The sequence below is a fragment of the Mustela nivalis genome (assembly GCF_964662115.1).
Source record: "Mustela nivalis genome assembly, chromosome: 12".
NCBI lineage: Eukaryota > Metazoa > Chordata > Mammalia > Carnivora > Mustelidae > Mustela > Mustela nivalis.
In genome coordinates this window covers 70,734,373-71,022,730 of record NC_139031.1, presented here as the reverse complement: position 1 = coordinate 71,022,730, position 288,358 = coordinate 70,734,373, and the positions used below count along the sequence as shown (strand labels likewise).

The 288,358-nt window shown below is 37.5% G+C and overlaps 5 protein-coding genes, 1 long non-coding RNA gene and 1 pseudogene across 23 annotated transcripts; 5 read left to right on the top strand and 2 right to left on the bottom strand.

Moving 5' to 3' along the window:
- Positions 1-66,844: 66,844 nt before the first annotated feature.
- STEAP1 (STEAP family member 1) lies at positions 66,845-78,776 on the top strand. Its single transcript, XM_082692322.1, has 5 exons — positions 66,845-67,629; positions 71,618-71,703; positions 74,489-75,001; positions 75,632-75,796; positions 78,414-78,776. Exons 2-5 carry the CDS (start codon positions 71,623-71,625, stop codon positions 78,669-78,671), a joined length of 1,017 nt encoding a protein of 338 aa, XP_082548448.1. The 5' UTR covers positions 66,845-67,629; positions 71,618-71,622; the 3' UTR covers positions 78,672-78,776.
- Positions 69,823-132,856, bottom strand: LOC309844928. 2 transcript variants are annotated; one of them, XR_014300965.1, is made up of 5 exons: positions 132,697-132,856; positions 85,257-85,368; positions 74,175-74,270; positions 71,884-71,953; positions 69,823-69,933 (listed from the first exon to the last, which is right to left on the bottom strand). It is a non-coding gene; the product is annotated as an uncharacterized lncRNA (long non-coding RNA). The 2 variants fall into 2 exon arrangements; XR_014300966.1 differs by lacking the exon at positions 132,697-132,856 and having other exon boundaries at positions 85,257-85,435.
- STEAP2 (STEAP2 metalloreductase) lies at positions 123,379-145,639 on the top strand. Of its 2 annotated transcripts, XM_082692321.1 has the most exons (6): positions 123,379-123,561; positions 129,685-130,209; positions 133,017-133,544; positions 136,106-136,270; positions 138,438-138,585; positions 144,815-145,639. In XM_082692321.1, exons 2-6 carry the CDS (start codon positions 129,718-129,720, stop codon positions 144,865-144,867), a joined length of 1,386 nt encoding a protein of 461 aa, XP_082548447.1. In that variant the 5' UTR covers positions 123,379-123,561; positions 129,685-129,717; the 3' UTR covers positions 144,868-145,639. The 2 variants fall into 2 exon arrangements, with proteins under 2 accessions (XP_082548447.1, XP_082548446.1); XM_082692320.1 differs by lacking the exon at positions 144,815-145,639 and having other exon boundaries at positions 138,438-138,872.
- Positions 145,640-150,650: 5,011 nt separating this feature from the next.
- On the top strand, positions 150,651-204,282 carry CFAP69 (cilia and flagella associated protein 69). 10 transcript variants are annotated; one of them, XM_082692317.1, is made up of 24 exons: positions 150,683-151,013; positions 154,267-154,318; positions 161,602-161,661; positions 165,159-165,224; positions 167,589-167,698; positions 169,810-169,886; positions 172,748-172,846; positions 173,641-173,790; positions 173,895-174,072; positions 176,014-176,137; positions 179,056-179,104; positions 179,200-179,321; positions 181,370-181,586; positions 184,315-184,479; positions 187,846-187,964; positions 189,673-189,791; positions 193,988-194,069; positions 197,122-197,314; positions 199,240-199,377; positions 199,929-200,005; positions 201,511-201,708; positions 202,041-202,127; positions 203,428-203,532; positions 203,876-204,282. In XM_082692317.1, the coding sequence occupies exons 3-24, from the start codon at positions 161,617-161,619 to the stop codon at positions 204,044-204,046; spliced, it is 2,691 nt and encodes an 896-aa protein (XP_082548443.1). In that variant the 5' UTR covers positions 150,683-151,013; positions 154,267-154,318; positions 161,602-161,616; the 3' UTR covers positions 204,047-204,282. The 10 variants fall into 10 exon arrangements, with proteins under 10 accessions (XP_082548438.1, XP_082548441.1, XP_082548445.1 ...); XM_082692316.1 differs by lacking the exon at positions 150,683-151,013 and adding an exon at positions 151,212-151,252; XM_082692312.1 differs by lacking the exon at positions 154,267-154,318 and having other exon boundaries at positions 150,651-151,013.
- Positions 162,226-164,096, top strand: LOC309844925 (centromere protein K pseudogene; annotated as a pseudogene). Its single transcript, XR_014316545.1, has 2 exons — positions 162,226-163,562; positions 163,784-164,096. The product of XR_014316545.1 is annotated as a centromere protein K pseudogene (transcript).
- Positions 204,283-211,988: 7,706 nt separating the features above from the next.
- FAM237B (family with sequence similarity 237 member B) lies at positions 211,989-257,671 on the bottom strand. 5 transcript variants are annotated; one of them, XM_082692307.1, is made up of 6 exons: positions 257,583-257,632; positions 245,978-246,011; positions 221,830-221,951; positions 217,230-218,032; positions 214,438-214,517; positions 211,989-212,437 (listed from the first exon to the last, which is right to left on the bottom strand). In XM_082692307.1, exon 6 carries the CDS (start codon positions 212,432-212,434, stop codon positions 212,024-212,026), a length of 411 nt encoding a protein of 136 aa, XP_082548433.1. In that variant the 5' UTR covers positions 212,435-212,437; positions 214,438-214,517; positions 217,230-218,032; positions 221,830-221,951; positions 245,978-246,011; positions 257,583-257,632; the 3' UTR covers positions 211,989-212,023. The 5 variants fall into 5 exon arrangements, 3 of the variants coding, with proteins under 3 accessions (XP_082548433.1, XP_082548434.1, XP_082548435.1); XM_082692308.1 differs by lacking the exons at positions 221,830-221,951; positions 245,978-246,011 and having other exon boundaries at positions 257,583-257,655; XR_014300960.1 differs by lacking the exons at positions 211,989-212,437; positions 214,438-214,517; positions 217,230-218,032; positions 221,830-221,951 and adding exons at positions 224,723-225,395; positions 252,179-252,271 and having other exon boundaries at positions 257,583-257,671.
- Positions 257,669-286,106, top strand: GTPBP10 (GTP binding protein 10). Of its 2 annotated transcripts, XM_082692300.1 has the most exons (10): positions 257,669-257,815; positions 260,821-261,014; positions 269,148-269,239; positions 269,979-270,123; positions 275,305-275,378; positions 276,811-276,863; positions 279,382-279,489; positions 280,206-280,283; positions 283,684-283,807; positions 285,627-286,106. In XM_082692300.1, exons 1-10 carry the CDS (start codon positions 257,783-257,785, stop codon positions 285,860-285,862), a joined length of 1,137 nt encoding a protein of 378 aa, XP_082548426.1. In that variant the 5' UTR covers positions 257,669-257,782; the 3' UTR covers positions 285,863-286,106. The 2 variants fall into 2 exon arrangements, with proteins under 2 accessions (XP_082548426.1, XP_082548427.1); XM_082692301.1 differs by lacking the exons at positions 279,382-279,489; positions 280,206-280,283 and having other exon boundaries at positions 257,678-257,815.
- Positions 286,107-288,358: the final 2,252 nt, after the last annotated feature.

The window sequence follows — 288,358 nt, the reverse complement described above, 5'->3', positions numbered from 1 at the left end:
TATGCTGAGTGAAATAAGTCAAGCAGAGAGAGTCAATTATCATATGGTTTCACTTATTTGCGGAGCATATCAAATAACATGGAGGACATGGTGAGATGGAGAGGAGAAGGGAGTTGAGGGAAATTGGAAGGGGAGGTGAACCATGAGAGACTATGGACTCTGAAAAATAACCTGAGGGTCTGGAAGGGGTGGGGGTGGGAGGTTGGGGGAACCAGGTGGTAGGTATTAGGGAGGGCACGTATTGCATGGAGCACTGGGTGTGGTGCAAAAACAATGAATACTGTTACACTGAAAAGAAATTTTAAAAAAAAGTTTGCATTTTATAGAATATTAAATAATACCACAGAAATAAAACAAAAACAACAACAACAAAAAAAGCCGCCCTTGTGCCCTTTGATAAGTTGACTGTGATACACAGAACCCTCCACAGTGCAGGGCCCAGGCAAGGAACCCCACTTGCCTCAACTAAGGTGCTGGCAGTGGACATGAAGAGAGGTGGAAAGGCTCGAGCTGTCTTTTGGAGCTAGACTGGACAGGACTCGACTGATGGGTCAGACACGGGAAGATGAGGTAAGAGCTGAAACTGCCAACCTCACTATGAGTCTGCCCAGTTCTTGAAAGAAGGAGGAGGAGGAAGTATGGGGAGGATGGGAGGAGAGGAAAACAATAAGGAGGAGAAAAAAAGAAAGAGGAGAAGGAGGACGAGAAGAAGAGGTGTAGAAGAATTAGAATAATTTTGTTGATTTTTTGAGCTGCCATGTGCTTCATGGCCCTTCTCCCAACCCCAGCAGCTGAATGTTTTGTTTAAATCAATCAGCTACCAGATTTCTCTAACCAGGGACTTATTTAGATATGGGCATACAATATAAACTTGACCAAAAAAAAAGAGAGATAATTGATGATTGATAGATAGATGATAAATAGATGGATGCATAGATAGACCAGTAGAGAAAGTTGTAGATAGATGTAGATACACAAAGGGAATATCTTCTGGAAGAGCTTCTACTCTAATTTCCTGATTCACAAAGGTGACAGAAAACAAATACTGTGCTTAGAAAACTATTCTTATCTAGGTAAGACTGATAACTTTTCTTCTCTGTCCTCAGGCCCTATATTTAAATATCTACTATAGCTCATTTAGCACTTACCTATCTGCATGTTTGGCTCTTTCTAGAAACTATAAACCCCTCAAGTGCATAGGCAATACATTATTTGCTAAATATTCTCGGCTTCTAGCACGATGCTTGGCATTTAGTAGCTGTTATTCAATATGTGTTGGATAGTGTGGTATAAGGCTCAAAATCAAGATCCAATCTTAAGTGCTGCCTTGATATCTGGTGAAATCAGAAGGCACTCAAAGGCCTGACCAAGTGTTCCCCTCCCCCACTTGACTCTTGTGCATAAGATCCCCTAGCTACACAAGGCCCCCTCTCAAAGGGACCGGGTACAGCCCCTGCTTGTCCCTGAGCAGTGCATTTCAGTTCTCTGCTAATCTGTGGAATGAATCAAACAAGCCAGTAACACTCTCCCACTGCAACCAGAACACACCTATCCCTCTTGCTACTACAAAGCCTGCCTCCCTGCTTGTTCAGTCCACTCCTGAGCACAACCCCCATGAGGCCCTATAGGATGTGGGATGTCCTTTTCTGCCAGGCTGTGAGGATATGTACGCATACCCATCTGGCGTTAGTACTGGCTTTCATCTGGACCTCACTCTCTGTGCTCTTTCATCTTCGTGGAGGCCAGTCCAGGCTTCCTCAGAACACAGCACTAACTCCAAGAGCTGTCGGTATCCTCTGCCTAGTGTTGTGGGTGCAGCCACCCCTGTAACACCAGGGTAGAAATCCCTCCCTTGCCAACCTAGCAAAGCAGTGGTGATTCTATTCTCTGTCTCCATCCACTCTCCATCAGATTACGTGGCAAGGGAACATGGATAGAGAATGTATGCATTTTACCAGCACATAATCTTGGTGACATTCACTACAGAACACAGCCTTTTGCAAACAGCACTTGGTTAATGAGGCTGTTAACCACGGCCATCCTCTTGATCGTCATTCAATTTCATTTTGGGAGACTCGAGCTTCACCTCTCTCCACCAAGGCAGTTTCATTCCTACTAATTTCTCGTCAAAAATGAAAACTAATTACACGGAAGGTTTTCCTCTGTGTTCAAATAGAGGCATCCAATAACTCCTTTTGACTAAGAACAGAACTTGCCCACAATAACCTGGATACCTTGAGTTCGGAGGTCAGCAACAGGCTCTAGCAAACACCACAAAACTAAGGGGTTTGTTCTTCTGATTAAAATATACATTCCATAACTTAATGTCAAAGTGGAGAAGATCCTGGAGCTCATTTGGCCTTCCTTTACCTCCTCAACCATGCAGCCGGTCACAGGTCTACAGTGAAAATGGCAGCAGAAAGGTCAAGGGCACGGGCAATAATAGCCCCTCCTCACAGAGTGCCATGGACACCCTAAGCATTATTGTTCAACGACCTGTTTCAAAACCACAGAGGAGTATAGGAAATTACAAATACGTGCGCCACTACTCTGACTTTTAACATCTGGCCTTACCTTTGCTGTTGTTGTTTTTAAACAATGAAAATGTAACACATATACCAAAGGTCCCCTTAATGCCTCCTCGAGCCTACTTCCCTCTCTCCATTCACCACTGTTGGGCTGTTTATACGTTTATTGCCAGGTCCTTATACATTTATTGCCCCATGTGTATGTACATGAATGCACACTTAACACTGATGTGCACTTTAAAATTTACATTAGTGATAGAGAGTAGTTATTGTTGGGCAACCTGTTTTTTGTTTGTTTGTTTTGTACCCAATAAAATGACTATAAAATTTACCCAGGTTAGACTTGTAAATTTGATTCACTCATTTTAAATGCTGTATAATATTCACTGTATAAATATAAGTTACTTTTTCCTTAAAAAGGACATTTGGGTTTATCTCCAAAATAAATAAAATAAAATATACATTCCAGGAAGGATTTCTCTTTGTTTTAAAAATACAGCTTCTTTATAAACCTGAATATTTTTTTTAAATTCTCTCCAGCATCTGGATTTAGCAATACCACCCACAGATTAAAGAGTCTTAGAGATGAGCACATCTTTAAAAATAAAGGCAGAAAAGTGAAGCTCACTGTCTACTGTCAGCATGACCCTTCCTTCAGAGAAAAGGGTTAAGCACCAAAGATGACACAGCAAAAGTTAAAAGTGGTTACAGGTTTTAATGAAATTATCTCATTTTAGGAAACTGGCAAATCTCCACTAAAGTACCTATTCAGTTTTAAATTATAATTTTCCACCCGTGACTCTGCTCTCGTTTCTATTTTCTCATTTTGCAGTTTGAGACATTATTGGATTCTGCCTTTCTTGATGTTTTGATCCTCTGAATTCACTTTCATGGATTTAGTGTAGGTGAATGTCCATTATTAGGGACTAGCAGGTGAGTAAGCTACTATGGATGGGGGAGGTAAGCTTTTCCGGAAAGATAATCACCATAGAGTGCAAAGTCAGTAGTTTCACTCTACGGTACTTAAGTCACATCGTCTCTGTGAATTAATTAATAAAGACATATACTAAGCACAGCTGACAGCGTTGAGCATGAACTATGTGCCAGGCATGGTATTAAGGGCATTTGAGGTCTCTGCTCACTGAACCCTCCCCAGCAGCCCTATAAGGGGCACTTTGTTCAGCCAGAGTTTCAGGGAGAGGGAACTTTTCCTCCGTTTGAATGTCATTGCTGAACTTCTCTACCAGCACGATTGACAACTAATGCCACATTTGAGTCATCACCCCCCAACACACACACAAAAGTGACTTAATTAAGAAAATACATGCACAATGAGAAGCAGATAAATTATGAAGAAACTTCACAGCGGTTTAAATTATAGCCCAAAACTGGACACTCCTCCACCAACTCCAACAACTCTGTCAGGTGAATGAATAGGCAAACTGTTGGTTCAAACAATACCACTCAGCAATAAAAAGGAACAAACAACTGATACATGTAAACCACGGATAATTCTCAAAATCATTACACTGAACAAAAGCAGGCACACATAAAAGGCTATATATTATAGGAACCATTTTACCTGAAATTCCAAGATAGGTAAAACTAATCCATAGTAACAAAAAGCAGATCAGTGGTTGCCTGGGAAAGGAAGTGAGGAGGAAAGGGATTACCAAGAGACACAAGGTTTCTTTTAGGAGCTGTTGCACATTCTGTATCTTGATGGCCATGCAAATGATTACATAGGTGTGTGCAGTTACTAAAATTCGTGCTGGATAATTAAAATGGATGCCTCTCATATATGTAAATTAAACTTCAATAATTTAATTAAATATAAAAGCAATTGCCAGAGTTTATTTTTTAATTTTTTTTTAATTCAAGTATAATTAACTTACAGTGTTATATTAGTTTCAGGGGTACAATATAGTGATTCAACAACCTATACATTACACAGTGCTCATTATGATAAGAGTCACCAGATAAGAGTTTGGTTTTTTGTTTATCTTTTCTTTTGTTCATTTGTTTTGTTTCTTAAATTCCACATATGAGTGAAATCATATGGTGTTTGTCATTCTCTGACTTACTTCAATTAGCATTATAACCTCTAGGTCTATCCACATTGTTGCAAATGGCAAGATTTCATTTCTTTATCATGGCTGAGTAGTATTCCATTTTATATACATGTACATACGTGTGTGTGTGTGTGTGTGTGTGTGTGTGTGTGTGTATACAAAATATCTTCCTCATCCATTCATCTATGGATAGACACTTGGGTTGCTTCCATATCTTGGCTATCATAAATAATGCTGCAATAAACATAGTGGTGCATATACCTTTTTGAATTAGTGTTTTCATTTTTTCTGCATCAATATTCAGTAGTAGAATCACTGGATCATATGGCAATTCTATACTTGACTTCTTGAGGAATGTCCATAATGTTTTATGGACAGTGGCTGCCTTTTCTTGCATTCCTATCAACATCACAAGAGTTCCTTTTTCTCCACATCCTTGCTAACATGTGCTGTTTTGTGTGTTTTTTATTTTAGCCATTCTAACAGTTGTGAAGTGATAACTCATTGCGGTTTTGATTTGCATTTCCCTGATGATGAGTGATATTGAGCATCTTTTCATGTGTCTGTTGACCGCCCATATGTCTTCTTTAGAAAAAATGTCTATTCAGGTCTTCTGCCCATTTTTTAATTGGATTATTTGGTGTTGAGTTGTATACGTTTTTTATATTTTTTTTATATTAACCCCTTATCAGATATCATTTACAAATATCTTCTCCCATTTCGTGGGCTGTCTTTTTGTTTTGTTGATGGCTTCCTTCACTGTGCAAAAGCTTTTTATTTTAATGTAGTTCCAATAGTTGAATATTGCTTTTGTTTCCCTTGCCAGAGGAGACATATCTAGAAAAATGTTTCTACAGTTAATGTCAAAGAGATTACTGTCATTGTTTTCCTCCAGGAATTTTATGGTTTCAGGTCTCACATTTAGGTCTTTAATCCATTTTGAGCTTATTTTTGTATAAAGTATAAGAAAGTGGCCCAGTTTCGTTCTTTTGCATGTAGCCATCCAGTTTCCCAACAACTTGCTGAAGAAACTATCTTTTCCCCGTTGTATTTTCTTGGCTCATTTGTCATAGATTAATTGACCATATCATCATGCGTTTATTTCTGGGCTCAGAAGAGTTCTTTAAAATAGCAATTTCCTTTCCCTCAGTCTTTATATATTTTTAACCACTCAGTGAGGGGTAAGACAAAGACACAAAGTATTAACAGGCACTGTTAGGTAAAAATCATTCTGATCTGAAATACAGATAATTTCTGAATTCCATACACTTCCATTTAATTCAAAAACCATTTATTCAACATTGTACAAATCAACTTACTATATATCACATTTTCTACCTCAGAGGAATTGATTTAAGCCTTGTATCACTGCTGTAGACTCATTGGGAAGAAATAAACTATTTTTCTCTTTTCCCAAGAAAGTAAGGCCTCTGTTTTTGAGACCTGGACTTTCTGTCCTGGGTGGGGGAGGGAACATGGGAGGGAGATGGTGTTAACAGAGATTTTTATGTTTCTCAAAGGGATATTATCGGAATATTTGTTCACTTACTCCTAAGTTGACTTTTGTTTCTAAGCTTTAAGCCGAGAGTCACAAATTCAAATACCTACAAGGGGCAGGCAGGTAAAACAGACTTGCAGAAGTTGATCTGGAATGATGGAGCTGGTGGTGAACTGGACAGCCCAGGCCACAGCCCATTCATTCAGTCAACAAATACTTAATAAGGACCCACTATTGGCCAGGCAGTACTCCAGGCACTGAAACAGAAACATGAACAGAACAGGCAAGGACCTATTTAAAAATAGTAGCTCACATTCTCGTGGAGAGAAAACTAATAATAAATAAATGGACAACTAAACAAAAACATGGACTATGACAATGCTATTGGGGAAAGGGTAGAGAATGAAAGAAGCTGAAGTTTTCTATTTTAAATAAGGTCCTCAGGGAAGTTAGCTCTGATAAACTGATGTTTGAACGGACACCTGAGGAAGGAAGAAAGAGCAAGCCATGTGGATGGATATGCAGGTGGAGGGAAAACATTCCAAGTGAGGAAACAAGAGAGCCCAGAGCGGAAGCAGAATGAGCACACTGAAGAAGTTATAGAAACCACAAGGGTATCAGAGCAGCTAGAGTGAAATGAGGGGGAAAACAGTGGTAGGACATGGCTCAGGGGAGGAATAAGAGGAGTGCCGTCATTATAGGACGTTTAAGCCTCCATTATGGCCCTGAAGCCTTTGTGTTTACTGTGAGTAAGATGAAAAGCCACCAGAGGACTGAAAGATGAGAAGTGGTATGATCTGACTGTTGAAGCTGTGTGAAAAATAGACCAGAGAGGAGGCCGGGCAACTTCTGTGGCGGTTTTGGTAATAAGTCAGGAGAGGTTGTGGGGGCTTAGGGAAAAAAAGGGGGGGGGGTGTCTGAAGAACTGATGAAAAGTACTCAGAATCTGAATATATTTTGGATGATTGAGCCAAACAGAACTGTTGATGGCTTAGAGATGAGGCAACATGGGAAGGGAGGAGTTGCGGAAGCTCAACTCCCGAATGAGCCCCAGGGTCAAGATTCAATATAAGATGGCCAACAAATGATAACCATTTGAGACAAACTGATAAAAGTGTTCCCTCCTCGCTGGCTCTCATTTTTCTATTACCACTTTCAAAAACAAGGGCTCTATCAAATGTACCTAAAGGTGGCTTCTATCATTATCGAAACTTCTGGCACTACTTCCCATCAATACAAGTAGTTATTAAAAGCTTCTGACATCACAGGGGAAAAATAAAAGCATTTAGCAGCAGCTTGTGTGAGCTCAAAGACTCTGAGGATACAATTCAGGGTCGAAGTTAACTGTAGGATTTCCATCCTGGGACAGTTCTGGAGAGTCAACTGGGCTGTCCTCACAGAGAGTCCTCCCAGCTAATGCTTGTTCTTCCCAATTTGAAGGTAAATATTCTCTAAGCCAATACACATTTTTTGTTCAAGATTGTATCAAGCACCTCATAGGAGGAAGCCTATTATCCTGAAGACAGAGGGACCATGGTGAAGTATCCAGGGTCTCCATTGACCAGAGGAGAAATTATAACAGAACAGCTCAAAATGTGCCTTTCTGGCCAAATAATAAGCAGAACTGGGGCAACTTGCTTTCCTACTTTACTAAATAAGTGTAGGCAAGGATCAGAGGTGAGGTCAAGGGGGGCCATCCCAAAGAATATCTAGTAGGGTTTTGGGGTGCATGATCTACAGTAGTCCAGTCCCAAAGAGAACCCTGACAGCAGACTCCGAGTGGTGCCCTAGAACAGAACACCCAACCAACAGAACCAATTCTCTTTGGATATGTGGGCACACTGTATGCTGAGTATTGGCTCCATGACAATGTTCCTTTGGCGCGCCTGTAACAAACTACATGAGCTTGGGGGGAGCCTCAGATTTTAGAACTGGGTATCATGACAGAGGCTTACCTGACTAAAACAATTATGATGATTAGAGTTCCCATAATTAGTGTTAGAATATCGGCGGTGCCCCTCCATTCTGTTCCAAATGTGGAGGTATTCTCAAGTTTAGGAATAAAGCAGATATATGATGTCCCAAAAGAGGCAGAGAAGCATGAGGCACAAAAGAAGGAAACTGTGACAATTGTGCCAGGCTCTCCCTTTCCACCTCACCTAGAAAACACGCTTATTCTTCCACTGTCTCTTGACCTCAGATTGTCAATAAGTGCCTCACGTCCGTTTTCCATTCACTCTTTGTTGCCAGGTCTTATAGCTATAAACTTTCTCCTTCTCAGGCTCCCATCCGGTGGGCAATCCCAAGTTGCCACCACTATGACCTGGATCCCCTCACTCCAAACCCACAGCATGGGATTTCCCATGCCTTGTCTAATCCACAATCTGGGGAATAGCATTGGCTGGACAAGACAATTATCTGCTTCCAACCTAATGATATTCACCCCTTATATATGCAGGAGTGAAGTAGCTTCCTCACATAAGCAAGGTTAATAACCACTCCCATTGTCATCAAGCTCTGATAGCCAATTTAGCCTATCATGAACTGTCTAAGCAATTCTGGAGAAAAATACATTTTAAACTTTGGAGGTAAACAAATTATATCTGAGTCAGCATTGGAACGGATTGGGCCATCTAGGACAGCTACATCTAACTCTGATGTCCGCACTATGTCAGGCACTATTAAGAAAACACTCTCTTGGAGTTTCATGCTGCTATGTCTACTGTATTCCCCTGTCTATTCTCTCTTCCTAGAGGCAATGTCTGAGTTTGTTTGACTTCTGTGATGGCTTCGGCCAGGAATATAGTCCTGCTTTTGTAAGAATTTTTAATTAAACTTATAATACTCCATTTACCATTTAAATGACACATGTTTTCTGAATTTAGTAAGGTGGATAAGAAATCTAGGAGACACTATGTCTTGTTACCCAGTCTTTGATGTCTTTGGCCATGACATGAGTCCCCTTAGTCACTGGTTACAAAGAGGGAGTGTGCATTCATGATTGGTTAGAAACAACAGTGGTGTCGACCATACCAAATCATAAGCTGGTGCTCATTGTGATCAGGATCTATTATTTACTCAAGCTAAGAGATAGAGGGATCCAATAGAGTCCGCTTGTTGGATGTGTGCTACATGTGTTCCCCATTGGTGTTATAAAAGATGGTGGCCTAGTAGGCATACAGGGCTGTTGCCACAATGATTTCAATTCTTAAGCATATTTAAAAATTTTTGTTTCTTATGCATATTTTTTAAATTGATAGTTTTACTTCATCAGCTACATTGAGAAAATAAAACTAATTTTGTACTTGTAAAGAACCTAATGTAAGGGTGACAAAACAAATTTTTTCGCTGGATTTTTACTTTCTAGAGAAGATTCACCTTTTCTGATAGTGAACCAAACGGTAATGATACTTTTACTCAGAAGTATGAGCCCTCATATATTAAATTCAATTTTGCACTTGCGCCTTTATGATTTGTATGTAAATGCTGCTTCACTGACGATGGCTTCATTGCCTCATCAACCATTGCATCACTGTACGATAACACTCCCTGGTTTTAGCACTTCTCCCTCCTTGTCCATGGTTGCAAGCTCACATCAAAAGAGCCTTGGAGGGGCGCCTGGGTAGCTCAGTGGGTTAAAGCTTCTGCCTTCAGCTCAGGTCATGATTTCAGGGTCCTGGGATTGAGCCCTGCATCGGGCTCTCTGCTCAGCAGGGAGCCTGCCTCCCCCTCTCTCTCTGCCTGCCTCTCTGCCTACTTGTGATTTCTGTCTGTCAAATAAATAAATTAAAGAAAAAAAAACCTTTAAAAAAAAAAAAGAGCCTTGGAGCATCATCTCTGAGGGTGACATTACAGCCCCCAGAATGTTTACTAAGTCGTTGTTAAATTGTTTTTCTCTTGTTATTTTTTTAATTCTGTCAGGTAACCACTGTAAGTACCATAATACAGCGCCGATGGAGATTGTGGAGTTCTTTCAAACAACAGTGGTTTTTTTGTTCAAAATAGAGTAATTGAAAGAGCAGACTTCATAAAGCTGAAGTCTTTAGTGTTCTTAAATTCCAAAAACACGACGCCTTCATTTCTGAGCACTGATTTGAATGGAATTTCACTCATATTTAGATACATGATTTATGTAATGCTGCCCAACCATTCAGCAGAGTCTAAAACACACAGAGGTTCGGTCCCTATTGCCTTGTATGGCACGGATCTGAGTAAGAGCCAGAGACAAACACACCTGCACAGGTGTCACTCCTTGGCTTTTTGGCCCTGGCTTCACTCTGGATATTTTCCAGCCCAAACACAACTGACTTTCAGGCATCCGGCCAAAGGCAGGAAGTAGAAGAAATTCCATCCATTATTCCAGCCAGAACATTCTTCCTTTTCCTCATTGGCTGCCAAAACAGCTACAAGTTTTGGCTTGTAGCAGGCATTTGAAGGTATTTTCAAGTTCTAAATATACGAAGAGCAAAGCTTCACCTTATGAAAAGTGATTTAAAGAACTGGAGCAGGTATTGAATAATTCAGTCTGTCTCTTTGTCCTTTGCAAAATCCTTCCTAACATCCTCTACAATGACCCTTGCAATCCTTTTCCAAGGGGAAAAGAGTGCCCCGTTCATCTGGATATCTTTGAAGCTTTTGCAATATTCATTTCACCTTTCTATTAGAACTGCTTGTGTAAACTGAATCTTGGCTTTCCAGTGAACTGTGGACAGGTACTCAAAACACAATCAATTTAATTTTCAGTATACAGTACAGGTGTCTTCATGACTAAGACAAAAAGGCTTAAAAAAAATGAGGCACATTTTTAAGATTTTTTTAAAAAGTGATATAATGTCACAAAGAATGGAACAGTAAAACATTCTCGAAACTTTTAATAAATGCATTCCTTGTACCAAAAAAATGGCAATTTAAATTAAGTATGTCATGTGACATTGATGACTTGTCAGAGCTTCTAGAGTCCACATATTGGAAATATTTATATGTAATTTATGACACTACTGGTTAAGTGAAACCAAAATAAATAAAAATACAACACAATTTTTTTTTTTTAACTGAAAATTGTCCTCTACCAAGAAGATGCCTGGTTAGCATGGTTTACGATTTAGAGTGTGATTATCCAAGAATGCCACAAGTAAGAATCTTCGATAAGGCATTTCTGCATACCACTGCATTAGCAAATGCTATTTATTTTGACAATCATTTCCTCAGAGATATGTCTGAAGTCATCACTTATTGGAAATCCCTTTCTTTTTCATATATATCTTACTGCCACCTTGTGGCTAAAATGTTATTCTTTTTTCTCCGTCCTTAAATGTGTGTACATATGTGGGTGTCATTTCAATAGAAATGTAAACTTCAGAGTAACTTTCAATGACAACTACCCATACTCCCAATAATAAACATTTTAAAACAAATAACCCTCTTTTATTTCTAAATTAAACTATGAATCTTTAAGTGAAAGATATTTCCTAACAGACTTGTTTATCTATGTTTTTAAAGGGTTTCCTTAAAATCTGATATTACTCCACAAAATGATCCTGGCGTGAGAAAGAAAGTGATTCTGGATTTCTAATATGCAAAGAAAAATAAGACGGAAGCTGATATTTACATAACTTGAGAGAAAAAAATAGCAATTCAAGACTAGCAAAGCGTCTTTAGCCTTATTTAAATGCTTCAGGTGTGAATCCCGGTCATTAGCATATAAGATTATCAAGAAAATACCAAGAGGGCCGGAGACAAAAGTAGAGAAGCAGACACCAGAGTCACATCATCAAGCTTTCCAGCAGCTAGCTTCTTCCTCCTTCCCAGACCAGAAGCTTCAGCATGTAGCTGTGAGCTTATTAGAAATTCAGAGTCTGGGAGCCCACTCTAGACCTATGAATCATAATATCTGCATTTTAACAGGATTCCCAGGTGATTCGTATGCATAGGATAGTTCAGAAGCATCGCCCTATTCCTTGTGCTCATGACAAGATGCTGCACAGATTGATTGAACCTATTACCCCCTAAAGATCTAGCCAACGTGGTCAATAAACTGTGTGCCTAAAGGCTGCGTCAGGATGTGGTCATTGTAACTAACCTGGTCAGTTCGTCAAATTTCCCAACCACTTATGCAAAGAACAGGCCATGTAGGAGAGTAACTATAGCGGGTTCCTATAAAAATCTCATCAGAGACTAGAGTCTCTGGGATGATAAGTAAATTAACACCTAAAGCAAAAGAAAGGCTTATGATAATGCTGACTTTTGGTTTTCCTTTGGTTTTTCTTTTTCCTTTCCTTTTTTTTTTTTTTCTTTAATGAGAGAAGAGAGCTTTTTTCATTACAGAGTAATGGAAAAATGAAAATTTGCAACTACTATGGGCCCTATTTCGTGCAAAATAAAGTCATCATGTTTTCTTAAACTATTAGGTATTGATTCATCATTCAAAAACATTTATTTCATAGTAGGCACCATGCCAGGCATTTTGAGAAGCATGCTGTCATAAATGGCTGTCAACTCACACCTGGGTTCTAGTCCTATTTCTACCCTAACTAGTTGAATTTGTCCATATTCTTCAAACACAACCAAAAGGATACACATCAATATTGAAGACATTTATTATTAGGAATTTGCTTATACCACTACAGAGGTTAAGAAGTTCTGTGATTTGCCATTTGCAAGACCCAAGAAGGCTGGTGCTGGAGCTGCAGTCCAACTCTGAAAGAACCTAAAGTGCTGATGACGCAAGTCCCCAGTCCAAGGGCAGGACAAGACCAATGTCCAGCTCAACAGTCAGGCAGAGACAATTCTCCCTTCCTCTGCCTTTTGCTTCTATTTCTATTCAGGCCTTCAACAGAGTAGATGAAACTCACCTGCATTGGGGAAGGCAGTCTCCTGTACTCAGTCTACTTATTCAAATGCTAATCTCATCTGGCAACACCCTCATAGACACACCCAGAAGGCATTTTTAGTCAAATATCTGCGCACCCCTTGACTCAGTCAAGGTGACACTTAAAATCAACAGTCACACTAGCTATTCCTGAGCGAGCCACTTTGTGTCTCTCTGGGACTAGTTATCTTTGTAAATTAGGGGGTGAGGGATAGATGCTATTTGGTAGCCATACACACCAATTTTAAGGCTCTCTTTATGGCCGTTTATTCTGTTCTTATCCAACATTAAATCAAATCAACGGAGCATATATATACTTGAGAATCAAACTCAAAAAACAAGCAATAGAGGCAACATAAAAAGCAAAGCACCTGAGTGGCTCAATCAGTTAAGTGTCTGCCTTCAGCCCAGGTCATGATCTGGAATCCCAGGATGAAGCCCTGAGTTGGGCTCCCTACTCAAAGGGGAGCCTGCTTCCTCCTCTCTCCTGCTCCCCCTACTTGTGCCTGTTCCTCTCTCTCTCTCAAATAAATAAGTAAAATCTCTAATTTAAAAAACAGTAAACAGAGAGAATAGAAATGTTACAAAGAATTAGCCAGCAAAACATGCCTCTGCTTAGCAATCTCCACACTCCAAATGGAGAGCAAGACCCAGACATGGAAGAAGCCAAGAAATTATTCTAAGTCTGCAGGCACTTCATCGTTACAGATCAAAGACCACTGACATGCACTGCAATATCAAACTAACAGGCGTTACATAGTACCACACATTAAAAATTTTGATTCACAACAGTTCTGTATATCCAAAATGCAACTTAGAAAGCAAGATTTTGAATGTCAATGTTAAAATAAAAGCTTTTCTTTTTTAAGAGCAACACTTTAATTTCCATGTCTCTGAACCTAGACAGTATTTTACCCTTCTTTAAAAGTCATGAGTTCTGAGAACTATATGGTATTACATTGGATTTAAAATGATCAAATTCCTGGTCAAGCTATTTTGGGGGAAAAAGAGCTGCGTTATAGGTCTAATGAGCTGAAGGACCATGAAAAAATTTGGACTACAAAGGTATATCTCAATACCCCAATGTCACCAATAAAAATGGTAAATTTTTACATTAAAAATTGAATCAACTTCCCTGAACTCTACCTCTGAAACTAACAATATGCTCTATGTTAATTGGTTAAATTTAAATAAATTTTTTTTAAAAAACTGAATCAACTTGTTACTATTTAGATGCATGTAGATTGTATTTATTCATATAAGGAAGTTTACTTCGATTCATATTTTTAAGCTGAGCTCTGCAAATAGCAAGAATTTTTCATGTCCTCCTAATATCAGTAATTTGTTCAAATTTTTTTTAATCAGTTATTTTGTCACTAAGTAGAACAGAGTCAGGCAGGACTTCAAATTTTTGCTTGACAATTTGCTTGTTGTATTTGATCGCAGTATTAAATAAACATTGGACTTGCCACCAAAGGCCATTCCTGTTATGTTGTGGTTAGGTCATTTTTGTCTATCATAAGACACCAGAAATGATCTCTGTCAAAGATCTTCAATGATATTTCTCAAGGAAAATTTCTTTTCTGATCCTGTGGTTTAATATTTTATGAACTGATGTGTGATCCTATAACCAACAGCATAAAAATCTTAAGTCACTTGCTTTACTATATAAATGCTATTGGTCATAAAATTCTCCCAACCTCATTTTGAGTCAGCTGTTTAACTGACTTGACAACCTCCTGTGCTAATAAATTCCACAGGCTGAATAAATGCAGTCTGGGAAATACTTCTGTCTATTCTTACTTTTACTTACCAAGGGTGATGTGAGAAAGGGAGAGGACAATAGGAGAACAATTTTCCTAGAAGAGAAAATTGAACTAACCACTTCCCAGTCACTACAGCTGATGACTGTAGAGCACCATACAAAGTATCATTCTTTTCTATGTTTTTATTGAGAAAATCCATTATTTGAAAAAGGAAAGCTAAAAAGAAAGAAAGAAAGAAGGAAAGTTATGAGTTCCTATTGTATGTTAATTACTTTCAAAAACTCACACTGCAATATATCAAGTTCCTTTTTAGTATGCATTTTTAACTTGGAGTACAATTTGGCATTGGTTTAGGATGCACATATCTTTCAATGTGTCCATCTGCTCTGGCTTTTAGCTTTGAAACACCAGAATCAGATGTGTAGCTAGCAAAATTTTCTATTTTGTTCTTTTTTTTTTCATATATAAGTCTATATATTTTTTTTGTTCTTTATTATGAAATATTTTTTCCCATTTTACTTGTCCAAAATACAATTTTAAAGTATTCAATCTTATACCTAAAAAAGGAATCAAGGATTTGTTTTTGATTTTCCCACTTCAAAAAAAAAAAAATTAAAATTTGAAAAATAACAAGTAATTATAAGAATAATTTAGATCTAAAAATTCTTCTAATAAAGAATGAAATAATACAGGTCAGCCTGAGTTAATTTACTCTCTTGTCTATATTGATCAAATGCACAGAAAAGTTGTTGATTTCTGTTCTAATTGGTCTATGTAGACACAATTAAAAGACTTATTGTAAATCTCTCTCTCCTTTCTCTCCTCTTTGATCTCCAATGGGAAAAATAAAAATACCTTACAATGCTGCTGAATTTCTCTTCCATGTAACTGGAGACCCTTCACAGTATCATCTCATTAAATATGACCATATTACTTAGGTAAATGATGGGAAGATATCATGATGTGCATTCACAGACATGTGTTAAAGCACAGAAAAATTAATTAACTTGCTAGAAGTCACACACCAGTCAACCTGAACCATATCTATTGTCTTCTGTCTCCTAAGGCCTCACATTTCACCTTCCCTGCTTGCCTCGCTGCTCCTTGCCTCCACCTGGGAAAGTGAGCTGCTCTGGAAACTTAAGCAATTTTACGGTTCATCTTTGGTTTGCATCCAATCATTGTGCTTTATCTTTTCAGATTTGTATTTCTAAGTGCCTGGGTGGGAGGTGATTTTTTTTTTTTTTTTTTAACTTCGAGCTTTTTGCTTCTTCAAAAGTTTTGCAAGAGAACTCTCTCAATCCATCAGTGAATCATAAGGTGTTTTTGCTTTTTTCTATATCTAGTCTAAGTTAATGCAAAACAGTTTGGAATCCAGCCATCTACTGGGAATGTCTCTCATAACCCTGAGATTCTGCCATTCTGTGACTATCTCTTAAATAGATACTACCTGCCTGGAATTATAATAGGCAATGAATTTCGGAATACAATGAAGGAAGAACATATCGCAGACTCCTACTACATTAGATGAGGTAGTGACAAGAGGCTATCTGGGGAGTACTGTGAAAGAGTTTTAAATACATGGGGTGAGGGATGGGGACAGATTATAAACAACCTTAATAAAGGAGTTCCAACCTGATTGGTAACTTTGGACAAAAAGTTAACAAAATACTTTCCCTTTCTACACAAGACACTTAGCCTTAGTTAATTTGCTATTATTCTTCCTCTGATAACCTAGTATGGGTAGAATGTTCACTGTATTGCTGTATAACCTTACTTATAGTAAAAATTACCCTTGGACTGGAAGGAAATACAAATAAACAATTAAAAAACTGAAGCAGATGACTCTTGAGTCACCTGAATGTAGTGACTCTTATAACTGTTATGTCCTTGCAAGGACCCTGGAAACTATGCCTGCAGGGTTGTTAGAAGAGCAATTTGCCCCCGGAGGACATCAGACTTCTAAACCAGACAGTTCCTTGCCTCTGAGCTTTTGGGCTACTACAATGGCCTTTGAAGAGGTAGAGCTAATCCTGCCTTGTGGCAATCTGTGTCTTGGTTCTTTTGAATAGGTTGGTATTAATCCAGCTCTGAGTCAAAGTGAGTCTGAATGTGTTTAGCTGAGTTTGGGAAGACCATATTGTAATAACCAATGCAAACTGACCAGTTTCTTCTATGGGAAGATGACATAAAACCATTCAGGATGACTTAGGTGTTGGAAGTCAAAGTGGTGTTGGGATTCATGTTAGGTTAGAGAGAAGAGCATGGGATGCGTGGTTGATTAAAGTGAAGAAATAATGGAGGTGCAGAATAAGGTTAGGCGGCTCTTAAAAAGATGAGGACCTAGAAGAGGGTGTTGATCACAGGAAAAAAAAAAATAGAACAAAAAGACAAAACATCAGAGACAGCTTGCAGAAAAAATAGTTGGTAACAGATTAAAGATAAAAACAGAAAATGTAAAAAAGAATTCCAACATTTCTAACCTGGCAAATAAGCAACATAGGGAGGTCACTGACAGAGAAAGACAAGTCAAAAAGGAGAGTTGCTGGGGCGCCTGGGTGGCTCAGTGGGTTAAGCTGCTGCCTTCAGCTCAGGTCATGATCTCAGGGTCCTGGGATCGAGTCCCACATCGGGCTCTCTCCTCAGAAGGGAGCCTGCTTCCCTCTCTCTCTCTCTCTCTCTCTCTGCCTGCCTCTCCATCTACTTGTGATTTCTCTCTGTCAAATAAATAAATAAAATCTTAAAAAAAAAAAAAAAGGAGAGTTGCTTGAGAAGAATCAATTGACTTCAGTATCTGTCTTTGTTTAAGATAATGGCAGAGGATTTAGTAGTTTTTATATGGACAGGACAATGGCAGTTCTTGACTATAGACAAAGCCATCTTTGCATATGGTGGTGAAACCATGAAAGTGGATGGGATCCTCAGGACATTAACTGCATACAGAGAAGAACCAAGGCTTATGCATTTAATATTGGAGAAATACCCAGAATTAAGGGGTGTGGAAAGAGGAAGAACTAGCAAAAAAACATAGAAGTAGGAAAAGAGCAGTAATATAGATGGAACTGAAAAAGGGAAAGATCAGAGTAGTAGTGGTCAAAATTACCAGAGAGGGTAAAAAAAAAAAAAAAAATAGGTAGAAAGAGATCAGTAGGTACCTTTTTTTTTTTTTAAGGTTTATTTGAGAGAGAGAGATCACAAGTAGGCAGAGAGGCAGGCAGAGAAAGAGGGGGGAAGCAGGCTCTCTGCTGAGCAGAGAGCTCGATACAGGGCTGGATCCTAGGACCCTGAGATCATGACCTGAGCCAAAGGCAGCAGCTTAACCCACTGAGCCACCCAGGCGCCCCCAGTAGGTACCTTTGAGGAAGAAAAGCCAGTACTCAAATACCAGAATGGAAGTAACATGTCAAGGAGTTAAGAGGCCAGGAGAAGAAAATTGAAACCACAAGTTATTTGGCAGGAAAAGGGAGACAAAAATAGGATGGTACCTAGGAGAGGCAGCAGGACAAGGCAAAGTTCAACTGAGTATGTGATAAAATTGCATTGGAAGGCTGATTCCAATGCATAATGAAAGGAAGGAAGGAAAGAACGAACAAACTATTAGTGAGGGACTATCCAATCATCATCAGTTAATTAAGCAATCAGTAAAAACATCATTGAGAATACTGTGAATCAGGCAAAGTACTAGATGTTGGAGGTCTACAAGTATGGCGTTATACTTCCCCAGGTAGCTCACTGCAAGGTGGGAAGACCAGCAATAGATACAAACTAGATATAATAGCACAAGGGAAGGGCTACCTACAAAAGAGGCAACCTCAACAGGAGGACTGAGGCAAGGCTTTGCATAGCAAAGGGCATTAATCGTGAGTTTATAAGAGTAGGTAAGGGTTGGAAAGACAGTGCAATTGGCCTACATAGGCAGGGAACATAATGTGTGCAGAAAAACAAGGGCAGGGGAATCTGGCAATTCTGAAAAAAAAAAAAAAAAAAAAAGTGATAGTTTCTGATGCATGGCCTATAGGATGAAAACCAGGGACTCAAAACAGAAGAAACCTGAATTAACAGTTAAAGCCAAATTACAAAGGCAATATAGTCAAACTCTAGAGCTTTATTTATTTTTTTTTCTGAAAGCCATTGAGGTTCACTGGAGGATATAATGCAAAGAGTAACAACATAGCCTTTAAAAGAGGCTTTTGATGAATACTGTATTCACTTCCTATTGCTGCTCTCACCAAGTATTTCAAATACTTTGTGGTTTAAAACAATATAAATCTGGGGCGCCTGGGTGGCTCAGTGGGTTAAAGCCTCTGCCTTTGGCTCAGGTCATGATCCCAGGGTCCTGGGATTGAGCCCCACATGGGGCTTTCTGCTCAGCGGGAAGCCTGTTTCCCTCTCTCTCTGCCTGCCTCTCTGCCTGCTTGTGATCTCTGTCTGTCAAATAAATAAATAAAATCTTAAAAAAAAAAAATATATATATATATATAAATCTATTATCTTAGAGTTCTGGATGTCAGAAATTAAAAATGGGTCTCACTAGGCTGAAATCAAGGTGACAGCAGACTGTGTTCCTTTCTGAAGTCTTCAAGGGAGCATTTGTTTTCTTGCCTTTTCCCATTTCTAGCGATATCCCACCTGGCTGTGGTCCCCTTCCTTCCTCAAAGCCACCAATGCCCTGTCAAGCCTTTCTCACATCTCAACACTCTTGACACTTCTACTATGCTCTTCCACATTTAAGGACCCTTGTGATTACCTGGGGCCTTCCTCAGATAATCCAAAATAATCCCCCCATATCAAAATCCTTAATTTGATGGCCTCTGCAAAGTCCCTTTTGCTTCATAAAATATCATATCCACAGTTCCAAGGAATAGGATGGGGACTTCTGAGAGACCATCGTTGGCCTATCACAAATGCTTCCATTTTTTGTTCCCTTTATATCGGCCTTCACTGAATACAACTGCATTCTCGTGACTGTTTCTGACTCCATGGGCAGCAACGGCATACAGCAAGCAGCCTCTGGAAAATTCCACCGTACACTTGTGAGAGAATAGGAGTGAAAAAGGCAAATAACGTTTAAGCATTATAATAAAAATAATTTTGATCTCATGAATTGCCTGAAAGGGTCTCAAGAACACAGGGATCTCAAGCTGCACTTTGAAAACTAGCTATACGAGCACTTTACAGACTATGAGAATCTGAATATTTCATAATGTAACTGAGTAATTCACAAAATTGCTGCAGTAAGGTGAAAGGCCTATTATTACCTCTGAGAATGAGCTCTTTTCACTTTGAATATGAAGTGAGAATATTTAACTGCCCATCATCATTGGTTGTTTATACTGAAAAATATATATATATATAATACATATATATTGATTTTTTTTTCTTATGGAAGCTATTACAAGAATATGTCATTTGTACCAACCAGAAATTCCTCCTTCCTAAATCCTATATGTATTTTCTCAATTCCTTTCAAAGCAATTTACGGAGAAAGGCTTTTGAGAAACATACAGTTAGAAAACTAGGTTAAATGAGTGCACCATTGTACAAGAAAACAACTGAAATCACAGGTATTCTTAAGGGTTTTCTTGAATTACTCAACCCTAAAAATCTGAGTGAAACTCAGAAGGCAAAGTTCTGGACAAAGGGGAGAATGTAAAAGAAGGCAGAGTGCATCAATGGAATATGCATTTGCCATATAATGGAATAACGGATAACGGAAAAACAAAGGCCATTTTCATTTTTCCCAAATCAAATTTAAAGGACTACTAAAAGAGAATATATTTCAAAATCTTTCACACTCCCAAAGATGCCTCTGTCCTCATGTATAAAAGAATTTAAGTGTGAAATTCTGAGGACATTATATATTTGCGAAGATACCATGCTTGGAAAAGAATAAAAGCATTATTTGCAAAAATAACTATTGGGGTAGGGGTAATTAAAAATGGCACATTGAAGGGTACCTGGTTGGCTCAGTCGATTAAGCATCTTACTCTTGATCTCAGTTCAGGTCTTGGTCTCAGAGTTGGTGAGCTCAAGTCCCCACTGGGCTCCACACTGGGCATGGGGCCTCCCTAAAAAATAATAATAATTTTTTTAAAGGGTAGATAAAAAGATGGCACCTGGCTTTACTTCCATGATGCAGTCTGTCCCCCTTTCTAAATTATCTCTTAGAAATAAACAAACAAACAAAAAAAAGGGTGCCTGGGTGGCTCAGTGGGTTAAGCCTCTGCCTTTGGCTCAGGTCATGGTCTCAGGGTCCTGGAATCGAGTTCTGCATTGGGTTCTCTGCTTGGCAGGGAGCCTGGTTCCTCCTCTCTCTCTGCCTGCCTCTCTGCCTACTTGTGATCTCTCTGTCAAATAAATAAATAAAATCTTTAAAAAGAGAAATAAAAAAATTTTTAAAAGATGAAATGCAACAAAAAATAAGGCTAATAGCCAACCTATAGCTAGAAAGCAGGAGAATTTTTCCATAACTATAACTTACCAATATCATTGATCAAACTTACTGAGAAACAAAATTTGTGATTCATGAATACTTGCCAGCTGGAAAAATAGGTTGCCCATCCTAAAAAATGTAGGGAAGGTACACTTTCAATCACTCAGTCAAAAATTCAGGAGCTGTGCCAGCTGAGTAGAGCTGAGCAGTCACTCCATACTGAATAGATATTGCATTTTGAAGCTACCAGAGCTGTGCACCTTAACTCTCTCTTTAGTTTCTCTTTCTCTTTCTGCCTACAGAAAGATTGTTTATCTGCAATGAACAACAACTCAAAAACAGAGAAAGAAACCCTATGTTGTCATCTGGTTCTGAGGCAGTATAGACCCCACTAGTAAAGTACTTAAGGTGGAAACAAATAAAAAGAGCTCAGGTAGCTGTATGGTCCTGCATAGCTTCCTAGTGCTCGAATTTTTAAGCAGAAGTGGTAAGAGAGTAATGCACTCCAGCAAAAACAGTTGACTCCTAGATATTAGAAATTAGCCTCATAACTGCACAGCTACCTGGTTTTTCTGAAGAATTTATGTGGAGTTCAAGGGCATCAAGTTGGCTAATTATAGTCCAGAAATTTGGACTGTTACTTTACTATAACTATTTACAAACATCCTAGGTAGAAAGAGCTCTCTTCATTCCAGACATCATAGAGAAGCCTGGTCTTTGAATGCACATGGACATGAATTTTAATCCTGACTTCTACATTCTAAGCCTTAGCTTCTTCATCTATTAAGTAGAAATAATAATCCCTAATGTCTGGAAATATCTAGCACAGTGTCAAATCTGGAGTTAGTACCCAATAAGCGGCAGCTATTTATTATAAGAAAAAACAAAGGGAAGAAAATTAGGATGAGCTGAAGCAAAAATCTTGAGGATCAAGTAAGAGACACATAGTAAAAAGGAAAGCAATTCTCTAAAAATGATAAACCGTAAGAATCAGAGGAAAATGTTTAAATACAATTACACTTTTCCCCGAAATTAAAAAGTCATGACCTCTATCAAACACATACATACACACACACACACAGAGAAGCACCTGGGTGTCTCAATCAGTTAAACATCCAACTTTTGATTTTGGCCCAAGCCATCATCTCAGAGGTGTGAGATCAAGCTCACTGCCTGGCTCCCTGCTCAAATAAATAATCCTAAAACACAAACACACACACACACACACACACACACACACACACACACACACACACACAGAAATCCAAAGGGATAACAGAGTGAAGTTAAAAATAAAGTGTCTGTGGGTATACAGGTGGCTCAGTAGGTTAAGCATCTGACTCCTGACCTCAGCTCAGATCTTGATCTCAAGGTTGTGATTTCAAGCCCCATGTTAAAAACCCCATATTAAAAATAATAATAAAAAAATGGTCAAAATGGATCTAAAGGGTAAAATTAAAATGTGAGTCTTTTAAGCAAATATTAGAAAAAATAAAATATTATTTACTGTAATAAAAGTTGCAGAGATGATACAGAGGACCGACTTGAAATTATCTCACAGAATTTAGAGAGAAAATAAAGATATAAATGAAAAGGCTGAGAGCAAAAGGGAAGAAAAATGGAGATTAAAAATTCTTCATTTTTCTGAGAAAAAAAACAAGAATTATTAGAACAGATGCAATTTATCAAAGATGAAATTGAAGTAAACTTTCCTAAGCTGAGCCAAACTAACATGTATGGAAAACATACCACGTGGATACCCTTCCTGAAGAAGTTACTCAGTAGCTATTCCAACTCTGTGGAACTTAGAACAGAATGATGAATTCAAGAGGGAAAAGACGAGGAAATTTTTTTTAAAATGGTGATGGGTGGATGAAGACTTATTGGAGGGTTAAACTACCGTAAATTATACGTAATACAAAACACAACGACCTGAACTCTAGACCATGAACAAAAGTAGTCAGACCCTGCTAGGGAGCATATGCTAAAGGAAGAAAAAAAAGGAAGCTGTCAGAAGTAAATTTCAAGATTCTCTGGTGTTTAGACTGAAACTAAGTGCAGTTGACATACACATTGGAATTGGCAGGCATGGGCACTAGAGGGAAAATGCACAGTCCTTACATAAGCATACACATGAAGAAATCAAAGCAGTTCTCTTGCTAGGTTTCATTGACCAGGATGATGTTACCTCTGATCCAGAACACATTCCAAACTAAAATGTATTAATGTCAAACACTTAATACATAGGCAATATTATTTTAACTTTCTCAAAGAGAACATAATTATAATAATAATTTGTGATATTCTTACCAGAAAAAATGGGCTTGGTACTACTTTTTCTTTCTTTAGCCAGACAAAAAAATAAACAAAAATTTAAGACATCACCTATACAGTTATAATTTTTATGATTTACCTATGAATTTATAATTTTTAAAGGTTTTTTTTTAAATTTATTTATTTGACAGACAGAAATCACAAGTAGGCAGAGAGGCAGGCAGAGAGAGAGGGGGAGGCAGGCTCCCTGCCGAGCAGAGAGCCCGATGCGGGGCTTGATCCCAGGACCCTGAGATCATGACCTGAGCCGAAGGCAGAGGCTTTAACCCACTGAACCACCCAGGCGCCCTGTATTTATAATTTTTAAATTGTGAATTTATTAATTTAATTATGAATTTATAATTTTTATAATTTTACTTATGATTTAACCATAAAGAGCACAATTATTCTTCAATTCAGTTGATGCTCAAAAATACTACAACTAAATGTCCAATGACAATCTGTGCTCAGAGATTCAGAGATTATGGTTCCAAAACAGTTGCCAAGAAAGTGTCAAATAATCCCTCTGTCTCTAAAGAAGTTTCTTCCAAGATTATATTTATCAGAATGTTCTAGTGTCACAGGCATTTCTAAGTCACATTTCCTTACTGCTCAAGTACATAAAGGAAATTCTTAACATATGAGGCATAATTAGATTTTTTAAGATATTCTATCAGAGATAAAGTAAGTTTGTAAAAAAAAATCTAATTTTTTTAAAAGGATTATAGCAAAATCACAAGATATATGTTTTATAAACAACATTTAAAGAAGTAAACCACTTTATAATCGGGACAGCTGTAATAAAACAATATTTAAGATGGCATATAAAACCATTTATTTTCCATTTACAATGTCTCAGTTCCTTACATTATCAGATATGAGCATTTATCACTAAGACCAGTTTTAAGTCATTTTATGAAAAATTTATCCAAAGTATAAAGTGATATAATTATCCTTAGGTGCATTTTGCAATAAAGTTGAACACTTTTTATGGTCTCCTAAAGACCATAAAGAAAACATTCACATTAAAACATTTTATCTGATTTATTATAATGGAAGATTATATAAGCCAAAGGCTAATTTCATACATCAAATCCAATTGTAAAATTATATAGAAATATGACACTATAGAAAAAAATCGTTCTTTCTACTTCACATGTTTTGAAGAACTACATATCATTGCTTTGGGGGAAAAAACACTTTTCAAAGTGTTAAATGCTTTTAAAAAAATATAATTGTTAATGTGTCTGTTTCTACCCACAACCCAGTTTTCTCTCTGCCTTCTCCAAGATGTTCTGACATGCAGCTAAGTTTGGGAATCATTGGTACACAAAATCCCTTTGACACAAATCCAACTCTAAAGAAACCCATGAAGGTATCAACTCATATTTATTTACAGTTTTGGGGGGTTTTGTCATTTCATGGCTAATATATATTTTAATTTGTGTAAAAGCTTTCCTATCTCCTTGACAGACTGAAAAGTTAAAATCAAAATATTTAGCTTTATTCTAATTCCTTGAGCGAGCAATACTTCACAGTCAAAAATCCAAAACAACAAAACTGACTTAAAAATGGCATTATTTGTATATCTTTTTTGTACATTTAGAATTTGAAATATAGCTTTGAAATAACATAAAGGGCCATCCACTGTGAATCCAGTGACATATTGTCAGAATTTCCCTTTCCCTCTCTTAGAAATCCCACAAAGTACTAAGGAAAACAAGAATAGAGATGAAAATTGTTTCCCTATTACATCTAAAACACAGCTTAAAAGAACCCACATAAGCATAAATAAAATTCCTTTAAAGCAAACCAGAATGATGACACACTGCCGTTATTGAAAGATATAATGCAAGAAAAATATATAATAATTCAGAATCCATACATCAAATGGCAGGTCATTCTCTAAGGGAAATAGAAATAGACCAAGGACAATCAACATCAATTAACAGCTTTGTAAAACTGTAAAAATTAAAAAAAAAAAGAAGGAATAAATAAAGAACACAGGGGAAAACAAGATCAAGTCATTCATTGGGGAAAAGAAAAATCAGTCTAACATTTTCTTGAGATTGTTTCAAACATCTCCATAGTAACATTCAACATTTAACAAGCAGTGGAGCAATTATAAAAATTATAACCCAAGACATAAACATAACTAAATGTTTGACTATGAAGGCAACATCCAACCAATTTTTAACATGGAGAAGATTCTCATTCCCCATTCCCAAATTCCTTTTATGTGGGGGGAGTTCCACTAGCAAAACATTTCTCTTCAATCTCTCTGCCTCCTCATTCTCCTGAGAAGTGCCTTAGCTTATCATTCACGTGATGGAATTAGGATCCCAACATCATGCCCCAGCCCCTTCCTCACTACCATTACTCCTGAGAACTGCCTGAAGATAGAGAATATAACATCTCAACTATTCTCAACCATATTATCAGGTCTCATACAGCATTTCTGAATATGGGCAATTTTGACATTTGGGGAGGGATAATCCTTCATGCATTTTAGATCTTTAAACCCTGCTCCCCATGTACTAAATGCCAGAAGTACTTTCCAGTCATTGGGACAACCGAAACTTCCTATTCAAAAAACCTATAGGAAAGAACACCACCAAACCAGTCCACCCCACCCCCAGTTGTTGGCTTGAAGAAAAGTCTCTTCCACAGAAGAGTCACTTGATTCTCCACACTGCTCATGACCAGAATGAAATAGATTTTTGTTGTTTAAACTACTCAGTTTATGTTATTTTGCTGTAGCAGCCATAACTAAGACAACTAATGAAAAAGCATGAGATGGAGAAAATATGGGAGTCATGGAGAATATGATACTCTGGAAGTCCAGTGAAGAAAGTTTTTCATGGTTTGGAGAGAAAACCATGTCAAACACCTGCTGAAGAGTCAAGTAGAATGAGGATTGAGAATGAATAACTAGAGATATGGAGGTTACCAATGACCTTGAGAAGACAGTTTCAGTAGAATGGCATGTGTGTATAGAGGGGTGCAAAAGCATGATTGGAGCAGACTCTTAAGACTAGTGGGAGATGAATATAGACAACTCTCTTTGAGAAATTTTGCTACACAAAGAGTAGAAAAATGGGGCAGTAGCTAAGAGCAGGAGTGGGGGTCAAAGAGGTGTTTTGGGGTTTTTTTAAGATGGAGGAAGAGGGCTCAATTCCTGGTTCACAGACAGCCATCCTTGTGCCATAACCTCCATGGTGTGAGCTCAGGAGGGCTCTTTCTCTGGTCTCTTTGGAACAAGAGGTCCCACCTTCAATATTGACTAGGACACTGATCTTGATCCTTTATCTTTGGGTAGTCCTGCCCCGATGGTGTTTCTTTACCTGGAACTGCAAGTTGGTGACTCTGCCAGAAGACCCTGTCCTTTGAAACCTAGGTAGAGGTAGCCATGCCTCCATAGTTTTGCTGGGCACAGCCCAGGTTGCTCTGGAGCTCACCACAGCAGCTGGACAGCCAAGGAACTGCAGCACTAAAGTGTAGAGAGTAAAGTCTCAAGACATGAGGCGTGCCCGGCTGCATACACCAAGGTCTCAAAGATCCCATACCCTCCTTTGAAACCACTCTGCCTCCCAAATCCTTGCAAGTCTTGCCCCACAGACCCACCCTGAATGGAAGTGATAGATAGGAAAGACAGCTCTGATAATCCCTGAATTACCTTAAAGACCATTCTTCCATTTTCTTGGACAACAATCCCTAGCTTCTGTTGAGATGGCCAATGGATACTAATCTCATCCAGTAGTCATATGGACACACTCAGTGTTCTCCCACAACAACACTTTCTGACATCTTACAATATAAATAGGCTTTGGCTTTTCCAAGCCTTTAAATTCAGTTTCCCTTTTGATTAGTAACTCTTGTCTTTAAATCATTTCTCTCTTCTCATATTTTACTGTAAGCAGTCAAGAAGAGCCAAGCTGTGCCTTCAGTGCTGTCAATCCTGAAGCTCTTGGAAATGGCTTCATTAAACATCCCATTTTATCACTGCCAAGTTCTTATGTTTTATAAAACACACGTTCTTTGCTACCTTATAAAAAGGACGGCCTCTCCTCATTTCCATGTGAGACCACATCAGAATGGCCTCTACCAACAGTCTCTACCAACAGTCTGTTGAGGATTACTTAGGTATTTTCTAAAAAGATTTAGGCTTTAAAATGCTCTTCTCCTTCTGAGCTCACACCAGAATCCCTCTTAATGGTCCATTCATAGCAGTGTAGGCTTTCCATTCCATGCACTTCAAACCTCTTTCAGCCTCCACTCATTACCCAGTCCCAAAGCTACTTCCACATGTTTAGATATTTGTTATAGCAGCACCCACTTCTAGGTATCAATTTCCTGTCCAAGTCTATTCAGGCTGTCATAACAAAAGTATTATAGATTGGGTAGCTTATAAACAATAAGAGTTTATTTCTTACAGTTCTGGAGACTGGGAACAAATCTACAGTTCTAAGATCAAGGAACTGGCAGATTTCAGTGTCTGTTAAGAGCCTTTCCATGGTTCTTAGATGGCTGTCTTCTCACTGTGTCCTCACATGGCAGAGTGATCTCTGTTATAAGGGCATTAATTGCATTCAGGAGGGCAGAGTCCTCTCCCAAAGGCCCCACCTCCTGATACCCTCACATTGGGCATTAGGATTTAACATATGAATTTGGAGAAGACAAAACATTAAATCTGTAGCACTATCTCTCCCCCTCACTCACTCCATTCCAGCCACATTAGCTTTCTCATTGTGTTTTGAACAAGCCACAGATTAAGGACTCTGTTTTAACTATTCTTCATCCAGAACACTCTTGCCCAACATCATTCATTTCCTGCAAGGTTTTGCTCAAATCAAGGCCATTACCTGGACCACTCTACTTAATATTTCAAACTGTTTTCCCCTAACCAGAACTCTACTCCTACCGTCCCTGCTTTCCTTTTTCTTTTTCCAGAGCCCGTAAAGCCTCCTAAACATTTATTGATTTGGTGGTTGCATTGGGTATCGTCTATTTCACCAACTAAAACCCAAGTTCCATGAAGGCATAAATCTCTGTCAGTTTTGATCCTTCATGTTTCCCAGTGTCAGGAAAAAACTGTCAAGGTATTGGAAAAGAGCAAAAGAGATTACTGGGTGTCTTTTCAGTGGAATACTGGGCTTTCTAGTAAACCATCTGAGGAATTTCAGATTCCATAAAAGGTGTATACTTTTGGTTTGTCTGTGATAGATTCTATAAGGATGTAAGTTAACATACTGAAAAACTTAATAATAATGCAAGTGTCTCTTTCCATAGTAATGCAAATGATTTCTGTTCACAGCAATGCAAATGTATTTTGTTTACCACTTCTTATTGGTTTCATTGTTAATTAATGAGTTAAGAAAAATATTTGAATGTGTTCATTTTTTATTTCTATCCATGTCGTATTTTCACATTTTTGAAAATTATCCCTTAGTACTTTTGCAAATCATGCACTGAGATGCCCAGCTGGACTGACTTCATGGAACCAGGTAAATTGGGTTGCCAGGGAAGCATACTTCATTACTTCATATGCTATTTAAACACAGCATGTCTTTTCTTGGTTTCCACAATGAATCCCAAAGGTCAATAGAAGCTTAACTTTGCTAATGATTTCTCTAGGATTTTTGTTTCCCCTCTACTGAATTTGTTCTTGCTTCTGGTTTGTACCTAATAAAAATAATTCTCCATTGGTGGCAGCAATGATTGAGAATTTGGTTTATAATCTAACTACCCGATGAATTTCTTGGTGGATGACAGAGATGCATTTTCTGTTAGGTGAGAGATAAGAGAAATCTGATTTGCTAGTCTTTTCTGTTTGCTTGTCTATTTGTGAACACAAATCAATTAAGATTTCATACCCATTGAGAAGAAGAAAGGTCCTTGAGATCTGACCAAAGAGTTGTTTTTCTCTGTTTATTTATTTATATACTTTTAATTTTTTTTAGAGAAGGAGACAGAGAGAGTAAGAATCTTAAGCAGGCTCCATGCCCAGAGCAGAGCCCAATGTGGGATTCAATCTCACCACCCTGAGATCATGACCTGAGCTGAAATCAAGAGTCGGACACTTAAGCATCCTAGCCACTCAAGCACCTCTCTGTTTATTTTTGACCAATAGCTAAAGTTATACAACTTAGGCCATGAGCTATCAATGTGTCTGGGTGTCTATATTTTTATAATTGACAAAGGTCTTGACCTCTCATTAGGTGAATGTGAAATATTATCCTATCTCTATATAGTATTAATAATTTAGATTATATCTAAAGTCACCAGCCTTGGCAGGGATAGAGCCCCAATGGCACTGACCTGCTCCTGGAAAGATGAAAGGCAAATAACCCAGGGTCAGATGGTGGGGAAACAGTGATTTGGATAATGCCTAGGGCACACAGTAGGGAGGAGGGCATACCTGAGAGGCAGGATTTACTGAGGCATCTTTCCAGGAAAAAGGATGCTGCAGGTGCATTTGTCTCCCCTGTCCCTCAGTGTAAACCCAGAACCACCTGAGGGAAGCAGCACAGCACAGCACTGGCTGCCTAACCCACCTACACCAATTCCCACATCTCTCCACTCTGGCTAGACTACCCTTCTCAGTCAAGCTTGCCTCAGTTCCAGGATGGCAGGACCCTCCACAAGAACACCAGCATGGACCTTTGCCCATACCACAGCTCTAACACCTGGAGTATTATTTGTTTGTTTGTGTTTTTAAGATTTATTTATTTACTTGAGAGAGAGAAAGCACATGAGAGGAGGGAGCAGCAGAGGGAAAGAAGCTTCAAGCAGACTCCCTACTGGGTCTGGAGACTGATGGAGCTCCACCTTATGACCCAGGAGATCATGGCCTGAGCTGAAACCAAGAGTCATACACTTAACTGAGTCATCCAGGTGCCCCTAAACCCTGCAATATTAAAGGTTAGCAGGCTTGGCTAGGATAGAACCAGGAGGCCACAAACAACCTGGAGAAAAGGCAGACAAACAACCTGGGGGCCAGACAGTGTGGAAACATCACTCTGAAAAATGATCTACAAAGCCCTGCCCACACCACATCTCCCAATGAGAGAGTTCTATAGGACCTCAGTTCTCATGAAAGTGCTACCTACCAGATCTCATTTCACAAGCAGACCAGAGCACACTTAGTTAAAACGCACCACACTCAGGCCAGGGACCAAACACTGCACACAGCAGGCAAGAAGAGTCTCTGTGAATTACTGTCCTGAAGGATAGAGTAACAAAAACACAACAGCAGAGAGCATGCAGCATACACAAAGATACTCACTGAAATGCCAGGCCATAGACACTATATGACCTCTTCTTCATAAATCCATTACTTTCAGGAGCAGGAGACATAATTGACTTTTCTAACACAGAGAAGAAGTCAGAGACTTAGATAAAATGCCAAGACAAAGGAATTTATCACAAATGAAAGAATAAGATAAGGCCAAGGTCAGAGATCTAAGCAAAACAGATATAAGTAACATGCCTGATGGAGAATTTAAAACCACAATCTTAAGGATACAGAGGGAGCTTGAAAAAAGAATAAAAGACATCAGGGAGACTCATACCACAGAGATAAAAGAGTTTTAAAAGAACCAATCAGGGATGAAGAACACACCAAATGACATTGAAACAGGCTTGGCGCAATGAACAGCAGGCTGAAAGAAGCAGAGGAATGAATCAGTGACCTTGAAGACAAAATAATGGAAAATAATGAAGCTAAGCAAAAGAGAGAAAGAAGAATTATGGAACACTAGAATAGAAACTTAAGGAACTCAGTGACTCCATCAAATGTAATAATCTTCATATTATAGGAATCTCAGAAGAAGAGAGAGAAAAGGGGACAGAAAACTTATTTCAAAAAATAATGGCAGAAATCATCCCTAATCTGAGAAAGGAAGCACAGAGAATTCCCATCAAAATCAACAAAAGCAGGCCAATACTAAGACACACTGTAATTAAATTTGCAAAATACAGTGTTAAAGAAAAAATGCTAAAAGCGGCAGACAAAAGAAATCCTTAACTTATAAGGGAAAACCCATAAGGCTAGGTGGGGATTTCTCAACAGAAACTGGGCAAGCTAGAAGAAAGTGGCATGATATATTCAAAATGCTGAATGGGAAAAATCTACAGCCAAGAATATTCTATTCAGCAAGGTTATCATTCAGAATAGAAAGAGAGATAAAGAGTTTCCCACACAAACAAAAACTAAAGGAATTCATGACCACTAAACAAGCCTTGCAAGAAATATTAAAGGGGACTCTTTGAGCACAGAGGAAAGACCAAAAGTGACAAAGACAATTAAGGATCAGAGGAAGTCACCAGAAACAATGACAAAACAAGTAATAAAATGACAATAAATTCCTATCTATAAGTAATTACTGTGAATGTAAATGGACTAAACTCTCTGATACCCTGACACAGGGTATCAGAATGGATAAAATAAAAAAATAAATAAAATAAAAGTCCTATCTGCACACCACCTATAAGAGGCTCATTTTAGACCTGAAGCCACCTGCAGATTGAAAGTGTGGAGATGGAGAAACATTTATCACACAAATGGATGTCAAAAGAAAGCCAGAGTGGCAACACTTAAATTGGACAAACTAGACTTTTTTGTTCTTGTATTATTTTTATCCTGCTTTGGTACCAAGGTAGTGCTGGCCTCATAAAATGATTTTCAATGTATTCCCTCTATTCCATTATTTGTAAAATTTTTATAAAGATTGACATTAATTATTTTTTTTAATGTTTGGTTGAATTAACCAAGGAAACCATGTGTTCTCAGGCTTTTCTGTGCTAGGAGATTTTTGATTCATAATTTAACTTTCACTTAAGATCTTCTACTTTGTGAAATCAAGATTCATGATTCAATCTTGTAACTTATCCATTTTTAGGAATTATTTGGGGTTTTTCCTAAGTTATCTGATTTGTTGGTATATAAGTTTTTGTAGTATTCTATTACCATACTGTGTATTTCTGTGGTGTCTGCTGTACTGTTTTCTCTTACATTTCTCATTTTTTTTCTTAGTGGGTTAAAGCATTGTCAATTTTGTTTTGTTTTTCTTTGAAAAACTGGTCATTACTTTCAATGTTATGTTATTATTTATTCTGGTCTCTATTTTGTGTATTTCAGATTTTTCTTTGTTATTTCCTTCCTCTACTAAATTTCAACAAACTTTCTTCTTTTTCTAGTTCCTTGTGGTGTACTATTGTTTATTTGTACCTTTTCCCTTAATACAGCACTTATAGCATAAATTTCACTCTAACATCTGTTTTTGGTTCATCCCTTAGGTTGTAGAATATTGTATTCTCTTTTCTTTTGTTTTGAGACATATTTCAATTTCATCTGATTTCTTAATGGCCCACTGGTTGTGCAGTAGTGTGTTGTATAATGTTTACATATTAAATATTTACAAAAAACAAACAAAACTACAATGAGATATCCCCTCGCATCTGTCAGAATGGCTAAAATCAACAGCACAAGAAACAACAGGTGTTGGCAAGGATATGGAAAAAAAAGGAACATTTGTGCACTGTTGATGGGAACACAAACTAGCGCAGCCACTGTGGAAAACAGTATGGAGGTCCCTCCAAATTACAACTACCCTATAGTCCAGCAATTGTACTATTAGGTATTTACCCAAAGAATACAAAGACACTAATTCAAAGTGATACATGTCCCCCAATGTTTATAGCAGCATTATTTACAATACCAAAGATATGGAAGCAACCCAAGTGTTCATCAGTTGATGAATGGGTAAAGAAGATATGGTATATACGCACAATGGGATGTTACTCAGCCATTAAAAAGTACAAAATCGGGGCACCTGGGTGGCTCAGTTGGTTGAGCCTCTGCCTTCCGCTCAGGTCATGATCCCAGGGTCCTGGGATCAAGCCCTACATTGGGCTCCCTGATCAGCAGGGAGCCTGCTTCCCTTCTCCCTCTGCCTACTACTTCCCCTCTTTGTGCTCTCTCTCTCTCTCTCTCTCTGTCAAAAAATAAATAAAACCTTTTTTTTTTAAAGTACAAAATCTTGCCATTTGCGACAACATGGATGGAACTAGAGGGTATCACACTGAGTGAAATAAGTCAACAGAGAAAGACAAATGTCATATGACTTAGCTCATATGTGGAATTTAAGAAACAAAAAAAGACAAAACTAAAAATCAACTTTTAACTATAGAGAATAAGCTGATGGTTATCAGAGGGGAGGTAAGGGGAGGGATGGGTGAAATAGGTGAAGAGGATTATAATGTTGATCACTTATTAAGATGAGTAATGTATAGAATTGTTGAATCACTATATTGTACACCAGAAACTAATATAATGCTCTATGTTAACTATTGAAATTAAACTTTTAAAAAATATAAACATAAAAAATAAAAATGAAAGTTATAATATTATGAATGGTTGAGACTGTACTAGACAAGAGTGAGAGAAAACTACAGCTGAGCATGTGAAAAAAAAAAAAAAGTACAGTTTTTCCCTAAAGTAGAAGGTAAGTTTGTCCTAGAATATGAAAAAAACATAGTAAAGGACAAACGTTGAAGCAAGTGGATTTTATTTTCTTGGTTTATAACTCCTGAATTTAGAGGGAAATATATATATAAAATGCATTCCAACCTTGGGACACCTCATGGCTCAGTACGTTAAGCATCCAATTCTTGATTTCAGCTCAGGTCATGATCTCAGGGTCATGACATGGAGCCCAACAGGCTCCATGTTCAGCACAGAATGCTTGAGATTCTCTCTCCCTTTACCTCTCCTTCTGCCACTTCCCCTGCTCATACTCTCTCTCTCTCTCTCTTTCTCTCAAATAAACAAAATCTTTTTTAAAAAAGTGCATTCAACCTTTAGCAAATTTGTTGTACAGTTTTGATGGTCTTGTTTTCTAGCACATTTATCTACAACTTTATAGATAATTCTTTATCTTTCATAAACCTATCTAGATTGCAGAAATTCTGTTTCCTACCAGAATAATTTTTCTGCTCTTTATGTGGACACATTCACTCAATTAATTTAAAAAAAATGCTAGGGACAAATTTTTTTCACCTGTGAAAGAGTTAAGTTTCCTATACTTGAGAAACTTTCTTCTATGTTCATTTTAATATACTTTGTGTTCACTTTGGTTGAATAGAAAACCAAGCATTATTTCTTAGGAACCCATGAGCCCATCTTCAAAAATTGACAAAATCTCCTCTGACAATTGCTCACTTTGTTTTCCCAACATGACAGCCTATGGTTAGAAAAAAGTAACAATAAACTAAAGTTTCAGGATATCCTTTATAACTAAAACTATCTTTGACATTACCCAGAAGATCCCTGGAAAAATCACAAAGATTTGTTCTTTCATCTAATAAAAAAAAAAAAAGGATGGTCTTGACGAAGATGGTCTTAATGTCCTCCTCAACTTGACTAAACTTTAGACCAGCTTCTTCCAGATGCTAGACCTCTAACATCCTTTTCTTATACTATTACTTTAGAAAACTTGCAATAATAAATTCTTTCTCTTTCTCTTCAAGACATAAATCTTTTAAAAACCCTCTTGCCAATTTTAAAGCCCAGGACCATCCTTTGCAAAGACCTAGGAGGCATCTCTTTGAAATGTATTATCAAGGAAGATAGTGCCCCTGTCCCTTATTCTGAGTAAGAGATTAGCTGTAATGACTGCCTTGCTCTAAGTTATAAAACCATCTCCTGTCATGCAAGTACAAGAAAATGTACTTTTCCTATGGGAAATACCACTTAGCAAACATGAGTACCCTACAATGCTCTCACCTCAGCTCTTCAAAACTCTCCTGATGTGTTTTTTTGTTTTTGTTTTTTTACTGTAGTTAAGATTTTAGATCTAACCTATGTCCCCTATCGCAGTAGCCTCAAATAATGTCTTTCTTGCCTCTTTAAATTTGTCAGGTGTAATTTCTGCTTTGACCCTACAAATAATTAGATTTGATTTGTTCCACGGGGATCTTAATCAGATTCAATAGAGGAAAGGCTGCATAGGAAACACGGTCAAGTCAAAAGAGGTACTCAACCTTCTTTAGATTAAGGTAAAAATGCTACCAAGGTAAATATTTCAGAAAGTTTACGTGTTATGGAAAAGCCTTATAGATTTGTCAATGCCTTGCTGTTAATAACTAGCTTTTAACCTCAGGGTTAAGTGTTAACCTCAGGGAAAGTGTTGATCAAACCCTTAGAAAATAATATGTGAAGGGGCAACTGGGGTGACTCAGTGGGTTAAAGCCTCTGCCTTTGGCTCGGGTCATGATCCCAGGGTTCTGGGATCGAGTCCCACATTGAGCTCTCTGCTCAGTGGGGAGCCTGTTTCCCTCTCTCTGCCTGCCTCTCTGCCTACTTGTGATCTCTGTCTGTCAAATAAATAAAATCTTAAAAAAAAAATAATATGTAGAATACTCCAATAAAGAATTTTACTCTCCTCCAGCCCATATTAGTGGCTATACTAGATTAAATTAATCATAACAATTCAGTTTTGGCATCTGGACTAAAGGAACAGATGAAGGAAATTTAATTATGACTGCTTATTTAGAATATTATTAATATTTTAATTTTATGTATATGTATGAGATAACACCTCCTCTTTTTTCTTAAATAATCTCTAAGCTTCAATTTAATAAAATCTGCTTTTGAAAACTGACATGAAATATTTTAAAATGGAATCTAATTCTTACTGGACTCGCCCAGATTTATAATTTCTTTAACTGAGTGTCTTACTTTTTATGGCAATACGGTTATTTGCATAGATTTAATAAAAATCTCTCCTTTTTACCACAACCTAATTAGACAAATCAGTGTTGAACCTGGAGAAGCATATCTAAGAATGAATCTCATTTAAGCAGGCATGACAAGACACTGTTAATGAAAAAATTTGACTTTATATATGGATCTATTGTCTACAATGTTCTTCCAGGAAAACTGGCCTCACAGGGGCAAAGGAAGATCGCTTGCTGACAGGCCAGGAACCTTAGCAAATTTTAGGACCTCAAGAAGAATTCACATAAACTTATAGTTATTATAAGGTGAAGTCTGATGGAGTTGGTTTCCTAATCTTGGGATAGAAGAACAAATAACAGAGCCTTTTAAAGTCCAATCCAGGATTCCTTATAATGACTTTAAAATCAAACTTCCTTCTATAGCCTCTCTAGTTTTATATTATTGGCTGGATATAGATTAGAAAAGCAAACTCAAGGAGGCCCATATGGATACTACTAGTCTTCCAATAAATTATGCTAATAATCAGACAAAACCTGATGAGACCAGCCTTTTGCATATTATTTTATGATCACAAATTGGGGGGGGGGGGTGTGAAACTGTAAGAAAAGTTGCCAAAGACTTGGAAAAATAGCAAAAGAAATTACTGCGTGTACTTCACCCCACCCCCAGAGTTCTAATGTTCTTTAAATGTTATAAACACTTATTTTAAAGATACTACAGAGGAGAAATATGTATTCAAAAAACACAGAGTCATACACAGAAACAAAATATACTGGACCAAAAAAGAAAAAAAGATACCATATGCATTCTTGAAAGAAAAAATCTATTAGACATCCTTTATTAAAAAGCAAGTCTATAAAAGGATGTAATGCCCTTCCAGCGGAATGTTGGTCATTTGTCTAATAAATTCTCCAGAAATATCTGATTCCATGGGGCTGTACACCTTGGATAGTCTTTGGTTGCCTAAACTATGTAACAAACTCTTTAAGGATAGAAGTTAACTTGTAGAAAATAGAACAGTAATACATATGTTTCTAGCTTATAGCAATTTAAATTATTCCTGTTCAGAGTTGCAAATAAATTTCATCTGATAGAGAATATAAATTTCTGTAAATCAAATTCTCTTTGAATTAGTTTTAACACTACTGGTTTCCTCATTAAGTAAAGAGTTAATTGAAATCTTTGGCACATATTCATTTTCATATTTGTATGAGAATCATGACTTTGTGTTTTTGAAAATTACACTTTATTTACGTATTTATGTAAGTAAAATTTACATAAGTGAAATATTAAGTATGTAAGTAAAACAATAAGTGAGAAATACATTTTAATTGGATTGGATTATATGTAAGCAATCATAATAGTTACTATTTATTAGATTTCTAATAAATAGTACCAATACTGTGCTGATGCCAATGCTTTATCTCTCCAGTGACCCTGCATTATTACTGTACCCACTTTTTAGATGAAGAAACATGTTCAAAACTATGTAGTTGCCCAAGATCCCAGAACTGGGAAATTAAAATCCAAAAACCGAAAGTAGATCTAGCTGATTTCAAACCTATTTCCCCTAGCAATGCTGCCAGCCAATCTCTTAATCTTTCCGGGTGTTAGTCTTTCCCTTGTTACCCAAGGGCAACCTTTCAAGGTCCCACAAGTTTTTAATTGCCATACCTTTCCCAGATACAAGGCTTCATTCACACAAGCGAAAGTGTATTCAATATATCAAAAAGTGAACTTTTAGTTTGAGGAGTCAAGAGACAAAAATAATACAACACGGCACTAATTAAAGTAATTGAAGAAAGTCAGCTAAAGTAATTAATAAAGCATCCAGTTAAAATACTTATTTAGGTACCCCATTGTGAATGGGCACATTTTAAACAAGAAATAAATGTGAGAGGAACCACAATAAAAGAAATTAATGACCCCTTCTTTTTTTTTTAATTTTAAATTTTTTATTTTTTTATAAACATATTTTTATCCCCAGGGGTACAGGTTGTGAATCACCAGGTTTACACACTTCACAGCACTCACCAAAGCACATACCCTCCCCAATGTCCATAATCCCACCCCCTTCTCCCAACCCCCCTCCCCCCAGCAACCCTCAGTTTGTTTTGTGAGATTAAGAGTCACTTATGGTTTGTCTCCCTCCCAATCCCATCTTGTTTCATTTATTCTTCTCCTACCCACTTAAGCCCCCATGTTGCATCACCACTTCCTCATATCAGGGAGATCATATGATAGTTGTCTTTCTCTGCTTGACTTATTTCGCTAAGCATGACACGCTCTAGTTCCATCCATGTTGTCGCAAATGGCAAGATTTCATTTCTTTTGATGGCTGCATAGTATTCCATTGTGTATATATACCACATCTTCTTGATCAAAAGCTTTTGCACAGCAAAGGAAACAGTTAACAAAATCAAAAGACAACTGACAGAATGGGAGAAGATATTTGCAAACGACATATCAGATAAAGGACTAGTGTCCAGAATCTATAATGACCCCTTTTAACATTACAAGTGATGGGACATCTGGGTGGCTCAACGGGTTAAAGCCTCTGCCTTCAGCTCAGGTCATGATCCCAGGGTCCTCAGATCAAGTCCCACATCGGGCTCTCTGCTTAGCGGGGAGCCTGCTTCCTACTCTCTCCATCTCTGTCTGTCAAAAATAAAATCTTAAAAAAAAAAAATTTCAAGTGATAAATTGAAGCTCAAGTAAAATAGCAACTCAAATTATGTGTAAAGAGTGTTGTAAGTTCGAAATTTGGAGATACCAAAACAAGATAGGCAAGAATGAAAAAGTGGAAGAGTCTGGAACCCAGAGAAAGCTGTCTGTAGAGGCAGTGGGAGATGGCCACTAAACAAGGGTCTCCAGCCTGAGTCTCCACAAAGTCTTGGGGAGGACATAAGAAAGCTAGCCAAAAAACCTGGGTCCTCCAACCTATTATCTATATCACTATTCAGTTCGTCACCTCATTATGCCTACATAATAGAGCCAGGAAGTCTGACACACTACAGGTGTCAGCTGCAAATAACTATCAGAAGGAAAACACACACACACACACGAAGAGTCATGCTAATCACATGCTTCAAAACTTCTCACCAGATAATCTGCAAGCCTAAAATATTTATTTTTTTAAAGATTTTATTTATTTATTTGAGAGAGAGAGAGAGAGAGAGGGAGGGAGAGACCACAAGCAGGAGAAGAGGCAGAGGGAGAGGGAGAAGCAGGCTCCCTGCTGAGCGGGAGCCTGATGTGGGTCTCAATCCCAGAACCCCAGGATCATGACCAGAGCCAAAGGCAGCGGCTTAATCGGCTGAGCCACCCAGGTGCTCCAGCCTGAAATAGTTAAATTGGGTAAGCCTTTGCATTGGAAACTTATATGTAACCTTGACCTTAACTTTTTCTGAAGCTGATCTGATTTCGGGCGATGTAAAGAAAGGGCCCCCCAATCTGCTTCAACCCTGAGGTCACGTGATAGAGCTTGGAACTTCAAGTGAGAGACAGCTGGGTTTAACTGGTTCACTTACCAGCTCTGTGACTGTGAGCAAATTATTTTTGTCCTCTAAATCCCAGTTAGATGAAGCAAAAGAGCAAAAGAATACCTACCTCATTAAGTGATAGTAAGAATTCAACACAATAACATACTGAGTACCTAGCATGCGCCTACTATAAGAGATCTATTCAACAAATGTTCTCATTCCCTTCCCTTCTTCTTGCAAAGTGTAATGGGAATGATTCAATGATCTCTTGCCTCATTTAAAATATTCTATTCCAGAGACAAGTTATGCCTACTGAGTTTTTTCCCAATAGAATTAAATCACTGGAAACCTTTAAGTTCTATAGAACTGAGTGCACCTCCAACTTTTCCGTGTCTTGGCACATTTAGAAAGTAATACTATTCACACGGCACACAGGGATTAAAGAGTGAAGACTGATCGCAGTCAGAGTCAACAGGCTTATGACTCTGGCACTTCTATGACCCATTTCCTACCCCAAAGATGCAGTTGTCCATATTTAAGCTCATCAGAAACCCACTTGAGGCACAAAAGTGAGTCACGGATCACCTATTAGAACTCTAAAATGGTTCTCAAAGTGTGGTTCCCAGAGCAACAGAAACCTGTTAGAAATGCAGTCTCTTCACCACCAGACTCCTGCAGAATCAGAAATTCTGGGATTAGAGTTCAACAACCTGTTCTAATAAACCCTGCAAGTGATTCGGATGCACAATGAGGTTGAGAATTACGTATGCTCTGTATGGCTCTCTGAAGTTCTTAAATAATAACACTTTCCATTTTATTGAATGTTCTCATTTTTAAAAAATCTTGCCAATGTAGTGATACATGTAACCCTGAGGTAAGACCCACTCTTGGATTATCTTTCTCCACATACGCACATCATCGTCAAGACTGAATAGGAGAGTTCTATCCCCTCTTACAGCCCAGCAGCAAATGTATCCCCTCATGGGCCAGAGCTTTGGTATTTGCAGGGAGAGGGATAAGGGAAATAAAATACAGAGTCCAACTGGAAAATACTTCTTACAAAACCTTTTCAAAGACGCTTAGGTCCTTTGCTCCCCTCTACGACCTATTTCCTTGAGCACCTATGTAACTTGATCTTTTGTTAAAGCCATTCTTGCCTAGTAAATGAATGAGATTTCTTACAAGAGGGGAGCCCTTGACCTTTCTTACTCCATTACATTATGAAAATTAAAGTTAAATAGCCTAATGGAGAAGAGGGGAATTTATTTCATATTTAATAATTAAAGTCATCATGATGATCAATTGAAAGTAGGCAGGGAATTAGGTAGCAAATGTGCAAAAGAATTGTTCTCTAGATTAAAGTGCCATTTTATTATAAAGTAAGCATTTTTAAAAATACTTTTACAATTCAAACAGCATCTCTTATCCCTTATGACCACAAAAATGAGAGACTTATTCTTTTGTTTGTGAGTGATTTCCAAGTGAAAGCGTCACAGTAGGAGTGAGACTAAGTACAGGTCCGAAAGATCTTACAAGAAAAGACTGATTCATCTTTTGACATTTTGGTTTCTTGTGTACTTATTTAAAAAGTATACTGTTTTAGTGGAATGGGTTTTAACAAATGTCAACCCCAAGCATTTTTACATTAAAAAAAAAAAAAAAACAATTCTACACATCAGCTGCTTCCTTATTCACACCTCCAACCCTGGTCCAGTCTGAAGAGTGTGCACTTAATAGTCGCTAGTCTCCACGGAACATTCATCAGAGGACTTAAGGTCTCCCAGCACTGTGGTTAAAGATTTCTCTTTGTTGTTCCACTAGTTTATATTTTGTGTGTTCTCTTCCTCTCATGAATGAATGTTATTCATTTCTATTTTTAATTTTGCTATTTTATACTTAATTAAATTCTACAATATTCATTTCTGAAAAATACCTTCTAAATTTCATAATGTTCTCTACCAAATAGTCTCTAAATTAGCCACAGTCAATAAACAATTTACTCTCCTATATTTTTTTTCTGGTTATATTAATCTAAAAAGAACTTTATTTAAGCTAGATAATTGAAATTTTATGTGTTTATTACTTTGTCATTCATATGCAAAATAATGTCATTATTATTGGCTTTCAAAAGATATAATCTACTTATTTACAATATTTAAAACTGTGTTTTTTATTATTTTGTCGTGTTTCTGTGTTTTTGTTTGCTTGTTTGCTATCTGTAGGTTAATTTTTGTCTCTACCAAACAAATGATTTTTAAAATTCTGGATGGGTGTCTTTTCATCCACCATCCAATGCTTTATGTACAAATATAAGGAATGGTAGCCTTCCATCCAATTAAAAAACGGGCAGAGGACCTGAATAGACGTATCTCCAAAGACCTACAGATGGCCAACAGACACATGAAAAGACACTCAAGATCATGCATCATCAGGGAAATGCAAATCAAAACCACAATGAGATATTACCTCATACCTTTCAGAATGGTTACTTTCAGAAAGGTAAGAAGTAAGTGTTGGTAAGAATGTGGAAAGAAGAGAAACTTCATGTACTGTTGGTTAAATGCAAAATGGTACAGCCACTTTGGAAATCACTATGGAAGTTCCTCAAAAAATTAAAAATAGAATTACCATGTGACGGGCACCTGGGTGGCTCAGTGGGTTAAGCCGCTGCTTTCGGCTCAGGTCATGATCTCGGGGTCCTGGGATCGAGTCCCACATCGGGCTCTCTGCTCAGCAGGGAGCCTGCTTCCCTCTCTCTCTCTCTCTGCCTGCCTCTCCATCTGCTTGTGATTTCTCTCTGTCAAATAAATAAATAAAATCTTTAAAAAAAAAAAAAAAAAAAAAAAGAATTACCATGTGATCCATCAATTCTACTTCTGGATATTTTTTTTTAAGAAACAAAAACATTAATTCAGAAAGCTATATGCATCTCCCCCATGTTTACTGCAACTTCATTTACAATACCCAAGTTGCAAGCAACCTGAACATCCACCAATAAATGAATAGATAAAGAAGATGGGGTATATAAAAATAAGGGAATACTATTCATCCATAAATGAGAATGAGATCTTGCCACTTGCAATAACATAGATGGACCTAGAGGGTTTTATGCTAAATGAAATGTCAGATAGAGAAAGACAAAAACTATATGATTTCATTTGTATGTGGAATCTAAAAACAAGACAAATGAACAAATAAAACAGAAACAAACTTATAGATACAGAGAACAATTTAGTGGGGAGGCAGGGAGAGGAATAATGAAACAGGGGGAGGGGATTAAAAGGTACAAACTTCCCATTACAAAATAAATTAAACATAAATGCAATGTATAGCATAAGGAATATAATTAATAATAAGTTATAATAATTGCATATGGTGACAATAGCTAGATTTATTATGGTGATCACTTTATAACATATATAAATATTGATAAACTATATTATACATCTAAAACTAAAATAATCCTGTATGTCAACCACACTTCAATTAAAAAAATTTGTTTTGGGGATGCCTGGGTGGCTCAGGTGGTCAGGCATCTGCCTTTAACTCAGGTCATGATTCCAGGGTCCTGGGATCGAGTCCTGCACTGGGCTTCTTGCTCACTAGGGAGCCTGCTTCTCCCTCTGCCTACAGCTCCCCCTGCTTATGTTCATTCACTCTCTCACTCTCACTCTCTCTTTGACAAATAAATAAATAAAATATTTTTTAAAAATTGATTTTAATTAAAAAAAAAAAGAATGGTAGCCTTCCTCTGGTGATTTTACCGAGAAATTCCAATTTACATAGAAATAGACAATAAAATGTAATGGTTTTGAAATCAGAGATTCTTGGGTTCTAATTCTAGTTCTCCCTCTTATGCAAGTTGAATGAGAATGAGAACGATGCTAAATTTCCAGTGTATGGCATATAGCATGCGTAACAGCAACCAAAAAATACTTTTAGGGTATTTGGCTGAGACATATAACTTTTTGACCTACAAAGTAGATTCAGTCAATTGAGTTGTTTACATGGGTCCCCACTGTATTCATCAAAATCCCAGTCATTCTCAAACACCTTATCTAATCCTTCTGGATAAAATTAATTTCATTCTCTACAACCTCTCAAATACTGTGAAGTTTTAACTCAGTTACAGACTTCATTTGACTGCTGAAATTCTCTTTTCAGAATTAGGTCAGACATATATGCATTAAATAAAATAGCATAGCTCTTATGTCATACTGCCTTGTATCATAATTGCACATAATATTATGAAAACTAGGCTTAAAGTCCTCTCAAATCCTTAAACCTTCCATTAAATTCTCCACACTGCTTAACATAAAGTAGACATTCTGATATATGTCCCACTTGATGACCCATAATTACAACAGATTATTTGAAGCCAGTTGAGGAAAGAGAAAATTGAGTTTGTTTCCAACATTCCATTCATCCTCCATCTAGACCCACATTTACTAGACTACACTCCTTCAGACAAGAAGACAAAACAACATATTTTACCTTCTGACATCAAAGTATCACAGAGAAAGATCCATCTCTAGTTTAATGATTTCTAAGAACTAGGTCATATGCATCTTATTACCACATAATTTGGGCATTTCCATACAGCCAGAGTGAAGATTACAGTGCAGCTAACGAATGCATTCAAATAAATGTAAAAAGTCAGTGTGCATTATTCAAATCCAAAATACATTAAGAGCGGGTTTTATTGGCCTGTATCATCAGGAGAATTTCCTCTCCACTTAGTTTACTTGCATTGGCACAGCTTTAGGGAAATGAATCTACAGATAATGCTGTACTTTAAATCGAGCCATGGAGGGAATCCTATAATTCTCATTTATTTCCTGTATTATCTTAACTTCCATTTCATAAGAAAAATATTCCCCAATAAACTAGAGTTAAAACTTCGGTGAGATGGGATCTATCCAAAGAGCTTCTTGAACTCTAGCCTTCCAAAGGACATAAATTCTGGGAACTGGTGGGCACTCCTAACTTCTTGAAGATTTTCTTTTAGTTCCCTTTCATTGTTGGTCACACTCCTAGTCCTCAGCGAGTTTTCCAGTCCAGCCCTAATTTTCCTCTTGCAGCTCCATGGGTTGTGTCTTCTTCTTGCTTCAGTCTAATACGTACCAAGTACACTGAATTTAGCTGTATATCACTCTCTTTTAGGTATCAATTGTGCACTTTATACGTAAGGAATGAAACAAACCTCAAAATCCCTTACATGAGAATTTATCCCGACTTCCTTAAGCCTATATACTATATATTGGGTTCATTAACAAAGAATCTATTAAGAATGAAGGGAAGTGTGTATCCATATTCCCATTCTTGGTATCTTTTCTCCACAGGCTCAGGGAAATAATTGGAACAACACATTTATTTCTAATGGTGGTTCACATTCAGTGGCACTTCTCTAAGTGCTCTGCGTGGATTAGTTCATTCAATCCTCACAACAACCTCATCAGGCAGGTACTATTATTATCTCCATTCTACAAATGAGTAAATTGAGGCACATGAGGCTAGTTAGCTTGCCCCAGATTAAACAGTTAGTGACAGACACGGTATTTGAACCCAAGTAATCTGGCTCCAGAATAAATGTTTTCAATTCTTACACTACACTACCTCTTTTGAGATGAGCAAAAAAAGTCAATCATCTGAAATCCCCATATTGAGAGATAATACAACTAATATTTTAAGTATTCTTTCAAGCATGTCTTCAGAAACCTTTTCACTCCCAAGATAGTTCTTTCACTCATATGTCTGGCACACTGACCTCTCTCTCCACATGGCTCCTCGTCTTCTAGGGCCTCGGGGTTGTCACACTTCTCTCATGGTGGCACAAGGCTCCAAGGGAAAGTGCTCCAAAAGAAGAAAGTGGAAGCTGCCACTCTCTTCAGGCTAAACCTAGAAAGTGGTGGAGCTTCACTTCTGCTATGTTCTGCCAGTCAAACCAGTCACTGAGTCTGTCCAGATATGAGGGGAGAGTTCATGGATGTCCACATCTTGACAGAAGGGCCATCAAGATATTCTTGGCCATCTTTTATCTGCCATATCATAATTAGTATATATTAAGCAGTCTTTCAAGAACATCTTTAGACACATAGTCACATACACTATAAATTTTAAAGAAATGGAATTACCAGACAAATGCTATTTTTGTGGACATCTCTCTTTAGGTAGTTGAATTTTCTCCTCCCACACACAAGCCTCCTTCCCCCAGCCTGGTAGCCAATGTTAAAATCCTTTCCTGTAGTTATGTAATTATATGTTTTACACACACATCCACACACACACACACATACACACACATCTTTATGTAGTCATTTAACAGTAGACAAAGATTCTTTCCTTGACTAAACTTTGGTTAGGCTCTGCTAAGCCCTCTTTTCAGCTAGACTTTGCCCTTGAACTTCAGTGTCTGTCCTGTTACATAGCCCAGTTTTAGAAAGAATCCTAAAGTCAGTTTATAGCAAATATACACTAGTTATCCAATTCTGCAATATATGAGGAGATGCCTCGTCCCCTACCTCAGATATCTGATCACCTTGGCTGCCTTCAGCAAGAGTCCTGTCAAGTTGGTATAGACAGAATGCCCCCTTACTCCTAATGTTTCCTCTTAATGATTTTTGCATCCACTGGCTCCCACCCAGCTCCTTGCCTATAAATTCCCACTTGTTCATGCCATATTACTAATTGAACCCAGTTCCATATGGAGGGATTTCTCCCCCTATTATAATAGTTCCTGGATAAAATCTGGTTTCACTGTTTTAACCACTGTCCTGTTCTAGTTTTTCTTTAACATAATATATTGGAAATCACTCCAAGTTGCATGGAAATGAGTTAATATTCTTTTTATTGGATATATACCTAGGCTATTAATATACCAAAATGCATTAGGCCATTCCCTTGAAAGATAGAAAATGATATTCAAGAAAATTATAAAAAGAAAGTGCTGATGGGGGGAAAGAGGTGGATTAAACAAATGGGTCTACTCCTGACCCTTCCTGAAAGCTTACTAACTTGCATTCATGGGAATTTATTGCAAATCTCAAACCTACAATAACAGGGATAATGGAACAGCACGTAAGAGCAACAAAATCTTAGAAGCTAGAAAGCAGATGATGTTTTGTCAGTCATGTTTCAGACCTGAGAACATGAATTTTTGTCAGTATTGAGGAAAGCTAAAACAAACCAATTTATACTATTAAATCCCCTAAGGATCAGAATTGGTGACAACACATATCTCTGGAAGAAGGGCTGAATGGGGACTAAAGTGGATTGGTTGCAAGTCTATTCAAGAAGCAAGAGAGAGAAGGAGACTGGGTGGGTCAGTTGGTTAAGCATCTGCCTTCAGCTCAGGTCATGATCCCAGCATCCTGGGATCAAGTCCTGCATCGGGCTCCTTACTCAGTAGGGAGCCTGCTTCTCCCTCTCCCTCTGCTTGCTTCTCTCCCTGCTTGTGCTCTGTGTGTGTGTGTGTGTGTGTGTGTGTGTGTGTGTAATAAATAAATAAAATATTTTTAAAAGAAAGAAAGAAACAAGAAAGGTGACATCATCAAGATGGCAACATAGGTCATTTCTGTCTTCAGTACCCCTCACTAGAAGACCAACTACCAACTATCCATAGACAAGACACCACTGTGAAAATCCCAGAACCTGGGGGTAAAGCTGAGACACCTCCCTGGGTGATAGGGTCAAGAAGGGCCACGTTAAAAGGGTAAACCCAGCAGTTTCATTTTTACCTCATTGCCCCTCCTCCAGGCCAGCACAACACCATGAGGAGAGGGCCCCCTTGGGCCCATGATTTCTCCAGTGTGAAAACAGAACCCAGAGAGGGCATCCAGCTGCCCCAGCATTGCATGCAGGATACTTCTCAGGAGGTCCACTCAGGTCTTTCATCAGGAGGATTACTGAGAGAATCTGCAGGGCCAGACCACTAGGGATCAGACAGAGAAGGAGTTATTGCAACCAGTGCTCAGATCTTGGAGGACCACATTCTTTCTCTCAACTATGCCTAAGCAGAGATTTCAGCCAGCAGCTCTGTCCATCTGAAGAACCAAGGCAGTGGCCTGGTCTGGCCAGAGCTTGGTTGGCAATTTTCCCCAATTCAGGTCCCTAGCTAATGGGCTAGACCTGCTATGGAGTCTGTTCTACAGCCCCAGGCAGTCAGGGAAGCAAATTCTCAGTTCTATCCAATGGCAGAGAATAACCTCCAATCCTACCTGATCACAAAGTCCAGGCTATCATATGATCCAGCAATTCCACTTCTGGGTCTACATCTGAAGGAAAAGAAATCACTATCTCAAGGAGATATCTGCACTCCCATATTTATTGCATCATTATTTATAGAAGCCAAAACCTGAAAACAACTTAAGTGCCGATTAATGGATGAATGAGTAAAGAAAATGTGAGAATAAACACACACACACACACACACACACACACACACACACACACAGAGGACTATTATTCAGCCATAAAAAAAAAAATAAAATAAAACAAAAAGCCCAGCAATCCTGCCATTTACAACATGGGTGGACCTTGAGGACATTATGCAAAGTGAAATAAGAGAGAGAAAAACAACTGCTGTATGATCCCCACTTATATATGGAATCTAACTGAATTCACAGAACGAGTAGACTGGTGGTTTTCATGGACAGGGGGAGGTGGGAAAAATGTACAAAGGTGTTCAAAGGTTAATCTTTCAGTTATAAGATGAATATGTTTTGGATAGCAAGCTCCTCAGGAGCTTCCCAGGTATAATCTGAAACTAGTCTCCCCGTGTAGATAGTGGGGAGATACCAAAGAAAGACACACACATTCCAGGTTGGTAGACAGCCGTTTCAGAAAGCAAAGGGAACTCACAAGCAAACCTTGTCTTGGGCAGCAGCAAGACATGTAGATCTTTGCACCTGTCACCAAATGTTGAACATTTATATAGAGGTCTTAACTGGGTTCAGTCACATATAACGGCCAGCCCCAGCCAGATGGTTTCAACACCACATCACCATCTCAAGGCTATGTCCTCGGAGCAGCCTTCAGGAGCAGGGAAAGCAAGGGAATCCACATTTCAAGGATAGGGGAAGGGTGAAGAGCCTTCAGTTGCCAAGGTCCAGCTCACAGGTCAACTGGTGGTCAGGTCTTCTCAACGATTTTCCCCAACAATGGGTCCTGGGATATAATATACAGCATAGGGACTACACTTAACAATACTGTATTCTTCATTTGAAAGTTGCTAAGAAAGTACTTCTTAAAAGTTCTCATTACCAAAAAAAAAAAAAAAAAAAAAGCTATCTATGTGAGGTGTTGGATATGATAACTAACCTTACTGTGTTTACCACTTAATAACATATATGGATATCAATCATCACCTTGTATACTTTAAACTTACACAGTGTTAGATGTCTATTATATCTCCATAGAGCAGGGGCAGGGTAGGGGGGACGGTGGAAACAGATCGCAACTCCAATCAGAACAGACAGAAGATTGCCCCCTCACCCCACCCGACCCCCAGCAGAAGACTGGAGCTTTATTCTCTGAAGAAGGAAAATAAAAGATGTGGCAGTTACTGCTATGTGTTCACCAAAATCAGTTTTCCTTTTCCTTCTAGAACACAGCTAAACAATATCTACCAATCTCCCTTGCAAGGAGATACAACCATGTGACTGAGTTCCAGCCATTAGAATGTGAGTAGAGTGATGAGTGCCTCTCATCATAATTTCCCATACATTTTTCCCCTTTGGCCAACCAGATGTAATGGATCCAGCATAAATTTCAAGGCCATAAAATTGAAATAACCTGACTCCCTAAGGTGAGACCAGCAAAAGACAAATATGGTATGATATTCCTTATATGTGGAATCTAAAAATGCCAAACTCATAGTTATAAAGACTAGAACTTGGTTGCCATGCTGGAGAGTTGGGAAATGGGGAGACATTGGTCAAAAAGTACAAACTTCCAGTTAAAAGATTAATAAGTTCTGGGCATCTAATGTACAGCATGGTGGTTATAATTAATAATACCATATTATCTCTTGAAAGTCTGCTGAAAGAGTAGATTTGAAATGTTCTCACCACAAAAAAAAAGGAATGGTAATTACATAATACAATGAAAGATGTTAGCTAGCACCACAGTGGTAATCACTGTGCAACATGTAAGTGAATCAAATCAACATCTTGTACACCTTAAATACATGCAGTGTTATGTGTCAATCAGATTTCAGTACATCATTCTGTCACACAACTCCAGGGCACGCAGCCACATGGGGAATTGTGAATGATGTCCTTTGGACTGATGCAAGATGGCAGCCTGAATTCCTGTTAAACTCTCTCTGTTTTGAATGGCAGTAAGTTGCTTTAGACTTTTCTACATTTGATATAGATGAAAGAGTTCTCAGAGGACAGTGCCATTCTGGTGAATGAGTGCTCAAAATCCCTACTCCCCATTGTTTTGTTCCCATCACTTTTATTGTCCTCAACACATGGTATTGTCATGTCTCTGTTGATAGGCCAGTTTTCCTCACTGAACTCCTCAAGGGTAAGGGAGAGAAGATGACATGGAGGAGGATGTTCCTTTGCTTTTCAGCATGAAGGCACAGGTTGAATGAAAGAGTGATGGGGGAAGAGGTCAAGTTTTTCTCAAGTGGCTATTATCTAAAAGCTCGAAGATGTATCCATGTAGTGTGGCATGTGGCTAGATTTTGGCCTAAATAAATAAGTCTTCCAGCTCCCTAAATAACCATATAGAAAACTACATACTGAACATTACATTACATTTGGAGTAAGCAAAGTATGGACTTTTACTGTGTTAAGCCATTGTGATTTGGGAATTTGTCTATTATAACAGCTAATATTCTTTAACCTAGTTTCCACAGGACCTATCACCCTGAAGTGGGGAGCTCTTATAACAAAACAAAGCTACAAAAAAAAAAAAAAAAAAACCCTAAAATGTGTGGGGTTGACATGAGAGTTTGGAAGGCCAGAGACCCTTGCAATGCCAGGTAAAATATTTGCTAAAACTGCTGTCTATGATAACTTGAAAGGTAGGCCCCCTCCTACCAGTCTGGAGCTCCAGAGGAAGTGGCTGGAAAGTGGTAGATCATATATAACGGCTACTATTTCCTGCTGTCAGCAAGGTATTATATGTAGAAGATGAGCTCAGGTAAGAATTTGTCTGGTTTTCAAGCAATAACAGAAAAGGATAGAATCCAAAGTCAGAATGCTTTATAGGGTTGGAAAATCTGTCTCTTCTTTCACCAAATATTAAGAAATAAGATTTTAAAATACCTTAAGCAACAAAATCCAAGGAGACTTTTCAGCTAAGCGTGGGAATTCAGCTTTGCAGCAGATACAAAATAAGTGCGCCATCTTCCAACCAAGCCACAACTCAGAGCAGTCATTCCTAAGTTGAGCAATGTGAGAGTGAAGAAATACACAGGGAAGGGCTGAAAATTATGTTCTAAGGAAAATCTGTGTGAGTGGTCACCAGTATTTGGAGCTTACTGAAAGTAACTTTTTGATCAAAAACCACCAAAATTTTGGTAGTACTGCCAATGAAATCCTGAGGCTGGTTTAAAGAAACCTGATTTGGAAAAATCTTCATACAACCTCCAGAAGGAAGGGACAATGAGAGCTACACCCACTCCCAAAGAAGGCAGACTCATTAAAGTCTGTGTCTGATGTGAACATAAAAGGTAATGGAGGAGAAAGAACCTCCCGGAAGGAGAGCCAGGGGCCATGAGGAATGGTATGGAGGAAATTGCTCTCCAAAAGCAAAATGAGCAACACAAGGAATTTCTTCATCCTGAGGCAAGGACACCTTTATAATGCTTGCTTAACAGAACTTCAGAATCTATGGATCAGAGATTGTTGTATGTCTCCATTCTTTTTTTTTTTTTTTTTTTGCTTTTCTTTTCCTGAGTAGAGTTTTAGAGTTTTTTCTCTGTTTATCCCATCCCTGCTCCACCATCACCATGCTGGTAGGAAGAGCAGACAACTTTTCTTCCTTGTGTACATGTCAGTGCTTCACGAGTAGTCATACCCTGCGTATGACTCAGAAATCCCAAACTCAGAACTGGATGTAGTGACCAGAGAGACTGTCTGCCCTGGGGAGGTGTGGGAGGTGATATGTTCTATGTGTAGGAGGAATATGAGACACATCCTAAGTGGCCAGCAGAGAAAATGATCAAAAAAAGTCTCTTCATATTCACAAAACCCTCTTTTTCTCCTCCTGGACACATGCTAGACTACATTTTTCCAACTTGCTTGTATTTAGGCATGACTGAGTTTGGCCAATGGGAAATAAATGTAATGATGTATACCAGTTCTAGGCCTGACCCATGAAAACCTCCCAAGGTGATCCTCCCTCTTTTTTCCTATCTTCTAGCTTGATTCAGAGATCCAGAGGATTCCAAGGCCCTCAGGGAAGGGAGAGACACAAGATCAAACAAACAATAAAAAAAACCTGGGTTCCTGTAGAACCATGAAAGAATAAGGTCTCCTTCTCAACAAACAGTTGAGGAAATTTTCCAGAACAAAATGATAAAGCTCTGTCAAAGGAAAAATGTACCAGACAAAGAAGACTTTATTCAAGGCCATGGCAACATGGAAGAGAATCCAGAACTAAGTCCAGCTCAACTCCACTGAAACAACTTTTGGAGAGGCTTTAACACACAGGTGAGGGGATTATAGGCCACTTGTTTTTGCTAATTGGCCTTCCCCAAAGGGAGAGTAAATTTTCTTGTATCTTTTCTTTTTTAAGATGTATTTATTTATAAGAGAGAGAGAGAGTGATCAAGAGGGGTAGTAGGCATAGGTAGTAGGAGAGAGAGAATTTTAAGCTCCTGGCTGAACACAGAGCCCATTGTGGGTCTCAGTCCCACCACCCCAAGATCATAACCTGAGCCAAAATCAAGAGTCAGATGCTTAACCAACAGAGCCACCCAGGCGCTCCAGATTTTCTTGTATCTTTATGACAGGAGGTAGTTTTAGAATGTGGAGCAATTTTTGCCTACCTAAGTTAGGCAAAAATCGGTCTCTGTTAAACCAATGTATTCAACTCAATTTGTCATTGGTGTTGGAAAGGATAAATAGTAAAACACAAAAAAAGCTAAACCCAAGTAGATCCCACTATATAGTAACTTAATTATGAAAAAGGTGATATTTAAATTCTGTAGCAAAGAAGAGCTTGGCGCAAATGACCACTCATCTGAGAGAAAATGAAATCCTACCCCTATCTAAACAATATATGAAAATAAATTTAAGCTACATTAAAGACTTAAATATACAATACGGGATAAAAAAGTTTAAGAAAAAAATAACAAAAATAAGGTTTTTTAAGAAGGTAGATTTATTTGACTTTATAAAAATAAATTGTTATATAGGTGAAAGATGCCCTACCAAAATCAGTGAAGAAATAACAAGTAATCTATGAAGATACACTTGAACTTGCAGGTAATTAGAGAAAAACAAGTTAGAGTAGCCATATTTGAGTTTGTATATAAATTAGATTCGCAATTTTCTTTACTGAAGTCTACGTCGGTGATGCTGTCAGGAGAAGGCACAACTAGCAGAAATGTGAGTCATTAAGAGTGTTTTTAAGAAACAATCTGCCATTATCAGTTAAATTTAAATTCATATAGCCTCAGACCCAGAAATCCCCTGCGTGGATATCAATCACATAGAAATAAAGGGCCAGTGCATAAGAATATCAATATAAGGGTATTTATTGTAGCATTGTTTGAAGAGGCAAAAACTGTCATCCTAAAGGGTTTTTTAAGGGCACCACTGATGAAAACAGCTATTTCAATAGGTTAAACCACAAAAACTGAACCAACACACTCCATTCCATGTAAACACCATAGTTGACTTATCAAGAAATCTAGTATTTTCCTTCCCCTTCCTTTTTTACGCCCTGTCTCTTGGTTTCAATCATTCAGACACTCTGAAATCTTGGAATTCCATATCAGCAAAAATCACCGGAATCCACAGAAACAGTCACATGTCCAGAGCTTTTCATCAGAAAGAAATTACTCTATTTCTGTTTTCTACACTCACCACTGTTTCGCTTGAGACCACACCTCCTTCTAATAAGATACTGCTTTGAGATTCCAAGAAACTGAGTAATGATTATACAACTCAAAAACAGCAGTATCTACTGTAATCCTCCTCACATGTAACAATAATCATCTTTCTCTAGAAAGGCGTACACCAAATTCTCAACAGAAGAATAACTCTACTTGCTTGATGAAATTACCATTCATTTTAACTTTCTTCTTTCTATTCTATAATTTCCACATTTCACTCAACAAACAGTACTTTTGTCATCAGAAGCCACAGCAAATATAATGTTTTAACTTAGCATTATCACAGTTCTAATTTTTGTCTTCACCCATATTGATAAGTGTATTTGAGAGTGGGAGGGAAGGAATAATCTTTTCTAAAAGATACTTCTTTGAATAGTGAAATGAAAAATCTCATTAACAACATATAAAAATGAACCAATAAAATGGCACAGTGGTTCTATGTCTGGGCCCACAAATAAAATTTTCGATGTAGTTTTAAAGGAAATGGTCCTTCTATTTAACAGCCTCTAAAACTTGAGAAGCCATTCAAAGAACTACTCTCTACTTCCTTTTGTCCAGTAGCCATGTATACAAAAGATAGATGGTAATACACCTACATAAGTAAAAATTTTTTTTTCTCTAAGGAAGAGTCAGAAAACATAACTCTATGGAAAATATATTAGCCCATAAAATCAAGTTACTGCTTTTCATATTGGGGATCTTACTGAGAAATAAGTCTCTATAAGGTTATATCACAAGCAAAGATAATAGAAAGCATCTTGAAGAGGTCACATACGAAAGAAATCATAATTCTCTCCTAACAGGGAAAAATCACGTTATATGTAACCTTTGTAGGAAGAGGTATAATGAATACACCATGAACTTGAGGAGTTTATGCCAAGGAGAACTAAGTCTCCACGTGAGTTGTCCTTTTGATTTAAAGTTATAATACCTCGCCCTCCCCCAATTCCATATGGTGTTATTTCAGCAACTCATAGCTCTGAAAGGAACCCATATAATAGAGACAAAATCTATCTCGGTCTCATGCTTGCAAATATCCAGAACATAAAGCAGTGTGAGCAGTGGTAAAACAACACCAGAACCAAAGTCAGGAGTTCTGGATCTTAGGCCAGGAGGTGCTGCCAGCTGACATTGAGTGAGTCCCAGAATTCACTTTTCTTTCATGCATCCTGGTTAAATTAGATGATTTCTAAGTGTCCTACCAGAAAGTCTATGACTTTGGGGCTGGCTGTTACCGGGACTGAGGAACTAACAGCTTCTACAGCCTGCAGAGGCCACCAAGGGCCCCCATTCTCAACCCACCATTCCCTCGTGTATCTGGCCTTCCTTCCTTCCTTCACTTGGCCCTTTCCTTCCTCCTTCTGACAGTTCCTTGCCTTTATTCAACAACACCACCCATTATTCCCCAACAATAATGGCAAAATTCATGGCACCTTTCTATGGGTCATACAGTTTACATTCATTTCCTCATTGAACACTGACACCTACCTTATGAAATAGGGTAAATTATTTTCTCATGTTATAGGCCATGAACCTGAGTTAGACAGTTTTTTCTTTACTCTACCTCTGATCACTACATTCCAGTATATACAATAAAGGGGCCATTAAACACCTGATATGAAGTCCTTGGCCATGGTGACCAGAATAAAAGGAGCACGTGGGTGATCTCACAATGTCTCAGCTCATGGCTGCTATTCATGGATTCTTTGGCAAATCCTTTGAGTAATGCCTGAGGTTTACGTGGGGATGTTAAATCTCTTCGGAGAAAGGAGTGATTTCTTTCATCCTACAGTAGCCTGTGCCAGGAGTTGTACTTTTCCACTGTAGCAGAAGAGTGGGTGTGAGGTGTCTACTTTGACCAAGGACAAAATCACCACACTCAAAGCAACTAAAATTCAGCAGGTCAGGAACCAGATACAAACACTTTGCTCACTGAGACTTTCTTCCTTATTTAATCAATTGACTATAAACTCTCCCATTTCTCTATGCATATATATCACTAAGATGTTGTGAAAGTTAAAGGAACTATCAGAAGCATCGCCTTGTGTTTGTAAAGAATAAAAAGGCTTTGTACACTTCAAGAGGTTATTTTTCTCTAAGCATCAATTTCTTGATTTGTAAAATGAAAGAAGTACCTATTTTCAAGGGGTTTGTACAGATTAAGCAAGATAACTTACATCACCTCACAGCTGTTAGAACGGCTATTACAGAAAAGACAAGAAACAACAAGTGTTGGCAAGGATGTCCTGGAGCAAAGGGAACTAGTAAGCACTGTTGGTGGGAATGTCAACTGGTGCAGCCACTAGGGCAAAGAGTATGGCAGTCCCTCAAAAAATTACAGGTAGGGGCGCCTGGGTGGCTCAGTGGGTTAAAGCCTCTGCCTTTGGCTCAGGTCATGATTCCAGGGTCCTGGGATCAAGCCCCACATCAGGCTCTCTGCTCAGCGGGGAGCATGCTTCCTCCTCTCTCTCCACCTGCCTCTCTGCCTACTTGTGATCTTGATCAAATAAATAAATAAATAAAATCTTTAAAAAAATTTTTTTAAAATTAAAGGTAGAAATACCATGTGATCCAGCAATTCCACTCTGGGATATGCTTCTGAAGAAAACAATGCCCCTCATTCAAAAAAACATATGCACCCCCATATTTATTGCAGCATTATTTACAATGGTCAAGACAGGGGAACAACCTAAGTGGCCATTGAAAGATGACTGAATAAAGAAAGTGCAGTATGTGTGTGCGTGTGTGTGTGTGTGTGTGTGTGTGTATACAATGAAATATTATTCATTAATATAAAGGAATGAAATCTGAGTGGGCTCCCTTTCCTGTCTCACTCTGGCCATCTTGGTGGCTGCTCGTGGCTGGGGCTGCCCTGCACCTAAGGCAGGAAGATGGGGGCCATAAAGAAGGTGAAAAAGTCACTGGGGTTGATCAACTCTAGGCGCCAACTGATTAAGAAAAGTGGAAAGTACTCAGTGGGATACAAGCAGACTCTGAAAATGATTAGAAATGACAAGCTAAAGTGGTCATTCTCACCAACAACAGCCCAGCCTTAAGGAAATCTGAAATAGAATAATACGCCCTGTTGGCCAAAACTGGTATCCATGGCCACAGTGGCAATAATATTGAGCTGGACACAGCATGTGGGAAATAACATGCACTCTGGCTATCATTAAGCCAGATAATTCTGATATCATTAGAAGCATGCCAGAAAAGACTGGTGAAAAGTAAGTTGCACAAAAGTTTTTCTTTAGTTAAACTGTCCAGAGCTTGTTTAAAAAAAAAAAAAAAGAAAAAGAATGAAATCTTGCCATGTACAGCAACATGGATAGATCTTGAGGGCATGATGCTAAGTGAAGTAAGTTAGTTAGAGAAAGACAAATACTGTATGCGCTCACTCACATGTGTGATCTAAAAAAACAAAACAAAACAAAAAACTGAGCTCATAGATACAGAGAACAGATTGGTGGCTGCCAGCAGTTGGTGGGGGGTGGAAAGGGGGAGTAAGGGGTCAAAAGGTCCAAATTTCTAATTATAAAATACATAAGCCACAGGCATGTCATGTATAGTGTGGTTACTATAGTTAATAATACTATATTGTACACTTGAAAGTTGCTAAGATTCTCATCATAAGAAAAAACATTTTTCATCACTATATGTGGTGATAGATGTCAACCGGTCTTACTGTGGTGATCATTTTGCAATACATATAACTATCGAAACATGTTGTATACCTGAAAGTGGTATAATTTCATACATCAATTTTGCCTCCCTAAAAGAAATAATAATTTATGTTAATGGTAAGAGTCTAGTACCATTTAATTCAGGAAACATTAGATACAGATGTAGGTAGAGATAGTAAAGGATATGATGTAACGATACACATATATATACTCATAAGCAAACATAGATGATAGACCGACTCCCATCCAGGAGGCTGAACAGACAGAATCTGATGCTTACTCTCAGCCCCATGGACATTATTTAGACCTCGGAATATGCTCAAGCTATCATAATATAAACACAATCACACAGACACACACACACACACACACACAAATGCATCCTTCTCTGTTCACAGCGAGTATGAAGAAGTCTGGTGAAACCATGTAAGCAGAAAGCAGCTTCAGCCGAGACCCCAGAATAGATGAGTTCATTTTTACTACAAAGGGCTCTGGAGCCACCGTGTGGCCACATGGCACAGCAGCCCACCACCGAATCCACACCACAGAAGCTGTGAGGTCTGAGCTTTCCAATACCCCCACACTGAGAAGATGAATAGTTTCCTTGATTGGAAGAAGAACCCTAGCCCTTCTCAGACAGAAACAGTGCAGAGAGCTTGCTCTATTGTTCGAAACTATTTTTGGTGTTTTGTGTTGGATGATCCCAACTGACCGCTCTCCCCTTGAAGCTCGCGGTGGGTCCTGAAGGATTCTGTCACTGCCAAGCAGTAGGAAAGACGCCTATTACGTGACGAACGAGGGCATGATCAGAAATGAGCTCTAATAGAGGTGTGTGGACAGAAAGGAGGGCTTTTCAGGAAGCGAACCGCATACAAAAGCAGGACTGACAGGCTGACCAAGGGCTGGGTGGGAGAATTCAACTCAATTTTTTGTTGTTTTGTTTTTCGAGAGGCAGCTACTAGGAGTCATTGCTCTCCGCTAAAGGCTAGAGACAGGAAGAAAGCTAACACCTTCATAGCTCAGTGAGGAGGGAGGAATCTTGAAGCGCAGAGGAATCACAACCAATATACGATGTTAGAAATTCTCTGGTTTACCCAAAAGAGCAGTGCTCTAGGGAAGGAACCCCACTAAGTTTATAAAGCTTTTCTGGACATAACGTGCTGCTAGACCAAAGAAAACTTTAATCCATATAAACCACTTCTGATTTGGAAGAGAAAACAAGACCTTTCCTTTTCTTTGCCCCGGGAAAAAATCTCTCACCCTTTGGAGGCCAAGTTCAAAAGATCCACTTCTCCATTGTATCTTCCCTAACCAACCAAATGCCAAAAGCATTGCTTTATCCCTTCTTTGAATTTGGGGCACCCCTGCCTTTATTTGATTACCCTGTACTTGGTTCTAAGTAGCTCTGATTTCTTTTCCCAGCGAACTCAGGTATCCATAAACTTTTCATCCCATTTTACCCAAACAAATGTTAGACACTGAAGACAGAGAATAACTTGTCAATTTTTGCAGGTTCAGTGTCCTTACCTCGCATGCCTTCCCTTCCTTGCGTTCCCTTCCTGACCGGCATCAAACCTAAGCTCACTCACTGTCCTTTGCCCCTCTTTCCACAAGGCTATGTACATCTCACATTTCTCTTTTTCTAATCCCTAAGAAAACAGGGTCACTACTTCTGCTCAAAGACAATCTCTGCCATGTGCTGCTTTTCCTCTCTGTTCACTTTTCTCCAACACCTAACTCCATCAATTAGTCTCCTTTTATCATAGCTGGTCAATCTCTCTCTTTACACAGCTTTCTTCTCAGCCTATAAGAAGAATCTAATCTCCCTCACCCTGTTCCCTGACTGTTGCCCTAAGTCTCCTTCCTTTCCTATCCAATATGTTCCCCATTTCCACCTTGATACACACAGTCTGGCTTCCTCCCTCAATTCATTTCATACAATTAATAAAGTCATCTCAAATGTCAAATCCAACATTTATTTCTTACCTTTTTTTAAAGATTTTATTTATTTATTTGACAGACAGAGATCACAAGTAGGCAGAGAAGCAGGCAGAGAGAGAGAGGAGAAAGCAGGCTCCCCGCCGAGCAGAGAGCCTGATGTGGGGCTCGATCCCAGGACCCTGGGACCATGATCTGAGATGAAGGCAGAGGCTTTAACCCACTGAGCCACCCAGGTGCCTCCCCCCCCCCACTTTTTTTTTCATAGCACTTCCACTGTTGATGACATGCTTCTTAAGCTCTCTCCAAGGAAAAGCAGTTTATCAGCTCTTCACTATATACTATGTTCTTTACGGAGCCTGAGAAGTCAAGTGAAAAGAAATGGTCCTGGCTCCCAACAGATTACGGTCTAGCAGAGAAAGTTGAGTAGGAGGTAAAGAAAGTGCACAAGAAGTTTCTTTGTCTCCTGGTTCTCCTATTGAACTTTTCCATGTTCTCCCTTCCCTATAATAAAGGTTTCTCCAGTTTTTGATCACACACACATCAATATATATATTGATATATATATCAATATATATATATATCCCTCATATACTTATAGATATAAGCACATACATACAATCAGAGGATAATATCTCAAGATAATAAGGTGAAATTTGTCATTATCTATGCTGGACATACATTCACATTTCAAATAGTCTTCTGGATAGCATCTTAAAAATTACTTTGAAATGAAACTGACAAGGAGATTTAACTTGGAGTAAGAAAAGATGCCAGCTCAAGGAAGTGGAGAAAAGCGAACCCTTATACACTGCTGGGAATGTTCACTGGTGCAGCCTCCATAAAAAACAATATGGTGAATTCCTAAACAAATTCAGAATAGACCTACCATATGATTCGGCAATTGCACATCTGGGTATATATCTGAAGGAAATAAAGTCACCATCTTTTTTTTTTTAAGATTTTATTTATTTGTTTGACAGAGATGACAAGTAGGCAGAGAGGCAGGCAGAGAGAGAGGGGGAAGCAGGCTCCCTGCTTGAGCAAGGAGCCCAATGTGGGGCTCGATCCCAGGACCCTGAGATCATGACCTTAGCTGAAAGCACAGGCTTTAATCCACTAGGGCACCCAGGCACCCCTAAAGTCATCATCTTGAAGAGCTATCTGTACCCCATGCTCATTTCAGTATTATTTATAATAGTCAAGACAGGGAAACAACCTAAGTGTCTGTTGAAAGATGAATAAAGAAAATGTGATATATATCATATATATTATATATATATATATATATATACACATACATAATATATAGTATTAATTACATGATTATATTATATATTATGTATTTGATATATAGACTTGTATACACACAAATACACAAACTGGAATATTATTCAAGGATTAAAAAGAAGGAAACTGCCATTTATGACAACATATATGAAACTTGAGAGCATTAGGCTAAGTGAAATAAGTAAGAGAGAGAAAGACAAATACAGAGCAAGATCTCACTTACATGTCGAATCTGAAAAAACTGAAGTCATAGAAACAGAGAATAGACTGGTGGTTGCCAAGTATCAGTGCAGGGGTGGGGAGGTGTGGAATGGATGAAAGTCGTCAAAAACACAAACTTCCAGTTATAAGATGAATAAAGTCCTGGGAATGTTATGTACAGCATGGTAACTGTACTTAACAATACTGTATTATAGGGGTGCCTGGGTGGCTCAGTGGGTTAAGGCGCTGCCTCCGGCTCAGGTCATGATCTCAGGGTCCTGGGATTGAGCTCCACATCAGGCTCTGCTCAGCAGTGAGCCTGTCCCCCCACCCCACCCCGCCTGCCTCTCTGCCTACTTGTGATCTCTATCAAATAAATAAATAAAATCTTTTAAAAAACACTGTATTACTGTATCATATATTTGAATGTTGCTAAGAGAATAGATCTTGAAAATTCTCACCACGAAAAAAAATGTTAATATAAGTTCATGTGAAAAAAATATATGTATATATGTATATACATCTTATATTGTACATCTCATATAACTGCATGTTATATGTGAATTATATCTCAATGAAGTTGGGAAAAGTAAAAATAAAAGACAGCAACAAAACACGCCAGCTCTTTCACCTTCTTTTTGTCGGTTTAGGCTTTCCTTATGGATATTCATCTTCTAACCGCAATTTCTTGGCAAGAATCTTTTTTTTTTAAGTAATCTCTATAGCCAGTGTTGGTTTGTACTCACAACCCTGAAATCAAGAGTAGGATGCCCTACTGACTGAGCCAGCCAGATGTCCTCTTTACAAAAATCTTTTAAGTGACCATTTAAGTTAGACTTTATATTATAGAATTCAGCACAAGATGCTGTGAGAAACTGGAAAAGCTGCTAAGAAGTGGTTCTGGATCATTGTGCACAAATACTCCACTCTTAGAAATATAAATGACATACATCATATAAATTTGCCTTCTTGGTACCTTGAGTATTGGTTTTCAGTTATGGCACCCGGGTAATTTTTTTAATTAAAAAGAAAAATCAATTCTAGGGTAGTAGGGAGTCCCATGGTGGAACCAAGTGGTGTTCCCACTGAGTATTCCCCATGTCCAGCATACCTGGAGGTCCAATGAGAAGACCACGTGAGAGAACTTCTACACAAGGCTGCTCATGGTCGAGATACACAAGAGCTCTCTTTGGTACTAACAGCCTCTAGTGTAAGACTGAGCTGTGAGTAACAAGTTTACCCTGAACCTTCAGACAGGCTTCAGAATGTGGAAGACAGTAAGCCCAATGAAAGAAGAAATCAAAGTTCCCAAGTCTGGTATGAACATAAAGATCAGAGTTGGAGGCAAGAAGGTAGTGGAGACTTCCGGTTGTTCACCAAAATTTGCTGCCCTTTCCCATGCTAATACATCTTAACATGCGGCCACCCAGCTGCATGCAGCCAGAGCCTGCATCTTCCTGCCTACCTTGCCATCTGGGTAAATTATCATCAATAGAATGTGAGTGGAAGTGACTGGGCAACTTCTGCCTCAATTCCTAGTAGCAAACCATTGCTTTGGACTTGCACTCTTTCCCTTTCTGCAACTGGATGATGGATATTCCTAGGCCATCCTTCAACTATGATACCAAGGACAGTGCCCTAGGAGAAAGCAGGGAAACCAGATGGAAGCAGTCAGGGTGCCTGAATGACCTCGTGGAGAGAACAACCAACTTGGAATACTCATTGCAGGACTATTACCTGACCATGAAACCACTTCTTTAAACACCATATGTGGTCCTCTGTGTCAGAGTAGCTTAGCCAATGCGCTAACTGATACCTCAGGAAAACCAAATTGTGGGATGGTTTCTGTTAACTGTTTCTCTCTTGAATCCCCCCAACCTGATGCAACCTGAGGAAATTTTGGCTGCTTATATGTGGTGGCAGAGGTGGTATAGTACAACGGAAAGAGAACTGGGATAGTGTAGATTTTGGTTGAAGCCCCAGCATGACCTCTAAAAACTGTACAACTTTATCGAATTACTTAGACTTTCTAAGCTTCAGTTCACCTCTAAAGAGGATAATAACAATATAGTAGGGATACTGAGACAACCAAAGCCAGTTCTGGGAAAGACTAGGCATTTCATAACTGATAGTATCCTCTCTTCTGGAAGCTCAGATCCAGGAATTGGTAGGCATGGTTCTCTATGCCGAGGACTTTACAAAGCAGAGTCTATTACCAGAAATTTGGGGTCCAACTCTCCCAATTAGCCTTCTTAGCTCTCTGTTGAAACAGCTCTCCCTACCTAACACTCTCACTCCCTCATCTCCTACTACCCAAGACGCATAAGGTCTGTAATTCCTGTGACAATGGCAACTCTGAACCTACATGCTCCTGTAGCAGAAATCAAGAAAGATAAACACACTAAGGAAGGTGGGTAAGAGTGTGTTCTGTATGAAATAAATAACAGTGGATATGTGCCCACAGTTAGGGTCTAAATGATGTCCAAACATTCATGCACTCCATATTTATGTGCCCGATACAACTCTCTTGAGCCCAAGGGCTAAAATCACATTCCACAAACATTTACAAAGACTCTATTCCATCAATCTCTAAGTTACAAGAGATACAAGCATTAAAAATGGCAAGGCCTCAAGAGCACCTGGGTGGCTTAGTCAGTTAAGCATCTGACTCCTGATCTCAGCTCAGGGTTTGATCTCAGGGTTGTGAGTTCAAGCCCCATGTTGGGCTCCATGCTTAGCATGGAACCTACTTAAAAAATAAAAAGTTAGTTGATTAATTAATTTTTTAAAAGGCAAGGTCTCAGATCTCTTAAAACCCCCAATTTAATGAGGGTAACAGAAACACATATAAATATCTTCAATACAGACAGACTCTAAAAAGTGTTATGATATATCAAACAAGTTAGGGTATGGGCTTAGCTACCATAACAGAGAGGACCAAAATAGAGTGATTTAAACAAGAGATTTATTTCACTATCATGAAATGTTTGATATGCATATGTGATAAAAAGAGGAACTGCCTAGTTTAAATAATATTAGGAAAGTGGTGAAATTCATCCTCTTGGTCTCAGTGCTCCTTTTTCTTCAAAGATACAACTCCTTTACAACCTCTGCAGTGTAAGTCTTCAATATCCTGGTATATCGCCCCCTATGCTAGAATATATTTTCAAAAAAGTGCTTAAGTATTTATTTTAGTAGGATGTGAATAACTTGTAAGGTTTAGCATGGTACCATTTCCAGGGACTTTAGCCCTTTGATGAATTACAACAGAGATAAAGACAATATAATATATTTTATCATGGACTTTTGAGCATCATTAAGCAGTATTTGGGCAGAGATGGATCTGTATCAAAATAAACCACCTATTCTTAAAACATATCTAGAATGGATGTTGACTGTTAACAGTGTTGGTGAATGAGCAATAATTGCATTGGGGGAAACACATGGAAGAATTTTTTAAACCTCCCACCCCAAGGTTAGGTCTTCTCTCTACACCCAACTACTTCAATTTACAGAATTGGGGATAAACTGACCACATACCATACTCTGATCAGTACCAGGTGATCTTGAGTGAGTGAAGAGAATTTATCATATGAAGCTCATAGAATCAGAAAACTAGGCCAGTTCAGCTTTATCGTGTCTGCACTAAAATGATCATTTTGACAAAATATTTCTCCATGAACTTTGGGTATAATTTTTTCCTCATCTTAAAATAAACCTGACTGGGGCCCTTGAGTGGCTCAGTCATTAAGCAACTGCCTTCAGCTCAGGTCATGATCCCAGGGTCCTGGGACGGAGCCCACATTGGGTTCCCTGCTCAGTGGGAAGCCTGTTCCTCCCTCTCCCACTCCCCCTGCTTGTGTTCCCTCTCTCACCGTGTCTCTCTCTGTCAAATAAATAATAAAATCTTTAAAAAAAAAAATAAATAAAATAGACCTGGCTATTCTTACAGGGTAAGAAGTAGACTCGCAATTATGTTGATAATAATTTGAATTACTGTGCCCTTAGGAGTTAGTTTGATTTTCCAAGGAGAAAAACTAAAGTTCCTGTCATCAACTTATAATTTGCTATGTATTGCTCATTGTGATTATTTTTTCATGGTATGATCATTTTTATCTTGTGTTTTACACCATCATACTCCATTCTTCTTAAATGGCAGTCCCATCGAGTTCTAAGATTAGGTTGCTTATTGGTCAGGGAGAGGTATTCATAGATTCTAAATTATTATATTTCCCCTGTGCTGTGTTCATGTGAAATCACTAGTTCAGAATTTGATCCCAAATAACATTGAAGAACTGTTTTGTTAATATGCTCTCTCACTATACTTTAAGTTTGTTACAAAATACTCTGAATGACCCAAATCTGTTTGTAGCTCACTGTTGAATTCCTCTTTTAAAATCCTGTAGTTCTTATGAGTCATGACAAAACTAGCAATCTGGTTTTCAAAATGTGTAATAGTCTAACACTGTTTTCCACAAATCATACGGGTTTTGAAAAGCTGACTCAGAACATTTTTAGATGCTTTGGCTTTGTGTTTCTAAAAAAAAAAGAAGAAGAAGAAGAAGGAGGAGGAGGAGGAGGAGGAGAAGAAGAAGAAGGAAAAAAAAAAGGAAAGGAAAAAAGAAAAAAATCTGGTCATATCCAAAGCACAGGTCATTTTGGCCATCTGCCATCTGCATGCAAAATTGCAGAAATTTCATCTGTAATATTAACTCCTGACAACTTAATAAAAGTTCTTTAATACCACAGTTTTTAATCCAATATTATGCTGCCTTTAAAATATCTACAAACTAATTTGTAAACAGCCTCATATTTTCAATCTTTTTACTTAGAAACATACTTTATTCACCACACTAAAATACCGAACAAAAAAATTTTCAGAAGAAATGAAGAAATAAAATTCTTAGTTTAATTATAAAACAAAATATCTGGGCCTTGATTTTAAATGTTAATTAGAAGAAAAACAGTCTTAATTGGAGTTGGCTAAAATTAACCAACTTACATTAATATAATCATCACCTTGCGCTCTTCATGAGCCAAATAGATTATGAAAAAGAAAATGTCCTTTGTTCTACCAAAGCTTAAAATATGAAAGCATATTGCTTTGTTCGATCCTTTAAGACCCAAGATCATTTTAAAAATTCAACAATGCTTGGGGCGCCTGGATGGCTCAGTGGGTTAAGCCGCTGCCTTCGGCTCAGGTCATGATCTCGGGGTCCTGGGATCGAGTCCTGCATCGGGCTCTCTGCTCGGAAGGGAGCCTGCTTCCTCCTCTCTCTCTGTCTGCCTCTCTGCCTACTTGTGATCTCTGTCAAATAAATAAATAAAATCTTTTAAAAAAAAAATTCAACAATGCTTAAACTCATTTAAAAATCTCTCTTAATTCTTTGTGGTTTGTGCTATAAACACAGACTATTTTTTCTAAAACTTTTTTTTAAAGATTTTATTCAGTTATTTATTTGGGGGGGGAAGCACAGAGGGAGAAGCAGACTCCCTAAAACTTTTTAAAATGATTATTTTCTAATTTCACTAGAATTAAAAAAGTGTAAGATTCTGTTTCTACCACAAGGCGTCAGGCCATGGTAAGTTAATCTTCAAAAGGCTTTATGCGACCCTGCGCAAAGTCAATGACTACACCAAAAAATACATGCTAAAACATGAACAGTCCCTAGTTGCCTTAGCTTTGATTAAAGAACAATCACAGAAATTGCGGTTGAGCGAGCATTTTCCTTTGTTTTTCTAATCAGATTAGCTCTGAGGATGTTGCAAAACCCTCTTGCAATTCAGGTCTCAGACACTCTACCCTGAGGCTGGTTCCAACTCCGAGGAGGTTAACACCCACCCCACCCCACTTCCCCACCCCCACCCGCACCCGCGCATACGTTCTCTTTCTCCGTACCCCTTATGCTTTAAAGACACCCCCCCCCCCAAAAAAAAAAAACCTCTGAAATAGCGACAGTAGCTTTATTTTCAGGTTGGAGTGCGTAATGGGCTAGGGTACGGGAAGCTGGCTTTAGTATATCAGAGGCAAGGAAGAGGCAAAGGCAACGTGGGGCTTAAGGGCCTGTTCAGCCAGCCAGGGGACAGGGTTCATGCGGTTTAGGGTACAAGATTTGTACCATTCAGGGGGCAAGTCACTCTCAGATCTTCACATTCGGATTCCTCAACTGTAAACAGCAGTCACTTCATCGAGTTACTGCTCAGTTTAAAGCGGGCTGGCGAAGCTCTAAAGCAGTCCGTCTCAAAGTGTGATCTGAGGGTGCTCCAGCATCACCGGGAACTTGCTAGAAATGCAGAATCTCAGGCCCAGACTTGAGGATCAGGAAACCGTGAGGGGGAAGGCCACCAATCCGTTAGTTTAATAAGGCCCACAGGTGGTACACGTTCAAGTTTGAGAACCACCGCTCCGAGGAATTGCACGAACGTTCGCTCCTCGGGAGATTAGCGAAAGCGGGAGGAGCAGGCCTCCGGGGGAGACAGGGTCATCCGAAAGAACACCTGCTTGCGAAGTGGGGAAACGCTCGGTTTGGCCGCTGGGACGCCCCGAGGGCTGCCCCTCTGAGGCAGGAGCCCTGAGGACGCCCGGCACCTGCAGGTGGCGCTGGACAGGCCCTTGACCAAGAGGCGGGGTCTGCCGCGGGGGAGCAGGCTCCGCGCTCCGGGGCTCGGACGCCGCGTGGGGCTGGCGCGTCTTCGCAGAAGCTGTGCCGCAACTTACCGTCTGGTCGCGTCGAGGAGCGGGTGAGTCCCTTGAATCGTCCCGTCTCGCTGCTTGCTCCCCGCCTCGGGGTGCCCCTGCGAGAGCGGGCGCGGGCTCGCAGCCGCGGGAGGGGTGGAGCGGCTTGCAAGCCTCCCCAGTCCCGGGGCGGCGGCGTTCCGAGGCGAGAGCAGCTCAATTCGCCCCTTATGCGCGGCTCCAGCGCGCGCTGCCCTCCAGCCCAGTTCTCGGCCCAAGCACACTGCTCCGTTGTGGCCGGTCCAGGGGCTGGGAGCCAGGGACTCCTAAGGAAGTCTTTTCGCTGGGAGCCCGGCGGATAGGATGGGTTGTGAAGTTTGCCCTTCGGTTGGATTCTGCCGGCAGGTTTTTCCAACTTGGCAACAATCGCAGCGAGTTTGCATAGCATTGAGGAATGATTGGTACACAGTGCTTAAAATCGTGTGACTTGCCTTCGGGTTTCCTAGTAACAGGGAGTTTTCGTTTGAAGTTCTGGGAACGTTAGTCCTGCTCTTTCAGGCTCGGGTTTGGGGCTCAAGTTCTCTCCAAACAGGCGATCAAGGAAGGCTTCGTATATGTCATGGGTTTGTAGACACAAAATTTACAAACACTTCTAAATTTCTTGGTCTTTAAAAAAAAAAAAAAATCCCCACGACATCCTGACAATTACTTAGATTTAACACAGATATTAAGCAATGCTTTAAAAACAAAACAAAACAAAAAAACAGCCCAGTGAAGAAAAACATCTTAACCTATACAGAGTATACACTTTGAAGTGTAGAAGGTTTGGAAATGTAGTGCAATCCATATTGTGCTCCGGTCATTGAGTTTCTTCATATTCGAAACTCTCTGACAAAAATATGAGTCACTTGGGCCGTGTCAATATTTAGCAGGAACATCAGGTCAGCCATCCTCATTCAACAAAACGGAACAGTCACATCAGAAACGTGTTTTGCTTTTTTTAAAGGGATGAGAGTTAGAGAACTTTGGGTCAAGTCTGGAGTTCCTAAAATCTGAACACTGTGTTGTTTCTTTCTTTTTTTTTTTTTTTTTTTTTTTTTCATGAAAAGATGTTACTGTGGAATTTAAATTATATATTTGGTTAATGTCTGATGGAAACCAACATATTTTATTTGACGGATATTTTATTTTCTCACCTTCTGGCACAAATTGGACTGCAGACCACAGAGCCAACAAGGCTCTCTCACTGCTCTGGGTTCTTCCATGGCCTTGCTCTCTAGCATGGTCTCCCTACCACGCAGATGAATGGGTGGATACTTCTCCAAGGCCTCTTAGCCTTTTCACCCAGTTTCTGTACAAAGTGGCCCTCAATCAGCAAACACTGCCAACTTGCTTGAGGCCCCAGGACCAGGTCTACAAGAGAACCCTTACCCTTTCCATGCCACAGTCTGCCTATAAAACTTTTTCTTTAGAATCCATTGCACTACCACACAGTTAGTTGTTGAAATTTCTGCCTTTTCCCCTAGACTTTGAGTTTGTGAGAGCAGAGGCTCCATCCCATTTAACTTCGTATTCTCACTGTGTGATACTGTTGTTCACAATATAGTTAATGAGTTAATATTGAATAAGTGTAGATTTGCATGTTAACATCTTTGCCGTGCTACATCAGAGTGAAACCATCTAAACATAGAGAATTATTTCTTGTTTGGTTGCAGTAAATAAAATTTCTATTCCTGGGGCCCCTCGGGGGGCTCAGTTGATTAAGTGTCTGCCTCTGGCTCAGGTCATGATCCCAGAGTCCTGGGATGGAGCCTCTCTTCAGGCTCCCTGCTCAGCAAGGAGCCTGCTTCTCCCTCTCCCTCTGCTCCTCCCCCTGCTGGTACATGCACCACGCTCTTTCTCTCTCTATCAAATAAATAAAATCTTAGGGGGAAAAAAGCCTTCTATTCCTATTCCTAGACACATACATACCTCCCAGATTACTGTATTTATAATGTTGGTTAAATCACTAAATGATTTGGAATTATACTTATTAAGGAAATAGAGTGTAAGCTTCTCCAGAACAGACACATAGTCTCATTTCTCTTTCCTCCTCTGTGTCTGTCATCGAGTTGAGCTCCATAAATACCTGATGATTGGCATTTGCTTTACTCAGAGCTTTTTTGCATGCCAATGATAGATACAAAAATCAAACTCAAGCAAAAAAGGGGAATGTACATTCACTTGTGTAACTGAAAATTTCATGATCTGGTCTCAGGAACTGTAAATACTTAAAATATTACCACCAGCACTCTTCTATGTCTTTCCTCATCTCTTGCTTGTACTTTAGTGTGGTGGCTTGTTTTTGTTCTCTTGAAAACATCTTCCTCCTTAGAGCATGTAGAAGAAAGCACAGTAGGCTTCTATCATACCAACTTAACAAAGAGTTAGACATCTCTTTATCTTCCACTTCTCTATATAAATATTAGAGAAAGACTCTAATTGGTTCAACGAGGGTTATGCCATCCCTAAGCCAGTCAGTGCCATCAAGGGAACAGAGAATTCTGATTAGCCAAGACTGAGTCATATGCCAAAGGAGGGCCCTTTCTCCAAATGGAGGAAATGTTTCAGATCATTAAAAAGTAGGGGGGAGGGGCGCCTGGGTGGCTCAGTGGGTTAAGCCTCTGCCTTCAGCTCAGGTCATGATCTCAGGGTCCTGGGATTGTGCCCCGCATTGGGCTTTCTGCTCAGCAGGGAGCCTGCTTCCTCCTCTCTCTCTGCCTGCCTCTCTGCCTATTTGTGATCTCACTCTTTGTCAAATAAATAAATAAAATCTTAAAAAAAAAAAAGTAGGAGGGAATATGGGCAGACCAATACAAATATCCTCAGCATGAATGTTGCAAAATGTCAAAATACATAATATATAGTAAATGTCCTCAGAGCGCTTGAACAAAGGTAAATGTTTGGCATGATAGAAAGATGGCTTCTCTTTATTTTTTGAGAAAATCAAGCCTTTAAATTTAAAGAATGTTTTAAGTATTTGAAGCCACTCCTGGAAACAACTCTCCACTTAGTAAAGTGTTACAGGTGTTCTGAAATTAAGAAACACATGTTTCTCATAATCAAGTTGTTATATATCTAATGTGTTTTTCTCATTGAATTTCATAAAGTGCAAATTGGCGAGGTATTCCTCTAGAAATAAATTTAGAACTAATAAAAACAACAAATAGTATTATGATACCATGTGTTCCCTTCCTTTAAAAAAAAAAAAAAAAAAAAGCTACACCAAGCCTGAGGAGGATCTGTGAAGGGTGTTAAGGCAAAAATTCCTTTGTCAGGTAGTAAATTTGACAAAACGAATTTCCACAGCTTTGACCAGGAGAATAGGCATATCAGTGACTGAACACAACTCAATAATTCCATTGGAAATATACTAAAAATTCTTGCTTATCAACAAAAACCAGCCTGTTACTCTGATGAGAAAATGACACTCTGAATATACAGCCTTTTGATCCTTTGTGCCACTATCAGGGTTCACTTTACCGAGAGTGTCTATTCTGTTTATTGTCTGAACCTCAGAATGCACTTCCCCATAAAATCATTTAATTAGTATTTCAGATTCCAGTATCAACCCCAAAAGTCTATCAAATATAATTTCCTAAAGTATAATCTTATATCAGCTAACTCCGCTCAAAAAAAAAAAAATCTTTCCTAATTCTATTTTACCTTTGAGCAGAGCTGGCTTTCCTCTAAATGGCACCTGGAGTTAACTTATAAAAGGTAACATCTGACCCTTTGAATTCCCTATAGACATGTTTGTCATTCATTGCACCAATAGCTGGACAAAACAAAGCTGCTATTGACACAAGGACACTGGTTTGAGATTCTGACAGATTATGTGAGGTTAAATGGTAAATCAGTCACTATTTTAATTGCACTTTGTAGGCCACTCTAGTCCTTGTGTGAGTAAATTCTTCTATTGCCCTATCAAACATTAATGTCTTAAATAGTACAGACATGAGGAAGATAATGATGTTTATTTTCTTCGGTGGCTGACGCTATCCTATTTTACAGAACTAATGGAGAGCAGACAAGACATTACAAACCAAGAACTTTGGACAATGAAGCCTAGGAGAAATCCAGAAGAAGATGATTATTTGGTAATATGTTAATAATACTTCATTGAAATCTAGAAACAGAATTTCAGTGCTGTCCTGTATCTCCTAGGGTTGAAACAATGATTTTTCACCCTAGTCGACAGGTATCTTCACTCTGATTCCTATCACTGATATCGCGATGGGCAAAGAAAGGTTCAGGGTGGTAGATAAGAGAAATTGTACCTTGACGATGGTCATGGACTTGGCTGAATAACCTCGAATAAGTCACTGAAAATTCCAGGTCTTGGTCTATCTATAAAATGAGAAAGTGGACCAGATCAGCTCCAAGGCCCTTCCAATTCCCTCTAACACTCTGTGGTCTAAGTTTCTTAAGAGAATCATCAGTGCCCATATAACAATGTAAGCATACATTTTTTCCATAGGCAATATGGCAGCTTAACAAGAGATCATCAAGTTAATTGGTGATTCACCATTTAAACAAATAAATTCAATTTTGGAATAAGAATCATTTGTCCCACTTTTATGCCACCAGGAGATTAAATGTTTCTTACTTATATAATTTGACTGAAAAATTGGTAGAAATGTTTGGTTCCAAACTCTTTTTGCCTTTCTAAATGATATCAACTGCAGTTCTTACTGAAAGTATTTTATCTTAGTTATTTTAATAGGAAAGATAGTCTATACAATAATTTTATATAACATCACTTTTTAAAATTATTTTTCTGAATTATTTTAAAAGGAATAAGAAGATATTATACATACATATTCTTTAAAATAATTGTGCATAAAATGAAAACATTTTCATTTTTCAAGTTAACCATCATAATTGCTTTTCCATAATTTTTCATCATTAACCAGAAAATTGATCTCAGTTGATTGTACTTAGATTATTTCAACATGTAGAGATGACAGAAGCTGTATCATGCTCAACTCCCTTCTAAATGGAGCAACTGGAAAAAGATGTAACAGTGATTTATCACTGAAAGTAAAAGTCAAAGGGCAAGAGGTGACTTTTGAACACTAAAAATTATAAAGAACTATGTGAGTTAAGGTTACTCTGCATAAAATGAGGAAATCAACAATATAATATATCACATTAAACTTTAAAATGTTATGGTTTTTACATAGAGAGCTGTAAGAAATGAAGAATAAGATAGTTGTTGAAATCACTGAGCATCAGGGAAATACAAATCAAAACCACTGTGAGATACCAGCTCACACCAATCAGAATGGCTACAATTAACAAGCAAGGAAATGACAGATGCTGGTGAGGATGTGGAGAAAGAGGAGCCCTCCTACACTCTTGGTGGGAATGCAAGCTGGTGCAACCACTTGGGAAAACAGCATGGAGGTTCCTCAAAAAGTTGGAAATAGAACTACCCTACGACCCAGCAATTGCACTACTGGGTATTTACCCTAAAGATACAAATGTAGTGATCCGAAGGGGCACATGCACCGGAATGTTTATAGCAGCAATGTCCACAATAGCCAAACTATGGAAAGAACCTAGATGTCCATCAATAGATGAATGGATAAAGAAGTGGTATATATACAATGGAATACTATGCAGCCATTAAAAGAAATGAAATCTTGCCATTTGTGAGGACATGGATGGAACTAGAGGTTATTATGCTTAGCGAAATAAGTCAATCAGAGAAAGACAACTATCATATGTTCTCCCTGATGTGAGGAGGCAGAGATGCAACATGGGGTGCTTGGGGGTTAGGAAAAGAATAAATGAAACAAGATGGGATCGGGAAGGAGACAAACCTCTTATGACTCTTAATGTCACAAAACAGTGTGGCAGGGGGGAAGGGGGTAGGGAGAGAGAGGTTGGGTTATGGACATTGGGGAGGGTATGTGATATGGTGAGTGCTGTGAAGTGTGTAAATCTGGCGATTCACAGACATGTATGCCTGGGGCTAATAATACATTATATGTTTATTAAAAATATTTTTAAATTATTTTTTAAAAAGGTAGTTGGTGAAAAAGTAAATCATTAAATCATCAGAATATGAAACATCCTAAGTTCTTATTAAGAAGGTTTTTTTTTTTAAATTTTCTGGTATATCAGTCAGCTAGGGAAATGACAAAATATTCAATGTAACCTTTTTTGAATTGTTAACTGCTCAGAAATGCAACTGGGTAAAGAAGTATAATGTTCTTGGGAAATAGATCATCTCTATGGGATTTAACTATGTATATAACTTTTGTACCTTCTGATAGAGTGTTTGTCAATCATTACTTACACAAATGAGATATTTTAGAAATACAAAATCAAAGTACAGCATGATAGAAATTATATATTTTTATAATTGTATTGAGTATATTATTCCTGACCCTTCGTACTTGAATTAATGAAGAATTCGCTCTTCAGTTCTTTGTGGAGAGTTGCCCAATTACCAATAAGAATATTATAAAACAAATTCAACCATTACAAATACAAGTTTTATTATTTTTGCCAAAGATTACTGGATTTTTTTTTACGTTTTCAATTTTAGTTTCCCACTTACATTATTCTGTTGTTTCATGCCTCAAGGTAGAAACACAATGGTCTCAGCTTTAATAGATAATCTTCTGTCTTTAGAAAAAAGCGTGTATTCCTCTGTCTAAAAGAAAATCAAATAACAGAAATTAATGGAGAATCCCAACATAGCTAAATCCATATTCAATCAGTGCTACATAGACGGTGACTTCAGCTAACCAGTATCCAAAAACAAGGTTCTGAATGCCCTTTTTTACTGGTAAGCACCATGAACAGAGTAGGTAATGTGTTGAAGAGAAATCCCATTATTTGTCTAAGATGTTGATTTTCTTTGCTTTGTAGGATAAGGACTCGGGGGAAACCAGCACGCTGAAAAGAACTGTGTTTTCTCACATGCACCCAACAACCCACATTGATGGATTTGATTGCCCCACCGAGCTTCAGCACAAACAAGAACTCTTTCCAATGTGGCGCTGGCCAGTTAAAATCGCTGCTATCGTGTCATCTCTGACTTTTCTGTACACTCTTCTGAGGGAAGTAATTCACCCTTTTGTAACTTCCCACCAACAGTATTTTTATAAAATCCCAATCCTGGTCATCAACAAAGTCTTGCCAATGGTGTCCATCACCCTCCTGGCACTGGTCTATTTGCCCGGGGTCATAGCAGCCATGGTACAGCTTCGTAATGGAACCAAATATAAGAAATTTCCACGTTGGTTGGATAGATGGATGTTAACAAGAAAACAACTGGGGCTTCTCAGTTTCTTTTTTGCTGTGCTGCATGCAATTTATAGTTTATCCTATCCAATGAGGCGATCCTACAGATACAAGTTGCTCAACTGGGCATATCAACAGGTAGGGTGACCATACTGCCTACATCGCTGAACTAAAATGTCTAAATCTTCCAACAAATTAAGGCTTTCTTATTTTAATATCAATACCCCAAACCTCTTTTGAAACTCTGTCGGGAAGGTAATCTGCATTTTTCAGTGTTTTAGTATAATTCTCCTTTGGAGTTTGGTTGTATATAATTTCACAAGGAAGAATTTTTTTTTTAAGTTGAAAATAGTAAACTATAACTTTAACAACTTAAACACATATTTTGTTCCTGGACAGGGTTACACAGCAACCTTCTTCCCCCTCATGAGATGACTTTTTAATGTTCATTGTTCTTATCTACCACACAAGCATGCACATTACAATCCTAACATCAAGTAACTATGATATAAATTAGTAAACAAGTTATATATATAATTTATATATATTTTATATATATATTATTCTACATATATATTTTTTTCCAGGAAAGAGATTGATAGCTCCAACTCATTTCTCACGGAAGAATGCACAAACAAAGCCACAAATTTGTGGAGGCTCCTAGTTATCAGGCCCTCCATCGTAGACAGAGGGAACGTAGGAGGAGACTGATCTGCCGGGAACAAATATTGTTTGCATTCCTTCTCTCCCCTTTTCACCCTCTGGTAGGTCCAAAAAAATAAAGAAGATGCCTGGATTGAGCATGATGTGTGGAGAATGGAAATTTATGTGTCTCTGGGAATTGTGGCACTTGCAATATTGGCTCTATTAGCTGTGACCTCTGTTCCATCTGTGAGCGACTCTTTGACGTGGAGAGAATTTCACTATATTCAGGTAAATTATATATCAAATAACTCTGGTCCCTCAAAAAGGCCAACCTTTTCTGTGCTTATAATATCATCATGTATATTGACTTTGCCCCATAAAAAATAACAAATGGTTTTCCGGTTGCAAAGATCCCACACTTGTTCCAAACAATAATGTGCTCTCCAATAATTTTTCCCTATCACTTCTAAGTAGAAGTGTTTTCCAGACATAAATAAAAAGCATTACTCAAAGAAAAATATATCTAACATTTGGGGGCACCCGGGTGGCTCAGTCCGTTAAGCAGCTGCCTTTGGCTCAGGTCATGATCCCAGGATCCTTGGGATGGAGCCCCACATTGGGCTCCTTGCTCAGCAGAGAGCCGGCTTCTCCATTTCCCACAATTTCTAACATTTGAATGTTGTTAGACAATTTTCTAGCCACTAATAACAACATGGGTGATATTTTAGGAATTTAATAGTCATGGTTTATTCGTTCCCAAATAAACATATTCTTCTGCCTGCCCTCTGATTTTACTTAATGCCTTTTACATTACACAGCTGTATACTCCCTTTAAAAAAGCAACACTTCTTGAAATTTGGAGTTTTGACTACCAAAGTTTTTCTAATATTTAATTTTAAAGACTGCTTTTTCCAACTTATATTTTATGTAGCCTACTGACTTCTCAGTATTCTTGGGATTCAAAATTATCTCAGATTTACTGAGGTTCATCTTCTCATGGTAGATTACAGCCTAAGAACAGCAGGAGGCAGAGGACTAAATTTAATTTCATCATAAGCACTGCTGAGATTTTTTAAAGCACATAGCCTTAGCTTTTACGGGTGGACATTTTTGGAAGTTCCCACACAGTCAGACATTTCTGCACTATCCCTTCTACACGTCTATACATGTCCTCCTACAGGCTCTTTATCAGGACATCTGATTAAGCACGAAAACCTGTCTCCATCTGAATTGTTACAATAGAGCTTGGAAATGGTGCCACATTTTCCAAGCACAGTACTTGCTGATTGTGTAGGTTTAGCTGGATAGCCGAGTTCTCTGTTCCTCATTAAATAACTTTCTTTGTACGTTTGCTCTGCCTGTCACATGTATGCTGAGTACCACTTTTTTTTAAAAGATTTTATTTATTTATTTGACAGACAGAGATCACAAGTAAGTAGAAAGGCAGGGGGGAAGCAGGCTCCCTGCCTAGCAGAGAGCCTGATGTGGAGCTCGATCCCAGGACCCTGGGAGATCATGACCTGAGCTGAAGGCAGAGGCTTAACCCACTGAGCCATCCAGGCACCCCTGAGCACCACTTTTTAGATTTAATTAGGAATTCAGGCACTGCATCTTGACCACCCAGCCATGCTGCTATGTACACAAGACCTAGTCCATAGTAAGTATACAGGACACATTTGGTAAGAGGAATATTCAACCAAGCATGTGGATTTTTCAATTAATAACCTAGAAACTTTTCCTTTACAATCTGAGAACTAGTTGTTCTGTGAGTTACCTTGGAGACTGATATTTGAAAATGTAAACTTAGCTGTTTGGTTGTATTCATTGGGGCTTAAGAGTGCTTACTGCTGAATAATTGTGAGTTGGATTCATTCTGGCAGACTAATGACCATTTCCAGTAAAGCGAATAGAAGTAAAAACTTACCTAGAAGAGCCATTGTCAGAATGCTATAAAATTACACAGGTGAACAACTATTTTTGAGCAACTTTTTCTGGACAATGCCAAGTATCCCAATACATGTTGAAGTTGTTCTTCACATCTTCCTATCTCTGTGTGTTGTTTCAAGAGTGGAAATAGCTGTTGGCATTTTCCCACCTTATCAGGATGTTTGATTTTTAACATAGGCCAAGCTCATTCACCTTAGTATTCATGTACCAAAATCAGAGTCACTTACTTTGGTTGCTTTCATAGTTGATAAAGATCACTGACATCAAATTGATTTTTGCACTAATCGTCAACCTGCTAATATTTACTGAGCACCTAAAATGCACAAATCATTGTGTTTATTCTGCAGGGGATCTGTGATGAGTAAAAGTCCCCGATTTTAGATGTCTCTTGATAGGCAGAATGAAGGCAAATGCTCAGGAGACAAAGCAACATAAATTTTTTTTGGAAGATTTTATTTATTTATTTGACAGACAGAAATCACAAGTAGGCAGAGAGGCAGGCAGAGAGAGGAGGAAGCAGGCTCCCCGCCGAGCAGAGAGCCCGATGCGGGGCTCAATCCCAGGACCCTAAATCACGACCTGAGCCAAAGGCAGAGGCTTTAACCCACTGAGCCACCCAGGCACCCCTAAAGCACCATAAATTAAACATCATAAGACAGATGAACAAAGTATGGAGAAAAGAAAGATGGTGTTACTGATTAGCTGAGGTTGAAAGACTGATTGTGAATTTTCTCAACTTAAATAAACTGGGGGCAAAATACCACCCAAAGTAAGGAAGGGGAGGTGGGGAATGTGTGAGGAAAATGGAAAGATGTGAGTGGACAATGTTGATAAATATGATAGGGAAATGATTACAGATGTATGAAGGAATTTCCAAGCAACAGAACAGAAGAGATAGGATGGAATAAATTCTTATTCAACCAATCCCAACAAGATCAATCTTTTTTTTCTTTTGCAGAGCAAACTAGGAACTGTTTCCCTTCTTCTGGGCACGATACACGCATTGATTTTTGCCTGGAATAAATGGGTAGATATAAAACAATTTGTATGGTATACACCTCCAACTTTTATGATAGCAGTTTTCCTTCCGATTATTGTCCTGTTTTGTGAAGCCATACTATTCCTGCCATGCTTGAGGAAGAAGATTCTGAAGATTAGACATGGTTGGGAAGATGTCACCAAAATTAATAGACCTGACATGTCTTCCCAGTTGTAGAATCAGTTGTTTACACGCATTTTGGTTCAATATTGATATATTTTACCATAAATGTTTCAGATTTGTATTCGTTTAATAAAATGACCACTTGAGGGTCTTAACATATCTTTGCAGCTGAGTCATGAGTTTGAAGTATGTGTGGTTCTCTGTAGATTTGATTCAAAGCAATAAACAAAGCAATCTTTAGCACATCCCCTATGTTCAGTAGAACTAAGCATAACAAAACAATCACATCTGATTCGTCAGACTGTATAGCATTATAAATAAAGTGCCTTGTAGTCCCCATCCTTACAACTCATTAAAAGGTATAAGGAAGCATGAAAAAATACATTATCTGGTTCTACCATTCAAGTATATCCATTATTTATGATTGTTGTTAAAGATGGGCTTCCTTTTCCTGTAACTGGGTGTTATTCGTGAAACACCAATTGCAAAAAACACAGATTGTGTCTACACGAGTAAAGCAACAGAATAAAATCAGATATATGTCCAGGCAAAATAAAACTCAAGCTATCCAAGAGAAAAAGTAAATTCACTTTTCTCTGTATGAGTTACATACAACTCAGTTGGAAATAATACATTGGTGAAAGCATACCTTGAACCATTTCTTCAAAGAGCGAGTAGACATCTGTTGTCAGGACTCGCTAACCCAATAGACTATATACTTTAGAGGTTTCTTATAATTCACAAAACTGACTACAGACCATATCTTTTGTATAGGTAAACCATTTATTATGATTTAAAACAATAGAGCTAATGCTAATGATACAAATAAGGAAAAACTATATTCATTATGTGTTCATTTTTAAAAATTTTTTTATTCTGTTAAAAAAGGACTATTTTCGGGAGGCCTGGGTGGCTCAGTCGCTTAAGTGTCCAACTCTCAACTTTGGCTCAGGGTTGTGAGATCGAGCCCCTCATTGGTGTGGAACCTGCTTAAGATTCTCTCTCTCCCGGGGCACCTGGGTGGCTCAGTGGATTAAGCCGATGCCTTCAGCTCAGGTCATGATCTCGGGGTCCTGGGATCAAGTCCCGCATCGGGCTCTCTGCTCAGCGGGGAGCCTGCTTCCCTCTATCTCTCTCTCTGCCTGCTTCTCCGTCTGCTTGTGATCTCTCTCTGTCAAATAAATAAATAAAATCTTTAAAAAAAAAAAAAAAGATTCTTTCTCTCTCTCTCTTTCTTTCCATACCTTCCCCCCGAGACTTTCTCTCTTAAATGAATGAATGGATGAATGACAATTCATTATTACATGGGGGAGCTAAGGAGCCTTTTGGAGTATAAATTTGGGCTCTACACACTATTGAGATTCAGAGTTACAGAGAGAGATCTATGTCTGGAGATAGTGAAGAGTTCCAAGTAGCATAATTGGAAAGAGCAGACAATGGTGCCCTGGAGAAATAATTCACCATTAGAGAAGGAATCCAGGGCTCTTAAATTACAAAGCAGATTCTTCAGGGGGATATAGCAATGGTACTTCTTTACTAAGCATGTGATGTGTATCGTGCCCTTACCAACCAGCCCTGAGATGCCTCGGTCAAGTATCTGCCCTCTCAGCTGCATTGCATGATGCAGAGTGGCAACATCTCCAGGACTAAGAGGGAGAGATTAAGTTCCAGCCTTCCTGGCACCAAGACATCATGGAGGCTGCAGCTTGGGAACAGGGTTCCAACCCCAAGCAGCATTTCCATGAAGCTGTAAGGACAGCAGTGGAGTTCTGGCTTGGTTACTGGGGTCCCGTCTCTGTTAACCATGATAATACACAACAACAGGCCTATTTGAAATACAGAATATATCCTTTAGGGAATTCCTAATGGTAGAAGGAAAAGAGTCTATGAGACCTTAGAAGTAAGGCACAAAAAGATATAGATTCAATTGGCACTCATAGGGTTTTGGAAACAAGACCATTCACACTTGGGTGATTTTTCTGAATTTTTTACAATGATTGGATAGTATTGTCATTAGAAGAAAACAACAAAAGTTGTCTTAAAAAGAACAAATATCATATTCTGATATGAGCTTGGATTTCCTTTTATTCAATGGATTTTAAAAATTATGTTAATCGCCATACGCAACCTCATTAGTTTTTGATGTAATGTTCCATGGTTCCTTGTTTACCTGTAGGACCTGGGGCTCCTTGCAATGGATTTAGAGAGCACCTCCCTATATAAGGCCCAATGCTAGACAGATGATATATCAAGATAGAAATGAGCAGTGCCGGGGCACCTGGGTGGCTCAGTCATTAAACATCTGCCTTCAGGTCCTGGAATCCAGCCATCTGGCTCTCTGCTCAGCGGGAAGCCTGCTTCTCCCTCCCCACTCCCCCTGCTTGTGTTCTCTCTCCCACTGTCTCTCTCCTGTGTCAAATAAATAAATAAAATCTTTTTAAAAAGAAAGAAAGAGGCGCCGGGGTGGCTCAGTGGGTTAAGCCGCTGCCTTCAGCTCGGGTCATGATCTCAGGGTCCTGGGATCGAGCCCCACATCGGGTTCTCTGCTCAGCAAGGAGTCTGCTTCCCCCTCTCTCTCTCTCTGCTTGCTCTTCTGCCTACTTGTGATCTCTGTCTGTCAAATACATAAATAAAATCTTAAAAAAAAAAAAAGAAAGAAAAAAAAAGAAAGGAAGGAAGGACCAGTCCCACCTACAGTCTCAGAGGAAAGACAAATTTTAGGTCAGCATTGGATTCTAGGCTTACTGGTATCCTTCAGGAGGAAATGACCAGCTCTGCCTAGTATGGCAAAGTCAGAAAGTTGTGAGGTTGATGCAAAACAAAACAAAACAAAAAACTATCTAAAATAAAGCAAAAGTAAGAGTCCTTCAGATAGGGTGGCTCAGTGGGTTAAGCCACTGCCTTCGGCTCAGGTCATGATCTCAGGGTCCTGGGATCGAGTCCCGCATCAGGCTCTCTGCTCCACAGGGAGCCTGCTTCCTCCTCTCTCTCTCTGCCTGCCTCTCTGCCTACTTGTGATCTCTCTCTGTCAAATAAAAAAAAAATAAAATCTTTAAAAAAAAGAGTCCTTCAGATAGAATGGGGAACAAAAAGATAGGCATTTCTCAGGTCCTTTGATAAGGTGCTATTTTAATGAAACTACTAATACAATTAATGGGATTGTGGAGGATACACAGGGTCTCTCACTGGAGCACAAAGAACAGCACCTAGGAGAGCTGCCGGCCAGGAGCCCAGAGCCTTCCTTCCCGAGGGGCTTCCTTTTTTACTTAAAATGAAGTTTGTGTAGAGTTTATTTTCTTTAAGCATTTGCTTGCTCTATAGGAATCTTACAGTATTTCATTAAAGAAAAAAATTTAAATGATGTCTTTTTACTATTGTAATAATAGTAATAAAAATAATGTTTTAAAAATAATAATGTTTTAAGACCATAAAAAAGAAATGTGTGATTCTGATCTGATTTTCAGACTGTAGACCACACATCTGGGAAAGCCAACACAAGATCTGTAAAATTAAACATATAAATTAATAACAAAAATAGGTGATTTGCATTGGTAACATGAACTCTGGAATTTTCTTCCAAGAAAATGAACAAGTTGTAGCTCCTTTCCTGAAACTGGTCTTCAAAGTACAAGTATTAGAAATGTTCCAGCTTGGATTTAATGTTAAGTTTTCCTTGGTTAATTAGTTCTCTTTCTTCATGCCAATTTTTCCAGGTGTTTTCAAGAGGCCCTCGGAAGAGGTAATAAATTATTTGATCCATTTGTAGAAAATAATCCTATACTGGAAGAAATTAATGAATCACTGACTTGTGACCATGACACATGACCCAAGGCTAAAGTTCAGTCCTTTCTTCTCAGCTAATTCTACTTCTTCAGCTGGTCAGGGGGTCCTCACATTTCTCAGTAGTGAGATTCCCAGAACTATTAATGGATGCCCATTTTAACTGTGCCAAGAACAAGTTTCCAGTTCATGTAGCTGTAAAATTATTGACCTGAAAGAGACCAGTGAGATCACCTGAGCTGCTAATCCCCTGCCCAGAGGCATGACCCCCACTGAAATGAGGCTCCCTCAGCAAAATGTTAGTTATTTCTGGATAATACTAAAGAGAGAGGAGGGAAAGCAAACACGGGTACCGGTATTGTAATGTGAAGAAGCTGTTGATCTTCCCAGAACCAATGCTCCCCTGCACCTCAGCCAGATCAAGGAGTGGCTGGTTGGGCAAGATCTGAGAGTCAGAGAACCAGGAAGCTAAACTCAGGGATTACTGATGCCTTGGCCCATAACATGGGAAATGACTTCAGACCTTCCCTGTTTTGTAACCTGAAGTTGTGACCACAAAAGATAAATAAAGGGTTTTCACAGTGTAAGAGTCGGAAGAGTAGGTTCTATTTTCATTTTTTGTAATATAACTTTTTTTTTTTTTTTTTTTTTTTAGAGAGAGAGAGAGAGCAAAAGAGGAGCAGAGGGAGAGGGAGAGAGAGAATCCCAAGCCAACTCCCTGCCCAGCCCAGAGACCCATGTGGGGCTCAATCTCACGACCCTGATATCACGACCCAAACCAAAATCAAGAGTCGGATGCTTAACACTACTGAGCCCCCAGATGCTTCTTTAATACAACATTTTTAAAGCAAAATCCCTCACAAAAGTCCAGCCTGTAATGGGGGTCAGATTTGAAGGCGGAGAGTAGGACCAGAAACTGCTTTTTTGTTTCTTCTTCCATTAGGTTCACGAGCCTCTGTGACAAATTGGGTTCCAAGAGCACAGTTTGAAAACCACTCCCCATTTATACACATAGGGGAAGTTATCTTTTTTGTCGAAGATCACTTATCTGCAAAGCACAGAAACCTACTCAAAGTCGCTCAGGTAAAGGAAGAAAATAAAGCTAACATAAAGGGTTCGCTGATCTAACCCACAGGTAGAGGGGACGACTGCCCTTCCGAACCCTAGAGCTGGTCCCACAAGACAAGATCTAAGTGCCTCTGCTCGCTCCATCTCTGAAGACAGATGTCTCAATATTGTGAAGTTAAAAGCAGGTTCTTTCCTTTTGTCTCAAATTCGGCAACGAGGCCCACAGCTAAGAACCAAAAGGGCTAAGTGGTCCTCCTTCTCCTTTCAGTGGACAAGCAGCTGGTCAGATAGGGTTTGCCGAGACGGTTTTGCTTTTCAGCAGAACCAGCCCTTCGACCCCTCAGTAGCGTGCCACCAATACCTCTCAGGACAGAGGGAGGGGTGAGGGTCTCCTTAGGTCTGGGAAATGTGGGTTTCTAAAGGGAAACTATGCACACGTCTCACCTCACTTCACCAGAGCACAGATTAAACTCCTCACCTACTCAGCATCCTCAACGCACTTGGACTTGGCTGGAAGAGACACACAACGGTCACACTGACTAACCCTGCTTGATGTGGATCATGATAAATATTATGTGAACTCTCAACCCTGCTCTGAGCCTATAACCTTTGTATATTTCCATAGGAAGGCTGTTTTTCCTCTTGTGAAAACTATCACACCATCCCTCTGCTGCAACCAATAATAACCTCTCCTCCTACATTCCACTGGTACCTTTTATTTTGGAAATAGATGTACTCAGAGAAGACAGCTGTCTCATCTTCTAAGAAATCTGTCTGCCAACGTACACACACGTGGTGCCTTTATCCTCTGCTTGTTAAAGCCTTGTCCCTGTCCCTAAGGCCAACTCCTCTGTTGTGGCGTCAAATCTCATCCCTTTTTCTACTCAAAGAGCTTATACACATCTTTCCTGTGTCATCAGTTTACCTGTCTCTGCGGTAGTACTCCTGTCAGGACACAGTATTTAAAAACAAATAAATAAAGTGGTTTGAACCAACGTCCTCCTCTAGCTCTGGGCCCATCCCTCAGCAAACTTAAAACTCCTCAAAAGACTTGCCTGCTTGATAGCAGGTTATCTCTTCTTTTGATTACTATTTGTATGACATATATTTTCTCAACCTATGACTTGCACCTTTTCTGTTTTCCCATATTTTTAGTTGTGTCTTTTGAGGGCAACACATAATTGCTGTTTTTTAATCCAGTCTGGTAACCTATGGCATTCAGGCTGTATACATGTAATGTATTTATTAAAACATTTGAAGTTCTCCCATTTTACTCCCATTTCCATACCAGTTCTATGTTCTAAATTTCTTTATTATATTACTTCATTATATTTCTTTATTATATTACTTTATATTATATTTTTCCCCTCTATAGCAGTTATGCCTTTTTTTACTGCAAAATCTAACATTAGTTGGCACTTTTACCTCTTCTTGTGCAATGTATGAAACTTAACCCTTTTTTTTTTTTTTTAAAGATTTTATTTATTTATTCGACAGAGAGAGATCAGAGTAGGCAAAGAGGCAGGTGGGGAGAGAGAGGAGGAAGCAGGCTCCCTGCTGAGCAGACAGCCTGATACGGGGCTCGATCCCAGGACCCTGGGATCATGACCTGAGCCGAAGGCAGAGGATTTAACCCACTGAGCCACCCAGGCACCCGAAACTTAAAACTTTTTATCTTCATTTAACCCTCTCTTGACATTGCTGTTGTATATTTTAATTCTATATATATTTAGGCCCACCAAGAATTATAACTATTGTTTTATACAGTAATTTAGATGTATAAGCATTTACCTTTTTTAGTTGCTCTTTATTCTTTCCCGCATCTCCTGGGTTCCATCTGATTTCATTTTCCCATCACCAGAAAAAAAAAAAAATCTTCAGTGTTACTTCTAGTAATGCGTGCCTACAGGAAGAAAAAAAATTTTTTTATAAGTTTTGGTCTGAAAATATCTTGATTACCATCTTCATTATTGAAGGCTCTATTGTTAATGTTTAGAAATCTAGGTTGGGAATTTATTTTCTTTCAGAACTTCGTAGAATGTTCCATTGTTCTCATGACAGAAGGGAAATCTCATTCTAACTGTTGCTTTATGAGGTTCCTGTGGCTACTTTATGATTTTTTTCTTTTGGTCTCAGCTTTCAGTACTTGTACTAAAATTAAGCTAAGTGTGGTATTCCTTATAGTTCTCTTTGTTGGGGTTGGTAGTGCTTCTTCAAACTGTGGTTTGATATTCGTCAGTAGATTGGAAAATTCTCAGTCATCATCTTTTCAAATATTTCTTATATCCCATTTTCTCTCTCCTCCGCTTCTTCCTGGGCTCCAGTGACTCAGCCAATGTTTTCACTGTATCTCCGATTTCATAACCTTCTTGCATTCCTTTTTTTCTCTGTACTTTATTCTGGTAATCACTTTTACCTATCTCCTCGCTTACTAGTTCTCTCTTCAACTCTAACTAGTTATTAAGTCCTTCCATTGAGTTTTGAGGTTTTTTAAAATTAATTAATTAGTTATTTTGTTTGTTTGTTTGTTTAAATCACCTCTACACCCAACATGGAGCTTGAACTCACAGCCCTGAGATCAAGAATCACATGCTTTTCTGACTGAGGCAGCAAGGCACCCCCTATCCACTGAGTTTTTCATTTCTGTCACCATGTACATTCAGTTTTAGAATTTCAATTTGGTTTGTTTTCATGGCTTACAATTTTCTGTCAAATTTCCTAATCTGTCCCAAATCCCCTTGAGGGAAGTAAGAATCCTAAAGACAAATTCATGAGGCTCCTATGAGTATGTTTTTATTTTTAGGAGTTTTTCCCCCTTGGTTTTCACTCATGTCATTTTATCTCTTCATGTGACTGGTTGTTTTATTGAGTGCCAGGCACGGTATGTTAAGACATTATGGAAATAATTTGAGGCCTTAAATGATGTTATCTTATTCCAGAACAAATTTGTGTTTCCTCTTGCAAGTAGTCAGAGACACAAACAATGCAAGGTTTCCTTAATTTTATTTTAATAATTGTGTTTATTTGAAGCTGGACTTTCACTCTCTGCCAGACTTGGATTATTTCTGATTCACATTTCTTCCACAGAGTCAGTTCTTTGGGATTTCAACACAAAGCCTGGTGGAGGGTGACTACCTAGCTCTCTCCCTTGGCATACTCTGGATTACCTATTTTGTTCAAATAATCTCTTGAGGCTGTTAATAATCCTGTTGAGTTTCTCAACCTCTCAGCTACCTATTCTCAAAAACAAACAAACAAGCAATAACAACTTTGGTGCTGAGATTGACTTGTTGGGCTTCTTTCTACTTCCAAAACTTATTATTCTTCAACACCTTGTTAGATACCCAATACCTTCAGGCAAAGAGTTTTTATAATGAGACTTGTTTTTCTACTGGTTCTCATGATTGGCACATATAACTTAGGCAAGCATTACGGGAAGCAGAAATTCCTAGAGAGAGTTGATTGTTTACTGTTTCTGTATCCTCTTCTTTCATTTTCTTTTATTCTGAATGGCTTTATCCCTCACTGTTCCACTGCATCCTCTCTTGTCAAGATCACCACATGACCAAGTTTCAGTCTTCATCTCATTTAGTCACCCAGTAACATTTGACAAGTTTGATGTTGGTGACTCTCTTTCTTGAAACATTTTCTTTACTTGGCTTCTGAGCAACCATATTCTCTCTCCTACATGCTTTCTCTGTTAATTTGGCTGGTTCCTCTTCTTTTCCCCATCATCTCAGTTAGCAAGGTTAACTCCTTGGCCCGCCTCTCTATCTACACCCACAATGTGGGCCTTCAGACTTGTGGCCTTACAATAAGACATTGAATGTATGTTGCTATGTCCCAAACTTATATTTTATTTCCAGCCTTCACCTTTTCCCTGATCCCCAACTTATTACATCTAACTACTTACTTGACAACTTTATTCATACCTCAAAAAAGCATCTCAAATATAAAATCCTAAAAGTAAAATCTTAAGTTCTTCCCCATCTCCACCCACTTACTCAAGATAGACACTCAGGAGTTATCTTTAAGACTGCTCTTTACCGGGGCGCCTGGGTGGCTCAGTGGGTTGAGGCCTCTGCCTTCAGCTCAGGTCATGGTCCCAGAGTCCTGGGATCAAGCCCCGCATTGGGCTCTCTGCTTGGCGGGGAGCCTGCTTCCTCCTCTCTCTCTCTGCCTGCTTCTCCACCTACTTGTGATTTCCGTCTGTCAAATGAATAAATAAAATCTTAAAAAATAAAAAAAAAAAATTAAAAAAAAAAAGACTGCTCTTTACCTCACATTCCACATGCAATTTTTCAGCAAATTCTACTGGCTCAACCATCAAGATATGTTCTGCATCCAGCTGTGTCTCATTACCAAATCATATCGGTCCAAGCCACTATAGTCACACTTGCTCTTTCCTCTTCCTGGAATTCTCTCCCTTTCCCGTAATTAGTTCTTTTATATCATTGCATCTATGTTGCTATGTCATCTCTTTAGAGTGACCTTCCCTGACTATCCTGCCGAATGTAGTTCTCTCCCCATGCCACTCTCTCCTTTTGTTTGGCTTTATTTGTGTAGTTCTTCTCACTATCCAACATTATATCTTTTATAGAAATACTTGTGTTTGTCTGGTCATCTGGTTCCCCCACTCATGAGCACAGAGATTGTGTCTTGTTCATAACAATATTCTCATGACCTAGAACAGACCTTGGCACATACTTGCTAAACGAACTAACAAATGAATGCATGGCTAAGAAACACAGTTGTATTATCAATAAATGGTTGAGATGGTGGTGCTTAGGAAATAAAAACTATTTAGAAGAGTGGTTCTCAAAGTTTGGTCCATAGGCCAATATTATCACCATCACTGGGGAGCTTATTAAGACTGCAAATTTTGGGACACCCCCTCCAACCCATAGCCCATTGAGAGAGAAACTGGAGGTGAGGAGAGCAATCCCTTCCAGGGATTCTATTGCGTGATCAGTGTGAGAACCACTAATTTCAGGGGTAGGCCAAGCCTGGCCCACTCCCTGTTCTTAAGAGTAAAGTTGTATTGAAACATAGTCTCTCCTATATGTTTACATATTGTCTAGGCTGATTTTGAACAAAAACAGCAATAATGAATAGTGGCAAAAGAGACCTTATTGCCCAAAATACCTATAATATTTACTATCTGGCCCTTTCCAGAAAAAGTTTGATGACCTCCAGTTTAAATCAGCACCTTAAATGTGTAATGATAGCCATGTAAACTCATTTACCTATATACCTAGCTCCTTTCCACCTAAATGTCACTGAAATTAAAGAAAAGCTACGATTAAAGGAGGATCCATAACAAAAAACAAGAAAAAGGTGCTATCAGTGAAGCAGAAATTTAAAGAATTTGCAAAATACAAGCAACATTTTGGGGAGATTATGGGAAAGCAGATAAGATCAGATTAACAGAGAAACAAGTGGGAAAAACTGCAATACAAGATTCAAATAAAAGCTATTCCAAAAGGAAGCAAAAGTTCTTAAGAGAACCCTAGATGAGTTTTATGTTCAAAGCTAACCAAACCAAATCAGTCCTGGAGAAATCACTGGATGAGTCATTGAAAGACCAATCAGAGAATCTGGCCAGTGACCCTTTCACCCAAAGATCTAAACAGCTGGCTGTAGTCCTCATTTATAAACAAAACTAAAAGACTCCTAGCTTCAGGAGACTTCCTGGGAAAGGCTCCTGGCTTCAGTGCTGGGGCCTGACAAGCAGAGTCCAGCAAGACATCCACAATGCCAGCAGAGGACGGAAAGAAAAGGACATCTTAACTTGAGCCTTTGTATCAGGATTAATTGTCAGGCACAGAACTTCAGATTGGGATTTCCGGAATCAGAGACTCCCAGAGTAGTTTCTGGCACTGAAGAAGTAGGACTATGTTCAAGGTAAAGAGGGGAAGTCCACTTTTACTAAGTGGACAAGACACATACTTATTGTTGTAGGTTAAATTGTGTGTCTCAAAAAGATACGTTGAGGTCCTAGACCCTACTAGTTCAGAATGTGACCTTACTTAGAAATAGATCATGGCAGATATAATTAGTTAAGTTTCAATTGTAATGGACTATGGTGGGGCCTTTAATCCAATATGATTAGTGTCCTTAAAGAAGAGAAGAGAGACAAAGACAAGAAGGCCATGTGAAGACATAAAGATACTTGGACATAGAGGGGAAGACCATCATGTGAAGACAGGGACAGAGACTAGAGTTATACAACTATAAGCTAAAACACTCCTGGGGTCACCAGAGACAGAAGACATAAAGACAGATTCTCCCGGAGGGGCTTTGGAAATTGCATGGCCTTGCCAACACCTTAATTTTGGATGTTTAGTCTCCAGAACTGTGGAGAAAAAAAATTCTATTTTTAAAAACCACTCAATTTGTGGTACTTTGTTAGGGGAGCCTCAGGAAACTAAATTGCCAGCCCTCTGGGCCACACATTCCACCGTGCTCCCCATTTGTCACCAAAAATGGAACCTGCATTCACAGACAAGTAAGCAGGGCATCTCAGGCCAAGGACACAGACCCTCACCAACAATAAAAACAGACAATCATCACCAAATATTTGAGGAAAATTAATACCAGTAGAAAGGATCATCTGATTTAAATAACAGAACAAATCAAACCTACAGAAAATTAATAGAGACAACAGAATATGGCTTTAAAATAAGTATAAGTAATATTTTTGGTGAGATCTAAGAAGATACTACATTTATTAGCAAAAACATGACTGCTAAACAAACAACTGATGCTCTTGGGAATCAGATCTTCATTGCAAAATTTTTTAAAAATTGTATGCTGCATAGCACAATACTGTATATTTATCAGGTAAGGAAAGGAAAGCATGCAGAGAAGACAATAAAATACATTTTGGCATGCAAAAATATATGCACAGTTAAGAACATATATCAAACATCTTAAATGGAAACAGTGGTGGGGAGAGGGAAATGCAAATCAGAGAGGAATTTTGAAAAAGAAATGAAATAAGACTTCTATGAAAAACCGATAATGTTTTGCTGTGAACTAAGGTGTTATAATTAAGCCAACTCTTTACACTAGGGATTCAAAAAGGAAAAGAATTAGATGTTAATGGAAAAACGGGATTCCAAAATAGGTATGGTTGAAGATTAATTTATAGGACTAAACGACTAAACTGAAGAAATTTCTCCAGAATGCAGCTCAGAAGAAAAAATTCATGGAATGGAGAATGTTTAAGAAAAGTTAAGGGACTTGGAAAAGGGATCTAGGTGATTTCAAATACTTCTTGTGTAAGTGTCAGAAGGATGGCATGGAAACAATTCAAAAGAAAATAAATAATAAAAGAAAGTTTTCTGGAGCTACAGAAAGGCACTAGACTTCAGATCAAAGGGCTCCCTAAGTTAAGGAGAATTAGGAGGTGGGAGAGTATGGGAATGCACACCTATATGATCTTGGTGAAATTTCAGGCTACCAAGGATAAGGGGGAAAAAAATCCAAATAAATTCCATAGAGGGGGAAAAAAAAAAAAACCACACACACAGATTATTCACTTTAGAAAAAAAACATGTCTAAGTTCCAAGTAATTGAGCAGAGAGTAGGTGGTTATGTGCATTCCTAAAATTTGGCTCTAGACAAAAGCTGGATAGTAGATGGTATTACTAGAAGGGGTATCATTAATAATGAGCTAAGAATACTAAAATTATTACTTTCCTCATAAAGTCTCATGTTTTGACAGGAAAGAGACAATTATAATTCTGGTTCCTTCTATAAATGAACTGGTGCCAAAATATCAATGCACCGTCACCCCACTTTTTATATAAATTTGGCCCAACATTCATCTCACATAAGAAGTGTGTAGTTTATAAGATCACATTCTAATTTCTACATATCCACAATCTAAAATAATTTCCATAAATTCTAATAAGCAGCGTTATTTCATGTATAAATCCTCCATGAAGTTCCCCATTTTGCAGATGAGACTGAGGACAGAGAGAAGAGACCCTCCCAGAGTCACATGCTTGTATAAGGCCTGCCACCCAGAGTTCCTGACGTTGTAACTGCTGGGTCATGTGAAGAGCTTAGCACTGATCCTTCTACACTCTTGTGTTTGGTCTCCTTTGGGATAAAGGATGGGCATTTGTGTCACTGGGTTGCCAAAGAGTCCAGAAACTCAAAACAAAGCAAATTTCTCTGTCTTTTGCAAATCTTAGCAAAGCTCAGCAAAGCTCACCACTCAGAGGCAGGAAATCTGTGTTTCCCTCAGGTTACCAGATGAGCAAGTTGCATTAATAGTGCTGGGAAAATACCCACCTGAAAACCCATGTTCAGGCATTGTTCAAGGACTACTAATAAATACTTTGCAGCAAAATTCTTCTTTCTATTGAGACAGAAGGCTAGAAACAATCTGACACCCCCATTAATCACCACCATAACTTCCTGACTCATCATGGTTTTTCAGATCCCTGGGCCTTGTAGGTAAAATTTAAACAATAACTTTGGCAATCATTCCTCCTCAAAAGTAACTAGAATAATCAATAGTAAAATTCCATGGACTAGTCACAATAGGGAGATATGCGTTTAAATTAAGAGGCACCATTTCTTCCTTTTAAAAAAGCGTTTTTGGGGTGCCTGGGTGGCTCAGTCATTAAGCGTCTGCCTTCAGCTCAAGTCATGATCCCAGGGTCCTGGGATACAGGCCCGCATGGGACTCCGTGCTGTGCGAGCCTCCTTCTCCCTCTCCCTCTGCCTGCTGCTCCCCCTGCTGTGCTCGCTCTCTCTCCCTCTGTCAAATAAAGAAGTAAAATCTTCAATAAATAAATAAATAAATAAATAAATAAGATCTGTTTTTTCTAATCTTCCAAAAAGCAAATCTCATATGAAATTTAGTAAATACTATTTCAAAAACCTAAAATTCAAATATAAAATAGCCTATTTATGTCTAACTTTTCAATACCTACTAGCGTTTCCTAAATCTATATTACACAGGCTATAAAATGACCTCTTGTCTTTATCTAAACAAGTCTTTTAAATTTTCTTTGAGGCCAATTGTTTTAATATAGACCAGTATTTTACCTGCTCTTCCCATCTCTGTTAGTCAATCCCAAGCCATGTTCCCTTCTTCATAACAGTCCTTTGAGGGGAAAAGGCAAAACAAAACAAAAAAACAACCAACCTATCATTTTGTTCTTTTTGGAGAATAAGACAGAAACTGTGACTAATTTATAAGGAGATGTCGCTGAAAACCAAAGTTATTTCAAGTTTACACTACATTTGTGCAATATCACCAGTAGAAGAGGAATGGCTTTCCAGACAATCTTCTGGAAGGAAAATATGAGTCGGAAATACACCAACCCTGTAGAGTTAAACAATTCCAAGATAGAAATCACTTTCCTCCTTGGCAACCAAATGCCTGATTTTCATAATTCAACAAATAATTTTAAACTAGGACAACCAGATTTGCAACAGGAAAACTGGAATTTTATTATTAAATGACCAGGAAACTGCAAATCCTACCAAAAGAAACAGCAAAATATTTTTAAAAGTCTTACAATGAATGCTCAGGAATCTTCTCCTTGAGGTAACTATAGAAAAAAAGAACATTTTGTCTGTGGAGGGCCAAGCTAAATTTGTTCCATAAAAGCTGGTGGGATCTATTTCTCACTTCTGAGGGGATAGAGAAGGAAAAATGCATCTCGTCTTTAAGAACATCCAGAACACAGCCAAAATTCTGCCTCCCAGTTTGGCATTCTGCCTTTATCCTGAAAGATAATATCATTGTGTTATAATAGCTGATGGTAAGACCAACTGTCAACAAAAAGGAGGGAGGCTGGAGAGACAGAGGGAAGGGAAAATTATGAACCCACCTGAGTCACAATACTCTCTCGGCTGGCATTTATTAATACAAATAGAATTAAAAAGTCAAATATCCCTGTTAGCCAGGTATGGTGTAGTTCAAAATGGCTGACTAGGAATTCCGCCCCCACTCCCTGCGCCCCCGCTTTCATTAAACAATTGATGAATGAATATTGCATTAGCTTGGTCTTTTTAATATTCCTAGATGGCATTAAAAAAAAAACTTAAAATGTTAAGTGTGTTTCTAGTGACGAACAATTCTCCTGTGTGGTTTTAGAAAAATCATTGAAATTATCAATGCTTTTGCTAATCCTTCTATGCTTGCCAGAACAAATATTTTTAAAGAAAGGCTCTCTTTTTCATTCAAACATTCAACTAGATGTAGGGAAAGTACATAATAAATCTCTAGGGCCGGCCATCTACCAAATCATTCAAGCAGGAGAGATTTTTCCAGAACTGGAAGAAAAAAGGCACTCAGCAACTCCAAGGTGTGGGTGAAGGGAGACGGGAGAAGCAGGCAAGAATCTGATGGACCTGCTTTCTTTGCATTGTCCCACTTCCTTGTTTTCTGTGCTGCACAAACATTATTAAATATCAAGATTTGGCTTCTCCTGAATAAGACACTTAAAAAAGAACCACATTAGCCCTTTCAAGCCCATAAATGGTTTACAAGTGTTCACAGAATTTTACAACAATTTGATGAAAAAGCATGAAAAAATGAGGCTTGCCTAAATCGTATCACTACAAATACTTCTATACTAAAGTTGCTCAGCGATCCTGCATACAAAGCCCATAGGATTTACTATTTAAATTTATAAGCTAAGAGGAATCTTAGCAATTGTCTAGTTCTAACTTCCTTGTTCTACATTCCTGTTTCATTTTCCCCAAGCCACGTATTGTATTTGCTTCAGGATTATGTTAGAGAAAAGGAGAAATGCTTTTGGAAACGAGGACTAGATGATAAATCTTTTTTAAGGGAAAAGAAAATTAAGGGAGAAGGGAATTTAAGCATATTGCATGCTACAGGAAAGATACTTATGGGGCATAAAATCATTTCTGATGGAAAGAATACATATGAGGTTGTCAGTTTGCTGGAGTACATTTTGGTTTCCTCTTTTATTATTATTATTATTATTATTATTATTATTATTTTGTAAGAAGGCCAATTTTATACAGCATAGAATCAAGAGTAGAGCTAAATAATGTATTTTGCAAAGTTAAGAGGTGTGACCATGAGCCCCCTGATCCTGGTTCTAGCCTGTCTACTAAACTGGGTAGGTTCTCCAACAGAGATTGTAATTCACCTGAAGCAACAGTGGAAAACAAGGAGAAAATTGTTAAGGGCTCTATGGTAGAAGCTCAGTTAAGCATCATCTCTTGATTTGGGCTCAGGTTATGATCTTAGGACCGTGAGATCAAGCCCCGCCTCCAGGGAGTCTGCTGGAGAGTCTCTCCCTCTCCCTCCCTGCCTGCCTCTCCCCACTAACTCAAGTGCACGTTTGCACTCACTTGCGCTCTCTCGCTCTCTCTCAAAAAAAAAAAAAAAAAAAAAAAAAAAGAAGTGATTGTAGATGTTGTATTATTATAATAAGTCCAGTCTCCAACATTCTTAATAAGGAATCAAACAGTGACAGAGAACTCACTATTTTGTGAGACAGTCTACTTTGTTTTTCTAAATACCAGTGATTGTGCCTAAAACTGCTATTTGGATTTTCAACCTGACATAAGTTCCATATCTCCTCCTCTTTGTCTTGCAAAATAACAAATCCTCCTTTCAGACACTTTTACATCTGTTAATGATATAACCATTTTGTCCCACTTAAAAACTGTGTGCTCTCTTACAACTAAAAATCCAATCAATTACCAAGTCTTGTTGATTTCATTTTGGAATTGGTAGCTTTCAGCTTCAGGTATCAAATACCACCACAAAACAAACAAACAAACAAACAAACACCATCACAGCTGCTGTATACTCACGTATCACAAAGACCAACCCCAATACAATATGGAGGAGACTGCACAAGGATATGAATATCAAGAGGGAACATTGAGAACCATCTTGGAATCCAGCTAACATATAATATGACAGGAAAAATGACCACTGACAAAAATAGGATCTCTGGGGAAGAAGGTAACTTTCCTGGAAAGTCTAGCAGAAAAAACTCCAGCAATAACACTAATTGGTTCAATTTAGATCATGTGCCCTTCCATGAACCAATATTATGACCTGGAATAGATTCCTACTTGAGTAGATCAGGGTCATGTCCCTATCTATGGCTCTTGAGGGAAAATGGTGCCATCTCCACCTGATCCACTGAATCAGAAAGGAAGGAATGCCAAACAGAAAAACATCATTATGTCCTCTGTTCTACTTCACACCTGATGCTTCACTAAGTCTTCTAAATATTCTCATACCACCTTGCCTCTTTGCCCTCCTTTTCAAATGGCGCAAGACTGACAAAGCACTCTTTCTAAAACTCAACTTGGATCAAGCTTTTTCTTTTACCAAAATCTTCCCCAATAGCTCTTCACCGCCTATAAAACCAATCCTTATCCTTGATCTGGCATTCACAGTCTTCCACCATCTTATCCCAAACTCCTTTTTAGTCTAATCTATAATTTTTCACCTCTTGGTAAAACCAATGTACTCACTCTCCTCCAAAAATGGCTTTGTCTCCATGGTCTTGCTCACAGTGTTCACATCTTTTATTATCCAAGAAAGCCTTTTTCCCCCTTCTTCCATTATTCAAAGACCATTCATTCTAAAGTACAACTCAAAGCTTACTTCTATATAGTTTTCCATAGTCATCCTAGTACAGAGTAACTCCTCTATCCTTTCTCATGATAATATTTTTGTTGTATTATTGTATGACAAATGTGATGTACTGCTTTATTCTATCATGAATTCATATTTCAATAAATAACACATACTACCTACCTATATCTACCTATCTAGATCGCAAACTTCTTAAAGGCAATGATTATGATTTGTATTTCTTTTCAGTGAATGTAAGGCTTAGCTTACAATTAATAAGCTTGTATTTATTTGATTTTGATCTTATAACACTGCCTATTTGTAGATATTAAGGTCTCTGACCCAGTTTAGGAATTTGACTCTCTGATCAATGTACACATTAAGGAAAAGTGCCAAGAATCTTCAGTTACCATACACTGACACTCATTTGTATTTTTTTATATATATTCCATTCAACACATTAGCTTCAAAGTCCACACCCAGGAAAGAGCTGTTCAGTAATTAGGAAGGTACTGCATTCTTAAAAGATGTGTACTTTCTGCTAGATATCTAAAGAAAATGAATCCCAACTTCCCCAAACAAATTGAATTACTGATGCAATAATCTAGATGATTTTAACCAACAGTCACATACTGCTATGCCAATCTAGCTATCTTCAATGATAAGATTTACTACATACTGCTACATCACTTTTCAAGGAGTCTCTTTGGACCAGAGCACAGTCAATGCATATTGCTTCCAGGAAACCATTTCTGGAGGAATTTGTCTGTTTATGTCTTGGGCCAGAATTATTTGAGTTTTGGCTTGCAGTCTCTATTTTGCTTTTCCCATAGAAACATGTACTTACAGCATCCTGGATCCAAGGATGCCTCACCAAAAGAAAACGGACACTCCTTCATCATGAAAGGACAAGAGCTCTCCCAGGTAGACTTTTGGCACAAACTCTAAATGCCGTGGACCCACTCTTCATTTCATCCTTCCCAAGTAAGTGTCTAACAAGAAGACAAGACACTCTTGGGGTACCTGGGTGGTTCAGCTGGTTAAGCATCTGCCTTTGGCTCAGGTCATGATCCCAGGGTGCTGGGATTGAGCTCCGTATCGGGCTCTCTATTCCGCAGGAAGCCTGCTTCTTCCTCTCCCACTACCCCAGCTTGTGTTCCCTCACTTGCTGTCTCTCTCTCTGTCAAATAAATAAATAAATCTTAAAGAAAAAAAAAAAAGACAAAACACTCTTCTAGATATTACACCAAACACTGTGCTAGGTGTTTGCAGATCTACAAAGTCATCCAAAGCTCACTCCAGAAAGAGAAGCAATACCAAGTAACGAGCATGGTCTACATCAATGATAGGATAAGTGCCATACATAATTAGAGGAGAAGAGAATTTTGTGTGGGCTGGGAGAACTCAAGAGAGATTTCATAAAGGAAAGGGATCAATCTAGTGAATCATTAGTAGAGGTAGGTCATTTAGTAGAGTCTCACCAGTGGATAGAACTGCAAATGAGGCCAAGAAGATGTAAAAAGAGAGCTTACACAAGGGCATAATAAGTAAAAGAAGCTAGAGAATTTGGAAGGATGCCAGAGAAGTTCTGATGGTCTATGTTTATCCTATATGGAAATTTCCTATATGAAAATTATTGAAAGTTTTGGAGCACCTGCAAAATAGTGTTTGAATATCAAAGTGAGGGGGCGCCTGGGTGGCTCAGTGGGTTAAAGCCTCTGCCTTCGGCTCAGGTCATGGTCCCAGGGTCCTGGGATCGAGCCCCGCATCAGGCTCTCTGCTCGGTGGGGAGCCTGCTTCCTCCTCTCTCTGCCTGCCTCTCTGCCTACTTGGGATCTCTGTCTGTCAAATAAATAAATAAAATCTTTAAAAATATATATATATATATATATCAAAGTGAGAAATAATTAAATCACTGAAATAATTTTAGAAGAAAAAGAAATAACTAAAAACAGAATCTTTTTTAATAAAAATCACAGAGAGGTTAGAAAAAAATAATCAATGTCAGAGTCTGCATGATGAGTAGGAAGCATAGATTCTAACATTATAGGGTTTGGACCATAAAAGTAATAATTTTATGTAACTGAAATAATTTAGCACTTTCATTCACATTTAATGCTTTTTCCTGGTTATAAAACAATCCATATTCATGCCCTAGAAAAATTTCTTGGACATTTAAACTCTGTAATATATACCTGGAAACTTGGTAAGAATGAAAATTTAAAGAAAAAATTTAAAAGCTGTGTGATATAAAAGGGATGTATCAAAAATCTTTGCTCTAAAATGCAAATACATTGTTTTTTGGGAGAACTTCATTCAAAACCTATTTACAGATACTTTTGACATGGTTATATCAAAGTCTTATCTGTTTATAGCACTTTGGATACAGCTTAAAGGAAGTGTGCCTGGGTGGCTCAATCAGCTAAGCATCTGCCTTTAGCTCAAGTAATGATCCCAGGGTCCTGGGATCAAGACCTGTATTGGACTCTTGCCCAGATCAGAGTCTGTTTCTCCCTCTCCCTCTGCATGCCACTCCCACTGCTTGTGCTCTCTCCCTCTCTCTCTCTCCATCAAATAAATAAATTAATTAAATATTTAAAACAACAACAACAACAACTTAGAGGAGTTTTACTGCTGGGTGCATTAATGTATTAATAACATCAGAAAATTAAAACTCATGTTGAGAATAGAGATTAAAAAAACATGAAAAATTTACACTCACTTGACAGCATGGTCCCCTTAAGTATAAAACAAACAGCTACTTGCGTCTAAAATTATTGCAATTATAACAAAGTAATTTACATTCCTAATGACCTTGCATCATGAAGAAAATGTAAAATTACATAGCACTTAATATGTTTACTACAGTTCAAGAGATGACTATCAAGCATAATTTTTTTAAGAACTTTTGGACTTAAAAGAGAAATTTCCAATTACTAAAATAATTTCATAATTCCTTAAAATGATAAGCTGTGATGATAATAACAGCTTGGGAAAGTTGTCTATTACAACATTTTAACAATTAGAAAAAGATAAAATATTAAAGTAAATGATAAGATAACATGGAAAGTGCAATTACATTAAGAGTCACTATGATTCTAAGAATGACCTGTGGAAACATTGGAATACAAGGACACAGGTACAGAAGTCACTATTGCAAGAAGTTTTTAACAGTACTTCTCAGTCAGAATGCCATCCCACTTAAGAGGAGTGCTTCCTACTGAATCCTAATCTCTTTTCAGCCAAAAGTTAAAGCATAGGTTAGAATGTTATGGATACAAAATAATTGAGGGATTTAATAAAATCATTATGCTTCTTAATAGGTTCGTTACAGCTAGAAATTCAGGTTAGCAAAAGTCAAACAGGAAAAACAAGGATTTTAAAAGTTGGTGTAAGACGAGAAATACTAACTAAAATATTTATCACACCTATTTTATATTTTGTGGCTCTACACATTCTAATTTTTCCTGCTTAAATTTCTTTTCCAGTAATTCTTTTTGGTATTCAAACCTTTGGCATTCAACCTTTTGGCATTCAACCTTTCCCAATGGAGTCTATGTGCTCTGAAGGAAAGTGACCTCTTCCCTGGGTGGCTCAGTTGGTTAAGCGTCTGCCTTCAGCTCTATGGGTCATGATCTAGTCTTGAGATTGAGCCCTGAATCAGGGGTCCCTATTCATTGGGAAGTCTGCTTCTCCCTTTCCCCCGCCCTTCCCACCCCACCCCCACCACCAGTTGCTCATGCTCTCTCTCTCTCTCTCTCAAATAAATAAAAATCTTAAATAATAATAATAATAATGATTATGAACACTCATGTGGCAGACATCCCACTTAAGAAATAAAATATTAGTGTCTCAGAAGCTCCCAGAGTGCCCTTCCTTATTATAGCTGGCTCCCCACTCCCACCCTCAGAGATAGACACCAACCTGAATTTTTTGGTTAATCATTCCCTTGTTTTCCTTTATCATTTTAGCTCCAATGTATATACCCCTATAAAAAACCACTTTCAAAATAATACTAAGATATTGTTTCTTTTTTACTTTCATTCTCTCACAAGTGAACAGTGGAGTTCTCCAGAGGCTACATGATCTTTGATACTGCAACAGACTGAACACAGAAACAAGTAACAATCCAGTTGCCTATTAAGCCAGGCATCAAAGAAATTTTCAAAATATATAAAACCATGCCGCTTTTCTCATGCTTTGTTTTGGAAAATATGGTTATTTTTCAAGATCTGTTATTTATGTTAACATGTAATTTGTCTAGTATTGTTATTTTGCAACAACATGGATGGAACGAGAGGGTATTACACTAAGTGAAAGAAGTCAGTCAGAGAAAGAAAAATAACCATATGATTTCATGCCTGTGGAACTTAACAAACAAAACAGATGAACACACATGGGGAAAAAAAGAGAGGCAAACCAGAAAAGACTTTTTTTTTTTATTTCTTTTCAGCGTATCAGTATTCATTGTTTTTGCACCACACCCAGTGCTCCATGCAATACATGCCCTCCCTAATACCCACCACCTGATTCCCCCATCCTCCCACCCCCCGCCCCTTCAAAACCCTCAGGTTGTTTTTCAGAGTCCATAGTCTCTCATGGTTCACCTCCCCTTCCAATTGCCCTCAACTCTGTTCTCTCCATTTCCCCATGTCCTCCATGTTATTGTTATACTCCACAAATAAGTGAAACCATATGATAATTGACTCTCTCTGCTTGACTTATTTCACACAGCATAATCTCTTCCAGTCCCGTCCATGTTGCTACAAAAGTTGGGTATTCATCCTTTCTGATGGAGGCATAATACTCCATAGTGTATATGGACCACATCTTCCTTATCCATTCATCCGTTGAAGGGCATCTTGGTTCTTTCCACAGAAAACAGACTCTTAACTATATATACAAGAGAACAAACTGAGGGTTGACAGAGGGAGGTGGGTTGGGGATGGGTTGGGCTAAATGGGGGATAGAGATTAAGGGAGGCACTTGCTGTGATGCGCCCTGGGTGTTGTATGTAGGTGAGGAATCACTAAATTCTACCCCTGAAACCAATATTGCATTATGTGTTAACTAACTAGAATTTAAATAAAAAATTGGGGGGGGGGGGAGACATGACTTTTTGTAGCTTACTTATATTTAAAAATACATTATTTAATTTCTCAATTTTAATTTGATAAATATTGACATACATGACCCACAGAAACAAAACTTTTAGAGGTTCTTCAATAATTTTTAAGAGTACAAATAGGTTCTGAGACAAAAGTATTTGAGGGAGGTAACAGGAATAGTGCTGCTAGGTTGAATACTATGCATACATTTTTGACCATTTTTCTTTTGGATTGCTGTTGCTCTTAAAAATTTGTACAGTCTTCATTTTTGGACGCTAGTGATTTGCTTATATGTGTAGCATGTGTGTTTTTACAACGTGACTAGTAATTTTCAGTCCTTTCATGGTTCTTTTGATCAATTTTTGCATCAAAAGGATGGATCTTTTCCTCTTTTGGTTCACATTCTTGTATGTGCATTTTATTTAATTGATCTAGCCTACTGAAAGGTCACATTTTCCTGTGTTTTCTTATGTAAAGATATTTTCCTAGGTTTTCAAGTTTTCATTTTGTAGTAAGTTCTGTTTTCCTAGAACTGATTTTTTTTTTAAGATTTTATTTATTTATTTGAAAGATGGAGGTCACAGAGCAGCAGGAAGAGAGAGAGGAGGAAGCAGGCTCCCTGCTGAGCAGAGAGCCCTACCCTGGGATCATGACCTGAGTCAAAGGGAGAGGCTTTAACCCACTGAGCCACCCAGGCGTCCCCTCTAGAACTGATTTTTGTGGGCTAAAATTTTTTTTCACAAAATGGTTTTTTATAAGTTAATAGAAACAAGAGCCCTTCCTTCCCACTGACATACAAGACCTGCTCTGTCATAAATCATGTTTTGTTTTGTTTTTTCCTCTGTGCCTGGGTCAGTTTTTTTTTTTTTAGAGATTTTATTTATTTATTTGACAGAGATCACAAGTAGGCAGAGAGACAGGCAGAGAGAGGGGAAACAGGCTCCCCGCTGAGCAGAGAGCCCGATGCGGGGCTCGATCCCAGGACCCTGGGATCATGACCCGAGCCGAAGGCAGAGGCTTTAACCCACTGAGCCACCCAGGCGCCCCGCCTGGGTCAGTTTTAATGTTGTCTTTTCTATTCCCTTGACTTGTTTATTTAATCCTGCGTTAAACAATTTTCACAGCTTTATATTAGCCTTGTATCTGGAAGCGCAAACCATCTTATATTCCTCTTTTCTGGGAATTTCATGACTATTCTTGATCTCTTGCTCTTCTGTAACAATTTTAAAATTAACGTGTCTAGTTCCATGAAAAACCCTGACAGGACACCCACTGGAATCACAATGACTCTATAGATAGATTTGGGCACAATTGCACTTTCACAATACTGAGTCAGTCTTTCTACTCAAGATTATGGAAGACCTTTACACTCACTTAGATATTCTTTAATATTTTCTCAATGTGCCTTGTGATTTTCTCTAAAAAGAGTCTCCATATCTTTTGTTAGCTCTATCAGTAGGTCCTGGGTGGTAAGATTTCTATGACAGAGGTATCTGCCCTAATCGCATTATTTTACCTGCTCGTTGCTGCTGTAGACATACGCACTTGCCTTTTGTATAGCAATGTTTTTAACAACCTTGCTAAACTCTCGTATTAAATCTTGCAATTTATCTTTGAACTCAGGATTTCTATATAAAGTCAGTTCTTCTGTGAATAATGACAATTCTGTTTCCTCCTTTTTAATCATTATACCTTTTATTTTTTTCTTCCTTCCTTCCTACAGGATCTAGGACTATAGGTTCAACAGGATTGAACAGTGATGGTAACAGAAGACATCTATGTCTTGTTCTTCATTGAAGGACATGCTTTCCCCATTACATTCGGAAGTGCTGTAGGGTTTTTGTGCAGACTTGATGGCAGGTTAAGAAAATTCCCTTGTATTATATGTTTGCTAAGAGTTTTTTCATGAATAGAGACATGCAGGGTGTTTTCTCTGTATCCCTTGAGATATAGATTATCTCCCTTAAATTGTTACTATCATGAATTACAGAATATATTTGCTAATATTAAATCATCTAACATTCTTATAATGAACTTAACCATAATGTATTACATTTTTTAATCTGTTAGATTCAGCTTGTTAAATTTTTATTTTTGCTTTTATGTTCAAAAACAAAATTGTACTATTGTTGTCTAATTTTGCCTCCCAGGTTGTGTGTACCTCATAAAATGAATTGAGGAACACTCTTTCTCATTCTGTTTTCTGCAAGATTTAGTGTTATACTGGTTTGGTCTGTTCTTTGAATGTTTGACTAATTCATCACTAAAGCCTCCGAGGTCTGATTTTGTTTGTTTGTAGCTTATGTTTTTACTTTATTGAAAGATTTCTATTAAAGACTCAATTTCTAACTTTAAAAAAATGTGTTAAAATCTCTTACTGTGGTGGTAGTTTTTAAAAGTATACTTGTAGTTCTGTGATATTATGCTTTGAAACTATGTATTGGAGGCATGCAAATTTAGAGTTATATTCTTGGTGAACTGAATGCTTATCATGTGTAATAACCCTCTTTAAAGTCATTTTGTCTGGTAGTAATATACTTAGATCATGTCTTCCTTATTTGATATTTGCCTAGTACCTGTTTTGGATCCTTGATTTTTAATTTTTCTATGTCCTTGTGTTTTACACCTGACTCTTGCATAAATATTTGTTTCAATACAGTCTGAAAGTTCTGCTCTTTGACTGCAAAGTTTCTCCCATTCAAAGCTGTGGTGATAACTGGTAGATTCAAATTTCATTGTGCTTCTTATCCTGTATTTTCTATTTGTCCATTTTTCATGGCTTTTCCTTTTTCCTCAAATTTCTCTTCTCCCTCATTCTCATTCTCAGCAGACAATCTTGCTTCCTACTGTACTGAGAAAAATAAGCAGAGAACCTCTACAAGCCTTCCGTGGCTTCTAGTCACTTCCATGCATCTGAACCCATCTATGGGCCTTTTCTTCTACCTGGTATAAACTGTTCATTCTCTGAGCAAAGACCAGCCCCATCATGTACAGACTGAATCCCCTCCCTTCTTGCCTTCTCAGTGACTTTGCTCTGGCAATTCTCCACTCTGTCCTATATCATCCATCTTCTGCTCTTTCTAGGATCTTTCCCATAATCGTATGCACGATTTCTTTTCCCATCTTAAAATATTCCTATTTCTGGACGTTAGGTCCTCCTCCAGCTCTTACTCCACTTCTCTTCTTCATTTCACAGCAAAACTCTTAAGAGTTGTGTATCCTGGGGCGCCTGGGTGGCTCAGTAGGTTAAGCTGCTGCCTTCAGTTCAGGTCATGATCTTGAGGTTCTGGGATCAAGCCCCGCATCGGGCTCTTTGCTCAGCAGGGAGCCTGCTTCTTTCTCTCTCTGCCTGCATCTCTGCCTACCTGTGATCTTTCTCTGTCAAAAAAATAAATAAAATCTTTAAAAAAAAATAGTTGTGCATACTTGTTGCCTCTAGATCCTGTTCTCCCATTCTCTGAACCAATTAACATGAGCTGAGTTACCTTTGACATCATGTTTTAAATCTTGTTCTCATTTCTCATCCTACTTGATTATACAAATGCATTTGACACAGCAGAGTATTCCCCCTTCCTTGAACTATTCTGTCCACTTGGCTTCCAAGACTTTCAGCTGTCCCCCTTGTTCTCTGACCTCATTAGGCATCTTAATTCCTTTGTCCTTTACTCCTTATCTTTCTCACCACCAAACATTGGAATGTGCTAAAGCTCAATCCTTGGAAGTCTTTCCTTTTTTAACAACACTTACTCCATCAGTGACTTCGTGGTTTAAATATTTTGTCTGCCAATAACTACCAAGTTAATATCTCTAGGCCAGACCTCCCTCCTGTAACACTCCCAGACTGAACTCCTGATCTTGTACCCTTCCTAATCTGATCTAGACACAGTTCCCCCACCCTTGTCACTGAATGGTGACTCTGTTGATCCTGTTGATTAGGCCTAGATCCTTGGCATTATCCTAGACATCTTTCTTCTTTCAGACCCCACATCCAATCTGCAGTCAAATTCTTTTGCTTTACCAAGAATCCTACAATTCTCCCAGCTCCTCTCCTATCACTGTCTGTACCAACAACACCTCTCACCTGGATTATGACAGTAACCCCCCTCTGGTTTCCCAACTTCCATCCTTGTCTCCCTTTAGTCAATTTTCAACATGGTAGCCACAGTTAGTACGTTAAAATAGTCCAAGCTTTCTCACCTCACTCCTCATAAAAACCAAGTTTCTTTCATTAGCCTTTAAAGACCTACATGGTCTAGGTCCACCCACATCCCCACATCCCACTCTCTGTTGGAGATCTCTGACCTCACCTCCCACTGCTGATTTCATTCAGTATGCTCTAGCCTAGCAGGCCCACTCTCAGGACATGGCTACTGTGTCAGTCCTCAGGGTCTTTCTACTTGATTTCCCCTTGTTGGGATACTTTTCCCTTGCTGGCTGGATGGCTTTCTTACTCATCTCTTTCACTATTATAATGTTGCCTTGGAGACCTTCTTGACCACAATCCATATTTCCCTTTCTTATTTTGTTTTTCCTTTGGCTCTTACTATCAGCAGACATGACTTTTTGTATCTTATTTTCCATTTTTCTCCCAGTATAATTAGGGTCTCGCTTTTAACACATTGGTGCAAATGAGAATTTTACTTACTCCCCTCTCTGCCTTTTGTCCATTCAAGGGCTCAGCCAGGTATCCTCTTTTTTTTTTTCCCTAAGATTTTATTTATTTATTTGAGAGAAACAGAGAGCACAAGCAAGGGAAAGGGACAGAGGGAAAGTCACATCCCCTACTGAGCAGGGAGCCCAACTCAGTGCTCATCCCAAGACGCTGGGATCATGCCCTTTGCCAAAGGCAGTGGCTTAACCAACTGAGCCGACCAGGCACCCCTTAGCCAGGTGTCTTTGAACAGTGCATTATCACACACTGGATTGACAGCCCCAAGTACCAACGTGTTTCAGGAAAACAGAAATCTGTTTTGCTTGTCATGTCCCAGCCCCTTAGAGCGGCACACACAGAACACTCAATAAATATTTGTAGAATAAATTAACAGTTTGGAAAAAAAACACGCAAAGTAAAAGTTATTAGTTACTGTTTTAAAATAAAACACGAGCCCTCTTAACTAAGTGAATACACCTGGAATAGGATTAATTTATATAATTTATGTCTTAACTAAATGACATAATCCTGAAAAATAGAGCCTCAAAACAGTAATAACACCCGAAAATGGGTGTATTTCCAGCAGCAAATTTACTACACTGTATTTACTACAGTAAAACAACTTGGGAAAATAAAAAGGCCCAGTATATACATAGAAGACTAGAAAGCCTGGGAACTCCTCTATGATATAATTTCATAATAAAGATTAGAACAAAAGAAATGTTGTCCCCAGCATTTTTAAACCAATGGCCTAATTCTTACTTTTTGCCTTCACAAAGATTCCCTGCAAATTTTAAAGAGCTCTTTTAAGTGGTAAAACCTTTGGTGATTTGCTTAATACTCATCCTGCTCAAAATTAACCCACAGGAAAAGAATAAGGAGATTACAGAGAGCCTGTAGATGGAATCTTTCCCACTGTCTCTGTTTATTAACAATTTTATATCTTCTTTATTAAAATGTCCATTTAATTCTTTTGCACACTTCTTGGAGCCTGAGTTTTGCTTTTCTTCCAAATTTATGTGAGCTATTTAAATATTTGATGTTAATTTTTTGTTAAGTTTACAGGAAATACTTCCCCTCAGTTTATGCTTTTAAAACACATAGACCTTTCACTTTTATTTGGTTAAAACTTTAATTCCTTACCTTTATCCTTATTTTTGTCCTTATTTTGGGATTGCTTCCATTTATTCAAACTTTAAAAGTCCTTTCCCCACTAGAAATATGACTAGAAATATTCCCCTTGGTTTTATTTGATTTTTTCTTATCTTAGTCTTTATAATATGACTTAAATTTTAACCTTTTGACCTAAACAGAACTTATTTTGGAGTAGGTAAGAAATTAAGTATAAAATAATCTTTACTTATAAATGTTTTGATCAGTTTTGATAACATTTGTATAAAATTGAGTGGTAATATCTTTTTAGAGATAGTTGGATTTAGAGTCATAAAATTTTACCATTTTGTAGAACAGTTCAATTTTACTTAAATGTGTTTTAAAATAAATCAAATAGGTTAAATATAACTTTAGAAATAATAAAATTGATTAAAATAGACTCCTATTTTATATCTCTTCCTTTTCTAATTTTCTCTAATCCCTTTACAGTCATAGGGTCAAACATTATGTTTATAGAACTAGCACTGGGTGTGTTTGTTTTTTTAAATCTTATTTATTTATTTGAGAGAGAGAGTGAGAGAGAGCGTGCACAAGCGAGCAGAGGGGAGAGGCAGAAGGAGAGGAAGAAGCAGACTTCCCACTGAGCAGGGAGTTCTATTGCAGGACCCTGAGATCATGACCTGAGCCAAAGGCAGAAGCTTAGCCACTTAACCGCTTAAGGGACTGAGCCACCCAGGCGCCCCTTGGGTTTTGTGTCTTAAAGCTGATTTCTTTCATGGGTATTAGCAACAGGATTTGTAATGTTGATGATCCATTTATTCCTGGAAACTACATCTTAAACCAGGCATTTAAAAAATGATGAAATGACATGAAATAATGTCTTTGTGACTTTTTTTTAAGATATTTACTTATTTATTTATTTGACTCAGAGACAGCAAGAAAGGGAACACAAGCAGGGGGAGTGGCAGAGGGAGAAGGAGAAGCAGGGTCCCTCCTGAGCAGAGAGCCCAATTTGGAGCTCCATCCCAGGACCCTGGGATCATGACCTGAGCCAAAGGCAGTCCCTTAATGACTGAGCCACCCAGATGTCCCTCTGTGACTTTTTTTTTTTTAATAATAAAACAAAAAAGGAAATGGTCTCCTGGAAAGAAAAATGGTAATGGCTGTATTTTTTTTTTTAAGATTTTATTCATTTATTTGACAGACTGATCACAAGTAGGCAGAGAGGCAGGCAGGGTGGGGGGGGGGAGGAAGCAGGCTCCCTGCTGAGCAGAGAGCCCGATGCGGGGCTTGATGTGGGGCTCGTTGTTGGGCTCGATGCCAGGACCTGAGATCATGACCTGAGCCGAAGGCAGAGGCTTAACCCACTGTGCCACTGAGGTGCCCCTGTTAATGGCTGTAATTTTAAAGCTCTTATGAGAGATTCAGGAAATAGGTGTTATTAATTGAAAAAGAAAGTAAACATATTTTGGTCTATAAACAAGTTTATCCACCCCTGCATAACACATTGCCCCAATATTGACAGTTTAAAACAACAACTGACTACCTTTCACAGTTCTGTGAGTTCACTGACCTCATCTTGGTGATTGTCATTTGGAGTCTTTCAGGCTTTTGTCATCACATGGTAGCCGGGGCTGATGTCATCGGAAGGTTTATGTTTGAAATCCAAGATAGTTTCTTCACTCATATGATTTACACCTCGGGGCACCTGGGTGCCTCAGTTGGTAAAGCGTCTGCCTTCAGCTCAGGTCATGAACCCAAAGTCCTGGGATTAAGCCCAGTGTCAGGCTCTCTGCTTAGCGGGGAGCCCACTTCTCCCTCTCCTGCCGCTACTGCTCCCCCTGCTTGTGCTTTCTCTCTCTGTGTCAAATAAATTTTAAAAATCTTTAAGAAAAAATCATGATTTACATTTCAAATGGGTGGTCTGGTCAGGCATGAATCTCTGCACATGGGCTCTCTTTGAGTCTGGGTTGGGTTTCCTCATAGCATGGTGGTCTCAAGGTAAATTTCAAATGGCTACTTGATTCCCCCAGAACAAGAGTTCTAAGAGACCAGGGTGGAAGCTACAAGGCTTCTTGTGTTCTATGCTTAGAAATCACAAAGCATCACCGCTTCTGAGGTCTATTTGTTATGTGGAGCCAGCCCAGATTCAGTGTGGGGAAAGACTACGCCAAGGCATGAATACTGGAAGGTGTAATTCACTGGGAGGCCATCTTTGGAGACGAGCTACCACAAAGGCTTTCTATAACATTTTACACAGCGGCGTGTAAAGATGGTACCCAAAATGACATCAAAAGAATATGATGGGTTAAACAAGATAGAAAAATATCAGAAATGATTCTTTAATTACTGTGCAGCTAAATGTGAATTTTCCAGTTAATTTTTCAATCTTTAGATAATCCATATAGTCCCTACTTGTGACCATTTTCCCTTCTGCTACTTTGGAGAATTTACCTGTGTATTCAAACTGATACCAAAGAATGAGAATAGGGCCGAGCACCCATCAGCTCCCAACAGGGTGATACCACAAGAAAGTCAGGCACTTTGAAAGGCACATCCCTGTATTAAGTTCTAGGTGTGCATGACAATTTATCACAAAACAGTAGCTGGTACTGAAAAATGTCATAGAATTTGAGACCTTGAGGAGATTTGAGGATCAGTCTTTATTTTCAAGACACTCTACCAAACACCTAGAGTGGTTAAGCAACTTACCAAAAGTTCACATAAATCACTGAAGACATTCTAACTTCTGGTCCACAAATTTGAACTGCAATATGCTGACATTTTCACTTACCCGGTAGTATTACAATCAAAACACTAGGTTATGAACAAGGCAACTGGACGTGGGTATGGTTGATCCTTTACAAATTTTAAGACTTAAAAAGCTGTGGGGAACCTGGGTGGCTTGACTGGTTAAGGAATGACTCTTGATTTTGGTTGAGGTCAAGATCTCAGGGTTGTGAGATTGAGCCCAATGTTGGGTTTTGTGCTCAACACAGAATCTCTGCTTGAGATTCTCTCTCTCCCTCTGTTCCTTCTCCCGCTTGTGTGCTTTAAATGAATGAAAGAATAAATAAATAAATAAAATCTTTGTTTAAAAATAAAAATAAATAAAAAGCAATAACCAAGATAGGGAAGACTAGCGGATAAAGTATGGAGAGAAAAAATGCTAAAGTTTATCCTAGACCAGTCAGTGTTCTCCAAATTTGAAGTATGAAATCTTTTTAAAGAAAAAAGAAGGGGGAAAAGCCCTCAATAACCTTATTGTTGACTTAAGCTTTTTATTAAAAGTATAAGAATTTATTCAAACATAAAACTTGGTATAAATTTCTTATGCTTAGAGGATGTACACAACGATAAAATAAAACAAATTGCAGGGATGCCTGGGTGGCTCAGTTGGTTAAGCAGCTGCCTTCGGCTCAGGTCATGATCCCAGCGTGCTGGGATCGAGTCCCACATCAGGCTCCTTGCTCCACAGGGAGCCTGCTTCTCCCTCTGACTCTGCCTTGCACTCTGTCTGCCTGTGCTTGCTCTCTCTCTCTCTGATAAATAAATAAATAAAATCTTTAAAAAAAAAAAACAAAAACAAATTGCAAATTGTTCAGTAACACCCAGCATTTATCCTAGTTAATAAATACTAGGCTCTTTACCTATACTGACTCTTCTAATATTCACAACAACCAATATTAAGTGCACACTATTAATATACACATTACTAGATGAGCAAACTGAGGTAACAGTCAGCCGCAGACTGAGCAATGTGTCCCATGTTTCACAGCTGATAAGTGGGAAAAGTGGGTTTCACTGAAAGCTCAAAGATAATTAAGTGAATATGAAGAACAATATTATTTGATGGGAATTAAATTACTCTTTGTAATGTGGGCATGGTACTGACAGTAACATTATAGAATTTTAGGTTTTAACATGCCTGCATGAAAATAAGCTGAAAAGTGACTAATTTTTCCCATTACTTTTTTTTTCTTCTGACAACTGAGAAATACACCACGGCAGTGCACAGATTAACATTATTTGGGCTTCACTTGAAGGGGGTGCTTGTTAGAAATTGTCTACATTTACTCATTCATTGAGGTTTGGGTTTTGGGTTTTGTTTTTTTTTTTTGAGACAATCCCTGATTACTCTGTTTTCTTTATTATTGACATATAATTCACATACCATAAAGTCCTCTCTTTTAAAGTGTACAATCTGGGGCACCTGGGTGGCTCAGTGGGTTAAAGCCTCTGCCTTCAGCTCAGGTCATGATCTCAGGGTCCTGGGTATCAAGCCCCACATCGGGCTCTCTGCTCAGCGGGGAGCCTGCTTCCTTCTCTCTCTCTGCCTACTGTGATCTCTGTCTGTCAAATAAATAAATAAAATCTTTAAAAAAAATAAGTAAAATAAAGTGTACAATCCAATGTGCCTCCTTAGTGCAGTAGGCAGCGGATCAGTCTCATAAAGTGTACAATCCAGTAGTTTTTAGTATATTCTCACAGCTGTACAACCATCACTACTATCTAATTGCAGTGTATTTTCATCACTTCAAAAAGAAACCCTCACTCACTAAGCAGTAATTCCCCATCCCCACTCTGACCAAGCAGAAGTTTAGAAACTGCTAATTTATTTCAGTTTGTATGGATTTGCCTATTCTGGACATCTTATATAATAGAATCATAAAACATTTGGGCTTCTATGTCTGGCAGCTTTCATTTAGCATACTTTTTCCAAGATTCATCCATGTTGTCTGTATCAGTACTTCATTCCTTTTTATAATAACAGTTGAATCACATTCCTTATATGGATATACTACCTTTCATTTATACACTCCTTCATTTATAGAACTAATAGACATTGTGTTGTTCCTACTTTTGAGCATTATAAATAATGCTGAAATAAATATTTGTGTGCAAGTGTTTTTTTTTTTAAGATTTCATTTATTTATTTGACAGAAAGAGAACACAAGCAGGTGGAGTGGCAGGCAGTGGAAGAGGGAGAAGCAGGCTCTCCGCCGAGCGGGGAGCCCAATGCAGGACTTGATCCCAGGACTGTGGGATCATGACCTGAGCCAAAGCAGATGTTTAATGGACTGAGGGACTCAGGTACCCCTCATGCAAGTGTTTCTATAGACATGTTTTCTATACCAAAAAGTGGAGTTGTCAAACTGTTTTCCAAAATAACTGTGCCATTTTACATTTCCCCCAGCAATGTAAGAGGGTTCAAAATTCTCCACTTCCTCACCAACACTTGATATTGTGATACTGACTTTTTTTATGATACCCATCCTAGTGGATGTGAAATGATATCTCTTTTGATTTGTATTTCTCTAAGGACTAGTGATGTGGAGCATCTTTCTATGGTCTTATTTGGTCATTTGCATATCTTCTTTGGAGAAATATATATTGAAATCCTTCATCTATTTTATAATTGGGGTTTTTGTCCTTTTTTCATCAGCTGTGAGAGTTCTCCCACTAAGGTTTGACAAGGTGATATTGCTAGATGCTAATGCAATAATAAATGCAGAAAACATGGACTTGGAAATTGCATGACTACACTCAGTTATAAGGTGGTCATCCATGAGATACAGAATCAAATCTGCTTACACTTAACTTTTTATCATTTTCTAAAAAAATACACATTTTTAGAGGAGCCTGGCTGGATCTGTCAGTAGAGCATGCAACTCTTGATCTTATAAGTTCAAGCCGTATGTTGGGGGCAGAGATTACTTAAAAATAAAATCTTTGGAGCCAAGGAAGCAAGATGGGAGTAGTAGGAAACTAAAATAGCACTAGGTCGCAAGAGTTCAGCTAGATAGTTATCAAAACATTCCGAATACCTATAAACTCAACAGAGATAGAAGAGCAGCAGTTCTAGGGACAGAAAATTGACCACTTTGGGGAAGGTAGGACATTCAGAAAAGTGAATCCAAAGCCATGGGAAGATAAACTGTGCGGGGAGGGGTTGGCTCCTGGCAAGCAGTGGAGCAGCAGAGCACAAAAACCGAACTTTTAGAAGTCTGCTTCACTGAGGGATGTCATTTGAGTGGGTAAGCAGGTGTAGAGCCGTCCCAGGGACAGTGTCATCTCAGGACACGGGATCACAGAAAGATCAGGGGTGCCTGAGTGCAGTAGAGCTCCCAGAGCTCTTCTTCCCTGGGGGAAAGCTGGCTACAGAGACAGAACCGAGGTGGGGGCTCTCAGATTGGGCTTACCTTAAGCTGTGATCCAAGGATAGTCAGGCCACTGCTCTTCATGCAGGGACCCCACAAGTGGCAGATCCGTAGAGACCCCCTCCTTCCTTCTCTGGAAGGAGTGGCACAGGAGCTCGTGGCAGAAATCTCCTGGGTTTGGAGACTCCAAATGCGTCTGTGCACCAGAGATAGAAATGCTTGGTCACAGGCTGAGTGAGCTCCAAGTGCAGCTGGAGACCCGGGAGACAGGAGGGATTAACTGCTTTTCTCTGAGGGTGCACTGAGGAGTGTGGCCCCAAGCTCTTGCCTCCTCTAGGCCGGAGACTGGGAGGCCGCCATTTTCATTCCAGTCCTCCAAAGATCTACAGAAAGCATTCAGGGAACAAAATTTCTCGAGAACAAACCCAAGCAGATTACTTAGCCAGCCCCCTGTTAAGGGCAGCGCAATTTCACCTAGAGCAAAGACATTTGAGAATCATTGCAACAAGCCCCTCCCCCAGAAGATCAGCAAAAACATCCAGCCAAGACCAAGTTCACTGATCAACCAGAACTGTGGAACTCCAGAGCTGGGGAAAGCAACACATAGAACTCATGGCTTTCTCTCCATGACCCTTTAGTCTTGCAAAGTTAAATTTTTTTAATTTTATTTTTTTCTTATTCTATTTTTTTTTAACTTTTCCTCTTTCCTCTTAACATTTTTAAACTATTTTATCTTATCAATACCCTTTTCAGAATATTTTTAAATTTTCATTGTTATGGTTATATTTTATCCTTTCATTGTATTTAATCTTATTTTTGTATACATATAGTTTTTTTTTCTTTAAAATTTTGGGATATATTTTCTTCAAATAGATCAAAATATACCCTAAATCTAGCTCCAGCCTGATCACATTCTCTCCTCTTTTTCTTCTTTTTCCAATCAACTTCTCTTATCAATTCCTTTTTTAGAATCTTTTTTAATTTCCATATTTACAGTCATATTCCAATCCTTCATCATGTTTACCCTTATTTTTTTATATATTTAAGTTTTTCTTTCTTTAAAATTTTGGGAGGTAGTTTCTTCTAAGAAACCAGAATACACCCATAAGTGGGTGGCCCTGTTCTATTCACTAATCTAATATATATATAATATATATATATATATATATTTTCCCCCCCTTTCTTCTCCCCCTGGTTTCGGGTCTCTTCTGATTTGGTTAGAGTGTATTTTTCTCAGGTCTTTACTACCCTTTTAGTATTTTACTCTATCATTTATATATTCTTATCTGGATAAAATGACAAGGTAGAAAAACTCCTCATTAAAAAATAAAAGAACTAGAGGCAGTAGTGATGGTTAGGTACCTAATCAATATGGTCATTTGTTAAATGTCAGAACTAGAGTTCATAATGACGAGTATCAGGGTGCCTGGGTGGCTCAGTAGGTTAGAGCCTCTGCCTTTGGCTCAGGTCAAGATCTCAGGGTCCTGGGATCAAGGCCCATGTCAGGCTCTCTGCTCGGCAGGGAGCCTGCTTCCCTTCCTCTCTCTCTGCCTGCCTGTCTGCCTACTTGTGATCTCTGTCTGTAAAGTGAATAAATAAAATCTTAAAAAAAAAAAAAAAGAATGACAATTACCAAGGTGCTAGCTGGGCTCAAAAAAGGCATGGAAGATAGTAAAGAATTCCTTTCTGGAGAAATAAAATCCCTTTCTGGAGAAATAAAAGAACTAAACTCTAACCAAGTTGAAATCAAAAAAGCTAGTAATGAGGTGCAATAAATAATGGAGGCTCTTATTGCTAGGATAAATGAGGCAGAAGAGAGAATTAGTGATATAGAAGACCAAATAATGGAGAATGAAGAAGCTGAGCAAAAGAGAGATAAACAACTACTGGACAACGAGGGGAGAATTCAAGAGATAAGTGATACCATAAGATAAAACAATATTAGAATAATTGGGATCCCAGAACAAGAGGAAAGAGAGAGGGGGGCAGAAGGTATATTGGAGCAAATTATAATAGAGAATTTCCCAATATGGCAAAAGGAACAAGCATCAAAATCCAGGAGACACAGAGAACCACCACAAAATCAATAAAAATATGTCCACACCTGTCATCTAATAGTAAAACTTACAAGTCTTGGTAACAAAGAGAAAATCCTGAAAGCAGCTCAGGACAAGAGGTCTATAACATGCAATGGTAGAAGTATTAGATTGGCATCAGTCTTATCCACAGAGACCTGGCAGTCCAGAAGGGACTGGTATGATATATTCAGAGCACTAAACAAGAAAAAAATGAATACTATATATGAATATGAAATGAATAAAATGAATACTATATAAAAAAGAATACTATATCTAGCTAGGCTGTCATTGAAAATAGGAGAGATAAAAAGCTTCCAGGACAAACAAAAATTAAAAGAATTTGCAAATATGAAACCATCCCTACAGGAAATATTGAAAGGGGTCCTCTAAGCAAAGAGAGAGACTAAAAGTAATAGACCAGAAAGGAACAGAGACAATATACAGTAACAGTCACCTTACAGGCAATACAATGGCACTTAATTCATATCTTTCAATAGTTACCCTGAATATAAATGGGCTAAATGCCCCAATCAAAAAACACAGGGTATCAGAATGGGCAAAAAACCCAAAACCCATCAATATGCTGTCAATAAGAAAATCATTTTAGACCCAAAGACACCTCCAGATTTAAAATGAGGAGTTGGAAAACAATTTTACCTTGCTAATGGACATCAAAAGAAAGATGGGGTGGCAATCCTTACATCAGATTAATAAGATTTTAAGCCAAAGACCATAATAAGAGATAAGGAAGGACACTATATCATACTTAAAGGGTCTGTCCAACAGGAAGATCTAATAATTTTAAATACCTATACCCCTAACATGGGAGCAGCCAATTATATAAACCAATTAATAAAAAAATCAAAGAAACACATCAACAATAATACAATAATAGCAGGGGACTTTAACACCCCCCTCACTGAAATGGACAGATCACTTAAGCAAAAGATTAACAAGGAAATAAAGGCTTTAAATGACTCACTGGACCAGATGGACATCACAGATATATATATTCAGAACATTCCATCCCAAAGCAACAGAATACAAATTCTTCTCTAGCGCACATGGAACATTTTCCAGAATAGATCACATCCTGGGTCACAAACCAGGTCTCAACCAGTACCAAAAGATTGGGTTAATTCCCTGCATATTTCCAGACCACAATGCTCTGGAACTAGAACTCGATCACAAGAGGAATGTTGAAAAGAACTCAAATATATGGAGGCTAAAGAGCATCCTACTAAAGAATGAATGGGTCAACCAGGAAATTTGAAAAATTCATGGAAGTGGATGAAAAAGAAAACATAACTATTTAGAATCTTTGGGACACAGAAAAGGTGGTCCTGAAAGGAAAGTACATAGCGATATAAGCCTTTCTCAAGGAATAAGAAAGGTCTCAAGTACACAACCTAACCCTACACCTAAAGGAGCTAGAGAAAGAACAGCAAAGAAAGCCTAAACCTAGCAGGAGAAGAGAAATCATAAAGATCAGAGCAGAAATCAATGAAATAGAAACAAAAAGAACAGTAGAACAAATCAATGAAACTAGGAGCTGGTTCTTTGAAAGAATTAATCAAATTGATAAACCCCTGGCCCGACTTATCAAAAAGAAAAGAGAAAGGACCCAAATAAATAAAATCATGAATGAAAGAGGAAAGATCACAACCAACACCAAAGAAATACAAACAATTATAAGAACATACAATGAGCAACATTGCCAACAAATTAGGCGATCTGCCAGAAATAGATGCATTTCTAGAGATACACAGACTACCACAATTGAACCCAGGAAGAAATAGAAAACCTGAACAGACCCATAACCAGTAAGGAGATTGAAGCAGTCATCAAAAATCTCCCAACAAACAAGAGCCCTGGGCCAGACAGCTTCCCAGGGAAATTCTACCAAACAGTTAAAGAAGAATTAATACCTATTCTCCTAAAACTGTTCCAAAAAATAGAAATGGAAGGAAAATTCCAAACTCATTCAATGAGGCCAGCATTACCTTGATCCCCAAACCAGACAAAGACCCCACCAAAAAGGAGAATTACAGACCAATACCCTTGATGAACATGGATGTGAAAATTCTCACCAAAATACTAGCCAATAGGATCCAACAGTACCTTAAAAGGATTATTCATCACAACCAATCTGTGGGATTTATTCCTGGGCTGCAAGGTTGGTTCAACATCTGCAGATCAATCAATGTGATACAATATATTAATAAAAGAAAGAACAAGAACCATATGATACTCTCAATAGATGCTGAAAAAGCATTTGACAAAGCACAGCATCCTTTCATGATCAAAACTCTTCAAAGTGCAGGGATAGAGGGTACATACATCAATATCATCAAGCCATCTATAAAAAAACACACAGCGAATACCATTCTCAATAGAGAAAAACTGAGAGCTTTCCCCTAAGGTCAGGAACAGAGCAGGGATGTCCACTATCACTACTGCTATTCAACATACTACTAGAAGTTCTAGCCTCAGCAATCAGAAAACAAAAAGACAAAAAAGGCATCTGAATCAGCAAAGAAGAAGTCAAACTCTCACTCTTTGCAGATGATATGATACTTAATGTGGAAATTCCAAAAGATTCTACTCCAAAACTGTTAGAACTCATACAGGAATTCAATAAAGTGTCAGGATATAAAACCAATGCTCAGAAAGCAGTTGCACTTCTATACACCAACAGCAAGACAGAAGAAAGAGAAATTAAGGAGTTGATCCCATTTATAATTGCACCCCAAACCATAAGATACCCTAGGAATAAACCTAACCAAAAAGGCAAAGAAACTGTACTCATGAAATAAATTGAGGAAGACACAAAGAAATGGAAAAACGTTCCATGCTCATGGATTGGAAGAGTAAATACTGTGAAAATTTCTATGCTACCTAAAGCAATCTACACATTTAATGCAATCCCTATCAAAATGCCATCAATGTTTTTCAAAGAAATAATACAAATAATCCTAAAATTTATATGGAACCAGAAAAGACCCCAAATAGCCAGAGGAATGTTGAAAAAGAAAGCCAAAGTTGATGGCATCAGAATTCCAGACTTTAAGCTACATTACAAAGCTGTCATCATCAAGACAGTATGGTTCCAGCACAAAAACAGGTACATAGATCAATGGAACAGAATAGAGAGCCCAGAAATAGACCCTCAACTCTATGGTCACCTAGTCTTCGACAAAGCAAGAAAGAATATCCAATGGGAAAAAGACAGCCTCTTCAATAAATCGTGTTGGAAAAATAGACATCCACATACAGAAGAATGAAACTGGACCATTTCCTTCCACCACACACAAAAATAGACTCAAAATGTATGAAAGACCTCAATGTGAGACAGGAATCCATCAAAATCCTTGGGGAGAACACAGGCAGTGACCACTTTGACTTCAACCACAGCAACTTCTTCCTAGAAACATCACCAAAGGCAAGGGAAGCAAGGGCAAAAATGAACTATTGGGACTGCGTCAAGATCAAAAGCTTTTGCACAGCAAAGGAAACTGTCAACAAAACCAAAAGACAGGGGTGCCTGGGTGGCTCAGAGGGTTAAACCTATGCCTTCGGCTTGGGTCATGATCCCAGGGTCCTGGGATCGAGTCCCACATCGGGTTCTCTGCTCAGCATGGAAACTGCTTCCCCCCTCCTCTCTCTGCCTGTCTCTCTGCCTACTTGTGATTTCTCTCTCTCTGTCAAATAAATAAATAACATTAAAAACAAACAAACAAAGACAACTGACAGAATGGGAGAAGATATTTGCTAATGACATATCAGATAAAGGGCTAGTATCCAAAATCTATAAAGAACTATCAAACTCAATACCCAAAGAACAAATAATCCAATCAAAGATATGGGCAGAAGACATGAACAGACATTTCTGCAAAGAAGACATCCAGATGGCCAACGGACACATGAAAAAATGCTCCACATTACTCAGCATCAGGGAAATACAAATCAAAACCATAATGAGATACCACCTCACACCAGTCAGAATGGCTAAAATTAACAAGTCAAAAAATGACAGATGTCAGCAAGGTTGTGGAGAAAGGGGAACCCTCCTACACTGTTGGTGGAAATGCAAGCTGGGGCAGCCACTCTGGAAAACAGTATGGAAGTTCCTCAAAAAGTTGAAAATAGAGTTACCTTATGACCCAGCTTTCACACTACTGTGTATTTACCCTAACGATACAAACGTAGTGATCCAAAGGGGCACGTGCACCCAAATGTTTAGCAGCAATGTCCACAACAGCCAAACTACAGAAAGGACCTAGATGTCCATCAACAGATGAATGGATAAAGAAGATGTGGTATATGTGAGTGTACACACACACACACACACACACACATACACACACAATGGAATATTAGGCAGCCACCAAAAGAAATGAAATCTTATCATTTGCAATGATGTGGATGGAACTAGAGGGTATTACGCTGAGCAAAATAAGGCAATCAGAGAAAGACAATTATCATATGATCTCCCTGATGTGTGGAATTTGAGAGGCAGAGTGGGAGGTTGTGGGGAATAGGTAAGGAAAAAATGAAACAAGATGGTATCGGGAGGAGACAAACCATAACAGGCTCTTAAGCTCACAAAACAAACTGAGGGTTGCTGGGGCATGGAGGGGTAGAGGTAGGGTGGTTGGGTTATGGACACTGGGGAGGATATGTGCTATGGTGAGTGTTATGAAATGTGTAAGCCTGATGATTCACAGACCTGTACCCTGGGGCAGGTTTATTTAAAATTTAAAATAATTTTAAAAATCTTTTTTAGGGGTGCCTGGGTGGCTCAGTTGGTTGATCAACTGCCTTCGGCTCAGGTCATGATCCTGGAGTCCTGGGATTGAGTCCCACATCAGACTCCCTGCTTAGCAGGGAGTCTGCTTCTCCCACTGACCTCTCTCCTCTCATTCTCTCTCTCTCTCAAATAAATAAAATCATTTAAAAATTTTTTTAAATCTTTTTTAAAAATTACATATTTTAAATGTTTAATAAGGAAATCTTCCCTCCACTTATTACCCCCAAAAGTAAATCATTCAAAGAAACTAAAGCAGTGTTAGTTTTACTAGTAAAAGCATCAGAAAATGTATTTTCCTAAAGCTTAAGATAGAAAATTATTGTATATTAATATTATGGACCACAGAGTGATTAAGAATTACAAGTATCTAGATCATGTTGATATATAGAAATATGTTTATAAAACCATGTTAACTCCAAAATACCTGTTTTATACGGATGCGCATTCATATACTTTAATAGATTTATAAGAATTTCTTTTTTCAGACAATATCCATAAAAATATATTTATTCTTATAAATCTATTAAAATATATGAATGTACTTGTGTTTCTATATCATCTGTCTTCAAACAAAACCTATTTCAAACACATATATGTATATTTATTAATCTATTAAAATATATGAATCTGCATTGACAAATGTATTTTCTTTGGATCCCTTGGTTTCAAAAAGGCAGTTTCACGAAAAATGGTTCTAATTTATGAATAAGTATTCTTCACAGAATTTCATTGCTCAAAACAAATTTGAGGGTTTAGGGGAATAAATTAAGTAAATGTATTTATAGTAGAAATTCTGCGGCTCTAAACCATTAATATTAATCATGAATCTCTAAAATGAAAACATTATTATTATTTATCTTGAAGTCTTTTGTTTTCATCATGATTTATATTATTTTACTTGCATAAACAAATTTGTATAAATCTTATTTGCAATTGCTTAGTAACTTATCTTCCCAACCAAACTAAATTCTAACAGGACATATATATCTGTGTTCTTCACCATTATTTCTAGGGCCCCAGCCAGGGGATATAGTAGGAGCTCAATAAATATTTCTGCAGTGAATGAATTACTGTAGGAACATCTTGAGGGACTAGCGCTTGGAGTTCCACACTTTGGGAACTACGATTCTAAAGTTACTCAATTGTACAGTAACTTCAAAGAAAAAAAATGTGTTAACACCTCTAGGCCACTAGAGATCCATTTAATGAAATTACTGCTATACTTCAGTGGAATCAATTACTACTTCAGGGAACTGTAGAGATTTCTCAGAAGCACATCATGACCTGGAAAAATCGTGCAAAAATCTTTTTTTTTTCCTCTAAAACTCCAAATCAAAAACCGCAGTAAAAATTTCAGTTACCCTGGAATAAGCTGAAAGGAATCATGCTTCCATCAATGCCAACAATTTGGGGGGACATAACTGGCAACATGAGGTTTTCCATCAATGATATTTGTTCGTCTTAATACTTCAAATATGAAAAACAGATACTCCTTCTGGAAATGGCAAATTATTGACTGATTCTCTTTTAAATGATTTTGCATATAACTTGGGTGGTATTTTGTTTGGTTGATTGGCTGGTTTTCGTTTTTGTTTTTTGGGTTGGAGGGGGATAGTCCACTGTTAAGATAGCTTTTAAAAATATTTAAAATATGCAGTTTAAGGGCACCTGGCTGGCTTAGTCAGTAAAGTATGCAACTCTTTATCCCTGGGTCCTGAGTTGGAGCCCCAATTTGTGGGTAGATTACTTGAAACAATAAAATCTTTAAAAATAAATAAACAAATCATCATCGCAATCATTTAAAATAAAGTAAAATACATGATGTACCTACATGTTTAAGTTTTAGGATAGTTAGAAAGTGCTATATTTTTAAATAACCCTTTGGAAAGTTATATAATAGTATTTTTTTTTTTAATGAGAAAGCTGCGTACTTTTCATTAAATACTAAGATTCATTAATTTCCTCTACTTGCCCTCCAGAAGTGCTAAAAAAAATGCTAATTTCATTATCTGAGAGAAGTACTGAAGTAAAAAAATAAAAATTGGTATAAAATTTAACTTTTTTTTCCAGTTACCAAAAAAATTTTTTTGAAAAAGAATTTCACCAGCTGTCAACATCCCAACATCACTAAAAGCTTAGCTTATGCCTAAACTTTAAACCTTAATAATATTTGGCGGTGGGGGAGGGGGTAAATGTCAAGTCAAACAATGTATTTCTAAAGCAGCATTTGCAAAGGTTAACCTGAGTGGATTACAGAGGGGAAAGTGCAGTTGTCCAGTGATCGATCCAAGACCCCCTTCTCGGCTTTTTTTCCTGGTTAATAAACCACCGGGGAGAGAGAATTTTTTAAACTTAATTTGCTGAAACGAGAATTTACTAACATAAAAAAATGTTCCCCAAATTTGAGAATTTTCCTAAATTGGTTTTCATTTTAGGGCTAAAGATCTCTTGCAAAAGATAAAATCATGACTACTTTGGTAATCTGCAGGGAGAAAATTTGCAGAATCCCAAAACCAGAGAGCCCTTACAGCTCAGAGATCCCCTGGGCATTCAAGGCCATTTCGGCCCTGAGAGTGAAGTGGCTTTCCCCAGGAACACAGTTCTCCTGACTACCGGTATGACCCTCCATTCCCCAACTCCAGAGCTAGCTTGGCACCCGCTACAGTGAAGGTCAAAGTCAACAGACTCATCTGCAGTCCGCAGGCTGTGAGGATCCTTCTGTCTGAGGGAGTTTTACAATATGGTTCATGAAAGGGCATTTCTGAACATTTTATTACAAGGACACAATGCAGACAAAAGATGGTTTGGGGTGGGTAGAGGTGAGGGAAAGAACACGTAGAGGGAAAAAAGCGCAGTTTCTTGGAGACTTGTCAGGACCTGAGAGTATCGAAGAGGGAAGGTGGGGTTAGTGTACGGCGTAATAAAAAGCAAAGTGTAGAGTGGAAAGGCAACTACGCAGTACAAAAGCAGTGGAGTAGAGAAGTGGGCTTGATTTTTCCAGAGCTGCTTCAAAAGGAATCATGGGGGAGCCTTGCGGAGGCTGAGGGCCGGCTGATGGGGGGGGGGGGGGCACAAGCAAGAGGCGGATACTCCGCAGCTCCCAGTCTAGGGGAAACTCAAAGCTGGAGCGAAGCAGCCAAGCTGCCGGCTGCACCGATTGCCAGGGTCGGCGATCGCAGTCCTCCCCGGCTCTCTCCACGTCCTCCCGGACGTCTCCGAATTCCCGGCGCCGCACCGCTCCCCACCTCCGCCAGCCCGGCCCTCCAGTCGGCGTTCGCCGTCTGCCTGCGAGCTCGGCACCCTCCCCGCGCACAGCCCCTAGCGGCGCGTCACGGCGAGGAGGGCCTCCAGCGCGCCTCCCTCGTCCTCCTCCTGCTCCTCCTCTCCAGCAATACGGGATCCAGCTAGGGAGGCGGGGAAGCAACCGGAGCGCGACCGCCGCGGCAGCCACCCTGCAGCCGCCGGTCGGAGGCGCGGTCCCTAGGCCCTGGTGCCCGGGCGGGCCCTTGGGGGAGTCGGCGCCGCGCCCGGAGAGCCGCCAGGCTCACCCCAGCCCGGCGTGGGGGGCGCAGAGGTGAGCGGGTCGGGTAGGAGCGCGAGACCAGGTGGCGGCGGCGGAGTTGAGGGTCAAGATGCAGTGGTCGCCACACGCTGCATCGGTCCTTCCCGGATTCCGCGCCCTCTGCGGGTTCGGTACTGATCTCCGGGCACTGGAGGTGGGGAGTGGGAAGGGTGGGGAAGGGTGTCTGTTTCATCGATTGTTCCTTCTACTCCTCTTGGTCTTCCACAAGCTCCCCAGAAAGTCCTGAGATTGGGCCCAGGAAAAAGGAGGCCAGGAGAGACAACGTCCCAGGTCGGATGTGCCCACAGGAAAAGGACGGGCAGGTTACCTTCGCCTTCCTGATAGTCCAGCTACCACTTTGGGTTCACGCAGCTCATCTCCCAGAATATCATGCAGCGCGGCTTTGCGAAAAAGTATTTCCAATAGTCATTTTGTTTACTAGCCAATTATGCGACCCAGGTGTGTTTAGGCCATTATGTGTTCGGAGGTAATTGACCTCTTCTTTGAAGTGTCCTAAATTATCTTTAAGCCCTGTGTTCAGCCTCAGCCAAAACTTGTTGAAAATTATGCCCTAAAAATCTTGCTCTTAAAATAGAGCAGAGCGATAAAGAAAATTTTGTCCAGAGATTTCCGTTTATTATCTTACCCACCCCTTCCTCAGAGAAGGATTGGTGTCAGTTTTTACTCCTCAGGCAGTTCATTTCTTAGATGGAATAACTTATTCTGAGCCATAGTTAATTATCACTCATCACTGTAATGGATGAAACTGGGAGAAGTAGGATTTGAACTCCGGCCCTTTCCCCCACTCTCAAGATAAAGACTGAGTGCTAGTAAGAGCCCCACTACTGGGAACCCTTAAAATTCTCTCCAAACCACCTCCTCCCAGCCGCCTTACCCGGCCCCACCCCCATACAGCCTTTTAACCCTTATTATTTCTTGGTTGTGTTGATCTCCTCTGTTTATTTTTTTTTTTTCTTTTAGTGAGTCTGGTTTTTTGTTTGTTTGTTTGTTTTTGTTTTTACTTTGCATCTCTCCTGTCTGTTGTTTCCAAGCTTAAAGGCTATTTACAGAAGAACAATATCCATCCCAGACATCTTGCAGTCTCTTTAGAAATGATTTGCCATTTCTTTCACTTAGCTAGTCAGTCTTCTTGGGGGGTGGGAGAAGGTTGAAACAATATAAACAATGATAAATTGAGCTAACTGTGCAAAAAAGAAATGAAAAGCTGTATTTGAGTCACTTTTTGTTTTACTGGTGAGATGGGAAATGTACTTGTAGTGAACGAGCATAATCATATTTTAATACTGAAAACGTAGCACAGATGAAGCAAAATACATTTTTAAAGAAAGGATCATAAATGAGTAAGGAAGGTGAGAAGGAAGGTACCTCAGAAGTTGGAAAGACTAGGACTGCAGTTTCAAAAAAGGACTTAGAACATCAGGAGAGGCGTTCATTCTGTGTTCCACCGGTAACCATGACATTGACCTATTACTTACACACTTACTGCCGTGTCTTGATCAGCAAAGAGAGGGATCTTACCTATAGACCTAGTACATCTCTTTTGGACCTCACATCTTTTGATACATTCAACAACAAGGAATATTTATTCTTATTAACAGGGCAGATTCAGTGTCTGCTGGGGACCCACTTCCTGGTTCATAGACTGTCATCTTGCTCTCCTCACGTGGCAGAAAGATAGAAAGAGCTCTCTAAGGTCTATTTTATAAGCACACTAATTCCATTTGAGAGGGTCCTAATCTCATGATCTGATCGCCTTCCAAAGTCTACACCTTCTAATACTTTCCCATTGGAAGTTAGGATTTTAGTAGAATTTGAGGTGGCAGGTTGTGGGGGAACACAGCATTTAGTCCTGAACTAGAGTTGATCTTTTTAAGCAAGTGACCGTAACCATATGCTATGGAGTCTAGGGTGGGTAAAGAGAAATCAGAGGAGGTTGATGGAGAGTGAGAAAATAGTGGGTCAAAGCATCAGGTCTGTTCTGCTAACTTGAATCATCACTAACTTTTTGACTAAGATTATTGGAAAGCTCCGAGATAGTATTTGGAGATGTCAGAAAGTGAATGAGTGGGGTGAGCAGAGATGAATTGTTTTTGATGAATACTGTTGGAAACAAGAGGCCATGAGGTTGAATGCCTTATCCATTTGAATGAAGACATCCTGGAGAAGGATAACTCTTGGCTGGCACAGAGAGGAACACTATGTGTGTAAAACTATGTATGTCAAAGTCACTAGTGATCAAGAGTAAGCTAGAAGTCAGTAGATGATAGCAGTGCTTAGAGGGAGGTCTTATGAGGCTTCCCCAAACCTCAAAGGAGCTGAGTGTCTGTAGAAGAGGAGAAGAAAGGTTCAGATGTGGCCTTGCAAAGTCAAAAATATACTTACCCCATCTCGTGGCCCTGGGGGATTACAGTTTCTTGATCTCTCTAAATGATCAGGTTGTAGATGTCATCTAGATCTCTGAGGACAGTCCCTTTCAGAGTTATTATTATCTAAAAACTAATGCCCTGGATGTTTGTATATGAAACAAATTAGGCTCTAGTTATATAGCATAACAGCTGCCATTCAGCCAGAGGAATGTCAACGAAACCCTCTAAACAAAATCTTAGGAGGCCATGTAGCTGAGTATAATCCTTTGACCCTGATGGTATACTTGATTAAATGCAAACAGGTCAAATGGCCATTCAAGAAAACTGGGATCTTGAAATTTCAAGGAACCCATGTGCCACTGAAATCACACTTTTAAATCAAGCTCATAAAGTTGAAGTGTCACAGTGTTAAATATAAAGTCGTGACATTACTATTATTATATAGCTTTAAAACTTGGAAACAAAGGTGTTTTAGTATTGGACTGCTGGAGTCAAGTAAAACCTCTTTGTTTTCCATGTAACAAAGGAAACAGAAAACAAGGAGATTCCCGAAGCCAAAGCCTGTCCTTTTTCCTCAATACTTCAAAAACAGAACTTTCCATAAATCCCATAGTCCTCTCAATTCTTTAGTCTGTATTACCTGGGAATAGCATCCAATGAAAAGGTAGAGAGACTCTAGGGCGTTGCTAGTCAGAGTGTGGCCCATGAACCAGTAGGACCAGGGGCATCTGCGAGCTTTGGGAGGAACACAGCATCTGAAGCCTTATACCAAACATAGAGAATCAGAATGTGCATTTTAACAAGATCTCAGGCGATCATATTCACATGGGAGTTTGGTAGGCAGCATTCTAAAGCAAGTCAGTCCACTTGGAAACCCATCCCCTCCAATCAGCAGGGCCTCTGATGCCTGGACAGCTGGAGCCCCTTGTCAGACAGAAAGATAAGATATCCTCTCTGGACCATTCTGGGATGTTATGACCATTTTGCATGTTATGAAACGACAGGAACAAAGTATCCTGTGCAGTGGGATGACACATTTTAAGGAATGGTACTGACCTTTCCCGAAAGTGGAGAAAGGGAAATTGCAAAACAGTGAGTGGTCCTTCTGATGCTGCTTCTGCCAGAGGAGGAGAAGAGGAGGGGTGGCAGGCCTTATCCTCAGCTTCCTGCATTCGTGGCAACTGTTACTCTCTGACTAGTGTTATTTTTCATTATTACAAGCGACAGTGCAAAAATGAGCATAACTGAGGACCAAAGAGCTGCATTTGTTATTTCCAAATACCAAACTAAGTATTGGCTTGAATCCTGAATCTTTTAGTAGAGTTGTTTTCAAACGTTAAAACACCCGATTATCTTAAAAAAAAAAAAAAAAAAAAAAAAAATCCTGATGCCCAAGCTGGACTCCAGACCACTTAAACAAAAATCCAGGTGGAGGTGACTAGGTATCACTGTGTTTTAAAGCTCCTCAGTCACATCAGTTTGCAGTTGGAGTTGAGAACCACTGCTCTAGAAAGCCGTTCTCCCCTTTGGGAGGAAGCAGCTCTGAGACTACAATTCTGCCTCTCCACTTGCTCAAGGGGTAGGACCTGCTGTGACACCCAGAGCACCAGGCAGAGTGAGCAAACCTCGTGCTCTTCTTGCTGTGTGTTTGAAAGCCAATGGGGCAATTCTTCTTTTGGGGAGATGCCACAATCTCTACTCAGAGTTCCAGCTGGGGTATAGGTGGGACACTTGGGTTCCTGTGTGTGAGTCTGGTAACTCTCTCACCCCTTAGGCAACATCTACAATGAGGGGTAAGTTGGCCAGTTCACCTTGGATCGTTGAATAAAATGAGCATTGATTTAATGACTTCTGGTTCCTTTAACTCCTCTTGATTCCCAAGAGAGCCCATGATACCTCTAGGAGGATGTTGATGGTTTCTATTACTCTGGTGCCTCTGACCTCTGCCTGGCTTTCTGAGTGCATGGGAAGCAGATAATTACCACCCCTTCTGTCTTGAAAAGTGTGAAATGAAACATGTAATAGATTAAAAAATAGTGTGTTTTCTCCTTTCCTAGGATCTGAGTTCCTCCTTCCCTAAGATCACTAGGTAATGCTGAGGAGTGAACCATGGCCAGAGACGGAGAATATATTTACCCGAGCACAACCATCACTGTTCCAGCCCACCCCTCCCACATCTCCCCAAAGAAAAACCCCTTTCTTAAATTCTTTACCTGCACCAAAGTGACACGTGCCTTAGCTGGACTGCCTGGGTTCTAATCCCGGCTCCCTGACTTTCGCACTCATCCCCTTGAACAAATTAATTAGTCATTTCTTGCGTGTCTCAGTTTTCTCATCTTCTAAATGGGCATGACAATATTAGCATCTATCTCATAGAGTGGTTGTGGGATTTAGTTGGTTATCAAAAAAGCACAAACAGCTGGCACACAGAATGTGCTATATGAGTATTAGGTAATATTATTATTATTTTCCTGAAGATGGGTTTAACAGGTTTTTTTGGAGCCATTGTGATCCATTTGTAGGGTAAAAGTTGAGTTTTTCTGTCTCTAGTCGAAATTTTAAATTTCTCTTGGGAAAAATCCCCAAACGTATTTTTTGAAGCATTCTACCTGTTCCTGTGAAATCCATTAAGTCCTCTGTGGTGAGCCACATCTGCTGTAAGCATAAAAGAAATTGTGCAACGGGGATGGAACGGAAGAGTATTTTTTGTTCAGATCCAACAACGACACTGATTCATGGCCATCTGATGTGGTCTTCTTGAGCAAGTTATTACAAACATCAACATTTCAGATGTTAGCCACTTACGTAAAAGAGAATTTGACAGTTTTTTTCAGGGAACAGAAGTGCATCGTATTCTATGAAGCCCATAAATAAAAGGGGGGAGGAAAAGCCTTTATAAGTATTGTGTAATGTAAGACCATAAAAACATTGCTAACCCCCTTTTCACTGGAAAACTGTCTTTCCCAATAAATTACAGAATATAGAGTGAATGATAGAAGTCAGTGGTATTTAATTAATCCTTGCTATATTTTGAAGCCTGTTTTTCTTAAAATATTACTTAAAAAAATGAGTAAAATATTACTCATTTTTTATTAACCAATTTATCTTATTCTCATTTAATAATAAAGTCACTCCTTAGCTATTGAGGTATTTAGGACAATTTATAGAATCCACCCTGAATGAATCAAGCCAGTTTTAAATGGAGTTTTTTGGTGGCCTCTGTGTCTTCTGTTGTCATACATACCCTCACACGCTAGCACTGTCCCCTCCACCTCTAGTGGCATTTCTGACTGGCCACCTCTGACCCACTTGACTTGGTAGAACTTTGTTTTTAGAAAATTTTTTTAAAATTCTAGGTGAAAACTTTAGTTTCTTGCCTTCTGTGCTCTGCTGCTCAAAGAGAGGTCAGGAGACCAGCAGCACTGGCATCACCTTGTTAGAAAGGGAGAATCATGGACCTCACTCCAGAACTACTGAATCAGGATCTGCATTTTAACAAGATTCTCGGGTGATTCATGTGTATATTAAAATTTTAGAAGCCCCACTTTAGCATATCAACTTTGTGACAGTTCATTTTTCTACTCTGACAGTCTCTTTCAGCTTACAAATTGTGTCTCACTGGGCTCTAGTTTTTAGAGCTTGCCAAAATATTTTACCTCCAGAAATGAGGGGTATTATTATGATGTCTAGAAGAGGATGAATGATTGGTCATTGGTAATTGATGAGGATTTTATTTTCTCTCTCCTAGGATATCTCTGGAGATCTTGGAAGTGCTTGTATCATGGAATCGATCTCTATGATGGGAAGCCCTAAGAACCTTAGTGAAACTTTTTTGCCAAATGGCATAAATGGTATCAAAGATGCAAGGAAGGTCACTGTGGGTGTAATTGGAAGTGGGGATTTTGCCAAATCGCTGACGATTCGACTGATTAGGTGTGGCTATCATGTAGTTATAGGAAGCAGAAATCCCAAGTTTGCTTCCGAATTTTTCCCTCATGTGGTAGATGTCACTCATCACGAAGATGCTCTCACAAAAACAAATATAATATTTGTGGCTATACATAGAGAACATTACACCTCCCTTTGGGACCTCAGACATCTGCTTGTGGGCAAAATCCTGATTGATGTGAGCAATAACATGAGGATAAACCAATATCCAGAATCCAATGCTGAATATTTGGCTTCATTATTCCCGGATTCCCTGATTGTCAAAGGCTTTAATGTTGTCTCGGCTTGGGCACTTCAGTTAGGACCCAAGGATGCCAGCCGGCAGGTATGTATTTTATTTTTAATTTTTTTAATTTTAATTTCTTTTTTTTAAATAACTGAAGTAGAGTTGACATACAGTGTTCTATTAGTTTCACCTGAAACATACCTATGTAAGATCAAACAAAGATCAAACATACCTATGTAAGATCATGGTTCGACAATTCTGTACACCACTCGGGACTCACCACGAGAAGGGCCGTCACCATCTGTCACCACTCAAGATCACAATATTATTGCCTACATTCTCTATGCCGTACTTTTCATTTCCATGACTGACTTTTTCATAACTGGAAGTTTGTACTTCTTAATCCCCAGTTTTATTGGTATTTATCTGGTATTTTGTATTTAAGTAGTAACACAAATGTCATACATTTAAAAGTGAAATTCTCACACTCTCCAATGATGATCATTTTGAAAACCATGTTTGAGCACCTGAAAATTCATGTCCTGACCTTGTAAAGGTACCTTTCTACCCCGATAAAATAATGTGGAAGGCTGAGAAAATTACTTGGACTTTCCTGTCATAACCAGCTAATTCAGGAAAGGGCAAAGTTGGCTGACGAATAATGGGAGGCACTGTGTTGAATCTCCCCTGACTTCCTCAAAAATAGAAATAATAACAAGCACATCTTTTTTCTACCTCTCTCTATCTCCCCAACTCACCTCCTCCCTCCTCCTCCCTCCTGGCAGCTATTTGGTAACAGTGTTCCATCTGTGTCTGAAACACTACTTAGTATGATCCCCAAGAAGAAGGCTGTAGAAGTGCCTTTTTATTTTATGAAGATTACTCGTGGAATTTAAAATAGTGCGGTTCGTTTTATTTAAAGTGTAGATTTTAATCTGTGTGGGGAGGCAGATTGGATTTCTTAGTTTCTTTTTTAGTGTATGGGTTCTATGTAGTTCAACTTGAAGATAAAGCAGATGGGGAGCTCCATCAATGCCTTTATGGAACGAGAGCTTTGAAAAGTAAACACACAAAATAGTGCACGTTAGAAATCTTTTAAAGGTGTAGTTATGCATTATAGGTAAGCATGATGATAAAATACTTTCATTATTTTTGTTCATAAAGACAGTTCATGCCTTAGATTCAATGCCTTAGAAAATGAACTCCAGTATCAGGTCATGATAACCATTCACTTTCGAGTCTTTAATTTGGAAGACCGGTAAATGATTATATACTTCCCAGCTTTTCCAGAGGCTATTTCTAAATCCTTTTTCCTTTTGGATATCCATCAAAGTTTAGGAATGGATACACACCAAACAAACTAGGGAGAAACCTAAATGTAATCCTTTGCCCATAATTGTGGTAATTTTAATTCTTTAACAACTACAAAAAATAGGGAAGTGAATTCAAAGTGAGCTACAGAAATAGTTTCATTTGTATTCCATAGTCCTTCTGCCTTTGTGACTGTTTGATTTACACTTTTAGGTTTATAAATTAAATGTATTTAAATTTAAATAAATCTTATAGTTTATAGGCTATATTTATAGTTAAATTTTATTACAGTGTTTTTTAATAAGAAATTTAAGAAAAGCTCAGCATTGTCACAGCTGTAATAAATTAGTTTAGAATGCTTTTCTTTATTTCTTTAGAACATAGGTATTCTTCCCACTCCATTTTAGAAGTTCACGAACATTTGTGTCACAATATAGACTTTGTTATTCATCTGGCTAACGTTAGGTAAGATTAATAACCCAAATAGCTCTATATTGTCAGCATAATGCAGGTTTTAGCATGCAAATATTTCAGTGTGGTCTATTCCAGAGTCCTTATATAAACATCTTCAGGGGTATATTTAGGAATTTGTTTTCCCCAAACATTACCCAGAGACTTGACGGCAATATTTTTCTAGGCCTGAGTGAGAGTAATAGTGGCTCACTTCAGCAGTGAATTTCTGTTCAACAGGTTATTTGTTGAATTCCCAGCTACAATAATATATTAAAGAGGTCTGGGTAGTTTGAAAGTCACCCTCACCCATCACTTCATTATACAGAAGTAATACCTTCGTCTTAGATAATGGCAGTTGCTTTAACATTTAAATTAACCAAGCTTTATAATACCATTTTTCCTCCACACAGGTATAGTATCCTTATTTACAGATGAAAAAATTTCATATTCTGATTCATGAAGTGATATAATAATAACTTGAGATTACTCATGGTTTCTCAGAGACCCTTGGTGGATCGGTTTTTAAGCCAAAGATAAATCTTATAAATAGTACAACATCGTGACATAGGTATTATTATCGTGACATAAGTTAGAGATTTTTATTTGTAGATTTAACCATCCAGAGTCTATGCCCATCTACTCTCTTGCTGAATGTCTATAAAGGACAGTGCTTGTAATGCCTCTATGAGACAATCACTGCGATCCTCGAACTAGATATTGTCCTCAGAACCCCAGGGAGCCAAGTGCACTCCGATCCCTGTGGGAGTGAGAGCTGGGGCGGGCAGTGGATGGCCAGCAGCCCAAACTCCATCTGGACCTTACCTTGCCACTGCTGCTGAACCACACATTCTAGAAACCTTTCTTTACTCCTCCTTCCTTCCCCTGAGGACGTCCTGATCCCAGGTTCCAGCAGGATTTTTCTGCATTTTATTTTCAGGTCATCATAGGTAGCAAGGTCTTCGTCATTTCTATGACACTGCTTTAACCTATTAATAAAAAGATTAACATGTTAATAAATGCTTTATCTCCTTAACTTTTTGTATCACTCAAGGTCATCACATGCTCCATAGGGGAAGTGAAGTTTGTAAACGTCACCATTTTTATAAACAACAGTAACGATGAGTCTTTCGTTTTTGCCACAGGTCTATATATGCAGCAACAACATTCAAGCTCGACAACAGGTTATTGAACTTGCCCGTCAGCTGAATTTCATTCCTGTGGACTTGGGATCATTATCATCAGCTAGGGAGATTGAAAATTTACCCCTGCGACTCTTTACTCTCTGGAGAGGGCCAGTGGTGGTTGCCATAAGCCTAGCCACGTTTTTCTTTCTTTATTCCTTTGTCAGAGATGTGATTCATCCATACGCTAGAAACCAGCAGAGTGATTTTTATAAGATTCCTATCGAGATTGTGAATAAGACCTTGCCCATAGTTGCCATCACTTTGCTGTCCCTGGTATACCTGGCAGGTCTCCTGGCAGCTGCTTATCAGCTTTATTACGGCACCAAGTATAGGAAATTTCCACCTTGGTTGGAGACCTGGCTACAGTGCAGAAAACAGCTTGGGTTACTAAGCTTTTTCTTCGCTTCAGTCCACGTTGCCTACAGCCTCTGCTTACCAATGAGAAGGTCAGAGAGATACTTGTTTCTCAACATGGCTTATCAGCAGGTATGGAACGTGCTTGTTATTCATCGGATACTAGTAAACCTCCTTACCAGTATAATCTGTAAAATGCGAGATTTAAAATACTGTCAAATTTTACAGAACTTGTAATCGAAATTTTGGCATATTTAGGGAGAGGGAAGAATTGTTCTTTATACAGTGTTTTTGTCTAAGAATTGTGTGGCCGATTCAAAATCATTTAGGATAAAAGCTGCTACTATACATCTTCCTTTAAAGAAGAAGAACAGAAATAAAGGGTTAGTAAGTTTTTTCAGTCTCTCTCTCTCTTTTTAATGTTATGACTGCAATGATTGCTTTTAGCATTAAAAAGGTATTTCAATGTTTAATTTGGCCATGTTCTGTGAAATGATAAGGCAGCTCTCAGTAAACATATGCGACAAAATTAGAACCACTGAAAATACAAAACAGGATAGGAAGCCAAGATGAGGAGATGTACATTTACAAGGCTTTTGTTATCAAAAAGAGGAAGGAAAATACTCCAGTGAAGCTTCAGGTCCTCATGTGAACCTTTATAACACTTAGATCTGTAAGAAAATCTCCCAGAAAGCTTCATGCAAGGTGTTTGGTGGTGGAGTGGAGGGTAATTTTCCTCAGTAATGCACATTCAGCAAATGTAATATAAGGGGTTTCACTGATGCTACTTGACATAGCATTTACCAGGGACAGCCGAGGACACTGCACCCAAACAAATGGGAGCTTTACTTTTCATAAGGAACCAAGACACCCTGATCCAAGTATATAGGTACTTATGGCTGTTTCAACAGTTTCAACCTAAAATAATGTGGAAAAAAAAATTAGTAAATTGATATCCTTTAAGCTATTGTGTCTTTAAAAACACCTCTTCTCTGAACCTTCTCTGAATCCTTAGGCTTTGATATCTGCCTCATCAGCTCCCTCACTGGTCCTGAAGTTGTCCGTGTAGATCTCACCTCTTCACAGAGGCGGAGCCAGGACACCATTTTAAATTCTGCCACCTGCCTCTGCCTCAACCCCACCCTCCCCCGCCCCCCCAGACCCTCCTACTCTGCTCTACTCTCACTTTTTTCAGTAGCATTTACCACCTCCTAATACACATGTTCCCCTTGTTTATTGTCTTTACTGTCTGTGTCCTCTCAGCAGAATGTAAGTTCATGAGAGGAGGAGCCTTTGTCTGCTTTGTTCACTGATAGATACCTAATGCCTAGAACTATGCCTGGCACACAGTAAGGCACACACAAAGTGTATTTGTGGGATGAATGAATTGGGAGGCCAGATAGGTGCAAGTTGGAAGCTCTGGGTCTACTGAGGTATGTTGCTGTTCTGTATTGTGGTATAGACATAAAACAAGATAATAAGAGCCTTTTTTCACAGAGGAGCTCGATGGCTTTTTTCAGGATGTTGGTATGCTTGTTCTGGAGGCCTAATGCTCAGAACTAGCTTTTTTTTTTTTTTTTTTTTAATTTCATTTGTTTGGTTAATTACAACTGGAGAGAGTGAAACTGTGTAAAGTTAGAATCTGTTATGCATGAATAGATATTTAAAGCTTTAGGAACACTTGGGTGTCTAAGTCAGTTAAGCATCTGCCTTCAGCTCAGGTCATGATCCCAGGGTTCTGGGATCAAGTCCCACATCAGGTTCCCTGCTCCATGGGGAGCCTGCTTCTCCCTCTGCCTCTGTCTCCCTCTCTCTCTCTGTCTCTCAAGGATAAATAAATAAAGTATTTTTAAAAAATAAATAAAGCTTTAGCCCAGGGAGTCCAACCTTTGATTTATACTCTAATTATACCATCACATGTAAATAGACAATTCTGAAAGCAGTCTCTATACAGAATGCCACACATTCGGAGTTATCAAGTCTGACTTGATTATATATGTATTATCTGTGTAAGGAAAAGACATTTGGAAAAGTACTATGGAGGAATGAGGCAATTGGACAGTTGGAAAAATTTATCAATGAGCCAATTCAAGAGAAAAAATATTTGCATTCAGTATGACTTTATCCATAGGGAAATCTCAGCTTCCTGAGGAAAAGAAAGAAGGAAAAAAAGAGGTAAAGTAAATACAAATATTGTTCAAGTGAGAGAGGAAGATAAAGACGTAATTTAGAAATTCTCTTCCGGATTCTAAGTTGATCTAAAGCCAGGATGTACCCAAAATATTCAACTGAGTTTAAACCAACTTAGAAAAATACCTCAAAACTAAGTCTAACTGCCAGTACTTATTTCTTTTTGTCACCTTGGAACCAACCACTTGGCATTCCTGGCCTTGGGACTCCAGACTCCCTGTAACTGTGATGTAGGACAGCGTAGGTGGCAGATTTTCCCACCCCCTCGCAAGTATGTAAGGAAAGAGGGACTCTTAGACCTCCTTCTATTTAACTCTCCCTTCTCTTTTCCCCACACCCGGCACAATACCATCCGGTAATAGGTTCTCCATTCCAGGCTGTTAAATTGAAAAAATACAGCTTAAATATGTCCATATATGAGGTATTCTTATGCCAAGAGTGAAACTGTACTGAATCTGTGACTATTCTGCCAAATAAAGGAAATTCACATTTGCTCTTCTTAGGTTCATGCAAATATTGAAAACTCTTGGAACGAGGAAGAAGTCTGGAGAATTGAAATGTATATCTCCTTTGGCATAATGAGCCTTGGCTTACTGTCCCTCCTGGCAGTCACCTCTATCCCGTCAGTGAGCAATGCTTTAAACTGGAGGGAATTCAGTTTTATTCAGGTACGTGGGGTTTTTTGGTGAGAGGTTGGGCGGCATAGAATTTAAGTGTTAGGTACAGTTTAATTTTAAATATGCTTCTTATAAAAGAGTGCCTTTGGGGCTGCATTTATGCATCTAGCTCAGGGAGTAAAAATTGCTAGAAGCCAGCCTAGGACCGTTCTGGTTTAGTAAGCAAAAGCCAGTACAGGGTTCTATTAGAAGACTTTGATAGCACTGCCTACTATGTTATGACTAAAGTTCATTTTTTTTTTAAATAAAAATTTTTTTTTTCGAAAAAAATGAAGGTGGGGATGGGTAAGCTTAGATCAAGTTCAGTGCCAAAAGTCAATTTGTTACTCGACCAATGAGTAAAGAGTTACTTTATATTTTGAGTCACTTTGATCCGTCTAGAAAAATCTCATTAATTTGAATTCAAGTGGGGAGAGGTCAGTCTGAATATTGTAAAAGAAATGTGTGTGTAAACACACAGACACAAACAGTGGCAAATTAGGTGACTGGGCTAATGGATTATGACAAGCAACCAGCCTTATGATTCTTGTTCATATATGTATTTTGAGTATTAGTTGTATATATACAAAGGTGTTTCAAAACAGCACTGTTTTTTTTTGTTTTTTCTTTAATAAACATTCACCTCCTTCAGTAAGATTTATTTAATAAATATACATATTTGTAAAATGTGTAACTCAACCCCAGACCCCACCTATATTATCAAAAAGTCAGTATTGGTTGTATCCAAATGATCTGTAGCAAAATATGTGGGTGAACTGGCATTTCACAGTACACTCAATTCTGTTTTGCTTTGTGTGTGCCTATTTACTTGAGCTTTTTTTTTTTTTCTTTCAAGTCATCTAAAGAGCTCGTTCAAGTTAAGGGCATCTCCCTGCCTAAATTCATTTTTCCTTAAAACACTTTTCCTACTGTCAGTTTAACACTTGAAAAGAGACAGAAGGCCCTCTGAGAAAAGGTGTTAGATGGGGGCAAGTGATCATTAAACTGAGATGAGTGGCTGCAAAACAGAACAACTGTCTGCTGGAGGGTCGATCCTTTCCCAGTGAAGTTAGACATTACATCATTAGACCCATGTGACATTACAGAGACCATTTCTCAAAGTAAGCAATCAAGCGTAATAATTTAGGGAGCCCTTAATGCTGACCTTTTAGATTTTCACCTATGACCCGCTTAACAAAAGTACTCTTAATAATTTCATTTAATGTGGTCAATAAAGCCACATGTTTGAAATGCTATTCCTATTACATACTAACAGTATAAGATTTTTCATGTTTACCCTCAGCTAATATATATATGTGGGGAAGGATGTGGGGGAGGAGAATGCTCTCTAGCACTTAATTTTTATTATGTATGTATATTTGTATGTATATATAATATACACACACATACACATATTTTTAAATATCCACAACTGGTGGAAATGTGGATAACCTTTGTAAAGAAGTTTTGCAGTTTTCATCAGTACCCATAAGGAAAGCCCAGTAATCCCCCTTTTAGAAATAAGTTCTAGGGGCGCCTAGGTGGTTCAGTTGGTTAAGGCCTCTGCCTTCAGCTCAGGTCGTGATCCCGGGGTCCTGGGAATGAGCTCCATGTTGGGCTCTCTGCTCAGCAGGGAGCCTGCTTCTTCCTCTCTCTCTCTCTCTCTCTGCCTGCCTCTCTGCCTACTTGTGATCTCTATCTGTCAAATAAATAAATAAAATCTTAAAAAAAAAAAAAAAAGAAGAAAGAAGTTTTAAAGAAATAAACCAAAATATAGAAAAGGGCTTATGGTAGAGGAAAGTTGGAAACAGAGTAAATGATCAACAAAAAGGATTGACTAAGTGAACTATAACACATCCTTTCAGTAAGTTATTATATAGCATTTGAGTCATGTTTTTGTATTTAATGATGAGGAAAAGATTCTTGATATAATAAAATAGGGTATTAGACTATATGCAATATGGCTTTATTTGTATAAACCAAGATGTGCAAACACATGAATAAATATATGTGAAATGTGTGGAAATATATTTAATTCTGTAGAGAACAAAGAGTAGTTCACTAATTTAAGATATAGTTTTAGCACACTATAAATATGGTGGCGCTGGGTAGGTTAATTTATGAGTTTGAATAATTTGTTCCTTATTCTCTATTTCTTTTTCTTCTTTCTCTACTCAAGTCTACCCTTGGATATGTCGCTCTGCTCATTAGTACTTTCCATGTTTTAATTTATGGATGGAAACGAGCTTTTGAAGAAGAATACTACCGGTTTTACACCCCACCCAACTTTGTTCTTGCTCTTGTTTTGCCCTCAATTGTAATTCTGGGTAAGATCATTTTACTCCTTCCATGTATAAGCCGAAAGCTTAAGAGAATTAAAAAAGGCTGGGAAAAGAGCCAATTTCTAGAAGAAGGTATTGGAGGAGCAGTTCCTCATCTCTCACCAGAGAGGGTTACGGTAATGTGATGATAAATGGTGCTCACTGATACATTATAGAGTTCCACTCGTGCCATTGTTTTTATGAATTCCTTTATGTTCATTTGCAAGTGCACTGTCAAATTGATGTGGGCTGAAATCTGTCCAGTAAGATCTCAACCAAATTAGTGGTAGGAGTCTCTTTTTTTTTTTTTTTTTTTTTTTTGGTAGGAGTCTCTTGAAATTAATTTTCACAGATGTTATATTTTGGCAATATGAATTTTTGTTGTCAGCTTGTCTGTTTTGTTCTGCACATCCATAACACTCCTATTTCAACAAACTGTATTCCATAATCAGGCAAAGATATTTCTGATTAATAATATAGATACAACATAATGTTAAAAGAAAAAACTTGCAAACCAGCAGAAATCTTAAGTTTTAATATAACTTAATGGGTATTTTTTTTTCTGAAGCTTACCTAAGGTTTTAATTGTTAATTTAATTGCTCAAGAAATAGAAATGCATAATCACACATTAAGAAGGGTCACATTACATTAGCATCTTGGTAAGGGTAAATGGTAACATTCCTATATTTTTCTCATAAGATCAGTTTTGAAGAATGTAATTAATTGTATGAACCAGTGTAACCTGTGAACAAACACAAATTTAAAAAAATAGAATCTGAAATTATATTTGAAATGCAATGGAGACGTGAAATGCATACTGGTAATAGTTCCTCATGAAAGATTTTATTCCTTATCTTGTTACAGAGAGGTTTCATTTGCATGTTATTAGGTTGGTTAGGGAGAAGACCATGGTATTTGGCTTCCAAACGCGATTTTTCTAATATGGTACCAAGCCTAGAAATCTTACAGTTGTTTTCAGTTAGAGGGAAGGAACGAAGTCTACCCACCAATACTTGTTGGTCAGCTGATCTACGTTGTTGCACGCTGGCCAGTCCCCACTCTATCTGCTGTAAGACTTTACTGACGTTCACTGAGGGATGTTAACATGCCAGGCACTGTTCTAAGCATTTTATTTGTATTATCCCATGTTAATTTTTACAACAACCCTGTAACAGAGGTAATTATCCTCATTTTTCATATGAGAAAACTGAAGGATAGAAAAGTAATTTGCCCAACGTCATGCAGTTAGTTAAGAGGCAGAGCCAGCATTCAAGTCTAGGCAGTCCTATTTCAGAGGCTCCCATTTCCAGGCTGATTGTCTCTGCTCTGTCCCCGTGTGTTACCATCATGATGCCAGTCTGGATGCTTCCTCTTTTGTCAGTAAAGGCATTAACATTCTTTACAGTGTGTTGTGGGTACCAAAAATTTATGAAAATAATACAGTCACAAATTTATGATAGCTTTGGGATAATCTACAGTTCTTTACCTTGCAAGAGGATCTTGCCTGGGACGTGATTCTGGAGCCCCATGGCAGTCCATATTATTCCCTACGCAGTGAGGGACTCCGGCAGAGATAGGACCATAGCAGTTTTAATGAATGTCTGAGGTCCTCCAGAATCTTTAAAAATCCTTGTAGAGTTGGTCATCTCTTTTACTCTTCCTGAGAAGTCCTCCTGCCTGTCCAACCATTCATTAGGGAGCAGTTTGCAAGCATGAAGGATATTAAGAAAAGTGGTTAATTATAAATCTACTCTAGAGACATACAATTATACAATTTATTCATAAAATTTTTCACTGCTGACATTCCACATTAAAATTGCATTTTGTTCAAACCTTGATTAGAATGCCCGACATTTTCCCCCTATTTGTTCTTTCCTTATTAAACTAGAAAGGTGCAGATACGATACAAGTATATGCATTATGTAAGTATATATCCTGAAATTATAACATTTCTAAACCTACCCACTGAGGTACTACTGAATGCAGCTGCCAAAACAGAAGGAGTTTTGTGGGGTGGGTAGACCACAGGGAAAGGGAGAGAGAGAATCTTAAGCAGCCTACATGCCCAGAGTCCCAGTGCTGGGCTTGATCTCACGAACCTGATCATGACCTGAACCAAGATCAAGGGTCAGACGCTTAACCAGCTGAGCCACCCAGGCGCCCCTAGAAGGAGTTTTATTTAGTAGACACTACCTTTCCCACCACTGGCTCTTTCCCTACTGCTACACCTTGACAATTTGGTAAATCTCTCATGATTCTCTGGTGGTCTCTTCTTGGTGAGTTTAAGTATCTTGTACTTCTTAACTGAGCTTTCCATTTTCTTTATTTTAATTCTGTTCTTTCCCTCTTGATAATCGCTTACTTGCTAGTCCATAGTAGGAATTCAGTTGGGTGAGAACTTTTAAAGGAAAAGACCCATAAACTGTTGTAGCACACTAGTGAAATTAACAGCATATTTTCAGTATTTGTTCCTCAAGTTTCACTCTCTCAAGACCAGGCTTTCACCATTTAATGTGAAAATGCAATGAAATATTCATAAAAGTTAGATGACTATTGAATTATATTGCTGCATGCATATATTAAGTAGCCAATAATACAAATAACATTATCACTCCTACAGATAAATGGGGCCTTTGAAAATGTGAAAAAACAAAATTTATGAAAATGTATATAGGATGTAACTTTTGTTTCAAATGATAATATCTCCTTTTTAGTACTACAAAGATGAAATAATTTTGAAGTTCTAGAATAAATATAATATATTATCATTCTAAATGTTTAAAAGCCTATCTAAAAGTACAGAAATATTGACTTTCACTTATTTGACTTTTAATTGCCTTATTTTACCATTTTCTACCAGATTATTTTTCTTAGTCATTATTTCTCATAATCACTTTTTTCTTGTCATTATTCTGGCCTCAGAAGTAGGACTGAATTCTGCTCTTGCTAGCTGCGAGAAAGTGGTGGGGACTTGAAAGTAGTAGGGTTTGATTCCTAATGTGTACTTTGAGAAGTGCCCCTGAGAAAACTATAAGAATGTAGAAAATATACCCAGTCTTAATCCTATGCAAAAAAACTAAGTAATTTTTTCCTGAGAGGAAAATCATCACGGGCTGAATCATACTATTTAGCTTTTGTGTGCAGATATCATATGTCTCCTTTATTAAGAATATTTAAAATCATGTTTAAATAAGATTATATTCATGCTGACATATATTTTTCAAAGCATATATGGAAATTTAGCCCAGATTGTCTACATGTAGAGATTTTTATTTAAATTTTAAAATATTTTAAAGTATGAAGAAACTATATTTATAGGCATTTATTGGAGATAATTATTTTGTGCTACATACAGGATTCACTAGTGAGCTCCAGTATCAAACTACCTGATTAATTTCTTATAAATTAGCCTAATCTTGACCTAAGGAATTTTACTTCCAAAATTAATTTGTTAATAATAATTTAAGGTATATTCATACTTACAAATTATGAAATTTATTTGTGTAAAAGGGCTTCAAGAATATATCATATCCGATTTTTGTATTGTTTATCTCTTAAATAAGATGATAAAATTTTAATTCTTTTTAACTGCCTTTTACCATTAAACTATGTCATAATAAATTCTGAACAAAGAGTTTTGCCCCCCAATAGAGGTTTATTTGTGAAATGTGTTTTCTTATATATTTTAAATAAAATTCCCAAAATGTAACTCATAACTATTTCTTTAGTAATACTATGAACATTGAACCTGTGTCAGTCTATAGAATCTCTGTTTTGATGTAAGTATTCAAACAGCCTAAAATTTGGTGTTGAAATTATTTTGTGAATTCTGACTTAAAAGCATTGCTATACATAGGATAACATGCCTCAGTTCAGTGTTAAGATTTCTACTTGTGATGTGTTGTCATGAAAATGAGATGCTCTACCCTCAATTGTTCATTAAGTCAGCAAAACAAATTCTGGTAAATACTCAGTATATGTAATTGCTCTAAATGAACCTGTACTGATTTTAGTGGAAACACAGTTGTTCTTATCTTTGCACAGGGGCTTTTACAGGAATGAATGGGTTCTTCAATTTTTTTAATGCAAGAAAATTATAAAGTGCTAATATTCAGAGATTCTGTCCATAGAATACCATAACGGTATTTAGTTCAGCCTAACACGCATACATACTGAGATTTTTTTTTAAACTTTCCAAATCATTGGCTTTTATGCAGTCATCCAAAATTAGGGCAGACTATACATTCTCCCGGTAGCTGGATAGACTAAATTAAATCACCAAAACAGGTGCTTTCGTTTGATTTTCAAGTTGCCATCTTCAAGGAAGTATCCTCTGAAGGTTTTCCTTGAAGGTCTTTCGTGGCTTTGCAGATATCTAGCCTGCACGGGGACTGGACGTTGTCTCCAAGTGTCCACCCTACTTCTTTAAAAGCTGCTGCCCATGACATTACTCTGCTGCCCTGGTAGTTAGGTATCCCAATGGGACTGAGTGTTGGCCAGTGAGTTGGAGGGGGACGTAGGGGTGGCTTCCTAGAAGTCTCTTCAAAGAAAAGCAGCAAGTGCTTTTCGTCATATTCCTCCATTTTGCTGCCGGAACTGTGGCTATGGCAAATGCCCTAAAGGACCGAGGCCACACCCTAAGGAATGCCAGTTAGAAACTGGAAAGATCTTGACTTCTTCACTATTCAACTCCCTTTCCTATATTTGACCCACTGTATATTTGGGTTTCTTTGTATGAAGTCAAAACTAATCCATTCTGGCCTTCGGTTCTTTGTCGTGATACTGTTGAACACTCTGAATGAACTAGATTGCAGTAAATCTTACCTTTAAAAGTTTTTAAAGGATAATGTGCAATTCATGTTAGAATTGACTTTCCATTGTTGATTGATTATACTCATTTTCTTGCCTTGATCTTTCATTAGATATTTTGTATCTGCTTGCAAAATATCGTCTTCTTTATAACTGTGTAATAGGTATTTGCTAAAACTCTGTAATCTCCAAAATATTGCTATCAAATTACATGCCATGTTTTTATATCATTCTCATAGATATGCCTTATGAACATCTAAATAAAAAGTATTATTTAGTGTGTTTTAACTTTTTTTTTTGAAATGTTATTTACAAATGGATTTTTCTTTCTTACTGAGTAATAATTCCAGTATTTGATGGAGACCATCTATTTCTCTATAGAAGGATTTAGAAAGCAATACATATAACAGGTTGGGGGTTTTGGAGGGTTTTTTGTTTTGATTTGTTTTGTTTTTTGGTTTTTTTTTTTTTTTAGATTTTATTTATTATTTGATAGACAGAGATCACAAGTAGGCAGAGAGGCAGGCAGAGAGAGAGGAGGAGGAAGCAGGCTCCCTGCTGAGCAGAGAGCCCAATGTGGGGCTCGATCCCAAGAGCCTGAGATCGTGACCTGAGCCGAAGGCAGAGGCTTAACCCTCTGAGCCACCCAGGCGCCCCTGTTTGTTTGTTTTTACAAAGGTAGTCATTTAGGAAAATATCCACCTAATGAGGTGGTATTTTAAAAATTATTTCAGGGGCCCCTGGCTGGTCAGTCCGTGGAACATGCAACTCTTGATCTTGGGATTGTGAGCTTGACCCCACATTGGTTGCCGAGATTACTTAAAAATAATACCTTTAAAAAAGTTTATTTCATTTTGCTAGCATTCATTAAGCATCTTTAAACCAGGGCTCAACAAAATAGTCAAGCTATGTTTTGAAGCTCCCTGATAGCTAATGTATTCCCAGTGTCTAATGCAGGATAGTTCTACAGATACTGAGATAATGAATGTTGACTCGTCTTTAGAGAAAATTCTGTTCTTATCACCCTACATTCATCAGTTGTGCCTGCATCCTCCTGCCCACACACACCCCCTCCATCATTGTCTCTACCTCTTGCCTTACCTCCTGGCCACCATCACCACCGTCGCCACACCATCTTAAGGAGAAACTAAGTTTGATGCCTGGGATCTGGGCAAGCCCTGGTTTCCCCCATAGCTGCCAGGAAATGCATAGTTGTTAATGTTCTGAGAGTAGGGTTGCCAAGTAAACTACAGGACACTTGGTTAATTTGAAATGCAGACAAACAATGAATTTTTTAAGTAATTCTATTACAAATATTGCATGGGACTTTGTTTGTTTTTGCTAAATCCAGCAACCTGATCTTTGACCAAAGAGATATGGCCCAAGAGGGAGCTTGTGGATAAATTCTCCCTTCTTTTTCCCCAGATAAGCTATTCCTTACTGCGGCAATTCTTAAGGCCTTCACAAAAATATCATGAAAGACTAAGCAGTTAATTAAACTTCATTGGTTCTAAAGCTATCACCAGCTCAGTAACAGCTATATTTGCCTGCCTCAACTTCTATCTCCTCCTGACCGGCTAGAGAGAGTGCCACCCAATTAAGTGGCAGCAGGTAAGTGTTTGTCATTTGTTTATGGTAGGTGCTAGGGAAACGAGGCTGGCAAATGAACATTGGTAGTGGATTCTTCAATTAGAAAATGAAACATGACATAAATGATGATTTTGACCAAGTCAGGCCCTGCAGCTCGAAATTCAAACCGCTTAAGAGCTCAGAGGGGACCCATCTCCCAAGGGCAGATTCACATTGATCAAATGTACAGTGACTGTTAAGTCAGAATAGCCATTGATCACTGTTATGAGAAATCATCAATGTCCTATAGGTAAGAATACCAGTATTGCCTTAATTAAGCATATTCTGTTCTTTCATTTGTTCTTTATAAGAATTTATAGTATAGCCCAAAGTATGTTAGGATCTGTTACGGACTGAATTATAGTTCCCTAAAATTCATATTAATGTAAAGAGCCTCTAAAGATATAATCAAGTTAAATTGTGGGTATGGGTGGACCCCAATCCAAGGATGACTGGTGTCCTTAAAAGAAGAGGAGATGAAGACACAGAGGGAAGACCATATTATGACAAAAGGAGAAAATGGCCATCTACAAGCCAAGAAGAGTAGCCTCAAGAATGAAACTAATCTTGGACACCTTAATCATGGACTTCTAGCCTCCAGATTGTGAGGAAATAAAATTTCTATTGTGTAAGACACCTAGTCTGCGGTATTTATTTTGGCAGCCCTAGCAAATTAATGTAGAGCCTATGGAATCAGAGCAAGTCAAGTCTGTTAGAGACCTTGAATAATTAATGTCATTGTAATAAACTTATCTGATTAATCCTGCTCCACAATAAAGATGGTTCTATCCTGGGGGGTACTACCTATAACCTCCCAACATGTAAATACAGTAGTTTTTAGTTTTAAAAGCTTGAGAGCATTTTCATTTCATAGAATATTCCTAGGTCATAGGACTGAAGCTGTGATCAGGTAAGAATTGCTCCATAAATTCATTTCATTTACATATTACCATTGATTTAGTTTCTCCATTAAGCATGAACAGCTCCTCCACATTCCTATTTAAAAATCATTTGCAATTTGGATTATGAGCACATTTTTTTATTAGAATCATTGACTTCAGAGGTGGCTATTCTTTCACTTTTGTTTTCTGTTCCATGTATTTCTTACCGCTAAATTTGAACTAAGGGTTCTGTTGGAAAAAAGTAATTACTTTTGTTTCTCTCTTAGGCTTTGTTTCTGTAACAATGAAACTGAAAGATTTTTTTTAAATACTAAAGTAGATGAAATTCCAGCTTTATATATTTTCTTTCTGTTACATAATTCCCCTGAAGCTAACCTACTAAGACTATACTCTAATTACATTTTCTTATGTGCTATAAAAATTCCCTGTTTAAAATAGATTACACTGACTCACAAAGAAATAACATTTGCTTGAACATTTGGAACATCTGGCATTAGTTTAGAGCCTACCAAATTCATATGTAATCTAAAATACTTAATAGAAACATCCTTAAGTTGTACTAATGCATAATTATAATTTTACTAAACATTGTTAATTAGGCAGTGTGCAAACAAGCATCAGAAAAAATATCAGGACAGTGTTATTTCTTAATATTACATTTATTTATGTTAAAAATACACTTATTTTAAAAGTAAAAAATCTGGAACTCACGATGTACTATACATTGGCTAACTGAATTTCAATAAAATAAAAAGTAGAAAATGTACATAGCTCAATATATCATTAAAACATTTAATCTACTGCTTTAAAGAGATTGCAACTTGTAACCTTAACAGAGATGTTAAATTCTGCAAAATTGCTATCAGAGTGAAGCATTTCTATTACTTCTCATATGTTTCTTTACTATTATCTTTTTACCATTTCAATAGTTAGTCATTTTACTTTTACATCCTTTTGTGTTCTGGTGTCTGGAAAATGTCCTGTGCCCTTGACTTACAGCCTTCAGAAATCTGTATTAAAGAAGGTTCCATGAATAATGATTAAACTTAAATTCACTACCTAATTTAAATACTTAAGACTTTTTTTAAAAAGACTATTCATTTGAGAGATGGGGGGGGGGGACGGAGGGAAAGAAAAGGAAGAGAGAATCTGAGAGAGGGAGAGAGAGAAGAGGAGGAAAGGAAAAGGGAGAGAAAATCTGAAGCAGATTCCCCAGTAGCACAAAGCCTGATGTGGGTCTTGATCCCACAACCACAAGATCATGACGTGAGGTGAGACCAAGAGTCACTTAACCAACTGAGCCGCTCAGGTGCCCCCACTTAAAGTGTTTTAAAAGCTTAATTGGTACACTTAACAAAAAGAAAAACAAATACAATATCATCATAAGTAAGAAAACAAAGGACATGGAAAATACACAGATGGAATATTCTGTGAAAGGCAGTTTTATGGAGATTGTTACAACTACTCCAAAATAGGAGCACCTGTGTGTCTTAGTCATTGGGCATCTGCCTTTGGTTTGGGTCATGATCTCCGGGTCCTGCGACTGAGCCCCATGAAAGGCTCCCTGCTCAGTGGGGAATCTGCTTCTCCCTCTCCCTCCCTCTAATCCCCACTCATCCTCTTTCTGTCAAATAGATAAATCTTAAAATAGATAAAAATTAAAATAGATAAAAATCTTTAAAAAAATCTACTCCAAAATAATACTAATGAAAACACACACACACACACACACACACACACTAGAAAAGTGCTTCTCAATTTTAATGTGCATACTAGTCACCTGACAATCTAGTTTAAATGGAGATTCTGCTTCACTGGGTCCCTCCTGGGGCCAGAACTTTTGCATTCCTAGCAAGCACCTAGGTAATGCTTATGTAGATAGTTCAAAGACCCCATCTTGAGGAACAGGGACTCATGTTTACCTTACTCCAGGTAGCTTAAGAAATGCTTTAATTTGGCTTCAAATCAAATTTTAAAAATAATTTATAATTTAATGAATATTTATTGAGTACTATTCACCAGACCAGGAGCATAACATCACCCAGCAATTTGTTCCACATGCGAACCCTTGGACCCCACTCAGACTTAACTGAAGCTGACTCTGTAGGTGGGGCTGAGAAGTTGGTTTTAATTAGCTTTCCAGATGGTTCTGACACATGCTAAATTTTGAGGAACACCTCTCTAGATACTTCGTTGAGGGTTTGGAGTGCAAATGTGAATAAAAGATTCTCTTTGCTTTCAAAAGTCGCTGGTAGGAAGGGGCTGGGCAGCCGAGTCAATAAATACCACTATGTGGTGTGTACAAAACCGAATGACGAAGTGGCATCTAACAGAGGATATAAAGAAGGTTCCCCCCGAAAGTCACATGAGCTGAGTTTCATAATGAGCTAGACAACTGCAGACAGTCCCATGTGCTACCTATCCAGAGGTAAGGCAGGAAGAAACTTGGTAGTTTCATAAAAAAAAATAATTCAGTCAAGATGGCTTGAATGTGGATTGTTGGGACTTTCATCCTGGTTGCTTCTCACCTGGTCCCTTCTCACTCTCAGAGTAAAGCAAGTACCTTTAGAGGTTAAAAAAAAAAAGAAGTTGGATCTTTTAACTTCCCAGGTAAGGGAGCCCATTTCTATGAAGAATTTCACTGAGAAGGAGAAGTGTTTTTAAGCGCTAGAAAGGGGAAGCTCATGGGAATTATGCTAATTAAGCATTGGAAACTGGTGCTCTGAATACAGGACAGAACGAATATATAGGTTCGTAAACAATTGAAGTAAAATAAAAATCCTTGTGTTCATATGTCAGGAAAGTGTCTGCAATTAAGTCAATAAGGAGAGTGTGACTTTCCAGTCCCTGAGCTTTATGAACCCTTACCAGATTCCGCCTGTTGTGCTGAAACACAATAGTCAGTTGATAACCCCCAGATAAACTCTGCTTTAAGTGGAAATTTTTTCTTCACAGTCCCTCCTCTTCAACTTTCCTTCTCTTGAGATGCCAGGCTCAACACACAAAGGATAAACAAATCATCCAGTTGTCAGCTCTCTACTACTATCTTGGTTTTGGGTGCCATTCTCACAGAATTCCAGTGTGTTTATTCAAGTGACTTGTCTCCTTTTGATGTGGAATACGCAACAGCAATTTAGCTGATGTTAATACACTTTACACTCCCCTGGAGTAAGAGCAACCACAGACATACTGAACCCACCTCTAGGTGTAAGGTCTGAGAGGAGCTCTAAAAACACCAATGAGTAGCTGTGAAGATAAAAGAAAAAAAAAAGAATGCTCAAGTTGAGAAGGGAGTGGTCAACAGGGTAAAATACTAAAGATAAGTACAGCAAGATGAGGACAGGAAAGTGTCCAGACTTTGACCACAAGTGTTGGTGACCTCAGGGCAGTTTCAGGGAACCGGAGATGAGAAAGTGGAATGATGAAGGTAAGTGAGGAAACAGTTACTAGAAACACTTAATTCTTTCCAAAAAGGTTGGTTTCTTTGGCTATGATTTACATCAAGTACTGCCATGCCCAATCTAGTTTTTCTGTTTCTTTTTTTATAGATTTTATTTATCTATTTGACAGGGAGAGAGACAGCGAGAGAGAGAGAACACAAGCAGGGGAGTCAGAAGAGGGAAAAGCAGGCTTCCCGCTGAGCAGGGAGCCCACAGCAGGCCTCCACCCCAGGACGCTGAGATCGTGACCTGAGCCAAAGGCAGAGGCTTAACTGACTGAGGCACCCAGGCGCCCCTTTCTGTTTCTTTTTATTTGTATTCCCAGAAATGTCATTCAGTCAAATGTCAAATGTTTGAACTGGTTAAGGAACCTTAGAAATCATTCATCAACCAGCTCATTCTACAAATGAGAGAAATGCTGGGAGGTGACGTGAAATTTATTTTCATGTAGTTTGTTATATGTAATTTTTAAGGTCATACACTTTCTAGACAATATAAAAACGCACGTTTAAATCTTGAAGAGATTCTGAAGGCTAAAAAAAAAAAGATTAAAAGGTTTAAAGTATTTTAAGATACGTTTTCATAGCCTCAGTTTGGGGGGTGATTAAGTTATACGGATTATTATCATGAGCAGCTTTCCGTTAAGATCTCTATCCTTCTTGTGTCATAACTCAGGGTACATGGATAGGTATGATAATAATAAAGATAATGATAATCCTGACCCTTTTACCTGGGTGATTATTTTACGCCAAACACGACTTTATAAGACTACCATTATCATTCTCTCCTCTCACAACAATCCTATTGGTAAGAAAAGAGAAAAACTGACGAGGAAAGATGGGAAGAGTGGGGCTTCCGTGGGTTAAGGTGCTCTAGAGTCCATGATTTAGCTCAAAAGCCTGTAACACTGGGTACAGTGCCTTGTTCGTTATTTGACTGTCTGGTAGAGCCACTAAAGTACAGAAGAGGTAAAAGGCAGGGAACGTCGGTGAGACACTGGTCGCTTCTCTGCGATGAAAAAAACTGCTCCAAAACTCTCGTGTCCGACATCCACCTCTCATCTCTCCATCCATCATTACTGATTTAAGAAGGCCCCGCGCAAACTAGCAAGACTGAGACACAGAACGCCAAGGCAACGCTGCACACGGCTACGTTCCTACGTGCCTCGTTCCCAAACGCGAGCAAACCCAGCCACTGCGAGCGTAGAGACACAGTGGGGGTTTGGGGTAGTTTGGCTCTCCCGGCTTCCATAAGAGCCGGCGCTTCTGCAGCCCCGGCCCCGCCCCTAGCAACGCGTTGGCTTGTTAACAACCGGCCAGCCCGCTGGAGCCCAGGTCTGCAGGTGGGCTGCGGCGGCGAATCGCTTCGCGGTGGCCGGGGCCACTGTCGGACCACCGGGGCTTTTCGCGCCTCTAGCGGCTCTCAGGCGGCCTTCCCTTTTCGGTGGCGGGGCTTCTTTGGGTCCTGCAGCTAAAGGAAACACTGTAGCACCGAAGGACCCTCCCTCCTATCCCTCACTCCGCCGCCGCAGCGATGTCGATGCCCGAGGCCGCCGCGACGGCGGAGGGCCAGGAGCCCGACGGCAAGATCAGGTCCAGCAGCCCTCGCCACATCCGGGTGGTAGGGGTGTTGACGGAAGACGAGGAAGCGCAGGTAGGGGCGGGTGTCTGTGCTTTGGAAGTGAGATCTGGGGGCGGGGACGAGGACTGGGGGCAGCTAGAGCAGAAATGGGGGCCGCAGTGGAAACGATCGAAACTCGCGGGACCGAGGTTCCAAGAGCGGAGCTGATTCCTCCGAGAACTGCACCGCCTAAAGGAGGGGTTGGCTGTCGTCAGCCAACCTGTCTGGGGACTTGTGGCGCGAGCCTCTCCCGGAGCGTCTGTCTAAACAGAGTAAGCGAGGTTTTGCCGCTCTTCCTCGGAAAAGTGTGACCGCGAATGTCCTGGGAGGCAAGGAAACGTTTTTAGTTGGGGGGGAGGGGGGGAAGGATTTGATGACCATTTTGTTTGTTTGCTTATATGTAGGTACCTGTTACCAAGTGATGTTCTTAATATAGGCATACATTTTCTGGTGTTTACATTTGCTGCTACTTTAAAACCTGCACCTAGAGAGGAGGAAAACGCTGTTAAAATTAGAAATTAGCCTCGTTTTCATTTGAAATAGCAAGCTGGTGATGGAATCGGAGCGAGTCGAGAGAGAGCAGAATTTATATATTTTTATACATTTTACTGTATTTGTATTTGGTTTTGAGTTTACTTTTATTATGAATACAAGATTAATTCTTCCTAATTGGTCTTTTGAGATATTTCACTTGGGAACCTTCGGCTGGATCTCCACTGGTGGCCGAGGTGTTTTATAAAGTAAAACAAGTAAACCTGTGTGTATGTGTATTTTCTCCCTTCCCTTTCTTTTTCCCTCTGCTTTCAAACACCCAAGTCGTTAACATAGTAGGGTCCCATTGTTCCTCCCTAAAGAGTATTGATCAAACCCTAAAACGTGAATACTGTGGAGGAATCCTGCCCAGCCTCCTCACACCTGATGGCGTAGGGTCACTATGGGAATTCCTTTTGAGGTGTTGCTAGTCTCAGGCTACGTCAGGAACCCTGTCTCCTACGTCCATATCCTGGAACCTTGGAGAGTTCTTTGGGAGTGGCAAGTTGATTGGGGACCTCTTCTTTGGGATTAAGTTTGAGCTGAGTACTGTCTGATATTTACACTGATATTTACCGGAGCAACAGCACTTTTGATGAGGAGGAGCGGGTGCTAGGGGAATTTACCTAATCAGTTTTGTGGAAATATTCCAGTCGGGCGGGAAGAAGGACTTTCAGGAACAGCAACTCTCCACTTCCAAGGCTGCAGGGGGTCTCAACTCTACCACCAGTCTCCTAGACACAGCACAACTGAGAAGTAGGTGAATTTGGCATCTGATGGCTCTCCTTGTTCCTTCACCTAAGAAAGGTGGTGGGGGGCAGGGTGGGGAGAGTACAAGGGCAGGGGAGGTGGCAAGGTTATATGAGGTAGGTTAGTATGGGTTAAAAAGAAAAAATGGAAAATAGTTTTAACAAGCCATTGCCAAAAGAGCCCACAATATAAAGTAAAACAAGTAAACCTGTGTGTATGTGTATGTTCTCCCTTCCCTGTCTTTTTCCCTCTGCTTTCATTATTACCACTCCTTCCAGAGCCTTGGATTGTCATCCAGAAGAAATCGATTTCTATTAGAGTTGCTAGCTTGTTGATAACTATGTAGAAGCATTAACATTTTTTAAATTACTGGAGCAGAAGAAGGCAGTTTCTCTCAAAAGAAATGAAATAAATTAAAACTTTTTAGAGCTGGGAGAAATAATCATTCAGCTTTTTTGGGTTTTGTTTGTGGTTATTTTTACAAATGAGGACCCTAAGGCCTGAGAAGTTAACAGAGTTACTCAGTTTCTTTACTCAGGTAGGGTCTAGCAGTCTTTGTCATCATTAAAATGATAAACTTTTAGACTTTTGCCTCAGACCAGTGGAGCAAAGACTCTTAGAACTCTTGGAACACTTGAGAGACAGTATATCCTGGTAGCTAAAAGTGGCTTTGGAGAGTATACCCCAGTTCATTAAGCCAGCTCCATCCTATGCTTGAAATCACAAATTGTTTACTTTTATCTATTTCCTATTTATTTTTTTATAGATTTTATTTATTTATTTGGCAGACAGAGATCACAAGTAGTCAGAGAGGCAGGCAGAGAGAGAAGAGGAAGCAGGCTCCCCTCAGAGCAGAGAGCCTGATACAGGGCTTGATCCCAGGACCCTGGGATCATGACCTGAGCCAAAGGCAGAGGCTTTAACCCACTGAGCCACCCAGGCGCCCCTATTTCCTATTTATTTTAATGTTGCTCTCATTCTAAAGAATTGGAAACCCTTTAGAGCAGTGCTTCTCAAACTTGAATGTGCATTTGGAATGCCTGAGGATGTTATTAAAATGCAGGTTATGATTCTGTGGGGCTGGGGAGGAACCCTGAATTCTGCCTTTCTTTTTCTTTTTTTCCTCAGCATAGCACATACCCTCCCCAGTGTCCCTCACCCAGCCACCCCACCCCTCCCACGCCCTCCACCCGCTCCCTCCAACAACCTCAGTTTGTTTCCTGAGAAGATTCTGCTTGCTTTTCTAACAGGTTTCCAAATTATGATGCCATTGCAAGTGGTTGGAAGACACCATTTCCCACTCTAAGTAACAATGCTTAGTGTATTATAGCTGCAGTAGGGTATGACTAGTGCTACAGAACTTCACAGTTAACACCTGGAAAGATGCAGGAGGTAGTTTCATACGGATTCACATTATAAAACAAAATAACAATAAAACGAAATTCCCACCCTACTCTGCGGGTCAGACTATGCGGTAAAACACAAGGGACACGAAGTGGAGTCTAAAAGAGCTACCTGATCTGTTTTCCTATCACCACAAGGTTTCAGTCAATCTTGGACTAATGTCACATCTTAGCACCTCTCCCTCTCTTCCCTCTCTTCTGTTTCCCACAAATAACACTTGATTGTCCTCCTTCCTCCCTCTGAGTCTCACCCCTCTTTACGACTCCACAGTAGCTTCTTATTGCTTACCTCACTGACTATAATTACACTGACCAAACCACTTAATTCTCTAGGCTTTGTTACCTTTTCTATAAAACAAGCCCATGGTAGATGACTATTCCCCAAATCTGAGTGACCATCACAGTTGTCTGAGGAGTTCAAAAAACTGTACATAGCTGGGCCCTAGTTCATATCTACTGAATCATAATCCCTAATGTGGAGTCTGGGACTTTTTAAAAAACCTCTCTCTAGTGACTTTTAGCCTCAAAAACCACTGAACTAGATGATATCCAAGGTCTCTGTCATCCTAAAGTGCCTCAAGTCTACTCTGTTGTGTTTTCAGGGATTCCCAATGCAAAATCTGGACAGATCTGTACTGATCTGTACTGCACAAGGTCAAAATTCTTGCTTGTTTGTTTCTATAGTGTATCCCATAATCTCCCAGGATTCCCCAGTAACACCCAGCACAGTACCTGGTACTCAAGAGGTGATATTATTTACTTAATTAATGCCCTCTCCTCTTTTCTGAATTTAAATCTAACCCTACCTCCAGATCCTGCCTCTCAACATAAAGTACTCTCCTAACAGAAAGCGCTTCCCATTAATCTTCACTCTCACAGATCCTCTCATAAATGAATATAGTCTTAGGTCTGAGTCACACCATTTCTCCCCTAATTATCACTTGTGTTATGTTGGCAACTGTTTCATTTGTCTAAATTTTGTCTCTGCCCCCAGAATATGGGTTCCTTAAGTGTAGGAAATTATCCTAATGCTTATGTACCCTTCTCCCCCAGGACTCTGAGCTCAGAGTAGAAATTTTTTTAAAACTTTATATCCTAATTAGTCCTCAACTTTACCATACAATCTTAGTTTTATTATCCTGTTGCTGAAACTGGGGTCTTGCTTGTTATGCTCACAAAACTAGTAACTGGGCCAGCACTGTACAACACAATGATTTCACAGGTTTGTACATGATACCATTCTCAGCACATGTGTGGCTACCATCATCACCAGATAGTACTGTTACAATATCATTGACTACATTCTCTGTGCTGTCCCTCTCACCCCTGTGACTTACTCATTCTATAACTGGAAGCCTGTATCTCCTACTGCCCTTCACCCATTTTGCCTATCCCTACCACTCTTTCCCTTTGACAACCAGTTTGTTCCCTATATTTATAGGTCTGATTCTGCTTTTTGTTTATTCATTTGTTTTTTGTTAGATTCCACATATGAGTGAAATCATTTAGGATTTGTCTTTTCAGTTTGATTTATTTCATTTAGCATAATACCCTCTAGATCCACCCATGTTGCCACAAATGGCCCAATCTCATTCTTTTTCATGGCTGTGTAATATCCCATTGTAGGTATATATTACATTTCTTTACCTATTCATATATCATTGAACATTTTAGTTTCTTTGTATCCTGGCTACTGTAAATAATGCTACAATAAGCATAGGGGTGCATAAATCTTTTGGAATTGGTGTTTTTGTTTTCTTTTGGGTAAATACCCATGGATGGTCTTATTTGACCATATGGTAGTTTTACTTTTTATGGTAGTTTTTACTTTTTTATGGTAGTTTTTACTTTTTATGGTAGTTTTACTTTTTAAGGAACCACCATATTGTTTTCCAAAGTGGCTGTACCAATTGAAACTCTACCAACAGTGTACAAGGATCCCTTTTTCTCCACATCCTCAACAACACTTGTTATTTCTTGTCTTTTTTATTTTAGCCACTCTGACAGGTATAAGGTGATATTTCACTGTGATTTTGATTTTAATTTCCCTGATGATTAATAATGTTGTTGTTTTCATGTGTCTGTTGGCCATCTATATATCTTCTTTGGAAAAACATCGTTTAGGTCCTCTGCCCATTTTTAAATTGGATTGTTTGGGGGTTTTTGGTGTTGAGTTATATAGGTCAGTTATTGTTTTTGGACATTAACCCCTTATCAGATATATCATTTGCAAATATCTTTTCTTATTCAGTGGTTGTCTTTTTGTTTTCTTAATGGTTTTCTTCACTATACAAAACAAAATACTTTTATTCTATATGAAAGCAGGAGATTTTGTATGTTTTATTCCATACCATATCTTTAGCATCTATAACAATGTCTGACACCGTGTAGGCACTCAAAAGGTATTTATAGAATAAATAAATTGTGATCACTTGACTTGCATAGGAATCATGGCTGAGCTTTCTTGCCCAAATTTGCTCTACCTCTAAAAACCTCCACAATATTCTATTTAATGTCCTATTCTATTACTGTCTGTAATACCGCCATGAACTGTGTCATTAAACTTGCCTACCTGGTTTTGGAGTAATTGCTAGAAATAACCTCTGTGCTCAATTGAGAAGTCAGGCATAGAACTAAGGTGCAAGGAACCAGCACTCCTGCATCAAACAGACCTGCTAGCCTAGTTACTAGCTTTGTGACCTTAATAAGTAAGGCCCCAGTTTCATCAACAGGATAATAATACCAAGTTTCTATGGTAAAGCTGAGGGCTAATTAAGATATAAAGTTTTTTTGTTGTTGTTTTTGTTTTTAAAGGTGGGGAGATGGTACCTGGCTCACTCCATTGGTAGAGGATATGATTTTTTATCTCAGGGTCATGAGTTCAAGCCCCACGTTGAGCATGCAACCTACCTAGTAGGAGAGAGAGAAAAAAAAAGAGAGAAAGGGGGAGGAAGGGAGGGAGGAAGAAAGGGAGAGGAATGGAGAGAAAAGGAGAAAAAAGGAGAGAGAGAGAGAGAGAGAGAGAGAGAGAGAAAGGGGAAAAGAAAGAGAGAGAGAGAGAGAAAGTGCCAGACACATAAAAAAGATATAAAGTGCCAGACGTATAAAAGGACCACAATAAATGTTAATTCCTTTCCCTATAATTGTTTATCAAATGAGGATTTCTCCCCTTTGACTTGTCCTTTGGTAAAATGGGAAAATAAATTCATCCTATAACTGTAAATGAAGTTCTAATTTTCTTCAAAGCAGCATATTAAACTTTTGATCTTAAAAGGTTTTATTAAATGTTTTTACAATTCTCTATAACTATCTTACGATGGTAACAGCAATTATTTTGATACTTTCCTCTGTATGTCCTTTTTTGCTTCACTCTGCTGTGTGCTCTCATTTACCCAAACTCTTCCAATTATTACTTGAAGCTTCTGATTTGGAATTCTCAACCCCCAGTTTAACTCATCTCCAGCCTCAACACAAGCCTCTTCCTTCAGCTTTTCCTGTCTCAGCAAAGGGTGTGACTACTTTGAGTCCTCAAATTCAGGAGTCATCATCACCTTTTCTTCTCTCTCCCACCAAATCAAATCACTCCTTAGCTCCCACAGATTCTACCTCCTTGATGATCTTCATTCCATTCCCTTTTGTCTATCCAGTTGCCAGTACCTTAGTCAAGGCCCGTTACAGATGTCTCCCATCTCCCTTCCAGTTCATCCTAGACATTTCCAGTTCAGTCTCTACTCAGCAAACTAAATTACCTGCTTATTGTTACACTCCTCTGATTAAAGCCTGTGGAAATAAACAAAGACCACCTTAATGAGAATAAGCAGAGACTATTTAATATTCAGAGTTTACTATATAGAGTCAGCCAGCATTACTTAATTTGACAGAGACTCCAAGGCAGACAGGGAAGCTTTGTAGTTAAAAAAAAAAAAAAAGGAACGCTTCTAGAATGCTCTGGTTGGAGGTTGTTGCCATGGGGAAGCTGGAGGTGGGCTAACTACAAACAGGGCATTCTATGTGATTGATTTGGGAAGCATATTTGGCTTTTTCTGGTTGGTCCTACATAGCATATGAGTGGCAAAAAATAGGGAATCTGGGAGTCATTGGCCAAATCTTGACTTTCCTGAGCAAATTGCTCCCCACTTTGGTTGCTGCAAAGATTGTAGGCAAGAGTTCTGTTGACATATGTCGTCTGGCCATTGTCTGTTCATATAGTCTCTCAAACCATTCAATAGCTTCTGAAGATCCTTACATAACACACAAGGCCTTCTGTAAAATGGAGTTGGTAATAGTAACTATCCCATAGAATTCAATTAGGAAATGCATGTAAAGTGCTTACAACTGTACCTAAAAATAGACATCGCCATCATGTTATGATCATTATTGTTATTCATGATTTTGATGTAGGAAGGATGTTAGGGTTCAAAGCCGATGGCCAAGAAAGAATTCTTCAGACATCTTTGGTGCTGAAAGGGTTTAATTAAAGCACAGGGACAGGACCATGTGCATAAAGAGCTGCTCTGGGGTCATGAGGAGTGGCCCATTCTAGACTTTCAAGTTGGGAGGGGGTTAGGGATAGTGTTAGCCTCCCAGATATTTTTGGAAACAAGGTTTCCAGGATCCTGAGGGGGCTAGCTATTGTTAGGAAAAAATCATTTATTACTGTTTAGTAAAAACTAAGTCATGAGAATCTTCATATGTATATTGGTGGGTCATATGCTTGGAGGATGATTGCCAACGTGTATATTAGGAGGGAAGGAGAGTAGGGAGAGAAAGGAAGTTTGCAAAAGAATTCTTTTTTTTTTTTTAAGACTTTATTTATTTATTTAACAGACAGAGATCACAGGTAGGCAGAGAGAGAGAGAGGAAGGGAAGCAGGCTCCCTGCTGAGCAGAGAGCCAGATGCGGGGCAGGGATCACGACCAAAGCCAAAGGCAGAGGCTTTAACCCACTAAGCTACCCAGGTGCCCCTGCAAAAGAATTCTTATATGTTAAGGTAAACTTACAGGATCCTGGGGGTTGAGCTAAGATTGTCTTTTCCCCTTAGCAAAGTATTAACATTGAGGCAGTGACATTCCCTCGAGGAATAGAGGAATGTCACTCTGCCTGTTTCGAGGACTTTGAATGGGCTGTAAGTAGTAAGGACATTTAAGTTTTCTTTTGCCTTTGTTTCTATCCTTACATCAATTTGACCTCTCCTAACCTAATTAACATCATTTGTAGCCATTATTCCCTGCACTGTCTTCTCCAACCTAGTTTGCTTCTCTCCATCATCTCAATGCCTTATTTTCTCTTGCCTCCAGGCCCTCACACATGCTGTCCCCCATCTCCATCTCTCAAACCTTCAGTTCTCACACAAATCCTACTCCATCTTACCTCTGCATGCAAATTACTTCTGCTGAAAGCTGTCCTGTGCCTTCGTGGAGCATTTTGTAGCATGTTATCTGTATTACTTTTATTCCATGCCAGACTGATAGCTGCTTGAGGTCAGAACAGTGTTGTTCTCCATACTAGCACAGTTTCTGAAACATAGAAGCTGCTTATAAGTATTTGTGGAAAAAGAAATAGACTAACGGAGGGAGTGAAGGAGAAATCTTAAAAATATAATACATGCCAACCAAGTAAAACACAGAGTAGCATTAAGTAATAATGCAACAGAAATCTAAGAGGAATCTTTGCTCTAACCTTTACTACTCTTTTTTAATAAAAGTTATACCTGCTCATTTAGGGAGAACAATTCTGACAATATGGGCAAAAAGAAAATTTTGCTTTGACTTTTCATTTCAATATGCTTTCCAGTCTGCAAAGCCAATATCGCAGAAAATCTGAAAATAAAAACTCACTGTATATATTTCTCAGAGAACCCAAGAGGAAAAAAGAAGACAACTGAGGTAGTGGGAGATGGCACTGTTAAAGCCCCAAATCTTGGAAGGCAAAATTGTATTCATCGAATTTTTTTGGTAACAGTAAATTTAATCATTTAAACAAGTTAACAGTAAAATGTAACAGTTTTTAAAGATAACCATAATACCAGGTATAGATCACCATTTATTAAATCATTTTTATTGTTCATCTTTTAAGTAAAAATCATTTTGAGTAAATTAACTCACCCAGTTACTTATTCTACAGAATTAAAATTAGAATACCTAGCTGAAAATTGTTTTTGAAAGACATTGCCTGAGATTAGAATATGAGTTTGTGATTGTGAAAGGAAAAGAAATTCTAGATTTAAGAGGCAATGGGATGATATCTATGTAGAAATATGGAAAGGTATGTATTATAGATTTAAAAATCATAAATTACAATGGTGTTAACACTAAGTGAACTTACATATTTACACATGTAAACAAAAAAAGAAAATAGTATTTAAATACATGCATTTATTCATGTAAACAAAGAGAAAATAATATTCAAAAATTTTTCGTATAAGTACTTAAATTTGGGATGATAGCACCTTCTGTTTCCTTCTTCACTTATCTACAAATAACTTTATATGCCAGGCCCAGTTTTTGGTGCTGAGGATGCCAAAGAAAAGGTCTTTGTCTTAAGGTGCATTTGGGGGCAGGGTGTGGTAGGGGGATAAACATGCAAATCATTTTAGAACTATGATGGGAACTGTGATGGGTGTGCACTTAGGGTGCTGTGGGAGCACAAAGGAAGGACATTTGTTCTATCCTTTTTTATCCCTTGGGGAGGCAACACTTGAGCTGAGTTGTGAAGCACATGTGGGAGTTAACAAAGGAGAGGAATAGGATTATCACAACAAATGAAAATAGAGGAGAGGTGAAGGGCATTAATGGGGAGCGTCATTGAATGATGTAGGTGGGTTATGTTCAGACTGGAATTTTATTATCCAGACCGTAGAGTAGAAGACCATGTTGAAGTGTGTAAGAGTAGAAGCAGGGAGAACAGCAGAGAGTCTTCCTCAGTGAGAGATGAAAATTGAATAAATCAGTAAGATGGCATGGGCTCAAGAAATATTTAAGATATAAAATCTATAGAGCTTGGACATTCTGTTTTCATTTTCTTTTTTTTTTTTTTAAGATTATATTCATTTATTTGAGAGAGTGCATACAAGCAAGGGGCACGGTAGGGGAGGGAGAAACAGACTCCCTGCTGAGCAGGGATCCCCATAGGGGGCTGGATCCCCAGACTCCAGGATCATGACCTGAGTCTGAGTTGGAAGCAGATGCTTAACCGTTGAGCCACCCAGGAGCCCCAACATTCTGTTTTCTAATGTGGATGACTCTAAGAATGCTGGTACCAACTGAGGAGAGGGGATAACTTGTTTGGGAAGGTAACCTCCTACCTATAGTTTAGAAGCAAGTCTTATGTATATCTGCATAGGCAAACCCAATGTAATTTGCATGGTTGGGATATGTAATAACTATGTACCAGATCATTTCACTTTCCAAAGCATGCAAGTGCTATTATTCCAGATGCTTTCTTGGGCCTTTCAGGACTAATAAAATTAAAGATAGTAAGATTATAAGATAATACTGGAATTCAAGAGGTTTTGTTTTGAACTCCAAAATTTATTACTCTTATAAGCTTTCATTCTCCCCTTTTATGTAAATTGAAATATAATTGACATATAATGTTACATTCGTTTCAGATATACAACATAGTCATTCCACAAATCTGTAGTTAGGCTGCACTCACACAAGTGCAGCTCCCATCCATCACCAGACACTATGCCATTGACTATATTTCCTATTTTGTTTGTACCTTTCATCCCTATGATATTCATTCCATAAATGGAAGTCTGTATCTCTCACTTCCCTTCCCCCATTTTGCCCATCCCTCCATCATCCTCTTCCCCTCACTCTCTTTTTATCATAAGATATTTTTAAGTTGCCAAGCAATATCATATAAAAATAGTGTGTTTGATGTGATTTCTTGATTCTCATGACCCAAATTCTAAGAGGTGTGTGTATTTTTAGGGTGCTTTCAAGACCATGGACCTCAATCGTGTCATCAACCTCCTTGAAGAGACTGATAAAGTAAGCTTTTAGAGAAAATTTCCCTGCTATATCGCTTATAAACTATGATTCCCTGAAAGGTAACATGTATTTCCCCAAAATAAGTCTTGTTTCTTTTGTTTTTGTTGTTGTTGAAAACATTTCAAATAGTGTCTTATATTCAAGGACTGTTTAAATAAGTTAGTATGAATGTATTTAAACTATCGATAGGGAGGCTGGAGGAGGAGATTAGATTTGGGTTTGTGGGATGGGAAAATCAATGGTGGCTATAAACAGAAGGAATCATAAGGCAGAGGAAGATTCTTCTAGCCTTCATTAATTGCTTATTAACAAGTAGGATGTGGGGAGCAAGGGTAGAAAAAGCATATCGTGAGGTGCTACTTAAAATTTTCTGCTATGAAATCTGGAGATATACACACACAAACACTCATACATACTCATAAGTAATCTATTTTGAGAGGAATCTTATACTAAATGGAATGGAGATGAAATGATTTCAGATATAAGATTCAAAGTGGAGCTAGGCTAGGAAGCCTTGTCTACACCAGACTGAGGTGACCTGAAGTCCGTGGCCCTGTGGTGATAAGGAAACTGAGGCTCAGACTATTTAAGTGACTTGCCCAAGGTCACACAGCTTTTTTTCTTACAAGGCTAATTATTACAAGGCACATGTCAGTGAATCAGCAAGATCTGGATCCAGACAGTACTACAGATATGGAAGATGTTACAAATGCTGAAGAAGAACTTATTAAAGAATGTGAAGAAATGTGGAATGATATGGAAGAATGTCAGAAAAAATTATCACTTGTTGGAACTGAGACACTCACTGATTCAAATGCTCAGCCATCATTATTAATTATGCAAGCGAAATGTTTGACTGCTGAACTCAGTCAATGGCAGAAAGAAAGCCCTGAAATAATTCCACTGAATGAAGAAGTTCTAGTGACATTAGGAAAAGAAGAGTTCCAAAAATTGAGGCATGATCTTGAATTGGTACTCTCTACTATTCAATCAAAGAATGAAAAGTTAAAGGAAGACTTGGAAAGGGAGCAACAGTGGTTCGATGAACAACAACAGATACTGGAATCTCTTAATGTACTACACAATGAATTGAAACATCAGGTTTTGACATTTTCTGAATCCAGAATCTTTGGTGAGCTGAAAACTAAAATGCATGATATAAAAGAATATAAGGAGAAGCTCTTGGTTACCTTGGTGAGTTTCTGGAAGATCATTTTCCTCTGCCTGATAGAAATGTTAAAAAGAAAAAGAAAAAGAAAAACATTCAAGAATCAACTGTACAGCTGATAACACTACATGAAATGTTAGAGATTCTTTTAAATAGGTTATTTGATGTTCCACATGATCCATATGTCAAAATTAGTGATTCTTTTTGGCCACCTTATGTTGAGCTGCTCCTTTGTAATGGAATTGCCTTGAGACATCCAGAAGATCCAACCCGAATAAGATTAGAAGCCTTCCATCAGTAAAAGATGGTCTCTTTTTTTACAGTACTTAATGAATCTTGTCATTTAAGGATAATAGAAACACTGAGGATTTACTTGGATAAAGAACATTATTTGCAAATCAAAGTACGTAGTCCCTCTTCCTTTTATCCATAAAATGGTATGTGCCATCTACTATTCATTTATAAATGGTTCTTTCAATTCAGTCAGTGCTTTGGTGTTTTCAACCGTATGGAAAAGAATGCAAGTAAAAACTATTCTAGACTTAATCATTCTAAAAATTTTGATATACCTTCTGCAGTATTCTTTGGGAAATTATTTGTTAATTTATAATATTGCTTGTGTAATTTTTTCCTTTTGAAATTTATGACAAGTTATTTTATGCATTTTGCATTCCATTTGGTGCTTATATCTTTAAATTTAGGAATTATAATGGAAAGTCCATGTAATTTGCAGGTAGTTTTTATTTATTTATTTTTTTTTAAAAGATTTTATTTATTTATTTGAAAGATGGAGATCACAAGTAGGCAGAGAGGCAGGCAGAGAGAGAGAGAGAGGGAAGCAGGCTTCCTGCGGAGCAGGGAGCCCGATGCGGGGCTCGATCCCAGGACCCTGAGATCATGACCCGAGCCAAAGGCAGCAGCCCAAACCACTGAGCCACCCAGGCGCCCCTGCAGGTAGTTTTTAAATTGAGAATATCTGATGTAGATGGAGTACATAATTTAAAAGTATGTAGTCATTCTGTTCCATAAATCCTGCCTTATTTCTGGATTTGTTAAAAATTGGAACAGAAAAAACTAATGGGTTAGGTAAAGTGAAAACTATATTTTAGTATGTATTATATAACAAGCAATACTATATATTAAATCATTCTTAATTCTGTTATTGTTTAAAAAAAATTGTGTTCATAAAATGTTGTTGTTGTTAATTCTCCATGACCTTTCTATAAATAAAATTCTCTTATCTAAAAAAAAAAAAAAAAAAAAAAAAGATTCAAAGTGGAGAGTTTAGGCATTGGGAGAAAAGATAATAAATGCATTTAATGCATGCTCACACGCCACACTCTCCTGACATTGCCCAAGAATCAACAGAGTGCCTAAAAGCTAACACAGTATAAAATTACTACAGGATTAAGATTGCCTACTTCTGGAAAATGGGTTGATTGTGGTAGAGCCAATCAAAACCAAACAATGTCTAGTGATTAGTAGGCACAAAAATTTATTTACTGTTTTAACATCTTTTAGTTTCTACATTTTAACACAGAAAAAAAGGACAATGAAAATAATGTATTTCTTGCTGGCTGTGTTTGTTATAAAAGTTATTTTTAATTTTGAGTATACCTGCATTTTAAAAAAGGAAAACTCAACCACATAGAGCTCCTACTAGTTGTTAAATAAGAGTAGACCAAAAAATATATAAAAAATGCCACAGCTTCTCACGAAGGATTTAAGAACTTTAGAAGGACAGAGTCAGTTATGTAAACAACAAACAAACAAACACATCACTGTATTGAGTTTTGTTTTGTTTTAATTGGTGGAAGATGTTTGTGCATAATTTAGAAGCTAAAAATACAATTTCTGCAGTCAGATTGTCAAATTTGACTTTTAACACTTTCACTTATTAGCTAGGTGATTTTGGACAAATTAGTGTTTCAGCTTGAGTTTCCTATTCTGGAAAAGAAATATAGTAATGGTACCTTCCTTAAAGGGTTGTTTTAAAAATTAATGAAATAACATGTATCTATAGTACATATATATGGAGCATGGCATAGAAAAATGCTCAGCAAATTCAAGTATCGTTAATATTGTTTCTGGAAACAAATGCTGCTTTTATATTAACTTAGTTTTGATTCTCAGTTTCCCAATCAAATGTAAATGATACATTTATTTTTACCTTCACTATTTCAGGAAACATGATGCTTATATTATAACATAGTAATTTAAGAATTAATTGATAATTTTAATGACTACTTTCTTTTTATATGAAAGAAAATTTTTAAAATCTCAACAGACTTAATGACACAAAAGTACTAAAATAGATAACTTGTTTTAGGATGATTTAGAAGAAAAACAACTTAACTCTGTCAAGAAACTGGTGCAGTGTTATCAGAACGGACTTGTATCCTTTACATAAATATGTATGTTTGTTTCATTTATCCTGAAATGAGAGAATTTTATTAGAAACTGTATTATTTTCCTCTTACTGCTGTAACAAATTACCACAAACGTAGTGCCACAAAATTTTGTCTTACAGTTCTGGAGGTCAGAAGTCCAAAGTCAGCATCACTGAGCTAAGGTCAAGATGTTGGTAGGGCTGGTTTCCTTCTGAAAACTTTCGAGGTGAATCTCTGTCCTTGCTTTTCCCAGCTTCTAAGGTGGCTGGCATTCCTTGGCTCATGGCCCCATAAAGTAGTACCACTCTCACCTCAGCTTCTGTGGTCACATCTTCTCTGATCCTCTCCTGGCTCTCTCTTCCCCAGGTAGGATCCCTCTGATTACTGTGGGCCTATCTGGACAATCTGGGATAACATTTCCCCTCTGAAGATTTTTAAATTAATCATATCTGAAAAGTCCCTTTGCTATGTAAGGTAACATATTCACTAGTCCTGGGTCTTAGGCTGTGGACATCTTTGGGCAGGCCATTATTCTGTCTACCACAGAAAATATCTAACATTTTGTGTTTTTCACAAAATTATACTTTTTATTTTTCAGAATATAAAATTGAAGAAACAGATTAATGTACTTAATTCTATGAGGATAATGGCAGTTTTTATAGACTCAGAGAGATAGTGGACCTAGTTAGGAGGACCAAGTCAAAGTCTTGTTTTTACCAATTTACTTGATTAGATGTAATGTTGATAAACTTCTTAACTTCTCCACCCTTATAAGATGGAGATAACAGCACCCATGAGGTGGTTAGGAAGACTAAATGAGCTAATGTACATGCAAGTGCATGATAACCAGTACAATAGTATATGAATATGTTATTCCCCACTGTACATACCACCTGATCAGAACATATTGAAACCAGTGCAATCCAAAACTATCTGTGCTTAAGAACCAGTTTATGGGTGGTGGTGGTGGTGGTGGTGGTGGTGATTACAAGCTTTGCATATAACTTAGCTATTACAGAAGGCATTACAGTTGTCACAGAAAACTCTCACTTTCTGTAGTCATCTTACCACGGACTGGTAACAGAACTGGCAGTGGTCTATAGAGCACCCCTTCAGTAGTATTGATCTCCACAACCTCCAGAAGTTTTCTAAAGAAGATGTAAGTCTCTAATATTAGGTTGTTTCAGTATTTCAAACATCTTAAGGATCCCATTCAGGGAAATGTGCCTTAAATTTTTATTTTAATTCTTTCCTTGCCTTATTTTAACCTTCTTTTATATGGATTTGTTATGCCTATCAGTTACCTGAGGGTTTGTGGATGTTGAGCATTATTTATTGGTAGCCAAAAAAGTCCACTAGCAAGTGATTTCTTTCCTTATCTTACCCTGATACCTCAACACCTCCATCATTTTTTACTTCTTCACATTAGAGATTTGGTGGCAAATGGCTCTTTTTTTTATTTTTTTAAGTAGACTCCACACTGGAGCTTGAACTCATAACCCTGAGAATAGAGATCAAGAGCTGGTCTTGGTTAACTGACTGAGCTGTCCAAGTGCCCCCAAATGGTTCTATTTCTGATGGCCCTTCTTAGGCTGCCTTTATATATGATAAAACATAAAGCAAAAATAAATTCGAGAAGTATCTTGGTCACTTCCATGGGTAGTTAACAGAGGTTTGTACTTCCAATATATCCAGATTCCCCATCTTCTCCTAAAAAGATCCTAGAAAGAGACTAGAAATGATAGGATTCAACCAAAGAAGTATGTCACAACTATCATGTTTCCTTGGCTGTAAAAGAAAATTTGTGAAATGTGTTTATGTACCAGTGGGTTTTTTAAATAGAAAAAAGGTGCTTTATTTCAAGATTTAGAAGAGGTAAATTTTGCTTTTATACTAGTTTTAAATGAAATAAAATCTCAATTTATACCTTAAAAGCAAGAAAATGCATCTGAATAAAGTTAATAAAATAAAGTAAAGTAGGTTTGGGTTGTTTATTCTGGAGCAGTGTATGTTTTGTAAGTGAGTGGGGGAAAGTTGAAAGATTAACGGTTTTCAATGTGTTCTTACTTATTGCCAATAGTTAGTGATCTGCTGAATCCATGATATAATAGTTTGTAATCAAATTCTAAAGATATGAGGAGAAGAGAAAATATTTTGAAAAGAGGTTACTGAGGCAAAAATTGAATAATGATCCCGAGACAAATATGGTTCTAATTTTTCCTATTTAGGGTTCAAAATTAGTATAATTAAAACATTGTCAACCACATTTAATAAAATAGATGGAATTCTATAGACTTTCTTGATAGAAGTCTGTATAGAATATGGTAATTTTTCATCTTAATTTTATTTCTTAACTAAAAATATTAAAGCCCCTAAGGGATTTAGCACAAATATTTAAAATTTTGAATCTGTGTGCAGAAAAAATTGAAAACCAGCCCCACTTTATAGAATCTGCATTTAATATCCTAAAATTATGTGGGTAAGTTATTTTTCTTTAACTTGACTTTACATTAGCATGCAGTATTTTATTATGTTTTATTTTGTATTATAAAGATATACAGTATGGTATAATAAAGTAATAACTCAGAAAACCTCACCTGATCACTTGATTCCAGTCGATATTTCAAAGGCAGTCAGTTTTACTGTAGCCCAAGATAGCTAGCCACAAGAGATTAAACTGTAAGTATATTAAAATGTTTGTCATTATAAGTAGTTCTCAAGTGAATAATAAATGTGAGGTAAAAGCAAGAAATTGTGATTTTTTTAGGAGAATTTTTGAGAAAATTTATGAACACTTCTAAGTAGTTTCAGTCTAGTTTTTTTTCCTCTTTACAAAACTTGATTCTCCAAGGCATATTAAGTTCTGACTCATGTTTTATTGATTTTTCAAATTTGAATGAAGAATAAAATGTCACCAGTCATTTCTGGTATATATTTTTATGTTAATTAGAGGTCAGCATTATAAAATTAATATACCCTATCCTCCATACTATTGTTTCTCCAACCATTTGGGAGAACTAGTAATATCTTCAGCTTCTTTGCTGCCACATAGTAAGTAATCCAAATATACATTAAAATACCCATTTTTAGTTTTCAATATAATGGAGTAGAGGAGATTTCTTAAAGTAGGTATAAACATTTCCATTAGTTTAACCTTCTAAATCTTTCTACCAATTTAATTTTTTAAATAGCATGTTTCTTTTAGCATACAAATAATATTATTAGGACTACATATATATGGTAGTTTTTACTGTTTTACATTTTGTAGCAATAATATTTAAAAATTTTATAACTATATACACTTAATTTTTTTAAAGATTTTATTTATTTATTTATTTATTTATTTATTTGACAGAGATCACAAGTAGGCAGAGAGGCAGGCAGAGAGAGAAAGAGAGGGAAGTAGGCTCCCTGCTCAGCAGAGAGCCCGATGCGGGGCTTGATCCCAGGACCCTGAAATCATGACCTGAGCCGAAGGCAGAGGCTTAACCTACTGAGCCACCCAGGTGCCCCATATACACTTAATTTTTTTGCTATCTGAACAAAATAATCAAAAATAACTAATCAGATGCCTTTACCATGCCTTAGCTTTTAATACAGACTGTGAAAAAGAAAGAAATAAATTATTGCTCTGGTGTTTTTCAGGAATTTTTATGTACTAACTGGAAATTACTATTATATTGATGTGAGATTATATTGTTATCATTTCAAATTTCAAGGCTCTGAAAGTCCTAGAATACCAGGCCTATAAGCATGACTTTGAGCAATGCCAGCAAGGAGCTCCACCAAGAACTGGTTTTCTATAAAAGCTGTGATTGAATGTTTCCGTACATAAAGTGACAGACTTTTGAATTGTACTCCTTATTTTCCCTCATATTTCATAATTATTCACATTATTTAATTTTTTTCTCCTTTCCTAATTTATGCTTTCATCATCATGTATTTCTCCACACCTCACCCTCACTTGATCCCCTTCTCAAGACATTTTTGGGGGTAAAAACATTGAAAATAAAAAATAAAACCTAGCCTTCCTGTTTTGGCTTCTGTGTAGTATGTTTTCTCACAACATCAGAAGTTTAATGTGTACGATTTTCATAACCCTTTGAGAGGAAAGCTCTTCTAATGCTTTATCGTTTAGATTGTTTCCTTTGGTAGAAAAGAAAAAAGTTTGAGGACCAGAAGAAGTAATTTAAGAGTTCTTCACTTTAGAGATCCAACAAGGAGCTGGATAGCAATTAATAAGTTATTGGTTTCAAATGAAAAATTCTAACAAACACACAGAACACTAGCTATTTCATAGCTAGCCCTTGAAACATCTTGAAATTTTTTTCTTGAAAAACATGAATTAAAAGTCCTATAGAGATCTCACTGATATGAGGAATTTGAGAAACAAGACAGAGGAGCATAGGGGAAGTGAGGGAAAAAATGAAACAAGAGGAAACCACAGAGGGAGACAAACCGTAACAGACTCTTAATCTCAGGAAACAAACTGAGGGTTGCTGGAGGGGAGGGGGATGGGAGAGATGCAAATGATGGTTCAGTTAAGGACTTAATTAAATATAACTCCTGCATTCTTCATTCTTATTGAAGCTTGCCATTTTTGAAAAAGAAAGTATCAGATGAAATAACATATGCTGAAGATACTGCTAATTCAATCGCGCTTCTGGGTAAGTTAAGATTTCTTCAGGTAGAGAGGTATAGCATATGACAGGCCCTACTGACAAGAAAGAAATGTTTTAGTCACTAAGTCTTAGAGTACTCTTTCATATGCAGGTTCTTTTCTTATTTCTGGTTGGGAATTAGTCATAGTATGCTTGATGATAATTTTTGCATTGTTTTCTACTGAGGCATTTTATGATACCAATAAGATTCTATGTTCCTTAATTGAAGGACTGGCAGATGCTTATTTGTCTTGATGTTATTTAGTTTGTTGAAATATTTAACTTTTTTGTAAATCAGAAGTATATGTACCTTTCATATATATATATGTACCTTTCAATAATCACAAAAATGCTTTCAATATTAAACTTTAATAATTGCTAGAATCTAATTAGTTGCTAGAAGCACTGAGATCCAAATTATCTGTTAAATAATCTAGAACTGTAAATAAAAATCATAAAATGGTAAAACACTAATCCTTTTATATCTATATAAGTTTCATAGTCTTCAATGGTAGATATTCTGGGAGAAATTCTAGAGTGGATAAAGATGCCAAGGAAATCAGAATAAACATGGGCAGTAAGATAAGATGACTGCAAAGAACAAGTCGGCTGAACTAACGGGAATATTTAATTCTGTGAATCCCTAGCATCAAAATTTACACTGGGAAGCCAACCCTAAAGAGGACATGATAATATTAACAGATAAAAAAGATGTAGTTTTCGTTGATAATATTAAAAAATTGCTCTGTTGCCCTTACTATTTTTAAAAGTTGCCTCTAAGAGTGTTGGTGGGTATCTGCATGATAAATACATGCTCTTTCTTACTGTGTCAGTCTGCTCTCTACTGAAGAACAGCTTGCCTGCCTTAGAAACTTGAAGTAAGAACTCTTGGCTTAAAATGAGCTCCCTTCACTCATTGTTGACTGCAAGTGCTACTATCCTATCCCTTGTTTTTTGATTGCTGGCAACGTGAGTTTAAACTAAAATAACACTATAGATTATAATGGGTTTAACAAAAGCTGTTCATTTTTACTAATAACTTATAGTTTCTACTTAATAGTGGTTGATCATATTAACTTTTCTCTAAAGTGATAGTTATTTCTGATTCAAGAGTAGGATTTTGGGGGCGCCTGGGTGGCTCAGAGGGTTAAGCCTCTGCCTTCAGCTCAGGTCATGATCTCAGGGTCCTGGGATGGAGCCCCACATTGGGTTCTCTGCTCGGCAGGAAGCCTACTCCCCCCTCACTCTCTCTCTTTCTGCCTGCCTCTCAGCCTACTGGTGATCTCTCTCTCAGTGTCAAATAAATAAATGAAATCTTAAAAAAAAAAAAGTAGGATTTTGGAAATGTATGAGGGAAAAGTTGGTACTCTGTCCTGAGATTATAAAACATGATACTGTGAGAAATGACCTAAATTTACAAGAACTAAAAGGGTAGGGAAGCAGATGAGAAAACTTACAATTTCCCATACATTTAGACATTTGTTTAGTTTTGTTGGAAAATTTTAGTTGTTCCTGTTGACTAAATTTTCCTAAAACATAGTGATTTTTCAACATGAAAGGAAGTATTTTTCAAAAAGTGGGGAATGGAATCGTCTTGAAACTGTCTTCTTTTTTTCTTCTCTTTTAGTGGTATCTTTTGCAGATAGATTCTCCTAAAGCAAGGGTGAGGTTCTCCTATGTACGTCCTCCTGTCCATTTGCATCCCCACTCACTGATCATTTCCAGAGGTGAACATTATGCAAGTCCTAATGCAAAACAGGAGTGTTTCAGGAACATTATCTGTTTCCCTCACAGAATCCCCCGCATCTGGTTCAGCCTTGAAGCTGATTTTCCCAACTCCAGTTGTCCCAGGCATGCAGAGAACACAGAACATTTCCAGAATTCCATGGATTATTTTTGGCTTCTCTTAGGGATAACTTGTAGTTGATCAGAGCAAAAACAAACCAGTCTGAAGTATAGGCTGAAACCAGTTCAGAAATAATTTAGATATGCCTTAAAAGGAACCCTCCCAATCCTTCATCTCCACCAAGATAACTTGAACATGAAACTATTACAGGTAGGGCAAAGATTGCCCAGAAACTCTTTGTTTTCCATTCTATTAGCAAATTGAAAAGCAGAGCTCACTTGGAACTTCTCTAAGCAAAGGATGCATTATTAGGGGCAACAAATTACTGATTCTTTAGTTAAAGAGAAATATGTTAACCCATATCTTGCCAGAAATAATAATAGTAACTTACTATATGCCAGACACTATTCTCAGCATTTTTTCATATTAATTCCCACAACAATCTTTAAAATAGTAACTATTGTTATACACATTTTATAGATGAGAAAAGTGACACAAGTTTATGTAGGTAGTAAGTGGCAGAGCCATTATTTAATCTTAAACAGTCTGGTTCCACCATTTATGTTATTAACTACCATTCTTTTCTTCTTGAGAAGGAGAGGCTGAATTGATTGAGGGGCCAATGTTATAATGATAGATCCAAGATATTTCACGTCTGCATGTGTGCATGTATAAAATTACATTGTCCTGGGGTGCCTGGGTGGCTCAGTGGGTTAAGGCCTCTGCCTTTGGCTCAGGTCATGATCCCAGGGTCCTGGGATCGAGCCCCATATCAGTCTCTTTGCTCAGCGGCGAGCCTGCTTCCCCCTCTCTCTCTGTGCCTGCCTCTCTGCCCACTTTTGATCTCTGTCTGTCAAATAAATAAATAAAATCTCTAAAAAAAATTCAAAAATAAAAAAATAAAATTATATGGCCCAGTTTGAACTTCTAGTAAGGATATTTTTAATCTTACTACTAACATATTTAAATTTGCAAGTAAACATGACAGTTATTGAATAGCATTCATTTCTCTTTCTGGCAGGTGAATTGATGAAAATACCAAATTCTGAATTGAGGATACAAATTTGTAAGTGTATTATTGACTTTTATCATGCAGAACCACCAAAGAAGCATATTACAGGTGAAGTTTTCAATAGTCTTTTAGTAATAACTTATGTCTATAAAATAATATTCTTTCTCATTCTCTTTGAACTTGGAAAGACACAGTGGGATTGATGCAAGCTGGCTAGCTCCAAGGACCCAGAAGGGTTCCCATAGGACTGGCCGAAAGGGTCCTTGGCTCTGTGCAGGATAGGAATCAAACACAAGCCAAGTCGAAGTGAGAGCAGAGTTTATTGAAGACATAGAGAGAGTGTAGATATGGACAGAGCAGAAGACTTAGAAAGGAAAGAAGAGTGAGTCTTGACTTTGCTTGGGGGCCTGTGGTTTTTATTGAAGATTGTGGTCAGGTACACCTGACTTCTCAGCCTTTCAGAAACAATAGGTGTCTCCATTAAGTCACTTATGCCCCTGAGCCAGGGGTCTTGATGAGTCAGTATTCTTGGAAAATGTTTATGATGACTCCGCCCAATTACTCTTCAGATATTGTCTGTTCTGCTAGAAGACTCCAAAGAAATAATTAAATCCTTGACCTTTATAAGGAGCACATACATCATTTATATATATATAACATTAAATTTGACTTTAAATTTAATGTAATATATATTAACTTTAATGAATCAATTCAAAATTGACTCATTATTTGGCCTTTTATAGAAAAATTTTGTCTATCCCTGTGCTATACAATTTCAAAATGCCAAACTATTTTTTAAGTTTTTATTGCAGTTGTTTAATAATATTACTCATTCCTTTGTCTGAACATAGATGGTTACTATGTGAGAAAACTGTACATATTTATTAACTAATTGTTGTTAGGTTACCAGCAAGCAAATTCATCATACAAGATTAAGATGGCTGAGGTCAGTGGATTGGCAAAAACAATGGTTGAATCATTGACCTTACTTGAAAATCAACTTGTTGAGAAACTTTGGGTACTTAAAGCTCTCCAACATCTCTCAACTTCTGGTTTGTATATTATTAACTTTAAATACTTCATTCTCAACTATTTTTGTTTCTTTCCAATGGTGTCAAGACTGTACAACATAAATAATTTCTAAATTTATTTTCAGAAGTTAATTGCACTTTAATGCTGAAAGCACAAGCAGCCAGAGAAATTTGTGCTCACCTCAATGACCCAGACCCCTCTGGACAGCTTCTGTTTCGTTCTTCAGAAATACTTTGGAATTTATTGGAAAAATCTCCAAAAGAAGAAACCATACAACAACTTAGTAACTTGGAATGTTTGCTGTAAGTAAGTGGTTAGATAGGAATGTTTTTTAACCTTAAAATGATAGCCAGTAACATAACTAACATCTTTGTTTGAATTTGTGTTCAATTAGGCTTTTGAGTCATGTCCATTTTGAGTGATGTCCAACATCATTTTTATGTTGTGGTGTAAATGCATCTTTGCAATAGCAAGCTGTTTTTTTGGTTTTTGTTTTTCCTATTTGGAAAGCTTTTAAAGTAGCTTATTAACAAAGCTAAATTATGTCTTTGAATAAGTATAAAATACATTAGACATTTAAAAGAACTATTTCATTTGCTCATTCAGTAACCTATTTTTTAAAGATTTTATTTATTTATTCATTTGTCAGAGAGAGAGAAAGAACACCCAAGCAGGCAGAGGCAAAGAGAGCAGGCTCCCTATGGGGCAAGGAGCCTGATGTGGGACTCAATCCCAGGACCCTGGGATCATGGCACAAGCCAAAGGCTGTGGTTTAACCCACTGAGCCACCCAGGTGTCCCCAGTAACCTATTTTTAAACACTTACTCTCTTCCAGATATTGTAGTAAGCATTAGCAATAAAATATAAGGGAGTCTTCAAGTAACTTATCCATTTATTCATCAAATAATTATTGTCTACTCTATACCAACTTTAGTATTGGGCCATAGAACTACAAAAGAAAGTAATGCAGACACGATCTCTGCTTTCATGGAATTTACATTGTTATTAGGAGATAGACAAGTAAACAGACAACTAAATGCTATGAAATAAACTATCACAGTGCTACATGTTCTCTAGAAAAGAGTGATTCAGCATACCCAATCCAACTGATTTAAATCACATAGGATATTTATGGGCTTATATAACTACAAGGTCAAGGATAAAACTGGTTTCATGTGCTCAGCAAATAACAGGATGTGGGCCTTCATCATCCCTCTACAGTCTTCCACTGTGTTAGCTTTATTCCCAAGATCCACATAGTGAGACCTAACAAGTTGAGGTTCACACAATCACAACCCCAAATCAAGCAGAAGAGAAGACTTGCTCTTCTGAAAGGCCAAAGAAAATTCTTTGAATTGAGTCCCTATTGGTCCTGAGTGGTCTGGGTTGGCCATATACCATTTCAGATTGAATTACTAGTGACAGAGAAATGTTCTGGCTAAAAGGAAGCTCAAAGCATCTTAGCAAGACCAAAAGGGTAAATGCCTAAATAAAAATAAGGGTACTGTTATCATAAGAAGGGCAAGCAAGGGGCACCAGGCTTTCTCAATCAGAAGTGCATTCAACTCTTGACCTTGGGGTTATGAGTTCAAGCCCCACACTGGGTGTAGAGATTACTTAAAAAAATAAAATCTTTTAAAAAAAGATGAAGAAGAAGGGCAAATGAGTGCTAGGAAGCAAACCAGCAAATGTCCAAACCAACAAATGTCCACAGAACCTGACCCAGACTTGAAGAGTTAATAAATACTTCCTGATGAACCCTGATTTGGTATCTGAATGATAAATACGAACTGGCAACACAGAAGAGTTTTGCATTCAGAGAGCATCCTAGACAGGGGAACAGAAGTGAAAATAGAATTTGGCAAAAAAACAAACAAACCCTGGAAGGTACTGAATATATTGAGAGTAGAAAATAGAATAGTGAGAGATGAAGCTAACAGTGTTAGCAGGGACCATAACATGAAAGGCTTGATAAGCCTTGGTAAGGGGGTAGGACTTTTTAATCTTAAGAACAAAGAAAAGCCTTTAAGTAGTTTAGCAGTCACTTTGCCCACAGGTATAGATTTGGATGGATGGATTCTTATCTGATAGAGACTTGACTCCTATGGCAGATTTAGAAATGTAGAAAAGATCAGAAATACTTCAAAATGAATAGTATGATATAAAAAGGGAATTCTGTTGATAGACACTTAAGTAGCATTTACACGGAAATATGGTTTTAAAGATCTGATTTTACTTTCCAGGGCTTTGAAGGAAGTATTTAAAAATCTGTTTATGAGAGGTTTTAGTCATTATGATCGTCAGCTTAGAAATGATATATTAGTAATCACTACAATTATAGCTCAAAATCCTGGAACACCAATGATCGTAAGTATGAGTCAAATTGCATGAATTTTAGTTGTGGAAATAGCTTGAACGGGGGGAAGGAGTCCTAAACAATGTTGTAATATTTATGAACTTGTGATAGCAAGATATTTTGTAATTTCATTATGGCCACCAGTAGTTCTGCCAATTCTCTGCCAGTTCTTTTGTAAACTTGAGATTCTCTTCATATTTTATAATTTGCTTACATATTTGCTATGTATGATGTGTTTCTTTCCTTGCTGGTGATATGAGTTTATATCTGGAACCATTTCTCTTTCACCTAAAGAATTTCCTTTCCCATTTCTTATGATGCAGATCTGCTAGCTGCTGGGAACAAATTCTCTTACTTTCTTTTATCTCAATACATCTTTAATTCAGCCTAATTATTGAAGTGTATGTTCACAGAATATTAAATTCTAGTTTGAACACTTTTATATTTTACCACTTGAAGATACCATTCCGCTGTCTTCTGGCCTCATGTTTCTGATCAGAAGTATTTATTTTTTCAATTTGTTTCCCCATGGACAATGTATCATTTTGCTTTCTGGCTATTTTTTAAGATTTTCACTCTACCTTTGGTTTCCATCAGTTTTACTATTATGTGCCAAGATGTGATTTTCTTTGTTTTTATCCTGCTTAAGATTCATTCATAGGGCTTCCTGAGTATGTAAACTGACTAAATTTGGAAATTTTTTTGATCATATTCTATAAGTATTTTATCAGCCCCATTCTCTCTCTCTCTCTCCCCTTCTGTAATTCAGATTACATGCATGTTTGTCGTGAGGCCTGTTCTCTTTTTTCAATCATTTTTCTCTCTATTCTTCAGATTAAATAATTTGTATTGGTCTATACAACTAAATTCACTGACTTTTTTCCCTGTCATCTTCATTCCATTATTAATTATTAATCCCATCCAGTGCATTTTTATTCTAGATGTTGTCTTTTTTAGTTTTTAAATTTTTGTTTCCTTTTTATAGTTTCTATTTCTCTGCTGAGAGTTCCTGTCTTTCTGTTTATTCTGAGCCTTTTTACTGTGGATTCTGGTGTACTCCTCTGAAAAGTATTTATTCTTTTGTATTCATGGGCATTTAGTTAGGCTACTCATCCCTATGACAAATGGCAGGTCAAATCTCAGTTCATTTCTTTTAGCCTTACCTAGGATGCTTGAGTATTCTCTGCCCTGGCATGAATCAGGCATTAGCCAGACGTTTGGGAGTTTATACACAGAAGTTGAAGTTCCCTTTCTCTCTTTTATGGGATTTCCCCCTTCACTTTCCAGTAGCAATAGTTGCCCTAAGAGTACCTCTGCCCTCTGAATATTCAAACCACTAAGATAACAGCTTTACTCTGAGTTGCAGGATCTACACAAGGTGTGGACTAGGTCCTGGCCTCTGTCTAAATGCCTTTTTTTTAACAAAAGGGAAACCCATGCAGTGCCATCTCCATCTTGACAGTTCTGACTCCCCTCCAGTAACTGCTTGGTTTTCATCACAAGACAGTTGTTTTTATATTTTGTTCCGAGTTTATAATTGTTACCTTCAGGAAGATTTCTTATGGGAGCTACTCTGCCATCCCAGAAGCTGAGCCTGGGCATATTTTATAGTGTAAAAATCACTGAATGATTGACATCCCAGAGTAGAGCTCTTTGGCAATGATATCCATATAGCCATAAACTTTCTAAGTTGTATTTAAAGGAAATTGGTGAGGGGCACCTGGGTGGCTCAATGGGTTAAAGCCTCTGCCTTCAGCTCAGGTCATGATCCCAGGCTCCTGGGATCGAGCCCCGCATCGGGCTCTCTGCTCAGTGGGGAGCCTGCTTCTCTCTCTGCCTGCCTCTCTGCCTACTTGTGATCTCTGTCTGTCAAATAAATAAATAAAATCTTAAAAAAAATAAATAAAAATAAAGGAAATTTGTGAATGAAGGGTTCAATGCCATATCAGTGGTTCAGATAGAACTTATAATGTGTAAATGGGGGCAACAATCCTACCTAGCTTTCTAGTCAAGACTGCAATGCATGGGTAAACCTATATGTGTCTTTGGAGGCTCCTGCTTAGTTAATAAATTCTCATTAGCATCCTTGCAAGCATTCAGGTGAATTTTATGAGTCAAATAACATCTTCACATTTAAAGAAACCATATGGATCCTAAAGCAGTAGCACTGTAACACTGCAAGCTCAAAAACCTAGGGACTTGCCCCGCTAAACTCTCCCGAATTACAAAGTCTAGCTAGGATATCTGTGGCAGAAATGTGTTCTCTCATGCTGAAATGTTTGCAATTCTGGTTATTCTTCAGGGTTTTTTATGTTAATTAGGACCCATTAGACCTGATGAAACCATATAATGAGAGTGGTTGGGGTCAAGGTGGGAGGGGGGCTGTTTAAGAAGAAAAGCTGCTGAAAATAACTGTATCTTTCGTCCTTATTTTGTCACTTAAAGGTATAATACGATAATGAATTAGAAAAGTAATTCAGAGATCACAAGCAGGCAGAGAGGCAGGCAGAGAGAGAGAGAGAAGAAAGCAGGCTCCCTGCTGAGCAGAGAGCCCGATGCGATCCATCCTAGGACTCTGGGATCATGACCTGAGCTGAAGGCAGACGCTTTAACCCACTGAGCCACCCAGGTGCCCCAGTAATTTGTAGTATTAACACATTTTGGGTAATTACCAAATTTTAGTCAGCATCTTAAAATATACTCATAGAATAATATAAAAATACTTCTTAGAACCAACAGAAGTTTATATTAAATAAATTACAAGTTTATCTGGCTATATGTTTCCTGCTTTCATCCCTTTCTATTATTAGTACTTTATGAATTCAAATGAATGACAAGGGGAATCTGATAAAGATGATTAAATATTAGGTAAATATAAGCATCTGTAATTTCCATCTAATTCAATCATTCTTCTATGTATTTATATTAGGAATGTGGCTTTACCAGGGATTTGATACTATTTGCAACCTTTACAGAAGGTAAAAACCATAAAACTTTCAACCTATAATTATCTTGATGAGTCTTAAACATTACTTTATCTTTTACTTTTATTTTCTTTTTTTCCCCCTCACAGTTAAAAGTCAAAATCCTTTGGTGAAAGGTCTTAAGCTTTCTAATTCCTATGAAGATTTTGAATTGAAGAAATTGCTATTCAATATAATTGTGATCTTATGTAAAGATTTACCCACTATACAGGTAAAAAAAATAAATAAATAACCAAAATTAAAGCTAGTGTGTCTCACTTTGTAGTATAACTTTCTTAAAAGTCATGATTGCATCACCACTTCGTCATATCAGGGAGACAAACCATAAGTGACTCTTAATCTCACAAAACAAACTGAGGGTTGCTGGGGGGAGGGAGTTTGGGAGAAGGGGGTGGGATTATGGGAGGGTATGTGCTATGGTGAGTGCTGTGAAGTGTGTAAACCTGGCGATTCACAGACCTGTACCCCTGGGGATAAAAATATATGTTTATAAAAAAAATTTTTTTTTTAAAAGTCATGATTGCAAATCTTTCATCAACCCATATGTTTACCATAGAAAGTAACTCTGGTCAGAATTTCATCTTATCAAAATTTCTTCTGCTTATCTGGTTAAATAAACAGTGAATTTACCAAATTTAAACCATATAAACCAAAAAAGGCAGGAGAACATTAGAAATTTATTTATGTATTTAGATCTCCAGGATAAGAAAACATAATATGAAAGAAAATCCATATAGGCCCATCTAGCCTAATAGGCTACCTCTGGCCATACTGTGGTTAAAGCTTTAGTCAGGTGGAATGCAGTGCTATCATTTTTCAGCAATGTGATCCTGAATAAGCTGTTTAGTTTCTGTAAAACCCGGATTTTTTAAAATGTTTTATTTATTTATTTGAGAGAGAGGGGAGAGCACAAGTAGGCAGAGCAGCAGCAGAGGGAGAGGGAGAAGCAGGCTTCCCACTGAGCAGGGAGCCTGAGGCATGGCTCCTGGGATCATGACCTGAGCTGAAGGCAGATACTTAACCAACTGAGTCACCCAGGTGCCCCAATCCCAGATATCTTAATTTCAAAATGAGGATAACACCTATCTCATGGAATTATTATGAGGGTTAAGAGAGCTAAGAGATCTCAGATTTTTTTGGTAATACCACTTTGAGGAACACACACATATATATACACTAAAATATGTTCAGAGAAGGAAAAAAATTGTTTCTACAGTTATAACTTTATTAACGATATCAAAATTATACACTCTATAGAATCTAAATGCATTTTCTGAAATGCCAAATAGAATATAATTACATAAAATATGGTTTTTTAGTACAGTGAAGTATTATCTAACTATTAAAATCTCTCTGGAGACAAAATGTACATGACAGTTTAAAAACCACTTTAGTGGATTTCAGAGTCAAATGGCATAAAGAATATGGTGAGCTTCTTAAAGCACTGTGTGAGCAGTGGAATCAACTAATTTTTTTTATGTCATTTGTTTGTGGCCCAGTAATTGTAGTGATAATGAATTTGTGTACTGTTATTTGTGGTTCATGGAATATTTTGAAAACATTATCCACTTAATATTTATAGTAAGGCTAGAACTAGCTGTTGTTCTTAGTCCTGCTTCCTCCATTCTAAATCTTGCCTTCATTCCCTGTGGACTAGTACATTGTCATAATAGCTATGCATTTTTCTATTTTATTGAAATCATGGATTCAGCACAATTTTAAAATTCTAAGCATATAATTATAAATATGGCTTGTGACCTGAGTGGCATCGATTGACTAGAATTTTTGTATAAGTTCTATTACAACTGCTTAAAAATTAGCCACAGTCATTATTTTGGAAAAATTACACTTTTATAGTGTACCATTGAGTCTGTGAAATGTTTCTTTTTCAAAAATGAAGGGAAGAGAGAAACTTCAGCAGTTTATTTGCCCCAAATTTTCTGCTTCTTTGGTCTGATCATAAGCAGGAGTCAAATTATATATATACGCATAGACAAAAAAAATTAACACCTATTTATATTATTGTCCTCTAGAGAGTACATATCTGAGATAAGGGGATCATAGCCAACTTGTTGTTGTTTTTGTTTTTGTTTTGTTTTGGTTTTGGTACTTAATGTAGATTGGGCATCTTTAGGAAGGAAATTTTTTTTTTTAAATGACCCTAATAAAACATCACATTGGAAATCTTTAATTTTCTTAGATTAAATAAAATTGTTTTAATTATGTTTCTAACAAAGTAGTTTTTCCCCTTCCTCATAGCTATTAATTGACGGCAAAGTTATCTTGGCTTTGTTTACCTATGTTAAAAAGCCTGAGAAACACAAGATAATGGAGTGGTCTGCAGCACAGTATGAAGAATTACAACTGCATGCAATTGCCACTTTGTCATCAGTGGCTCCTTTTTTAACAGAAGAGTATATGTTGTGTCAGGGAAATGCTCGAGTCCTTGCATTTCTAGAATGGTGTGAGAGTGAAGGTGAGTGATACCTATCAAAATTCTAATTTACATGTTTCAGTTGAACTCTCAATATATTCATAGAAAAAATAAATAAAATTAATTAAAGAAAAGAAATAAAAATATATATCTTGTTTCCTGTGATTTTCACATGTTTACTGTTGTTTTAAAGAAAAAAATCTGAGATTTCATTTAAAGTCAGACACATTAGTAAATATCATAACTGTAATTGATACATACCTCTCAGTAAAAGAAATCATTCATATAACCTGATTTAAATTTTTGTAGCATTAGGCTTATCCAACAATTATACTAAGTCCTGGAAATATTTTAAAGATTTTATTTATTTATTTGATAGAGACAGAGATTACAAGTAGGCAGAGAAGCAGGCAGAGAGAGAGGGGGAAGCAGGCTCCCCGCTGAGAAGAAAGTCCGATGTGGGGCTCAATCTCAGGACCCTAGGATCATGACCTGAGCCAAAGGCAGAGGCTTTAACCCAGGTGCCCCAGTCCTGGAAATATTTTAATCATTCATTCAACAAATATTTGTTGAGTACCTACTAGGTACTAATATTGTTTTAACTGCTAAGGATACATTTATATTCAAAATAAATAAAATCCCTACCTTCACAGAGCTTAAAATTCCCAGCCAGAAGTAATGATTCCACATGTAGTATACCAAATTATTAGACTACCAATTTGTACAAATATTTTATTATAGCTCTCGTCATTCTTAGAAAGGAAATAAGAAATACTTTATTTAAAAAAAATGCTTATAAGAGAGATACCGCATTCTTTTCTGGTAGTTATTTTGCTGTGGAAATAATTTTATATGATACATTTTCAGTAGATCAAGAAAATCATATATCTGTGAGGATGGAAAATATTATAGCTGATTTTTTTAATTCTCTAGTTTCTAATATGCAGAATTACTAAATTTATTCTTGTTAAATTGCTATGCATTAAATAATGATTCTCTATCCTTTATATTATTTATGTTTACAAAAGACTATAAAGCAAAAGAGGAAATGCTGCCTAACATGGGGAAGCCTTATAGCTAACAGTTACTGAGTACTTACTGCATGGTAGGCCTTAAACACCTCACAAGTATTAACTCATTTAGTCCTCACAACAGATCCAGAGGTTGAAGGTACTGTTACCATCCCAGGTGGTCACACGGGTAGAACTCAATCAGAAAAGTTAAATAACATGTTCTTGGTCACACAGGAAGTGTCAGATCAAGGATTTAGTACATGTAGTTTAGCTCTAGAACCTGCATTTTTAACCCATACACAATACTCAGAAGAGTATTTAAAAAAAATTTTTTTTTTAGTTTTAAACATGAAGAACCTTTTAAAGAAGGCATATTATTGTAAAGAAGAAAAGAGAACTTGCCTTGCTGTTTATCAAGACTTACCATAAAGCAATAATAATTTAAACTTTATGATACTAGATAAGGAACAGACCAATGAAAAAGAATATATGGGAGGTTGGCATTAACAAAGATGTTATTACCTTCAATAAAAATAAAAATTGGCTTCTTTCACCTTGTTAAAAAAAAATCAAGTGCAAAATGAATTAAATCCCTAAATATAAAAAGTTAAACTATAAAATCTTAGAAGAAAACATTGGAAAATATCTTTATGATAACAGGTTAGGAAAAGACTTTGATAAACCAGAAGAACTTAAACTATATGGAAAATTAGTGCATTTAATAATGTAAAATTTAGAAATGCTGTATGACTAAATCTGAATAAAATAATGATCTACAAATTGAGAGAATACATTTTTGACCCCTGTGACTAATAAAGGATTAGAATCCAGGCTCATAAAGAACTAAAAAAAGAAAATAACTCGGCAAAGAAGTAGATAAAGAATAGAGACTGCCAAGTCACAGACAAAATTTCAAATTTATAAATAACATTAAAAGATGTTCAACGTTATTGGTAATCAGAGAAACACAAATTAAGATAATAATTAACTGTCATTTCCCATTTAACAGATTGGAAAAATCTATTAGTCTTGTACGTTGTGTCCATATAACCACTTTGAGAAGCAATTTAGGAACGTTGGTAAAATTAAGTGTGGGTATACCCTATATGATTCTGGTGTCACATGGCGAAACCTTTCTCAGTGGGAATAAGGGGACATAAACCAGAAAGTTCATTGTACCAGAATGTTCATTGTAGCAGTTTGTTCTAGTGAATGGATAAACTGTGATTTATTCATAAAATGATTGCTCAGGGGCACCTGCGTGGCTCAGTTGGTTAAGCATCGGACTCTTGATTTCACTCAGGTCATAATCTCAGGGCTGTGAGATTGAGCCCGGCATCAGGCTTCAGGCTGGGCATGAAGCTGGCTCAAGAGTCTCTCTCCCTCTCTCTCTTTTCATCCTCTCTAAAACAAATAAAATGAATGCTGAAAGCAATTAAATGATTTAGATCTGCTTGTGACTATGTAAATACTTCAAAAAACACAATTTTGAGTAATAGTAGCAAGTTACAAAAGATACACACAAGATGACACATTTGAGAAAAATTTTAAAGCATGTTTCTGTTCTGGGAATAGGAGGAGAAGGGGGAAAGGATAATATTTATTCCTCTAAAAAAAAACTAAAGAGTATGGCAAAATTTAACATCTGTTTAAACTTAAGGGTTAGATATATAAGGTAACTGATATGTTCTGTTTTATTTGAAATGTTTTTGCTTTAAATTTCTTGATGTAAAGTATTAAATTATATTTCTCCACAGATTCCTTCTTTAGCCATGGCAATAGTTTTCATGGAACAGGTGGCCGTGCCAATAAGTTTGCCCAGATGCGTTACAGTTTAAGACTCTTGAGAGCCATGGTCTACACTGAGGATGAGACTATAAACAATGATCTTTGTGAAAAGGGAACAATTCAGCAACTGATAGGTAAAACACATTTAGTAGAATACTTATAAATTAGAGGTTTTGCTTAAAATGCTTTTTACAAATTTATTTTATCATTCTAGCCAAGAAACTCCTGAATATTCTCTTGGTTTTGTTTCATATTGTTGCTATAAGCCGATTTGTCTTTACTGAAACATCATGGTCACTCATTCTGTAAACATCTGTTTATTCCAGATACTATTTCATTTAGGATTATCTTTTTTTTTTTTTAATGGGCTACTGTTACCTTCATTTTTCTAGTAATAAGATGGCCACATTTTGGCTAGGATTTTGAAGTCATTTAAAAGAGGATAACATTACATTTTCCAGTGCATCTGACATACCAGAACACTAGTATGCTGGTATATATAGAAATGTACATAGGAGATTCTTTTCTGTTATAATATAGCAGGATATCCTTGATTTTCAACTTAGAATTCACTATAATGAATCATCTTATCCCCAAAATACATACGTGTGAGCTTGGAATAAAGTTCAGAACTGAAAACAAACTATTGTTACCTTTGTTAATTAAAAAATTAATAATCCTCTGGCCCTAACTTTTCCTGACCTTGAAAAGATCTCTTTTGGAAGCGCCTGGGTGGCTTAGTTGGTTAAGCAACTGCCTTCGACTCGGGTCATGATCCTGGAGGCCCGGGATTAAGTCCCACAGTGGGCTCCCTGTTCAGCAGAGAGTCTGCTTCTCCCTCTGACCTCTCCCCTCTCGTGCTTTTTCTCTCTCAAATAAATAAATAAAATCTTAAAAAAAAAAAAAGATCTATTTTGGTCATACTCAAATTCACTGTTTGCCTCATGAGTATGAGATAATTTGCTGGATGTCAATTAATTATAAACACCTCCACCAAAACTCTTCAATCTGTTGAGCTAAAGTGCCTACTCTTCCATCACTAGTGGAGAATAGTGGTGCCATTTAATAGCAGTGTCCTTTAAAATAAGGATACTGAAAAGGGTGTTAAGTGAAAACATTTTTTTGTTGAGTTTACTGAGGATGACCAAACCTGAAAGTAGATTTTGTGTATGTGTGATTGTGAGTAAAGCAATGGAAGTTTATTAAGTGAAGATACAGAAAAAACTCTCAAGAGTGAGTGGGGTCCCAACAGTGTTGCCCCTGAAGTAGATTTTATCACTTCCATGCATGTTCCATTGTACAGAACTCAGTGTTAAGGTTACAACCTAACTGTATGGAGTCTAGAAAATACTATATTTCCTATGTCCAGATAAGAGTCTGAATCTTACCTGGGTAGGAGGTGTGAGGTAGAGAAAGGGGAAAACAAATACAGAAGGGTTCTTTCCTTAGGATTTTTTCCCTTTAACTTGAAAGAAGCTGATCTTCATCATGTGAGTTCTTAGAGGCAGTGGCCTTCCTTCACTTACTCAGTCTAACAGAGGACTTAACAAATAGTTTGCTCATCAAATAGTAATTGAATTGTTATTGCAAATGTTTATAATACCCTTTGTGCAGGCACTGGTGTCACAAATGTGTATAGAACAGGACACTGTGGGCCTTGCCCTTAATGAGAATGGGAAAAAAAAAGTATACCCTAGAAAGATAGCATATGTTACCCTACACCATCAGTAAGTCCCCTAGTGAGTAAGAGAATACCACAGAAACCCAAAGGTTTCAGTTGTTTTTAAGGCTAGGTAATCTTGACAAGTACCTTTATTGAGCTTGGTGTAAGGGTAAAGCTAGTTTTGAGAGGGAAAAGAGGAGATGGTCTTTAAAGCAAGGGAACAGTATAAGCAGAGACATGGTATTAAAATATATATAACTGTTTTCAGAGCTAGCTGAAGTGAAGTCAGTTTTATGAAGTTTTATGAAGATATCTATCAACTATACTTCAATTTAAAATAATAAAAAACAGAAACTGGAAAAAATGTTTTATGGAAATAAGTAATGTGAGATATAATATGTCTAGTGAAGAGCCAAGTTAGAATTTTGAATAGCATCCTCTTTAGACATGGGGAGCCGTTAGTGATCTTGATCAGGGAGGTTATATGTATCGTGCTGTTTTAGGAAAAGGAATCTGGAAGAAATATGTCAGATGCATTAGAATAGAACAAGGAGAAAGTAAAGGCAGGAACTAAAGGATACTGAAATATGAAGGAAATAATTAAAAACATAACGTGTGTTATAGACAACACAGAATGTGACATGCCTACACTCAAGTAGGAAGGAGAATGAGATCATCTAGAAAGGAGAAGCAGCCCTATGGCCAACCAGGTTGGATTCCTAGATGTTCCTAATAAAGGAGCATAGGCCCATCTGTTCCTGGCATGCTCCTCAACAGAGCCTTCAGCATGCTCAACTAGCCCTATCAGGGACTGATCCTGCACCTGTCATTCATACTAACAGGTCCAAGAATCATGCTCTCAGGGCCAGCTATGGTAATAAACTGTGATTTCCCTGCCCTCTTACTTTGGAACATGAGTCCAGCCCTTCTTGGTAATGTCAATGACCCCTTTAACAGAGAAGCAGTGATTTTTGTTCCTGATTTAAAGCTTAAAAGAAAATTCCTTTTTGCAGCAAAATTTTATTGTGACTGTCATCCCATCAGTGTAAGTGGCTCTTTTCTAGTCTTTCTAAATTTTTAGTAGAAGCAGGGGAGAGATTTCAAAGGACATGGGAATACTGCTACCTAAAGTTATTGAAAACACCTCCCAGTAAACATAAGGAGAGGACACAGAAAGACATAACAGGAAGAGAAAATACACTTAGAGAGGTCTTCCACCTTTGCCTAAAATTGACCCTGTTAACCATGAAGAGATGAGCAAGCTGTGATCAGGCATTTTAGTCATATATTTGCAAAGCACTCATTTCTGCCTCATGTTGTTCTGCATATTTCTATAAACAGTTTTTGTTTGCTGCACAAAGTATCAGGTCGTTAGGGCATCTTTTAATAATATTCCATTAATTCTGTACTAGAAATGCTATATATGTATTCAGAGCTCAAAGAATCCTTTTATCATCTTCTGTTTACAGCTTCTACATAACTGTTCAATTCAAATAGCTCCCTTTAAAATAAGTTCTCTAATTGAAATTTTGTAAGAAAGGATTTATTTTTTTTTTAATTTATTTTTTATTTTCAGCATAACAGTATTCATTATTTTTCACCACACCCAGTGCTCCATGCAATTCGTGCCCTTTATAATACCCACCACCTAGTACCCCAACCTCCCACCCCCCACCCCTTCAAAACCCTCAGATTGTTTTTCAGAGTCCAAATTGGAAGGGGAGGTGAACCATGAGAGGATTTATTTTTTTTAAAGAAGGATTTTCAAAACAGTATTTGATCAAAATAAAAATACAATGTCTGATGAGTTTACATTCTTTCAATTTTTCCACACCAGGAGTTTTTAAAAATACAATAAGCAAGTCTAATGACAAAGAAGAAGCCATTGTTTTGGAAATTCAATCTGATATATTACTTATTTTATCTGGTCTTTGTGAACATCATATTCCTAGGAAGGTATGTATGCCTGTGAATCAAAGTTTTGTTCAGATCTTCCAATGACCTAGCACTATAAACTGTTTCTTGGTGTCCATAAATGTTGGTGTTTTTTAATCTTGTGAGGATTTAATTTAATATTCCTTTTTATAAGGAGAATATAATTGTATGCAATAAGGTATATATTTGTATATATATATATATCTTAAGTGTATATTTCAGTAGGTTTTGATGAATGTATACACCCATTTAACCAATATCTCAATTAAAACAGAGACAATTATTACTTCCTATGAAATTCTTTCATGCCACTTAGTAGCTATCCCCCCTATTTGCCTTCTGGTGACCACTGTTCTGATTTCTATCCCCGTAAAATAAGTATTGCCTATTCTTTTACTTTATATGAATGGAACCACATTCATATAAATATGATGTACTCTTTTGTATCTGGTCCTGTCATCACCACATTTCTGAAATATACCCATGTTATTACAGGTATCAGCAGCCCATTCCTTTTTGTTGCTGAGCAGTTTTTCTTTGTTTGAATATACCCAATTTTTTTCTCCATTCCCCTATTGATTAATACTTAGGTTTTATCCATTTGGACTATATGTATAAACCTTCAGTGAACATTTTTGTAGTAGTCTTTCTGTGGACATAATGCTTTCATTTCTTCTAGATAAATACTGGGGAATACAATTAATGTTCATTAAGTAGGTATATGTTTTTAAGAAACTGGCAAACAGTTCTTCCAAAGTGCCTATCACATTATAAATGCTGTTTTGAGTTTAAATTGGGTTCAGGGTGATGGGTATGGATGAGCACTGAGTGTGGTATGTAACAGATGAATCACTAAATTCTATACCTGAAACCAATATTATACTGTATGTTAACTAAATGGAATTTAAATAAAAACTTAAAGAAAAAAAATCAGGTTTATACTAGAACTAAAAGTTAGAAAAAAGAGCTTATTTCCCTTTGATCTTTTTAAATTTATAACAAACTCTGAGTCTCTAAGTTTGATAACTTAAATAATTTAATAAAAGAATTGGAAAGATAAAAAAATTAAAATTGTGAAATTTCCAATAGAGAGATTTTAGGGAGAGGCAACAAGAACAGTAAATGCATACCTAGCTTTGAGCTTTGGTCCAGCTTTTTCTTATACTCTGCCACCCTATGCCTTTCTTCTGGAAAAACACTCATTGTCTTGCTTACTAGGTACCAGAACTGAACTACAAAACAGTGAGAAAGGTAATTGGTAAATAACAAGTAATAACTGGCAATAACGTAATATAAATTACTAAAGGTTTTAGTTATCATTTATATATTTATTTCTCTCTTGGGAGTATTAAAAAGTATTCCCTGATAGAATTTTAGCCTCTTAAAATTAGTTTTGCTCTCGTATTCATCTGACAGGATATTGGACTACATTTATTATAAAGCAGAAGAAAACCATAGGGTAAGCTTATGGTTTATTTTTTTAAAAAAAGAAAGGGAAAAATCAAAAAAATAGAAAGGGACATTAAGCTGGCATGTTGATTGATGCCATTTCTAAAAAATATTAGCTTTACAATAATTGGTCTTAAATTCCTATGAGTGCAAATTTGAAAAAAATATTTGTACAAAAATAACAATGTTCTATTTTTCTCATACAAAAAGTTTTAGGGGACAATATGAAACAGGAAAGGATTAGATGATTCCAAAAAATAATTTTAAATAAATCTCCTAGGAAATTTTTGGGACTGAAGGAGTGGATATAATTCTTCATGTAATGAAAACAGATCCCACAAAGTTACGGACTGGATTAGGCTATAATGTACTTCTTCTTAGTACATTGGACAGTATTTGGTGAGTATTACTGTACCCAAGCTAGAACCACAATACAAGAAAATTACTTCTATGCTATTTTTTGATTATATTTAAATATTATATTTAAGATTTCTATCTAATTTTGATAAACTATACAAACTTATAAGAAATAAAGCCTAGAAAAATTAACACTGTAGCTTGAATAGTAATAAAAATTAATCCTCATATGCACAATAGAGGAGGGAAAATTTTTGGTGCTACAATTTCTTCATGGGTTAGATAGATTTAAATCAGTTGAAATATGTTTCTGTACTATAATTTAAGCTTCAGTAAAAATTTGCTTGATTTATAAAAAGCATTCTTCCCTCAAAACCACACCAGAAAGATAACTCTTCCAACACCTTTTCCAATAGTCCAGAAATGACAGTTACCAGTGTCCTTTGGAAAGTAATCTTGTCCATAGCCCATTCATAAAACCATTCTTGTATCTAAACTTAAATCCTTGTTTTTATTATTTGAATCCATTCCATTCGGTCCTGGCCTGGAAAAACAAAAGCATCTACTCTTCTTACACATTATTCTTATACTTGAAGACTGCTGAATTCCTCATTCATCTCCTCTTCAAAGAGTTGAAAATCAGTTGACTAGGTATTTCCAAAGCAATATTCTTTCCTCAAGCTTTTTGCATTCCTAAAGGGCAAAAAATAAATCATACATATATACATATACACATCCTGCTTTTCATAACATTAATTTATAAAATTTTGTCTTGAGCAGAATTACTGAGTTTCATATATCATTAGCAACACATTTCTTTTGTCCTATATGGTGGGATTCATGAAAGCCACAGTACAACATATTTGGAAGGGGAAATAATGACTATAGACCTAATACACTACAGATCTAAATGGACCTAACAGGCATACGTGGAATTTTCCACTCAGTAGCAGCAGAATACATAGTCTTTTTTTTTTTAAGATTTTATTTATTTTTTTGACAGAGATCACAGCAGGCAGAGAGGCAGGCAGAGAGAGTGAGAGGGAAGCAGGCTCCCTGCTGAGCAGAGAGCCCTGATTGCGAGGCTTGATCCCAGGACCCTGAGATCATGATATGAGCCTGAGCCACCCAGGTGCCCCTAGAATACATATTATTTTTAAGTGCTGTCTTATTGTGATTTATATTAAGAAATACATATTTGGGGGCACCTGGGTGGCTCAGTGGGTTAAAGCCTCTGCCTCTCTGCTCTGTGGGGGGGTCTGCTTCCTCCTCTCTCTCTGCCTGCCTCCCTGCCTACTTGTGACCTCTCTCTCTCTATGTCAAATAAATTTTTAAAAATCTTTAAAAAATAAAAAAAAAAAAGAAATACATATTTGGTCCATTCCTAGTCCATGGTTCCTAAAACTTTTGTCATTTCCTCATCAATAAGAGCAATTAAAACATCTTTTGTCACAGTATTTGGTCTTTTATTCTCATCTCCTGTAATAGCTTCAGAATAATAACTATGAAGGGTAATGTCTTTTGTTATTCATAACATGTTCCTTTTAACCACATCTGAATTTAGACAAATGAGATGATTTTTTAAAGATTTAATTTATTTATTAGAGAGAGAGAGACGGAGCATGAGTGGGGGGAAGGACAGAAGGAGAGGGACAAGCACACTCCCTGCTGCCTGGGGAATCTGACATGGGGCTCCATCCCAGAACCCTAAGATCATGACCTGAGCCAAAGTCAGACACTTAACTGACTGAGCCACCCAGCACCCCTAATGAGGTCATTTTTAGAGCACACCTAGGTAACCACAGGATGGGGGGCTGGTTCTGCATGCAAGGTTACAAACAAGTCTTAACAAATTTAAGACTTAAATCATTGCAAATATCTTTTCTAACCACATAAGAAAAAAACTAGAAATCAATAACAAATAGAAATTAGGAAAACTTACAAATGCAGGGGAGTTAACATGCTCTTTAACTACCACTGGGTCAAAGACAAAAGCAAAACAAAAATTAGGAATTTCTCAAGACTAAAATGATAGTGCAACATACCAAAACTTATGTGATACAGCAACAGCAGAACTAAGAGGGAAGCCTATAGGTATAAATACCTACATAAAAAAGAATGGGGATCCCTGGGTGGCTCAGTTGGTTAAGTGTTAGACTCTTGGTTTTGGCTCAGGTCATCATCTCATGGGTCCTAATATCAAGCCCCAGGTAGGGCTCCATGCTCAGTGAGGAGTCTGCTCTCTCTCTGCCCCTCCTTCTCAAAATAAAAAAAGAATGACTCAAGTAAACAACCTAACTGTAAACTTAAGGTAATTAGCAATTAAAGAACATATAAACCCAAAATTAGCAAAATAAAGGAAATACTAAAGATTAGAACAGAAATAAATGAGAGAATAGAAAAAAATGGTTTGTTTTAAAAAGACATCAAAGTTTACAAGCCGTTAGCTAGACTAAAAGAAAGAAGGGAGAAGACTCAAAATTAATATAAATGAAATAAATGAAATAGAATACATCACAACAGATGCCACAGAAATAAAAAAAGCATCATAATGAACAACTATATGCCAACAAATTAGACAATATAGAACAAATAGATAAATTCCTAGAAACGTACAATCAAGATAGAATTAAGAAGAAATTGGAAAGCCTGAACAGACCAATAACAATAAGGAGATTGAATTAGTAATCAAAAACGTCCCAACAAAAAAGCCCAGGACACAATAGCTTCACAAGTGAATTTTACCAAACATTTAAAGAATTAATACGAATCTTTCTTAAACTCTTCCAGAATATAGAAAAGGGAATGCTTCCAATTCACTTTATGAAGCCAGTCCTGAGGGAAATGGAAGCAAATATCCTATAGGAAATATTAGCAAACCAAATTCAACAACAAATTAAAAGGCTCGTACACCATGACCAAGTGGGATTTAAAAACTTTCAACAAATTAAGTAGAGAAGGAACTAACAAAATAAAGGTCATAGATGAAAAGTCCACATCTAAGATCACACTCAATGGTGAAAAGCTAAGAACTTTTCCTAAAAGATCTGTAACAAGGCAAACGTGCCTACTCTCATCATTTCTACTCAGTACTGTAAGTCCTAGCCAGAGCAAGAAAAAAAGAAATAAAAGGCATCTAAATCAGAAAAGAAGTATTAAAATTATGTTTGCAGATGACATGATCTTATACATAGAAAGCCCTAAAGACTCCACCAAAAACTGTTAGAACTAATAAATTCAATAAAGTAGCAAAAATCAAATACAAAAATCAGTTGCATTTCCATATACATTTCTATTCATACCATAATGAACTATGCAAAAATAAAATTAAGAAAACAATAATACTACAATAGAACCAAAAAGAATAAAGTACTTAGGAAGAAATGTAACCAAGGAAGTGAAAATCTTACGCACTGAAAACTGTAAAACACTGACAAAAGTAATTAAAGCAGACACAAATAAATCGAAGGACATTCTGTGCTCATGGACTGGAATAATTAATATGGTTTAAATGTCATACTAGCCAAAGTGATGTATAGCTTCATGCAATCCCTATTAAATCCTAAAGATATCTTTTTACAGAAATAGAAAATACAATCCTAAGATTCATATGGAACCACTAATCATTAAGGAAAGGCAAACCAAATCCACAATGAGCTATCATCTTATACCTGATGGAATGGTTATTAACCACCCCACCCCCAGACATGTTTTGGTGAGGAATGTGGAGAAAAGAGAACTCTTGACATTGAGGGAAATGGAAATCGTACAGCCACTATGGAAAACAGTATAGAAGTTCCTCAAAAAATTTAAAAATAGAACCACCATATTATCCAACAATCCCACTTCTGGTTATATATCCAAAAGAATTAGAATCAGAATCTTGAAGAAATAGCTGGACTCCCATGTTCATTGCAGTATTATTCACAATAGGCAAGATATGGAAGCAACCCAAATGTTCATCATGACCTGAGATGAATGGATAAAGAAAAAAATATGGTATATACATGTAATGGAATAGCACTTAGCCTTAAAAAAGAAAAAATCCTATGGTTTATAACATAGATGAACCTGGAAGACACTATGCTAAGTGAAATAAGTCAGTCACAGAAGACTATCTTTTATACATGATTTCTGTTATATGAGGCATCTACAACAGTCCAAAAAAATATGGAAGTAGACAATAGTATATAGACAGTAGAATCCTTGTTAAGTGAATAACTTCCTTTTTATTTAAGGTGCTGTATTTTGGGTTGTTATCCCTTAGAGGATTACTTTCTTGAAAAGGAAGGCATTTTTCTCCTTTTGGACTTATTGGCAGTAAGTATGATTGTTAATAATTGTAAACAAATAAATAGATATGTTTTTATTAACTCTTTCCAAAACTAAGAGCCATAGAACACCATTCTGTAATTAAATGTGCCCCCAAATCATGTTTAAATGTTTGTTTTAAACAAAATCTCACTTGGAGATCCATAATTTGCATTGGCATAATAAAGGCTCTGAAAATTCCTCCTGTATAGAAACCTGTTTACTTAGGTCAGCATGCCCAAACATGTAACAACAGACAATTTGTTTTATGGGATTTTTCCCACCCACCTTTAAAGAAATAGTTTATGAAATGCTAAACAATATCAAAACACATAAGCATAACTTCTAGCTTCTTCTCTTAGTTTTAAAAGTTAAGGGCCACATTAAACAAAGTAGTAAAGATCAGCATTTTTTAGAAGATTTTATTTATTTATTTGAGAGAGAGCAAGAGAGAGCATGAGCTCTCTGGGAGAGAGAGAGGTGGAGATAGGCAGAGAGAGAGGGGGAGAGAGAAGGAGGCTCCCTGCTGAGCAAGAAGCCCAATGTAGGACTCCATCCCAGGACCCTGGGATCATGACCTGAGCCGAAGGCAGCCACTTAACCCACTGAGCCACCCAAGCGCCCCAAGATGAGCATTTTTAAAGAACTGAATAGTTTGTAGGTGATGTGAAGAATCAAGTGTGTTTTAGACCATTTTATAGAATGAGCAGGAATGACTATACTAAGTTTGCCAGGAAAGACAGTTGCCATCTAACACCAAAGAATGGCAAAGACCCTCAATTATCCTCAAAGTAATTCCCTACTGGCCTCAATTCCAAGTAGGTTCACGTCAAGATGATATGAGAGTAAAAGTATAATTTGGTTTCAATAAAACTTAAAGAGATATTCCCACGTAGAGTTCTACCTATGTCCCTGCCTTGATCGCCACCATTCACAATTTTATTAACAGAATAACAGACCATGGGGCACCTGGGTGGCTCAGCTGGTTAAGTATCTGCCTTTGGCTCAGGTCATGATCCCAGAGTCTTGGGATGGAGCCCCACATTGGGCTCCCTGCTCAGTGGGAGCCTGCTTCTCCCTCTGCCTGCCGCTCCCTCTGCTTATGCTCTCTTCTTTCTCAAATAAATAAATACAATATTAAAAAAGAAAAAAAAAAAACAGAATAACAAACCTACTTGGATTTAGCAAAGGTACTAAAATTATTTGTGTCCCTTCATCTCTCTTAAAGAAAATTAGCTGGCATTACATACAGGAAAGCAAACTCATTAGATATAAAACATTACAAAAAATAAATAAAAATAATAATAACCCATTTTGATAAACAGGAGTGAGTCATAACCAGAAGCCCTTGGATTGTACATAAAATTGGACATAATACAGAAATATATATGTGTGGCTTTACTAAATGATCTATAGCTCACCATGTTACTCTAATGAGAGATCAAGCATGCCCAGAGGTGCTTGGTGATGTGTCAGGGGATTCTCAAAGTCACAGAATTAATTTGGCACATCTTCCTAGAATCTTGTTTTTAGTTGAAGACTAGGAAATGGGGAGTTATATTAGACATGTATATACTAAATAATGAAATTCTATGTGAATATTGAAGGTTATATAATAGACTTCAAAGACATTTCTCACTGTGTTCACTCTCCTTCACCACTAGGGTTTCTCTGATGGAAAGGCATGAAGAAGACTGGTAGGAGAAGCCATATAGCGCAGTGGTTATGATCATAGGCTGCAATCAGTCTGACTGAGGCCTCCAATACTTGTTAGCTGTGTAACTTGGACACGTATTTAATAACATCTCTGTTACATGTTTCTTCATCTATCTAACAGAGATAACAATAGTATCTATCCCATGCTCTGTGGGAGAATTATATGAGTTATTATGTGTGCATGTGCACATATGCACATATAGATATACACACATACACTTACATATAGTATTTGGAATAGTTCCTGACACATATTTTTGCCATGTAAGTGTTTTCTATTTTTAATGAATATAAATATTAGATTGTGCTTAATGTGATTTAAACCAATCAAGTTAATTACAGATTACAAATATTCTTTAATGAAGTTTTTTTTATCAACTCCAACCCTTGAAATTTGCCTCCTTCTCCGGAAAGTGAGGTATAGGAATAAAGAACCCAACTGAGGGCTCTGTTTAATACAATCTGCTAAAATATTTATTCAGTATGCAATGATAATAATTGCTAATAATGTTAAATATTATTTAGAGCTTTCTATATGCCAGGCAGTCTTGTGTAATTCATGACAATAACTCTCTAAAGCAGGTAATAATATCCTTCATTTTAAAATAGAGGAAACTGATAATGTTTGCTTAAATAACAGATTACATGTTTCCTGTGCTATATTCTGTTATCGATATACTATGAGTTAATCAACAAAAACTATTTCAGACACAAATTATTCCTGTGTGGAGACTATTACTCTGGATGGACTTTTCTATACGTAAATTTTGGTTTGCTGAAAGCTAGTAGCAAAACAAGGGAAATATGCTTAATAATTTTTCTTAAATGCTTACTTTGCAAAATACAAAATTAAATCTCAAGTGGTTGATTTTCATATGTGACTGCCACTTGCAGTTACCATCAGTTATTTTCTTAGTCACAACAAGATTATAGTTAATATGAGTCTTTACAAACCTTAATAAAGCATATAAATTGGAAAGATCCTATAATTAGAGTGAACAATGTCTGGTACTGTTTGCCTTGCTCCACTTAAAATGAACATGTTCACTTACTTTTACAGTATCTCTTTTTCTGGACCTAACCAAATCAATTGCTTTTTTGGTCATGACATATATTTATGACTACCTCAGAATTATATTGAGTCTTTTTATTTTTTCTAATTCTTAAACATATTTTCAACAGGAGATTGTCCAGTCGTACTTAAGTAGAGTGTGAATTTTTTAAGGCCATAATTTAGAAGAAAGTTACTGGTTAATACAAGTGTTTCTTGGGGGTTTTTTATTTCGAAAGTAATAATTCTTAAAATTTATTATATCTCTTTTCCTTTTCCATTTCCATGCAAAAGTTGAACCAAAAAAAATTCTGTAATCTAATACTTGGAATAATGGTTGAATTTTGTGATAATCCCAAAACCACGGCTCATGTCAATGCTTGGCGAGGGAAGAAGGACCAGACAGCTGCTAGTCTTTTAATTAAATTGTGGAGAAAGGAAGAAAAAGAACTGGGAGTAAAACGTGATAAACATGGGATGATCATTGGTAAGTGTATTTATAACTGTCAGTAGTAGCAATTAGATGCATATTTTAATTGAGATATAATTGACATATAACTTGCACTAGTTTTAGGTGTACAACATAATGATTTGATATATGTACATATTACAAAGTGATTACCATAATAAATTTAGTTAACATCCATCACTACACATAGTTACAATTTTTTGTTGTGATCTGACTTTTAAAATCTACTTTCTTAGCAATTTTCAAATATACAATAAAGTATTTGTTAACTGTAGTCACCACCCTGTTCATTACATCCTAGGAGTTATTCATTGTTTACCCATATTTTTAAAAAGAGATCTTTAAAAAATTTTAGGGAAGTATGAGGACTTCCACCTCTTTGTTTAAAGTTCTTTTCACAAGAGTTTGTAGAACTTGCTATCAAATTCTGAATGAGGGGTGCCTGAGTGGCTCAGTGGGTTAAAGCCTCTGCTTTCAGCTCAGGTCATGATCTCAGGGTCCTCGGATCAAGCCCCGCATAGGGCTCTCTGCTCGGTGGAGAGCCTGCTTCCCCTCTCTCTCTCTGTCTGCCTCTCTGCCTACTTGTGATCTCTGTCTGTCAAATAAATAAAATCTTTAAAAAAAAAAAATTCTGAATGAATGGAAGAAAAGTAAGTAAATTAGTAGCAGGTTCATATTTTTATAGAATATTTTCAGGAAGTGATGTTTGATTATATCATTCAACTCAAAACAAAACAAAAACAAAAATAAAAAAACCCAACATCATGTCCTAAAGAGTTCCTTTGAGTACTTGCTTTTACAAATAGATTCAGTAACATTTCATTTACCAATTAAATTTGGGATGTAAATGGAGAGCCTGAAAACAATTTTTATAGCATTTTGTACATTTCTGTTGATTCATATTCATGAAGCAAGTTTACTTTTTATATAAAAGAAATTGTTTTCTTTCTTTTTTTTTAAGATTTTATTTATTTATTTGAGAGAGAGAACAGGGGAGAGAGAGAGAGAGAGCACAAGCAGGTGGAGGAGTATAGGGAGAGGGAGAAACAGACTTACTGCTGAGCAGGGAACCCGATGCAGGGCTGGATCCCAGGACCCGGGGATCATGACCTGAGCCAAAGGCAGATGCTTGACCAACTGAGCGACCCAAGCACCCTAGAAGAAATTGTTTTCTAAATAAAAATAAATCAAATGTTGATAAATTTTAATTATCAGCAATCTACAATGCTAGGGTACATTTTCTAAGCCTCAAATTTCTTTTCATCTAAACTGTTAATATTGTTAATTTTTTTTTAAAGATTTTATTTATTTATTTGACAGAGAGATATCACGAGTAGGCAGAGAGGCAGGCAGAGAGAGAGAGAGGAGGAAGCAGGCTCCTGCTGAGCAGAGAGCCTGATGCAGGACTCGATCCCAGGACCCCGAGATCATGACCTGAGCTGAAGGCAGCGGCTTAACCCACTGAGCCACCCAGGTGCCCAATATTGTTAATTTTTAATGAAAATACTTGCCCTTTAACTTCTGATGATTTCTATTTCAACCAATTTTTATTATTTCTGAGTTTTGATCTGTAACATCATAAAATTGTTTTCATATTTATAGCATAATATATAGAACCCAAAAGTGAAGGAGATTACATTTTTGTTAAACTGACATTATTCAATTTCTGGATCTCAAAATTAGAAAAGTTATTTACATAAGAGTTTCACTTTTTAAAAAGTTATTTTGTGAAATTTATGTATTTTATGTATAATTAAAAAGTTTTGCCATAGAATGAGGAATAACTGACTGCTAATGCTTTCAAAAGAATAACCATATACCGTGCACTATTTTATTTAGTTATAAGATGTTTATATATCTTATGTCTGGACGAAAATTTCAAATTGAGATATTTACTAATGTTTCTATCTGTCCTTTCTGTTTTCATGATATGCATTGATTAGATACAAAGAAACCTCTATTTACCAGTTTCCAAGAAGAGCAAAAAATCATGCCATTGCCTGCAAACTGCCCAACTCTTGCAGTTATGGATATTGCTGAGAATATCAGAGCAAAAATTTATGCTGTGCTGGGCAAACTGGGTAAGAAGCTACTTGTCAAATTCTCAAGAGCCTCTGTTTTACTCAGTTTGCAAAGTGATTTTGCTTTGGAGTCTATTTTCAAACATGATGATCAAAATCCTTTTATACAGACAAGTGCATGTTCCATTGTTACCCAATGCCCATGGTACACCTTTATCAATTACACTTGATCTTAGCCAAAAGGCTGAGAAGCGATGACCCTTTATTAGTTAAAATCAGAATCTCTGAGTGTGGGGCCCAGGCATCAGCATCTTTCAAAGCTCCCCAGGCAGTTCCAGGATTAAAGGTGATTAGTTTAGATGATTAGGCTTAAACATTTGAATTGCAAAATACCTCAGTTTTTAAAATCCTTGCTGCCTTTTTTTTTTTCCTTGCTTCCCCTTAAGGAAAATGTTGTCAAACACTCTTCAGCAAGCCAGAAGCTCACAGAACTAACTTTCATAATCAAGATGAAATAAAAATTGTTGGCATTAGTTTTTATAGAATAGATACAAACCTTTTGGAATCACTTGCTTTGTTACAGTAATTCTTTCTTTATAAACTTTGTTTAGATTTTGAAAATTTACCTGGCCTATCTGCTGAAGATTTTGTCACTCTTTGTATCATACACAGATACCTTGACTTTAAAGTGAGTACCTTCTTAATAATCTTATTAAACTCTAACATAACAAAAAAAATCAATTGGGAAATAAAAGATTTATTCATAGTTGTAAGCAATCATCTGTGTACTGTATAGTTTTTATTTCCCATTTTTTTAAAATATTTTATTTATTTACTTGACAGAGATCACAAGTAGGCAGAGAGGCAGAGAGAGGAGGAAGCAGGCTCCCCGCAGAGCAGAGAGCCCGATGTGGGACTCGATCCCAGGACCCTGGGATCATGACCTGAGCCGAAAGCAGAGGCTTTAACCCACTGAGCCACCTAGGTGCCCCTTTATTTCCCATTTTGCATTTGGTACTAGTAGTTCAAGAAACCTATAGTTGATTGGTATTTTCCATAGGATATGATTTCATCCAACTATTAGTTTATAAAAGAAGAGGGATGTTAGTGACAGAGCTATTCAGAAGCTTACTGGAATTTTTAAAATATAATTTCTTCTCTTTAGAGAGCATTAGGAATTATAGTTAAGTGAATCATTCCTTATTAACATAAATTATTAATATTTATTAAAATTATTTTATCTTTAGTTTACATGATGATCAAATATCAGGTAAAGGATATGAGGTTTCTCACCCTGTTGGTTATATTTTTATTGGCAAATAAATACTTTTGTAGTATTTTGAAGCAAAGTCTTTTTTAGTATTTTCTCCTCTACTAATATTAGTACTATGTATTTGAATGTTATAAATGATTAGGTCTCTATTTTCAAATGAAAAAAAAGCTCACTTTCATCCCAATCCTGGATATATAAATTTTTCTATAAATATAAGCATACTCAAGCACATTAAATTCACAAACAACCTAGAATATGAGATGGACCTGTCAGTATGATGAAACCATGGAGTTAAGAGCTTGAGATTCAGTTACTGTCTGAGCTAGAAGGTAAGGGGCAGAGGACAGGACTCTGGAGCTCCAGTTATCCCCATGTTAATGGCCCTACAAGTTCAGCTTGACCTAGCTTTGATTTATTTATTTATTTATTTATTTTAAAAGCATTGCTATTCTTTTTTTCTGTTTTAAACTCCCATCCAATGTGGGGCTTGAACTCATGACCCCAAGATCAAGAGTCATATGCTATATGGACTGAGCCATCCAGGCCTCCCTTGACCTAGCTATTAATACAGGGCTTTTGGGAGGAAGACATCAGTAGTTCAAAAGGATAAGACCATAGCAGCAGTTTCTTGCAGCTGTGAAAACAGTGCGACTATAAAACAGGGCAGTGAAAATTGTAGTGAATTAGACTTAGGTAGTGGAGCCTCATCCACGAGTACCTTATCATTGTAAAACATGGTAACTCAACTGTAACTTGTGCCCCAAATAATTCCCAATGCACTTATTCACAAGTAGGAAGATGGGAAAGGTGGTTCAGTAAGTGTTAACTTTGGAACAACCACAAATAAAGGATTACCCAAAATTATATCATTTATTTGTGGTTAAATTAACTTTTTTTAACCTTAAACTTTGTTATAACAGATTGGAGAAATATGGAATGAAATATGTGAAGAAATAAAATTAGAAAAGTTAAGACCAGTCAATACAGATAAAAAAATTTTGGAAGCTATTACAACAGCATCAGAAAATATTGGAAAGATGGTTGCTTCTCTTCAAAGTGAGATGATTGAAAGCCAAGCACACCAAGATGTGCAAAATGAACAAAAAGTATATACAAAAGTAAGTCACATATACCATTAAGGTAGGAAATAATAATTTCAATAAATTAGTTTACCATTGGATATATTTGTCTTACCTGTGAATGTTTCAGCACATGGAGTTATTTTGTAGTTTTTCGTATTTTCATTACAACAGTTTTACATTACATATCATGGAAGGCAGTTCAAATGTTAACCACATAATGAAGGAAGGATTTTACTCTAATCGTTTACCTAGTCAGCCCTAAAATTTACATTGCCAAAATCTAGGTCTTCCTTCAAAATAAGGGCTTTAAAAAGCCCTTGGTATCGTTTCATAGAAGCTAGAACTCTTAATTATCTTTCTCATTTCAGATACAAGCCACACACAAACAAAGAGAATTGGCTAATAAATCATGGGAAAATTTCTTGGCCAGAACATCAAATGCTAAAACTTTAAAGGTAGGATTTTTAAAATATTGTGATATCCACAACAAATAGCCAATTCTGATAGGCAGACTTTTTCAGAAATAAATATTCATTCTTTTGCCTTTTCTGTTGACCTGTCTATAGAATACCAACATTGTTAGATCCTCATATGCTGTAAGATGATAACTATGCATTTTCGTAGTTTCAGAGAATGCTACTTTGAGATTTTTTTTTTGCTCTAGCAGTGGGAAGCAAGGGTGGTGTTCCTGGCTTGCATAAAGGAGATGATCGTTAGCCAGGAATAAGCGGGAGAAATATGCTCCTACTTTCCACTTTATATCATTGATCATTTCTCTACGAAGCAGAGTGAAGAACACTGTCTGTGTTACCCTCTCCCCCAAGGGTATTTCCCCTCCATGACCACCAAAAGAAACATGATATTAACAATTAAATGAGAACTGGGGAAAAGCATCCCTTTGGGAAAAGATGATAAATTGCTTTAGGAATAAGCTGGAAACTAATGTAAAAATTATATAATGTTGATTGTTCACTTAAAATATGTGAGAAGCACCATTTATTTCCAAAACCTCATTGCTTTCCCCCACTTCTTCCACTAATACTTTGGATATGTTTTTATGTAATGTTACAGTTCTTTGGCTAGATATGAAACTGCTAAATGTTAAATTAGTCTATGAAAACACTGAAACCACATTAAGGTAGCAAAACTAAAGTAAAGAACAAAAGCTCACTCGAAGTACTGTGTCTCCCCCTTCTCACTAAAAATTCTTCCCAACTCTACTTATGAAATATTCTTTCTTTTAAGGAGTAATTAATGAAAATCAGCCATTCCATGCAGATTATTTGTTATCTCAAATTTCACCTGCTCTAGTGCCTCAGCTACTGAGTTTGAACAAAAGTGCAACAAATTATCCAATTTATATTACTCTGAAATAGTTAAGTGTTCTGAATTAGTATTTATGCAAAATATTTTGAAAATATGTATCACCTGAGGTAAATTTAGGAGTTTATTAAATTATGTGCTAAAATGAGATTTCCAGAAGACCTGCTTTATTCCTTGGTCATTTATGACTGATAACTGGAACTCTCAGTAATTTTCTCGAGTGACTGGTGTCTTCTGCAATGTATAGAAGATGCAACTTACTAATAACTATCTTATTAGTCTAAGTGAGTAAGTACAGGTTCCACTGCTACTCAATAAATGGTTCAAGTAGAAATCAGGCACAATTAAATGTACTTCACATACTTCACTGCAAGTATGATAATGTTTTAGTAGCAATTAATATTACTTTCTTTCTAATTTAAAAATCTTCAGAAAGCAAAAAGACTTCAGGAAAAAGCTATAGAATCCTCTAGATACAGTAAGCCTCCACCAAATGCAATATTTCACAGGACAGATATTAAAGGCCTTAACACAACGGTAAGTTTTTTTGTTGTTGTTTTTGTTTGTTTGTTTTGCTTCATAATTTTTCTTAGTGGTACTGTATTTAGTCTTCATAGGATGTTAGTTGTATGGGGGTTTTTCCTCATATTTTTTTTCTTTTCTTTTTTTTTGGTCAAATTTCACACAGTTAAGGCATATTTATCTCCAAGATAAATTCACTGTTGCCCAGTACTGGTTTAGACTCCATCAGCCCTGCAGGATTCCCAGGAAACAACTACAAATTTGTATCTTTTCTAGAATCAGTGGAAGTATGAATGGGTTTTTCTCTTATTGAAAAATTTTGTAAATGAACTCTTACCTATACCTTTTACTTTGTCAGGTGCCTTCTGGTCGGGTAGTAACAGTGGAAAGCACTCCTGCCCGATTACTGGGAGGACCTCTGGCTGATACAGATATTGCTCTTAAAAAACTCCCTATTCGAGGAGGAGCCCTGCAAAAGGTGAAAGCAGTGAAAACTGTGAATGAGTCAAAGAAGAGTGTTCCTACATAAAATAATCTATGGAGATTTTGAAATAAAGTTTGCTTATAGTTTTTTAGTTGAATATATCTTTATAAACATAAAGCAAATATTTTAGTAAAATACTATGAAAAAATAAAAGTTAAGTACATATAATTTATTTGTATTGAAAATATCTACATATAGCACCAGAAGAGTTGTCATCAATTTCTTTGGAAAGATCACTAATTCTCTTTACTGAAATTATAAAATATATTGTGTCAGTTAAACTCCTTTGGTTGCATGTGAACTACTTCATCTGGTTTAAGCCAATAAAAACTTTTCCAGGCTCTGTAGCTACCAAATCTAGGAGTAATTAAGACTGCAGGCATTGTTGGATCTAGGACTGAAACTCTGTAAGATCTTCTCCTTACCTAGCAGTTCTCCCAAGTCGATACCCAGTAGAGAAGAATACATGCCAGTTTTTCAATAGTCTCTGCATCTGCCTCTGCCTCTTGGGACCCTTGATTGGCCACATGCCCACTCCTGAGCCATTTGCCATGATTTTGGCCAGATCTGAGTACCGCCTACTCCCAGAGCCAGAAGTAGGCCAACCCCAACCAAAATATATGGATGGAGTAGGGAATCAGGATATTTATATATGTATATATAAATACTGGGCAGCAAAAACATTTGCAACAAATTTGTTGGTCAAAGTAAAGTAAGTTGGCTCTGTTATAAAAAGTAAATGTGAGTCGTGAGCTAAACAGCAAAAATTTTAAAAATATACAAAACAAATTCTAATGCTACTTTTCTTCTTTAATGGGAAAGGGAAGGGGAGAGTGAAGAAATATCTTCCCTCCTTTGGTGGTGAAGGTATTTTGCCAAAAAATAGGAGATAGATGCCTTAATGCTGGATATAGAGCAGAATGTCCCTTTATGGCATTAAGAGATTTCCATGGCCTGTCTCCATTCCCATGTCAACCCCACCCAGGAAGCCACAAAGTTAAGTTCACGTCCAAGACTGGGAGAGACAAGAACCTGGTTTCTTAAATAGGGAAATATACTGGAATCTGAGTCTAGATTCTAGGCCCATAGGCACACTCAGCAGTGTCCTGGTAAATCTGTAACAATCAGCTCTTCAAGGGGAACAGGCCCTCATTTGTAGTGTTTGCCATTTGGATGGTGTAAATAATAGTCCCACTGTGACCAATTACAAGCTACCAACATGATGCTACCAAATGCAAAGTTGGGAAAACATGCATCAAATCCACTTATAAATAAGAGAGGGCTCTATTATCTCCTTCGGGCCCGCCTTCTCCTACTTCCTCCTTCATCCTCCTCTTCTTCCCCCAACTCACATTCATTCAGTAATTTTCCATTGTCTCCATCTGTGAAGTTAGTGGAATCTGTAGTGAAGGGAGAAACTGCCAACTGTTGCTCATGTTCTAATTAGAATGAGTTGACAGTACACCATTAGCCAGCAGCTTCTCATCCTGGCCCAGCTGCCCATTCTCTTTGTGGCTTGCATTAGTTGATAATGTACATCAGCTTATCAGGGAGCTTTGCCTCTCCTGAATCCTTTTCTCTATTATCACCACCAACAAGATAATAGAAGGCATAAATTGTTCATCCTCTTCATAGGAAGCCCTAAGTGTTCACAGGAAGCACAAAGATTCCATCAAAGAGTAGTTCTTGGGACAAGAATGGGCATGGATAGGAATGTGCAATGATGATATGACCATATGAAAATCACCAGATATACCTCAAGTATATCAGATACAGAATCAAGATGAAGTGTCCATGGCTAAGAACAGTAATCTATGCCTCATATCGTAGACTAACAAGCTCCTTTCTCAGATGCTAAGCTCCCTAATGACAAGGTAGAAACCACATTTCATTCATCATCGAAACTAACATATCAGTAAATAAATTATTAAATGAGTATGTTGGTGGCCTCAGCTCCTGGCAGCCTTTCCCTTGAGCTCTGCAAGTAGAACAGTCCTGAGCTATTATAGTAAAATACTATACAGGTAAGGCTAAACACAACTTATTAAAGTAATTCAAATGTATTTACTCTGTAACAGTGATATACTTCCCCTAAAATGATGAGACATAAATACTATTACATTAACCAATACTATTACATAACCAATGTGTAGAAATGGAATTGATATTACTTGGTTGAAGATAACTTTTTGTATGTAGTACAACTTGGTATCTCCAAACTGATTAGGACTGATGACAATCAAAATAATTTGTGATAGCTGTGGACCTTTCCCCCCCGCTGCTGTGTTGATCTTACCCATCGGGAAGAGAAAAGCTAAAATAGGGCAGGTTGTTGTCTAGCAGCGATTTAACAGCTGAAGGAATGTGAGTGGATGAAGCGTAGTGTTACTTAATTCAGACATTTAACTTTGGTAGATAGATGCACATCAAGTTTGCATATTACAATTCTAGCCACCCTTGCAGTGAGCAAGTGAATCAGTCTGACAATGTCACTAACTGTAATGGGTCTCTGTTCTCCTCACATCCGGCGCATCCACACTACTCCTGAGCCTACTTAGCCCACCCAGCCTGACTGAAAGGCAGACAATATATTTCCCTTCCATGAGTCAATTAAGACAAAATTTAGATCTCAAACTGAAAATTCTGCTAATAAACTAAATGAAATGAGAGTCAAAAGAATAAAAATGGACTTTAATGAATACAGATGAAGTGGTTTTGACACACTTCAGTAATAAGATGTTTACCACATGAGGGAGCTCCTTCCTTGGTTAAACTGTTAGCCAATTTTTGCTTATATTGGATAAAAACCAGTGAATAACTCATTCATCTAATTCTCAGTCTGTCTTCTGGAGCACAAGGTACCTTTCATATCACAGGAAAAAAACTATCATGTTCAGCCTGAGTCTTCTCAGGTCAAATAACCAAATACCCAAATACTGTAATCATTCTTATTTAATTAATTAATGAGGCGCCTGGGTGGCTCAGTTGGTTAAGGAATTGCCTTCTGCTCAGGTCATGATCTCAGGGTCCTGGGATCCAGCCCCATGTCAGGCTCCTTACTCAGCAGGGGGCCTGCTTCTCCCTCTCCCTTTTCCTGCTACACTGCCTGCTTGTGCGCTCTGTCAAATAAATAAAATTAAAAAAAAAAAAAAAAACTAACCTAATCACTCCAGACATTGTATCTGGCCACACCCTTTTGAAGTGCCACAATTTGTTAATATTCCTCAATCTGTGACTAGACAAACTGAGCAAAGATTTCCAGTGTCATAAGACCCATGAAGGATATAACGGAACTAGTCTTCCTCATTTTTACACACACTCTGCCGACACAGCCTGTGCCTATGTTAGTTTAATTAGCATGTATGTTTCATAATTGCTTGTATTAGATTTCCAGTCAAGGATGCTTTTTGAGAAAGAAAAAAGCAGTCCCTGACATTCAGGGACTGGCCTGGTACTATCAGGTCAAAATTCTACAGAAATACCTACTGCTCATATCTTGGTTTCTAATAATATTCTCCAATAAAAGAAACCAGGACTCCTTGAAGAAATGGTTGGTTCCAGGGACGGGTGGAAATACGCAAGGTGTGTCTAGAGCATCCTATAGAGTTCCCAATGACCAAATCCAGAACAATTTCAGCAACAAAATAATGAGTTATAACCCAAGCATAAATAAAAGTAAGTCTCTAACGACTTAATTAAATAATGACAGAAGAGGTCTGAAGGAAACAGAGATGAGGAGGGAGTGAGGATAGACAAATCTCCAAAGAATTCCAGATAATTTATGTAGGTATTCCTTCTTTCAGTAGTTGGGACATAACTTCCCATTCCCTTAAGTGTGGGTTATGCTTAGTGACTTGCTTCCAAAGCATACAGTATTGGAAGAGAAGAGAAAACATTACAGTGGAGAAACCTGGTATATACTACTTAGCCAAGGTTAAACTTCATACGTGATACCTCATGTTGATGGTATGTACCCTTGATCTGAAGTATTGAGAATAGTACTTTACTTTTGTTGTATTCATGCAAAAAGTCTATAAAGTCAGTCTAACCCTGAGAAATACAATCAGGCAAACCCAAATTAGATATTCTATAACATACCTGACCAGTGATCAAAATTCTCAAGGTCATTGAAAACATCTTAGAGCCTAAGGAGACAAGATAACTCAATATAAGGTGGTGTCCTAGACAGGATCCTGGAACAGAAAGAGGACAACAGGGAAAAATTGGTGAAATCCAAATAAAATATGAAGTTTGGTTAATAAGTTATCACTATAAGATTATCAGTTATGGCAAACATACCCTACTAATGTAAGATGTTAACAATAGGAAAAAAATAGGTGAGTATACAAGATCTTTCTGCACCATCCTTGGAAATTTAAGCAAACTTAAAACTATTCTAAAATTAAAATTTTATTTAAAGTTTAAAAGTGATTTTTTGACTCATCTAGTCAGATGATTTTTGAATAGGGCAGAAGAGAAATACACACTGTTCCCCACTCAACCACATTTTGACTACCATTTCTCTCTCTCTTTTTAAGATTTTATTTATTTGACAGATCATAAGTAGATAGAGAGGCAGGCAGAGAGAGAGAGGGAAGCAGGGAGCCCGACTCGGGGCTCGATCCCAGGACCCTGAGATCATGACCTGAGCTGAAGGCAGAGGCTTAACCCACTGATCCACCCAGGCGCCCCACCATTTCTCTTTTTAACCTTATATTTTGATATCGTAAAACTACTTCTGAAATATTATTTCCTACTGTACCTTTGTCCCACTGCAATGGCAACTCTGTGAGTCAAGGATTATTTAGCAGTGTACCTCTAAATTCAATGAGTTTTTGTTGAATGAATGAATGATGAAAAAAATAATTTTTTCTATATACAAATAACATGATTTGTGCCAAAAATTGCAGTGTGGGGAAGGGATTTTAAACAGAATATGATATCTAAGTACCAACAAAAAAGCTTAAGATGAACTGCTCTAAAACCAGAATGCCCATTTTGGCATATGTCCTTATGTTTAATAATCCAATGTAGCCTATATATTTCTTTTTTTTAATATATTTTTTTAAGATTTTATTTATTTATTTGACAGAGAAAGATCACAAGTAGGCAGAGAGGCAGGCAGAGAGAGAGAGAGGGAAGCAGGCTCCCCGCCGAGCGGAGAACCCGATGCGGGACTCGATCCCAGGACCCTGAGATCATGACCTGAGCCGAAGGCAGCGGCTTAACCCACTGAGCCACCCAGGTGCCCCTCCAATGTAGCCTATATATTTCAATTAGGAAAACTAGAAACCCATTTGCAATTAACCTATTTTGGAAGGCTAACGATTAAGTTTAATTGATTAACACTAAAAAGTTCATCCTTGATGCAGTAGAAATTTTTTATGACTACTATGGTGAGGACATGTGATTGAACCAATTCTTAGGCTAAAATGGTCCGGTTTTGCTTTATGCCATTGAACTTTGGAGCATTGAACATTTGCCCACACATAAAAGAGAGAGATTCTCTAGGGAAAATCATGACCCTGTGTCTCCACCTGTAGGAAAGGAATTAGGCAACTTCTTGTGTCTCTTTCTGGTCATTTGAATAAGAGAACATAAGACCGATCCTCCAACCACTTGATTTTATGAACTGTTTAAGGATCTGTCCTTAACTGGCAAGATAAAGTATTTTCAATGTGGAAATTCATTAGACTTACAATCTCTTACAATCTCCTATTATCTGCAACCAGTTACTTAGTTATATGGGGCACCTGGGTGGCTCAGTGGGTTAAGCCTCTGCCTTCAGCTCAGGTCATGATCTCAGGATCCTGGGATTGAGCCCCACAACAGGCTCCCTGCTCAGCGGGGAGCCTGCTTCCCCACCACCACCTCTCTGCCTGCCTCTCTGCCTACTTGTGATCTCTGTCAAGTAAATAAATAAACAAACAAACAAATAAATAAAATCTTTTTAAAAAAACCTAAGTTATATGAAATATTTATAAAATAATACTAGAAAGCTATACAATTAATTTATTTTTTAATATTGGAGATTCTTTAAAAATGGACACAAAAAATTAAAATTAATAAAATACACTGGAGATTCTTAACCTGAGGTCCATGAACCGTTCGCCCAAAATCATCCACAAATGATGGACACTGTGTACATGTAACTTCTACTAAAGTGTCTATCACTTCATCAGAACTTCAAAGTGGTCCATAACTCAATGTCAGCCCCACCTCACCCTTTAAAGTTTAAAGTTTACTCTGGTCAAACCATTAGACAGTTGCACATTTGTTGCGTATTATTTGGGGGGCTCTTAAAATTATTTATACGTAATTGAGTTTGGATGTGTAAGCGTCAGCTTGTATTGAAGGGAATCTGACATTGCCAGGAACTTGAAAAAACAGTGCTGTATACCATGGTAGCCATCATGAAGACCTATGATTTTTATTGGTTCTTAGTCTTAGCAAAAGCTGGGCTTCTCCTAAACATGTTGTTTGGTTTTTCTTATAAACAGTGTGAATCTTGCAACTGCTCATGAGTCCTTCTTCACCCTGAGAAGTAGGAAACCCAGACTAATTTACAGCCACCCCTTTATCAAAAGTATAGGCTTTTACAATGTGTATTTGAAAGTATTAATCTGGGGACACCCAGGTGGCTCAGTTGGTTAAGCCACTGCCTTCAGCTCAGGTCATGATCCCAGGGTCCTGGGATGGAGTCCTACATCCAGCTCCTTGCTCAGTGGGGAGCCTGCTTCTCTCTCTGCCTCTGCCTGCCACTCTGCCTGCTTGTGCGCTTTCTCTCTCTGACAAATAAATAAATAAAATCTTTTTTAAAAAGTATTAATCTAAACTACAACTACATATTATTAGTTTCCTGTCTTCATTTCCCATCATCTCAATTTCCTCGTTTACTTGATATTATCCTACTGTTTGGTATATATTTTTAAAGCTTAATATCCTTTTTGGAATAAGATGTGAGATGGAAATAGGAAATATATTTTAAAAAGAAGAAAACTGAGCAAATAACTAAAGATGAAATTTCTATCAGACTGTACTAAAACAAAGTTTCTTATTACCTTCCTGTTTGAAAGTGAGAACATAAGAAAAGTTAGTCCTTAATGCATAGAAAAACACTTTAATATAAGGGATGGCTTGGTGATAAAATGCACATTTCAGAAGCCACTTGGTACATTACATCAAGATTAAATATTACCTTTTAGGACAATACTGGCATTAATTCTGGCACAGTTTTAAAGTCAACATTATGTATAAGATATCTTATAAAATTAGTTACAGCGTTACTCCATTGACTACTGTATTTAAAAATATATTGCATTTGCATTTTAAGTGTTTTCTTTTAAAATGCTTTACAAAGATGCCTTCCAAATAAAAAATTATTGACCAAAAAAAATTGACAAATTACTTGAAAAGACAGAAATGCTAATTCAAAAGCCATAAAGCACTTACACAGCAGCACAAATACAACTTTCATAAATATTAAAGAATTAGAAATAACAATTTTGATAAATACTGCAGGAAATATTTGACCTCAGAAATACTGACAGATTAAATGTTCAGGTTGATGTCCCCTTGCTTGAGGTCTTTTCCATGTTCTCTCTCTTATACGTAAAACTCATGTTTTGTAAAATCCAGTCCTATAATATTAGAGAGGAGAAATTATTGTCACTCTAATGTGACTCTTAAGATGTTTTCCTTTTAAATAATCCTATTGAAAAAAATTTAAAAACCTAACTATATGTCCTATGTTTAAAATTTCTTCAATAAATGTAATGGGAATGATTGTGGTATTAAATAGTTTTCTTATGAACTAACTATCCATGGAGAAAATAAGGTAATAATTTTAATGATCTACCAAATGCATTATATCTCAAGATCATTTAGATCTCTGCATATCAGAGCTCCTGCAGTTTCTAATAATACATAATCAGTAAAAATGAAAATCAAAGTCAATCTTGTTAGAAAAAATTGGGCAAATTTGTTAGCAAATAAGGATTAAATACTTAATTTTTTAAAATACTAAACCTGTTGTTCTCTTAAATACACATTTAAATTACCTCCTGTTACCTTCGGAGGCATCACCTGTCTTCTGCCCATTCCATGAGATCGTGAAAGCAAGCAGTCTACATACATGTCCCAGAAATCCTGAGCTATGCTTAAGAAGACATTATAATGTCTAGGCCGTTGGGATTTTTGCAAGAACAACATGAAATTCCAGAAAGCATCCACATTGTGCTGTATCTTTAGTTCCTTGAGATCTATCAATGTCAAAGAGCAAGCATTCCAGCACTGGAGATCAATATCTTTCATGATGCCTGGGCTGATGCTGGCAAGCACTCCCTTTTGAAATTCAAAATCAGCATTCATCAGATTGATCAACATCATGCAGCCCAGTGGTAGGTAGAACCATCTTCTTGTGGCAAAACCCATTGTCTATACATGGAAAAAAAGTAAATTTTTTTAAGTTTTAATTTTTTAATGTAAATTCAAGTTAGTTAACATACAAGGTGGCACCAGTTTCAGGAGCAGAATCCAGTGATTCATCACCCACATACAGTGCCCAGTGCTCATCCCAACAAGTGCCCTTCTTAATGCCCCTCTCCCATTTAGCCCATCTTCCTACCCACCTCCTCACTAGCAACCCTCAGTTTGTTCTCTGTGTTTAAGAGTTTCTTATGGTGGGGCGCCTGGGTAGCTCAGTGGGTTAAAGCCTCTGCCTTTCGGCTCAGGTCATGATCCCAGGGGCCTGGGATCCAGCCCCGAGTTGGGCTCTCTGCTCAGCGGGGAGCCTGCTTCCTCCTCTCTCTCTCTCTCTCTCTCTGCCTACTTGTGATCTGTCAAATAAATAAATAAAATCTTTAAAAAAAAAAAGTTTCTTATGGTTTGCCTCCTGCTCTGTTTTTATCTTATTTTATTTTTCCTTTCCCTCTCTAATGTTCATCTTTGTTTCTTGGAAAAAAAAAAAAAAACAGGGAAAGTATTTTTAAGTTAAAAAGAAAATTATTTATTTGGACACCAGGTGGCTCAGTCAGTTAAGCATCTGCCTTCAGCTCAGGGCATGATCCCAGGGTCCTGGGACTGAGACCTGCATTGGGCTCCCTGCTCAGTGGTAAGCCTACTTCTCTCTCTGCCTACCGCTCCCCCTGCTTGCACTCTCTCTCTCTCTCTCTCTGACAAATAAATGAAATCTTAAAAAAAAAAAAAAAGAGAGAGAGAGAAAGAAAATGATTCAATTAATGATCTGTTTAAACCTAAAAATTCGTAAAAATGTATGTGTTTGGTTTTGATCAAGCCAAATTTGCTTACTATGTATTTGTTGGTTTTCTTCTAAGTTGTTGACTCTCAGACCTTCCTTTGAAAAAATTTAGTTACGATTTGTTTAACCAACCTTCTGATAGTCTTCAGGAGTCACTAAAACCCAAAACATGTTTACGAAGATGTGATGGATTCATTTCATCACAGACTTTTAGAGCTGAAAAATCTTTAAAAGCATGTGCTCCAAACTTCTCCCTTTACAAATTAGAAAAATACTCCTAATATGGTTCAGCAAGTGCTCAGGTCTTGGGTCTCCCTATCCAAGACTTCTACAACACATTCCAACTAAGGGAATCAGAATACAGTCCATTCTATGTGTAGCCATGAGAAAAAGACGTTTACTTATTTTTTTAATTTAAATGTTACCAATCTATTAACCCAAATGGTGTTGGATGCCCAAGCGCCAAGTTTCAAAGTAACTGATCCTTCTTACATTTATTCATGGAAAAATATTTGTTATGGACTGATGCCTGGTAGCTCCCTAGCTTCTCTCAGGTTGTTAAGGATCTGTTTGGAGAAAACTAAAATATATAACTGAAGGAGCACAAAGACAATAAAGGTAATATAAGCTATGATGATATGTGCAGGGCCAGTACCATTCGGCAAAATCTTGGCATTTTCTAATGTTTCTTTGCACAAGTTTCCCTGCCAACTGATCACTCAGTAAACTAACTACATAAGTGGACATCAAGGACTAAACTGGCTTTGAATTGCCGCAGGGCTACTCTCCCAGGCTGACATTGGAAATGTCCCTGACACAAACTTGACAGCCAGGGCAGCGGAGGTGGGGTGGGGGGAATTGGGGGTGTTGCAGATGGAGAAGACTCACCACCACCTCCTTACTGATATACTGCTGTTTGACACCTCCCTTAAAATAAGTTAGGATAACGGGACAAAGGAAACAAATTTAAACTTAGGTTATTCGGATCGCTTCACATTGTCGAAAACTGCAGATCCCCCCCAAATGAGCGGAGAGTGCCAATTTATGATACGACTTTAAAAAGAAAAGGACTGGGTGCGGCCTGAGAATTTTCTTCTACAAGAATTTCAGATTACACTCCTGCCTCCGGGTGGGTCATCTGGACTCGGGAGAGGAAACCCGAGCGCGAATGGAGTACCTCTCCTCCGCGCCGAGGCGCGCGTCCAGCGCGGTGTTCCGCGTGCGGTCAGCTCCCTGCAGGTCTCCGGCGGCTCCTACCTGGGAGGAACAAGAGATCTCAGCGCGGGCACCAGACGACTCCCAGACCTCCCGGCGCCCATCCCCTGCCCAGCCGGACCCACCCCGGAGGCAGGCGAAAGGCGGGAAGCCGCGCTCGGCGCGCTCCACAGCAGACGCCTAGAGCTCTCCCTGCTAAAGTGTGTGGGTTCCACCGCCCTCGGGGGCTGGGAGGCTCTGGCTCGCCGAAGGTGGCGCTTCGGACCCTGCTGCTGCCTCGCAGGTGGTGCGGTGGTCAGCCCCGTAGCCCGAACCACGCTCCTTTTCTAGAGAAAGAGGCGGCAGAGTGTGGGTGGCTACGCTCCCGAGGTCCAGCCCTCTTCTCGCCCACCTTCCCTGACTGGAGACCCACTGGACCCGCCACGCCCTGCACTGGGTCACTGCTCCTGTCCTGCCTTCCTCCGAATTTCTATAATTACAACGGCTCAGGTATCCCTCGCTCTCTCTGCTTCCTCTTGATTTCTGCCATTCTCTGCGAAAATCCACCACAGCAGTCAGTCTAGTCTATACCAAAGGAATCTCCTCCCTCCACCCACCCAACCTTCTGCCCTATTCTACTACCTGGAGAAAAACTTTCCTAAAGCTATAGTCCCTATTAAAGTGAACCTCCTTGATGGGTTCTAACCTCTAGCTACGTACCATTTAAATTATTAATGCTAACACATACAAACTTGCAACGTATCTTCCCTTCTACCTAAATAGACACTGTTTAATGCTGAAAAGAGCCTTTTCTTTAACCTTTGATAGAATGAAGACTCTGCTCAAGTCCTTTAAGTATCTTTCTGTATATTGTGCATCAGTCTCAGCCTTGACACATCATTTGGACTATCTTTGTGTTTAAGTCTGTCGTCTATGCCCAGATTCCAATAGCAGTCAGTCATCACAGGAGCCCTATGGGAAATCAACCCAAAGCTAGTTGCCTTATCCCCACTTACCCTTAGGCAGGTCACCTTTTCCTCATGGGTTCTTGAGCTGGGATGGTGAGGCAGTGCGCCAAGCCCAACAGCCCAATTTCCCAGCAGTTGTTCTCCTAAAGTCCACTTCTCCTAAAGTCCTACCCTCCTCCTCTTAACAGTATAGCCATCATTAGTCCTGCCCTGGCAATGCCTTTTCATGTCCCTCCCAAACTTAATAAGCGGCTCCTCTACAAAACAGAACTGAGAAGTGATTCATTAACTGATTAGGTAGAATGCACACAAATCCCTCTTACACCAGATTTTCTTCAGCTCTAGGTTTCTGGGCATTTCAGTCCACTGTTAATCATGGACTCCTAAAATTGGCAGAGACATTATAAGTTACCTAATCCAACATCCAACAACCCTCTGAAGCTTGAACCCCTCCCTCTCTCAAAGAATTCCCACCCACCGGGGCGCCTGGGTGGCTCAGTGGGTTAAAGCCTCTGCCTTGGGCTCAGGTCATGATCTCAGGGTCCTGAGATCGAGCCCCGCATCGGGCTCTCTGCTCGGCAGGGAGCCTGCTTCCTCCTTCTTCTCTCTCTACCTGCCTCTCTGCCTACTTGTGATCTCTCTCTGTCAAATAAATAAATAAAATCTCAAAAAAAAAAAAAAAAGAATTCCCACCCACCAAAGCTACTGTCCAATTTGACTTGATCTTAGGCATTCCACTCCTATAAAATGAGCAAAGGATTCAAACTGGCAATTCATAGAAGAGTAATAACCAGAATCCAGTATATATGAAAAAAGATGTTCACCCTCAAGTAATAATACTTTGTTTTCACTAATTAAATTTTAACAAAAATTAACACATTTGATATTATACTTCAGCAAATTTTTGAGAAAATGAACTTTCATATGCTTTTGAGAAGAGTGTAGGCTAGTAAGTATAATCACCATGGTAGAAAACTGGCATAATTTTTAAATCTGAAAATGATCCAGAAGTTCTACTCTTAGTATCTACTGTCAAGACAATGACAGAAAATATCCACTATGTGATTGATTACTCTGCAGGGTCCACTGATACAACATAAATAGAACCTATCTAAATGGTGACAAACATATTTTTTATATCATTGTTGGGTCATCCAGAAAGTGAAACATCCAAGGAAGGTAGAAGGGAATCAAGGAGAAAGAAGCATCAAAGAGTAAGGAAAAGGTGGAAGAGGAGAAAAACAGAAGGAAGCTTAAAAAGTGAGATATGGATAGTAAATTTGGAATTTTTAAAAAAGATTTTACTTATTTATTTGACAGAGAGACAGCAGGAGAGCACAAGCTGGGGGTAGTGGCAGAGGCAGATGGAGAAGCAGGCTCCCCGCTAAGCAGGGAGCCCAGTCTGAGGCTTGATCCCAGGACCCGGAGATCATGACCAGAGTTGAAGGCTGTTGCTTAACTGAATGAGCCACCCAGGTGCCCCTAAATTTGGAATTTGCTAATTGATAAGTACATATGGTAAAAGGTAAGATACAGATATTGAATTTATACTTTGTAAAGTTGCTAAATAAGTATGGTAAAATTTCTTGGGAAACTTCTAAATGACAGAAATAAAGAACACAACTTTTAAACAGGTAGAAAATAAAACCTGAATTGAAAAAACAGATTGATTTGTGAGCAATGTAGGTGGTCTTGCTCTGTACTTCACTGCAGGCTGCATTTTTGTTCTCTTGATAACAACTGACTTCGAACAACTGACTTGAGAAGAACTGACTTTTCTTCTGATTCTAACACAACCCACTATTACCATGAGCAGGATACTCCAGACCCTTCCTCCTAGAATATCCAAAGAAATTCAAGATGTTTAAGGCAGCTCTACTGTTCTGTTCTACGAAGGAGTGGGATCTTTTCAGCTGTGAAGCCTGTTGTTGAACCTCTATCTCTTAGGTGTGGTGCTGACTCTGCACTCTGTCTTTATTAGCCTGATGGAGTCCCTGGGGGGCTTAGTGGAGCGCCCATTGCCTGGGAGCTCAAGAGTTGACCACCAGAGGTCAACTCGCTAACACAGAGTCCCCAAGCACCTTCCAGACCATCCATCTAGAAGGGTATGGATAAGATCTCTTTCCACCAGCTATAACCTTGGAACACTGCCTTATGTGTGTCAAGCCAGGTGTCAAACTCCTAGGCAGGCAAGTTCAGAGCAAAGTGTTATCAGAACTGTTAACAGGCCCTTGAAGGGCCTCTCCATGTGGCTCTTCAAGGGCCTGTCCTGGCCCTATTTTTGTCCTGGATAAAGAGCCCCGTTTAATACACATGTGTGAGTGGGTTGCCTATAACTGTGGGATGAAGTGATGTCACTCTTCTACTTGGGTTCTGCTGTATGCTTTGCTGTCCTTGCCAACATGGCTCTGATGTCTTGGCTTTTGGATGAGAGTTTGTACTTCATGTTTAGTGGCTGGAAGATGGCATCATTTTCATCCTTGCTTCCACAACATTTGCCAATGGTTCCTTTGGATTTGGGTATCTTATGGTCACTTTATTTGGTGTTCAGCCACTCTTCATGAAAGCTTGTCTGTGTGTGGATAACAGTTGAAGAAATGTGTAGGCTGGCTGTAGGAAGGGAGATGATGGAGTAGTTAGTATCCAATTCTCATTGTTTCACATGTCAAAATCCTTTCTTCAACATAGTGTATATGTGCATATATCAGTCTGAAGGGGGCAGTAGAATGGCAAAGCCTGCTTAGGACATGAAATTATAGTCACCATGTGACTTAAATGAATTTCTCTTATGAAATAAAGTTGAATATATATTTTTTAAAAAGAAATAAAGGGGATTAACAAATAGGATCTCAATTAAGAAGGCAAAAATAGAGGGGGAGAAAAAGCATAGAGAAAAATGACAAGTAGAAAGCACATTTAAGATGGAAGAACTATATCACAATAAATATATATGGTATATAATAATCACAATAAATATACATGGAACTTATCAATTAAAAAGGGACAATAAGGTTAGATTGTAAATTCTGCTATATGCTGTTAAGACAAAATACAGAAAAAATAAGGACAGGGAAACTTGAAAAGAACAGAAATAGATATATTATGCAAATGTTAATTTTTTTAACTGATACAGTTTTATTAATACCAAATAAAAGAGAAATGATAAAGGAGAAAGAGGAATACTTATAATGATATAAGATGAAATTTAGGAAGAAGATAAAAATATTCTAAATTTACAAACAGCTCATAACATAGCCACAAAATACATAATGTAAATATTGACAGAAGTAGAGGGAAAACTGGACAAACTCATCATCATAATGAAAGATTCAATGAACTTTAGGTTAAGAAAACAAATTACTAAAAGTACAGATGATTTGAATGACACAATTAACAAGTTTATATAGAACCTTGAAACATACAGTTAGAGAACAATTTCCTCTCAACAGAAAATAAAATTAGTCTCATGGACAAAAAGCAAGTCTCAAGAGATTTCAAAAACTGTTAGCATTCAAATTTTGTTACCTGACCATGATATAGAAAGTTCACAAATAAAGACAAAAACATAAATTTCTATATGTTTGGAAATTAAGACAACAAATATTTTTTATACAATAATTTTATTTAATAATAAATTTTAAAATCAATTATAGGGGCACCTAGTGGCTCAATCAGTTAAGCATCTGACTCTTGATTTCAACTCAGGTCCTGGGATTAAGCTCTGCATAGTGCTCCGTGCTCAGCAGGGAGTCTGCTTAAAGATTCTCTACCTCTCCCTCTACCCCTGCTCTCAGACTCACTTTGTCTAAAATAAATTAATTTTGAAAAATAAAAATAAAGATAAATTATAATGACAACTATAATGTATTTAGAACTGTATGATAAAAATATAGCATATAAAAACCTATGAGAAGTTATCATTCAAAGGAAATTAACGTCTTTAAATTCTTGTGGCAAAAAGGAAGGCAGACTGTGAATTGATGATACAAGGAACCAAATTTAACAGTTCAAAGAGAAATAACAGAATAAAAACCCCCAAAGGATAATATATTTTATAAAAGTACACATCAATGAGCTAGGGAAAAAATAGTTGAGTCTTCTTAGAAAGAATAATAAGACAGACAACCTCTATTGAGACTGACCAAGAAAAAAATGAAAAAAGGTACAAATAATATTATAAGAAAAGTGGTATATATCTTATCTATACATATAAAAAGAATTAAAAAGATATGTGACCATGAAGAACATGATATAACATAAATTTGAAAATAAAAATGAAATTAATAAATTCTTAGAAAATATATTTGTAAAATTCATATAGAACGCAAAATCTGAATAGTCAATGACATTTAAAGACCTTAAATCTTCCCACTGGATAAAAAATCAAGCTCATATGATTTTACAGTCAATTTTCAAGGATCAAACATTTCCTGAAAATTAAAAAAAAAAAAAAGATAAAGCTCCTAAACTCATTTTAATTTAACAAAGAATACAGTGTGAATAAGAGTAAAGGCAGAAGCCCATCTCACCAATAAGTATAGATTAAAAAATCCCAGAAGCCCCTCATTGCCTCAGTTGGTGGAACATGGGAATCTAGATATCCCAGGTTGTAAGTCTGAACCCTATGTTGGTTATAGAGATAACTTAAAAAATATTAAAAAGAGAAAAATCCTGAACAAAATATTAGCAAACCAAATTCAGCAAGATTTATAAAAACATATATCACTATCAAGCTAGGATTATCCTAGGGATGCAAAAGTAGTTCCACATATGAAAATCAATTACTGTATTTACCATATAAACAAATTAAAGGAAGAAACCACTTGAAAAAAATCAACACATTCAAGATTTAAAAAGAAACAAAATGATGTAACTCTTAGCAAAGTAAGAATAAAAGAAATTTTCTTAATCTCATATCTGCCAAAACCCTAAAACAAGCATCTTTCTTATGGTAGAAAATTAAAAGCATTCTCTTTTAAATTAGGAATTATGGGCACCTGGGGCACAGTCAGTTAAGGGTCTAGTTTTGGCTAAAGTTTAATCTCAGGATTATAAAATCAAGCCCATGGGGCACCTCGCTTAGTGCAGAGTCTGCTTGGATTTCTCTCTCCCTCTTCTGCCCTCCCCTCTGTGCTCTCCCTCTCTCACTGAAATAAATTTCTTAAAAAATTAGTAACTAGACAAAGATGCCTATTACCTCTGCTCACATTCAAAATAATACCTACATAGAAAGGTTTTAAAAAAGGGGGCAGGGAGTAAAAGGGCTGCCAAGAAAGATTCAGAACTGTTTAGCCTACCAGAGAGGCAGTAAAACTATTGGTTTAACATGAAGTTTAGACACCAACTGCCGAGTTTTAAATCCTGCCTTCTAGGTTAAAATGACAATTTGTGACTTTGGGCAAGTTACTTAATGTCTTTGTGACACCGTTTCCTTATTTGTAAAATGGGGATGAAAAATAAACCTGCTTCGTAGGGCTGCTTAGATAATTAAATAAATATTTATAAAGTGTTTGGAACAGTGCTCAGCACATAGTAAGCATGCTATATATAAGCGTTTGTTTCAAAAATAATAAAATAAGTTATATCCACAGACAAATTAACAAGAGAGTTTTGTAAGGTCTTGTAACATTGATGGATATAGGATCAATCTACTAATATCCATTGCATCTCAATATATGAGCCAATACAGAATTTATAAATTAGAAAACAGGTTCTATTTATAATAACAACGAAAATATAAAGTAATTATAAATAAATTTAATGGGGTGCCTTGGTGGCTCAGTGGGTTAAAACCTCTGCCTTTGGCTCAGATCATGATCTCAGGGTCAGCATCGGGCTCTCTGCTCAGCAGAGAGCTTGCTTCTCCCTCTCTCTCTCTGCCTGCCTCTGTGCCTACTTGTGATCTCTGTCTGTCAAATAAATAAATAAATAAAATCTTTTAAAAAAGAAAGAAAGAAATTTAACAAGGACATATAAATTGTTTATGGAAATCTTTTAAAATCTGACAGAAAGACATTAAAGAATCTAAATAAAAATAAAGCTAATATGTGGCATATAAAGATATCCATCTTCCCAGAGTAATATATAAAATTTCAACAGAGTTAATTAAAAGTTATTCTGAAAGTTGTATGATAATATAAAAATCCAAAATAGCTAAGATTTTCTTAAAGAACCACAAGAAGGAGAAAGACTCACTAGTAATTAAACAGGGTATTATTGGCTCAGGAATAAATAAATCAACCAGTGGAGTAGATTAGAGAACCTCAAAACAGACCCTACACATTTATGGAGACTGTGCAGGTAACAAAATCAGTTTTGTAGATCTGTAAGAAAACAGTGGCTTTTTCAATAAATAAGGCTAGGACAGTTTGTTATCCATATGGAAAAAAATAAAAGTGGATTCTTACCTCATTCTATTACAAAAATCAATTCCAGGTAAATGAAGAACTTAAATGTGAGAAGCAAAGCATTCTAGCATTAAGAGAAATTCAGAAGAGTATCTTTCTGATCTCGAGGTTGGCAAGGATTTCTTAAACAAAATACAAATAGTGTTAACCATGAAAAACTTTAGACATTTAACTACATTAAAATTACTGTTCTGTTAACTACAAGACATATAAGTAAAGATAAAAGATAACTGTAATCTGGGAGAAGATAATTGCAGTACATTTCACCACAAATAGCTTAGAAATAGGATATAAGATCTAAGAGTCTTCAATGGAATCAACAAGAAAGCACAAATATCATAATAGAAAACTGAGCAAAAGGCTTTAGGCATTTCATAAATAAAAAAACATAGTGAATGAATGCATAAATATATTCATAACCTCAATAAAAGCAGGGAAGTGCAAATTAAGATGACAATCAGATATGAACTAGTACCTGTAGAGCCTAAAGAAGTCTGGCAACATCAAGTACTGGTAAGCATATGAAGTATCTTAGGTCCACCAGCAAAACATGGGAAAAAAGAAATAAACGTGTGTGTGTAACTTTACATATTTAAAGAGATTTGTTACAAAGAATTAGCTCATGTGATTATGGAAGCTGGGAAGTCTCATGACCTGCTGTCTATAAGCTGGTGACCCAGGAAAACTGGTGACACTGTTTCAGTCCAAGTCCAAAGGCCTGAGAACCAGGAGAGCCAGTGTGGGTAAGTCTCAGTCCAAAGAAAAGAAAAAAAAAATACAAAAATACCCACAACGATGTCTCATCTCAATAAGTCAGGCAAGGAGAGCAAATTCTCCCTCACTGGCCCTTTTTGTTCCATTTAGCCCCCCAAGAGATCTCTATCCACTCTGGAGAAGGCAATCTTCTCTGCTCAGTTTGCCAATTCAAATGTTTATTACATTCAAGAACGACCTAATAGACTCACCCAGAAATTCCATTTGACCAAATAGCTGGGTACCCAATGTCCCAGTCAAGTTTACTGATTTAGTTAACCATCACGTGAAGCAACAGGGACTCTTACACAGCTAAGAGGAGGATAAATTTGTTCAATTAGTCTAGAACACAAACTGGTACTATCTTCTAAGTTTGAACAACCATATAACTTGCAATGTCTTTTCACTTCAGGAGTATACGCTGAAGAAAGTCTTATGTGCACCAAGAGATATAAACTAGAATGGGATGTTCTTAGCACCATTCAGAAAAGCAGAAAATATGGAAATAATTCAAAATGGCCATTAACAGGAGAATGGATAAAGTAACTGTGATATGTCTTCATACTGGGATGTCATTCAGTAGTGAAAATCAATGCACTCCAGGGTGCCTGGTGGCTGAGGCAGTTAAGCATCTGCCTTCCACTCAGGTCATGATCCCAGGGTCTTGGGATTGAACTTTGCATCAGGGTCCCTGCTCAGCAGGGAGTCTGCTTCTTCCTCTGCCCGGCTCCTGTGTTCTCTTTCTTGTGCTCCCTCTCTCACACTTTCTCAAATAAATAAATAAATAAAATCTTAAAAAAAAAAAAATGAGTAGACATCTATACTCTTAATAGAGGGAAAAAAAACAGTTTGAAGAAAAAATCATTTTTATAAATTTCAAAAGTAAGCAAAATGAAACCCTATGTCCTTTACAAATACAAATATACAAATAATTTTAATAATAAGAAAGTGGCTTGATGAAATTCAGGAGAATGGTTAGGTTTGGGTACACAAGGGAACGAGATCTAGAAAGAATGTATAAAGAGCTTCAATGAATTGTGGATTCACTAGTTATTTATGATTAGTTTCCAAATATGTATGTTAGGTATATTCTTTTCTACTATGGAATAATATATAATAAAAGTGTTAGGATAGTACAGAATGATATATTTCAAATACAGAAGACAAAGCTGGCTGACTGGTTACAATGATTTGAGATGGAAATAAAAGAGAACTTATATTTTTAGCTTACCTGCTTATGGGGGTGACAGTAACAAATATGAAAGATGGAAGGAAGATGATTAGTGGGGGGGATATATTTGATTTAATATTACTGCATTAGAATTGATTTTGAATTTTCTGGAGTATCTAACACTTAGCTAGAAATATAACTAAATTGAGAGGTCTCTATTTTGACAGAAAATTAATTACTGCTTTGAGAATATACAATGATAAAATATGGCTGAGATGAAGATGGAAGACTATGCCTAAATTTAGGACCCATGAACTAAAAATGGAATCAATGAAGGAAGGAGAGAAAGAACATTCAGTCTATACAAGCTCTAGGGCAGTACAGTGTCACAGAACAAAGGGATGATGCAATGGTCTGAATGTCTGTGTCCCTCCCCAAATTCATCTGTTGAAGGCCTAACTCCCTAAAGGTGATGGCATGAAGAAGTAGGGCTTTGGAGGAATGCTTAAGTCAGAGGGTGGAACCCTTATGAATGGGATTAGTGTTTTCTAAAACAGGCTCCAGAGAGATCCCCAGCCTGCCACCACATGAGGACACAGTTAAGAATTAGGCAATCCGCAACTCAGAAGAGAGTCTCCACTAGACCCCAACTATGCTGACACCTTGATCTTGGACTACCAGTCTTCAGAACTGTCAGATATAAGTTTCTGTTGTTTATAAATTACCCAGTCTTTTGTATTTTGTTATAGCAGCCCAAACAGACTAAAACTGAGGAAATAATTCAAGAGCCAGACGATTGCAGTCGGTCAAACACTTTAGAGAAGGCTAAGAGAATTGGGTCTTGAAATACGATTTTTCATCTGGCAAAAAGAAGGTGCGGGGGTGAAATTCAGCTACACAACAATAAATTTTTTTCCCACAACAATACATTTTAAAATAGCTATGATAAGGGGCGCCTGGGTAGCTCAATGTGTTAAGCCTCTGCCTTCGGCTCAGGTCATGATCTCAGGGTCCTGGGATCAAGCCCCACATTGGGTTCTCTGCTCGGCAGGGAACCTCCTTCCCCCTTTCCGTCACCTTAGGTCCTATCCTACTTCTAAGTCCCTTCTACTTAATTCAGTCTTACCTCTGCAGTTAGGTGATCATTTTTACTTCATTACTTGGCATCTATTCATATATGTATTTGGCACCTATATTACCTATGTCGTCTTTTTTCTATAAAAATGTGTTAACTTCCCTACTAGTTTAAAAACATACCATCCTTATTTCATGTTTTTCTAGTGACTGGCATGTAATACAATGGGCACTCAGTCAATACCTTTAGCTGATTTCTCCTTCATATCCATAATATTCTGTCCATGTAGGAAGATTAGTCAACTTTCCACAAGGTACACCTAAGTCTTTTAAAACTCTAGTATTGCCTGTGAAGATTGCCTTGTTGAGTCAGGTGGGTGGCCTATTCATTCTGCCCACCACACCATGCTTCTGTCACTTAGTTGCAGTTCTGTTACACTTGTGTTTATCCTGTTTCTCCTTTATACAACATGCTTCTCCAAGAAACACTGCCATCATCACACCCCACAGGATTTAGAAGAACACTCCACACACAGCAGGGACATGGTGACTGACTAATGCTGAATATCTACAAAAAGAAAAAATTTTCAATTCATTAATTTTCTGACTCATTATAATGAAAGACATTAATTTAAAACATCTACAATTGCAATTGCTTCTAGTAAACCTAAATAACAATGTATTCATCAAAATGTAATTCGATGACCTTGGGGAGAAAGAGCAGGAAATGAAGTTGAAACAAATAAGTACCCTGCAGAGAAAACAAGCACTCCTTGACTGTGACTAATTGAAGGGAAAGAAGGCATAATTTTTTTCAGGAACACAGAGACAAAGATGAACAAAATGTTGTCTCTGGAGAAAAGAGAAAAAGAAAAATTTCAGGAGAGAAGTTGAAAAAAGATCATTAATCCTTACCCCTGTCAAAAAATTAGTAGAATATATTTTGTTGACATTAAGTAATAAAAGTGAATCTTAAGTTTAATTTACATAGAAAGTGTATAAATATCATGTATTCCAGGATCCTAATTCTACCTCTTTGCATTAGTTTGTAGTGGTTGCCGTAAGGATCACAATATATATTAACTTTTCACAGGAAATCTAGGGTTAATTTCAAATTGATTCATGTAAAATGTAGAAATCTTGCCAACTATGAGTTCATTTACTCACCTTTGCATCCTTTTTTGCTAAAGTTGTCAAAGTATTACATCTACATACATTAGATGATAAAATCTTATAATTGCCAATGCTCTTCATCCCCCCACCCTCTGCTAAGATCTGAATTTCTGTTTTTATTTCTTTTTACCCTGAAGAACATCCTTAATATTTATTTTTTCAATTTGTTAAATTCAAATTCAGTTAATTAACATATAGTGTATGTATTATTATTTTCAGAGGTAAATTTCAGTATTTATCAGTCTTATATAATACCCATTGCTCATTATATCATATGCCCTCCTTAACACCCACCACTCAGTTACCCTATTCCCCCACCCCTCCCCCCTCCAGCAACCCTTAGATTGTTTTCTCTGATTAAGAGTCTCTTATGAAGAAAAAAAAAGTCTCTTATGGTATGTCTCCCTCTCTGATTTTTTTTATTTTTTTATTTTTTCCTCCTTTCCCCTATGATTTTCTATTTTTTAATTTCTATATATGAGTGGGATCATATGATAATTGTCTTTCTCTGATTGACTTATTATGCTTAGCATAACACCCTCTAGTTCCATCCACATCATTGCAAATGACAAGATTTCATATTTTTTGATGGCTGAGTAATATTACATTGTATACATATACACCACATCTTCTTTATCCATTCATCTCTCTATGGACATCTGGGTTCTTTCCATAGTATGGCTATTGTGGACATTAATGCTATAAACATTGGGATACAGTTGCCCATTCGAATCACTACATTTGTATCTTTGCGGTAAATACTTAACAGTCCAACTGCTGGGTCATAGGGTAGCCCTATTTTCAACTTTTTGAGGAACCTCCATATTGTTTTCCAGAGTGGCTGCACCAGCTTACACTCCCATCAACGGTGTAGGTGGGTTCCCCTTTCTCTGCATCCTTGCCAACATCTGTAGTTTCCTTACTTATTAATTTAAGCCATTCTTACTGGTGTGAGGAGGTATTGCATTGTGGTTTTGATTTGTATTTTCCTGATGTTGAGTGATATTGAGCATTTTTTCATATCTCTGTTGGCCATTTGTATATCTTCTTTGGAGAAATACCTGTTCACGTCTTCTGCCCATTTCTTGACTGGATTATTTGTTCTTTGGGTGTTGATTCTGATAAATTCTTTTTAGATTTTGGATATAGCCCTTAATCCGATAAGAAATTCACAAATATATTTGCCCATTCTGTTATCTGTCTTTTGGTTTTGTCGACTGCTGTGCAAAAGCTTTTTATCTTGATTAAATCCCAGTAGTTCATTTTTGTCTTTGTTTCCCTCACCTTTGGAGACATGTCCAGCAAGAAGTTGCTGCAGCCAAGGTCACAGAGGTTGCTGCCTGTGTTCTCTTCTAGGATTTTGATGGATTCCTGTCTCACATTTAGGTCTTTCATGCATTTTGAGTCTATTTTTATGTATGGTGTAAGAAAATGGTCCAGTTTTGTCCTTCTGCATGTGGCTGTCCAATTTTCCCAATGCCATTTGTTGAGGAGACTATCTTTTTTCCATTGGATATTCTTTCCTGCTTTGTCAAAGATTCATTGACCATAGAGTTAGGGGTCCATTTCTGGGTTATCTATTCTGCTCCATTGATCTATGTGTCTGTTTTTGTGCTGGAACCATACTGTCTTGATGATTACATATTTGTAATAGAAGTTGAAGTCTGGAATTGTGATGCCACCAGCTTTGGTTTTCTTTTTCAACATTCTTCTGGCTTTTCAGGTTCCATACAAATTTCAGGATTATTTGTTCCTGTTTTGTGAAGAAAGTTGATGCTATTTTAATAGGCATTCCATTGAATGTATAGATTGTTCTAAATAGCATAGACATTTTCACAATATTTGTTCTTCCAGTTCATGAGCATGGGATGTTTTTCCATTTCTTTGTGTCTCCCTCAATTTCTTTCATGAGTGTTCTACAGTTTTCTCAGTACAGATCCTTTGCCTCTTTGGTTAGGTTTATTCCTAGGTATCTTATGGTTTTTGGTGCAATTGTAAATGGGATTGATTCCTTAATTTCTCTTTCTTCTATCTCATTGTTAGTGTATAGAAATGTAACTGATTTTGTGCATTTTGTGCATATATCCTGACACTTTGCTAAATTCCTATATGAGTTCTAGAAATTTTGGGGTGGAATATTTTGGGTTTTCCACATAAAGTATCATGTCTTTGCAAAGAGTGAGAGTTTGACTTCTTTGCTGATTCAGATCCCTTTTATTTCTTTTTGTTGTCTGATTGCTGAGGCTAGGACTTCTAGTACTATGTTGAACAATAGTGGTGAGAGTGGACATCCCTGCCATGTTCCTGACCTTAGGGGAAAAGCTGTCTATTTTTCCCCATTGAGAATGACGTTTGCTGTAGGCTTTTCATAGATGGCTATTATGATATTGAGGTATGTTCCCTCTATCCCTATACTGTAAAGAGTTTTAATCAAGAAAGGATGCTGTACTTTGTCGAATGTTTTTTCTGTATCTATTGAGAGGATCATATGGTTCTTGTCCTTTCTTTTATTAATGTAGTGTGTCACATTGATTGATTTGCAAATGTTGAACCACCCTTGCAGCCCAGGAATAAATCCTGCTTGGTTATGTGAATAATCCTTTTAATGTACTGCTGGATCCCATTGGCTAATATCTGGGTGAGAATTTTGGTATCCATGATCATCAGAGATATTGGTCTGTAATTCCCCTTTTTGGTGGGGTCTTTGTCTGGTTTTGGGATCAAGGTAATGCTGGCATCATAGAAAGAGTTTGGAAGTTTTCTTTCCATTTCTATTTTCTGAAACAGCTTTAGAATAATAGGTGTTAATTCTTCTTTAAATATTTGGTAGAATTCCCCTGGGAAGCCATCTGGTCCTGGGCTCTTGTTTGCTGGGAGATTTTTGATTTCTGCTTCGATTTCCTTGCTGGCTATGAGTTTGTTCAGGTTTTCCATTTCTTCCTGGTTCAGTTTTGATAGTTTATATGTCTAGGAATGCATTTATTTGTTGCAGATCGCCTAATTTGTCAGCATAAAGTTGCTCATAATATGTTCTTATAATTGTTTGTATTTCTTTGGTGTTGGTTTCATTCATGATTTTAATTTGGGTCTTTTTTCTTTTGGATAATCTGGCCAGAGGTTTATCCATCTAATTAATTCTTTCAAAGAACCAACTCCTGGTTTCATTGATCTGTTCTATTGTTCTTTTCATTTATATTTCATTGATTTCTGTCCTAATCATTATTAATTCTCTTCTCCTTCTAGGGTTAGGCTTTATTTGTTGTTCTATCTCCAGCTCCTTTAGGTATAAGTTTAGTTTGTGTATTTAAGACTTTTCTTGTTTCTTGAGAAAGGTCTGTATTGCTGTTTGCTTCCCTCTTAGAACCACCTTTGCTGCATCCCAAAGGTTTTGAATAGTTCTGTTTTCATTTGCATTTGTTTCCATGAATTTTTTAAAATACTTCTTTGATTTCCTGGTTGGCCCATTCATTCTTTAGTAGGATTCTCTAACCTCCATGTATTTGAATATTTTCCAAATCTCCTCTTGCATAGGTTCAAGTTTCAAAGAATTGTGGTCTGAAAATATCCAGGGAGTGATCCTAATGTTTTAGTACCAGTTGAGACCTGATTTGTGACCCAGGATGTGATCTATTCTGGGGAATGTTCCATGTGCACTAGAGAAGAATGTGTATTCTGTTTCTTTAGGATAGAATGCTCTGAATATATCTGTGCAGTTCATCTGTCCAGTGTATCATTCAAAGTCCTTGCTTCCTTGTTGACCTTCTGCTTAGATCATCTGTCCATTGCAGTGAGAGGGTAGTGTTAAAGTCCCCTACTATTATCATATTATTATTGATGTCTCTTTAATTTTGCTATTAATTAGTTTATATAATTGGCTTCTCCTACATTAGGGACATAAATATTTACAATTGTTAGAACTTCTTGTTAGTCAGACCCTTTAATTATGATATAGTGTCCTTCCTCACCTCTAAATACAGTCTTTGTTTTAAAATTTAATTTGTCTGATAAAAGGATTTGCACCCCAAGCTTTCTTTTGGTGTACATTAGCATGATAAATGGTTCTATACCCCCTTACTTTCAATCTGGATGTGTCTTTGGGTCTAAAATGAGTATCTTGCAAACAGCATATCCATAGATCTTGCTTTTTTATCCAATCTGATACTCTGTGTCTTTTGATTGGGACATTTAGCCCATTTACATTCAGAGTAACTGTTGAAAGATATGAATTTAGTGCCATTGTATTACCTGTAAAGTCACTGTTACTTTATATTGTCTCTGTTCCTTTCTGATCTATGTTACTTTTGGACTCTCTCTTCACTTAAAGGAAACCTTTTAATATTTCTTGCAGGACTGGTTTAGCGATCACAGATTCTTTTAGCTTCTGTTTGTCATGGAAGCTTCATATCTCTCCATCTACTATGAAAGACAGCCTTGTTGGATAAAGTATTCTTGGCTGCATATTTTTCTCATTTAGCACCCTGAATATATGATGCCAGTCTTTTCTGGCCTGCCAGTTCTCTGTGGATAGGTCTTCTGCCATTCTAATGTTTCCACCCTTGACTTTACAGACCTCATGTCCTGAGCTGCTTTCAGGATTTTTTCCTTGTCTCTGAGATTTGCAAGCTTTACTATTATATGTTAAGGTGTTGACCTATTTTTATTGATTTTTGAGAGGGGTTCTCTGTGCCTCCTGGACTTGAATGCCTGTTTCCTTCCCCGGGTTAGGGAAGTTCTCAGCTATAATTTGCTCCAATGTACCTTCTTCCCCTCTTGCTCTTTCCTCTTAATCTGGGATCCCAATTTTTCTAATATTGTTTCGTTTTATGGATCACTTATCTCTCCAATTCTCCTCTTGTGATCTAGTGGTTGTTTAGCTCTCTTTTTCTCAGCTTCTGTATTTCTATCATTTTGTCTTCTATATCACTAATTCTCTCTTTTGCTTCATTTATCCTCACAGAGCCTCCATTTTTTTTTATTGTATCTCATTAAAAGCCTTTCTTATTTCAACTTGATTAGGTTTTAGTTCTTTTATTTCTCAAGAAAGGGATCCACTAGTGTCTTCTGTGCTTTTTTTTCAAGCCCAGCTAGTAACTTTATACTTGTATTTCTGAACTCTAGTTCCAACATCTTACTTATGTCCATACTGATTAGGTCCCTGGCAGAAAGTGTTGCCTCTTGTTCTCTTTCTTGAGATGAGTTTTCTGTGTTGGGTTCTTGTAGAAAGTGGTTGCTTTTATATTTGTAGGATAGCATCAATTGTTTTCTCATATCTCCAGTTGAATTCATGGGCATTCAGAATGATATGGTAACTATCTAGCTGAATTTCTGGGACCAGACAAAACTAAGGTCTTCTACTCTTCCATCTTGAACTCTTCCTTTCTTAATATTTCTTGTAGAGCATGACCACTGTCAACACATTCCTTTAGTTTTCTTTATCTGAAGATATATTTTATTTCACCTTTATTCTGGTAAGAACACTTTCACAATATAGAAATTCTGAATTGATATGGTTTTCTTCCCCTCTCCTCTCCAGAACTTTAAAGATGATATTCTACTGTCTTCTGGTCTCTATTGTGTTTATGATGAGAAGTTGACAGTCATTCAAATCATAGTTAGCTTATAGGCAGTACATCATTGTTTTCTGACAGCTTTCAAAATATTGTTTCTTTTCTGAAATTTGATGACAATGTACCTAAGTGTGTGTAATGCAACTCTGATGATAACTAGCCAGATTTGGGTCAGACTTCACAAGTTAAGGACAAAATCCTCCCCTCACTTCAGAAATTAGATACAATTCCAAGGTTCCTAGGCCACCAATGCCTCTGAATAACTAGCTATAATTCAAGCGTTCCCACTACCCATAAAATTCTATGATTCACTAGAATGATTCACAGAACTCAGGAAAGCATCAAATCTGTAATTGTAGTTTTATTATAAAGGATACAAATCAGGACTAACCAGGTGAAGAGACCCAAAGAGTGAGGTCTCAGAGGGTTCCCAAAGCAAAGTTTTTGTGTCCTCCAACACCTCACCTTTCAAGTACACTATGTCTAATTACCAATCAGGAAATTGCACCTTAGCCCCCAGAGTTTGTTTGTTTGGGTTTGTTTTTGTTTTACTGTACCATTCTGTTTTTTAAAAAAATTATTTATTATTATTATTTTTTATAAACGTATAATGTATTTTTACCCCCAGGGTACAGGTCTGTGAATCGCCAGGTTTATACACTTCACAGCACTCACCATAGTGCATACCCTCCCCAGTGACCATAACCCCACCCCCCTCTCCCAACCCCCCTCCCCCCAGCAACCCTCAGTTTGTTTTGTGAGATTAGGAGTCACTTATGTTTTGTCTCCCTCCCAATCCCATCTTGTTTCATTTATTCTTCTCCTACCCCCCAAACCCCTCATGTTGTATCTCCACTTCCTCATATCAGGGGGATCATGTGATAGTTGTCTTTTTCTTTCTTTTTTTTTTTTTTTTTTAACTTTTTATTTTTTATAAACATATATTTTTATCCCCAGGGGTACAGGTCTGTGAATCACCAGGTTTACACACTTCACAGCACTCACCAAAGCACATACCCTCCCCAATGTCCATAATCCCACCCCCTTCTCCCAAACCCCCTCCCCCCAGCAACCCTCAGTTTGTTTTGTGAGATTAAGAGTCACTTATGGTTTGTCTCCCTCCCAATCCCATCTTGTTTCATTTATTCTTCTCCTACCCACTTAAGCCTCCATGTTGCATCACCACTTCCTCATATCAGGGAGATCATATGATAGTTGTCTTTCTCTGCTTGACTTATTTCGCTAAGCATGATACGCTCTAGTTCCATCCATGTTGTCGCAAATGGCAAGATTTCATTTCTTTTGATGGCTGCATAGTATTCCATTGTGTATATATACCACATCTTCTTGATCCATTCATCTGTGGATGGACATCTAGGTTCTTTCCATAGTTTGGCTATTGTGGACATTGCTGCTATAAACATTTGGGTGCATGTGCCCCTTTGGATCACTACATTTGTATCTTTAGGGTAAATACCCAATAGTGCAATTGCTGGGTCATAGGGCAGTTCTATTTTCAACATTCTGAGGAACCTCCATGCTGTTTTCCAGAGTGGCTGCACCAGCTTGCATTCCCACCAACAGTGTAGGAGGGTTCCCCTTTCTCCACATCCTCGCCAGCATCTGTCATTTCCTGACTTGTTGATTTTAGCCATTCTGACTGGTGTGAAGTGATATCTCATTGTGGTTTTGATTTGTATTTCCCTGATGCCGAGTGATATGGAGCACTTTTTCATGTGTCTGTTGGCCATCTGGATGTCTTCTTTGCAGAAATGTCTGTTCATGTCCTCTGCCCATTTCTTGATTGGATTATTTGTTCTTTGGGTGTTGGGTTTGCTAAGTTCTTTATAGATTCTGGACACTAGTCCTTTATCTGATATGTCGTTTGCAAATATCTTCTCCCATTCTGTCAGTTGTCTTTTGATTTTGTTAACTGTTTCCTTTGCTGTGCAAAAGCTTTTGATCTTGATGAAATCCCAATAGTTCATTTTTTCCCTTGCTTCCCTTGCCTTTTGCGTTGTTCCTAGGAAGATGTTGCTGCGGCAGAGGTCGAAGAGGTTGCTGCCTGTGTTCTCCTCAAGGATTTTGATGGATTCCTTTCGCACATTGAGGTCCTTCATCCATTTTGAGTCTATTTTTGTGTGTGGTGTAAGGAAATGGTCCAATTTCATTTTTCTACATGTGGCTGTCCAATTTTCCCAGCACCATTTATTGAAGAGGCTGTCTTTTTTCCATTGGACATTCTTTCCTGCTTTGTCGAAGATAAGTTGACCATAGATTTGAGGGTCTATTTCTGGGCTCTCTATTCTGTTCCATTGATCTATGTGTCTGTTTTTGTGCCAGTACCATGCTGTCTTGATGATGACAGCTTTGTAATAGAGCTTGAAGTCCGGAATTGTGATGCCACCAACGTTGGCTTTCTTTTTCAATATCCCTTTGGCTATTCGAGGTCTTTTCTGGTTCCATATAAATTTTAGCATTATTTGTTCCATTTCTTTGAAAAAGATGGATGGTACTTTGATAGGAATTGCATTAAATGTGTAGATTGCTTTAGGTAGCATAGACATTTTCACAATATTTATTCTTCCAATCCAGGAGCATGGAACATTTTTCCATTTCTTTGTGTCTTCCTCAATTTCTTTCATGAGTACTTTATAGTTTTCTGAGTATAGATTCTGTGTCTCTTTGGTTAGGTTTATTCCTAGGTATCTTATGGTTTTGGATGCAATTGTAAATGGGATTGACTCCTTAATATCTCTTTCTTCTGTCTTGCTGTTGGTGTAGAGAAATGCAACTGATTTCTGTGCATTGATTTTATATCCTGACACTTTACTGAATTCCTGTATAAGTTCTAGCAGTTTTGGAGTGGAGTCTTTTGGGTTTTCCACATATAGTATCATATCATCTGCGAAGAGTGATAATTTGACTTCTTCTTTGCCGATTTGGATGCCTTTAATTTCCTTTTGTTGTCTGATTGCTGAGGCTAGGACCTCTAGTACTATGTTGAATAGCAGTGGTGATAATGGACATCCCTGCCGTGTTCCTGACCTTAGTGGAAAAGCTTTCAGTTTTTCTCCATTGAGAATGATATTTGCGGTGGGTTTTTCATAGATGGCTTTGATGATATTGAGGTATGTGCCCTCTATCCCTACACTTTGAAGAGTTTTGATCAGGAAGGGATGCTGTACTTTGTCAAATGCTTTTTCAGCATCTATTGAAAGTATCATATGGTTCTTGTTCTTTCTTTTATTGATGTGTTGTATCACATTGACTGATTTGCGGATGTTGAACCAACCTTGCAGCCCTGGAATAAATCCCACTTGGTCGTGGTGAATAATCTTTTTAATGTACTGTTGAATCCTATTGGCTAGTATTTTGTTGAGTATTTTCGCATCTGTGTTCATCAAGGATATCGGTCTATAGCTCTCTTTTTTGGTGGGATCCTTGTCTGGTTTTGGGATCAAGGTGATGCTGGCCTCATAAAATGAGTTTGGAAGTTTTCCTTCCATTTCTATTTTTTGGAACAGTTTCAGGAGAATAGGAATTAGTTCTTCTTTAAATGTTTGGTAGAATTCCCCCGGGAAGCCATCTGGCCCTGGGCTTTTGTTTGTTTGGAGATTTTTAATGACTGTTTCAATCTCCTTACTGGTTATGGGTCTGTTCAGGCTTTCTATTTCTTCCTGGTTCAGTTGTGGTAGTTTATATGTTTCTAGGAATGCATCCATTTCTTCCAGATTGTCAAATTTATTGCCGTAGAGTTGCTCATAGTATGTTCTTATAATAGTTTGTATTTCTTTGGTGTTAGTTGTGATCTCTCCTCTTTCATTCATGATTTTATTTATTTGGGTCCTTTCTCTTTTCTTTTTGATAAGTCGGGCCAGGGGTTTATCAATTTTATTAATTCTTTCAAAGAACCAGCTCCTACTTTCGTTGATTTTTTCTATTGTTTTTTTGGTTTCTATTTCATTGATTTCTGCTCTGATCTTTATGATTTCTCTTCTCCTGCTGGGCTTAGGGTTTCTTTCTTGTTCTTTCTCCAGCTCCTTTAGGTGTAGGGTTAGGTTGTGTACCTGAGACTTTTCTTGTTTCTTGAGAAAGGCTTGTACGGCTATATATTTTCCTCTCAGGACTGCCTTTATTGTGTCCCACAGATTTTGAACTGTTGTATTTTCATTATCATTTGTTTCCATGATTTTTTTCAATTCTTCTTTAATTTCCCGGTTGACCCATTCATTCTTTAGAAGGATACTGTTTAGTCTCCATGTATTTGGGTTCTTTCCAAACTTCCTTTTGTGGTTGAGTTCTAGCTTTAGAGCATTGTGGTCTGAAAATATGCAGGGAATGATCCCAATCTTTTGATACCGGTTGAGTCCTGATTTAGGACCGAGGATGTGATCTATTCTGGAGAATGTTCCATGTGCACTAGAGAAGAATGTGTATTCTGTTGCTTTGGGATGAAATGTTCTGAATATATCTGTGATGTCCATCTGGTCCAGTGTGTCGTTTAAGGCCTTTATTTCCTTGCTGATCTTTTGCTTGGATGACCTGTCCATTTCAGTGAGGGGAGTGTTAAAGTCCCCTACTATTATTGTATTGTTGTTGATGTGTTTCTTTGATTTTGTTATTAATTGGTTTATATAGTTGGCTGCTCCCACGTTGGGGGCATAGATATTTAAAATTGTTAAATCTTCTTGTTGGACAGACCCTTTGAGTATGATATAGTGTCCTTCCTCATCTCTTATTATAGTCTTTGGCTTAAAATCTAATTGATCTGATATAAGGATTGCCACTCCTGCTTTCTTCTGATGTCCATTAGCATGGTAAATTCTTTTCCACCCCCTCACTTTAAATCTGGAGGTGTCTTCGGGCTTAAAATGAGTTTCTTGGAGGCAACATATAGATGGGTTTTGTTTTTTTATCCATTCTGATACCCTGTGTCTTTTGACAGGGGCATTTAGCCCATTCACATTCAGGGTAACTATTGAGAGATATGAATTTAGTGCCATTGTATTGCCTGTAAGGTGACTGTTATTGTATATGGTCTCTGTTCCTTTCTGATCTACCACTTGTAGGCTCTCTCTTTGCTTAGAGGACCCCTTTCAATATTTCCTGTAGAGCTGGTTTGGTATTTGCAAATTCTTTCAGTTGCTGTTTGTCCTGGAAGCTTTTAATCTCTCCTTCTATTTTCAATGATAGCCTAGCTGGATATAGTATTCTGGGCTGCATGTTTTTCTCGTTTAGTGCTCTAAAAATATCATGCCAGCTCTTTCTGGCCTGCCAGGTCTCTGTGGATAAGTCAGCTGCCAATCTAATATTTTTACCATTATATGTTACAGACTTCTTTTCCCGGGCTGCTTTCAGGATTTTCTCTTTGTCACTGAGACTTGTAAATTTTACTATTAGGTGACGGGGTGTGGGCCTATTCTTATTGATGTTGAGGGGCGTTCTCTGAACCTCCTGAATTTTGATGCTCGTTCCCTTTGCCATATTGGGGAAATTCTCCCCAATAATTCTCTCCAGTATACCTTCTGCTCCCCTCTCTCTTTCTTCTTCTTCTGGAATCCCAATTATTCTAATGTTGTTTCGTCTTATGGTGTCACTTAATTCTTGAATTCTCCCCTCGTGGTCCAGTAGCTGTTTGTCCCTCTTTTGCTCAGCTTCTTTATTCTCTGTCATTTGGTCTTCTATATCACTAATTCTTTCTTCTGCCTCATTTATCCTAGCAGTTAGAGCCTCCATTTTTGATTGCACCTCATTAATAGCTTTTTTGATTTCAACTTGGTTAGATTTTAGTTCTTTTATTTCTCCAGAAAGGGCTTTTATATCTCTCGAGAGGGTTTCTCTAATATCTTCCATGCCTTTTTCGAGCCCGGCTAGAACCTTGAGAATTGTCATTCTGAACTCTAGATCTGACATATTACCGATGTCTGTATTGATTAGGTCCCTAGCCTTCGGTACTGCCTCTTGTTCTTTTTTTTGCGTTGAATTTTTACGTCTTGTCATTTTGGCCAGATAAGAGTAAATGAAGGGGCAAGTAAAATACTAAAAGGGTGGCAACAACCCCAGAAAAATATGCTTTAACTAAATTAGAAGAGATCCAAAATCGTGAGTGGGGAGAAAGGGGATAAAAAGAGGTTCAAAAAGAAAGAAAGAAGAAAAAAAAAAAAAAAGAAAAGAAAAAAAATTTTTTTTAAAAAAGAAAACACCTGAGAAAAATGTAAAAAAGAAAAAATATATATATTAGATAAACTAGTAAAAAATCGTTAAAAAAGAAAAAGGTAACAGTTAAAAAAAAAAAAATTTTACCCGAGGGCGAGAAGAAAAAGAAAAAAAAAAAAATGAAAAAGAAAAAATTAAATTAACTGCAAGACTAAAAAAAAATCACAGGAAAAAAGCCATGAGTTCCGTGCTTGGCTTTCTCCTCCTCTGGAATTCTGCTGCTCTCCTTGGTATTGAAACCGCACTCCTTGGTAGGTAAACTTGGTCTCGACTGGATTTCTTGTTGATCTTCTGGGGGAGGGGCCTGTTGTAGTGATTCTCAAGTGTCTTTGCCCCAGGCGGAATTACACCTCCCTTACCGGGGGCCGGGGTGAGTAATCTGCTCGGGTTTGCTTTCAGGAGCTTTTGTTCCCTGAGCGCTTTCGGTAGAGTTCCGGAGGACGGGAACACAAATGGCAGCCTCCTGGTGTCCGGCCCGGAGGAGCCGAGAGCCCAGGGCCCCACTCCTCAGTGCGCCCTCAGAGAACAGCGCCCAGTTATTCCCGTCTGCCTGACCTCCGGCCGCGCTCCGAGCTCACCGAGCCTGCGATCGGTTCAAGGTAACACCGAGCTGTGAGCTTACTGTCGGCTCTGTTTCTGTAGCCGGCTTTCCCGTTCCAATACCCGCAAGCTCTGCGACACTCAGACACCCCCGATCCTTCTGTGACCCTGCGGGACCTGAGGCCACGCTGAACCCGCGTGGGCTTCGCCCCGGTTTAGCCTCTGGAGCGATGTCCCTCAGCGGAACAGACTTTTAAAAGTCCTGATTTTGTGCGCGGTTGCTCCGCCGCTTGCCGGGAGCCGGCCCCTCCCCCCGGGGTCTATCTTCCCGTCGCTTTGGATTCACTTCTCCGCCGGTCCTACCTTTCCGAAAGCGGTTGTTTTTCTGTTTCCAGAATTGCTGTTCTTCTTCTCTTCGGTCTGCCGATGGATTTTCAGGTGTTTGCAATCTTTAGATAAGCTATCTAGCTGATCTCCGGCTAGCTGAAGCAGTCTCAGCTTGCTACTTCTCCGCCATCTTGACTCCTCCCCAGTTGTCTTTTTCTGATTGACTTATTTCACTAAGCATGATACCCTCTAGTTCCATCCACGTCATCACAAATGGCAAGATTTCATTTCTTTTGATGGCTGCATAGTATTCCATTGTGTATATATACCACTTCTTCTTTATCCAGTCATCTGTTGATGGACATCTAGGTCCTTTCCATAGTTTGGCTATTGTGGACATTGCTGCTATAAACATTCGGGTGCACGTGCCCCTTCGGATCACTACGTTTGTACCTTTAGGGTAAATACCCAGTAGTGCAATTGCTGGGTCATAGGGTAGTTCTATTTTCAACTTTTTGAGGACCTCCATGCTGTTTTCCAGAGTGGCTGCACCAGCTTGCATTCCCACCAACAGTGTAGGAGGGTTCCCCTTTCTCCACATCCTCGCCAGCATCTGTCATTTCCTGACTTGTTAATTTTAGCCATTCTGACTGGTGTGAGGTGATACCTCATTGTGGTTTTGATTTGTATTTCCCTGATGCCGAGTGATGTGGAGCACTTTTTCATGTGTCTCTTGGCCATCTGGATGTCTTCCTTGCAGAAATGTCTGTTCACGTCTTCTGCCCATTTCTTGACTGGATTATTTGTTCTTTGGGTGTTGAGTTTGCTAAGTTCTTTATAGATTTTGGACACTAGCCCTTTATCTGAAAAGTCATTTGCAAATATCTTCTCCCATTCTGTCAGCTGTCCTTTGGTTTTGTTAACCATTTCCTTTGCTGTGCAAAAGCTTTTGATCTTGATGAAATCCCAATAGTTCATTTTTGCTCTTGCTTTCCTTGCCTTTGTTAGCCCCCAGAGTTTTTACTAGAGTTTCATGACATAAGCATGAGTGATTGAATCATTGGCCACATGATTGAATTCAATTTCCAGTCTACCCTGCCCTTTCCAGATGTTGGGCTCACATCAAATAACTCACAGCCCCAACACGGTAAATTACATGGTTAGTCATTCTGGTGTGGCCAGCACCCATCCTGCATCATCTCATTAGCATATACTCAGGTATGGTCCCAGGGTTCCATCATAAATAACAAAGATATTCTTGTCATTCCAGTAAATTTCAAAGATTAAGAGGTTATCTCCTAAGAACTAGGGACAAAAGCCAGTCAATTCTTTATAACAGTGTGATTTTCTTTGTATTAATCCTATAGGGGTTTGTTGTGCTCCTTGAATGTGTAAATTTATATTTTTCACCAAATTTGGGAAATAATCGGCCATGTTTTCCTTAGATACTCTTTCTGTCCATTCTTCCTCTCTCGTCTTCTTCTGGGATTCGAATTACATACATCTTAGACTTTTTTTTTAAGATTTTATTTATTTGTGAGAGAGAGAGAGAGAGAGAGAAAGAGAGTACAAGCAGGAGGAGCAGCAGGCAGAGGGAGAAGCAGGGCTCCCTGCTGAGCAAGGAGTCTGATATGGGATTCAGTTCCAGGACGGTGGCTGATAATCTGAGGGGAAGACAGACATTTAACCAGCTGAGCCACCCAGGGGCCCTATCTCAGACTTTTTGATGGGGTCCTTGAGGTTTTTTTAATTTTTATTTCAACATTCTTTGTGCTCTTCAGATTAGAGTCAGGTTCTCTTGACCTATCTTCAAGATTGCTGATTCTATTTTGTTATCTGCATTCTACTGTTAAGTTCATCTGGCGAATTATTATTTCAGGTATTACATTTTTTTTAGTTCTAGAATTTCTGTTTGCTTCTTTTTTATACTTTCTATTTCTCTGCTAGAATTCATGTATTTCATTGATGATACATGTATTTTCTTTTATGTCATTAAATAGGTTGATAATAATCACTTTTTATCTCTGCTAATTACAACACCTGGGACATTTCTAAGTTGATCTCTGTTGATTGTTTTTTCCTCTCAAAAAATGAGTTACATTTTCATACTTTCAATACCTAAATAATGTTAGGGCTTTTTTGTTTGTTTTGTTTAGTTAGCATTCAACTGAATTGACTGGGCTCAAATATCAGGTTAGTTCTTTTAAACAGGGCTTGATTTCCTTAAGTTTGTCCTATTCAAGCACTGTTCAGAAGTCAACAAGAGATATATAAAAAGAACTTAGAGACTCCCTTCTCTCCCTCTTTCCTTTGATTTCCCTTTTACTTTCTAGAAATTGTACCTATCCCAAAATTTGTCTCTTACTCTTCAAGCCAGAAAAACCTGAAGCCAAAAAACTTGTTTGTATGACTTTTTGCCAACTTGCAGGGAGTAAATAGAGGACTGCCTTTATGCCAGAAACTTAGAATTCTGAGTACCTCTCTTCTTACAAATGCCAACTTCCCTCTAGAATCTCCTTACTTTTGGTCACTCTCCAATGCCAATGTTTTTGGGTTGTTTGTTCTTTATCTTTCACTAAGAGTTTATCTTTGTTATATGTAGGAGGGTCAGTCTGACAAGAACAACTCATATAAGCACCTCTCTATGGCACTTACTTTGTAGGCTTAGAAAACAGAAACAGAGGTGTTACCCTGTGCACTGGAACTGAAGTTTGTCACCATGAGAGTGGAGTTGTAGTAAGATAGAGGTTATAGGACAATTTCCTCAAGTGTAATAAATATCACTAGATTGAATTCATTGCAGTGACACCCAGTGTTAATCAAAATTCTGTATTATAAAATAATGTAAAAGAAATGTTATAACTTTTCACCACATTTTAAGGAATTTACTAGCAAAGTCCTAAAAATGGAAGTTCTTAAAATATGTTCTATTAACTATCTTAAAACTGAAATTAGCATATGCACATATTTGCAAACAGATAATCTAATATGAATGTTTATTTCTAAAGTTAAAATAACATATACAGGGGTGCCTCGGTGGCTCAATTGGTTAAGTACCAGCCTTTGATCAGGTCATGATCCCAGGCTCCTGGGATCAAGCCCCATGTCTGGCTCCCTACTCAGGGGAGAGTCTGCTTCTCCCTCTCCCTCTAACACTCTCCTTATTCATGCTCTGTTTCTTTCTCTCCCGAATATATAAATACAATCTTCTAAAAAGTAACATATTATTACTTCTCTGGATCATAGAATTGAGAGTATTGTTTTCCTTTTGTTTGAGCTATATTGCTCAAACAAAAATAGTTTGAGCTATATTGCTTTATAATCAGAAAAGAGTGATTTTGAAATGGGACATTCTTTTCTTAAAAATTTTTGAAGATTTTATTTATCTATTTGACAGAGAGAGAGAGAGTGAGAAAAGGAACACAAGTAGGGGGAATGGGTGAGGGAGAAGCAAGCTTCCTGCTGAGCAGGGAGCCAGACGCAGAGCTCAATCCCAGGACCCCAGGATCATGACCTGAGCCGAAGGCAGATGCTCAATGACCGAGTCACCCAGGTGCCCCATGAAATGGAATACATTCTAAAGACATTTTATTCATATTAAAGTATTTTAAAATTTTTATTTTTTTGAGTAGGCTCCTTGCCCAATGTGGGGGTTGAACTCAAGATTAAGGGATGAAGAGTTGCATGCTCTACCGACTGAACCAACCAAACACCTCTAAAGCATTTTAAAATTCTACCTGTTTTTTTCATAGACTGTATAATCAATGTTCATCCTTATCACTAGAAATTCTTTTTTTTTAAAGATTTTATTTATTTATTTGACAGAGATAGAGATCACAAGTAGGCAGAGAGGCAGGCAGAGAGAGAGGGGGAAGGAGGTTCCCTGCTGAGCAGAGAGCCCAATGTGTGGCTCGATCCCAGGGCCCTGAGATCATGACCTGAGCCAAAGGCAGAGGCTTAACCCACGGAGCCACCCAGGTACCCCCAGAAATTCTATGGAGTCTATGGACTCCATTGAAAATAATACTAAAATAAAAGCAAATTCTGAGCTATTTGCAATTAATTTCCTCACTAACCTTACATCCTTATATCCTAAAATCTTTAAGCGGTGAAAGGACTGAAATGCTTAATTTTTTAAAAAAAGATTTTATTTATTTATTTGACAGACAGAGATCACAAGTAGGCAGACAGGCAGGCAGAGAGAGAGGAGGAAGCAGGCTCCCTGCTGAGCAAAGAGCCCGATGTGGGGCTCGATCCCAGGACCCCGGGATTATGACCTGAGCCGAAGGCAGAGGCTTTAACCCACTGAGCCACCCAGGTGCCCCTGAAATGCTTAATTTTTAAAGGAAAAAATGTTACATGTAAGAAAATGTTCATAATAATATAAGCAAATTTTTTAAAGATTTATTTACTTATTTGTCAGACAGAGAGAGAGAGAGAGAGTGAGGGCATAAGCAGGGGAGTAGGAAGTCAGAGGGAGAAGCAGCCTCCCTGCTAAGCAAGGACCCCCAATGCGGGCCTTAATCCCAGGACCCTGGGATCATGACCTAAGCCGAAGCAAATGATTAACCCACTGAGCCACTCAGGCATCCCAAGCAGATGTTTTGAAAGCATTAGTAGTAACCTGTCAACCTTTTACTTGTACTTTAAAGTTAGCAATGATTTCTAGATCTGAAAAACAATTTAGGCTTTACAGTTCTTCCCAACAAGAAGAATGTTTTTTTGAGCTTTAAGAGGAAGTGTTACATAGAAGTTCAAGCCCCACATTGGATATAGAGATTACTCAACATTAAAAATAAATCTTAAGGAAAAAAAAAGAATAACTATCACAGGTTGGGTTCTCCAGGAAGCAGGTTCTGTGATAGCATTTTGGGGGCAGGATGTTTGTTAGGGAGTGCTTTTGGGATCAACACCTGTAGGATGGAGGGAAAGGAAGCAGGGTTGGGAGGAGGGAGAAGTTGAGCTGTTATGCATTTCCACTTATTAATGAAGTTCTCAGTGAACACTATGGGAAGTGCTAAAGCTGAAATGGCCCATCAGAGTTTCATTTGTTTTACCTCGTGTATTTGTTTAGACCCACACTTGAATTCAGGAAACTAAATGATAGCCACAAGGAACCGCCCCCCTCAAAAAATCCTTTCTTTTACATGTAGGTGGATGTTCAGGGAGAAGAGATAGACCATTAATATTTACAAATAGGTAATTATGACTACCTCATACAATTTATAATTTTGTCTCTATTACACTAAAAAGAAGAGGACATCATATTTTGGAATTTCCCTATTAGATGTAGCAGGTTTTGTTAGGGGTGATTGGGATCTAGATTCACCTGTGAATTCTGAAATAATTGATACAGAGAAGCTTTCTGGAACTATTTTGTAGGCTACAACTATTGAGTTCCTGTACACTCTACTGGGTGGAGATAGCGAACAACTTGATGCTTAGTCCTTTTTAGATTAGAGGAAGTATGTTTTAAAACCCATACCTTATGTTAATTTTGAGATAGAATCCATGAGTAGCATAGCATATTCAGTCCTCTACATGTAATTGTTTGGAAAAGTTACCATTTAAAAGACTTAAAGTGGTTTGTATATCATCAAAAACACAGCCAGTAAAAAATAAATAATGACTAACAGATTACTATAGGCCAGGCAACACTATGGTAACTTTTAGGGTAGAAAAGCTAAAGGACAATTTTAGAGCTCAGGGATTTAGATGTTTGCCATAATGATGGACCAGCTTCCTGAAGGGGAGGATTACAGAAAGAATGTATGTTAGTATAGGAGACACTGAGAGAACAGTTAGAAAAGGGAATTACAGAATTATCTGTCATTTGTAATCACTGTGATTCTAAACAATCCAGAGTCACATTACAATCTAGACATAGAAGTCTTCACAGTAAATATGTATAAGCTTCTATAAGTTTCTGGAGTATATACTATAAAAACTGGGAATATAACTGTGATAATATCAATACATTTCATTATTTTTTATAAAAGAAAATCACCATACTCTTCATCCAACAAGTAGTTGATGAGCACTTCTTATCAGGGGCTGAGCTAGGTCTTGGAGTTTCAGTGATAAACAAGTAGACAAGGCTCTAGAGGAGGGAGATGGACAACAAACAGGTAAACAAATAAATAAATAGAAGGGATTGTTGCAGATAGTGGGCAAGTGTTACAAAGATAATAAAATAGAAAGTGACCGAGAGGTGAGTGTTACCTTGGACATGCTGGTTCCAGAGATATTTCTGAAAAGATGACATTTAAAAATTTTTTTATTATTAACATGTAATGTGTTATTTGTTTCAGAGATACAGGTCTGTGATTCATCAGTCTTATACAATACACAGCCCTCCCCAATGTCCTCATCCAGCCACCCCATCCCTCCCACTGCACCTTCCCTCCCCCACTGACTTCAGCAACCCTCAGTTCTTTTCCTGATATTAAGAGTCTCTTATGGTTTGTCTCCCTCTCTGATTTTATCTTGTTTCATTTGAAAAGATGACATTTTATGCTAGGACTGAAATGATAAGAGTTGGCGAAGAAGGTAAGAAAAGCTAGCTAGGGGGGTTGTTGGGTGGCTCAGTTATAAGGGACTGCCTTCAGCTTGGGTCATGATCCCAGGTTCCTGTGTAGGCTCCCTGCTCAGCAGGAGGCCTGCTTTCTCTCTCCCACTCCCCCTGCTTGTGTTTCTGCTGTTACCGTCTCCCTCTCTGTCAAATAAAAATAAATAAAATCTTTAAAAAAAAAAAAAGAAGAAGAAGAAGAGCTGGCTGTATTAGAACATGCCAAACAGAGCTAACAGCTAGCAAAACTGCCTTAAAGTGGGTACCTGCTGAGTGTGTTCAAGAGAGTATCATAAGCAAATTGTTAGGGGTCAAGTCATGTGGGACCTTAAAACTTTGGATTTTATTCTCATTACAATGGGCAGATACTGGCAAATCTTAAGCTAGAAAATAAAATGATCTGACTTACATTTTCAAAGTCTCCCATAGACTTTGTGGAGCATGAACCAAAGAGGTCAAGGGTAGAAGTAGGTTTATCAGTTAGGAGGCTTTTACTATAGTCCAATAAAGTAAATAAAGGTAAGAGTGAAGGTGGTGAGAGGTTATTGGAATTGGGAAATATTTAGGAGGTTTGGTCAAACAGATTCACTGATGGATTTGTTGTGAGAAGCCAGGAAGAATGGAAACAAGATTGATGAGGTTTTTGGCTTTATCATTTATGTGAATGATGATGCTAATAACCAAGATAGGGATGACTGAGAAAAGATGATGTTATAGAAGTAATGGGAAGGGAGTACAAAAACTCCCTATACTTACATAGATGGGCTTTGCAGAAAGATCCTTAGATGACCTAAAATGGAATGAAAATTTTGTGGATATGTTCATATGGACTTTCAGTGGGAATATGCAAAAGTTTTGTTATATTCTTAAGAGAATTTGAAAAGTTAACTTTGGAAAGTAAAGTCAGGCACTTCTTAACATCTTGCTTTTCTTTTTCTTTTTCCTTTCCTTATGCTTACAATTATGTAAAAGCAGAGAAAAAAGATAAAAGTTATCATAAGAGAATTTAAAATATATGTAAAGGACACATTTTAAGAGTTGGTCTTTTTTACTTCATTGAGAATATAAATATATTCAGGGCAGACCTAAAAATACTATGGATTCCTTTTTAATTTCTTTGTTATATTCAAGATCCTTTGGCATTCCTTGGTGTAGGCTATGCTGTGGTCTTTCTGGTCTCCCCTAAATAGACTTCTTCTTTGCCATGTCCTAAGAACATCTTTAACCTTGTGTTTTTTGAGCTCTCCCACTGAGGTTTCTCTTATAATCTCTTATAATCCTTTCTATAAATAGGCATTACATTAGTTGGGTTGAATCAGGAAAACAGAAAACTATGAATAGTATGGAATAAGGGACTTACTATAGATATTAGATTTAAGGGGCATCTGGGTGGCTCAGGTGATTAAACTCCAGCTCAGGTCATAAACTCAGTGTCTTGGGATTGAGCCCTGCATTGGGCTCCCGGCTCAGTGGGAAGCCTGCTTCTTCCTCTCCCTCTGCCTACTGTTTCCCCTCCTTGTGTTCTCTCTCTGTCAAATAAATAAGTAAAATTGTAAAAAAAATTTTAACACAATTATGAGAGAAGCTGAGGAAAGAAAGATATGAATGTGAATAGCTGGAGGATTAGAGAGAAATCACTACAAACGATCACAGAAGGAGGTGTGAAAAACTTTGTGGAAGCCTGGTGCCTTTGTGTCTGTTGGTGGGCCGGAAATCATTACAAATCAGCAGGTCAGAGAGTTAGGAAGAGAAGCTGCACAGACAGTAGGATAAAGCAAGAACACATTTTTCTTCCACAAGTACAAACTGGAAGCTGGTCACTCATTATGTCAAACTTGAAGAAAGACGGCCTTAGACCTGCAGAAAAAGTTTCTGCCTTTCACCATCTTGCTATATATGCTACAGGCCCAGGAACTGGAAAAGCTAACGTAGGAGATCTTATGGGAGCTAGAGAAGCTGTGGGCCTAGGTACTAATCTGTGTAAACAAGGGGAGCTAGAACATCAGTAACCACATTCACATGCAGACACACACAAGCATGTACTGAGCCACGCTGCCTGAGGCCCTGCATCAATCCTCTGAGAGAATGACTGCTATTTCTTCCTTCCAAATCTCATGTAAATTTCTCTAACAGCCAACTCTAAATTGAAACTACTAACAGAAAAGAAATTCTAGAAACCACAGTTACAGCTGAATTGACACAACACAAAATTACCAGTCATACTGTATACCAAAATGCCATGCGAAAGAAGACAGTGATTCACTTCAACCCCAATCATGGCCTTAATTAAAAAGACATGGAGTGAGGCTAGATGTATTTAAGACTTACAAAATGTGATGGGACAAAATAATTCAATGAATTCAACTTTCTGGTTCCAACCATCCTTCAATTTCATCTGAAATTCTTAGACATTATGACTAACACTTGCATAACAGTTTTTATAAACTTGGGCTACTGTTGTTAGTAAAATGTTGGCCTGGTGGATCATAGCTTTGATTCAGTCATAATTCCTATGTGCCCATGTAAATAAAATGGGTCAAGATTATTCAATTTTATGTCCTCTCTAATTCTGCTATAGAGTTTTCTAACTAGCTTCACAGTAATGTTTTATAAATAGTAATCTTTGCTTTCTTGTCACATCACTTTAATATCTTACAAGGAAGTAATATGAAATTGATGTACTTACTATTTTCTTTCCCCTTTAAGCCAAAATATCTATACATGACAGATCTCAACTTCTTTTAACAAAACGTGTTTGGGAAGCCGGGGTAGCTTAGTCATTTAAGCATTTGCCTTCAGCTCAGGTCATGATCTTAGGGTCCTTGGATGGACCCCCACATCGGGCTCTCTGCTCAGAGTGGAGTTGGCCTCACCCTCTCACTCTCTCTCAGATAAATAAATAAATAATATTTTTAAAAAGGATTTATTTATTTATTTATTTGACAGAGAGAGAGAGAGATCACAAGTAGGCAGAGAGGCAAGCAGAGAGAGAGAGGAAGGGAAGCAGGCTCCCTGCGGAGCAGAGAGCCCGATGTGGGACTCGATCCCAGGACCCTGAGATCATGACCTGAGCCGAAGGCAGTGGCTTAACCCACTGAGCCACCCAGGCGCCCCAATAAATAAATATTTTTTAAAGATCGGCTATAAGACACCATTTTTTCTTTGATTAAAAAATAAAGTACCTATCATCTATGAGAAAATTTTCTGTCAGAAGTCTTACATGGCAAGACAAATGACAATATTAAAATTTTTTTAAGATGACTTTTCATATGAGAGATGATTTCCTTAATGAAGAGATGTAATCATTCCTAACTGTTGGAGAGATAATTTACACATTGGGCAAAGAGAAGTCCAAATTTGAAATTAATGGCATATAAGAGAGCTCTCATAGTCCAAGATCATCCCATAGAGGTTTACTTGAAGGATTCTTAATTCCTTTACATTTCAGAAGGGCAAAAAAATGACAAAAGAGGTGGGAAATATCATCCTCAAATAAATATCAGTTATTATAATTAAATTTATAAAAGAAAACAATTTATAATAACACAGTGTTCAGTTCCCCATAGCTAAATTATTAATGAACTGAGAAATGACATAAGTTCATGTGGAGAAGAATAAAAAATAATGTATTCATGTTTTACTCAAATTCAATTCTAGCCCCAAATTTCCTATTTCCCAAAAAAGGAATATCTCAGGACATTGACAAGCTACAACTGACACAACAAAATGAACTAGAAGCTTCAAACTAAAGTAAGGTGCCAGACCCAAATTCAGAAAATTTTATTATTATTGTTAATTCCAGTATAATTAACATACAATGTTATATTAATTTTAGGTGCACAATACAGTGAACAAATTCAGATTTTAAAGGAAATAATAACAAAACTCTGGGACTTCTCAGGTCCTCCATCGCCAAAGGGTAAGGAATAGGAGATGCCTGTTCCTTCTCCTCACTTTCATTTGGACATGCAGGGGCCTCCAAGAAGCCTACTGAGAAAGCGTACTGTCTTATCCCTGCAGTGGTGAGGCTTAAGGACCAGCCTGATTCTTGTCCAGAGAAATCAAGAAGTCAAGAGATCAGCTTACCAAATGCTGTGGTGTTATAGAAGAGTTGCTATTGTTTGGAGATTGGCTTGCACTCTCAAATTTGCCCAGGTAAAGTCTACTTGAGGATTTCCCATAGCTGGAGGTGGGCCATATATGTAGAATCCAGCTCACCTTGGATTCTGTTCAATAGGGCTACTGAAACGGATCAAGAGCTACTGAAAGACCCAGAAGGATAGGATCTAAGTGAATCCCGTATGTCTAGAGGTAACAAGGGTAGAAAGATCAAGGCAGCATTCAAACACATCTATATCTAGTAGAGATCCAGAGGTGAAAGACCCCAGTGGTGGGACTCTTTCAAGTACCCACAAAAGCACCCATGAAAGAGTTAGTCCTAAATATCTGCCAATCCCAGAAACTCAAATCTAGCCCACCAAAGTCATTTCAAGTAAAAATATTCTTATCATCTTTTTCTTCCTGCTTCTCATGATCCAAATCTAGAATGGCCTGAAGCCCAGGTTAGCAAAATGGCACCTAAAATCAGCACAACCTAAAAGAAGGGGGGAAAGATGTCACTTTAAGTTAAATGCAGAATTCAGATTATTATACAAGAACCAACACTCTTGACTTAAGAACCCAGACTGTTGGGGACCTTAAAATGTTTTTAAGGTCTGGTTATTATCTAAGAGTGGATCAAAAGCCTTGGGGGGGTTGGTTGCGGCACCTGGGTGGCTCGGTTGGCTAAGCCGTCAACTCTTGGTTTCAGCTCAGGTCATGATCTCAGGGTTTTAATAAGAAGTGCTGCATAGAGTTCCCTGCTCAGTAGGAGTCTGCTTCCCCTTTCTCTTTCCCTATTCTCCTCCCCTGGCTTGTACACTCTCTCTCTCTCTAATAAATAAATCATAAAATAAGAAAAAGGAAGGAAGGAAAAAAGAAAGAAAAGAAAAGAACAGAACTTTGGAATTCTAATTCAATAGTGGGGGAATACTCTCACCATTAGAAATATTTAAAGAGATAATGGGAAGCAAAAAAAAAAATGTTTTATTAGGTCTTATGCTTAGGGCTTGTTCAATGTAAAAGTAACTTTAAAAAATCACTCAACATATAAGTATTATACCAATTCCACCCTATAAGGCTCCTGAGTAAACAACTTATTCTTTACTTGCCCTAGATATAGACTCATCCTTTCCATCATTCAATTACTGCCACCTCATTTTGACTCATCAGAAACTTTCTTAGCATTCTGTTAGGTCAGGGGAGCTAATGTATAATTGCCAAACTTTGTGGGTTTTTTTTTTTTTCCACTTAGTTTTGTTACATACTGGCATTTGAGCCTACTTTTTCTTACTAATAATTATATAAAAGAATTACATAAAGTCAGAAGTTCCATATTACCTTTTGGTAGCTTCATTTTTCTTTCCTTTTGTTAGCTTTCGGTTTGGTCAACAAAAATGGGAGAATATCCCATAATGGTAATTGCCTCACTAACAGACATTTCCAGAGCAAATAAAATGTGTACTGAGAAAAGGACCTAATGAGTGTAATTTTAATGAAACAGTAGTAACAGAAATAAAACTGTAGTAGGTTGAAGAGTCAAAGAGAGATAGGGAAATAGATACCAGAAATGAATACCAACATTTCTGGGAGCTCTACAGTACTAAATGAGAAATTTAGTCCTGTTGAAAGAGTTAGATTGAATGAACAAATGTATTTAAAGTCAAACCAGAATTATTACAAATCCAATTTTTAAAAATTATCTCTTTGGAGTACATGTGGTCCTTAGGAAGATTTGAAAAACTATATATTTTTTATGTTCTATACTCTTGAACAAAATAAGTTCTTCATAAACTTCACTTCTGTTCACACAACCATGTAAGTTATGTGTTCTTTACCTTCTCAGAGTATAATCTCTGCCATGTGTCCTCTGGAGGCTACATAATGGGTGCAATGTACACATACACTTTTTCATGCTAAAGCTGTAGCTTACCATGTGTGGAGCAATAGTCTAACACACATGCATAGTGTGACAGCACTCCAGCCAGTCTTAAGGGTTAGCTTGCTTCAAGTTAACACACTCTTCGCCTGCTCACTTAAGGTCCTTGATCTGTAACAAAACTAATTTGCCTTCTTTGAGATTTGCAGACCACTGACCTTGGGGAATAAGGGACCAAAATTTTCCCAGGCCACAGAGGCCAGCAAGTTGGCTTGAAGCTGCCTTGGCGTTCTGATTAGCCCAGCAATCTTTTAGCAAAATGTTTTTTCTTTTTAAGGTCACACAGATGACTTTACTGACCGCTGAACATCCATAGAGCTTACCTTCCTTTGCAGAAAGAACAGAGTACCCTTGCATAATAACCACCCCCTGGTACCAAGGACCCGGAACTTCTGATTACCAAGATAACTCTGTAGCTGGCATCATTGAGCCTGCATGTAATCAAGAAGTGTCACAGACCACTGTACTCCTTTAGCTAATTAAAACCATTTCAAAATCTCTGGGCCAGGCAGAAGCCTTGGAGTTGGCATTTGGACAAGAATCCACCCTTTCCCCCAGATAGCTGGCCTCCTGAATAAAGTTCATATTCCTTTCCAATCAAAATTTATCTCTTGAATAGTGGTGGCCTTTCAAGCAACAGGCAGCAAAACTTGGGTTTAAGTAACAATAGGACAATGACTTAGATGTTCTTACAATACCTCCTTCTAGGAGAAAATTTTCTACATGATTAATTTATAATGAGGTAGTAATAAAGACTTAATACATGAATATGTTACTATAAATACTCATTTCCTTATCTGGAATTATTATTCAAATTATCTAAGAATTCTATTTTACTGTGGGTGGAGGCTGTTTTATGAAGTATCAGTACAAGCAACAAAGAAAATGGTTTAGGTCAATGAGAATCCTGAATACATTACTGAATTTCCTGCTGTATGAGCACTCTTGTTTTGGACAGGCAGGAAGCTGCATTATCAAAGATCCTTCTGATGATTCCACTGCCATTCTTATACCTGTGGATGATTATAAGAAAGCATTAAAAAGAGAGCAGTCAATGACTCATAGTTTAGTAGAAGCCCCTTATACTATTGTCCCTCTAGTACAGGTAGTTGACAATGGGGGTCTTAAAAACATGATTCAACCAATTCTTGGGATTTCTATGAATATTTCTAAGAAAATAACTTTTGATGACATTCTTCAAATTAAAAACAGGGTGCATGAAAAACAAAACAAAACCACGTTCAACAGGAATAAGTTTCTCCACTCACTAGGAGTTCAGGTAGTAGAAATAATAGAATTTATTTCTTGCTTTCATTAACACAACTTCTCTGCTTAATTACTCTTGCCTAGTTATTCCAGTAACTGTGGCAGTGTCTCAGCCCATATCTGAATATGTGGGATAAACTAGGAACTCAGTAATTGTTATATGAATGAAGGAATGAACAAACCATAAACCCCTAGGAAGAAAGGCAATAAATCTACTATTTTTCCTCACATAGGTTTTGTTTCAGAGTAATAATTAAATGGCCTGAGGCCCTCATTTTGATGATGCTACATTTTAATTTAGGGAGATGAAGTTTAGTGGGCATATGGCTCTTATTTGTTCAATCTATTTACCTTTATTATCTAGGAGAACTTGATTTTTTTTGTCAATCTTTTTTATTTAATTTTTTAAATAAACATATAATGTATTTTTATCCCCAGGGGTACAGGTCTGTGAATCACCAGGTTTATACACTTCACAGCACTCACCATAGCACATACCCTCCCCAGTTTCCATAACCCCACCCCCCTCTCCCCCCAGCAACCCTCAGTTTGTTTTGTGAGATTAAGAGTCACTTATGGTTTGTCTCCCTCCTGATCCCATCTTGTTTCATTTATTCTTTTCCTACCCCCCAAGCCCCCCATGTTGCATCTCCACTTCCTCATATCAGGGAGAGCATATGATAGTTGTCTTTCTCCAATTGACTTATTTCACTAAGCATAATAACCTCTAGTTCCATCCACATCATCGCAAATGGCAAGATTTCATTTCTTGTGATGGCTGCATAGTATTCCATTGTGTATATATACCACTTCTTCTTTATCCAGTCATCTGTTGATGGACATCTAGGTTCTTTCCATAGTTTGGCTATTGTAGACATTGCTGCTATAAACATTCAGGTGCACGTGCCCCTTGGGATCACTACATTTGTATCTTTAGGGTAAATACCCAGTAGTGCAATTGCTGGGTCATAGGGTAGTTCTATTTTCAACTTTTTGAGGAACCTCCATGCTGTTTTCCAGAGTAGGGAAAACTTGATTTAATCACTGAGTATAAGACCATAATTAATGATCATTTTCAGAGTAACAAAATTTTTAATGGAAAGAATTTGTGTTTTAGAGATTATAACGCTAACAAGTGAGAATAACTCTGTGCCTTACTTCAGGTGATTCATATGTCATAGGATTTAGCAATCTAGGCACTGTCTTTCTTAAAAAAAATTAATTAACAAATATTCAGGGAGTATATATTGAATGTTAGGCCTAAGCCAGATGGACCCTGTTAGGAAATATTAAAAAGTGTAAGATGTAGACATCTAAATAGTTGGAGATGACAATGTGGCAGCTTATCTAAAAAAAAAAAAAAAAAAAAAATCATTTCAAGATCAAGGTGGCAATGAGACATAAGAATGAAACTTCCAAGAAAGCAACTTTGTAAATGTTTCCACCTGGAACATGATATGATGGCTGAGACCATAAGGCGATCTTGAATACAGTGATATGATCAAATGCATAAGTTTAAGGGAGAGGGGAACACATCTGGAGATCATATGGATAAAGGCTAACAGTGAAGAAGCCCTTTGGGTGACATTATTTTCTCTGTAGATGAAAACTAGTGAAGCCTGATAACAATGCATTGCAGAATCAACAAAATAATTATGGTTAGAATAAGCTGCCACCTTCTGTTATACTGAGGACACCAAGAAACCTTCCTCTTTCCACATGCTCCCCCACTAGAGGATCTCCTACACTAAAGCTTAAAATTCTTTTAGTAGAAGTTAGGGTCTTTTGTTCATTTCACAGATAGAGATAAAAACTAGAAGTAAATGCCCTGAGGAATTAATGCACCAAGTTAAAATTATGTCAGGTTGTAAAATGCAGGTATCATATTCATGCCTGAGATCCAGTTTTGATGAGCACTGTGAGAGGAAAGGAGAAGGGTACTTAGTACCTATAATAAAAAGTAATAATAATGTGTTGGGGGGGGCAGATACAGAAAAGGAAGCCTAAGAACACTAAAAACAAACTATTATTTCAACGTTTGTCATTGGGTTGGCTCTGGAAGAGGAAATGCAGAGAGAAAACATTTTATTAGTAAATACTAGTAAATCCAACCTAATGGGTTACTTCCTTCTAACCTATAATATTTATAACAAAAACTATAGATACAAAAGAAAAAAGAACTGTAGGTGCTGAAAAGTATCAGAAAGTTAACCTCATAGCAAATTTTGGGATAAACTATTTATTTCCTGAGTAACTATATTAATAGAGAGAAAAGAGATGAATACTATAAACAATACAAACATCTTAATAGTATTACAGTATAATATAGCACTATACTTTCACTTATATATTATAGATGAAATTTCTATAAACTTGAGTTTAGTTATTATCTCATAAAAAGAAACAGGCTTATTTGTTTCCAGGTTTAACCTCCTTTCCCACCTAGTTCCATTATGGTTTAGTCCATTATGGTTTAGGCCTATGGTTGATAAAAAGGAAGCATTTGTCTTAAGCAGATCTGAAAGACCTGCTCAACCACCAAAAATCCCTTCCACTGATTTGCTATGGTACCTGAAAATTCCAGTAACAGGTTATATCTCCTTAATGAAGCAACTGGAAGCCATGTAGTAGGCAATTATTTTTACTAGAAGTAACTCTATGTCAATTCTACCTACAAACATCTTGACTCAATTAATTTGTCAGAATGGCTGTACAGTCCTTGGAAATGTCCTCAGGAAATAAGCTATAGGCTGGCTAGGTTTTGATAGGAGCAGGAAAAAAAGAGGAAACTAAAGAAGTCTACTGCAGGAGAAAAGGCCACATTTGGAGTTCAGTTATGGGTCCTAGGAAATTAGTTTTTGGTGTAGAGAAGAAGGGGTGGGCCTTTCAAGGAAGTTGGTGAATACCCAAGGGAGAGGTGTAAAATTGATGACAATTTCACAAACAAGCCTTTCAATTTAGTTACCTTGATTTCTCTTGGACAGCAGAACCGAAAGCATGACAGACAAAAGTTAAGAATCTAATTAATAGGTTAGAAGACAAAAGATCAATTTAAATAATCTACAAAGTGGATAATTTAGACAATTTGCATTTCAGTCTGCTGATAAAATTAAACAGTACAAAATTATAAAATGTTACATTTTTAAATTATATATTCATTTTATTCTTAAAATAACTACAATAAAATATTTATCAGATTAAATGTAATGTGGTATCCAAAATTATATTCTAGAATAGAAGATTATAGTTGAAAAAGTAATGAGATCAAATAAATAAAAAATAATGAGAATAAAAGATCAAATAAATAAAAAGTAATGAGATCAAGTAAAGTCTGTAGTTTATAGTATTGTACAAACATAAATTCCCTAGTTTTGACAAATAGTTGTATGTTAACCTTAAGGCAAGCTGAGTAAAGGGATGGGAACTCCTTGGGCTATCTTTGTAACCTCTCTGTAATTTTAGATTTATTCCAAAATAAAATGCTTATTAAAATTTTTGTATTAGAATAACTCTAGTTTATATTAAACATTTTTTTTAGATCAAATTGTGAGTTATGCCAATGGCTCCTTTGGGACTACCATGCCTATTATGCAAAATTTTCTAGTGCCACTGAGTTTAATAGTTTGCATATATTCTTATCTTCTGAGCAACCATGCAGAAAAGAGTGGCATTTTCTCAGTGGCAGATATAGTGACATTTTATCCAATAATGACCTATGCATCAGGTCTGGATAATACCTTGAGTCATTTCACCTCACCTTCATTTTAGCTGCACATTTTAAAGGCAAAAGTTTCCAGTTTCATGTTTCTTTTACTAAATGATAACCAGAGCTATAATAAATATCTCAGGCTCTGACCTTGTTTTGTTTAAGGAAAATATACTTTTTCCTTTGTTTATAGTACATAATGTTCCTCTGTATTTTAGGATGTTTTAGTATCATTTTCTCGTTTATTTTCATTTGCTGTTATCATTTGCCCATGCATTATGGGATAGAAAACAATTTTGGCTTGTGTCCATTAATAAGAAAAAAAAAACAGAAAATAAATAGATTGGGCTTAACACTACTCTGACTGAAGAGAAAGACCTTGTAAAGACAGTAATCTAAATGGCAGCAAATATTAACAAGATTAAACTAAGCATCTACGTACTAACAGCCTAACGTCCTGATTAATTAATCACAGGTTAAGCAACAATCACAACTTTACTGACTGGTGGGGAAGAGTGAGGTTCAGTAGCAACAAAGCAATCAAGACAGGGATATTTTTCACATTTTTTTCATCTCCAAATGATGACTTTTATAAAAGAGGGGTAAAAATATGAAAAGGATTCTAGAAATGAATTCTGAGTGGTTAAGAAAGATTACTGTAAGACTTGCATTGTGGTGCGGGGCCGCCTAACTTAGCTGTGGACTTTTTTTTTTTTTTTTTTTTAATTTCATGAGGCATTGAGGGATTGGAGGTGGGTGGGGCGGACTTCAGGGCTACCACTTTGTCTGCTGGTCCTGCTCAGGCTGAGGAAAATAGGCTTTTTAATTCTCACAAAGCCGCGCTTTAAATGTGGGGTGAGGAAAGGCTTGTCTACCCACCTCCAAGAAGCTAATGTCTCACAAACTGTTTAAGACAAATTTCCTTCCTCACTAGACACAATGAAATTGTTACAGCCCTCAGGTCCTGACATTTGCGTCCCAAGTTTTAAATGCATTGGCTCCGGGCACTTTACAAGAGGTTACTCAATCCGTCAATGAACAAACAGCTTTTCGCGCTCTTTTTTCGCAATTGAATTTGCGACTTTTAGGCGTTTGGTCTTATGGTCTGTTTGGTGGTTCTTTTGGTTTTTCTACTCCGCTTCCCCGAGTGAAGACTGTGGTACCCTTGGTTTCCTCAATCAGAGTAAAGATTCGTGCAGGGCAGTCCCATGTTCAGTACCATCCCATACTAAATGTTAATCTCCTAGGTATCCATTCTGCACCTGACTGCCCCGTGCCTGAGGGCGCCTCAACATTTTCTCGGCGTTTTTCGGCGCTTTATGCCTACAAAGAGGTTAGTTTTCCCCACCTACCAGTAAGGGACGCCGCTCAGCACCTGCGTCTACGTCTGCGCCTGCGTCTGTCCGCGGGAGTTCTCCATAAGCGCATGCGCCATCCCTGCAGCCGCGTGCGTAGGCAAAATAGGTTCCGCCGCGAGTGGTGACGTCAAAATTCCGCGCGTTAACTCGGTGTGGACACCTGCTTCGGGAATGAGTCCTGGGATTTCGCAGTGATGGTGCACTGCAGTTGCGTGTGGTTCAGAAAGGTCCGTGTCCGGTGTTTCTCATCCTGTTCCTCAGAGCATGGTGCCTGTAGCGCCACCTGAGAACTCTGGTTCCCCTTTCCTCCCCTTTTTCTTTCTGGGGGCCTCTTTCCTGCTTGGTTCTACTGTAGTTGTCTCCTCTTAGCCCTTCCAGGAGTCAGGCTTGGCTCGTGAGGGATGTGAAGACTATATCTACCTGGCACGGTTTAGGACGGTTGTTTGGAGGGATAAGGTTTGAGGTTCTTCAGGGGAATTGTGTGCACGCGGGATGGGGAGCTAGGGAAACCTGCCTGCCTTTTAGGCATGCAATATGGTATACATAGTGTGTAGGGTTGACGCTTTCTTTTGGCTCAAATAGTCTATTTTTCTTCTTTTAGGTAATAATATCCATAGCCTGTTCCTATATATGTTTTTCTCTAGTGTACTCTTTTTAAGAGCTTTCTAAAAACTACTCATCAGGAAACGAAAGTAATGTAATTGGCTTGCCTTCTTGCAAGAAATTTAGGTCAGTTTTTATGCAGTGTTTATTTTAGACATCGTTTCTGTAAAATTTACAGTTGCTTCAAAATTAAAGAAAAAAATCTTAAAGAACCTCACTAGTAATGTTTTGAGACTTGCTGGCGTCATTAAAAATGACAACAGTCAAATACTCATTTTAAGTTTGGTTTCTAAACCCCTAAATATGATGAATCTAGAGTAGTAAGAAATGTTTTACACATTGAATAGAACTTTTAAAACAGAACTTTCTTTTTATTGGCGAGAGAGAGTCATGGTTAATAATATTCTGAATTAAATTATTCTTTCTTTTCTTTTCTTTTCTTTTCTTTTCTTTTCTTTTCTTTTTTTTTTTTTTTGAGTTTGGAATTTTTTTGTTTTTTTTTCAGTAAGCTCTATGCCCAAGGGCTTGAACTCAAGACCTTGAGATCAGGAGTCACCTGCTCTACTGACTGAGCCAGACAGGCACCCCAAATTAAATCATACTTCATACAGTCCTCTATTTTCCAGAAAATAGGTAGCCAATAGAAAAGAAACATGGGAAAGGTAGTATTGGGGTATATGAGGTAACTAATTCTTCAACCAAAAAGAAACTGCTTCTTTGTGTGTTTGTGTGGCTCAGTTCTGAAAGGCTGCTTGTGTAACCTTACTGTCCTAAACAGTTACTTCCACTAAATGTTGTTTGCAAGGGGAATCTGTTCACTTATACGTGACTCATTTCTGATCTATTCTGGCAGAATCAAAGTATAAGTTCTTCATCTGCAAAAATACTCTGGCTAGTGCTCAAGTTCATCTTTTATATATTACTTCCACCATGTTCCCTTAGAACACTCTATTTCATGAGTACATTTGTGTACTCAAAACCTAAACTTTAAATCTTTGTTGTGCTCCCACCCATTGCAATCTGAGAACTAGACCGCATCAGAATCACCAAGGGAGCTTTTACTAAATATGCTAGTGGGATCTATCCTTATCCCCTCCTCCAGAATATAGTGGAATGGTCAGAGGACTATACATGTTTTGGAAAAAGGTGTTTTTAGTACCTAACCTATGCTAAGTGACCAAAGACTGTCAATTAAAGAAATTGCTCTGTAAGGAATTTTGATAGTTTGAGAGGTTAGGATCTTTACCTGCAGAAGTTTAGTGAGGAAAACAAATATTAAATGCAATATAAGATTTCAAAAGGCATAATAATAAAGATATGGTCTAATTGCTGAGAGAGCCCAGCAAAGTCAGTGGTAAGTGTTGACTAGAGGAATAAAGAAAGACATCAGAAAATTGACATTTGGGTGGGTTTATGGTAGAAACATTTGACATTGGAGGAAAAATCTGAGCAGAGTGGCATGGAAATGTGATAGTAGATTATGTAGTACAGAGCAAAGAGAGGAAGGAGAGATGGAGATTGAACAAATGAAAAAAAAATGGAAGAATAAGTTAAGAACTTTTACTACTGGGAATTTTAGACTTTATTTCATAAACAGCAAAAACAAACATGAATGGTTTTTGAGTAGGGAGAAATATAATTAGAGATCAAATCCATTTTCAGAAAAATAGCTCAGGCAGCAGGACAAAGGCTGAATTGAAGGAATGATTAGACGTTGCAAGAGCGTTTTAGAGCCAGTGTAATGGTCAAAATACTAAGGCAGTGGTATCAGAAAGGAGAAATAGGTAATAGAGCTTTGAGAAAAGAAGCAGGTGTAGTCAGAGATTCCCCATTATAGACTCCATGACTAGATAAATGGTGGTTCAATTATTTGAGAGAATATTGGGGGAACAGAATTTACCTGGAGAAAAATGTGGTTTTGCCATGTTGTATATCTACAGGGACTATTACCCTTTCAACTAATGTCTAAGAAAAAGTTACATATTTGAGAGGTTTCAAATATGAATTAAATGCAGATCTTGCTCTTGGTTGCTTTAAACTATTAAGCTTACCTCCTGATGGAGATAGCCAACAGACTAGATATATAGAATATTTCACCTAGATGATAGTTTACTGGTACAGTCTGATATCACCCAGAGGAGAAAATCTAGATTGAAAAGTGAGACAGGGCTCCCACTTGGTTAAGCATCTGACTTTTAATGTCTGCTCAGCTCATGATCTCACGGTTGTTAGATCAAGCCCTGCATCGGGCTCCCCGCTGAGCATGGAATCCGCTTGAGATTCTCTCTCTTCCTCTTCCTCCCCCAATCTCCCCTGCTTTTACGTGCATGCACTCTCTAAAATTAAGTAAGTAAATCTTTTGAAAAAAGGGGGGACAGTGTCAGAAACCTTGAGACACAAAGTGGGATAACAAGTAAAAAAAAAAGAGATCTTAAGGGAATTAATCAAACGGGAGAGGGAGGTCAAACCAGAGGTGAACTAAGGAAAAAGACTATAGATTTGACAATCAGAAAGCTAATACTGATTTTAGGAGCTTTAGTGGTAAAAAAAAAAAAAAAAAGAATAGGGAGTTCTAAGTTGGTAAGCATGTTTGGTATACAAATGATCTCTTTCTTTCTCTTTTTTTAAGTATGGAAACTTCATTGATAACCTAAGACTCTTCACCAAAGGAGGAAGTGGTGGAATGGGTTTCCCTCGTTTAGGGGGAGAAGGTGGAAAAGGTGGTGACGTCTGGGTTGTCGCCCATAACAGGATGACTTTAAAACAACTTAAAGATAAATATCCTCAGAAACGATTTGTGGCTGGAGAAGGAGCAAATAGTCGGTAAGTATTTACTGAATGACTTTGACTTTAGAAAATTAATCCCAGAGGAAAAAAAGGTTAGAAAATCAAGATTGAATTGGTAATTTGAAGTAAATTATATTCTATATTTGTAAATGAGCAGAAGTCTACAATAATTATCTCAATTCTAGTAAAGATAAAAAGGGTAGATACTATGGAATGTTTCAGTTTTTAAACATTTTTATCCTTTTCTTCTCTTAGTGTCTGTTTATATTCTTTTGCACTTTGCTGTGAAAACAGAAAATGACCTCCACTATCTTCTAAAATTAAATTTTTAGCAATCTTTAGGAAACCTTTTTCAAATCTCAACTGTTCTACCCACCCTACCATCACCAGTAGTTCTGCTGGGGTCTTAAGATGTAGAGCCTGTTTCACTAAGTCCCTTGTGTATTTTCCTTTGGCTTGTTTTGGTCTTCTCCCTGTAACAAAATGTTCCATTTATTTTTTGTAAATTTTTGTTATTTTTTATGGAATATATGCTGCCCTCAAAATTTGAAAAGAACTTTTTAAAAACCGTACTCAGTTACCTGTATTTTGGAAGTAGTGCTTGAACCAAGTCTTGAGAAGGAAATAGAACTTTGCCAGACAATCAAGCAGGAAAAGGTGTGTTGGTAAGTGTATAACAAAAAAAGCAGTGCATTAGGAGGGAAAAAACTGGTGAAATAATACTTATTTCTAGCATAACTGTGGTACAAATGGGGTGGCTCATTTTAAAACAAAGACATTATAGCCCAGATCATGCAGAGCCTGTTATGCTGTGTTACAGTGTTTGAAGATTATCTTAGAGTGATGGGGAGCCATTGAAAGATTTTAAAGGGACATTAATAAATTAGTGTCTTAGAAAAATCACTCTGGGGATAATTGGTTAAAGAATGAATTGGAGGTGTTGATTGAGACTCAAGATAGGAGATCAATTTGGAGAATATTGCAGTATTTCAGAAATGATGAAATACACAGTGTTTGGTCTATACCCATCATTCTAGTTTCATCTCCCTCTACATTCTGTGTTTTCTGCATTTCAGTCATGTTGGCTTTCTTTTAGTATCTTATACTGGCATTTGTCTTCTATCACTGGGGCTTTGTTTGTGTTACCTTTTCTGTAATGCTTTTTCCTCCCCTCATCCAATTGCTTTCTATGAACCCTTTGGATTTAAGCCGACATCTTTTTCCTGACCTCTATGATGAAGTCAGAATTCCCATATGAACTCCCATTGTAAGTTCTAATTCATAAGACTTGTCATAGTTATAATTTTCCATTTTCTCATGTATTTGATTAGTGTCTGCTCTCTTAACCAGACTACCGCTGAGGTCCATTAGGGCAGGGAACATAACAGTTTAGATCATCATTTCTTCCCAGATTTCTAGTAGAGTGACTGGTACATAGTAGATATCAGTTAACATTAGTTGAATGATGAATTTGATTGACAGAAGTGGATGGATTAGAACTATATTAAAGAAGTAAAATAAATAAGACTTGGTGATTGATGGAGTGTTGAAAGAGAATAATAAATCTAGGCCAACTTCATGTTTTGACTTGAGGTGTGGGTAGATGATAGTATCATTCTTTGAAAAGGATTACAATAGAAAGTGGCAAATGAGATGTAGGAAAAGGAAGTTTGAAAGATCTTTGGAAATGTAAGCAAACACTTGAAATACAGGTCTGTGATTGAGGAATATGGTCAGGTCTAGAGATAAATTTGTTGATCATAAGCATGGACTAGGGTAGGTGCATTACAGAAGAGAAAAGGATTGAGGATCAAATTCTGTTATTCACCAACATTTAAGGAAAAGTAACAGAAGGTGTGATCTAAAAATAGAAAGTTAGGAAAGACTTAGTGTCATGGAAGCTAAGGAAGAATTTAAAGGAGGAGGAGGTAACAGTTTTATTTATCTTGTGCAGTTCAGGTAAATTAAGTTGAATAAACTTACTGAATGCCAGCATTTGAATGTATTATTTTATAATTTTATGAATTATGCCACCATATGTCTGTATTTGGGTCCTGCAAGAAGCAGGTACCAAAGTAAGATGTGATGAACAAGAGAGTTATTGGGAAAACACCTATAAGGACAAATTGGAGAGGGACCTGAAGGATGTTGGGAAAGTTGTCTGACCACTGTGCAAATCTAAGCCTTACAAAGGAGAGAAAGAAAGGCAAAATTTTAATCCACTGTGCAGTTTTAAGAAAATTAAGGCAAAGCTGATAGTGACTCCTTAAACCAAAGGAGGAATTCTTGTCTCCTACAAAGGGGCTGCCTTAGTTACCCTGCCACACCTAATCATTGGTAAGAAGTAGACTGTGGGAAGCATCATCTCTTTAAGATTTCAGAGCACATCAGTTTGGGTCATGGGTCATTGATGTTCCCTGCAGTCAGTTGTAAGAGATGCATTTTTGTGGTCCACTATGGCATCCAATGTTCAATGTTATTTTTAAAATCAGTTGTTCAGTGTTAGTTTTCATCAATAATCAGAAATCTACAAGAGCTTTGCAAGGTACCTTACATGACATTTTGTTTCTGGCTGTAGAACCAAAAGGGAGACGCTTGGATTGATGAAATTGAGCTACCATTTATTTTCATTTTGCGGTGATAACAGAGATAGTGTCTATTTTGTTTAATTCAGCGCACACTTAATGAGGATCAAGTATAAACAAGATACCAAAATGATATCTTAGATGTAGTACACTCAAAGATGAACTCATACATTGAGGTATGGTATATCATGCTGTGATTTTAAAGTATTACTTTTTAAATCTCAGTGCACAAGCTTTGTGTAAGTTAATTAAATTCATAAATGATTGATTTGAAAATAGATTGGTATTTTAACTTTTTGAAATATGTATTTGGAGTTTAATATTTAATACAAGGGAGTTTTTTTATATGCTGGTATCTGCACATTGCCTCATTTATCCCCCATTTTACCTCAAGAATGTGCTTTCCAATCAGTCTGTGTCCTTACGCCAAACCACCAAGCTTTGTCAATACAACCTCACCACTTGCACCTACCCCCACCTATCCTCATTTTCTGTTTTTCAAACAAAGCTCACTTAATTCCAGCTAAAGAGATTTGTTCCCTATTGAGTGTAAATCTTAACTCCCTTATCTTCTTTTCCTTGAAAGATTTGTTCATGTGCTTTAGTTTTTAGGATAAGAAAAGGTTAATCATGGGAAAAAGAGCTCAACTATTAGACAATTTTAAATACTCTAAACTAGTGTTTTTAGACTCTGTCTTTCAATTTTTTAATAGAAACTTTTAAACCATTTTTGTGCCATCCATACTGAGAAACATTTTACATTTTAACTACACATGTATGTTACTCTATTTTCTATCCTGTGGTATGTTGTACATTGTTGTTTTCCTTTTTGGGGGGAGAATATGCATAATATGAAATTTACCATTTTAACATGGATAGTTCTGTGGCATTGTACTACATTCATCTTGTTGCACAGCAATCACCTATCTTATTTTAAGTGCTGGTTTTGACTGTATTTTGAAAAACATTGCCTTAGGGTTGTAAAATCAATTTATAAGATTTCATATAAAAAGCAGAATAGGGGGGCACCTATGTGGCTCAGTGGGCTAGGCCTCTGCCTTTGGCTTAGGTCATGAACTCAGGTCCTGGGATCGAGCCCCACATCGGGCTCTCTGCTCGGTAGAGAGCCTGCTTCTGCCTCTCTCTCTCTGCCTGCCTCTCTGCCTACTTGTGATCTCTGTCAAATAAATAAATAAAATCTTTAAAAAAAAAAAAAAAGCAGAATAAGAAACAGCACTATCATGAGGTAGGGTTTCACAAAACTTTAAAGTCATATATATATATATGAATTTGTATGTGTACATATGTGTGTGTGTGTGTGTATGAATGATGACTGTATTATTTCTTACTGAGTTGCAATTGAAAAACTGAAAACTACTGCTTTGAAGAAGCCATGCCTTCAGCATGTAAATCCTTTAAAGTGTTCAAGATCTGTATAAAAGTCTGTTTCTTCAGCTATAAAATAGGGATAATAATAGTACCTATTTCTCTTTGAAAAAAATTAATAAAATTGATAAAACCCTAATCAGACTTACAAAAAAAGAAGAAAGGACCTAAATAAATAAAATCACGAATGAGGGAAGAGAAAAAAAAAAACCCATAGCCAATACTGTCCTTAATGGGGAAAATCTGAGAACTTTTCCTCTACAGTCAGGAGCAAGACAGGGATGTTCACTCTGACCACTGTTGTTAATATATAGTACTGGAAGTCCTACCCACAGCAATCAGATAACAAAAATAAAAGGCATTCAAATTGGCAAGGAAGAAGTCAAATTTACTATTTGCAGATGACCTGATACTCTATTTAGAAAACCTGTAAGACTCCACCAAAAAACTGCTAGAACTGATACATGGATTCAGTAAAGTTGTAGAATACAAAATCAATGTACAGAAATCTGTTGCATTTTTATATACCAACAATGAAACAGCAAAAAAAGGAATCAAGGAATCAGTCCCATTTACAGTTGCACCAAAAACCATGAGATACCTATGAATAAACCTAACCAAAGAGGTAAAAGATCTGTGTTTTGAAAACTGTAAAATATTGATGAGAGAAGCTGAAGAGGACACAAAGAAATGGAAAAACATTCCAAACTTATGGATTGGAAGAACAAATAATGTTAAAATGTCTGTATTACCCAAAGCAGTCTATATATTTAGTGCAGTCCCTATCAACATACTGACAGTATTTTTCACAGAGCTAAAATAAATAATCCTGAAATTTTTTGGAACCACAAAAGACCCAAAATAGCCAAAGCATTCTTGAAAAAAGAAAAGCAAAGCTGGAGGCATCACAATTCTGGACTTCAGGTTATATTACAAAGCTGTAGTGATCAAGTGATCAGTATGGTGCTCGCCCAAAAACAGACACATAGATCAGTAGAACAGAAGAGAAAACCCAGAAATGAACCCACAACTATGGGTCAATTCATCTTGGAAAAAGCAGGAAAGAGTATCCAATGGAAAAAAGACAGCTTCTTCAACAAATGTTGTAAGGAAAATTGGACAGCAACATGCAAAAAAATGATACTGGACCACTTTCTTACGCCATACACAACAATGAATTCAAAATGGATTAAAGATCTACATGTGAGACAGGAAACCATTAAAATCCTAGAGAAGAATATAAGCAGTAACCTCTTTGACATTGGCCATAGCAACTTATTAGATTGTCTCTAGAGGCAAGGGAAACAAAAGCATAAGTAAATAAACTTTTGGGACTTCATAAAATAAAAGCACAGTGAAGCACACAATCTAGAAAACTAGAAGTCAACTTACAGAGTGAGGAGATACTTGCAAATGACATATCTGATAAAGGGTTAGTATCCAGAATATGTAAAAGATAATAAAACTCAACACTCAAAAAACAGTTTAAAGATTTTATTTTTATTTTATTTGACAGAGAGAGAGATCACAAGTTGGCGGAGAGTCAGGCAGACAGAGAGAGAGAGAGAGAGAGAAGCAGGCTCCCGCTGAGCAAAGAGCCCGATGCGGAGCTCGATCCCAGGACCCTGAGATCATGACCTGAGCCGAAGGCAGCGGCTTAACCCACTGAGCCACCCAGGCGCCCCAAAAAACAGTTTAAAAATGGGCAAAAGACATGTCTTTTCCAAAGAAAATATACAGATGATTGACACATGAAAAGATGCTCAATATCACTCATCATCAGGGAAATACAAATAACAACTGCAATGAGATGTCACCTTACAGTAGTCAGAATGGTTAAAATTAACAACACGGTGTTGGTGAGGATTCCGAGAAAGGGGAAACCTCTTACACTGTTGGTGAGAATGCAAATTGATGCAGCCACTCTGGAAAACAATATGGAGGTTCCTTAAAAAATTAAAAATAGAAGTACCCTATGATCCAGTGATCACACTACTGGGTATTTACCTCCAAAATAAAAAATACAAAATCTAATTCAAAGGGATACCTGGACCATAATGTTTATAGCAGCATTATCAGCAATATCCAAATTAACAGGAAGATCCCAAATGTCCTTTACATGATGAATGGATAAAGTAGATATGGTATAGATATACAATGGAATCTTATTCAGTCATAAAAAAATGAGATCTTGTCATTTGCAAGATGTGGGTGGAACTGGCTAGTATTATGGTAAGTGAAATAACTCAGAGACAAATACCATATGATTTTACTTATATGTGGAATTTAAGAAATAAAACAAATGAGCATAGGGGAAAAGAGAGAAAGAGGCAAACCAAGAAATAGATTCTTTTTTTTTTTTTAAAGATTTTATTTATTTGACAGAGATCACAAGTAGGCAGAGAGAGAGGAAGGGAAGCAGGCTCCCCGCCGAGCAGAGAGCCCGGCGTGGGGCTCGGTCCCAGGACCCTGAGATCATGACCTGAGCCTTACCCCACTGAGCCACTCAGGTACCCCCCCCCCCAAGAAATAGATTCTTAACTGTAGAAAGCAGCTGATGATTTCTAGAGGGGACGTGGGTTGGGAGGGATGGGTGAAATAGGTGGTAGGGATTAAGGAGTGCGTTTGTGATGAGCACTGGACATTGTATGTAGATGTTGAATCTGTATGTATAATTGGCTGAATAAATGGTACATAATTATGTGATAGCTTTAACGTGGTTGTTATCGTTATGTAATTGTATTATGTTTTTGTTTGTATATTTTTCTTCATTTTATCTCTATAAAAAGGTTATTCTAGCTCAAAAATTATCAGATAGAATTAAAAATATCAGAAAACTAAAAAATCTGAGGGGCACCTGGGTGGTTCAGTGGGTTAAGCTTCTGCCTTTGGCTCAGGTCATGGTCTCAGGGTCATGGGATCGAGCCCTGCATCGAGCCCTGGGTCAGGCTGTCTGCTCAGCAGGGAGCCTACTTCCCCCTCTCTCTCTGCCTGCCTCTCTGCCTACTTGTGCTCTCTCTCACTGTCAAATAAATAAATAAAATCTTTTTAAAAATTTAAAAATTTGGGAAAAAAAAGCACCTATAATTCTTCCACGCATAGATAACTACTATTAACCTTTTCTTGACTGTTTTAAGTCTTTTTTTTTTTTTAAGATTTTTTTTTTTTTTAATTTATTTGTCAGAGAGCGAGAGAGCACAGGCAGACAGAATGGCAAGTGGAGTCAGAGGGAGAAGCAGGCTCCCTGCAGAGCAAGGAGCCCGATGTGGGACTCAATCCCAGGATGCCGGGACCATGACCCGAGCCGAAGGCAGCCGCTTAACCAACTGAGCCACCCAGGCATCCCAAGTCTTTTTTTTTTTAGGCATTAAAGCAAAATGACTTGTGGCAGTTAGTTTGTGATTATGTGGATGTATATAAAATTTGGGGGTACAAATATGAGAGCACATTTTCCAATCTTTTCTCTAAACATTTTTTTCCATGCCAGAGAATTATTCAGAATGGCTGCATACTAATATACTATTGGAAATAACAACGTTTTTGGCATTCATTCATTTAGGTAATTATAGGCTTTTTCATTGTTATAGTCACAATGTAAATATATCCTAGTGTATAGTGTTTTACATGATTATTCAGTTATTTTTTTAGGATAACTTTCCAGAAGTAGAATGCTTGTTAAAAGTTTGTACCAGTTCTATCATGAGCAGTGTGAAAGTAGCTAGATCAGTCATTCATAATTAAAGTATTCTTATTTGAGGTCCATTTGTTAAAATGTTTGTTATTCAATGGATTTCCTATTTTTTCCCACAGTCTCTTTCGTTTATATACATCTACATAATTCTATTTTTTCTATCTTAATTGTGTTATAGCAATGATCACTCCGTTTTAGTCATATAATATTTTAGTTCATTATGAGCTAAAATGACTTGGCTAGCTTGGTAACTTAAATCATTACCTATTATTATTATTATTATTATTAATTATCTTGTTATCTGTTTTATTTTTATTGTTTTTATATGATAGTCTGAAATGCAAATAAATAGCAATAATTTTCTCTTCCTCTGATATTTGGCCATTTAACATCTGTATCAACAAGAAAAGTTGGTTTCTAGTCTTTGTAAGCCATTATATTTGTTCAGTATAGTCCATTTAATATAGTGGGTTTTCCCTATTTTAATTTAGCTTTATTTTTTTGTAGAGTTAATGCACTGAAAGGGTCCAAAGGAAAAGACTGTGAAATTCCTGTACCTGTGGGTATTTCAGTAACTGATGAAAATGGTAAAATTATAGGTAAGTGTATTATAGATTCTAAGGTTGTGAAAATGTACATATTTTTTAAAGTTGTTTGGGAACTGTGAGGAATAGCTCCTCTTTAAACTTTTAAAAAAATTGGTTTAAGCCTCTGTCTTCAGCTTAGGTCTTGATCTCAGGATCCTGGCATGAGCCCCACATTGGGCTCTCTGCTCGGCAGGGAGCCTGCTTCCCCCTCCCCCACTCTCCCTGCCCCTCTGCCTGCTGTGATCTCGCTCTCTGTGTCAAATAAATAAATAAAATCTTAAAATAATTTTGTTAAAAACTACTTCAATTGCTAATTTATAAGAGATTTGAAAACTTTATATAAAAGTTGTTCAAGGGAAAAAGAACTTTTCAAGGGGCGCCTGAGTGGCTCATTTGGTTGTAGAGTCAACTTGATTTCAGCTCGGATCATGATCCTCGGGGTCCTGGGATCATGACCCAAGCCCGCATCAGGCTCCTCACTCACTGGGGAGTCTACTTGAGATTTTCCCTCTCTCTCTGCCCTTCACCCTCCTGGTACACATGTGCTCACTCAGGGTCTCTCTGTCTCTCTCAGATAGTAAATAATTCTTTTTTTAAGAGTTCAAAATTAACTGTTAGAGTTAAGATTATTGTAAAGATACAGATTTATAAGTTGGAGGTTTTTGGCATCTGTTTCTGAATGCAAAATGTCATTAATGATTAGCTCCAAGTAGTAATCTTTGTTCTAAGTATCTTTCTCTGTCTTTTTAAGGAGAGCTCAATAAAGAGAAAGACAGAATTTTGGTAGCTGAAGGAGGCCTGGGTGGTAAATTACTCACTAATTTCTTACCACTGAAAGGCCAGAAACGAATCATTCGCCTTGATCTAAAACTTATAGCTGATGTAGGCCTAGTGGGGTAAGTATCATTTGTATTTTTATTTTTATAATTTGATAAATAGTTCATAAGTAGGAGATAAATATGAATGGTAATTAGGGACCAGTGTTATTTGTGGAATTTGTGTTGTCTGTATACATTGAGGATGCTGCTAAATACAGTTATTTTAACATTGCAAATATGGAGTTTCACAATTAATTTTTATTTATAAGAAGAGAGGAAGATCACAGCAATTGAGTAGGCTAGTGGGAATGGTAGAGAATGAATCAAGAAAGGAAATCAATCAAATGCAGTAGTATAGGAAGGTGAAAGAAGATTACCAGATATTAAGGAATAAAATTAAAATTCCAGACCACATTTTATGAAGTGTATAGGAGGAAAGAAAAAGAAAAAAATGCTTGAGATACTCCTACAAGTCTTTATAGAGGTATTTCTCTGTTGATCAGGTGGCTAACGGCCCATACAGACAGTCTCAGCCATCAGACTTAGATGTTACTGAGCATCAAGTTGGATCTCACTGTGACTGTTTTCCTTTCCTTCATGCTCTACTTACGATCTGTCCATTCTCAGTACTGCAGACCCTACAATGTTGTCCTCTTTCACAGGCTTCCTTTGTTTCATCAAACAGTGCTGTTTGGCTGTAGAGTTTGCAGTGCTGGCACCTGACTGAGGGGGATAGATAGCAAGCTAGAAAGTAGGTAAAGGAAGGGAAGACTTTGGCTTTGTATTTCTTCTCTTCTGTCTGCCTGGCCCCCTTCAGCATTACGCAGAAGTCACATGAAAGACTTAAGAAAGAGATAGAGAACACTGCCTATTGCTGGCTCTACTTCAGACTTCCAGTTCCATTCCGTGCCTTACATAGCTTCTTTTTAACTCTCTTTATCTACCACTCCAGCCATCTCCCTGCTTCTTTCCCAGAGTAATCAGTCTGAATCCCTCACTTCTTGCCATGCCTGTCTAGCTACTAGGTCTTAACAGCAGTGGCTTAGAATTCATGAAGGCCCCATTCTTGCTGACATTATAACAGGGAAGGATGTGATCCTGGTGTTCAGGCTTGCCATTTGCATTTAGTCTTTTCCATAAAACTTAGTTATCGGGCATAGTTTCTTTAATATTCATTTTTCACAATGTTGTAGGCTTAGTAAGGTTTTCTGAACAAGACTGAGAATCTAGCCATTTGCAGTCTCATTCGTTACAAAAATGTGTTTCAAATTCTGCAGAGACCTCTGCAGACTAAGAGCCTCACAAGGCTAAGTGGTAAAGGTGGAGTGAGGATGGGGGACTCAGGTGAGAGACTATTTGGTTTAGAATCTCATATCCACTGGAGATCACCTGGAAGGTCTTGGGTAAGTTTTAGAATGTCTCTAAGCTTTTGTTCTCTCTTTTTAATAGTGGCTAGATACATTGCTAAAATGTGAATAAGATAACACATTTACAGCACAACACATGCGTTAGATTTATGAATGGGTAATGAATGATAGCTGCTAACATCATCATCATTACATTGCCAGTTTATTGGAGAGTACATATAGTGAAATACTAAGCTTTTTAGAAGTGGATTTGATTCCTCAGCGCCTTCAAAAGGATTCAGTCTGCCTCCATCTTTATTTCAAAGTGCTATTTTCCAGAACCATGAGAGAATGAATTTCTTTGTTTTAAGCCACCCAATTTGTGGTACTTTGTTACAGCCGCCTTGAAAACTAATATATTTCTTATTCTTCTCTCCTCTTAATATAGAATGTGCAACAGAAAAAAAAAAAAAGTGGATTTGATAATACAGTCTATAATTGATGCATCCAGTTTCTCTTTTTTTTAAAGCATCAAGTTTTTTAAGTACAATGCTTAATGTAGATATTTTAATGCTTTTAAATTAGCCAACTGTTCTTAAAAAGTTACTACTGTGAGTACCAGCATAAACAGATAACCTGTTTTCTGGTTTCAAGAATGAACTGAACTTTAGAACTAAGGTGCTTATCACTAACGTATTTGTACTGCTGTTGTCAGATCTGATCTTTGCATAGGTCAGATTTCAGCCTCTAAAATTTTTATTAAGTACTTTTCAGGAAAAATTTCAATTATCATTTCTTAAACCATTGGCATCCTTTTTCTTCATAGGATTTCAGTTTCCTTGGAAATAGTCACTGGCACTTTTCTGCATTTAGTACTGTTATGAAAATAGGATAATGGAAAGAAATAAGCAAGTCTAGTTAGGGATAATCATGAATAAAAATTACTGCAATTTGCATTTCAGAAAGTTAAAAGGGCCTGGTATAATGAGGTGTAAGATAATACTGTATTTTTTTAAAAAGACAATACATATTTCCATAGGAAAATGAGTCATTGGGGCGCCTGGGTGGCTCAGTGGATTAAAGCCTCTCCCTTCGACTCAGGTCATGATCTCAGGATCCTGGGATCGAGCCCCACATCCGGCTCTCTGCTCAGCAGGGAGCCTGCCTCCTCCTCTCTCTCTTCCTGCCTCTCTGCCTACTTGTGATCTCTCTCTGTCAAATAAATAAATTTTTAAAAAAAGAAAAAAGAGTCATTAAAAAAATTGCACTAATTTTATTTTAAATTTATTATAAGAAGATATATTTAATGAGATATTTTAATTAAGTTTATTTTGAATGTTAAAAGAGATCTACTAAGAGGTTATAAATTTTTATAGAATTTCAGATTAATAGTTCCAAACTATTACACTATTATTCCAAGTGAAAGTTTGGCTTGTATTGTAAAAAGAGCTTTCTCCATTTTGAGTGAAATCTGTGAAGACAGGGATCACACTGGTCTCATTGATTGCTGTATTTCTGATGCTAGTATATTGCCTGGTTAAGTAAATGATTAACAAATATTATTTGGAAAAATTTAATGAAAATATCTGCATAGAACTGAGGAAATCATCTCTTAAGCGACTCTCATTCCTTGTACTTTCATATATAATGGGCCTTTCCTAAGGCAAATTTAGCAATAAAATCACAGCCTTTAAAACAATTAAATCAAAGCCTTTAAACAATATATATTTTAATTATAATTCAGTTTTTTCTCATCAAGAAATATATCTCAAGAAAGAGATTAATGGTATATGTAAAAGTTCAAGGAAAGGGGTATGTGGGGTGGCTGGGTGGCTCAGTGGGTTAAGCCTCTGCCTTTGGCTCAGGTCATGATATCACGGTCCTGGGATTGAGCCCTGCATCGCATCAGGCTCTCTGCTCAGCGGGGAGCCTGCTTCCCTCTCTCTCTCTGCCTGCTTCTCTGCCTACTTGTAGTCTCTGTCTGTCAAATAAATAAATAAAATCTTTAAAAAAAAAAGGAAAAGGGCATGTGGGTGGCTCAGTCCATTAAACCTCTGGCTTTAGCTCAGGTTATAATCTCCCTGATCAGGCTCCCTGCTCAATAGGGAGTTCGCTTCTCCCTCTCCCTTTGCCCCTCCCACCTTGCCTGGGCTCAGGTGCACTCTCACTCTCTCTCTCAAGTAAAATTTTTAATATAAAAGTTCAAGGATAATAACTGTGGTGTTTAAAGTTTTTAAAAGTTAGACAAATAATAAATGCTAAAAGAAAATTTTCTTAAAGAAAAAGTATCTATTAATTCCACCACCTAGGAGTGACTGTTAATGTTGGTATATGTCCTTCTAGCTGCATACATTTTTTTTGCAATGTTATTTTTAATAGTAAAAAATTGGAGATAACCTAAATGCCTAACAATAGGAAATTAAGTAAATTACAGTGTGCCCTTGAAAAGTGTTCACCATATATTATTACTCAGTTTAAAAAACAGGCCAACCAACTATGAAGTAATCTTTCAGGAAAAAAAATCAAAACTGAACCTGATCAAGGCTTTATCTCAAACTAACAATTTATAGAAAAACTGGGGCAAAGGAGCATGCTAAAGGACATCATGGGGGTGTCAGCAAAAAAAAAGAAAAATATCCAGACTATGGGAAAGAAATGCTATAGGACAAATGACCCAGTTTCCTTAAAAATAAAATTACAGCAGCACCTGGGTGGCTCAGTCAGTTAAGTGCCCAACTTGATTTCCACTAAGATCATGGTGTCTGGGTCCTAGGATCAAGCTCCCTGTGGGGCTCCACACTCACCAGGGAGTCTGCTTAAGGATTTTCTCTCTCCCCAAACCCCTCCCCCTGCTTGCACTTGTAGCGCACACTGGCTCTCTCTTTCTTCCTCAAATAAACTTTAAAAAAAAAAAAATGAACTAAATTACAAAGAGAAAATAAAATGGGGGAGATCTTTACCAAAAGAAATTTTAAGGGATGCATTAACCAGCTGTAATACACGGGCCTTAGGTGAGTCCCTGTACAAAGCAACTTTAAAAGAAGTATTGGGGGGGCACCTGGGTGGCTCAGTAGGTTAAGCCTCTGCCTTCAGCTCAGGTCATGATCTCAGGGTCCTGGGATCAAGCCCTGAGTCAGGCTCTCTGCTCAGCAGGGAACCTGCTTCCTCCTCTCTCTGCCTACTTCGGATTTCTATCTGTCAAATAAATAAATTAAATCTTTTAAAAAAAAAAAGAAGAAGAAGTATTGGGAATGTGTAATTTGTTGAAGGTAGGCTATTGCTAAATGAGATTCATTACTTCTCTCTACTTTTGTATATATTTGGAAATACAGTATAAAACATATTAAAGAAAATTTATAAAGCAATATAAGCAATATTTTGTCATTGTTTGGCTAGAATTAGTGGATTGTTAGTATTTTCATTAGTTTCTTTTTGTTTTTCTATGATTTGCAGGCTTTTTTAAGATAATTGAATTATACTCCCAATACTAAAACATCACTAGTGTCCAGCATAAATTTATCTTTATTTTTTTCATATGTATATTTCATTCAAGTTTTTCAGGATTATTATTTTTAAAAAATAATTTATGTATTTGACAGAGAAAGACACAGCGAGAGAGGGAACACAAGAGGGGGAGCAGGAGAGTGAGAAGCAGGGCTCCCACAAAGCAGGGAGCCCGATGCAGGGCTAGATCTCAGGACTCCGGGATCATGACCTGAGCCGAAGGCAGACACTTGATGACTGAGCCACCCAGGCATCCCCTTTTGGGATTATTTTTAATTTATAGTCTGTTTTTATTCCCACAGGTATTCAAGAAATGTACTTGCTGAAATGTTAGAAATTCAGAGATAATCAAGTATTGTTAACAATACTAATATTTGTTTTAATTCATTACATTATTTTTTCATTTCAGATTCCCAAATGCTGGAAAATCCTCTTTGCTAAGTCAGGTTTCTCATGCAAAGCCTGCAATTGCAGATTATGCATGTAAGTATCATTTGTTGTGTATTTTAATATGTGGAGGTAAATTTTTAAAGACTCATCTTTCTTTGAATATGAATAAAGTGACAACTCTGAGGTAGCCTTAGTGTGAAAACTTGGCCACCAGCGTACATGCATTTCCCATTAATCCTTGAAATCTCTTTAGCTCTTCACAAAGTTCCTAGTACTTGTTAGATACTTGCTTCTTTGCATTTATTTCTCCTTGCATAACCACTTATTTGACTTAGTTGTGATTTTCTGAGCACCTATCCTTTATCAAGCACTGTTCTTTCTATTCATTTAGCAAGTATTTCTGTGAACTCCAGTGGGTTCTGTAGAAACAAAGATGGGTAAGCACTGTTCTGACTCTTACTGAGCTTATAGACTAGTAGGGGAGGGCATATATATCATACCTGACTATAAGAGAATATATTATGATTCTGTGAAAGAGTGTAGTTAGCCGCTTTAAACTTTGGAAAGGTGTAATGCTAGGGCTGAGGTATGAAGAATACTTGCATTAATCAGTGGGAGACAGTGGATGTGAAAGGTACTTCCGTCAGAGGAAGTAGCAATGTACACAAAGGCTCTCTGGTGGCAGGGAGATCTCTGTGTCTAGAGAACATGTAATAAGGGAAAGAGGGAATTGATGAGGCAGGAGATGTAAGTAGAAACTATATCATACAGACCAGGTAGGCTTTGCTCTTTATATCTAAAGAGCAGCTCATAGCCTTTTAATCAAAGGATGAAATGATTAGATTGCTTTTCAAAAAGATCTCACCACATGTGATGTAGAAAATGGATGGGTGTGGGACCTAAATGGGTCTGGGAAGAGTAGTTAGGTTATTGCATTAGCTAGATGAAATAGAATGGATGCTTAGACCACGTAATGAATAAATGTGATAGAGTCTCTGTTATCATTAAACGAAAAGATACAGAAACATCCATTGACCTGGAAAATACAATTAAGCCATTCTAAAATTAAACTCTGATGAAGTAGAGTTAGTTTGGTTCTAATTGCTGTAAATTATGTGACCATTATTTATTGTTAAAGTATAGGAGCTCTTGGGAAGGAAAGAGGAAGAAAAGTTCAGAGTCATAGGAAAGAGGCTAGTGCAGAATTGATAAGGTTTGAGGATAAGTGAATGAGAAAGGACTAAACAAATTTCGCCCACAGACCCAGTGATAGAAACCTAAATTCTGTTCTACCCAGCGGCACCTTTATCATGCTCCTTAAAGTACAGCCAAAGAACTTTGAAGCCCACTGATTAGATTAGCTTTATGCCTGTGCAGATTATAATTGTATTTTCCACTCCAACAATGAGAATATAATCTGACTTAAATTGTTTACCAAAAAATAGTAATATTTTTTTATACATAATGGTAAGACAGTTTTGAGAGTACCAGCCTTATTCTAGCCTAAATTTATTATTTCTTTTAGTTACAACATTAAAGCCTCAGCTTGGAAAGATTATGTATGATGATTTCAAACAGGTAAGTATTTTTAAAGACATTTGGTTAGAAGTGCTTTTGATGCTTGGACTATGTAATATTTGATTGTTTCTATGGTGTTGGGGGGAAAGGTAGCAGAATTTTGTTTTTGGTAAATGAGACCATGATCGAATCAATTCTCCTGAGCATGATAATAGTAGAATATCATATGAAAATATAACTTTTTGTCCTTCCAAAGTTTAGGTCCAGTTTATCGTTACAGCATAGAATCTTCTTTATCTCTTTGATCTCTGTTTGTTCTCATTGCAAGTCTGTATTTTACTGTATTTGATTATGGATTTTTGCTTCCTAAAAACATTTTCTAAAGTTCATGGAATTTACTTTATTCCAACTTTCTCTTTCTAAAACAAATTTTTTTTAATTGCAAGGGATTCTGGTCTAGCTATTAAAACTTATTTTTCCTTAATAAAGAATAACTATAGATCTTTTGAATAATTAGAGTAAAAACAAATAACAAAGGAAAGTAACAAAATTTTTAAAATATATAATGTATGACAAGCATTTATGCTCCTTGGTATTTACGCAAATGCAACATACACACAAAAACCTGCACATGGATGTTTGTAACAGCCTTGTTCAGAAGTGCCAAACCTTGGAATCTACCAAGATGTCCTTCAGTAGGTGAATAGATAAATAAATTGTGGTAATAAGGGAATATGATCTAACACTAAAAAGAATTGAGCTGTGAAGTCATGAAAAGACATGGAAGAACTTAAATGCATATTCCTAAGGGAAAGAAGCCAATCTGAAAAGGCTACATACGATATGGTTCTAACTATGTCACAGTCTAGAAAAAGGCAAAACTATGGACATGACAAAAAGATCAGTGGTTTCCAAGGATTAAGGGGAAAGAAAGGATGACCAGTAGAGCACAGGATTTTTAGGGCAGTGAAACCATTCTGTATGATACCATAATGGTGGGTACATGATGATATACATTTGTCAAAGCCAGTAGAATGCACAAAACCAAGAGTGAACCCTAATGTAAAGTATGGACTTAAGGTGATAATACATCAGTGACACATAAAAGATTTATGTTCATTTATATAAGTTATTTAACAATAAAAATTTTTTTAAATCTTTATTATATAGAATAAGTAAAATTATAAATAATTTGAATATGGAGAACAATATATAGAGGAAAAGAGAACATTGTAAATTTTAAGGGAAACTTAATTCTCAGTTGCAAAATTCTAAGATGGAGAACCTGCAAACAAAATTTTAGGACATGAAAAAAATCTTTTCAGGACATGAAACCTCTGTTGCATTTTGTCTATATGACTGCTTTGTCATATAGCCACAGTTTCCTTTAAAACTGTGAAATCCGGGGCACCTGGGTGGCTCAGTGGGTTAAAGCTCAGGTCATGGTTCCACGGTCCTGGGATCTAGCCCCGTATCGGGCTCTCTGCTCAGCAGGGAGCCTGCTTCCTCCTCTCTCTCTCTCTGCCTGCCTCTCTGCTTACTTGTAACCTCTGTCTGTCAAATAAATAAATAAATAAATCTTTAAAAATAAATAAATAAATAAATTTGTGAAATCCTATCCACAGGGGCATGTATGAAGAGCAGTGCTTCTCAGCCCTTACTGCACATCGTTACAATTAACTGGATGGCTTCAGAACAACAATGATAAATGAAGCCTAGGCGCCGGAGATTTGAAACCAAATTCCTTGGGGTAGGGCCTGGGTATCTCTACTTTTTAAAAGATCCCTGGGTGTTTATAATGTGCAGTGAGGTTTGAAAACCACAAATACAGACTAATAGTTAATCACTTACCATTTCAAAAAGGAGATATAAGAACCTTTTCTCCTGGGGTGCCTGGGTGGCTCAGTCGGTTAAGCAGCTGCCTTCAGCTCAGGTTATGATCTCAGGGCCCTGGAATCGAGCCCCACATCGGGCTCTCCACTGAGCGTGGAGCCTGCTTCCCTCTTTCCCTCCGCCTGCCGCTCTGCCTACTTGTGATCTCTATCTCTCTGTTGAATAAATAATAAAAATCTTTAAAAATATATATTTTTTAAAAAATAAAATTTTAAAAAAAAGAACCTTTTCTCCTTTACTTTTCAAAAATGGTCAGTAGTCCTCCTGGTAGAACATAAACAGAAAAGGAACAGTGGTGCCACATAATCAATTACATATGGAATTTAAAACTCGAAACTATAGAGCTATAAGTCTATGTCTGCTGAATTACTATCCCTCTATACTTTTAAGAACTCAGAAAGTTGAAATTCTGTGACAGGTTCATGTTGAACAATATAATCGATGGAATTCTAAAGAGAACTTATGTGATTAATAAATGTTAAACTAATCCCTAGAATTCTTAGATTGTTAGATTAGTAAGTAAAAATGGGACTCTAATTTCTGATAACAAATGGTTTTGATTCTTAATATCTTGGTTTTATAAATATGCAGTGATAATCACAAATTAGTAACTGTATTTGAAATAGGAAAATTTGAGGATGTAATTATTTTCTTTTTTTTATTAAACCATCTAATTTTGTATTAGATATCAGTAGCTGATCTTCCTGGTTTAATAGAAGGAGCACATATGAACAAAGGAATGGGCCATAAATTCCTCAAGCATATAGAAAGAACCAAACAACTACTGTTTGTTGTAAGTCATATGTGTACCAGTGTAATGTTCAAATGAATGTGAAAATCAATGTGTTTAGTTTTCTTTATCTGATATGTCGTTTGCAAATATCTTCTCCCATTCTGTCAGTTGTCTTTTGATTTTGTTAACTGTTTCCTTTGCTGTGCAAAAGCTTTTGATCTTGATGAAATCCCAATAGTTCATTTTTGCCCTTGCTTCCCTTGCTTTTGGCGATGTTCCTAGGAGAAATTCTTTAGAATAATAAAATTAAAAGATAAGGTACTATCACATGTTATTCTACTAAGTGTTTAAATGGGAGTCAAATATAGTAAGTAATCTTCGTTTATAACACAGAGTGGAGATGGCATTACTATATCCGATGTAAGTTTGGCCATACTTATCAAGGTTTAATTCTTTAAGGCTGTCAACATACTGTTATGTTATTATAGAGTATCTCTTTCCTATTTCATTGATGGTGTTGGAGCTATTTATTAGATTGTCTGTATCTCATACAAATTGTTTTATCCATACTAGTTTTTTATTTCATTAATATTATAATTTCATCAGAATAATTATGGCTGTCTTTACACCACAGTTTCTCTTACTCATTTTGAATTACTGAATTAACAATGTATAGATTGAGAAATTATTTTTAGCTTGAGAAAGTTAAACATTTCAAAACAGAAATTTGTAGCTGTAGTTATGTCAAAAGCCGTCTCTTTCCATCTTTTTTTTAGGTCGATATTTCTGGATTTCAGCTTTCTTCCCAAACTCAATACAGAACTGCCTTTGAAACCATAATACTGCTTACAAAAGTAGGTTTTCTGTTTTACTGTGTTCTGTATTTGGTCTGACATGTAGGCATATAGAACTGTATTAGATAACAGATAATTAGAATGAATACATATTCTACCTCTACTTTTTGAAGCTTTGAAGTCAAAGAATCATCTAAACTTGCTTTCTCCAGTTCTGTGTTAACCCACGCTTCAACCTATTAAAACCAATGAAATTCTCCTTTATTTTAAATCTCTGTTACATACTTCTCAGACTTTATTCTTGCTTGAACTTTTATTCCTACTTTTTAGACTATTTCTCAGTCTGTTTTTTTTTTTTTTAAGATTCTTTTTATTTATTTGACAGAGAGATCACAAGTAGGCAGAGCAGCAGGCAGACAGAGAGGGGAGGGGAAGCAAGCTCACCGCTGAGCAGGGAACCTGATGCAGGGATGGATCCCAGGACCCTGAGATCATGACCTGAGTCAAAGGCAGAGGCTTAACCCACTGAGCCACCCAGGTGCCCCTCGGTCTATTTTTTTTTTTTTTTTAAGAAAATTTTATTTATTTGAGAGAGAGTATGAGTGGGGTGAGAGGCAGAGGGAGAAGCAGCTCTCCAGTGAGTAAGGAGCCTAATGTGGGGATTGATCCTGGGACTGTAGGCTCATGACCTGAACCAAAGGCAGATGTTTAACCAACTAAGCCACCCAGGCACCCCTCAGTCTATTTTTTTGCTTTTTTCTGTTCATTCCTTAGATAGCATTCCGTTACAGTTAATACACTGATGACTGCCAGATCTTTCTGATACCTACGTCTTCTGGTCTTGCTTTAGACCAGCCAACTAATGGATATCTTTCACTGGCTGTCACATTACGTTCTCAAACTTAATATGCATACAACTGAACTTTAATGGTTTTGTAAACCAGAATCCTGGGTGTTAGTCTCGCTTCTTTCCTTCTCACCATCTGCATTAAGCCCTATCACTTCCATATCCTAAATCTTTGAAATTCATCTATGTGTCTTCATCCACACTGTTATAATCATCAGCCCTCCTCACTAGAATGTTTTAAGTATTCCTATGTCATCACATTGCTTCCAGTCTCACTTCTCTCCAGTCCATTTTTTAAAATTGAAATGTAGTTGACATACAAAGTTACAGTATTTTCAGGTGTATACAACATAGTGATTCAGTAACTCTATATACATCATGCTATGTTCTCCACAAGTGTACCTTCCATCTGTCACCACACAATGCTATTATAATACCATTCTCTAGGGGCGCCCGGGGGGCTCAGTGGGATAAAGCCTCTGTCTTCAGCTCAGGTCATGGTCCCAGGGTCCTGGGATTGAGCCCCGCGTCTGGCTCTCTGCTCAGTAGGGAGCCTGCTTCCCCGTCTCTCTCTCTCTCTCTCTGCCTGCCTCTCTGCCTACTTGTGATTTCTGTCTGTCAAATAAATAAATAAAATCTTAAAAAAAAATAATACCATTCTCTAGCTCTATATTTTTTATTCTATTTTATATTTTTAAATATGGCAGCTAGAGTGATATTTGTGAAAAAACCAAGATAATGCTTGTTCTTTGCTTAAAATACTTCAGTGGGGGTGCCTGGGTGGCTCAGTCAGTTACGCATCTGCCTTAGGCTCAGGTCATGATCTCGGAGTCTGGGATCAAGCCCCACATCAGGCTCTCTGCTTACTGGGGAGCCGGTTTCTCCCTCTCCCTCTGCCTGCCACTCTGTCTAATTATGTACTCTCTTTCCCTCGCTCAAATAAATAAATAAAATATTTTTAAAAAATAAAACACTTCAGTGATTTCCCCCCCTGTTGTTAGGTTGAAGTCTAACTCTGAATGTGTTTTTTGAATTTGGCAAGGGTTGGCTCCTAGCAGTTCATCTCTGCCCTTCCTGCCTCACTTTTTATTCTTAGCTACATGATTTCTCTCTAACACAGCATGTTGTTGCTTACCTCCAGGACTTTTTATATCTTATATCCTTGTCACTTTTTTCCTGTGAGTATTTGAATACAGGTTTCTATATGGACATGTTTTCATTTCCCTTGGGCATATATACCTAGGAGTAGAATTGCTAGATAATATGGTCAGTCAATGTTTAACACTTTGAGGACCTGCCAGAATTTTAGAGTGGCTGAACCATTGTACTCCTTTATAATCACACTAGCAAGGTATGTGAGGGTTCTAGTTTTTCTACAAGAATGCCAAAACTTGTTCCTTTGTCTATGTTTTTTCTTTTTAGTTATCCTAGTAAGTGAGGTGGTATTTCATTATGGTTTTGACCTGCATTTCTCTAGTGACTAATGATGTTGAGCATCCTTTCATGTGTTTATCAGCCATTTTCATGTCTTTGAAGAAATGTCTGTTCACATTCTTGGTGTATTTTTTAAGTTGGGTTACTTATCTTATTGTTGTTGAGTTGTAAGAGTTCTGTATATTTTGGATACAAGTCCCTTATCAGGTACATGTCTTGTAAATATTTCTCCCATTTCTTTTGTCTTCACTTTTGTTGTTTGTTTGTTTTTAAGATTTTATTTATTTATTTCAGAGAGAGTGAGTGCATGAGCAGGGGAAGGGGCAAAGGGAGAGGGAGAAACAGACTCCCCGCTGAGCAGGGAGGCTGACAGGAGGCTCCATCCCAGGAACCTGAGATCATGACCTTAGCCAGAGGCAGATACTTACCCATTGAGCCATGCAGGTGCCCTTGTCTTCATTTTCTTTATATTATTTGAAGCACAAAGGTTTATATTTTAATGAAGTTCTTTTTGTCTATTTTTGTCTTTTGCTTGTGCATTGCTGTCACAGCTAAGAAACCATTTCCTGGGGTGCCTGCGTGGCTCAGTGGGTTAAGCCTCTGCTTTCAGCTCAGGTCATGGTCCCAGGGTCCTGGGATCGAGCCCCGCATCGGGCTCTCTGCTTGGCAGGGAGCCTGCTTCCTCCTCTCTCTCTGCCTGCCTCTCTGCCTACTTGTGCTCTCTGCCTGTCAAATAAATAAATAAAATATTTAAAAAAAAAAACAAACCCATTTCCTAATTTATGGTCATGAAAATTTACTACTAAGCACACTTACTTTTTCTAAGAATAATATAAATATAGCATTAGACTGTTACTATTTACTTCTGAATTTTATCAGTGTGCTTAATAGAAGTCTAGATATCTGTATTTGGTCCTATGTACAAATCACTATGTCTCTAAGATGTCATTTGAATTAAAATATATTAACATGTGACCTAACCAGTGAGCATTTTATGAATTTTCTTTGTCATTTAATTTTGTGGTTGTTGAGGTTTATTGAATTTCAGAAATGTCAGTGGGCTCTAGATTACCCAGGCCTACAAAGTAAAGAAAGATATTACCAAATAGGTAATCTATATATTTATTTTAATAAAATTACTTGGTTTTTTTTTTTTTTTTTTTTTTTTTTTTTTGGAAGGAATTGGAGTTGTACAAAGAGGAACTTCAGACAAAACCTGCACTTCTGGCAGTTAATAAAATGGACTTGCCAGGTGCTCAGGATAAATACCATGTACTGATGAATCAACTCCAAAATCCTAAAGGTAAACCCATTTGTTCTTTAATGCCAATTTAATGATTACCTATTGCGTGCAGAAAGTGCTAAGTGGTGTAATCAATGCAAAAGAAAACTGATAATTGCTACTCTTAAAAAAAATTATGTTTGAAGAAAGAACACATTAATATGAAACTTTAAATAACATTGTAACATAATACTTATCAAGTTTCAGAACTGTGATATGGACAGTAAGTTAGCAGGGACAAAAGGAAAAGTCGGGCTTCATAAAGAAGTGAAATTTAAACTAGGCCCTTAAAGAGTTAATGGGAGTTGGATCAGAAGAGAAGAAAGTCCGCATCTACCTGTAAATTCTTTTACTTTAACATACTTCACAAGTTCTAGACCTTCATTCCCCTAATACACTATAAATTTAAAACCAGAGCAAATAGTTCTAAAGAGATATGTATTTTTGCAATGCCAGCAAAGTACTCTGAAGAGTCCTAATTTCTAAAAAGAACTTATGTACCTACATATGTGTGACATAGAATAATAGTGCTGTTGTTGCAAAAGGATTTATTTGTTTGAAATTTGTTCCCAAATGGACCACTTCGTGTAAAGGAACTTAAAGGGACTCTCCATAGTTTTGAATATTGACCTTTGCAGAACACTTCCTATCCTACAGTAATGATGCTTTCATTTTTCTGAATCTAGAAGAGGAGAAAAAGTCAGGTGGATAGAAGGTGGCTAATATGTTTTTAAATGGTACTAATTCCCTGTTTTATCCTTCTATAGAAATGGGGAAAATAAGTTATAGTATACTGGGGCTATCACACAGCACCAGAAGATCCTTTCTCCCTTACAGAAATCTTTCCCTTGCATAATTTACGTATTGGAGCTGTCCTTGAGTTAATAAATTACTTTCAGGATATAAATATTCCTGGAAATACTGAGTACTCTTTATTCTATAATGTCACTTGCTTTATGAGGTCATTAGATCTATTTGCTAGTTGGTCTTGCAGAAAAGGGAATTTACAGAGGAGGTGTCAAAAGGGAGAGTAACTCAAGTGTTTGTGCTATTTTGGTCTGTCATAAAACAAAATACAGTGACCTCAGTGATAATTCCTGAGTTAACATCTTTGGACTTCTTTGAGGATGTTCGAATCTCACAAATGAAGTTCCATGTTTACTTGTACAGTCTCTTTCAGTCCAGCCTTTCCAGTGCATATCCATGTTAACCCATCCCATCAATGTGCCGTCTCCCTTCCCATTGTCTTGAAGGCAGGGAAGAGGAAAAAGTAATATAATAGCTGTCAGCCCCTGTGGGGTGATAGATTGAACTCATCTGAAATGATTTCCCATTAAAATGTCCCCACACTCCTTTCAATTTTAGTACAGCTCCTAATGCCAGAGCCTGTAGTTTAGGGTAGTTTAGTAGTTAAAGCCTGTAGTTTAGGGCAGCTAAAGGCCACCTGTGTATTGAGGCAAGTGACAAAATCCCAATCATGAATGATGTTATTTTTATACATACATCTTTTAGAAAATCTGTGTTGCCTGACTTCATTGAGCTCCTCCAGAAAAAGCAAATTTTTTGCTTCTGTAAATAGAGCATGTGATTTATCTTTTATTTTTACTTAATTTGGTTTAAAATATATTCATCCAAAAAATATTTGCTAAGCACCTATCATGTGCTTAGAATCTTGCCATTGTCATTTGTAAAAACAAAAGTTTCTGAGAGGTTATTAATGAGGGAAGGAAAAAAAGAATAATACTAGTTTTTAGTACCTTGATTCATAAACCTCTAATATAGTTTTAATTTACTTTCAAAGACAATGAAAATCAGCTTAGTTTTGTGCTCCTTGTTTCAGATTTTCTGCATCTATTTGAAAAAAACATGATTCCAGAGAGGACCATGGAGTTCCAACATATCATCCCCATCTCTGCAATTACAGGAGAAGGAATTGACGAATTAAAGAACTATATAAGAAAATCTCTAGATGAACATGCCAATCAGGAAGATGATGCATATCATAAGAAACAGTTGCTTAACTTACAAATTTCCAGTACAATATCTTATAGTGAGCCACCACCAAAAAATTATTAGCCCCAGATAGATGTAATTTAAATCTATTAAAAGTGATACTGAGGGGCACCTGGGTGACTCAGTGGGTTAAACCTCTGCCTTCGGCTCAGGTCATGATCTCATGTCCTGGGATCGAGCCCTGTGTCGGGCTCTCTGCTCTGAGGGGAGCCTGCTTCCCCCTCTTTCTCTGCCTGCCTCTCTGCCTATTTGTGATGTCTCTCTCTGTCAAATAAATAAATAAAATATTTTTTAAAATTAAAACAAATTTTAAATGATACTGAAATTATATTCATTTGAAAGTTTTTCTACAGACATGTATTCTTTAGAAGGTTTATTAACCTTCTGCTATAAATGCCATCATTCAAGAACCATACCTTCTTGTTTTGTAGTTACGTGTATAGATAATAAAAAACTAAGACCTAGAAATGACAACTTATATTTTATGGCCAATCTACCCATAATAAAATCCTCTGATATTCCTGTAGTTATGACATCTCTAGTGAGATCATTTATATATATATAAACAGAAGAGCATTCTCTAGAATATTATTCAAATGAGCAACCAGGTTTTGTTTGTTTTTGAGTCTGTCGTATACCTGGTTCTACTAATTATATAATAGTTACCTTTTTTGGAAAACTTCAAAACCCTAAATTTTAACATATTTTCAGTAATAATAAAGATCACTGATAATATTTAACAGAAACCAGCAGGTAGATGATTATAGTTTCACCTTTTGGAAAACTTTCTTTCTTAATTATAAATCTTTTTTCCTGCTTTGGAGCAGTATGGTACATGTCTCATTTTCTTGAACTCAAATCTGTCTTGTTTTCATATTTTGGTAAAGAGAAGTAATAGGAAGAACAGATTTGAAACAATATTATCAATCATCAGTATATTGATATTAAAATTTCTAAATTTCTGTGTTTCAGAAATACAAATTGGACATTTTCTCTTCATCAGTTTTATTATAAAATATATATGTTCATTGTAAGAAATAACACATAAACCACCCAAAAGCATATAAAGGAAAACAACTTCCCATCTTCCTGCACTGGGCCGTCTCATCCTTCCCAGAGAAAACCACTGTTAATAATTTCTTATTTCCAGCAGAATTTTTTAATTGATTTATCTTTTTACTCAAATGAGTTCATTATATAAACCTTTTCTGAGTTGGGTTTTTTTTGTTGTTCAAATAGTAGCAAGTTAATGAGCTTTTAAAATTAATTCTTCAAAGCTACTTTTAAATTATTAGAAATTTTTTTGGAATTTAAGCCTCCATGAAGCTTTTACATATGGTTATAGTACTACATAAAAATCATGTCCGTATAGTTCTTAAATTTCCTCTGATGTGACAATGTGAATGAGTGTTTACAAGTATTATTTCACTTTTATTTGTTCTGTTTTCTGTTCTCCACTCCCACCTCCCATTCAGGGCCCCAATGGCTTTTTTTTTTGTATTTCTTTTTCCTTCATTGCACAGGTATTTATTGAGTATCTCCCGTCTGTCAGGCACTGTGCAAGGCACAGCATGTACAGTGTTGAAGACAGGACCTGCTGCCGTTACAGACCTCACATTCAATAGCAGAAACTGCAGGGGATTAGAATAGTCTGGTCTTGCTTTACAGCGAAGAAGTAAGAGTGAGGAGAGCATTCGGAATTTGAACATCTGTACTGATCATTCTGATCATGTTTCATTTTGAGTATGTTTTACGTTTATAACTTTAGTATCGTTTTTCTCTTAACTTATATTATTTCCTAAATATATAGAAGTAGTAATGTGAGGACAATTTCATCAGGTGAATTTCTGAAGTTCTGACACCATAATCTTATTTTCTGCTGTGGCAAAGGATAGTAGATAACGTGCTGAGAATTAAGAGGAATTACATCTTATTTGTTAGTAATGGCCAGGTCACTACAACTAAAGAAAGCATTTTGTTATGTAACTCACTAAATGTTTCATGATTTATATTTTCTAGTTAATGAAAGTTGATAGTTGAGGGCGCCTGGGTGGCTCAGTGGGTTAAGCCACTGCCTTCAGCTCGGGTCATGATCTCAGGGCCCTGGGATCGAGTCCCGCATCGGGCTCTCTGCTCGGCGGGGAGCCTGCTTCCCTCTCTCTCTCTCTGCCTGCCTCTCCGTCTACTTGTCATTTCTCTCTGTCAAATAAATAAATAAAATCTTTTTAAAAAAATTAAAAAAAAAAGAAAGTTGATAGTTGATTTTTATTCTAAACAGAAGGAGAAAATCTGGATCCCTTTTTATTTTACAAAAAATACATTTTAAGAACTTAAAGATTTATTTTGAAATCAATATTAACATCTCAGATGCCATTTATTTTGTCCTTAAGCAAGATTTTTTTTCACTTTTACCTTTCAAAATATATATACTTTTTGAAAGACTTAATTTTTATATTACTGAATAGCCAAGGTATCAGTGTGCTGCATATACTAAATTTTTACCAAGTCCCAGTAGTTCTTGCAGAGCTTGTGTCAGATTGATTTACCATCATCGCTTCT

Coding starts and splice junctions, on each gene's coding strand:
- STEAP1 (XM_082692322.1), top strand. CDS start 71,623: ATGGAGAGCAGACAAGACATTACAAACCAAGAACTTTGGACAATGAAG. Junction 71,704..74,488: donor CAGAAGAAGATGATTATTTG/GTAATATGTTAA, acceptor TTTGCTTTGTAG/GATAAGGACTCGGGGGAAAC. Junction 75,797..78,413: donor GAGAATTTCACTATATTCAG/GTAAATTATATA, acceptor TTTCTTTTGCAG/AGCAAACTAGGAACTGTTTC.
- STEAP2 (XM_082692320.1), top strand. CDS start 129,718: ATGGAATCGATCTCTATGATGGGAAGCCCTAAGAACCTTAGTGAAACT. Junction 133,545..136,105: donor TCAACATGGCTTATCAGCAG/GTATGGAACGTG, acceptor TGCTCTTCTTAG/GTTCATGCAAATATTGAAAA. Junction 136,271..138,437: donor GGGAATTCAGTTTTATTCAG/GTACGTGGGGTT, acceptor TCTCTACTCAAG/TCTACCCTTGGATATGTCGC.
- CFAP69 (XM_082692310.1), top strand. CDS start 151,088: ATGGGGGCCGCAGTGGAAACGATCGAAACTCGCGGGACCGAGGTTCCA. Junction 165,225..167,588: donor AGTGTTATCAGAACGGACTT/GTATCCTTTACA, acceptor AAAATATTAAAG/CCCCTAAGGGATTTAGCACA. Junction 194,070..197,121: donor TCCTTTTGGACTTATTGGCA/GTAAGTATGATT, acceptor TCCATGCAAAAG/TTGAACCAAAAAAAATTCTG.
- FAM237B (XM_082692308.1), bottom strand. CDS start 212,434: ATGGGTTTTGCCACAAGAAGATGGTTCTACCTACCACTGGGCTGCATG.
- GTPBP10 (XM_082692300.1), top strand. CDS start 257,783: ATGGTGCACTGCAGTTGCGTGTGGTTCAGAAAG. Junction 257,816..260,820: donor GTTGCGTGTGGTTCAGAAAG/GTCCGTGTCCGG, acceptor TCTTTTTTTAAG/TATGGAAACTTCATTGATAA. Junction 261,015..269,147: donor GGAGAAGGAGCAAATAGTCG/GTAAGTATTTAC, acceptor ATTTTTTTGTAG/AGTTAATGCACTGAAAGGGT.